We start from the raw sequence: 288358 nt of genomic DNA, 5'->3' as shown, positions 1-288358 counted from the left end.
GCCCGAGGTCCCGGTCGAGAGTGAGGTTGTGGGATTGGTCGCGGAGCCATCATCACCACTCATCGTCGAAGTCTTCAGGTAAGTCGAGCACAAAAAAGGCAAAGAAGCATCGTCGCTCTTCACGTTCTCCCCGTCCATCGGTCAATGCAATTCTGGTTGAGAAAGGTAGCCGTCCAGCTCTGCCCTCGGAGCCTGCTGGACTGACCCCGAGCTTTCCTCTTCCGGGAGCCGAGGCGACCCCTGCACAACTTTGTTGTTTTTACAAAACCCTCCACTCGATCTTTGGGCAGTCCGACTCCGCAGGTGCATCTTCAGGCCCTGCGGACTCGGCTGGGGACTTTAGGCCTTCGATTTCGGTGCTGCAGGGATCCAGGCCTGGATCTAGATCGGTGACTGTTGATCTCGTGACACCTCCGGCACTGAATCCAGTGGCGATACCTCTGCCGGTTGTGTCCCCAGCAGACGTCGACCCCAGCCTTCCCCTCGATGTGTACATGGAGCCGGACTGGCACCGACTGGTATTTTTGTACCACTGTTCTCCCCTGGTGTTCCCTAATGCCCTGAGTGGCTACCAGAAAAGGCTGAGGAGGACTGGGAGGGTTCTGTGGACCCTCTAGCAGACCAGTTAGAAGAACTGGACTTCAGAGAGGGGTTGGGTGAGGCCAGTGGTCTGGACACCTCCCCAGACCTTGGCATGCTATCTCTCCCTACCGTGGCTATGGAGGATGTTGCATCAAACGCAGTGGTGTTGCATAGGGCGACTGAGGCCTTAAACCTTGAGCTTCCTACGGTGGCAGTCAGGACTAACCTCTTGACCGAGGTGCTTCAACCGGCAGCGGCCTCCTCGGAGCCCCTGCTACCATTCAATGAGGCCCTCACAGACCTCCTTTTGGGCACTTGGTCCAAGCCCAACACAGGGGTTTCGCATGATTGCCCAACACCACCACCCGGCCCCGGGCGACCCCATTTTCCTCTCCCAACACCCCACCCTTGAGAGCTTGAGGGTCCAAGCCTTGACTTCCAAGGGCGCATTACTTACTGCACCACCTGATAGGTAATCCAAGAAGCTAAACCACCTTGGGAAGATGTTTTCTTCCTTCAGCTTAGGTCTGTGAACACCGCATGTCTCTTGGGCCATTACTCCCACTCGGTGTGGGACATGGTCACGCAGGTGCTGCCACAGTGCCCGGAGGAGGCGGCCAGGGCCGTGCTCTCCCGTGCAGTTGCCAAAGGGAAACACAGAGCGAAGTTCGCCATTGTGGGCTGGACTCCGCCGACTCACTAGGGAGGACTATTTCAACGTCGGCAGCCCTTGAGGTCCATTGGCTTTTCGGGTAATGTCCAAGCTACACTTTTGGACATGCCGTTTGATGGCTGTCACTTGTTTGGTGACGAGGCAGACAACGTGCTCGAACGCTTAAAGGACTCCAGGGTGACAGCCAGGTCCTTGGGCGTCGCTTCCACCTTCCGCCCAGTACAGTCTGCTTTTTTCCCCTTTCGTGGCTATGGAAGGGGTGCACTGCCACGTTCTGCCTAGAGCCACACGCCTGAGCAAGCTGTCCAACCGCTGCGTGGCCGGGTATGTGGGTCCCACTGTCACGTGTCTGGGGGTGCTGGCGGGCCAGTCCAACCGTGCCCCCTCCGCAGCAGCCTCCAAGCCCTCCTAGTCAGACCTTTCAGGGCTACCTTTCGCCAGGGGCGGCAGGATTCGCCATCACCTCCCCCATACCCCCCCCCCCCCCCCGGCTCACCGTCACGTAGGACAGATGGGTTCTGCAGATATTGCAAAGGGGTTATTCCCCTCCCCTTCGAGACTACCCCTCCATCCACGCCACCTCAATTCCATTGCATGTCGGAGGATCACTTGGCCCTTCTGCAACAGGAAGTTACAGCTCTCTTGGCCAAGGGAGCCACTGAGCGAGTTCCTGCCCCAGAAGTAGGTTGTGGTTGTTATTCCCACTACTTTCTGGTGCCCAAGAAGGACAAGGGCCTGCGTCCTATCTTGGATATCAGGAACGTTGACACTGGCTCAGGTCTTGTCTGCCCTGGAGACTGGATGGTAGCATTGGCCTTGCAGGACGCTTATTTTCACATCCCCTGTCCTGCCGGCCCATCGACGTTGCCTACGGTTCACAGTAGGCCATGAGCACTTTGAGTTTACCGTGCTCCTGTTTGGCTTTACTAACGCCCCTCGGGTGTTCACGAAAGTTATGGCGGTGGTCACAACTCATCTGCTCAGATCAGGAGTTCGAGTCTTCCCCTATCTCAAAGACTGGCTGTTGAAGGCGGGCTCGCCCCTGGCTGTCTTATCCCAGGCTGTCTTATCCCACCTCCAGACTATGGCCGACATCCTGTATTTGCTGTGGTTCACCATCAACGTGCCGAAGTCACACCTGATTCTCTCTCAGAAGCCCCTTTTCATCGGAGCCGTTATGGACACAGCGCAATTTCAGGCTTATCCTCCCGAGCAGCGAGTCCAGGATATTTGGGCAATGATACCGATCTTTCAGCCTCTATCCCCGGTTTCAGTCAGAATGACCCTGAGGCTACTGGGCCTCATGACCTCCTGTATCCTGCTGGTGGAATATGCCAGGTAGCATATGTGAGCTCTGCAGTGGGACCTGAACTTCCAGTGGGCACAGCATCGGGAATCTTTCCGGTTGCGTCCAGATCTCAGTGGGCACTGCACGCCAATTGCAGTGGTGGCTAACGAACCAGGATTGGGTCAACAGCCGGTCCCTCTCCCTTCCCCAGCCAGAGTTCACAGTGGTGACAGATTCATCACTTCTGGGGTGGTGCGGCCACATGGGCGAAGCGGAGATCAGAAGCCTCTGGTCTCCGGCGGAGTCTGGGCTCCACATCAACTTTCTGGAGCTGTGGATGATCCGTCTTGCACAGAAGGCATTCCTTCCTTCTGTCAAAGGGAGAGTAGTGCAGATGTTCACGGACAACATCCTGCCATGTGGTAGTGCAACAAACAGGGCGGGGTGGGGTCGTGGACCCTATGTCAGGAGGCACTTTATCTCTGGAAGTGGCTGGAACATCCGGGCATGTCGCTGGTGGTTCAACACCTGGCAGGTTCTCTAACCACCAGGGCAGACAAACTCAGCCGCCAGTGCATGATGGATCACAAATGGAGGTGGTACAAGGTCTCTTACAGTGGCAGGGAAAGCCTTTGTTAGATCTATTCGCCACCGAACGCGCAATGTTGGCAGTTCTGCGCGTTGTAATTTCCGAGGTGGCACTCGCTTGGCGATGCTTTTCGTCACAAGTGGAGTTGCAGTCTTCCATATGCCTTTCCGCCTATACTGCTTCTACCCAGAGTGCTGAAGATCAAGCACGACCAGGCCCAAGTCATTCTTGTGGCCTCTGACTGGGCACGAAGAGTCTGGTATCCCGAGCTCTTGCACATGGCTATCGAACCTCTGATCTGACTGCCCCTTTGTGAGGATCTTCTGTCGCAGCAGCAGGGGATGGTCCTCCACCCGAACCTGTCCAGCCTCCACCTCCTTGCGTGGAGATTGAACGGCGGCATTCGACCGCTTTTGACCTTCCTCCCGGAGTCTGTAACGTTATCTTGGCAGTCAGGTGTCCCTCCACCAAAACGGTACGCCTGTAGATGGAACAAATTCGTGGCATGGTGCGCAGCAAAGACTGTGGATCCCCTATCTGCCCCTCTTTCAGAGGTTCTCCTCTTCATTCTTTCTTTGGCCCAGCAGGGCTCCACTCTGAGCACTGTAAAAGGCTATATTTCAGCCTTCCTTCGGCTTTCTGACCCGCCTTCTCTTTTCAAGTCCCCTTTTGTAAATCGCTTCCTTAAGGGCATTACTCGTTTCCTCCATTTCCTTTCGTAATGCCCCAGTGGGACTTGAAGCCTGGTTCTGACCTATCTGATGGGCACTCCTTTTGAGCTGCTACATAACTGTCCTCTCCGACTTCTGACACAAAACTGCCTTTCTGGTTGCCATCACCTCTGCTCGCAGGGTGAGTGAGCTTTAGGCTCTTTGTTCCAAACCCCCTTTCCTGGCTGTTCATACGGACAAGGTTGTCCTTGGCACTAGGCCTTTTTTACTTCCCAAGGTGGCTACCTCTTTCCACATATGACAGACCATCACTTTGCCCACCATCTTTCCGCCCCCACATCCTTCTAAGGAGGAAGAGAGGCTCCACCGTCTGGATCCAAAATGTGCGTTTTCATTCTATCTGGATTGCACAAAACAATTCCTGGTGAATGACCAGCTCTTTGTTGGCCATGTGGGCGCCAAGAAAGGTCGAGCGTGCAAAAATAAACCATCTCACGATGGGTAGTTCTTTGCATCAATATCTGCTATTCCCTAACGCAAAAGGAACCTCCTGTGGGGTTGTGCGCCCATTCCACCAGGGCCACAGCAGCTGCTACTGCTTTGGGACCTGGGGTCCACCTTCATGACATCTGCCAGGTAGCTACGTGGGCTTCTTTGCGCATTTACTAAACACTACTGCCTGGACAGCCAAGTCCAGAGAGACTGCTTCTTAGGCCGTTCAGTTCTTCAGGACTTCCTGGTCTGAACTTGGTTCGCAGACCCACCTCCGGGGTTGGTATTGCTGGGGTATCTATTCTAAGGTGAGGAATCCATCACTAATTGTCTCTTTCAGATGAACAAGTTACTTACATTTGGTAACAATATACCTTTAAGAGACATAGATTAGTTATGGATTCCTCACCGCTCCACCCATCCTCCCTGTTCTGCGAACTGACTTCTAGGGTAAGGGACTTCCCTTCAGGGCCCTAGTTTTGTGACCCAGTGGTCAGTGTCTTGCATGGCTCTGCCCTTCTGGCGTGGGATGTCGTGTAAAGAACTGACGTCAGTGCACAGGGGCGAGGTTTAAGTAGATACTGCAATGTCATTCTGCTGACCACGATGCCAACAACTAACGTGGAGTCGACCAACGCCACCTACCGACGTGCAGGGGTACTGCTGAAGAAAAATTCTCCAGATCCAGTCTGACTCCTGGGTATAGTTCTAAGCCGAGGAATCCATAGCTAATCTATGTCTCTTACAGATATATTGTTACTGAAGGTAAGTAACTTGTTCGTCTGGCCGAGCCTCCAAAGGAGTGTGCGGTGTATGTAGACTGTTTGTTGCAGCGGCGCGCACAGCTGTAAATTAACTGCCTTAGAAGAAAATTCCAATCCTGCCACAAAGTTAATGGGAAAGGGCTAAAAACTAAGATTAACTGAATCTACCTAAAGTTAACTTTAAACCGCTTTTAAGAAGATGGTATTCGAAGGCTCTTCTCAATAGACCTAGGGTGTTTCAGCAATGATGACTCTTCCATGACACAAAGGGGTATATGGTGGTTTTAGTGTTCAAGTACACTAACTAAAGACTGGTGAAGCATTACACTGAAATCAAAACATTTTATGTCCCTCTGGATGTGAATTTCTAGCAGAAATTAATTGAGTGATCCATTTCAGGGCTGCGTAACAAAGTTAGGGCCTTTTGTTATATCTTCCTACAGAGCCATGCTGTAAGGAAATGCCTCTTTTTGCCTGGTAACCCCCAAGTTTTTCAACTGTTGCTTGTTTTTTTGATTGAGTGCACTGAGGCCTGCTAACCAGACTTCCGTACCAATTCCCTATCCCTGAAGTGTATGTCTAATTGGCTGTATCCAATTGGACACAGATAACTTAACTGGAAGTACCTGGTAAATGGTAACCATGAAATGAAAGTTAGAGGGTGTGCCCCATGGATTCCAACAGTGACTGTGCCATTCTGGAGGCCCCCCCCCCCCCCCCCCCAATAAAACAAGTCCCCCCCAATCTGCCTCTACAGACTAGCTCAGCAGTCGTGCACTGCTAGCATGACGTTTGTCATTGAAAGCAAAGGCAAATCCACCACTTCCTCTGTGCATGTCTGGCAGAGGGGTTCCACTGTGAAGTCCATCCCCCGGAGGGAAATTAACCACCTTGTATTTGGTGACTGCTGTAAGAACTGTATAAACAGAGCTGAGTGAGTGCAAGGGTAGTGTAAAATGGGTCTGAGTGGGAATTGCCTGAGATTTAGACTGCCAGCCAGAGCTGCTGTATATTCTTGTCTATAATTAAGCACTGTCTCTTGAATTGCAGTTGTTAGACCTATAGGAGAAAAACATTATGCCTAATTCTAGGGGCTCTATAGTTTATCAAAAAAGTATCAAGATTGCAGTCTTTGGACCCAGCACTAGAATAGTAACAGATAATATACATCATAAGCAAGCTGAATTGGCAAGGCAGTGTGTGGTTCACAGTATAGAAATATCTGAAAGAGACTATTAGTTATAGATTCCTTACCTTAGTATTTCTCCAAGGCGTCAGACTAGATCCGGAGAATTTTTCTTCAGCAATACCCCTGTGCGTCAGTAGGTGACGTTGATGTGCCTACTTAGATGATGCCCCTGTGTGCTGACGCCAGAGCTTTCTTTTTCCGTGCCAGCCTAGCGCAGATCCGGCGAGAGCTTGCCCCTTTTTTTTTTTACTTTTGTCGATGTCTTTTTTCAAGTCTCCAATTCCTGGTGCGCGAGGGATGTCCCATTGTCGAACTGGATTCAAGCCTTGTGACTCCTGTCACAAACTGATGTCTGACAGATCCACAGCTCGTGTGCTTTTGGTGATCCGTCTGTCGGGCCATAAATCCAAAGTCTTTGTGGTAGCAGTCCCGAAAGCTTTTGGAGGCCTGGGAGTCGGCTCTGGTTTGCTCCCGCTCGAGGGTAAGGTCTCAAGACCGGTCGCAAAGCCATCACACCTAGTCCAAGTCTTCGCAATCCTCTGGTAAGTCAAAGAACAAGAAGAAGGCAAAGAAGCACTGTCGCTCTTCGCCTGCTCCCCGTTGGTCGGCTGATGCGACGCGGGACCCGGAGCGTCATCGCTCTAAGGCTCCATTTCCGGTGCCTGACTCTGGGATGACTGCAAGCGTCCCCCGTTTACGGGAGCCAGAACGTTCCCTGCCCAGCTTCGTACGTTCTACGAAGCCCTCCATAGTGTGTTTGGGCAGATCAAATCTGCTGGCACGCCTTTGGGCGTGTTTGGGGACCTGGGCCTTCAATGCCGGTGGCTCTGGCATCGCAGGGTCCCCAAGAATACAGGTCTGGAACCCGATCAACGCCGGTCGACCTTACTCTACCTTCCCTGGCGATGACACCCCCGGCTGTACCCCTGGCCAACGCCCTCCCCATCCTAATACCCAAGATGTACCAGGAGCCTGTGTCGATGTCTACCAACGTCTAATCCGACGCCAGCGGGTACTTTTGTTTCCTTGTTCATCTCAGCTGTTCCCGATCGCCCTGAGGGTTGTTATGAGGAGTGGGAGGGGTCGCTGGACCCTTTAACAGACGAGCTGGAAGAATCGCACTGGAGAGAGGAATTGGGTGACGCCAGTGGTCTGGATACCTCTTCAGATCTTGACCTGATTTCTCGCCCTACCGTGGTTCCCCCTGAGAGCTTGATGGTCCAAGCCTCGTCTTCCAAGGGTGCGTTCCCTTCCGCACCCCTGGATAGGGAATCCAAGAAGCTAGATCATCTTGCGAAGCATAGGTTCACTTTCTCCATCTTGGTGCTGAGGTCTGTGAATACCACATGGCTCTTGGACTGTTATAATCATACTGTCTGGGATACGGTTGTGCAAGTGGTGCCTCAGTGCTCGGAGGAGGCCCGGGCCATTCTCTCCCAGGCAGTGGTGGATGGGAGAGATGCAGAAAAATTGACTGGATCCCGCCGACTCTTTGGGCAGAACAATTGCCACGTCGTTAGCCCTTCGGCGCTACGCCTGGCTGAGTATGTCTGGTTTTTAAGGGGGATGTTCAAGCAACCTTGCTGTACATGCCCTTTGATGGCGGTCACCTTTTTGCTGACAAGGCAGACTCTGTGCTCAAGCGTTTTGAGGATTCTCTGACTACGGTCAGATCCATCCTTGGACCTCGTGGCATCCTCCTGTTTCCCACAATCTGCTTTTCGTCCCTTTCATGGCTACGGAAGGGGCACCCCAACACATTCGACCCAGTGCAGCCACCAGCCCACACAAGCTGCCCAGCCACTGCGTGGCTGCTGACGTCGGACCCAGCGACATGGGTCTGGGAACCACTGGGCGGGCCAGTCCATCCTTTCCCTCCCCGCAGCAGCCTTCAACCCCTCCTAGTCTGACCTCTCAGGGCTGTTCAGCAGCCAGTGGGTGGCAGGATTCGCCATCACCTACCCCACTGGCAATCCATCATGTCAGACGGATGAGTTTTGCAGCTGGTCCAAAGGGGCTACTCCTCCCCATAGAGACTACCCATCCCTCCATGCCACCATCTTTCGATTGCATGTCGGAGGATCATTTGGCGCTTCTCCATCCAGGAAGTCTCAGCTCTTTTGGCCAAGGGAGCTTTCGAAAGGGTCCCTGTTCCAGAAATAGGTTGTGGTTGCTGTTCCCGCTACTTTCTGGTGCCCAAGAAGGACAAAGGCCTGTGTTCCAGTCTAGACCTCGGGGCCCTCAACCGCTTCCTCCGGAAGGAGAAATTCAAAATGCTAACCTTGGCTCAGGTCCTGTCTGCCCTCGACCCTGGAGACTGGATGGTGGCATTTGACTGGCAGGACGCCTATTGTCAGCACACAGGCATTACCTATGGTTCACGATAGGCCACAAGCATTTTCAGGGCACCGTGCTCCACTTCTGCCTTACCAGTGCCACTCGGGTGTTCACGAAAGTGATGGCGGTGGTCGCAGCTCATCTGCGCAGATCAGTGGTTCTAGTCTTCCCGTATCTCAATGACTGGCTGTTTAAGGCGGGCTCGCCCCAGGCTGTCGTCTCCCACCTCAAGACTACAGCAGACCTCCTGCATTCACTGGGGTTCATTATCAACATGCTGAAGTCACACCTGACTCACTCTCAGTCGCTCCCTTTCATCGGACCTTTTCTGGACACAGTGTAGTTTCTGGCCTATCCTCCCGAGCAGCGAGTCCGGGAAATTCAAGCTATGTATTTCGGTGAAAAGGACCCTGAGGCTGCTGGCCCTCATGGCCTCCTGTATCCTGCTGGTGGATCATGCCTGATGGCATATGCGGGCTCTGCAGTGGGACCTGAAGTTCCAGTGGACGCAGCATCAAGGGAATCTTTCTGAGTACGTCCAGATCTCGGAGGTGACTGCACAACAACCTCAGTGGTGGTTAACAAACCCGGATTGGGTCAGAGGCAGATCTTTTCCCAACCCCAACCAGACCTCATGGTGGTGACTGATGCATCACATCTGGGTTGGGGTGGCCACAGGGGAGGGATCTAGATTAGACGAGCCTGGTCTCCTGCGGAGTCCGGTCTCCATATCAACCTGTTGGAGCTCCAGGCAATTCGCTTGGCACTGAAGGCATGCTTTCCCTCCCTCAAGGGGAAGGCAGTGCAGGTGTTCACGGACAACACCACTGCCATGTGGTACTGCAACAAACAAGGCGGGGTGGAGTAGTGGACACTTTGTCAAAAGGCTCTGCTGCTTTGGACATGGCTGGAACATCGGGGCATTACCCTGGTGGTTCAATACCTGGCAGGTTCTCTGAACGACAGGGCGATCAAACTCAGCCGCTGGTGCCTGGTGGATCACGAATGGCGTCTTCACTCAGAGGTGGTACAAAGTCTCTTTCAGCAGTGGGGAGAGCCTTGGTTAGATCTGTTCGCCACAAAAGAGAACACGCAATGTCAGCAGTTCTGTGCGTTGGAGTTTACAAGGTGGCACTCGCTCAGCAACGCTTTGTGTTGCAAGAGGAGCTGTGGCCTCTGTACTCTTTTCTGCCTGTACCACTTCTGCCCCGAGTGCTAAAGAAAATCAAGCGCGACGGGGCCCAAGTCATTCTTGTGGCTCCGGACTGGGCACGAAGGCTTTGGTACCCCAAGCTCCTGAGCATGGCCATCGGTCCTCCGATCCGACTACTCCTTCGGGAGGATCTTCTGTCGCTGCAGCAGGTTACGGTCCTGCACCTGAACCTGTCCAGCCTCCACCTCCTTGCCTGGAGATTGAGCGGCGACAGTTGACAGCTTTTGACCTTCCTCCCGAAGTCTGTAATGTCAACTTGGCAGCCAGACATCCCTCCACTAAGACTGTATACGCCTGTCGATGGAACAAGTTTGTGGCATGGTGCACAGCAAAGGCTGTGGATACACTTTCTACCCCTCTTTCTGAGGTTCTTTTGTTCCTTCTTTCTTTGGCCTAGCAGGGCTCTGCTCTGGGCACTCTTAAAGGCTACCTGGCTGCCATTTCTGCTTTTCTTCATCTACTAGATCAGCCCTCTCTGTTCAAGTCCCTTATTGTAAGTCAGTTCGTTAAAGGCATCATTCATCTCTTCCCTCCTACTCTTTTCATAATGCCTCAGTGGGACTTGAACCTTGTCTTGACTTACCTATTGTGCGCTCCCTTCGAGCCTCTCCACAACTGTACTCGCAGGCTCCTCACTCTGAAGACTCACTTTCTTGTTGCCATCACCTCTGCTCGCAGAGTGAGTGAGCTTCAGGCTCTTTCTTCTAAGCCCCCCTTTCTTTTCAGTCCATCCGGACAGAGTGGTGCTTCAAACGAGACCCTAGTTCCTGCCTAAAGTTGTCACTCCCTTTCATATTGGGCAGATTATTACTCTGCCCACCTTTTTCCCGCCTCCGCACCCTTCCAAGGAGGATGAGCGACTCCACTGTCTGGACCTGAAACGTGCACTGTCTTTCTACCTTGACCGCACAAAGGATTTCTGGGTAGACGATCAACTCTTTGTTGGCTATGTGGGTGTCAAAAAAGGTTGGGCTGTGCAAAAGCATACCATTTCTCGATGGGTAGATTTGTTACTCTTTGGCTAAAAAGGACCCTCCAATACGGCAGCAAGCTTATTCCACTAGAGATACGGCTGCAACCACTGCTTTGCCGCATGGAGATCCACTCATCGATATTTGGCAGGCGACCACGCGGGCTTCTTTCCACAAGTTCACCAGAGATTACTGCCTGCATAGTCATGCCCGGAGGACTTTCTGGTGTGAACTTGGTTCGCAGACCCTCCTATGGGGATGGTATTGCTGGGGTATCTATCCTAAGATGAGGAATCTATAATTAAGTTTCTTTCAAATGAACAAGTTACTTACCTTCGGTAGCAATGTATCCGTAAGAGACCTATATTAGTTATAGATTCCTTCCCACCCCACCCATACTCCCCGCTCTGCGTATGGACTTCTAGGGAAAGGGACTCCCTTGCAGGGCTCTAGTTGTGGCGGACCAGTGGTCAGTGTCTTTCATGGCTCTGCGCTTCTAGTGTGGAAAGTCGTGTCAGAACTGACACCGCGCAGAGGCGGCTTCTAAGTAGGCATCGTGATGTCATCCCGGCGACCACGACGGCAGATGGCAGACGTGGAGTCGACTGACACCCCCTACCGATGCAAAGGGGTATTGCTAAAGAAAAATTCTCCAGATCCAGTCTGATGCCTGGGGAAAATTCTAAGGTAAGAACTCTATAATTAATATGTCTCTTACAGATGCATCGTTACCGAAGGTAAGTAACTTGTTCAATGGGATGTGCTGCACTGGGGTTCAGTGATGAGTCGTGTTCACAAGTGGTTCTTTAGTACACTACTGGGGTACATTGACCCTGCTTCACTGGGGATAATCACGTAAACAACTTTTGAGTGAGAAGTATTTGATTTTGTTAGCGTTATTGTCAGGATAAAGTAAACTGATGTGTGTTGGAAGCATTTTAATTACAGTATTCAAATATGTTGCATGCACATTAAGTACTTCCAACAATGTTTCAATACGGCATGTATATAAAATACCTCAGACACCATTTAACACCAACAGATTTAAATATTGCGGACTCAAAACTATTGTTGCAATCCCACAAATAAAGCAAAAAAATGGAAAATGCAAAAAACAATCAATGAAATCTTCTTGTGGAATGAAACTCTGATTTAAACAAAACTATAGACAGGCAACTAAAAATATTCCTACAACTGGCTGGTGCAATTTTTTTTAAATCTGCTGAAACAAATATCACAAAGTGGAGATTTAGGCCCACATGCATCAAAAAATGAATGTGCGATTCCTTAATAGCGATAAATATGGAATCGCTATTATAGAATCGCAAAAGCCAATGCAGCAAGAAAATCGGTAAAAAAAATCGCGAATCCTTAATCGCTAGTATCATTAGCGATTTCTTATTTACCGAATCTGTAATTGCGAATTTGCTATTACAGAATCAGTAATTGCGATTTTCCCAGATTGCTGCATTGCGATGACATCCCAACCAGGAAGTGATTCACTGATTCCACACACCTGTACACAGGGAGAGTCTGAGGAGGAGGAAGACTGGTGGAGCTCAGCCTGGGGAAACTGTGTTTGGAGCAGAAGCTGTGATAAAACAACACCATGGCCACAGAAAAAGAACAAAAAAAGGGAGAAGTCAGGTAGAGAAAAATAAAATGTAGTGACCAGGAACTTGAAATCCTCACTGAGGAAGTGGCATCGAAACATGACCAGCTGTTTTGAAAGCTATCCCTGCATGTTGCTGAGTCTGTCAAGACAAAGATTTGGCTTGGGATACAAGCTAAGGTCAATGCTGTGGGGGTAACACATCGTGATATCCCTCACCGGCAGAAAATATGGTATGACCTGCGCAGCCGAGCAAACGAGAGGATGGCAGATAGGCTAGCCACAGCCAAAAAAACAGGAGGGGGACCATCAACCTATCGTGCAAACACCCCCCATGAAGGACATGGTGGAATCCACTCTGCAGCCAGAGGCAGTTGTCGGGATTTCACAGATCGACACCTCAGGACATGCGGGTACCTCCCAAGGTGAGAGCACAGCTAAACATATTTTCATGTCAAATGTAACCCAAACTGCCCCAAATGCATACCCTGCGTAGTGTAGCACACCTGAGTCCAGTCCACCTTTTACTTGCAACACCCTAATGCATTGTGGGAGTTGTATGCAGACCTATGTTAGGGCAAGGCATGGAGGGACCAACACAGCTCCACTACAGCAGAGTACAGCAAGGAAGTAACAACAGTAGACTTTTTACATTACATTAGTAAATTTAATAGACCTTTGCAGGCGCTATGTTACAAACATGCAAAAAAAAGTAACTAAACTTGCACTGTTTTAATCACAGATGCAGGACAGTGACGTGGCTGACGACCACGAGTCAGAGGGACATATGGAACAGCCTGATGAGGGACAAGAAATGCAAGCATCCTCACCCATGCCTGCTCCCACTCGCCGCAGGAGAATAGTCCAACCACTGCCAGATTTGGAGAGTGATGAGGACAGCCTAACAGGAGCCCCCAAACAGCAGTCTGCCCATACAACACCAGCACCAGAGGTAACAATGCGGCGCCGTTCTGTGCAGTTCTGCAGGCAAAAGCCAATTGCAATCCTGACGTCTGCTGAGGACAATGGTGAAGCTACCTGCAGTGTGCTTGAGGCCAAGATGTTGAGGGTCCAGCGCCTGCAAGGAATGAATATGCATATTATGCAGGCCCAACTGGGATCAATGACTACACACATGGGTGGGATACATGACTCCATGAGAGAGCTGACAAATGCGGTAGTTGAAAGGGCACAGGGCAAACAGTGAAAAACTTGACCGTGTAGCAACAGCCATAGAAGATTTGTGCAGGGTCATCCAGGCTGAGCATGTCTCAAATGGCAGGAGGCATCACCGTTCTATGGGGCGCATGCACAGTTACACCAGGGCAATAAATAGGCTGAGTACTACTACAGCTCAGCCTTCCGGGTGTGCGGTCAGCATGCAGATGGAGATGAGCCACTGCTGCGGGGATGTGGCCAGGGGCCTCATCCAGGACTCCAGACAGCAGCAGCAAGTGGAAACATCATGCATGCTGGGGGGGGGGGGGACAGTGAGGAGGCCTCCAGCCGCCTACTGGAACCTGTGGCACATAGCAGGAGGTGCAGTACCAGGAGTCATGCCAGCACAGAAGGCACAATGAGGGATGTAACTGAGCCGACTGAAAGGGCCACAGGAGCGCGTGGCCGGAAGAAATAGACATTTGGACATGTACAAACCTGGTGCAGTAACCAGAAATGTGTAACTTGTTCACACTGAAGTTGCAGTGCCTAGGCAATGACTTTTAATTGTCTGTACCCAAACTGCACATGGTATGTGTGCATCAACACAACAAACCTTCAAGCAAATACTGTGTTGTTTTGTGATTACCCAAATTAGAAGAAACATTGCATGATTTCTGCCAGTCTCTGTCTCCTCTCTGCTGCATTTGGACAGCATGCTGCTTGGGATGGTTGTCTTGTTCTGGCTCGCTATCAGAGTCTTCCAGTGGCTGTGTTGTGCAACATAGCACATGTTGTAACAATTTTACAGCATGTCTCCGGCCTATACTGTAAAGCCCCACCGGTTTTGTGGAGGAATGCGAAACCTGGATTTGAGTACACCAAATGTCCTCTCAATCACATTGCGGGTCGCAATGTGTGCCCGATTGCATTGCTGCTCCCTTTGTGTAGATGTATTCAGATAGGGAGTGAGGATGAAAGTCCTCACAGCGTATGCGCTATCACCTACAGAATGTGAAAATTAAATATACGTTAGTCACTGCTATGTGTCAACATGGCGGACGGGTTTGCAGGACAGTATTAAATCAGTTTACCCAGGCAGTATCCTTCTCCCAATTCACCCGCAAGTAGACGTCGGTGTATGCCACTATGCCGAAAGATGTATGCGTCATGTGCACTGCCAGGGTAACTTACCACTATGTCTGTGATTATGTTTTCGAGTTGCAGACTACTTGAATGTTCAGTGAATGGTAAGATTTGTGGTTTCGGTAGATGTACTCATTCACTGAGGGGGGACATATGGGTACATGCGCCCTATCAATGCAACCAATCACATGTGGGAATTGTGCAACCTGACAAAAATCTAATTTGGTTTGCATCAATTACTGTGGTGTTGTGGGGAACCTAATGTGGTGGTGTATCCTCTGCAACATGGCATTTAGGAAACAGTTAAAAAAGCGCGATAGTGCACTCTAATAAACTCTCCTGCTGCAGCAATTACTCCCTGGAAGGTTCCTGAAGCTAGGAGATGTAGAGAACACAGGACCTGCACATGGGTGGGTATGGCATGTGTCCTGCGTGTCTGACGCTGCAGTATTGGGTCTAACTCAGCAATGAGATCTAATATTGTGGCAGCATTCAGCCTATATTTATCATATATCTCCTCCTCCGTCTGCCCTAGCAAAATGATGCGCACTCTGAATATTCTCTCCTGTATCCTCCTTCTTCTATGTGCTGCTGCTCTTAGCCTCATCCTCCTCGCCACGACATAGAGCGCTGCCATTGTGAAACATTCCGATGCATTCTGGGACTGTTTTAGTAGTTTGCTGTTTTTTGTTAAGTGAATTTTTTTACCACCTGATATGATTTCTTCTTATTTAAGAAATGCAAAGTGCGTTTCTTAACTTATTCTGTATTTGCAAATTTTTGTTGCTTACGATTTTGCCATTTCTTATTAGCGAATACCAAATACGGAATCGCTATTACAGATTCGGTATTTTGGTATTCGCTAATATTGCGAAAGCAAAGATTTTAGCTGATTTTGCTTCATGCATAGGAACAAGCTATTTTGCAATCGCATACGCCCTTTTTTTTGTGAATCGCAACGTTTGCGATCGCAAATTAGCTTGATGCATGTGGGCCTTAAGGTCTAACAAAATGGCTATACTTTGCATATATGATGCCTGCTAATAATTTGATGCATGTCATTACAAATAGTCTCTCAACAGGTTGCACTTAAAAAGCAAAATAATATGTGGAAATTGGGGCAGAAGAAATAAAAACACCATTCTGATGCAGTGAGTTAACTTGAAAAGGAAAATATGAAGGTAAGAGTTTCCCTAATTGGCAAACGTTCTCCTTGACCCCATTATTTACTTTAAATACATTGACAACAAAATTAATAGATGTTATTTATGAGCAAAACATAGATATTTCACCCACAGTTCATGCTGTTGACATTAAGGGTTTGTAAATGAAACATTTTAAAAGGCAAGCTAGCTTTTATTTTGTATTGAATCTGCATTTACCTTGCCTACGTTCAGGCCTTTCTCTTCCTGGTTTCCTACACACTGAAGCTCAGCCAGTCCTGAAATATGCAAACTGCAAGAGAAGAAAAAACAGCGCTCAAAGCTAAAGGCACCTCAGACTAAAACATTTTATTTGTCACAAATAAAAAGGAACCCAGAAAAAAGGTTTCTGATGAATTGGCTTGCACTGCATCCAGTGTTCATTTACAAAAATGTATTTCCTACATATGAAACTGAAACCAGAAAGGTTTTTGGATGAACTGTATAATCCTTTCTCCAAGTGCTGATTTATGGCCCAAGGGAGGACTCTGTGTCTTCCCCAAACTACCAGAGCTTTCTGCAGATGCCTGTGTAAACATAAAAGCACTTACTTAAATAAAATAAAATGCTTTACAGCTTGAATTCACTGGAAACAGACGCGCAATTGTATTACCTCTCTTCAGCCAGCACATACAATGAATAGGCTGTTTTTCAATGGTTAGACCAACAGAATACAGTCCTCTCTCATCGGCTGTTGCTAACCAATCAGTGTGAAGGTGTTTCACAACACTGAAAATTAAATGTGTTGGTATGACTGAGGGATGAGGAGTAGGGATGATGGATAGACGAGTAGGGATGATGGATGAGTATGAAGGATGGATTAGCGTGAATGATGAATGAGGAGTAGGGATGAGGTAAGAAGAGTAGGGATGATGGATGAGGAGTAGAGATGATGTATGAAGAGTATGGATGATGGATAGAAAGTAAGGATAATGTATGATGGATCAGAAGTAGGGATGATGGATGAGAAGTAGGGATGATAGATGAGAAGCAGGGATGAGACGTAGGGATGATGGATGAGAATTAGGGATGAGGAGTGAGGATGACCTAAAATGGATGCTGTACTGAAGACTGCCTATGCAGTAGGTTCTGTTTCTGAAATTCTTGAAGCATCACATCTGCCAAATGTACCTTCAAGTGGCAGAATTGATTGATTCATTGACCAGAGATTGTTGTCTGGTACAGAATTTGTCTAACACAATTTATACGTCCAGCCAGTATGATTTGGGGCGGCCCACGATTTCTGACCACTGTCGTTGGAGAGGGGCTTTCTGACATAGTCTGTGGCTCGCATCAAGAACCGACTTTATGTACTTGATCTATTGAAAGCAGTGTAACAGCCAAAAGATGTTGCTGTAGTCAAATGTGCTACACATAAGACTAGAAAAACATGGTCACTCTTGTAAAGAGATATGCTGATCTAATGGCAGATATTGTGCACTCTAGAACGAAATAGTGATTCTAGAAACTGAACAACATGATTCAACAATAAATAGCATGCAAAACACTGACTGTCAATTGTTTCTTTTTGAGTTCAGTTACAACTTATTTGAATAAATTGAGAGACCTCCAGGAGGAAGCCCCGGAAGATAAGGAAAATGGGAAATGTTGGGCTACAAAAGAAATCTTCAGGATTTGTATGACACTACTGAATATAAATCTAGTCTACCTGACACAATGTTGTATCCAGTGGAACATTATTTACACAACCAGTCACACTTAGGTAAGGATTCAATTATTAGGATTTTTATGAAATACTGGAAGAATTCACATTTTAGAAATGTTGCAGAGGATTTGTGCACACGTTGTCTAATATGCCAAAAGAATAATCAATTAAAAAGAAATGTATTAATGAATCACATTGGCAAATCAAAGCGTCCATGTACAAGACTACAAGCAGATTGTGTTGCAATGTCAGCTCACAAAGGCCTTAAATACATTCTTGTGATTGTCTGCCTGTTTTTAAATAGGTTGAGGCCTATCCCACCCAGAGATAAGATTGCCTTACAGTTTGTTGTTAAGGTGATTAATACTAAGGTTTGGCTTGCCAACCTCTATTGAGACAGATTGTGGTTCCCATTTTCCCTGCTCTCCAAATCAACCAAATTTTCCATTGTAGCTATTGTACTCAATTTTTCAAAGTGGTCCAGCGATAAATGGGCTCAAAAAGAACAAGTCAGCCAAGGTGTGTGCTTCTACTGGTTTGAAGTGGCCTGATGCCGTTCCTCTTTTTTTGATGAGCATTAGATGTAACCCTGACAAGAAGATTGGTCTCATGCCATGAAGTGCTGATGGATAGAACAATGAGATTTGCATAAACTCCTTCAGCTACATTTGTTACAATTACTGATAACATTATTCTGGACTACTCCAAAGGACTGGCTGATATGATGAAGTCTGTTTCTCATCAGGTGAATTTGGCAACAGAAGCAACAAAAAAGTTCATTGCCACAATCTAACCTACCGGAGACCATGAGACGCAAGTCGGACATCCCCTTCCATGCCATATCTTTGTCTACAGGAAGTTGCCACAGAAAGGAGTAGGATTTAGCCCCTTTAAACTCCTCTATGGTCACCCTATCAGGGGACCTCTTAGCCTTGTAAAAGAGGGCTGTGAGCAAGCTCCCATGAAACCCCCTCAGGATGTCATTTACATGCTGGTCCTCTGCAACCAGATGCACCCCTTCTGGAAGAGGGCTAAAATCAATTTTGATGCCAGTCAAGAAGTTATGAAACTCTGGTATGGCCAGAAAGCCACTCTGGTAGAGTTTCAGCCTGGCCAGAAGTTGTGGTTATGGAGCCTGTGGAACCTAGAGCTCCCCAGGATCACAGGGCAGGCCCATATCAAGTGAAGGAGTGGAAGGGGGAGTCCACCTACCTGCTGGATCTCAAGATCCCTGGCAACAGCTTAAGGGTGCTCCATGTGAACCACCTCAATCCCTACTTTGAATCCTGACATAAGCATGTTCCTGGAGACTGGAGGAGAGTGAGCTGCCCGACTGTCTACCCAGGAACATGATGGGTCAGTGGAAGGTGTCAACCACTCCCTGTCATGTGTTCTATACAGGGCCCATTATAGTTTCCCCATGTTAGCCTATCTGTGCACGGCACAGGCTGCATTAGCTTTGCACACGATAGTACATAAACACGTTTGCTTCTGTGCCACATTATATTTTCACACAGAACCTGCAGTTGTTTTCTTGTTCTGTTCCTTCCTGGGATTTAGTCAGAAAAGCAGACTAGGTCAAACAACAATGTACCTTGTTATTTTGTGTATGCTAAGGTACGGGATCCGCTGCTAAACCCAGAGATCTTTGCTGTATAAGCAGTTTGCTTCTGTAGAAAGGGAGGTGATTAGGCTATTTTGTCTTATAATATGTATGACAGGGCTCTTCATAATCTATGCTTTATTGACAATGCTGATGGTATTTTTGCTAGACAGTTGTTTTCTGATTATGGCACATATACTGCATTCTAGAGCATGATGGTTTCAATAAACATTTTCATGTTTTTTTCGTGTCTCTTTTATATCTTATTGAGGATGAACATGAGTGTGTGAGCGAAAGAGAGTGTCCTGTCACTGCAATCTCTGAGAGGTTCGGGAGTGTTGTTGTCTGCTGTGTCAATTCACTTCTCGCTCTGGGTGTTAGTAGGAGGGCAAGTGAGGCACTATAGCTAGTCGGGCTCATGCTCATGGTACTGAGGTGGTATGGTGACTTAGACCCTATCTACTTATGTTCTATGGTCCCAGCCATAGTTCTGTTCCTGTCAACCTCTACCCTACACTGACCCCAGAACATCAGAATGAGAGTCGACAGTTATCTTCTCTGTGATTCCTTACCCCTGGGCTCACACACCTGTACAACCATGACATTAATACTGGAGACAGTCCACCTGTTTAAAACAAAATGTACAGGTTATCAGATAACATGAGGGCCAGTTTCAAGGAGGAGCTCTAAGATGCTGGTGTTAGGGGTGATTGAGCTCTCCAATAGTCCCTGGTCCAGACCTGTAGTACTAGTCCCCAAGGCTGCCCCATCGGGCGCCACTCCAGAATCTAGGTTATGTGTGGAGTACCGGGGTCTCAATTCGTCACGAAAACGGATGCACACCCCACCCCCCGACTGATGACCTCATAGACAGGCTCCTCAGTACTTTTGATTTAATATGGGGGTGGGGCTCTGGGTTGCGCAATGGAAAAATAAAATTATGCACTTACCTTGCCGCCAGTTCCCGCGTCTCTGCTCCTTGCTCCTGCTCTCCTCGTGGGACAGAAAGCCAGGAAGAACAGCCAGGCTCCCCTGACCAATCACAAAGCTGCAATGCAGCGTTGTGATTGGTAAGCACCCAGGCTTCCCTGACCAATCACAATGCTGCAATGCACGACGTTCAACCAGGGAATGGGGGCCTGGGCTTGTTCTCCACGCAGGCTGTAATGTAGCCTGCATGGAGAACGGGAAAAGTGTGCATGACTGGTTTTGGTGGCCCGAGAGGGCGGACCAAACGGTCATTGCGCACTTATGAGTGGGTATACCACTGCCCTGCTCCATGAGCAGAGCAGCCCCGCCCACCCGCAAAGGAAACATAAAATGATAATAACTTTGTTATTATCATTTTATATTTCCTTTCCTTTACGCTGCTCAAAAGCAGTGGGGCGACACTCCTCCGCCATAGCTGAGGTAACGCCAATGCCAGAATTACTTTTGGTTTGGCTTCAACAGCCTCAGTGTTTCAGAAAATGATGCTTATTTTGTTTGGGAACACTGATGGTGTTGCCTTTCAGGATGACATTCTGGTTTTCTCTGATACCCAAAAGAAACATAATGCCAATGTGGGAAAAGTATTATCTATCCTTCAGAATACAGGGTTAACTCTACAGCTGACTAAATGTACATTTCTTCCCAGTAAGGTAGAATATCTTGGTCACAAGATTACATGAAAAGATCTTTCCAAGGAATAATTGGTTTGGAGCAATTCAAGATGTGAACAAAGGTATCAGCCAGGACCAATTAAAATATTTTTTGGTCTGTGTGAATTTTACTTGTTTTATGCCTGATTTTTCCATGATCAGTGCACTTTTCAGAAGTCTTTTGAAAAACATTGCAAATTTGAGTGGTCAGAAGACAAGCCAGAAGCCTTTTTCATACGCAAGTGAAAAATTGTTGAAGCTTCTCCCCTGAGCCCATATTCTAAATTTGGGAGGAATATCATTACTGTTGATGCCAGTGCTGATGATTTGGTGGCTGATTTTACACAGGTCAAACAGGGAAAGGAAGAGACCATTATCTGTGATTCTAGGTTGTTGACCACCACAGAAGTTAAATATTCCAACATTGAAAGGGGGGCACTTGACCATGCCTGGAGTGTTTAGCATTTGAAAACCTACCTGTATGGAAAGTCTTTTGTTATCAGATCTGATCATAGACTGTTGTCGAGTTTCCTAAACAGTAATGGTACTAGCAAGGCAGCTTTTCATCTCATTAGGATTATGACAAGATTGTATAGATCTAATTTTCAGGTCAACTAATTTCCAGGTTTTGTGAATGTGAGGGCTGATTGTTTATCTAGGTTACCTTTAAAGGGTGGTGTGGGGGCGTGGCCAAGATGGCGGGGTAGGAGGACGCGGCCTCAGCGAGCTCCCCCGACCCAGGCCCCGGAACACACTTGCCGCTACTGGTCTCCCCCGTCGTTGATGGCCAGCGACGGAGGGGGTGGTGCAGAGCATGCGGACCCTGCCGGGGGGAAAATCGGCGCATCAACAGGCATTGCCGGCGGCCGGGGACGCTGAGTCGCGACCTTCGGAGGACGCGACCCGACCGGAAGTGCCGTTGGGGCCGCCCGGAGCACCTACTAGAGTCCGCGGCGTGGAGCGGAGGTCGTCGGCGCGGCCGGAAGAGGAGCTGCGGGCTGTGGCGCAGAGCGCGAGGGACGGAGGTTGAGAGCCGTTGGTGCCCTGTTGCGGCGGAAGGCCGTTTCCCGGCCGGGTGCAGGATCGGAGCGGCTTCACGGACTTGGAGGGCCCTGCCTGGACCGGCCAGAAGCGCGAGGCCGACCCGCCGGAGCAGCCAAGTCTGAGGTGAGGAGTGCCGGGCGGTGCCTCTCAGGCCCAGTGGGGCCCCGGATGCCAGAGGCGGACCGTGGAGGCTGCGGGGAACTGTTTGCCCCCATGTGAGGACAGGACCTGGGCCCGCCCGGGGAGTTGCTGGCGTGGCTGTGCCCGGAGGACTGAGGCTGCGAGTGGGCTCTTGGTGGTTCGTTCAGCTGGCCTCGCGCTGCAGTGGAGTTGGCGGGCGCTGCCGCCCGAAGAACGTGAAGAGGTGGTGAGCGGGGGTGGCCTCCGCCACAGGAGCGAGCGGCCTGCCTGGCCAGCTAGGGCGGTCTCGGGCCGGGTGGCTCGGCGGTGCGTTGGGCTCTGCTGCCGCTGGTGTGGATTGTGCGCCTTCCCTCGGCGCCCAGGATGGCTGGCAGCAAGGGGAACAGAAAGGGGGACCGCACCCTACCGGAACTGTTGAGCAGGAGCACTGCACGGCCGGATCGTGGACAGCTCTCCCCGGGTGCGGCTGGCAGCTCTCAGGGGACGGGCGGAGGGGAGCCGCCAGTTACCAGGTCATTCCTGGAGTCGCTTTTCAGCTCCTTGCGGGAGGACTTCCAGACCCTCAAGCAGGAAGTGGCGGGAGAGGTGCGAGAGGTCCGGAGAGAGGTTGATGGCTTGGGTGAGAGGGTCTCGTCGGTGGAGGAAGCGGGCCATGCCCGGGATGGGGAACTCACACAGCTCCAGCAGGAAGTGATCAGGCTCCGGGACCAGCAGATTGACCTGCAGGTGCATGTGGAGGACCTCGAGAACCGTTCCCGGAGGAACAACGTCAGGGAGAGGACGTGGCCGCCTACCTGCAGGACTTGTTCCGGGAGGTCCTGGGAGAGCCGACAGACTTTTCCATCAGGATCGATAGGGCTCATAGAGTGGGCCCGCGGCTCGGGCCATCGGCGCCCCCCCCCCCCGACCTTCTGGCCTACCTACCAGACTACCCCCTGAAGGAGAGGATCCTGCGGGTGGCTCGCACTAGGCCCTCTCTGGAGTTCAGAGGCCACAGGGTGGCCCTCTTCCAGGATCTTTCTGTGGTCACCCTGCAGAAGCGCAAGTCCTTTAAAATTGTGACTGACTTCCTGAGGGAACATGGTGTTCAATACTCGTGGGGCCACCCTTTCCGCATAATCTTCCGCTGGAACGGAATACTGCATCAGCTGCGCTCCCTTCAGGAAACCTGCACTGTCCTGGGCATCACGGCAACTGACGACGATGCCCCCACTCCGCGTCGACGCCGGATTACCCGGGATGGCTGGCGGTCGGTCCCCGGTCGCAGATCTTCGTCCACTTCGGTGAGACCGGACTCGCCCACTATCCGGGCTGAAATGGACAATGCGGTGCGTGAGGTCGCTAGAGAAACGGCGGCGGAAGAGGTCGCTCTGACTGCCTAGGACTTCTCCGGGGGGAGACCGACATTGCTTCTTTTGCAGGTTTGGGGGCCTGGGGGGGTGGGGGGGTGAGCGGGGGTGGTGTTGTGGCTGGACGTCCACTTTCGAGACTTTTCCATAGACTTGCCGTTGGGCTGGCCTTGGACAATGGTTTCCCTGCCTTCCTTCTCCGGGGGACGGGGACGGGGTTTTGGGTTTGACAAGGGTGGGTTAGGGGTGTTGGTGTACTGGGGGGGGTCGTGGGAGTTGGGTGTGGGGGTAGGGGTTGTCCAGTGCGCTGTGCAGGGATTTGCTGCTTTGCTTGCGCTTCCCCACATTGTTTTGCTTTGTGCTTCAGGGGAGAGGTATGGGGAGGCGGAACGTCGGGGCGATGGGAGGGTGGGGAGAGACCTGGTCGCATTGGGGTTGGTGATTGGTACTAGGATGCGCGCCGCAGAGGGGAGAGGCGCTGCCTCCTGCTTTTGGGAGCCTAGCTTGAGATTTGAGTGGGGGGGGGTTCGGCCCTTCCACTGTGGTCACCATGCAGGACACTTGCGCCTTCCTACGTAGTTCTTACTATGTCTCCACATACTTTTAAGATTGTGACTTTGAATGTTAGGGGTCTGAACAACCCAGTTAAGCGGCGGGCGGTGCTTTCTTTGTTAGAAAACACCCGGGCGGACATCTGCCTTTTACAGGAAACCCATCTCTTGCCACAGGATACCCATAGGCTGCGCTCCTGTAAATTTCCGACGCAGTTCTTTTCTTCCGGTAATGCAAAGACGGCCGGGGTAGCGATATTAGTGGCTCGAGACTTCGGTGGGGAACACATCCACAAATTCGCAGAAATAAAAGGGAGGATGCTGGCGCACAGGTTTCGGGTGGGGGGCATCACATTCACAATAGGTTCCCTTTATAGTCCCAATGATAAACAGGAGCGGTTCTTGCAGTCCGCGGTGGAGGAGATTTCGGCCTCGCCGGACAGGCATGTTATCCTCGGGGGAGATCTTAATATGGTCATTGACTCGGTGATCGACAGATCGGTGCAGCGCTCCCCGCAAGTCGGGGAATTCTCCGCGGGTTGTAAGGCTCGGCTTGCGGAGGTGGACCTTCGGGACCTCTGGCGCCAGAAACACCCCGTCGCCAGGGATTACTCCTACTATTCCCACGCGCACAAGACCTATGCGCGGCTTGATCATTTACTGGTCACCTCACCGACGCTGGCCCTGGCGTCCACGGTGGACATGGGAGTTATGTCCTTGTCGGATCATGCCCCTGTTGAGGCCTCTTTTTGCTTGCCGTCGTCTGCCGCCCCGGCGAGGGTCTGGCGCCTCCGGGATACCCTACTGCATAGGAAAACGGTGACGGATCGTATTGAGCGGGTACTTAGGGAATATTTGGCACATAATGATAACACGGACACCACTAGAGCCACCCAATGGGCGGCGCTGAAGGCGGTACTCCGGGGGGAGTTCCTCTCCATTTCCGCGGCCGAAAATAGGGAGCGCACGATTAAGAGGGATGAGCTTACCGATAGAGTCCGGGAGCTGGAGTTGATTCACCGTAGAACTGGGGCTCCGAGGATTTGGCGGCAGCTTAAGGAAGCGAGGAAACTTCTTGCCGCCCTGGATGTAGACCGAGCGGAGTATGCGGCCCTCCGATTGCGCCATGCTTTCTATACTGGGGGGGACCGTTGTGGCAAGCTTCTGGCCAACAGACTCCGGGCCACCCGGCAGAACCAGTTGGTGAGGGAACTCTCTGATCCCGCGGGCGGGGTGGTTACGGATGATGCCTGCATCTCGGCCGCGTTCCGAGGGTTCTATGGAACCCTTTACGCGGGGGATCCACCGGATGTTCCGGCTATGACCTCCTATCTGGACTCAGTCACTCTGCCCTCTCTAGACCCGGGGCAGGCTGACCACCTGAACAGGGCCATTAGTATAGAGGAAGTAGTGACAGCCATTGCCAGACTTAAGCACGGCAAAGCACCAGGTCCGGATGGTTACTCCGCCCTCTTCTATAAGACATTCTGCGGGTCGTTGGCGCCCATCCTCGCCCGCCTCTTCAACTCTTTTGCGGAACCTGGAGCCATCTCGCCTGACCTCCTGAGGGCATCCGTCACGGTCATCCCCAAACCGGGGAAAGATCCGACACGCTGTGGCTCATATCAACCGATATCTCTCCCGAATGTCGACCTGAAACTCTATACTGGAATTCTGGCACGCCGCCTGGCGTTGCATCTGCCCGACCTGGTCGACCCGGATCAGAGGGGATTTCGTTCCGGGGCGGCAGACGGTGGATAACACGAAACGAGTGGTCCACATGCTGGAAAAGGCTTCCCGGGTTCCGGGTGAGAGGATGATGCTCGCGGTTGACGCAGAAAAGGCGTTTGATCGGGTGCACTGGCCCTTTCTGGAACAGGTGCTGGTGAAGGCGGGCATCGGAGAACGATTCCGTACTATGATTCTTAATTGCTATAGAGGGCCTTCGGCGGTGGTCAGGGTTAACGGACACACTTCGGCAGCTTTTCCCATCGAGAGAGGCACTAGGCAGGGCTGCCCGCTCTCGCCCTTGCTCTTTGCCCTCTACATGGAGCCGTTCGCTCAGCGGGTGCGGACGAGACCGGCGGTGGTGGGAATACGGATGGGAGGCTTTACCCATGCGGTTCGCCTCTATGCGGATGACGTCATCTTTACGCTGGATACACCCCGGACATCGCTGCCAGCCTGTATGGAAGAACTGGCAGCGTTCGGCGCGGTTTCGGGCTTCAAAGTAAATATGGAGAAGTCGGTGGCTTTAGACATTTCCCTGGCACCTGATACTAAGGCATATTTACAGAACAGGTTCCCGTTACTTTGGTCCTCGGAGGCGATACCGTATTTAGGGATTCTGATCGCTCCAACGTTGTCAGCTATGGTTTCGGCCAACTATCGGGCCCTGGGTGCCAAGATCAAAAGTGAGCTCAGCCGCTGGAATCGCGGTGTTCTAGCCTGGTTGGGCAGGATAGCTGCCGTCAAGATGACGATTTTGCCGCAAGTACTCTACTTGTTCAGGGCTCTGCCGCTGCCTAAAGGGTGGATACAGCAATTGCAGTCGGACGTGGCCCGGTTCGTCTGGCGGGGGAAAAAGCCTCGGTTACGTAGGTCCCTCTCCCTTTTGTCTACCGACGCTGGAGGCCTAGGAATTCCTGACTTTCGTAAATACTTCCAGGCGACGCAATTGCGATACCTGGTTGAATGGTGTAAGTGGGAGTCGGATAAGCATTGGCTCTTTCAGGACCAGGCGGTGGCGGGTCGACCCCTGCAGGAGATACTGTTTCTGCACCGGTCCCACCGACCTAGGAACCTCTACGCCTCCTTCATTACTAGAGGGCCACTGCGGGTCTGGGATGCGACCTACCTTAGATATGGCCTCACCACATTTCCCTCGCCACTCTCGCCGATAGTGGATAATCCGGCCTTTGCTCCTGGGATGGAGAAGGGAGCCTTCACGCATTGGCGGGATGTAGAGCATTATGTCACCTGTACGGCCCCGAGGGTGTTATCCCGTTCACACAATTTCGGCTGGACTTCTCGCTCCCCGAGACAGAGAGGTACCGCTATGTGCAGGTTCGGCATTGGGCCCTTCAGCCACAGGTGAGGGAGGTGGCGGATAGGAGGCTCTTACCGTGTGAGAGATGGCTGCTGTCCCGTACATCGGACTCAAAACTAATCTCGGATCTGTACAAGTTTTTGCAAATGCCTCCTACACATTTCTATAATCCGGGGAGGGTGAGATGGGAACGGGAGCTTGGGAGGACACTGAGCACCAAGGACTGGGAACACATTTCTTTTAGGGCGCGTCACTCAGCTTATCACATGGGCCTCACTGATACTTTTACTAAAGTGTCCACTTACTGGTATTATACGCCTGAGCGGATCCACGAGTTTGACAATAGCAAGACAGACGCATGCTGGCGAGGGTGCAGACTCCGGGGTACACTCACGCACATTCTCTGGGACTGTCCCCTGCTAATTGGCTACTGGAAAGAAGTGCTGGACGAAATTGATTCTCACTTCGGCATAGAGCTCCCGCGCTTCCCAGCCTACACTTTGCTAGGACTCCCAAACGACCTAATGTATCCCCTCGAGTCCAGAAGGGGCAGGCAGATCGCCATTGCACTTGGATCTGCAGTGCAGAATATCTTGATATACTGGCGTACAGACACGGTACCCACGATAACAGGGTGGCTCTACCGGCTGTGGCATGTGCTGGGGATGGAGAAACTGTCTTTGGTGGTGGCTGGAGATGTAACGCAATTTAATGAACTATGGCAACCATTCCACTCGTTGCTGGTCACAGAGTTTAGGGAGCTCACTTGTCTGAGGTACCTTCGACTCCTGAGGCTTACGAGCCCATCAGCGCCGGCTCCGTGAGGGGGACGGACTCCTCCTTCCCCGTTTCCAACAGCTTGGGGAGAGGGGCGGTCTGTTAGTAGTGCACTGGACGAGGGGTGGGGTGGGTAAAGGGGGGGGGGGGGGAGTTGGAGGACGTTGGGGTATTCGAGGGGTGGGGGTTGTTTGTGTTGATATGTTGCGTCATGCCAGACTCTTGCTTCCTTTCAATGGCTGATCTCATGTTGCTGTATAGGAGTTTGGATGTGACGTGCTTAAATGAATAAAATACTTTAAACATAAAGGGTGGTGTGGAATTTTCATACAATAATTTAGAAGAACGTGTTGTATCTTCTATACCTGATATTTTGTATTGTTTCAATCAAAGTCTTTCGGAAGAAAATTGGCTGCTGGCTTTGAAACAGGATGAAGTGTTGAAACAAGTTAAACTTTCTATCATTAAAGATTGGCCAAGTGAAAAGATGCTCTGCTCAGAACTTTGCTGTTTTTGGAAAGTAAGAAAAGAGTTATCGTTAGAAGGTGATTTCATTGTCAAGTCTAAGCAGACTGGCCACCATCAAACACCAGGAAAGAAATTGTGTCCATTGCCCATGTGGGTCATATTGTTCAGACTGGTTTGACTAGGAATGTTAGATCCAATTTTTGGTGGCCAATTCCTAATGGTCATGTTAGTATGTTTGTGAGCAATTGCTCCCAGTATGTAATTTCAGATAAATCTTACAAGACTTTTAGGGTGGATACTCATTCACATATATTTCCTGTGGAACCATGGTATGAATTGGTTATCGATGTATTGGGTCCATATGAGAATTTCTCAAGTGGTAAGATTTATGCCTTTGTTCTGATTGACTATTTTTCAAAGTGGTCAAGTGTACAATGGATTAAAGATATCAACTCAGAATCTATTATAAGATACTTGAAGAACTGTTTTTGTAGAGGTTTTCCCATGCACTATTTCCAGTCACAATGGTAGGCGATTTGTATCCAAACAAATGTCTGAAAGTTTTGCTAGTTGTGGCATTAACCACATTCACACAGCTTTATACTCTCCCAACATGAATGGCCTTGTTGAGAGGTTTAACCGAGTAATTGTAGAATTAGTTCAGTTAGCCATTAGTTATGGATTGAATATACACGATCATACAGAAAAATGTTTGTGGTCTTATCATTGTACTCCGCACAAGTCTACTGATTTTAAAAGTTGTGTTTATTGGTAAAACCTCTGTTCTTTCAAAGAAATGGCTCTTGGCGGGGAATGTCAAGGCATGCAAAAGTTATGAATGTTTTACAAGGTGGTGATTAAGGTAATTATACTAAACCAGACTTTGGAAGTCCAGATGAAATTGATTCCTCGCCTATTATAATAACATGATTCAAATTAATTTCAAATTCCAAGTTCATATGCTTCAGTATTACCTCATGCTATACTTGAGAGGCGTTCCCAGATCCCTAAAAGATATGATGACTGTAGGACTTGGCCCTTTTTGGCTAAAGCCCCTTAACTTTTTGCTTTCCCCCTAGACCTTTTAAAGACAGTGTTGCCAACTTAGATGCTTTGGAAACTTTGCCACTGCTAAACAGTGTCAAAGTGTAAGTGTTCCCTGTATAAAGTAATGGTAATTGGTTGTCCATGATTGGTATGTTTGCCTTACTAAGTGAAGTTCCTAATAAAGTGCACTGTATGTGCCAGGGCTGGTAATGCAACTGCTACTAGTGGGCCTGCAGCACTATTTGTGCCACCCACAAAAGTAGACTTAAAAAATGGAACTCAGGACTGCCATTGCAGGGCCTGCGCGCAGTTTGTTAAACTGCCATGTTGTTCTGTCAAGTGCATTCACTTGCCAGACCTTACCTTTGCCTTTCTGTGTCATCAGACACCCCTATGGTAGGTCTAGGGTACCCCCTGGACAGGGTGTAGTGCATGTGAAAGGCAGGAGATGTACTAACGTGTGTGTCATGTTCTGACAGTGAAATAATCTCCATTTAGTTTTTCACTGTTGAAAGGCCATCTTGCCCATAAGAGAGAATGGGAAGGCTGTGTCATATGTTTGCCAGCCTATATTCCTAAAAGCTTAAGATGGAAAGGTGAAGTTTAGTATGCCTGAACTCACAATGTAATAACACATCTTTTTATGTAGGTGTTTTTTGTACTGTGTATTCAGAAGCCACTCTTTTAGAAGTGACTGAGTTTAGTACTCTAACATTTCTGTGTGTCTCTGCCTGGCTGTGGATTGACTGTCTGGATTTGAAAGCAATAGGATCTGGGGAATGTCTTGACCCAGGGGAGGAGGTGAGACAGCAACAGGTTGGCCTGCATCTGGAGTGTAGGGGGAGGAGAAGCCCTTAGGTGCTATAAAACAATTGGCTCATCTCCTGCTGAGTGATTGAAAATCCAGATCCCACTAAGCAAAGGAAGAAAGGGGGCAGTGGCAGGGAGGCACCCAGAACTGGTTTGAACAGGGGTCAGTGCCCCCTGAAGCACAAAGACTTCAAAGCCATTGAGGGGTATAATTATGAGAGCTGAAGCCCCTGTACTTTGGAGAATGGCTTGATCAAGTGTGAACGAGACTGGAGCTACTTCGTGGTCAAGAGGACCTTTGCCAAGGAAGAAACAACTGAAGGATAGGACTGTGTGATTGCTGTGTGATCTGGGGCTGGCCTGCAGATTGCTTTTTCAACCAAGGAAAGGCTAAAGGGGCTTTGCTGTGTGCTGTGTCCCCCTGCTTGAAGGACTTTGCTGTGTCCTGAAGTAACTATCCCCAAGGACCTGAGGTGAGCTGGCTCCCGGTTTGGAAACACAGGAACATAAAAGTGAGAGTCTCAGCGGCGCTATAGCAGTGTGCCTGTTGCAGTCTGAGACCCTCGTAAGAACTGCCTGTGATCGTGGGCACCTGGTGTCCAAGTGAGTCTCAGTGACGCTGTGTGAGTGTGCTTTGTGCAGCACTGAAACCTTCAGAGGATCGACCTGTGATCGAGGGCACCTGGAATCCAAGCAAGGATCAGCGACGCTGTGCGCGTGTGCTTGTGCAACCTGAACCCCGTTGTGAGGATTGTCCAGTGATCGTGTGGACCGGAATCCAAGTGAGTCTCATCGACGCTGTTAGCGTGTGCGTTGTGCACTGTGAGACCTTCGTGAGGATTTGCCTTATCGTGTGCACCGGATTCCACATGAGTCTCATAGCCGCTGTGTGCGGGTGCGTTGTGCACCAGGAGACTTTTGTGAAGGTTAGCCGTGTTGTCATGTGCACTGGAGTAAAGTGAGTCTCAGCAACGCTGTGCGTGTGATCTTCGTGCAGCCTGAGACCTGTGTGTGGAGTGCCCAGTGATCGTGCACCCGGAGTGAAGGAAGACTCAGGGACGCTGTGTGCTTTGTGGCAGCCTGAGATCCTCGTAAAGTGGAGCGGCCCGGACCGGCAGTCCCGGAGGAGCTGTGTTGCCGGCCCGAGCCGCCGTTGCCATTTCACAAAGCTGCTTGGAGGCCCAGCCGCTGGACGAGGAGAGTGGGTTCGCACCCCCCTCCCCCCCCCAGGTAACGTGTGTCGACTTCTGGGGCGGGGCTCAGAGGGAGACGCTCTCTGCCTCTCTCTCTCGTGTTGGCACCACGACCCTCTGCTTCGGCTCGTATTGCGGCCCATATTGCCAAAGGGAGTGGCGGTACAGGGGCCGGAGTGCGAAGCTGCACTTTAGTGTTACATCGTACTGTGTTGGGGCAACTGTGAGAGGCTGACTGAAGGTCAGAAGAGGAGGCGGAGAGACCGCCTAAGGCCCGGTGATCGGGCCTGAGTGTACTACGTAGTATTCCATTTCTGAGAGTGGAGTACTTGACTGACATATTACACATTGCAAACTTTCTGTATAACAAACTACTTGACTGACATATGATGCATTGCCTTGTTCCTGCATAACGACCTACCTGATTAGCGTATTGCGCATTGCATTATTCCTGCATAATGAATTACCTGATTAGTGTATACGCATTGCCTCATTATTGCAGAACGACATATCTGGTGGTCGGATTACGCATTGCATTTTTTTACTTTGCACAGTGCCTGATTGTTGTTACGCATTGCATTCTTTCCATTGCAGAGTGTCTGATTGCTGTGTTACGCATTACAGTATTTTTACAATGCAAAAGTACCTGATTCTAGCATTAGGAACTATATGGCATGTGATTAGGAGTACAGGAGAATGTTTAGAAGTGCTCATTGACATCGCCAGAACTTACAAGGGCTGGCTGGCCTAACAACTGGCCAGGAGAAATATTACACAACCTCATAAGTTGGTTTTATATTGTGTGGTCTTATCGTATATCTTTTTACATAAAGTTTATACTCGTTTTATAAAACTTGTGTGGAGTCTATTTGTGGTGTCATCATTGGATTATTGTTAGCATGGTTGCACATTGCCTTGAAGATACGCCTGGCTGCTCGTGCCAAGCTACCGAGGGGGTGAGCGGGGCTATCTAAGAAGGTGACCTTCTTTTCCCTGACGTTGAAACGCGGGTCCCTAGTTGGCCTAAGGTACCTACCTCAGCCAACCAGGGATCCCGGGTCTAACAATGACTATGTTTACCAATCTTAATTTTTTCTTACTTTTTTCTAAATTTTATTTTTGTTTTGTTTAAGAGGGGAGGTTTTTGTTTCTTCACTGCATGCCTTTCAGCGCTGTCTGTATCTGCATTCCTTAGAAGGTTCTATGATTCTGTGGATTTGAATTCACGTTTATGGCTTGCTTTTTCGACACAGCGTATGGGCACTGCTAATAAAGGTCTTATTTTCTCTACTCCGCATTGGTCATTACCTCACTGACCTCTTCACCCCTCATGCAACACAGCACAGCAACTTTGGTTACTATCCAGCTTAGTCCAGAAGGAGCGTAAAACAGCTTGTTTTACCAGAACATAATCTTATAGGTATAGATTAAGTGAAAAAGAACCACAAAGTGTATTTATAAAAATATGTATTTATTATAAGACACTCACTAACACATACAAATATCTCCCTGCTGGAGATATACACAATGCACACAATACTTTGCAATAGAAGCCGGTAAGTAGCATGCAATACACAGTGAACTCCAGGGGGGGGAACTAAACCATATACTAAAATAGTGGTATGCGAACCACGACTCAAGTCAAGACTATACCCAGAAGACGTAGAAGTGCCAGGGACCCAAGGAACCACCCATGGTAAGCGACCAGGAGCCCCACGGAGGTTGTGTGCAGAGTAAGAACACGACCGCGGGATCAACGCAAGTCGATGGGTATGTCGCGGTTGCAATTTTAAAGAAGGACCCTTCCAAGTGGACCCTGAAGAAACCCTGTGGAAGACGGAAGGTTGGTCCACCCCGGGTTGACAGGGTATGCTCAGACGTGAGTCCCTTGCTCACTTTGCCACTGGATTCAAGCAAGCCTGGCTGAAGACGGCTGAAATGCCAGAAACCGGTCCTAGGAAGCTTGGTTCTGGTCCAGGGAAGGCATGGTTTGGCAGTTCGGGCTGGACTGTTCCCATGAGGCACAGGGTCAGACTGATTTGCATATGGCCATGTCTGAACTGGGGTGGCAGAGTGGGCTAAAGAACGGTGATGGATCAAACCCAGATCTGTTGACTGGGTGTGAGTGTTTGATTGGTTCTGATGCTCCGTCCATCACCACCCCCTTTTGTACCGCTTTGTTCGCCATAAGTTGGCAGGGTATGCTCAGACGTGAGTCCCTTGCTCAGTTTGCCACTGGATTCAAGCAAGCCTGGCTGAAAACGGCTGAAATGCCAGAAACCGGTCCTAGGAAGCTTGTTTCCGGTCCAGGGAAGGCATGGCTTGGCAGTTCGGGCTGGACTGTTCCCATGAGGCACAAGGTCAGACTGATTTGCATATGGCCATGTCTGAACTGGGGTGGCAGAGTGGGCTAAAGAACGGTGATGGATCAAACCCAGATCTGTTGACTGGGTGTGAGTGTTTGATTGGTTCTGATGCTCCGTCCATCACCACCCCCTTTTGTACCGCTCTGGTAGGCAGCAGCCATGTTGTGCTGTCCGGGTCTAGAAGACTGGTAACGGGAGCACTGAGGGACTCCTGTAGGAGCTTTGCAGTGCACGGAATCATACCCCCCACACCTTGTATGATATGTGGGTATGATTACAACATGTTTGATACCAAACATGATAGGTTTCTTACAATCAGTTTCGAGATGGTTATCGCATAATAACACTGTGCCCCTCTATATGTTATATGGCTGTCTCACTTACAACCTGGGAGAATGGACTCTGTTGGCTGTAGGTGTATCCTGCTCATGCAGGGGCACTCTCACACTTAGAACCGAGCACCCTGCCTTCAGGATTGAAAGGCCTGCTTTAGGGGTGACGTAGGTTTTAAGTGCAGTGACCCTAGATATAAGTAAACCTATATCTTTCATAAGTGGTGCTAGCACCGGCTTACACAGGCTGTAATAGAAGGCTTATAGTTACAGTTTAAGTGGTCCCTCATGGGTGGCATAATATATGATTTAGCCCAGGGGGACCCTGGTGAACCTATGCCCTGGGTACCTTAGTACCATTTACTAGGACTGATAAGTGTACACCAGTGTCCAATCTGGATGTACCTAAGTACTTACCATGCCAATTTAGGGGAGAAAGCACAGAGACTAGGGTCCTGATTAGCAGGATCCCGGTCAGACTAGTCAGAAACAGTATTACATCAAGCAAAAAGTGAGGGTAACCATAGAAGCAGATCCTACTTTCCTACAGTAGCTAAGTGTGAAGTTCCTGCACAGTGATTTTAAACTCAAAGCATAGGATGCCGTGGGCTTGGAGAGCCAGTATTTTTATCTACATTCCTAAAAAAGGGCCCATCAAATTACCATATGTTAGCACTTTTAGCTACTAAGGCAAAAGGCTTTGTGAACAAATTATAACTATTCATTAATTTGGCTAGAAATGACATTTCTGCATAGGTGTCCAGAAGGTACTTGCTTTTGTCAACTATGATGTTGTTTTTGATTTTATTATCCAGGTAACATCAAAGATGGTAGCCTCAGAACTTGGTTTACTTCTCTCACTGTTTGCTTGGAACATTTCGTTTTGGGATTAGGAATACTGTAATTTTACATATGTCGCCATACAATTTTACCTGTTATTCTTGCCTCTGAGGATAAGTAGACGTATTATAGTCCATGCTGCCACATTTAGACCAGGGTTGAGTCTTTTGTGTATATGGGCTGCGTAAATCTTGAATTCATATGTTTTCTAAAAACAATCTACTCCTTAAGTGCTGTTAAGGTTCAGATAGGCTCAAACAGTATGAGCATGTCTAAGTAAAATCTAAACCTTTTTCTACAAAGCGTGTCACAACCTTCTTTGCTTGGAAGGCTAATGTTCAGACAAATTCTGAAGACTGAAGAAATTCAAGAAAGATATACTAGTTAATGCTCATGAGGATGATCTCCTGCAAAATATACAATCCGATGCCACAGTGACAGCACCTTCTGGTGAAATCATAGGATTTTAAATTAGCACTAAACAGAAGTAATTGACCACAGACTTTTCCCCAATTAAAAATGATTGCACTTGGATAGGCTTGAAGTCTGCATTCATGGCATCATAGCGCCAAGTGAGAGTTTAATCTGTAGTGTGCCCTTTTGAAATGTTCTCTCTTTTTCATTATTGAATGTGATCCACAACAATATCTGCAGGATAATTTAGTAGGTTTAGGATGAATCAACCAAAGGTATGTATATCTGCAGGGACCTAAAAGAGAATTGTAAAAGACAGCTGGCTCCGCTTTTGCACTGAATGTATGGAATCGTTTAAAATATTTTCTAGAGTGGACACATTTAATCACATATCCCCATTCTTAAAAGGGCGCTGTCGTGCACTGTGTAGATTTACTTCCACAGGACTTGTATGGTTGCATACATTTATGCATAATTCAGGGCAAACTCAGATGAGTGAGGCAGTGAAATAGCATATTCTCAGCAGAACCATGCAAACAGCAGGTGCTCACCTTGCACAGAAACACTTGTATCCTGATTCTCTCGACATAGAATAGGAGGAACAGCTCGGGTAACTTCTGAGTCCACATTTTGGAACAAGCAAATATACATCTTTAAAAACGATCACAGATATGAAAGAATGCAATAGAAATCTAAAAACTTGCCATTTCAGAACGGTTAGTCTCGATTCTTTAAAGATTGCATGGTCCTGTCAGAAAGCTTCGTAGAGTCAAGGCAACTTCAACCTAGAATTGGTATTAGTTTACTGTTCAGCTACTTGGTTTCAGAGTTTAACCACCAATGTGTTTTATTTTTTTAAAGGGATAGACTTCAAACTATCAAAGAGAAACTTTAACTGTGTTCATCTGGTGGCACCAATTATTTGAATTTTAATTCAACCCATTATTTAAACTGAATAATGGGAAAAACAACAGGAGTGTATTTTTCTGGCTTTAGCTGCGATTACAAATTGCTCTTATTTCTGTATTTTGAGGTCTTAAGTCGTGTGCCTGTATTTTGGATTTTTTGTCAGACTAGTATAGTCATAAATGTCATCAGACATAAATATTGTGTCGTAAATATTGTTTGCAAATATATCATCCCATTGGGTGTAGATTTTCTATTATTAACTCGAGTGGGGCAAAGCTTCTGTAAACAATATTCAGGACACAATATTGTGTTTGTATTTAAATGTATAAAGCGCACTATGCCCAAGATGCAGTTACGGAAGGGAGACTAGAGAAGTCTTCAGTTGCCTACGGAAGGCCATGTGAGAGGCTAAACTGGCAATGTGGTTCGGCAGCATTTTCACAATTTTGCAGTCACTTCCGAAAAGGACCGACGACCCCATCTAGCCTTCTGGAACCTAGGAAAGTTCGTTTTCCACAAGAAGATGATCTCAGCTGTCTCTTAGGATAATACCAGTAAAATACTGACCTCGAGGGGGCGTGGCCAAGATGGCGGCGGAGTAGCTGCGTTTCTACTGAGCTCCACCCACCGAGGCCGGTTCATATGCCCTTAATAGCTTCAATGGGTCCCTAACCAGCTTGGATCTGCCCCCAAATACATCGGACACACATAGAATACTTGCGGGGCCTCAAGGGGCGACGGACCCAATCAGGAGCGGCGAGGCTGCCATCGGCGCACCGAGGATCGCAGCGTGGTGCGTGACGGGGCCTACTCCGGAGCGGACTCGTGGAGTGTGGAGATGGTACTGCTGTTGGGCGCCCTCCGTGAGCTGAGGGGACGCCCGACGTGGTGAAGGAGCTGGTCCCGGCCTGCACCTGACTGGCCTGCGGTCTGGGCACATTTGAGGTGACTGGGGAGGCCTCCCGGCGGCGTGGCACCCGGTCCCGGTGCGGACGCGCTCCTAGCTGCTGCCTGGGAGTCGAGGCGAGGAGTGCGAGGGGTCTGGCCACCCGGGGCCGAAATTAGTGCTGGTTGCGGTGCCGAAGCTGCTGTAGGGAACCCGCCACGTGGGGGGAGCACCCCCCAAGCTAGTCTGGCTGAATCCCTCCTGGCCCCAACTAAGAAGAGGCGGCCTGAGCATGCCGGGGCCCACACATGAGAGGCCGCACGCTACGAGGCCCTGGGGGGACCCCAACGGTTCCCAGGGAGAAGCGGACATGCCCTCCCCCCTCTGGTGGATCTAGATGGCAGTGAGCTGTGGGTCTTGCGGGGTCTGCAAGATTTGAGTGCTGAGAGGCGGAGGGGATGCGGATTCCGACCAGAGAATGTGCCGGTGTCTGCCTGGCCCGAGCCTCGGGAGTGGGCCTCACCTCCCTTTAGCCTCAGAGCCCGGACATCACAGTGCGGATGCTCCAGAACATGGGACAGCGCTGATTTGCCCCCAATCACTGATCAGAGCGCAGGGGAAGCAGGGGCACATCAGAGCTGAGGAGCCTGGGATATGAAGGTGCCCAGAGACGCCCAGGCCCGAGGTTGGGGAGTGGGCCTTGCCCCACAGGCACCAAGGCCCGGCCATCACTATGCGGCTACGCCCAGTCGGATATTAAAGTGGGTTGGGCCCCGGGGAAAAGGATCCAGTGACTGAGGCAAGAGCCATAGTACGTGCCGACCGGAAGACCTGACACTGCAAACCAGGGACTTCAGTCGGTCTGGTGAACTTGGGGCAGCGCAAGAAGACACAAGTTAGGCTTACTGCAGCATCACCCCCATTGACTGGGCCCTATTGTCGGGCGCGAGCTTGAAGGGCCCCCGTGCTTTCAGGACCTCTTGAACCGTAGCTGGCTGAATCATAGGGCGTTGGCCCGAGCCTGGCAGCGTCAGAGCTGCGTACAGCACTAAGTTGGAGACCGGTCGCGGACGGGGCGCCCCCAGCGCCTCACTTTGACAGTGACCCTTGAATAGACCGATGATCTAGCTCGACTTGAATCCAGACGCCGGGCTATCGACGAGTGCTTGACCAGGTCCTGCAGAGATGTCCATGCATTGCACAAAGAAGGATCCCACAATTAAGAACCTCCTACAGAAACCAGGCTCTAAGAAGGGGGACTCGTCGATGACCCAACAACAGGAGAAGGAGCAGTGATTGATGGGTGTGAAAAGGCTATATGGCGCTACAAACAAAATTGCACAAAATTAGTTATAGAAACTGATATGAAACTGAAACATCTACAGCGGTGCTATCAATAAAGGGAATACCACCCAAACTCCCTATAAGCTCAATCGAGGATTGATATAACATTAAATATTATTGATGCACACGCTTGGAAATAAGTATACAAAGTGAAACAGTTTTCCAATATGAACTTCTGCTCTTCTCTTTTATTCATACAGGATTCTTCCAATCCCAACGCGTTTCGTCGTTAATGGGTGTATCCCATACGACTTCTTCAGGGCTGGAAGCAATATGAATATTCAATTGTAATAAACTATAACAATAATGGGCAACAGACAAGTACATGCCCCCAAATTGTGTACCTAGTGCAAAGGAATCACAAGTGCATACAGGTGCCTCAGATATATCCACAGGTGTAAAGGTTATAGATACACCAAATACAAAGTAATCTCAGAAATATAATAAAACCAAGACACAATAAACACATTTTTTTTGGAAAACAAAATTTACAGTTTCGTTTTTTCTGACTCAGTGATTTATAGTTGGTAATTGATTTACTCACCAACCCTAGTGACTTACATGCTTCGTGCAGCTAATAGTCAATAATGTGTATAAAAATGTACCTCAATATCTGTAGTGTAGAGGACAGGAGAAGGAGGTAAACTCTCCAGGAGAGCGCTAAGAGGAACCTACCACTCGGGGATTCCTGGAGCAGTTATTCAGCTCCTTGAGATAGGACTTCGCGAGCCTGCGACAGGACATTGCCTCGGACATAAAACAGATTAGAGCGGAGGTGCAGGAAATCGGGGACCGGGTAGACTCTCTGGAAAGGAATAGCGACCAGAGAGAAAAGGAGATCATCGAGCAGACCCGTGAGTTGCTGGAGCTCAGAGACCGAAATGAGGAGCTTTACCTCCGCCTTGAAGACCTGGAGAATCGCACTTGGAGGTCCAATATACAAATCAAAGGCGTACATCTCCTGGCGGATGGGGGGAAATTGGAGGAATGGGTGACCCGTTTCTTCAACCATGTGGCTCCTGCGCTTGGCGACAAGGACATCATCCTAGACCGCACTCATCGCGCAGGCCGCGCGGTAAGGGATCCTGGACAACATCAGGACATTCTCACATGCCTTAACTCAATCCAACAAAAAGAGATCATCATGGCCGCCACTAGGGGCAAAGCAACACTCGAGTTTTAGGGGCTTCAGATTGGCATCTATCGGGACTTATCACCATTGACTCTCCAGCGACGTAGGGCTCTGAGGCCAGTTACGGCCTACCTGCATGTGGATAAGGAGTTACGCTCTGTGCGGTCACTGAAGGAGGCACAGGAGGTACTTGGGTTTAATCTGGAGGAAGGGGATTCCACTGGGTGGTCCACAGGAGAAAATGCTACTCGAGACCCGAAAAAACCCGGTCGAAGGAGGGGCACCAGGCATGAGAAACCCACCAAACCCACAGCTACGGAGAGCCAGAAGGAGCATGAGGCACTGATCTGCCAAATTCGAGAGGAATCCGAGGACAGCCTGAGCATCTGATTGTGTGTCCTGAGTCTGGCCTATATTGCTGTTTCATAGAAATGCTGTGTTAAACCCAGAGATGTAGAAACCCGGCCTTGGCTGAGGGAGCCCATGTCCGGCGACGTTATGGCCACCTCACGGACATATAGACCCTTGCACGACAGTGCGATTTATGCCAGGTTTTTTGGCACTCTCTCAATGTCTGCGTACATGCTTGTTTTCACTATCTCTTCTTTTCTTTTCTCTTCTTCTCTTTCCTTTGCTTGAGATGCTTCTTACCTCTACCGCAGTCACAGAGGGTGTGGGGTGATGGGGGAATGGTCTGGGGTCACACCTTTTCAAAGGGAAAGTCATGGTTCGCACACAGGGTTCAGCAGCAGATTCGGGAGCTGCTCCCATCTCATGTGGTGTCCTAAGCCTGCGTTCGGGGCACTACATCCCACGTGATACAATGGAGGGGCATGAGGAGATACTCAACTCGAGGCCCCACGATCTTGGAATGGTGAGGTCTGGGGGGAGATGGGCCGGTGCACATCTGCCTATGAATAACCCTGGGCGGACAACTATGCTACGCTCGCGAAGTTTGCGTAGTTTGCTACTTCGCGCTACGCAAATTGCACGTAGCACAGTGCAAAATCGCGTAGCGTAGTTGGCATTTTTTGCTCGCTCGTGGTCCTTTACGTCAAGTTGGCGACCGCGAGCGAGCAAAACGACATCCCGGCGAGACTTTTTCCTCGTTCGCGATCAGCAACATCAAGTTGCGGATCGCGAGCGTGGAAAATAAACCTCCCTGCGGGGAGGTCAGGTTTCTCATTGTGAGTGGTCGCGTATGCTCGCGCCCGCTCGCGATGAGAAACTACCAGTTCGTGTTGAGAAAGCTGCCGCTCGAGTAAAAATCTACTCGAGCGCCAGAAAACGAATGCTTGCACTGTGCAATATGCCGTTTGCAATGATTGCACAGTGCGGAAAAGCATCCGGCACTGTGCAATCATCGCGAACAGCGTACTATGCAGTTCGCGTATCTCCCGTAGTGCAAAGTGCACTTTGCGTAGCTACGCGAACTACGCCCAGGGTTACCTATGAATAGAGGGTCATGGGCGTCTTTGGAAGGTTGGGGACGGGCCCCTACTTTGACACAACCTCTGACAGGGATCCCTGCATGCTGTTCAGGTAGATAATATGTCTATGATTTAAGGTTAAGAAAATGAGCTTTAATGTTCAGGGACTCAATACCCCGGTTAAGCTGCATGCCTTACTTGCATTACTTAAAGAGAAGGGGTGCAACATTTGTTTATTGCAAGAGACCCATCTAATGCGCACAGACTGGAAGCGTCTCTGCTCCAAATGGTTTTGACAGACAATATTTTTCCTCTACTCATGGTAAGAAAGTGGGGGTGGCCATACTAGTAGCTTCTCACTTTCCTGGCACTGTTAAAGAGGTACTCGCAGAAATTCCAGGCAGGATGTTAGCGCTGCGAACATTGGTGGGCTCCCGCACGTACACTATAGCCTCCATCTACAGTCCTAACGAACAGCAGGAAGCTTTCTTTCGGGATACATTAAATGCGGTCGGGGACTCTCCAGATGAGGACTTGGTACTGGGAGGGGGACTTTAACATTGTGCCAGAATCGCAGCTGGACAGATCCGTGTCATGGGTGGGACATTCGGGATCTCTCTCGGAGTCTAGGCTCCAGAGACTTGGGTAGATGGGGCTGTCCGATGCCTGGCGACATGGCAACCCCACAGCCCGAGAATATACCTTTTTCTCTGCGTCGCACTAAACCTATGCAAGGATTGACTTGTTTTGGGTCTCCCAACGAGTATTAGGCTATATCCAGGAAGTGACAATGGGGATAGCGGCCCTGTTGGATCACTCCCCGATCGGTCTGATCCTGTGCCTTCCAGGGGGCCCACCGTGTGTGGTGGCTCAATAATAAATGACTCACATACGACTCTAACATACGGGCTGCGATCCGAGATTATATAGCAACTAACGATGATGGCTCGGTTCCGCTTCCCGAGGTCTGGGATGCCCTTAAGGCGGTAATTAGGGGTCGGTTCCTGTCTATTTCCGCAGGGCTCAACAAAGAAAGGAGACATAAGAGGGTGCTACTGGAGGCGCAGGTCAGGGAGTTAGAAGGGGTCCACTGCCCCACAGGAGCAACTCAGGCGCGAAGGCATACTGCGCGGAAACAATTAAAGGTGCTGGATTATGATCGGGTGGAGTACGCACACCTACATACTAAACAGCGATAGTATGAAGGAGGAAACTAGGCTGGGAAGCTCCTTGCACACCTCTTGCGTTCGCAGACGAAAGCACGTCACATTGCCGGCATAAAGAACCCAAGCGGAGAGCTTCTCCAGGGGGACGCTGACCTTTCGGCCGAGTTTGAGATCTTTTACACCTCATTATATAAGGCGGAACACTTGGATGAGACTGAAGCCATAGATTATGTCCAACAGGCGCCGGTGACTCCTGTGCCCTCGGCTGATGCTGAGGCAATGGACTCTGACATTCGTCCTGAGGAGGTCCTGGGTGCTCTACAGAAACTTCCGACAGGCAAGGCACCAGGGGGAGATGGTTTCCCAGTAGAGTTTTACAAGGCTTTTTCCCCGCAGCTTATCCCCATCTTGACCCGTCTTTTTAATGGCTTCAGTGACACGAGCTCGATAACCCCCCAAAATGACTATGGCAGAGGTCGTTGTGATATTGAAACCTGGTGAAGACCCTGCTGAGTGCACCTCATACCAACCGATTTCTTTATTGAATGTGGATCTAAAGGTATTCACTAGTATCTTGGAGACATGGCTGGCTCCGCATCTGCAAGGCCTGTTTGGCCCAGACCAATCATGCTTCATCCCCGAACGCAGCTGTAGTGACGGAACGAGGCACCTCTGCCAACTACTGGACAAAACCCAACGCACACAACAGCTCATGGTTCTTTTATCGGTCGACGCCGTAGAGGCGTTTGACCGAGTACACTGGCCATACCTGAGATAAGTCTTAGACAGATTTGGGGATGGGGTTGGCTTTCAAAGATGAATGCAATGCATATATCGGGCGCCGGAAGTACGTTTTAAAGAGAATGGGATAACCTGCAGGCCGGTGCGAATATGGAGAGAGACTCACCAAGGGTGCCCTCTGTTCCCCTCGCTTTTTGCGCTCTATTTGGAGCCATTCGCTGAGAGGGTGTGTCAACTCCAGACAATTACAGGGATCTGCATGAGGGACAGGGAGCACAAAATATCCCTCTATGCAGATGACGTGATGTTGTTTCTCACACAGCCAGCGTTGTCACTCTCCCTCTGCTGGAGGAGTTCTCAACATTTAGTGGAGTCTCGGGCTTTAAGATTAACCTTTAAAAAAATCACAAGCTCTTAGCCTTACCCTCCCACGCGTGATGCAGGATCAGCTGAAGCAGGAATTCCCCTTTGCATGGTCCCAAGGGGGCGTCTCCTTTTTGGGGTTGCAAATTTTCCCCACGACCGAAAGCAAGGCCAAAGCCAACTACTCCACATTAGTGGACGAAACCCGGCGCTAGCTCCTCAGTTGGAGGAAACATCATGTCCTGGCTGGGTAGGCTGGCATCCGTTAAAATCACCATCCTGCCCCGCATCCTTATGTAATGCTGCCGCTAAGCCCCCCACCCCATGTGCTGGTGCAATTACAATACTTAATAGGGAACTTTATCTGGAAGGGGAAAAGAGCCTGTATGGCGCAACATCAAACCTTTCTCACGCAGGTGGACGGGGGTCTCCGAGTACCACACCAAGTGAAGTACTTCCAAGCAACGCAACTGCGACACATGGTTGAATGGTACAAACGGGAATCTGAGAAACATTGGTGTTTCATTGATCGTGGCATTGCCGGGATGCACATTTGGAAGGTTCCCTGGTTACCCAAACAAGTCAAGTCAAAAATTGGCTTTATTCGGTTAAAAAAAATTTAAACCATCAAAGCATACACAGTAAAATTCCTATCACAATTAATCAGATTACTGTATCATATTTAACACAACTAAATATATTACAATGTAAAGTGCTATACAATTGATAAGTACAAAAAAGGGTAGCAGCATTTTCTTATGACATCTCACAGTGGCAGGATAAATTTCTTTCGCTGCAGTACATAAAACTCGCAGAAAAAGATCATATGCAGGACATTTTGGTCTGACTTGTTGTCACACGAGCAAGGCCCTAAAGACCCACTTTTGGCATACCCCCGAGGGAAAGATAGCAACCATGGGAGCATGCCGTGTTTGAACCTTTGCAGAACAAACAAATGGAATGGCTTATTTATGTATGTTAAGTACGGCTGAATCTCTCTCCCTGTGCTTAACATAACAAAGTTTCTGACCAATGGTTTTGCCAATTCCTCCTCTTTCCTTAGGACCATCAACCTATTTAAGTACTGAGATTTTACTGCCTTAATCGCGGTTTTGCTTAAGGCCCTAGGGTTTGTAAACAAATCAAGGCTACCCATTGACTCCATTTGAGTTTTAATATAATGGATCCATGGTATAGCCATTGCCTTGTCCAAGGACAGACAGTCCTGAATAATTCGTTGATTTAGATTCGGAGCTTGCTGTGACCAGATTCTAAGCCATCCTAATACCGGTGCCACAGCAATCTGGTCAGAAATATAACTAGCGCCCAAGTCTTCATGAATGTTAAAGGATGCTGCAGATTGAGGGAGCGATAGGACTTTTCTAAAAAAGAAATTTTCTGCCATTTGGATCTCACTAGATTTAGTATAGCCCCACACCTCACTCCCATACAACACCATGGGCAAACATTTGGCGTTATAAATTTTCATGATGGCCGGTACTGGCTTACAACCTAAACGTTTAGCAAAGCACAACAGGGCCCCTATGGCCTTCACTAATGTGTTTTTTTCCAATGAGCGTTGCATTACCCACGATCTTCTATCGTCAAAGACAATACCCAAGTATGGGAAGGCAGGTATTTTACGTAGCTCCTGCCCTTTACAGACAAATGATGCCCTTTTCGCCCGACTGCTGCCTAACGTCATGGCGTGTGATTTTTTTAAAATTAGTTTTCAAATCCAAAGAGTCCATAAAACTAATAAAACAATCTAGAAGTGATTGTAAACCTCTTGCCGTCCTGGCTACTAACACAGCATCATCTGCGTATAATAGCGCAGGACTCTTTTTATGGCCCACTCTCGGATGTCCTTACATGATGAAATTAAGGCTACACCCAACTTGTTTATATAAAGTGTGAACAGCAGAGGAGCAAGGATACATTCTTGCCTTACCCCTCGATTTACTGGCCAGGCGTCCGTCAAGCTCCCGTTCTCATTGTAACTCACAGCAGCACTAGTGTCTTTATGAATATCAGCTAGGAAGGATATCAGTATGGGATCTAGACCTATATCAGACAAAGCAGTCCAAAGTTTCTGACGGTTAACAAGGTCGAACGCAGTGGACAGATCCATAAAGGCTAGATGTAAATCCCCCTGCTTTGCGACCGTGTACTTCCCTATGAGGAGGTGTAAGTTTAGGCATTGCCCAACAGTACCTCTTCCTTTTCTGAACCCGAACTGCAAGTCTGAGATGACTGCATTCTCTTCCAACCAGTTTGTCAGCCGCTCCAGGACCACTTTCCCCCATGATTTTTGCTGCTGAGTCCAGGAGAGAGATCGGCCGATAACACGCCGGATCCTCTCTTGAACCCTTTTTAAATATAGGAACAATAACTGCTTTGCCCCAGGACACTGGGGAGCCCACTATGGTAACTGTGTTAAACACAGCAGTTAAAACCTTTGCCCACAAATGCGGATCTGCCCTATAAAGATCTGCCGGCACACCATCCGGGCCGGGTGCTTTCCCATGTGCCGTGGACTCAATGGCCTCCAACACTTCCTCTTCTGTGAAGTTAATCTTTCCTACCTGAGTGAGTTTACTTTGAATCACAAGAGATGATTTATTTATTCCAGCATAGAGGCCACCGTAATGCTCCACCCACTTATCTGGTGGAATGAGGCAGTCTTGATTAGTGTTTACTGTCTCATTAAACAAGGGACTGTTAATCACTTTCCAAAATTGAGTACTACTTTTCAGAATACTCACTTTGCTCAGTTCCTCCCAGGCCATATCTTTTAACTCAATTTTCCTACTTTTAATAGCCTTTTTATAAGACCTTCTTGCCTCCGCAACCTTCTGTGCGTCCTTGCCAGGTTCTTTAAGCACTTCTAAAAGGGCCATATGGGTGTCACTACAGGCTTGGTTAAACCAATTTTTTAATTTCTTGGGCCTTATTTTACTTTTCCTAGTCAAATTAACTGTTACCTGTACTGTGATGCGATTAAAAGCATCCAGAATTTCCCATGGATCTGGATTTCCTACTAGGCATTTTGCCAGGTCCTCAGCATTACTCATGTACAGGTTTTCCAGAAAGTCGCTAGGAGTAATGACCTCCCACCTTAGCCTGCGTCCTTGACATTTGGAGACTATATTAGAATTTAAAATAGTGGATGGTACAAGTTCAGTATTTAGTGCCCTGATATTGATAGTCAACGTGAGTGGATTATGATCACTAAAGCCTCTCTGATCCACACTAAAAGGACCTAGAGAGTCCCTCAGTAGACATGACACTAAAATGTAGTCAATCGTAGACTCATTGCCTTGGCCATTAAAAGTTGGGACAGGGCGCCGAGTTTCCCCTTGTGCTGGGACAAACAGGTAATATGTCGATAAAAAACTCTCCAGATAGACCCCACTCCTAGTGTGCTCGAAATGAATATTCCCGAGTGGGTCTTCCTCAAAATCCAAATTCTGTAAACATTGCATGAGACAAACCTGAATATTAAAATCCCCAAGCACTAACAAATAATAAAAGGAATTGTTGTGTTCATCATAATCATCCAGGAACCCTGATAATGCTAATAGATGTTCTAATTCATCATTCCTGGTGAAGGAATTATAAAAATGTACCACTAAAATACTAGGCAAGTTATCACCCTCCAATCTTACTGCTAAAATGTTTGGGGAACTTGTCACTACTAATACAGCGTTGTATAGTAGTTTCAGACTGAATAACAACAGAAGTCCACCCCTGGATCTCCCCATTGTGGAAGGAGTTGCAAATTTAATGAATGATTGATAACCATCCAGGTAATAACCTTCTTTAGCTTCCCAAGTTTCCTGTAAATCTATAACATGATGGGCAACAAGAAAAGCCTCCCAGTTGGTATCCCCTCTTTTGGATCTTAGTCCGGCAATATTCCAGGATAAGATTGCCATCTTGTTCTCAGATACTACGAGACTTAATTCTGTTGGCAATCTGTCACTCACTGGTGAGTCACCGTCCTCATGTTCCACTGTGGGACTCCCGAAACCACCTTTCTGCCCTGCGGACTCCCCCATTAGTGTAAAGCTTAAAACAGACCCGTTTCTCATATTGTCCCCTTCCCTGGGCAAAATATTTTGGACTCTATCACTGGTAGGTGTGGCACAATTTACCATTAAACCACGGTCAACACATTTTAATCCCAAATCCGTGGTCGGACACACCATACATCCATCCACTGAGGGGATTATTCCCAGTTCTACACTGTCACCATCCCCAAGTCAATCATTTGAATTTAGTGAGCTTAGTGCCTCATATCTATTAGTCAGGGCCACTGTACTAGTCGGGTAGACCAGTTGTAATCTATGTCCTGTCTCACTATTTAATCCAGTGTTGACTGGGGGGTAGAAAAACCTAAGTGGGAGTACATTTACAGAGTCAAAATGGATCCTTACTGATCCGGCCTGCTTAAGAATGTGGTCCACCAGTATAGGGCAGCTAAAACTTACCACCGCGCAATCCCCCTTGAGAAACTTATTAGTTTTACCCACCCAGGGTACCGTCCTCACCATTTTAAAGTTCTTAAACAGGTGATCCCCTAACACTGTTTTGGTGGTTAAGTAATGTAAGGCCCTGTTTTTAAGGGTACTCCAGTGTTCCTCTTTTCCCTCCTGCATTTTCGGAATGTTTGCCAAAATCACCGTATAGGGACATGCTTCTGGGGGGAGGTGCAATGCTCTTTCTCGCGGGTACCTCTGCGCTCGGGGGCTAATTTTCCCCTCTGATACTCTAGGACCCTTCTTTACCCCCTGAGTTACTCCCACTCCTACAGCTATGGGCGGCGTAATCGACGCTGCTACATGGGGTACCGGAGATACTTGGGTTGCTATAGTCAACATCGGGTCAGTCCGGTTAATTACTGCGGTAGCAACGGCTCTCGCGGAGTGCTCCTTGAGAGGCATTGAACCCTGCACTGACACTTTTTGACCAGCAATATGCTTTTCAATGGTAGTTAATCTGCCCTCTATTTGCTCTAATTTCACCATAACCGGTGAAATGAGTACCCCTAAACATTCTTTCATGGCCTTGATAAACTCCGACATTTTCCCCCCCAAAACATTTTCTAAATTTTCGTCCTCATGAGATAAACTCCCCATTGACCTCCCATTTATACCGGAATTTGAAACATTTTCAACATAAACATCAGGCCCAGTCACAGAATTTTTACTATTCCTGGGTTGTTTCGCCTGTTGCCTGCTGCCCCTGGGCACATTACTGGCCTTTCTTTTCCCAGTCAGAGATTTACCTCCAGCCAATCGAAGCTGTCTAGTACAAGTTACTACACAAGAAGATGGTACACTAGGCACGGGGGATGCCTCCGCCGTGATAGACAGACTCAGGTCTAACACCGCTCCATTTGAGGCTGGGCAAACTGGGAGGGCCAGGGACGGGGCAATTGTTTTAGGCACATCTATGTTAAAACTTGGAGGGAGGGTTTGAGAAGATGGGTCCAGAGATAACCTTCGTTCCACGAGCTCGATTTCTTTTGCCACAGCGGTCTCTGCTCGTTTTAAATAAGCGTCCAAGGACCCAGCCCCCCCCCCGCACCCTTTAGCAATGGATTTAGCCATGAAGTGAGATCACAATGTCACAATAAGACCTAATAATTAATGTACGGCTGGCAGCTGAAGACCACAATTGGTACTTATATCCAAACAGAACGCCCTCCTTACATATCGCTGTTAGTTTCCGGCTGTGGTTGCAAGGTACAGGGCCCAGCCTCCTCCGGCCTCCTTCGCCCGGTGCCGACGGCTGAGTTCCTCCTTGCTAGTCTCCTGGCGCCGGAAATGCGCGTGGCCGCTAGGTCGTCTGGGATCTGTAGTCCCGATGCCCCTGGACCCCCCCCTCCTCACTGCGGCCGCTGGTAGATGGATGAGGTGCGGCGGCGGGAGGGGAGACTGGAGACAACCGGACAGTCAGAGAAGGTGCCAGGGATGACCCGCAAAACGACCCCCTCGACGCAGCACCGAGAACGCTGCACAGATGAATGTGGGCTTCGAACTGGCGTGTGTCTCCACACGGGAGATTGGAATTACTGTACCCCCTTTCAGTCAATATGCTGCGGGAAGGCGAGCCAGCGGGGAGCGGGTAAGAGGGTAAGCGAGCAGGCAGATGAAAGGTCAAAACAGCACGTTCCTGGTCAGCTCTCTGGAAACCGCCCAGATTTCCCAGAGGCCAGAGCCACTCACATCAGCGAACGATATAGACTAGCAGGAGCTTATTTATCACCAGTACTGAAGGCGACTATGGGGCCCTGGGATAGATTGCAGGAAACCAATGGCCTTTCGACCCCCGTCTCTCCGCTAACCCCTATCATAGGCAACCCTGACTCCCCCCCCAGCGCTGGAAGGGAATGGGTACTTGAAATGGCAAGAAGCCGACTGTAAAAGGGTAGGCTTTGGACTCCCCCGGGACACTTTCTGGCAGTACTTGGCAATCCGACTCTGGGTAACTCGACCGCATATGCAACCGCACGCCAGCCGCCCTCTTACAAAATTCGAACTATGATACATCACACGCACTTTAGACAAGCGCCTACTTTCTGACATCTACTCCTTCCTCAATAAATCTAAGCACAGTGGTAAAACCCCAGCGTAGCGTAGATGAGAAGCAGAGTTGGAGCAGGAATTCTCCCCCAAAGAATGGCAAGACATCATCCATAGGGCCAGAGCTTCCTCTTGTAGTTCATCAGGGAAAGAGATGTTTTTAAAGATAGCCCACCACTGGTATTACACCCCGGTTAGACTTGCTAAATGGAAACCCGCTACCAGTAATCTACTGGCACCGGATGTAACCTGTTGCAGCAGCCAAGGCCGATTCAGTTCAATGACCATTACTGAAATCATTCAGTGAGGGGTCCAGAAGGTCCTGGGTGGTGATAAATGTGGCCAAAGTCTGGTTGATGTACTTTTCAAAGATTTTAGCCAGCGCAGGCACGAGCCAGATAGGGCACACATTTGTTAGGTTGTCTGGTTACCCATTTTGCTTTTTTTTTTTTTTTTTAGGGGAATGGCTATAGCCTCTTTCCAAAGTTGAGGGAATACTCACGTAATGATTATCTGGTTGCAGACCCTTTCCAAAAAAGTACATTTATGACGGACAATATTCTGACTGATATTCGGGTACCATACCATGTTTTGATGTTTTATATAAATACACTTTTGAGTAAACGAAATAAAGATCAGTAATGATCGCATTAATTAAAATAACTGGACAGTTGCGTTGTTTGCTCTAGATATTTATTGAACTATTAGAGGTTCATTGAGGTTCTTTGTTGTCCGTTTTTCCAATCCACTTCCATCTAGTGAGATTTGGACAGTTTATGAAATTCTTGTCAGCATGTGATAATGCTCACGCATCAGGAAGCGAACCTGGAGGAGATTGCATAGATAAAAGATATTCCGGAGTACTGAGTTCATGCAGGGAGTGTCTGTCAGCCATTGCCGCCACTGTATAAATGCTGGTAAGATGGCCCCACTCTTCCCTGGGTTAGAAAGGACACAGCAGCAAGCTGTGTGTTTCTTGTAACATTTTGTCCTTCAAACACAATGGAGTGTCTGTCTTCAGTTGCTGGTGTCACTTCTGAGGCGGCGTCTTTCTTAGTATTTCACAGACTCGGCCAGGTCCTTGGCACTTGTGCACCACCACACTCTTGTCAACTATACTTCATGTGTGTAAAAACCCAGCTTTGCCAGTGACATCTCCTTCCGGAGCCTCATGATTTCCCAGAACATTGGTTCCACTGCATGAAAGAAAGCAGACTGTTAACCAGACATACGCAACTGCTGACGACAAAGAGAAATTTCAAGTATTGCAGAATATTAACATAAGTCGCTTTGCCCATCATCACCTCACTTCTCTTTGTGCACATCACAACTTCACAAGTAGAAGTGATCAGAGACCTGGCAAAATGGTCATAAAAGCAGAGGGAAGCAAGAGCACATGCACAGCCCTGCTTATGATAGATGCTGGCCTTGTCCATCTACTCATACAGGGCCATATTATCAAGATCAGCGTGCCCTTGTGAATTCCCATAGAAGCCCATGTTCACACCAGAACATGGGCTTCTATTGGAATTCTCTGCGGCATGTTATCAAGCCCATTATCGCCGCTTTAGCGGCGGTTTCCTGACGCTAAAGCAGCGATAATTTTAACACCGTCCTTGATAATATGGCCCATAGTTTTTCCCTTTCTCAATTTCTGTCTCTGTCTACAGTGAGTACTTAAACCAGTAGACAGAGAAGCTAATGGACTACCATTGTAGAAGTTACTATGATATTCGTGTGCTTTCTCTTATGCCCTCAGCCTATATTTCCTTTAGGTGTGGAAATATGCCATTCTTTTTTTTTACCAAGACGGGGCAAACAGTCACATGTTTTAGTATGGGTTAGCCAAACTCAGCACTTCCCCTGCTCCGAAAGTTCAATGCAAAAAAAAGAGGAGAAAAGCAAAAAGAACAATTGATTGACTGAGTGCTAAACAATGTCAAACATTTACCTCCAGTGTATTTGTTACCCCAAGTGGGACGGGGATGCCTAGACCTGGGTTCTGTGCTAACTTTACCACTGGATTCAAACTATCATGGCTGATGAGGGATCATACCCCAAAACCAGTCCTAAGATGCTTGTTTCTGGTCCAGAAAGGACCTGGCTTGGCAGTACAGGCTCGACTCTTCCCATGGCGAGCAGGGTCAAGACTGATTTGCATATGGCGAGGTCCAAACTGGGATGGGGTGGTGATAAAAAAACAATGGATTTAGGCCCAGATCTCTGACACAGTGATTGTTTGACATTGTTCATCATTCCGTCCATCAATTGTTCTTTTTGTCCTACAGTTCAATGCACATAGTTTCCAAAAAGACATAAGGACATCTCTAACTGGCTGTTAATGGAAAAGTGCTTTTCAAAAGCCCTTCATGACGACTTAACCCTGACACCATAAGCAAGAAGGCACCTCTATGCAACTAACACTACAATATGCAACATACTACTCAATGAGGTATCCAGATATTCGAGGGCGAGCAATACTTGGACAATGGCCGGACTTTGCTGCTGTTGCTGTACTGGTTGGGCTTTGCTGTTTGGCCCCTGTTATTTAATGGTTTGCTATCTGTTTATGGAGAAACCCTAGGAGAGAATGGGCGATGTATTAATATTCTTTCTTCGGGGGGCCCCTCCTGTGGTAGGATCTCAAAAACAGCTTTATAGTTGTAGTTGTTGCCACAGTTGTGAGGACCTCCATGGTGATAGGAGACCAGGAGGCGTCCCATTCTCCACAGCTCAATGTATGCCCGTCCGGGTGCATAGCTAAGGTATAAATGTTACTGTACGTTATGCTGTTTCTATATTGAGATGTATGCCTTGTCAAAACCTCAATAAACAGATTTATAAATAAAAATGAGGTATCAAGATATTCGAAGGTGTTTTCAAGCTGTCACATAACAGTATTGCAAAATTTGTTAGCTAAAAGAATGGACGCCTTTAGTAAGCTCAGGGGAAAACAGAAATCCAAATCTAGTAGAGCACATTCTGATTCTCAAAAAGGATTTGGAAAATACATCAGTAGTAATAACTATGACATTCCAGTAGGACTGCAATTAAGACAGCTGATCAACCACATCACCGTACAATTTGGACTTAAGTGATCCTGGATATAAGGCCTTTGGTTTGCTCACCCGACAAGAAGACTTATTGCCTGCAAGGTTAATGTGTGACTAACTAACTTAATATCACTAAATAGTATGCTTTCACACAGCTTATTGAGCAATGAGGGTAATGTGCTATTTAAGGTAGGGAAAATTAACTTCATGGTGAAAACCTTTAGCCCCTTGCATTCACTCCTTCACTCCTTAGGATGCTACGGTTGAACTGCTGGAGAGGAGACCCGTGTGAGTGTCCCTCCACACACAAGAACCCGCCCTCACTTCTGCATTCCCAATATTTCACCAGGCACATATGTTTTTTCCAACAGGCAAGATGCACATACTCTTAGGGGATTGCGGATGCATGTTGTCAAGGGGATGGGGTGGAGCAAAGACTAAGTAAATACATTTTTACTCTGTTGTCCTGCTTGTCCTCCTTCCCAAACTGCTACAATTATGATTTACCACGCAGAAATGTCGGGAGGAGCAGAAGACACCACACATCTGCTAAGGCTTCAAGGAAGTAGACTATGTAAATCCTTCTGTCTACAAGCCCAATCAATTATGGAATATGAGGCAAGTAAATAAGAGTTACAAACTGTGCAAGGACTGGTGTACGTTAATCCCCTACAAGTGTCTGCTTTTGTAACGGGTCTTTGGAAGTCATCAATGCTACCTCAGCTGTAGTGAAATGAGCAGGAAACCTGAGAAGCCTTAGCTCCTCTAACTTCCTATACATTTTAAATACAGGAGGCTGTTCCCCTGGCAGTAGAGGCTTTGGCTAGATTGTTGTTTTGGTAAGTGTGCCTTATTAGCCTTAATTATTGAACAAACGTCAGCAACTAAAGGAGTTGACATTTATAAGAACAACTCAAGAGCTCATATGAAACAGGAAGGATTGTTTTCCAATTTAAATGAAATTCTGACAGCATGTTTGTAATCAAAATAGGAAATATACTAAGAACCACCTTGTCGAAAACCATTTGAGGCTCTTTAGAGGAAACATCAAACGTTTGCTTATCCTTCTGGTACAGGTGATTGGAAACAGAAATCCTTCAGTGGATTCCAAAATCTAGGTCACAGGAAACCGCAATTCAAATGTTTTGTGAAGAAAAGAGACTAGAAGATATTAATCTATTGAGGAACTGGATCGATAAAGAAGTAATGAAGATGAAACAAACCCTCAAAATGATTGTTCTGTGCTTCAGACTTCAGCAAAAATGTATTATGTGAACCTTTCAGAAATCTCCAAATGGAAGAAAAGTAATCCTTATATGAATCAAAACAGTTTTCCAAATCATCCTAATAAGGAATAACGGATAAAATATATAGACGTCACAGGATTCAATTTTTTCTGAATCTAACCTTTTATGTTGCCTCAAAATTGGCCCTTTTCTAGAACGAAATGTGATGCAAATGCCCCTTCTGGAATTACCGATTCTGCATGAACTAGCTTGTCATAAACCAAGCTGAAAAAATGAAAGGTTAAGGTGAAGAATTAGCAAGCCATCCTGAACTATTTGAGCTGAAACTTAGAAAGAATTGGAAATCTGTTCAACAATGTTTGTAAGTTGTATTTTTTAAAAGCACAAGTTAGAGAGAAAAGCGTTCCAAGAACCAAAACTAGCAACTCCATATGAGGTCAACCAGAACCATTTTTGAATTGCTTGAATGCATTTACCCAAGTCCTGAAGGAAACATCTCTTTACAATGTAGTCCCCGCTCACAGATTAGAGGCAGTTTTGGACAACAACAGTTTGCTAGAATCACAAAGAATTGTATGTTAGTAAAGCACTAGTTGCATTGTCAGTAACACACTGTTCTGACCTTCAGTTCAGTGGACCATATTGGAGTATGCTGCAGGTACTTGCCTCCACATTTTTCTTCTACTCTTTCTGAGGTTTAAAATACCCTCTATGACAGAATGTTTCTATTCTACGGTTTAATAATACTCACTAACTCTTTGTAAAACAGACTTTTTAAGTTTACTATAAAAAAAAGGTTTCCCACTATTCAGAAAACAGAAACATATAACAATTTATTCTCCTAGCCATTCCTCAACTTTCCTAATTTTTTTAGCATATCTCTTCTTTATCTCATTCCTAATACAATATAGTTCTTCGAACAGCACTGTTCTTTTCATTTTAATGATCCATACTAAGCATATGAAAATCTCCAAAGATTCCTACATCTACATTATGAGCAATCTTGGCACAAGAGAGGAAAAACAAGCACACTCCAACATATCTGTATTTAAATGGAAGGGCCTATCATTGCTACAGTCTGATCCCTTGCACAAGGTAAACAAAGAGGGATATATATTCTAATCTTTCATGGAACATGGGGCAACAAGCAAAGTTGCTGCACTGCCTGAAAGGGAGAGAGCAGAAAGTCTCCATATTTACAAAGATATGGAGCATTTTGCGCTCTCTTTGCACTGAAACACTTTGTGCTGCCTAATGCCAATATGGGCACATTTGCACAATAGGGCACAAAAACAATCCAAAGAGGCATTTTCCTCTTTCCACAAATCTGCTGGGACAATTAAAATGTAGACTTTGCTCCTGAGTATTTTCTTTTGCTCTTTTCAGCCTTAAGGAGTAGCCATGGGATTGGTCCCTTGGAGTGCAGAATTTGATTATTTTACATCATTTGGGTCATTAAATTTGCCGGCAAACCATTGAGGGTCTGTTACAGTGACTATAACCAACAATGATAAGTGTCAACAGGTCTCACAATCATTTTAACCTTAAATAATAGCCTGCTATAGTTGAGATAATAGATATCCCTTACAGTTGCTGAGACTTGCATTCCTAAATACACGATTACTCACGCTGTTGCCATTTCGTAAAACAATATGTACTGCTTGGTGGGCACGATCAGCGTGGTCTCGGGCTTTGAACTTATAATCTTATATTGAGGTATTGTTGATAAATTGCTAATAATGTCAAATACCAGTCTAATGTTTTTGGTATATGAAGATAAGTCTATGTCATCTGCACATTACATTGTCTTCCTGGCTACTAGAACATCACAATGATTGTGCTATGCTAATATACCATAATAGGAGTTCAATTAAAAAAAGCAAATGACAGGAGGGGTGGTGGGCAACTTTGTTGGGTACACCAGTTTAATGGGCTATTAATGACCACCTAGCAATTTTTTTTTAACAACAGATTTTTATTTGTCATTTGCACAATATACGCAGGGCTCTGTACCCCAGAGGCCACTGCAGCATCAAGTTACACAGTAATAGGACCGCAAAGGACATTTTAGTTTTTTAAGAAAACAAAACAAACACATTCTTTGAACTTGAATGTCATCTAGGATATCTACCCCCCTCCCCCCAACTCCCCCCCCCCCCCACAAGCTGCGCAATTCCCACTGATGGCCGCTCACCTGCCCATACTCAAGGACCGATGGGAGTAAAGAAAATGACGGCCTACCCGATCTAGTGGAGAACCATCCCACTCTGAACACACACACACCCCCGGCAGCCCCCCACCCCCCAGATATCAGACCCAACCACTCTAGCCCTGCCCTTATCCCACTAGGAGATCTTCCGTCACCATTGGAGGCTCCAGCCACAGGCCCGATAGTCCGCCCACCGCTTCCATATTTTATAATGCTTACGCGGACAGCCCAGGGCCACAAAGATGGGCTGTTCCAGCCCCATGCAGAAGTCTAGGCCATTTTTCCAAGCGGCCACCGAGGGAGCCCGCACATCCTTCCACATCCTGGCAATGTCACATTTCGCCAATGTAAGGCCCAGGTGCCGTTTATAGATATTGCCCCCGATGCCATCCATGACATGCAGCAGTGCGAGCTGTGGCGTACGCGGGAGCAACCACCCCAGGACCTCAGACAGACAAGAGAAAACTCCCCTCCAGAAGCGGTCCAGCGACGAACAATGCCAGACTGTATGCAGGAATGTGCCCCCCGCCCCACCACACCTGAGGCATTCCGGGGAGGCAACCAGGCTTGCCCGATACAGTCGCACCCGAGTATAGTATACCCCGTGAAGGTACTTGAATTGGATGAGGCGGAGGCGCAACGCAATGTCCGCTCCCTCCAATCCTCCTCCTCCAGCGTACCCACATCCTCCTCCCACACCCTCCGTAGCTTGTCCAGAGGAGGCACACTGTGGGTGACCAGGGACTGATATATCCGCGAAATCTTTTTGGTTGCGAGATCACCCATGAAGACTTTCGCCTCCAACGGGCTAAACTCTGGAATGGAGGCAAGACCCTCCAGGCTGGGGGAGAGCGCATGACTGAGCTGGAGGTACCGGTAGAACTGTGTCCGGGGCATGCCAAATTCTTCCTGCAGATCCCGGAATGATTTAAGGGACCCATTCCGCATCATGTCGCCCAGGGTGGAAATGCCGATGTCATCCCATCTGCTAAAACCCTGCAGCGCCGCCAGCTCCGGCAGCCGTCCATTGTGCCACAAAGGGGTTTCCCCCGTCAGTGTATTCCACCACCCCATTCTTTTTAGAGACTGCCGCCAGATCTGGAAGATCACCCTGGACACCGGCGGCAGCGCATTCCGCAGCGTCGCCGAGTAGAGGATTGTGTGAAGAGTGTGACGCCCCATTAGGTGCCTCTCCAGCGCATAAGCCGGGTCCCCTCGGTCTCCATTCCACCACTCGTTGAGGACCAACAGGTGCGAGGCCTGATAGTATGAAAGCATATCTGAGTTTGCCAGCCCTCCACAGTAGGTGGAGAGAAAGCACGTGCGCAACGCCACCCGCACCGTCCCCTGCCCCCATAGAAACCGGCCCAGCACCGAATTCACCAGTCGGAACCAGCGAGACGCGATCGGGTACGGGTGATTCTGTAATTGATAGAGCAAGCGGGGGAGCGCAACCATCTTAAAGATTCACGATCTACCATATATAGTCAGCGGCATACGGGACCAAGTCGTAATATCTGCACGGACGCGCTCCCACACCGGTGCCAAGTTTCGCTCCCACGATACCTCCGGCGCCTCCGATAGGAAAACTCCCAGGTATTTAAGTCCTCCGTCTGCTACCTGTAGCGCAGATGCCCACGCGCCCACCCCCACCCGAGTACCCAAGACCCACAGTGTGGACTTGCGGGGGTTCATATACAGCCCGGACATTTCCCCGAAAATTTGCATTATCTCCAGTATGCGTGGTCCCGACCTATCCAATGCTGTTAAATAGAATAGGACATCATCGGCATATAATGCTATCCTGTCCAATAGGCCAGGGGCCCACTCAAACCCCTGCAACTGTGCATCTATACGCACCAACGCCGCCAACGTCTCCATGGCTCGGGTGAATAAAAAGGGCAACAGGGGGCACCCCTGTCTAGTACCCCGACGAATGGGGAAGCCAGCCGAGACCGCCCCCCCACGCGGACTGAGGCTGTCAGCTCGGTATACAAGAGCATCACATACGACAAGAACCGAGGGCCGAGATTAATCCGGCGAAGGAGGGCAAACAAATAAACCCAGCTTAGAGAATCAAATGCCCTGTCCATGTACGCCAGTAAGAGCGCCGCCGGCTCCCCCATCTCCCGGACCGCCGCCAGTGCTGCATGTGCCCGCCTTATGTTGTGTTGCGTAGCCCTATGAGGCATGAATCCGACCTGGTCCGGGTGGACCAAAGTCGTGATATGAGGCAGGAGGCGATTAGCCAGGGCCTTGGCCAAAACCTTTGCCTCGACATTCAGGAGAGAAATGGGGTGATATGAAGCATGTTGTTCCGGAGGCCGACCAGGCTTGTGGAACACCACCACCTCTGCATGTCGCCAGTCCTGTGGGAGCTGACCGGCCTCCCTGGCCTCCTCCACCGTCGCCCGATAGTAAGATGCTAGTCGTAAATTGTATCGACGATGAAACTCGCTTGGGAACCCATTGGGTCCCGGTGCCTTCCCCGAATTGAGCTACCCTAGGGCCTTACTCAGTTCCTCCTCCGAGAGGGGGAGTTCCAACTGTTGGCGTGTCTCGTCAGGCACTGCTCTGGGCGGGAGGTCCTAAATGAACTTGACCACCGTTGCCTCCGATAGGCATTCCTTAGGGGCGTATAAATCCGCATAGTAGGCGGCGAAACTCTCTGCTATGGTCATAGGGTCAATGATCGGCACTCCCTTCTCATCCAGCACCCCCGGGAGGACCTGGGGAGAAAAAACACCCTGACAGAGCCGATGCAGCATCTTGCTCTTGTCGCCCTATTGATAAATTCTGCTGCGCGTCGCAAGGCATACTTGGCGAGCCTCATCCATAAGGAGAGAGGCATAGGACTGCCGTGCCAGCAGTAGCTGTCGCACCTCCAGCCCGCCACCCGCCCCCCGGCTCTGACGCTCAAGCCCTACCACCTCCGCCTCTGCCCTAACCAACTCATCTCGACGCTTTCTACGGGCCGCCACACTCCATGCAATGTCCACCCCACGTAGAGTGGGCTTCAACGCCTCCCATAGTATTACTGCACTGGGGGCCGACCCCGCGTTAGCGACAAAATAATCCGCGATCGCCTCCCTCATACACCTCTTGTAGTCAGCGTTTTGCAAGTTCCACACTGCTAGTCGCCAGCGAAATGGTTGCCACCCCCTACCTAACCGCAACGCCACGGATGAGTGGTCCGACAGCCCCCTAGTAAGGATCTCCGCGGACATTACTCTTGTTGCGATCGCACGGGGTACAAAGACATAATCCAACCGCGAGAAGGATTTGTGAACCGCGGAGAGGTATGTATATTCCCTCCGATCTCCATGTACATGTCGCCAGGTGTCGACCCAATCAAGGCTCCCCACCAAGGAGTGCAATTTCGTGGGATGAGTGCCCCCCAGACCCCCTCCCGCCCTGTCCCTGTCCCTCCCCATATCCATAACATCATTCCAATCTCCACCCACCACTGCAACCACATCCGGCATGGCCGCCCACAAAGAGAGCAACCGCTCCACCAGGGACCATTGTAAGGGAGGAGGAGCATTGACACAGCCGAGCACAATAGACTCCTCCCCAATCTTACCCCGAAGAAACAGGTACCGCCCCTGCGGGTCAAGCCACTGTTGTGCATGCACGTATGGGACCCTACGATGTATCAACACTGCTACCCCCCTAGAACCCTGTATGACCTCAGCGTGAAAGACCTGCTGGAAGCCATAACGCTGCAGGCACAGGGCCTTAGAGCCCATCAGATGAGTTTCCTGTAAGAGGAGAATGTCAGCTCCGACCCTTTTTGCCTGACGCAGGACTGCACCTTGCTTAATTTTGTCCAGAACCCCACGTACATTCCAGCTGACAATGCGGAGGGTGCTCGGGGACCACCCAGCCTCTACGTTCCCCACAGCCATGGGGCGATCAGCCTGGGTGGAGCACGGATATGAGGTCCCAACTGCGGGTGTGTACGACCAGATAGGCACAATGTAAAAGCGCAACTCGTCCCCCTAATCAAACCCCTTCCCCATAACAAACCCCCCTCCCCATACCTCAAAAACACTGAAGTACCTATCGCGGCGGGTTTGACTCTGGGCCCCCTACAGAGAGGCACGGACCGCACCCGCCAACGGATCCCCAACTGACAGCCCATATCGCCCAGGGCCACCCCCCACAACCCTGAACAGGTGGGGATACAGCCCTCCTAGAAGCTCCCTCTAGACCCATAATAGCAAACAGTCACATAGTCTAAAGAAGGAAGCGCCCCGGCATCACCCTCCTCACAGGCATCAAGGATCCAATGTCAGGGCCTGGGAGGCAGGGTCCTTCCGAGCCGGGGCTCCCCGAGAAACAGAGTGCCTCTGGGAGCGCGATCGTCCATGCCCTCTCTGGCGCCGTCTACGAGTATTCCTTGACGGCCCCTCACTTAAGGATGAGTCTGACTGCAGCCCAGGCGGCGTATGCACCCGCACTCGGACAGTTTCGTCGGTCCACTTAAAGACCTCTGCCGGTGAATCAAAGAAGTGGGTGCGGGATTGAAAGACCACTCACAAGCGAGCAGGGAATAGGAGAGCATACGGGAGATTAAGGTCTCTCAGTCTGGCCTTCGCTGCCATGAACGATTGGCGTTGTTGCTGCACGAGTCGTGTATAATCTGGGAACACCAGGATACGTTGGTTATTATAGAGCAAAGGTTCTTTGGCGCGGGCCTGCTTCAGCACAGTGTCTCGGTCCAGATAATTCAATAGTCTCGCAATCACCGGTCTTGGACGAGCCCCCACCGGGGGTTTCTGCAGAAGTGCTCTCTGAGCCCGCTCCACGACGAAGCACCGGGACAGCGCATCAGGCGGAAGCCAACTCTCCAACCACTACGTAAGGAATCGCTCCATGCTACCATTCTCACACCCCTCCGGAAAGCCAACAAAGCGCAGGTTATTCCTCCGGGCCCGTCCCTCCGCATCCTCGACCCGGAGCCCCAATCCCTTCTGGATGCTCTCCAAACCCGCCACTTTCTGCTTGAGGACCCTGACATCATCTTCCACCCCTGATATACGGGCTTCTGCCTCCGTAATACGAGACACTGCGTTCCGAAGATCTCGGCGCAGTAACATAACATCTGCACCCACTGCGCCAATTTTTGCATCCAGCATATCCCGGGATTGGGTGATCGCCGACATCAGGGCCGCATTGTCTGGCACGGCATCCTGCGAGGCCCCGGCGGACCCACCCGTCGCCCCCGGGCCCGTGAACTTGTCTATCGGCCCATGCTTCGTGGATCCGCCACCACCCTTGTCTCTCATCATGATAGCTTGCGGCGGACTCTCCGGACCTTCAGGCCAAAGTGGACTGGGCACCGGCACCAGTGCCTCCCCTGTGTCGGCACACCGTAGGCAGAATCGTTGCCCGGCCTGCGCCCAAGGAACAGAGGGAAGGAAGGGAGAGAGGTGGGAAAGCACCCCCGGCCCGGGGCCCGCAATCCACCGGCGAGAGCCTCAGCCCTCAGCCCGCAAGCCAACCTCACCCCAATCCGCCCATCAAGGTCGTCAAGCACCCAGGCCGTGGGGCCCCGCCAGTAACACCGTCCCCCTGATCCCCATCCGCTCGACGGCGGTCTCAAAAGGACGCGGCCCGATGCAGCCGCCGATCACAGGCCCCGCCGCCACAGTCGGAAGCAGTGAACGTACACCCACACAGGCCAACCAACTGGTGTTCACTCCCAGGGCTCACGTAGCAGCAAAAGTCCCTCAGGATACGCCGCCCTCTCCCTGTGGTCGGGCCGTCCCTTCTGGCCTTTCTTACGCCACGGGCTCGTCACGAGACGCCCCCGATGGAGCACACTCCCTGCCCGGCGAGTTTCTTCAGCAGCCCAGGGCACCCCCAAGGCCGAGGCACCACGGGGCCCGATTACAGTCCTCACCCTCGGGACCCCGAGGAGCAAAGAGCCTCCAGGCAGCTCCAGTGAGGCCTACCTAGCCCCACCACCGTGGCCCGATACAGCCGCCGATCCCCCAGCACCAGAATCAGTCCCAAGATGAGGGGGAGGGGAAGGGGCGCTCGCTCCTCCCGCTGCCACTGCCCCACTGCGTCCGCCAAATGTCTGGGAAGGGGGGCCCCCGCACCCGGGGCCGCAGAGACCGGCCTCGCTCCCGGGCACACAGTTCAATCGTGGCCAATATTCTCCGCTGGCCGGGGCGTCCCCCCCTCCCCTCAGCTCCTCACCGGTGCTCCCTATGTCGACTTGTGCTGTCCCTGAGGCCGACCTGCCCCGCGAAAATCACCGCCGCCACCGGGCCATCTGCTCCGCAATCCGCCACCTCAGGCTCACTGGGGCCGCCGCGCGACTCGCGTCGGCTCCCGGATGCACCAAAATCGAGGCCCCGGCTCTGCCTCCGATCCCCAGGCCGCACCTCACGCACGCGCCGGCGTCTGAGTTCTGCTATGCCGGTCGCCGCCTTCGCTCACCAATCACCCTCTGCCAGTGACCGGTGCCGCCACTCTCCCTCCAGGACTCGTCAGGGGTCCGAGGGAGCCAGGATAATCGTTGGATAAACGTTGGGCTGGACGGAGCTGGCTAGCACACATCCGCCATGTCGGCTCGCTAGGCCACGCCCCCGACCACCTAGCAATTTTGAATAAAGCCTGCTCTTGAGATTTGGTACAGGCATTGCACCAACTTGGTGAATTCAGGGGGCAATTTAACATTAAATGGGCAACTTTCGAACACCTAATGTTTCATGTTACTTAAACAAAATCTCCATAAACGTCTCTAGTACAACAAACAATTTGATTTAAATAAATATTGTGCAGTAATACCTCAATGGAAAGAATCATTGAAATGTGATGTTCTTGATTTCATTTACAAACTAATCTATTGTTACAAGTCATGACAGCAAATATAAAGTGATTGTTGATAAAAGCATATTTGATAACTCATCTCCAAACAATGTAATTTTAGACTGGGTTTAAGAGCCTACCCAGCTACACTGTGAAGCATAAATCTAACTTTCAGTTAAGAGATACTCCCTACTCCAATTAGGCATCATAATATATATATATTTTTTGGCTATTCTGGCTTTTCACTGATAAACAGAGCATGTTACCAATTCAAGGGGCTTCATAGCCACATTAAAACTCCTTCTTGCCACAAATGGGGCCATAAAGCATGGAAGTGCCAACACAAGGTCATCTAATGGGTGGCGATCATGCAAAATGTGATCATATTAACTGCACACCAATAGAGCTGCCTTGCTAAACTTAAGAGGTTAATATATCTACTGTCTGATCTTTTTTCTTTTTACTTACTGTAAGTTTTCTATTTTTCCCTTATAATAAAAACTGCACCTTCTACAGCTGCTGAAGCACAGTATTATCTTCCTTCCTGTACCCAAGAACATCTGACCTACTAGTTATTATTTCATAGATCCATCTCCTGCAGCATGATGATTTGAGCTTTTGTTTGTTCCATAAAACCCATCATCACACTGTTTCCCATGAACTGAAATATCACTAATATTCATAGTTAAAACTATACTTTACTTGTCTATTATTTAGTGTTCCCTGCCGTCTGCTTTTTTCCTCTCACTTCTCCTTGTTGTCATCACTTCCTCTCTCTTTTCTTTTCCCATTTAGCTGAGTGACCCCCTTTGAATTATCCCTGCTTCTCATTGCAAATGATACTTTCCACCCATTGGTCTGTATGAAAGGCTTGCAAAAAAGCAGGTTAAATACAAGTACATTCTTCCAACTTCCAAATAATCGATAATCCCCATTTCCACTGACACAGGAGAGGGAAAGGTAAGCAACTGTAATTTCTTAAGACCTTTTCATAAACAGTCAAGATATCTCTATTGAGCACTCTATGGGTAACGATCCTCGCTCCCCGAGCTCTAGTCTGCTGTAGTATAGGCTCCGAGGAACCACCAAAACAGCTGTCTTCACTTCTCCAAAATAACCACTAACCTTCACTCCACTACAACATAAGAAAGAATCCAACAGCTTGCCAGGATGGGTCTCTGAACTCTATCCAATGAACACTGAAACTATAGATATGTAAACCACAACATTATAAATTCCTAACATGTTTCTAATACACCCTGTTAAACTAAATAAAATAGACCAACCGTCAACCCAACTGGTTATCACTGTGCCTATTCAACTGCTGACTTTATTAATTTGACCTGGCACTTCCCTCAAATACACAAACTCTGAAAATCTTTTTTTGAAATAATCAGCAATATTATTAATAAATGAAAATGTCCCCTCTCGTAGCGCTACAGGGAAATGTGAACAGGATATCTCTCTGCATAGCAAGTAGTGCCCCTTCTTACTAAGCCTAGAATTGCTATGGCTTGGATACATGATCCTCCACTAATGATGCAAATGTGTCTGAGAGATACAGCTTATTGTGATGACCTTGCAAACACATTTTTAGCCACATCACTTACCAAAATAAGATAAAAGACATAAAGGCACACTGAGTTTGTGTGTGACCAATAGTCCTAAGGATTCTCTTAAGAGTTGAAGTCTCAATACTCAAGATGGCAATCAAGATACATAAATACTAGTCTTGCCCTATACTTAGCTACATTTCTACTAGTATTATGGATCCCTGTAACAGTTTTATGTAAGAGAAAGGTATCCCCTGTGTACTTTTGGGTTGTAGAGGAGGGGGAAAAAAGAAAATTGTGAGAAAGACCTCTAAACTAACCCTCTAAATTTAGCTACAGGCTGTGAGCTCTCATAAATCTAAACCTATCCCCTGAGGAGAAGAAATACACTTGTACAGAATGAGTAGTTCATACAAAAAGTACATTTTATTATTTATAAAAAACATTTTTTAGATATATAGTGTTAGACCTGTCAGCCCTTTGGGTGGCCCTCCTCATCATTATTTATTTTGTCCCACTTTTGCCTCAAACCCTGTTGGTATTTTTCCTTTTTGGGAACCACCAGATTTTTTTAGTGTTGCTGCAGATTCAGGGAGCCATTTTATCTACCCCTGGAACTTCTGTCTGAGGGCCTGGAGCACAAAATGGTGGCCACCTGTGACATCACCAGCACCCACTGGAACCTACTAGAACCTTCTGCAACATTCTGGAGCCCTGTGACAGTTGGAGGCGGTTTAGAATGTTGGGAAGCTAAGACAGAGAGTTGGCAGTTGAAGCTGGCAGTTGGCACCTGACTGGTGAAGAGAGAGCAGCAGAAACCTGAAGGAGGAAGGAGTGAGGCAGCAGGGGTGGAAACTTGTGCCTGGAGTGGGGTCCATAAACCCACCCTTGATACTAGTCCCTACTGACTGAGCCCAGCCTGGAGCCCTGTGTGGGAAGAAGCAAGAAAAACCATCTTAAGGACCTGGACAGCAGGAACAGGCCTTAGAAGCAAAGAACAGCAAAGTCCTGACCTGATTATTGGTTTTCCTGGAGTCCGACGTCGAGAAGCCTGAGACCTGGAGCCCGAGGTGGAGAAGCGGCGCTGACTGGAAAAGCAGACGTCGTACCCGGAGCCGCCAGAGGTCGAGAGAGGGCGCCGACGGAGGTCGTAGAGAGTACCAGAGGTCGAGGAGGAAGTCACCCGAGGTCGAGTGAGCGGCGTCGACGGGGGAGTGAAGTCCGCCCTCCGGAGTCGCCGGAGACCGAGGTGAAGCGCACCGGAGGTCGGGAGTGGAGGTCGCACTCCGGAGTCGCCGGAACCTGAGGAGAGGAGCACCGGAGGTCGGGAGTGGAGGTCGCACTCCGGAGTCGCCGGAACCTGAGGAGAGGAGCATCGGAGGTCGGGAGTGGGGATCGCACTCCGGAGCCGCCGGAAGTCGACATCGAGCCAAGGCCGGCCGACGTCATCGAACCTGAGGTCGCCATCGGACCGGAGCCGCCCGAAGTGGACATCGAGCCAAGACTGCCCGACGTCATCGAATCGGAGGTCGAGATGGAGCCGAGGCCGCCGACATCGATCCGGAACCGCCTACCGGCGTCGTCAAGAACTGACATTGTGCCGAGGCCGCCGACATCGAACCGGAACCGCCTCACGGCGTCGACACGACTCCAGCGGCGTCGGAGCTTCAGAAAAAGGGCAGTAAGTGGAATAGAGGGCGCCTAAGGCCCTGTGGAATCCTAAGAGACTACTCTAGGAGTTAGAGAGGTGCTGGAACCAGCTTGATTGTGCCAGGGGTGAGCTGAGACTAATTCAGAGGGGTTGTGTAGAGTGAGAGAGCCAGGTCTCTAGTATTCCCCCCCTTGATCTACCTCAGTTTAGGCCTCAGCCTTGTCCAAGCCAGGGAGTAGACACCCTCAAGCCATCCACCTAACCACAAGCTGTGCCTGGGCCAAATCAGCCCATAGTAATCTCAAATGTGATCTGATTCTATAAGTGTCACTGTCAGCTTTTAATTATTTATTGAGAGCACTGTATTTATTGTATTTAACTTATTTATTGCTTCACTGTATTTATTGTTCCAAAGTATTTATTGTCGCACAATATTTATTGGTTTGCAGTATTTATTGCCTCAGAATATTTAATTGCCTGTATGTATTGCACTTATATTTATGCCTTAATTATTTATGATCACCCCTATTTATTGAATCATTAAGCCAGTATATATTTGACCTGCACTATTTAAAAAGCCTTGTATATTGTGATTGTGTTATTATTTATTTAATCAGCAACTAAGAGAAAAAGAAGATAAACAGAGATATTTTCATAATTTTTACGGTGTAGAGTCGTTTTTGGAACGGATGCACGCATGGTTATTGTATGGGTATGACGTATGCTTAGCACGGTGCCTGATTCCTGACCACTCGAGCCAAGCTACCACTGTGTATGTCTGGAGAGACCCTGTTACCACCACCCTTTCCGGTGTGGGAGTGGAGTATTTCCAACATAATTGGTGTTCAGTGGTGGGATAGAGCTGTGCCTACGTATACTCAACAATAACCGTGGGTAGTCCATAGGCCTACACCGGGAGTTTTCTCAAAGCGGCCTTCCTAATTGTGAGTTTTGTTTTTCCAAATTTACTCTGGTGGTGGGAGGAGGTATTATATAAGGTACCCCCCTGCATAGTTACTGCAAATAACTGTCCTCTGACCTGAGTGGGCAAGATGGAGTTTGTACTGGAGAATTTAGAAACGTACACTGTGGCCCAACTCAGGGAGTTTTGTCAGCGGGAGGGGGTGTATTGTCCCCCAGGAGCAAAGAAGGGTGCACTCCAAACCAGCTTAAGGGCTTGGGGGGAGGCACGACGAGAAAGCAAGGCTGAGGAGGAGGACAGGGATAGAGAGCCCGACAGTGAGGGAGCTGATTTGTACCAACCTGAGGTGGGGAACCTGTTAGCGGGGCCCAGAACCATTTCCAGGAAGGGCAGCAGTGCCTCTAGCGGTGGCTTGTCTGAAGTGGAGTTAACAGACCGAAGGGAGAAAAGACAGCTCACATGGGACTTAGCAAGGCTGGAGAAAGAGCAGGAGGAACAGAGGATGGCTCGTGAGCTAAGGCTGAAAGAGATAGATCTTCAGATCCTAAGAATCGGGGCACAAACTGTTCCTAATGGTGGCAGCAAAGACCAAGAAAGAGAGTTCACCAGGGAACCCAAACCCTACCTGCCAAAGGACATAGTAGCTAGCTATGGAGTGGGCGACGATATTGCCAAGTGGCTAGCGGCCTATGAGGTCTCGTTAAGGGCCCATGGGGTTCCAGAGAAGTACTGGGGAGGGGGATTGTACAAGTACATGCCTCCAGTTGGTAGGGATGCATTATTGGCTCTCGAGGAGGATGAGCAGACCCACTACCCCACCATGAAACTGGCGCTCATAAGAAAGTTTGGACTAACACCCGAAAAGTACAGACAGAAGTTCAGGGGTAGTCACAAACTGGGCACACAGAATTGGGTGGACTTCCTGGACTATGCAAAGAAGGCACTAGAGGGTTGGATTCAGGGCAGTGAAGTGAGGAACTACGAGGGGTTGTTTGATCTAGTACTGAAGGAACACCTGCTCGAGAAATGTTTCCCTGAACTGCGTCAACACCTGGTGGATAGCAAGCTGACCAGTCCCCGGAAGCTTGCTGAGGAGGCGGACATTTGGGCTAGTACCCGGGTGTCCACAAGGGGGACTGGAGGGGATACTCAAAAGGCCGGACAGGGCGCCCCTCAGAAGAAAGAGGGAGGGGAAAAGAAAAAGGAGTTCTCCAAAGGCCCCCAAAATAACTTCCAAGGGAAGGGAACAGGATTCACCCCTAGGGCTAACCCACCCAGAAACCCTAATCCTGGCCAGAGTCAGCAGCCAAGGGTTGTCCATTGCTACGAATGCGGTGGCGTTGGACACTATAAAGGAGATCCGAAGTGCCTGAAACGACCACCCCCTCCCATTGGAGGAAAGACCCCGGAGTAGCTAGTGTAGTGCTCGGGGAGGAGATGCCCTTAACTAAGGGAAGGGAGTGGGCGGGTGTCACCTTAGTGTCCTTGGGAGAACGGGAGATGGTTCCTAAGATCCAGGTGCCCGCAAATACCGCAAAGTATGGGCAGTGGGTCACCATCAACGGCCAAAGAGGGGAGGCTCTGAGAGACACAGGAGCCAGTATGACTATGGTGCGTAGCCAACTGGTGTCTCCAGAGCAGGTAATTCCCGATGTACTCCACCCAGCCGCGATGGCTGACGGCAGAACAGGCCACTATCCGGTGGCCGAGGTTCCCTTTGAATGGGGGGGGGTTGCAGGTTCACTTCGAGTTGCCGTAAGCCCTGCCGTGCCAGTCGATTGTCTACTGGGGAATGACATGGAGCACAATGCTTGGAAGGAGGTGGAATACCGGACTCATACTGAGATGCTGGGTACACCTGACTGGGCCTGTGTGAGCACAAGGTCCGCGACTACCCGGAGAGGGAGTTCGTTTCGGCTGGAGCCTGGAACAAAGGCCCAGCCAGCTGCCAGTCAAGGGAAGAACCGAGGACAGGAGGAGCCTGCCTCGGCGTCCACACCCCGTAGGACGGATAGGCCACCGGAGGTGGTGGACCAGGAGTCTGCGGTGGGGGACGTTACCAAACTGGAGGACCTACCCATCCCGGCCGAGTGGCACGTGGAGGGAGGCCCGTCCAGGGAGGAATTCTGCCAGGGCCAGAGGGAGTGCCCTACCCTTGAGGGGCTAAGGCGTCAGGCCGAAGCCCAGGCAGCAGGGAACGTTGAAGGGAACTACAGTGTTTACTGGGAGGATGGCCTCCTCTACAGTGAACCCAAGGCACCCCTACATGGATCGTCACGAGCCTTGGTAGTCCCTCAACGTTATCGAGCCTTCCTTCTGGAGTTGGCTCACGAGATCCCCTTGGCAGGACACCTGGGGCAAGACAAGACCTTCGCCCGTCTGGTCCCACACTTTTATTGGCCTCAAATGAAAGTGTCGTCCGATACCTACTGCCGGACATGTGTGTCTTGCCAAGCCAGTGGGAAAACAGGGGTGAAGCTGAAAGCTCCCCTGGAACCACTTCCTGTCGTTAGCACCCCCTTTGAAAGGGTGGGCATCGACATTGTGGGTCCATTAGATCCGCCGACTACAGCTGGTCACAGGTTTATCCTGGTTCTGGTGGATCATGCCACACGGTACCCAGAGGCAATACCTCTGAGGACCATAACAGCACCTGTTGTGGCAAGGGCCCTGATGGGAATCTTTACCCGAGTTGGTTTTCCCAAGGAAGTTGTGTCCGACAGGGGGACCAACTTCATGTCAGCGTACATGCGGGCGATGTGGAAGGAGTGTGGAGTGACCTACCGGTTCACAACTCCTTACCACCCCCAGACCAATGGTCTGGTGGAGAGGTTTAACAAAACCTTGAAAGGCATGATCAGAAGTCTGCCTGAAAGCCTGCGGAGGAAATGGGACGTCCTCCTACCCTGTTTATTCTTTTCCTACAGGGAAGTGCCACAGAAGGGAGTGGGCTTCAGCCCCTTCGAGCTTCTGTATGGGCACCCTGTACGTGGACCTCTCAACCTGGTGAGAGACGGATGGGAAAGAACTCCCAGAAAGCTTCCCCAGGACGTGGTGAGCTACATGCTGGCCTTCCGGAGCCAAATGGCTAAGTTGTGGAAGCAAGCTTCTGACAACTTGGAAGCCAGCCAAGCAGTGATGAAGGCGTGGTATGACCACAATGCTCACCCGGTGGAGTTGGAGCCTGGCCAGAAGGTGTGGGTGATCGAACCAGGAGAGCTTAGTGCCCTCCAGGATCGCTGGTCAGGACCCTTTGAGGTGTTGGAGAAGAAGGGTAAGGCTACCTACTTGGTGGACCTGAAGACCCCTCGTCAGCCCCTACGGGTGCTGCACGCCAACCGCCTCAAACCCCACCACGAGAGGCCCGAAGTCATCTTGATGATGGTGACTGACGGAGCAGAGGACGCGGAAAGCGAGCCTCTCCCAGATTTGTTTGCGTCTCAAGAGAAGGATGGGTCGGTGGAGGGAGTGATTCTCTCCCCATCTCTAACTCCTGAACAGCAGGAGGACTGCCGCCAGGTCCTGGGACAGTACTCTTCGTTGTTCTCCCTTGTCCCGGGTAGGACTCACCTGTGTGTCCATGACGTGGACACAGGAGACAGCCCACCTGTGAAGTCCAAGATCTACCGGATGTCAGACAAGGTGAAGGCCAGCATTAACAGTGAAGTCACTAAGATGCTGGAGCTAGGAGTGATCGAACCTTCTAGCAGCCCCTGGTCCAGTCCGGTGGTATTAGTACCAAAAGCTGCACCACCGGGTGCCCAACCGGAACTGAGGTTCTGTGTGGACTACCAGGGACTGAATTCAGTAACCAAAACTGATGCTCATCCGATCCCTAGGGCGGATGAATTGATTGACCGGCTGGGAGCTGCCCAATATCTGAGTACCTTTGACCTTACTTCTGGGTACTGGCAGATCTCTTTGACTGATGGAGCAAGGGAAAGGTCAGCCTTCTCCACGCCCAATGGCCACTACCAGTTCTGTGTGATGCCCTTTGGGCTCAAGAACGCACCTGCCACGTTTCAGCGCCTGGTAAACCAGATCCTCACCGGAATGGAGAGTTTCTCTGCTGCTTATCTGGATGACATAGCCGTCTTCAGTAACAGGTGGGAGGATCACTTGCGTCACCTGCAAGCTGTTCTCCAGGCCCTGAGACAAGCTGGATTGACGATCAAGGCCAGCAAGTGCCAGATCGGGCAGGGGTCGGTAGTGTACCTTGGACACTTGGTGGGTAGGGGAGTGGTGCAACCCCTCCAGGCGAAGATCGAGGCCATCATGGCCTGGGAACCCCCCAAGACACAGACTGAGGTCCGAGCTTTTCTGGGCCTCACGGGATATTACCGCCGCTTCGTGAAGGGGTACGGTACCATCGTAGCCCCCCTCACGGAGCTCACGTCCAAGAAACAACCTCGACGGGTAGTCTGGACGGAGGCTTGTCAGCAGGCCTTTGTGAGACTGAAGAAAGCCATGTGCGAGGCCCCGGTCTTAAGGGCCCCAGACTTTTCCAAGGAGTTCATTGTCCAGACAGATGCATCAGAACATGGCATTGGGGCAGTGTTATCGCAACTCAATGAAGAGGGTCTGGATCAACCCGTGGTCTTCCTATCCCGGAGACTACTTCCCAGGGAACAGAAGTGGAGTGCAATAGAGCGTGAAGCCTTTGCAGTGGTATGGGATCTGAAGAAGTTGCGGCCATACCTGTTTGGCTCGCACTTCCTGGTTCAGACCGACCACAGACCCCTTTGTTGGCTGATGCAGATGAAGGGGGAGAATCCCAAGTTGTTGAGGTGGTCTATTTCCCTACAGGGAATGGACTTTCAGGTGGAACATCGGCCTGGAGTGGACCACGCCAATGCAGACGGTCTCTCAAGGTATTTCCGCCTTAGTGATGAGAACTCCCAAGGGGTTGGGTAGCTCTCCCCACTTTCAGCTGGGGGGGACGCGTGTTAGACCTGTCAGCCCTTTGGGTGGTCCCTCCTCATCATTATTTATTTTGTCCCACTTTTGCCTCAAACCCTGTTGGTATTTTTCCTTTTTGGGAACCGCCAGATTTTTTTAGTGTTGCTGCAGATTCAGGGAGCCATTTTATCTACCCCTTGAACTTCTGTCTGAGGGCCTGGAGCACAAAATGGTGGCCACCTGTGACATCACCAGCACCCACTGGAACCTACTAGAACCTTCTGCAACATTCTGGAGCCCTGTGACAGTTGGAGGCGGTTTAGAATGTTGGGAAGCTAAGACAGAGAGTTGGCAGTTGGAGCTGGCAGTTGGCACCTGACTGGTGAAGAGAGAGCAGCAGAAACCTGAAGGAGGAAGGAGTGAGGCAGCAGGGGTGGAAACTTGTGCCTGGAGTGGGGTCCATAAACCCACCCTTGATACTAGTCCCTACTGACTGAGCCCAGCCTGGAGCCCTGTGTGGGAAGAAGCAAGAAAAACCATCTTAAGGACCTGGACAGCAGGAACAGGCCTTAGAAGCAAAGAACAGCAAAGTCCTGACCTGATTATTGGTTTTCCTGGAGTCCGACGTCGAGAAGCCTGAGACCTGGAGCCCGAGGTGGAGAAGCGGCGCTGACTGGAAAAGCAGACGTCGTACCCGGAGCCGCCAGAGGTTGAGAGAGGGCGCCGACGGAGGTCGTAGAGAGTACCAGAGATCGAGGAGGAAGTCACCCGAGGTCGAGTGAGCGGCGTCGACGGGGGAGTGAAGTCCGCCCTCCGGAGTCGCCGGAGACCGAGGTGAAGCGCACCGGAGGTCGGGAGTGGAGGTCGCACTCCGGAGTCACCGGAACCTGAGGAGAGGAGCACCGGAGGTCGGGAGTGGAGGTCGCATTCCGGAGTCGCCGGAACCTGAGGAGAGGAGCATCGGAGGTCGGGAGTGGGGATCGCACTCCGGAGCCGCCGGAAGTCGACATCGAGCCAAGGCCGGCCGACGTCATCGAACCTGAGGTCGCCATCGGACCGGAGCCGCCCGAAGTCGACATCGAGCCAAGACTGCCCGACGTCATCGAATCGGAGGTCGAGATGGAGCCGAGGCCGCCGACATCGATCCGGAACCGCCTACCGGCGTCGTCAAGAACTGACATTGTGCCGAGGCCGCCGACATCGAACCGGAACCGCCTCACGGCGTCGACACGACTCCAGCGGCGTCGGAGCTTCAGAAAAAGGGCAGTAAGTGGAATAGAGGGCGCCTAAGGCCCTGTGGAATCCTAAGAGACTACTCTAGGAGTTAGAGAGGTGCTGGAACCAGCTTGATTGTGCCAGGGGTGAGCTGAGACTAATTCAGAGGGGTTGTGTAGAGTGAGAGAGCCAGGTCTCTAGTATTCCCCCCCTTGATCTACCTCAGTTTAGGCCTCAGCCTTGTTCAAGCCAGGGAGTAGACACCCTCAAGCCATCCACCTAACCACAAGCTGTGCCTGGGCCAAATCAGCCCATAGTAATCTCAAATGTGATCTGATTCTATAAGTGTCACTGTCAGCTTTTAATTATTTATTGAGAGCACTGTATTTATTGTATTTAACTTATTTATTGCTTCACTGTATTTATTGTTCCACAGTATTTATTGTCGCACAATATTTATTGGTTTGCAGTATTTATTGCCTCAGAATATTTAATTGCCTGTATGTATTGCACTTATATTTATGCCTTAATTATTTATGATCACCCCTATTTATTGAATCATTAAGCCAGTATATATTTGACCTGCACTATTTAAAAAGCCTTGTATATTGTGATTGTGTTATTATTTATTTAATCAGCAACTAAGAGAAAAAGAAGATAAACAGATATTTTCATAATTTTTATGGTGTAGAGTCGTTTTTGGAACGGATGCACGCATGGTTATTGTATGGGTATGACGTATGCTTAGCACGGTGCCTGATTCCTGACCACTCGAGCCAAGCTACCACTGTGTATGTCTGGAGAGACCCCGTTACCACCAACCCTTCCGGTGTGGGAGTGGAGTATTTCCAACATATAGATATATATTTCTCTATCTTTCTATAAAAAAAATTGACATTTATATTTATTTTGTCACACTAAACTCAACATACATGTATTTACAATTTTGACATTCACATTGTCTAAAAAACACCATTTGGTCAATTTTGTATAGCCCCACACAAAACACTCATCAACACTACATTCAAACCTCTCACCAATACTACATTCACACTACCATACATACACCATGACCAATATCACAGAGCAAAAGAGATTTTAGAACATATCAGGGATCCTATTTGCTTCTAGCAAGGACATAAGAAAGATTATAATCCTTTCTTTGATGATTGTACTTCCAGTTATTTTCTTGTTTAATGTCCCTGGTCGGATTCCCTTGTGTAGAGAAAAGGTCAGATTTCTTTTGCTCTGTGATATTGGTCATGGTGTATGCATGGTAGTGTGAATGTAGTATTGGTGAGAGGTTTGAATGTAGAGTTGATAAGTGGTTTTTGTGGGGCTATACAAAATTGTCCAAATGGTGTTTTTTAGACAATGTCTATGTCAAAATTGTAAATACATATATGTTGAGTTTAGTGTGACAAAAGAAATATAAATGTCAATTTTTTTTAAATAAGATAGAGAAATATATATCTAAAAAATGCTTTTTTAGAAATAATAAAATATACTTTTTGAATGAACTACTCATTCTGTAGAAGTGTATTTCTTCTCCTTAGGGGATATGTTTAGATTTATGAGAACCCACAGCCCGTAGCTAAATTAAGAGGGTTAGTTTAGAGGTCTTTCTCACAATTTCCCTGTAACAGTTTTACCATGATGCCAAATGTGGGGGCATATTAACAAGGGCTGGCGATAACATTATCGCCGCTTTAGCGTCCGTTTTCGGGTGAAAAGCAGCGATAATTTTATCGCAATATCATCAAGGACACACTAGCGCGTGTTTCCTTGACTTAGCGCCCGTTTCCAGCATGCCTAACTTCGCATCTCTAATGAAAAGCAAAGTGGCCGTTACTGGGCGCGGCCCTGACGGACTCCCTTGTAAAATATCGCGAAATGTACATCGCGATATTTACAAGGATGCCCACGCATTTTTGAAGACGTTAGTTTTTGGCGAAAACCGAGGTTTTCGCCAAAAACTAACGTCTGCAAAAAAGCAGACTTAACTATACCTAACAATGGGGGTGGATTATGCTGATCCGACCACAGGCTCGTATCAGCAAGGTTATCGCCGTTTTCCATGGAACATCGCTGAAAAACCAGCGATGTTCCATGAAAAACACCGCTACCGCAGGGAAATTATCGCCATTGCGTTATGCGTTGTTAATACAGCGATAGCATGGGGATATTTGCCAGCGATAGCCGGCGATAAAAAAAAATCTCGCTAAGAGCGGCCAGCGATAATTATCGCTGCCGCTTGATAATATGCCCCGTGGAATTGTAATTCTCTCTCTGTCTGCTATTGCTCACATGAGATGAAAATCGCCTTTAATATCACTTTACTGTACAAAAATAAATTATAGTGTCTCAACAATGAACTGTGTATCTGCTGCTGCCAACTTGTCAACAAGTTTATTGAAATACCAAAGTCTTATTATTCAGTCCAAAATTATATAAATGAAGAATTAGAAAAATGTTGAAAAACACATGTTTGGCGAAGGGAATTCATCTCTTTGTTCTATGATACAGCTGTTTCTGATAATCGGAGAGCACACTTTTGTCTCAGTTTTCAGACCTTCTGCTCTCATCATTAACGTTATCTTTTTCCACCTTTCTTGTCATTACAATAATTCAAGGAAAATGGTCGTAGTTTTTGTTGAATTAGATTGAGATGAGCTGTGCTTCCACCATTTGGGGATCTTTTTTTTCTTTAAAACAAAAAAAAGGATACACTGCACTAGTTCGCAGTATTCTAAGGGTCGAAGGGAGCCCGAGACACAGGGCTGTGACCATTGAGAGGGTGACTATTTTTAGTGAAACTAATCAATGTACACTTTTACCATTATTTTCCACAAATACATAATTAGCTGTGTTTCGCTGTGTTTCCCTGTATTTGACATACTTGTTTGTCCACCCAAAATCTTCGCTTACCTCTTACTGTATATTGACACTTTTTTTAAAGTCCACTAGCAGCATATGCCTCTACCCCTGAAACATTTCTCTCCTTCTCCCTTTGTCCCTAATCTTCATGGGGCTATCCATCCCTTTCCTTAGAGTATCTCTGGTTTGGCTTGATGGAAGTTTTCCTTTTTTGATGTTTTGCATGCTTGCTCTACCCCTTGGTCTCAAATTACGTTCTGCAATTATTCTTTGCAGTGCAGGGTGAGACCCAGGTTTCTCAATTGCAGGTTTGCCACTCTTCAAATGTTGAAGTTTGTGATTGTGTTCACCAGGCTGCCTGCTCACCTAACTGTTGTTTTCTTGTCACACGTTGGTAGTTGTACTATCAGAACCTGCTACCTCCTTTGCCCTTTAGCTCCGCCAGGAATACACCTGGCTCGCCATGAGGTTGCACCACGAACAGACACTGATATCTGCTTGCATCAATGTTCCTCTAGTCTCTATCCCAGGCTCCGCACTGGCTGATGTCACCTGTTAGCCCTCTTCACAAGGATTCCTGACTTTCCCTATTCTGTCCAACTTGTCTCTGTTTCCTGCTCTCCACCACCTCTTGCTTCATCCACTATACCAACTGTCAACCCGTAGAGCCTGATGGGTGCCGAGGCATTGGATTAGCAGGCTTTAAACTTTTGGCTTTTCACCAAATGTGTGCCCCTTCTCATCTCATTTTTGCTGGGCTATGCAGGCTGCTCCTTCCAGCATCCCATGGAGCATATCCATCAAGCTGCCACCGCTGCCTTCCTCCTGGAATTCCGTAATGAACACCATCTGGAGATTACTCCCAACCTCTGTACTTATTTCAATCAGAAATTATTTTTCCAGCAATGGAATATCTCCAGTGAGCTTGCTGGTGAAGCCTAGGTAAAGAAGTCATGAGGCAGCTGTTAAGCACTCATAAAAGTATACAAAAAGAGAAAACTTTGGGGCTTATTTGCAAGCCCCTTGCGCCTCCGGTGCGTGTTAAAAGTGACGCACCGGTGGCGCAAGGGGCTTGTAAATAATGCCCAAAGTTTGTGTGCATGCTCAGAAGTACCCAACTGAACGCACGTCAATATCAGTTAGAACCTTTCTTAGGAGAGAGGGAACCAAGGAAGGGAATGGATAAGCAGATACATGGGTGGTTGTGTCCTAGGTGCGTGCAAGCAAATGGTCAGCATTCCATTTTCTTTTTCACTACTGAAGCAGGTTGAACAATATTCGAGGCATGAAGAAGGAGGGCCTAAAACATAACAGTCAATTACTGGCACACAGAAAAAAATATAGAAAGTACAAAGTGTTGAAGCAAAAGAAATGCATAATTATTAGAGGTGCCCACCCAACACAGAGTAAAAAAAACTGCAGCGCTGGTAAGACAGAATGGTAGAAAGTGCCCTTTACAAAGATCATTGCATAGCGTGACAGTCACAGGTTTGACAACCCCACACCAACCACTCTGCTTACCTTATTTCAACCTCCACAACACACCTGGAGTAAACTACAAGCGCAGGCGCGACAGACACTTCTCTGCCTCAGCCTGGAAACCTCTGGAACAGGCTCACTGCCACTCAAAGAAGGCTGATTCTCCAAAACACTAGCACCCATTAGGGAACCCTGGTTACAATGACTATGATCAGGCAAGAGTAACCAAACCCTTCTACTTTCCTTCCTTGCAAATAATTTAGCCTAGCTTGTGCATCCACGTCTGTGCCCTTGAACTCTGTTCTCATTGTGTGATGATTTAATATCTATTGTGTGGCTACATAAGCAATATAAATAAAATATAACTACATAAATAAATAGATATAATGTATTACATTTCATCCCTTTGAGTGTGCCATGCTGGTCTGGATCAGGCCTGGTTAACAGCTTCCATTTACACTCCCCCATCAATGTCCAATCAAAGGCCCTTCTCCCTTCCCATTAGCTAAAAGGCCTATGGAGCTCACGGCCATTCAGCGAGAGACAGCATGATGGCTCAACAAACCCACTCGGCCAAGCTTGAACAGGTGTTGCACAATGTACCTCTGAGTCTGCTTGTCTTGCACAATGTACCTCTGAGTCTGCTTGTCCAGTGCTTATCAGACACAAATTGTTTCTTTCCAGACTACCCAGTTCTTTTGAACTGAGCCTTTTTATGCCGACCGACAATGGGATTGTATTTGTGACTGGCATTCTAGGCTGCTCTGTTAGTTGCTTCTGCTTAAGGATATCAGTCAGTCGGCGCTGTCCTGATGAGACCCATGGCTTAGTTCCTTTTGATTTGAAACGCAGACAACCCATAGGGTTATCCGATCAACAAATCTCCAAAAGGGGATATACCTCTGTTAATATTAAAACTCACTGAGGATACCTCCTGTCTTGAATGTATATATGTATGTAAATATGTTGTCTTGCACCTTGCGCCGTCGGTACTGATGTTTCTATTTTATGATGCTGTCAAAATAATATATCACATTGGCATTATATTGTAGACTCAGTACTCCATTTATCCATTTAAATATATACCACCACATCTTTAGAGGATCAGGTACAAGTGGTGAGGTAGATCTTTGAGGAAATTGTTCTCATGTTACTATTGTTTATTTCTTTTACTAAGTTGACCGGGTTCCGTACTGGGTGCATGTCCTTGTGTTGATTACATATGCACAATGTCCTTCAACATAGCTCCTTGAAGGTGGGAATCCATGATTGCCTTACCTGGCAATCACTGATAAGACAATTACTGCTCAGGAATAGGCATGAGTTAATTGTCCCAGCATCTCCTCCCCCACCTAAATCCCCTACCCAAATCCATCCATCACATGTTTCTTACCATCTTGTCTCACTAGACCCTGCTGGATGTATCTGATATATGTGAAGAAGTTGCACACTGCTGTGATCTGCAAAAGAGATGGGGATGGTTAATTACATAGCAACATAGGAAACTGGTTACTGTTTAGATTGAGGGTAGAGTAAATGAATAAAGAATAAATAAATCATAGAGACAGAGATAGGGAGGGCAAGAGACAGAGAGATTGAGAGTGAAAGAGAGTGAAGAGGAGGAGACAGGGGAAGAGAGAGAGGGTGAGACAAATAGACAGTGAAAGAGAAAAGAGGAGTCCGAGTGAAGTTAAGAGAGAGAAGGTGAGAGGATTAGATAGAAGGATGGAAGATAGAAAGAGATAGAAAGAGAGAAAGGGGCACAAAGAGAATAAAAAAAGAGGGAGAAGGAGTCTGACAAACTGGCAAGGTGTTTTTAAACACCAAGGGGCATATTATCAAGAACGGCGTTAAAATTATCGCCGCTTTAGCGGCAGGAAACTGCCGCTAAAGCGGCGATAATGGGCCTGATAATATGCCCTAGAGAATTCCAATAGAAGCCCATGTTCTGGTGTGAACCTGGGCTTCTATTGGAATTCTCAAGGGCATATTATCAGGCCCATTATCGCCGCTTTAGCGGCAGTTTCATGCCACCAAAGCGGCGATAATTTTAACGCCGTTCTTGATAATATGCCCCCAAATGTGTATAGGGCACGATTACAGATCGTCCAGTCCCTTGACAGAAATAGTTTGAATAGTATCCTTTACTCCACTATGAACGTGAGGGAGAGAAGCAAAATGCTGGATGAGACACTACAGAGTGGAGATAGAGTGGAGCGAAACCGAGAGAAGGAAGAAATAGTTGCTAGGGCTTCTGGAAGATGAAAGGGTTCCAAGAGATTCCTTTGAAAGTCGATAAAGGTGGCTGTGGTATGCTGGAACTATGACAAAGTTAAAGAAACTGCTATGAAAACACACCAACAGCATCTGTACACCCACAACACCCCCCTAGAGAATACAATGCCACCCGACTCACATGGACCAGGGAACAGTGAAAGGAGAAGACAGAAAAGGTCTGCAAGAAACATAAAGAAAACTGCTGTGGAACCTGCGGGCCTACAGTTTGGAGCAGTGGCACAGGCTCAAAACATGACTCACTGGGAAACAGTTGGAACACCGCGGTCTCCACCACAAGTGTTCTGACTCTGCAAGCTAAACCATGCTTGCCTTAACCATGCAGATGCCTTAACCACGCAGCGCGGTCTAGCTGCTGGGGTCGGAAGCAGGAAGAGATCCGCGGTGCTGTAAGTGGGGCTAGGCTGTTGTTTTCTAGGCTTGGGGGGGTCGAGGTAGTTTTCTGAGCTGGGGGAGTTGGGGTAGTTTTGTGGGCTGGGGGTAGTTTTGTGGGCTGGGGGTAGGTCGGGGTAGTTTTCTGGGCTAGGTGATGGGTCGGGGTAGTTTCCTGGGCTGGGGGAGGGTTGATAGTTTTGTGGGTTGGGGGTGGGTCAGGGTCGTTTTCTGGGCTGGGTCCGTGGGTAGTTTTGTGAGCTGAGAGGGTCGGGGTAGTTTCCTGGGCTAGGGGATTTGATTTAGTTTTGTGGGCTGGGAGGTGGGTGGGGGATAGTTTTCTGGACTGAGGGGGCTCCTTATTCTAATTTTTAACCCACTTACAAAGCAAGAGTGAGTGTGCAGTAAAAATGGCTCCTGGATTCTCCAATCCTTTTATTCGCGGAGTACCTGGGCCATGGCTAAAAACAGACTAAGGAGTCACGGCATGGGAAGGGAAAATTAAACCTGTGTCAGTCCTAGTGAGTTGTGCGGAAATTAATAAAAGGTTTGGAGAATCCAGGAGCCGCTTTTACTGCACACTCACTCTCCCACATCTGCTCACTACACAAATGCACCCTCACACATCTAGCTTCATATTCACCATCTAGCTTCACGATGGCAAACCGAGAAGCCCTCCGGCAAAGAGCCCCCCTGCGGGGTCCATTGGGCATTGCAGCGCCGGCCCAGCAAGGAGCTGCCCTATGATGAAGCGGACACCCCTCGGGGTGTGTGAGGGCCCTTGCTCCTTATAGGAGCTATCCCTGGACGAGTAACCTTATCCTTGCTCGGCCTGCACCTGACGGAAACCAGCCATCACTGACGTGGCCCGCCACCTTTTCTCTCCCCCTCCTCTTCGTCACCCCAAGGAACAGCATACCTTTCTCTTTATCAGTTGCCTGGGGGCCTGTATGCTGGACCTATTAAGCCCCCCGTCCTTCCCTGTAAGACTTCAGGTTTATGTATCGCCAGGGCATGGACTGACCCCGTACCACCCAGACTGACAGAATTTTGGACTTTGCACTGTCAAATTACGAAGGTAAAATGGCAGCTGATAAGGTCAGGGGACCCCGATCAGTCAAAAAGGTGGAAAGGATCTGGTCTCACTTACAATGGCTTTAGATGACTATGATGGCCTGTCACTATTATAATCGGAATTTCACTGATCTAACCCAGCTATCGAACAAATTTGACTCTTCCTATGAAGTTCCTTCCCTCCCTTCATTTTGGTTTATTCTATGTTTTGCTTCCAATACTGTTAATATGCACAATGATATTTCATAAATGTATGGCAAGAATGAAGATTTATTGTGTCACTTGCTCTGACTAGTAATACAAAATAATAATAAGATTTTCATTGAGGATAATAAAGGAAGTTCTTTTTTAGCACTTCAATAGGCGGAGCACGAGGAGGGAATGATGTTATCAATAAACCCAAGAGTACAAGATATCACTGAAAGAAATATGCAGAGGAGTGAAAGAGACCCCAAGCTGGACACCACATGCAGAAAGAAAGAGGGACCTGCCATGTTCCTGAGGGAAGAGGATTACAGTAGTCCTGCAGGATGGAGACGCAAGCATGGAGCACTTACCCTGGCCCTGCAGGATGGAGAGATGTAGTAATAATTCCCAGAATCCCCAAGCTTGATCCGATGCTTACATACTCTGGACATCCCGCTAAGTGCACACTTCCTGTGGGGAAGAGAAGAGAGCAGAGTCTGGTCATGCCATGATGGCTGCCTGTATAGAGCAATAGCTGCAGACAGTGCAGAGGAGGCAGGACAGGTAAATACACCAGCCAATCCACTCTGTCGTTCATTTGCATAGTGAACAACAGTAGAGAGGGAAAACATTTGGTGGAGGGGCGGGGGAGGGTAATGAAAGACGAGGGCATGCAACAAGCTGGACAAATAAATAAGGAAGCCGAGAAAGCGCAGCCATGAGCAGGAGAATGGTTCAGGCTTGGCAATGAATAATGGCTTTGGTAGGACATGAGAGAACCATTTTATTTTGCCAAGACAGTTCCTTCACACTCTCTTTTCTCACACTCTCTCTACCTTCTGTGCTTCTTTCTATGTCTCTTTTGCGCTCTCTCTTTCACTATCCACCCAACTCTTTTTCTACCTCTGGTTCTCTCTTTTTCTCTCTGTCTCACTCTTCCCCGTCTCACTTCATTCTCTCTCTCTTCGCTGCCCCCTCCCTCTCCACTTGCTCCCTCCTTCTTTTATGCTCTGTCTCTGGCTACCTTTCTCTTGGTCCTTCTCTCTTGCAATCCATCTCTCAGGCACTCAGGGAGTCTTTGATGATTGTACATCGTCTCCCTCAGATGGGCAGTGCCAGTTTAAGACAGACAACAACATTCTCAGGCAGGCAGTGCCTATCCCTCCCATTGTCAGATTTGTGAGGGGTGGTCTGGTTTTGCAAGTGATGGTGTTAGATGCCACTGCAACTCAGTCGATGTCAAGATATCAATCCAAACATAAAGTTAGTCAGAGGCTGGTTAGTGGAGCAACATTCGCTTCATGAACTGTACGATCACTTACGTAACAATGTGTGCCCGGAACCCACTACGGGAAACAGAAAAATAATCGAGTCAAACCAGGCTTCCATGGGCACAGCACACCGTGTGCGCACCAAGAAAGTGTAACACCATAAACACAGCGCTCCTCTGACTCAGAGAGAGAAAGTGATCCCTGGGTATACTGTCTCATCAGACTACATGCCGAGGGAAATCTGTGAAAGGCACACACGGTGACACATCTTAACCCCTGCAGCTCTTCTCCTCGCAGAAAAAGGACAATGTCTTGGCATAGCACGCTGAGATGTCCTTGAAATAGCATGCCATTGATTTGTTTAAAGTGGGGGCTATCTAGGCAGAGAGTCTTGAAACCCAATACCTGTAAACCATCTTGAGTTACTTGGAACACCCAAACAGCAACTACCACCATCGCAATATTTATTATTTTTACATCCACAGGGAGCGCACAACCTCGTGGGCACTGAGTACGTTTCAGCAATGCCAGCTCGTGTGATAACAGGGAGGAAGTCAGGGGCAAAGACTCTAACTTCTGTCGAGACAGCATTGAGTGGGGCGGATCGCCTGTCATTTGAAGCACAACTCTGCAGGCCTTTGTGTCCACGTGGTCAGGCTGTATGACTTCAGGAAAAGTGCAGCACAAATCAAGATAATGAAGGACCCAACACAAGGGGCGTTCTCAGGCTCCGTATCCTTGTGGCCTCCAGTATGTCGCCTAAACACCCCCTGCCCTTTAGGTGTTCTGTACAGTGAAAAAGGGCTAAACATCCCAGAATATAAAATTCCAAAAAAGCAACTATATGAACGAGTCCTTATTAGTCCTTGTGGTTCAATGAACCCCCAGCTACCGCATTTATTGTGCAGAATATTAAAATATGTATCCTTGTTAGTGAAAAGCTGTGCTTATTTTCTCCTTTTTAACTTCATTGGCATTTTTCATGTTGTGACATATACTGAGAATGAGTAAGAGGAAAGCACAAGCCTTTCCTTTAACATACAGGGGTTTATTTACAAGAACTGACGCATCGCAATCGATCTGTCAGATTGCTTTTTAATTTAGTAATATTTTTATTGATTGAGGTTCCGAAAACACAGTATGGTGCATAAGTTTGCATTAAGAACGAAGGGCATCGTAAAGCAATAGTACATGGAGTCAAATCAGCAGTGGTACAATTACAAGTTGAAACCAGCATAGCTACCATAAGACAGCATCCCATATTCGATACAAACACATGTTGTGCACTTGACAAAAAAAGTCCCACCTCTCGTTTCGTTTCCTACTATATAGTTTGTAAACCGGGATTCATCGGTCCCTCCACCCATCGCAGCCAAAGTCCCCAAATTTTAGAGAACTTCTTCGGGCACCCTCTCGCCCTATATGTCACCTTCTCTGCCCCCGTATAAAGATCCATGCCTGTTCTTCATTCGGTCACTGTGGGGATGGGGGGGAGGTTTGAGGCTCCACAGCATTTGGCAATGTCCCTCTTGGCAACTACCAGCCCAAGGTTACACAGCAGGAGTTTGTGCAGGGGGACGTCTACCTCTGAGGGGTTGCCTAACAGGGCGTATTTAGCATCCATTGGCAGCTGTGCCCCCACTATTTTGCCGAGTTCCTCTAATATTATGGTCCAGTATGAATGTACGTGGGGGCATTCCCATAACGTGTGGATATATGTCCCTCTCTCCATCTTACAACATTTGAATGATATCAATCGCAGCCTTAATTTAATGGCCAGTCAATGTTGTCTAGTTCACCCGTGGTAGTTTCTCTTGCGTCCTGAGAGCCTTCAGAATGTTGTTTTTTAGGGTTTTATATATCAACGAGATGGCTTTGTCTGGTATTTTTCCTAGAAGTAGTCTTCCCCCCAGAAGTGCATATTGAGGAATGTTGGATGGGTCTATTCTCTTCACCCTCCATGCATGCTGTAGTTGCAAATATTTGTACCTTTGGGTGTCACTCAGCTGGTACTCACGTTGGAGTGAGCTGAAGGAAATCAGGGATCCCTCCTCTAAAAGGTCACCCAAACTGGATATCCCGACCACATCCCAAGGTCCAAATCCCTGCAGCTTCCCCAATTCTGGGAGGCGTGTTCCCTTCTACAGCAGGGTGTCCCTCATGAGTCTCTTGTCCCACCTAATTTGTCGTTCTACTCCCTCCAAGCTGCTAGCGTCCTCTGGGTCGCGGGCAGTAATTGTCTAATTTCCCTGCCCCCATAAATGGTATTGGTGGTTACATAGAGGCCCAGGTATCGGAACCCCTCTCTGTCTATACGGAGGTGTCCAGGGAGGTCTCGTGTATTTAAGCCCCCCCTATTGGATAAAGGCTTGATTTGGCCCAGTTAATTCTATACCCTGCATGGGTCCCGTACTCCTCAAATATCTGAAGTATAATAGGAAGAGTCACACTAGGGTTGGTGACATATAGGAGGATGTTGTCGGCGTAGAGTGAAATCCGTTCATCCGTAAGTGTCCCCCAGTCATCCCTAAAGCCTCGTATATCTGAGTGTGCTCGGACCATGCATGCTAGCGGTTGCAATATTAGGGCAAATAACAATGGGGACAGAGGGCAGCCTTGTCTGGTGCCCTGTCCCACAGGGAAGTCTGGCGACATCACTGTGTTTACCCATTTGCCTGGGGGGTTGGTAGACAGTAAGTCTACCCATGCCAGGAAGATAGGTCTGTAGGAAGCTGGGTATGTATATACTATACCAAAGTAAGGTATGGTGTGCACAGAGTCCAGTGGATGCCCAAAGGCTTACAGAGGTAAAAGTAGATAATACCTAACTCTTTATTTGTGGTAGTGTGGGCGAGCAGTATGGCTTTATCAGAGGGTAGTGTTAAGCATTTATTGTACACACTCAAGCAAGAAATGATGTCACACACTCAAAGACTGAACTCAGACCAATTGTTTGTATCAAAAACATTTCTTTGTTGTATTTTAATTTTAGAACCAAGAATGACTTGGTGCAGGTAAGTGGAATTGTACTTTTCAAGACAGATTGATCAACAAGCAAGCTCAATGAAAAATGACTTGTTACAAGTTTGCAAAATATTCAAATACAGCTGAAATTACTTTTCGATTACTTTTGGTTACTTTTTAGATTACTTTTTCTACTCAGTGTGATCTACGACATTTCCTAGATAAAAAGTAGGTAAAACAGTTTTTATCAAAACACAGTTTCTTATGTTTCCATACAAACACCCTCAACACTTAGAAGTTTTTCAGAGGAAAACAGTCAATGCAATCCTATGGAGAAATATGAGGTTTTCGGTTTGCCATTTATCCAGGAAGGGTCCTGCGTCTGATCCCTCAGTTCCCTCTGGAAAGCCTATAAACCGTAGATTGTTTCTACAAGCATGATTTTCTGCATCGTCCACTTTCCAGGCGATCTCCTTCAGGGAGGTTGCAAGACTCGTAACTTCCTCAAGCAGGGTGTGAGCTAGGTCTTCTACCTCTGATATGCGATGCTCTGCCTTTGTCACCCTTCAGGAATACATTGCATAGGTCCTGGCGAAGTAGGTTTACCACCAAGCGAACTTCAGTTATTCTCCCTTTCAGAGCCTCTCTGGAGGACTGTATTGCCTGTAGAAGGGTCGAATTGTCTGGCAGGGGTGGATTCTCTCCCGCTGCTCCGAGTGGGAGGGGTCCATGACCTTTGCATATCTGTTCATTTTTCTCCTCTTTCAGTGGTCTCGTGACTTATCTCTGGCCATTGAGGGCAGCTATGTTGGAGCGCCATCTCGTGGAGGTTTTGCAACTTAACATCATGTGGCACAGTAGCATGATTCCAGGCACCAACCCACCTGTCTGGCCATGGTAGTGTTTGGGTTTATGTGGTGACCGGTCGTCCAGCCCGTTTGAGATTCGGCACTCGGAGGCCCACTGTGGATTGGTCATCCTTGTGGGACCATAGGGGGACTCGCGGGTCACAGCTTGGGCTCAGATGACGTTGGGTGCCCAGGGATATGTCTTCCTCTGCTGCAACCTAGCCCAGGACCCGATTGGTTCTCTTTGTGGGGCCCCAGGGGGACCCACGGGTCTCAGCTTCAGCTCTGATGACGTCGGGTGGCCAGGGGTATGTCTTTCTCTGCTGCGGCCTAGCCCAGGACCCGTCTCCCCCTATAGGTATCACTGTCACATGGCGCATTACAATGCATGTGTGGTTACCACGAAAGCCTTTACCACGCATACCTTTACTACGAGATACGTAGTAAAGGCATGTGTGGTAAAGGCTAAAATTAGAAAAAGGGGGCTTGGGGGATCTCCCCCAAAAATAAAAAAAAAGAGTGGGAAAAAAAGGGGGTTTGGGGCGGTCCCCCCCCCCCCAAAAAAAAACCTCACGTGATGTCACATCGAGAAGTGCAGGCAATTGGCGTTGTTTGAGAGGAAACGGAAAGAAACTTCCACTTCCTCTTTACGACATACGACGTCACCACGGAAGATGGAGAGGAGACAACGTGAAGAGGTAAGGGGAATTTTAGTTTAAAAAAATATAGATATATAAAAGGATTGAGGGTTAAGGGCAGGGGTAACTATAAGAAGGATTGGGGGCTGGAGGGTCACGTAAGGGTACAGTGGAGGGGTATAACCTTTACCAAGAGTATGCCCTTACCATGCATAAATTTACAACGAAAATCGTTGAAAAGGTATGCGTGGTAAAGGAATATTCGTGGTAAAGGTTATGCGTTGCAAAAGCATTCCGTTGTAACGCATGCGTGGTAAAGGCATGCGTTGCAACGGAATGCGATGTAACGACATACAACCGGCCATGTTGCTGGCCACTCCCCCCCAGATGTGTCAGATTTCTTACACCTGCTGAATATGCCCTAACGAAGCCATGGATGCAATGCATTTACAATACAGAGGCGCCGGGACGCCTCTTAACTGGGGCAGCTGTCGCGCTTTATAAAACCCTAACATAACATAACATGGCACAAGAATTCACGGATGCATCAGGAATACTGGCGCATCTTTTGGCGCTAAAGTGACGCATTGCTGGAGTTGGTCGCAAGACTGATGCAACTGCAGCAATGCATCAGAACACAGAGGCGAGTCCCATGTTAAAAGCCCTGCATCAATCCTTATGCCTGATTTGAGAAAGTGTAGGGATATTGACGCAGTGAAAAGTTAAAAATTTCATTGTGTCAGTTCTTCTTGACTTTTAACATGGGAAGGCCTACCCTGCATATTATTATTATTATTATTAATTGGCTCTTCTTGAGCGCATAGCTACCCTGAGGCATCCCAGCGCTAGCGGCAAAACAGGGGAGGCAAGGTGGCTCACAGGTTAGTGTTCTGGGATAGCCAGGTTTCAAGACGCTTTCGGAAGATGAGATGGTGAGTCTCTGAGCGCAGATACAAGGGAAGTGTGTTCCAAAGCTTATCTATACTCTAGGAGAAGGTGCTACCCCCACTTCGCATCCTTTGGATTTTAGGGGTGACGGCTAAACTCAGGCTCGCAGATCCCAGATCAGAGGAGTTTCCTAAGGCGATAAAAGGTGATAAGGCACATGTTATTTGACGGTCCTTTACCCATAAGGTTCTTATGGGCTATGCAGAGGGATTTAAATGTAATCATCTCCGGGATGGGCAGCTAATGTAGAGTCTTCAGACAAGGCTTGGCTGATTGAGTTCTAGGTGTGCCAAGCAGCAGCCGAGCGGTGCAGTTCTGGACAACTTGAAGTTTCCTTGTAGTGGATTTATGTGCTCCCAGCTACAAGGAGTTGCTGTAGTCCAGGCACGAAAAGACCAGGGCCTGGACCCTAGTTCTCCTAGCCCCCATAGGGAGGAGGGGGAGGACTTTTTGCAGCATTCTATGGATACCATCGCAGGCACCTGTCACTTCCACTGCTTGTTGGTCAAATTTGAGTGACTTATCAAGCCAGACGCCCAGGCTTTTGATCTTGGGCTTTGGGGTAAGAGTGGGTCCCAGACAGGATGGCCATGGCAATTTGAGATCCAAGTTGGGGTATATTACCTAGATACATTATTTCGGATTTGTCTCCATTAAGCCTGAGACATGAGTGTTGCATCCAGGTTGCCACCTTCTCCAGGCAGGATTCCAGATCAGATGGAGCATTGTGCGGGTGGTTTAACGATACCACCAGCTGAGTATCATCCGCATAAGTGACATATGAGCATCGATCCGAAGATACCATCCTCCCAACCAAAGCCTCCTAATGCGATACCTAAATCAATTCTAACCTGGAATTGCTTCCTGGCCAATGTACGTTCACTACCCAAACACGCCATTAATATTTGGGATTTGTTGGCCTCTAATCACCCCCACGTGGGATTTCTAACTGAGACGTGGATGAAGCCTCATTCCAATCCTGATATTGCTATCGCTCTCCCTGAGGGCTATAGCATTCTAAGGCAAGACAGGCCCATCAGAGCAGGCGGAGGCCTAGCTCTTATATTTCAGGACCCTATTAAAATAACTATTATAGAACAGCATTGCACTAATCTGATGGAGATTATGATCTTCAGAATTGACTTACACTCACAATTCTGCTGGAAAGGCGCCCTGGTCTATCGACCACCTGGACCTTTAACTAATTTCTCTTGTCGATTATTGGAAATAATCTCTCCGCATGCAATTTCTACGAAGAATTTTCTACTACTTGGGGACTTTAATGTCCAGGGAGAAAACACGAACAATAAGGAAACTCTCTCCTTATTAGCAGACCTATCTACTCTTAGTTTGAGCATTATAAATACAAATATCACTCACCAGGCCGGGCATATGCTCGACCTTATTTTAACCAATTCCTCGGACATCCGCTACAACGCGACGACTCCTCTTGAGTGGTCTGACCATTATTTGGTGGACTTCTCAATCTTAAGCAAACAGGAGTTAGGAGGACATGAAAACAGACTCCCCAGAGTCTATAGACAGTGGCGCAGAGTTACTCCTCAATCTTTTCAGGACCTTTTTAACCCGCCATGCTTCAATGAGTTGGATGATATTAATGACCATGTATCAGCTCTGAATGCCAACCTCGAAGCAGCTATTAACCAATTAGCTCCATCTAAATCTCAACTGAACCCTCTTAAACGCGTGCAAGCTCCATGGTATACACCTACTTTGAAAACAGAGAAATCCCGTTGCAGAAAGCTGGAGCGAACCTGGCGCCTCGCACACAATCAAAATGATAAAGTCGTATTCAAAAATGCTCTAACAGCCTATCACAAAAATTTGCGGCTTGCCCGTAAAATGCATATTGCGGCTGAGATTGACAATGCGGAAAATTCTTCTCGTACACTTTACCAAATATTAAATACGTTTACTAATCCCAAGGCTTGTAACACAGATGCTGCCCCTTCACAATACCTCTGTGACAATATAGCAAATTATTTGTCTCAGAAAATTGAAAATATATATCAAAAAATTACTTCGACTAGTAGGCCCTGCCCCAGTCAGCCCTCAAATTCCACCCCCGTCAAAGAGATATTGCACACCCTTGACACCTTCCCTGCATGCACGGTACTGGAAGTTGCTGCTCTTCTAAAAAGTACCAAATCCGGCTCACCACTAGACCCTATGCCTGCCAAAATCACAGCCACTTTGTCAGATTCGCTCGCCAGTCCTATTTGTGCCATCCTCAATAAGTCACTAAAGGATGGCGTTCTTGCGGCAGAGTGGAAGGCAGCCCAGGTCATTCCCATTAAGAAAAATGCGAAACTGTCACCGGAGGACTATACCAATTACAGACCCATTTCACTGCTCCCCCTTCACAGTAAACTTCTGGAAAAACACATCAACAAACATCTTTCCGCGTTTATTGAATCTTCCCAATGCTTAGACGAATCACAATCCGGTTTCCGTCCAAAACACAGTACGGAGACCACATTAGTGGAGGTCATAGACAACATCAGAATGGCAGCAGATAAGGGTCAGGCAGTGCTATTGGTCCTGCTTGACCTATCTGCTGCCTTCGACACCATATCTCATCAGGTCCTCATCACCAGACTTGAGGAGATGGGTGTAAGAGGTAAAGCGCTTGGTTGGCTGACTGATTTTCTGACCAACAGGACTCAAACTGTCAATCTAGGTCCTTTTAGCTCGTCCACCACCAGGATCAGCAAGGGGGTTCCTCAGGGCTCTTGTTTGAGCCCTACATTGTTCAATGTCTATGTAGCCCCCTTGGCAGGATACCTCAGACGGCTTGGGTTTGACCCCATATCCTATGCCGATGACACGCAACTTTTGATGTCTTTCGACAAAACTAGTCCGCTTACCCGGGACTTGTTTTCCGAGGGCATGAAAGGAGTTGCGCAGTGGATGAGGGAAAATTATTTACAGTTAAACTCTGACAAATCAGAAATCATGCTGTTTGGAGAGGCAAAACTGAGATGGTCCCCTAGTTGGTGGCCTGAGGAATTGGGCTCTGCCCCGTCCCCCAAAGATGTTGTAAAAGATCTGGGTGTACGCCTGGACAGTGATCTTACTTTAGAAGAACATGTTAACAGTACCGCCAACACCTGCTTTCATACCCTCCGCATGTTGCGTAAGGTCTGTCCCTTCCTTCCCTTATCTACCCGTAAATCTTTGGTTCAGTCATTGATTATCAGTAGATTGGACTACTGCAATGCCCTGTTAATTGCAGCAAAAGAAAAATCTCTATGCAAACTGCAAGTGGTCCAGAACACCGCTGCCCGATTAGTAAATAACGCACTTCCCAGGACCCCCTCTGCTCCTTTACTCCACGACCTCCATTGGCTCCCCATAAAAAAGAGGGTCAGATTCAAAATATGCTGCATGGTTTTTAAATCCTTGCACAACTTGGGTCCTGGCTACTTTGCTCGGAAACTGGTCAGGTACATTCCGACTAGATTACTGAGATCCAGCCAACTTGCATATCTGCAAATCCCTCGCATAAAACTAGCCCGGATGGGTGGTAAAGCGTTCTCATATCTGGCACCCCGTTACTGGAATCTCCTCCCATTACATCTTCGCCAATGTGCCAATTTGGGGGTCTTCCGGAAATTACTGAAAACGCATCTTTTCTAATCAGTTTCCCTCAGTGGCCAATCAGCAGTCTAAAGCGCAGAGATACCCCGTATGGGGTGATTCGGGCGCTATACAAAACCCATAAATAAAAATAAATAAATAAATATTGATCCCATATGGCAGGATGATATCAGCCAGCACCCTCATGTACACATTAAATAGCATAGGACTCAGGGATGATCCCTGAGGTACTCCATAGCTAAGAGATAAACACCTTGGATTCTCCAGCTAAAACCTGGAATGCTCTACCTTTGAGGTAAGATTGGATCCAGGAGTTGGCTCCCCCTGATACTCCAGCACTACTAAGCCTGTTAAGGAGAATGTCAAAGTTAACCATGTCAAAAGGGGCACTCAGGTCAAGGAGGATTATGGCTACTGCTCCTCCCTGGTCCATTACCTTTTTCGATTCTTCGACTACTGCAATAAGTGCGGGTTCAGTACCAAGATGGGGTCGGAAGCCAATCTGAGAGTGGTGCAGAAGGTCATGGGTTTCTAAGAAGTCAGAAAGAATAGAATTAACATGCTTTTCCAGGACCTTACAGACCATGGGCAGCAGAAATATGGGACGGTAGTTACTTAGGACGTCAGGATATAAGCTTGGCCTTTTCAATAATGCTTTCACCATGGCGTGTTTCCAGGAGAGTGGATCTTGGCCATTGGTGATGGAGAGATTTATTACGTCCAGTATAACAGGAAGCACCACCTCTTTAACCTTGCACAAAAGGTGAGGAGGAGCCGGGTCAAGAGGGGAACTTGATTTAAATTGAACAAAGAATTCTGATAGGGTGTCCAGGTCCAGGAGTGGGAATTCCTCCAGAGGGGCAGGTATAATGTGACGCAGGCCTATACAAACTGATGCATTGGGCCCGATGCATCAGTTTGTAAATATGGAGCAGTGTGGAGCACTGATTGCACCGCCGCTGTGTAAAACAAAAATTACGCTGAGGTGGTGCTTGCTCCTTGTAAATATGCCCCACAGTTTAAGAAACCCATCTTCCACCTAGGGGTGGCAGAGTGAATGTAGGTACCTGTGACATGGCAGCTCTATCTCATCTCATGACCTGGCTGAAAGATACCAAAATGCACACATGTCCTGATTGAAACATGCTGTACTGTCATCTCCTGTGTTTAAGAAAGATATAAATCAAACACTAGGAGATGATGGAAGGAGTGCTGAAACTTTTCAGACACTCACCCCCAGTCACTATTCGATCTGGGTTGATTCCATCAACGTTCTTTAGCTCACTTCGCCACCCCAGTTCAGCCCCAGCCATATGCAAATCAGTCTTGACCCTGCTCCTCATGGGAACAGTGCAGCCTGAACTGCCAAGCCAGGGCTTTCCTGGAGCGGAAACAAGCATCCTTGGAGCAGTTTTGGGGTAACACCCCTCATCAGCCAGGCTAGCGTGAATCCAGTGGCAAAGTGAGCAATGGACCCACATCTGGACATACCGTGCCAACTTAGGGCAAACACAAGGAGATGATGGACGGAACGTGGAAACAATTCAGACACTCACCCCCAGTCATTATTAAATCTGGGTTGAATCCATTATCGTTCTTTAGCTCACTTTGTCACCCCAGTTAAGACCCAGCCATATGCAAATTAGTCTTGACTCTGTTCTTCATGGTAACAGTCCAGCCCGAACTGCCAAGCTAGGTCCTCCCTGGACCGGAAACAAGCATCCTGGGACAGCTTTTGGGGTAACACCCCTCTTCAGCCAGGCTAACTTGAATCCAGTGGCAAAGTGACAAAGGAACCCATGTTTGGGCATACCCTGCCAAATTAGGGCAAACAAAGCAAACACAAGGAGATGATGAAGGAAGCACTGAAACATTTCAGACACTCACCCCCAGTCGCTATTAGATCTGGGTTCAATCCAATATCGTTCTTTAGCTCGCTTCGCCACCCCAGTTAAGATCCAGCCATATGCAAATCAGTCTTGACCCTGTTCCTCATGGGGAACAGTGAAGTCTGAACTGCCAAGCCAGGTCTTCCCTGGACCGGAAAAAAGCATCCTTGGAACAGTTTCGGGGTAACACCCCTCATCAGCCAGGCTAGCTTGAATCCAGTGGCAATGTGAGCAAGGGACCCACATCTGGGTATACCCTGCCAACTTGGGGCAAACACAAGGAGATGATGGACGGAGCGCGAAAACTTTTCAGACACTCACCCCAGTCATGATTAGATCTGGGTTGACTCCACCATCGTTCTTTAGCTCACTTCTTCACCCCAGTTCAGACCCAGCCATATGCAAATAAGTCTTGACTCTGTTCCTTATGGGAACAGTCCAGCCCGAACTGCCATCAAGGTCCTCCCTGGAACGTAAACAAGCATCCTGGGACCACTTTTGGGGTAACACCACTCATCAGCCAGGCTAACTGGAATCCAGTGGCAAAGTGATTAAGGGACCCACATTTGGGCATACCCTGCCAAATAAGGGCAAACAAAGCAAACACAAGGAGATGATGAAGGGAGAGCTGAAACTTTTCAGACACTCACCCCAGTCACTATTAGATCTGGGTTGAATCCATCATCGTTCTTTAGCTCACTTTACCACCCCAGTTAAGACCCAGCCATATGCAAATCAGTCTTGACTCTGTTCCTCATGGGGACAGTCGAGCCCGAACTGACAAGCCAAGTCCTCCTTGGACCAGAACCAACATTCCTGGGACTGGTTTCAGGGTAACACCCCTTATCAGCCAGGCTAGCTTGAATCCAATAGCAAAGTGAGCAAGGGACCCACGTCTGAGCATACCCTGCCAACTTAGGGCATACAAAGCAAACACAAAGAGATGATGGACGAAGTGATGAAACTTTTCAGACCCTCACCTCCAGTATCTTTCAGATCTGGGTATCCCAAGTCTCTGCTCAACCTTAAAGGTATCTCCAAGCAATCCCCGCATTCTTTACTAATGTGTAAACCAATTACTTATTTTAGGAGGGAAACTCACCGGGATTAAGTTTAAAACCAACAGGGGCTGAGCCCATTGACACATATGGTAGAAAGCCTATGGCCCCATAGCCCTAAAACATGCACTGATACCCACAGCAAGTCACGCCCATACCCTACAGCACAATTTCACTGATAACTGACGAACACTCCATGTATGCATGGTCATTATGAGCTGTGTGTTTCCGCTGATACAAAAACCTCCTGGAGTTAATACAATTGAAGCAGGGAGTGGGGTATAATTTTGCCCCAATTAGGAGTTTTGTTTTGAAAATATAAGTGACAGGGAATATAGACTTTACAACTAAATTGTACGCAATTGTACCCCATTGTTAACATGCATGTTATCTTCACGCCAAGCTTGGTGGTATTGCCTGTGTTAAAAACAGACCAAACACAATCTGCGCCTGACTCCTAACAAGAACTTGTGGTGAAAAGGGTTCAATAACCATTTGCAAATATTTTAGCCCCACTACCTATGCCAGATTGACCTTAACTATAGGCAAACCAAAACGATGACTGACGTAAAATGTAAACAGGAAGATTCGCCGGCTAGTAATTGAGAAAGCCACCACATTTATTTATTTCAGACCATTTATACAGCAACAAATTCACTCAGCAGGAGTCTCTTGATACTCCATGAATGGGGCGAGGTCTCAACAAACCATGATTTCAGAACAAGTGACTTATGAATTCCAGAGCTCGACTAAAGGATTGTTCATTATGTATAATATGGAGAAAAGAACCCTTTTAGATTTTCTTCATAAACAATGTCGAATCATACGGAACTTTTAGAGGTACACTGTCCCAGAGCTCAGAGGTGGCAATTCTGAAAGCTCTCCTGATGCAGCTTTTATTTTTACTAATGGAGATGGAGAACAGGTTCAGTGATCGAGAATATAAAGCACGGGTAGGGGCTATACATCATTTTTTTTTCAGGACAAAAGGCCCTTTGTTCTTATAGATCTTGCGGGCCATACAATCTGACTTAAATTAAATTCACTTATGGACTAGCAACAGTTTATGGTGCATTGACACAGTCACAAACTTTAAAAGATTGAAAACAAGCCTCACAGCACTGTTTTGAATTGTCAGAAGCGTATTAATTGTATTCTTGCTGAGCCCCGGGAGAATAGCATTATAAACGTTCAATCTAGCCTGCCACAATGATCCTCCGAAGGAACAAAATAAAGGGAAAGATTCTCTTTAAAAGGTGAAGATTAAACCAACAGGCATTTACTACCTAGGCAACGGGGGCCTTAAATTCAAGACTGGAGTCCACTGAGAAGCTAAGGGCCCGATTAAGAGATTGGCGGTGTGGCACCGGGTCCGCCACACCGCCAAACCCGGCTGCCTGCCAGATTAGGAGTTTCCTCCTGTCTGGCTTGCTTTTTTTGGACGTCCCCACAGTGGTGCCTCTAAAAAAGGGCACTGCAATGGGAATGTCGAAAACAGTTCCTGCAAGCTATGGACTGCAAAGTCCATGCCGTGCAGGAACTAGTGTGCATGCACACAGGGGGGCACATGCTGTGCCCCCCTGTGTGCATCCACAGGGAACAGAGGCACCAGGGGCCTCTCCACCAGGATTTACATGGCGGAGGAACCGCCATGTAAACCCTGGCAGAGAGGAAACTCCTAATATGGTTGGTGGGATTGAGACGGTCACGCCAAGCATATGAATCCCTCTACATTGCCGCAACACCGCCACGGAATGGTGGTTCCCTGGAGGCTGCGGCAGGGCTTTGGCGGACCTACCGCTCATCTTGTAATAAGGTGTTGGGGAGACCGCCACACCCTTGAGAGTCTGGTGGTCTGTGGACCGCCAGACTCTTAATAAGCCCCTTAGATAACTGACTTCCTGCACTTGAGTGGGACAGCAACATATTCAGGCAGTCCTGAGAGTGGCTTCCCAAAAACTGACTCTAGAGGATAACAATAGGATCTCAGACTTTGATGAGTTCACCTTTAAAATATTCACTCATTATAGTCTCAATCGTCCTTGAGAGCTCTGTACTTAAAGAGCGATGGTTCTCTTTAAGGTTGACCATGAAGTCCAAGTAGATAACACCAGCTTACTTGTAAATGGTTCCCTAAAAGCCACGTAGCGGAGCTGCCAAAGGCCTCCGATGCAGCTTAAAAAGAATTGAGGATAACAGTACATCCCAATTTATTTAGATAGGTTCCGAGCTGAAAGGGCCTAGTTGTATTACTGGACTGTGGTCTATCAAAAAGGATGAAGACCTTGAAAACTCCATTCCTCCCAATCAATGTGGGGTGAGGACTCAGTGATCAATAGTATCAAAGGCAGCAGACAGATCCCATAAAACTGCGGCCCTAAGTCACCTCTGTCCAACATCGTTCAGAGATCTTCCACCACTGAGAATACTACTGCTTCCAACCATAACCAATGGATTAAAACTAAGCGAACACCCCAAAAAGTTACAAATTGTGAAAACGAAGGTGGTTTACTTCATTAGGCATCAAGGTAAATAATAAGTAAGTGCATGCAACAAAAGCACAGATGGGGTTTTTGGTTCCTGGAGGCATATGGCTTCGAGCATGAAGATCAGGCAACAGTATCCAATACCTAAAGCTAAAGCTTGGGGGTTCATTTTACAAATTGGATGCCGGCAACTATAATGAAAAGAAGAGGTATACACTGGGGAGTGAAATCCATTACATTTGTAAGACGATACAATGATAACAGATGGCTCAAAAAGTCAAAAGAGCCATGGCTTAGACTCTGCGAAAGTGCAATTTCACAACGTTAGTACAGACATGCAGCCACCAGTACATCTATTTAATTCAATTTTTAGAATTGAGACTCCGCTGCAGGCGGGAAAATCATTGAGTGTTCAGCTGTACCAAGAGGAACAGAAGATGATTTCCCCTTCAGACCAATCTATTTAATTGTTCAATGCTATCTTTAATATTTACTGTTAAGTCCTGATATGCAGACTACAGCAGTGGATGAATAAACACCACGTCCTTTCATGCGATCGGGGCGGGTGGGGGTTTGAAAAGGATTGAGCACTTCAGGGTAGGGTTTGCAGGGACATAGCTTCAGGGAGGGGGGATGTTTGGGGTGTTACTACACCTCCCCCCAAAAAAATGTATTCTGCAGTAAATAGTTGAGTGCATGAGCTTTAAGTCGGGTATGGTGAGGTATCTGTTGAATTTCACCCTAGATTTGTACATCCCCAGACTGACAAAAACACACTCTCTCTTTCTCTCTATCTCGTCTCTGCTTTAAAACTTAGTTAGTCTGAAAACTATTTTGTTTTAAGTGCCTCTAACAATCCACACTCCTCTCTCTTTCCACTACCTCTAAAGCCCCCTTGTGTCCTGCTTCACATAATTTCAACAAGCTATGCCAGTGTGATTGTTGGGAAATATGAAGCTTACACCGCCCCAATCTTAATGCCAAGCTACTCCCCTGAGTGTTTGACTTGGTAATAAAAAAACAAATTTTGTTAACATATGCCTGACTTGGCTGCCAGGGTGAAAGATGTGGAAAACGCTCAGAATTATGCTTGTTACATCTACAGCACTCTGAGGCCATAAGTATACTGAAGACCTGAAATATACCATGGAGACAAATGTTCTCTGGTTTACATGGAAGCACCCCGGGCAGCCAAATGTAAACAAATGTGGGTGTATACCAACCCTGCTTTTTGCAGATGTAAAACATATCAGATAACATATTGCTCAGAAGCCTGTAACCAGCAATGCCATAGACAAATCTTTAACCCTTTGCCACTAAGAAAGCATGTATATTAGGTGAACATGCCTCATGCAGTATTTGCATACACTTCTCTGTTGATTGGAGGTAACCATACCGTAAGACCGCAGGTGTCAAATTCAACTGTCTGAGGTCTAGGTGTCTGAGCTGGCCCTAATTCCAAATTAGTAGATCTGGCTTCAGCAGATGTTTTTCGTGAGCAGGTACAGACATTTCCAACAGCATCGAGTACCAGGGCTATCAAGCACAAATTGCTGCCTCAACAGTGAGGGTCATGGATACTTGCCTCATTTTCTTCACAACATATGAGATCAAAGGTGGTGGAGGAAAAGTGAAGCAAATATCCCTCACCAGTTCAACTAAAACGCATACTCCTTGGACTGTGAGTGTAGGTACCTCAAGGCAAAGTTTGGGAATTTTGATTTTTTGTGTAGTGGCGAACAAATCAATTGTGGGAGTGCCCCATTTGCAAAGCCACCTTTGAAGCAATTGGAGATTTATCTCCCATTCAAAGACTTGTTGAAGCATCCTGCTTAGCTTGTGCACAAAGTGATTGTCCACCCCCACAGATGCTCTACTAGGAGCTAAATGTAATTCCGAACTGCCCATTGACAAATGTTTTGGACTAAAGCCCCCCCTCCCCCAATCCGCTTTGGATGTAGTGCATTCCCATCATGTTGTCTGTTTTTATAAGGACTTTTTTGCCTTGAATGAACCTTTCGAAAGGCTCTAAGAGTTAAACTGGTTGCCACGAGTTTCATATAATGGATGTAGCAATCCATTTTTGTGGGGTCCAGGTGCCCTGACTAGCCATGTGGTTGAGATGCACTCCACACCCCGGAGTGAGGAGTCTATGGTAATAGTCACTTGCAGTAGCGGGTAAAGAATAGACCTGCCCAGCAACAAGTTCACTGCAGGAGTGTGTGTTGAATCCTGGGCTGAACCATCACTAGATCTTCCCATTGACCCTCTGCTTGTAACAGCTGCCTCACTAGACACTCCTGAAGTGGACGTGCATGTAGCCTTGCTTCCAGCACTATCGCAAAGCATGAAGCCATCTTCCCCAACAGTTTAATTACATTTTTACATTAGGAGGATATGGCACCTGAAAAAGAGGCAGCAGCCTTTGGAATGCAATTACCCTCTATTGGTTCGGGTAGGGTTTCCCCGTGATGGCATTTAGTAGAGACCCCAGAAGGGGCTGGAAATGCTGTTGCTAGAGATACAACTTTTTGCCATTTACAGTGAAACCTTGCCTGTGTGACAATGACAGTGCCTTCCAAATGTCTGCTAGGCATTCCACTCAATAGCAGTACGTTCTCAGCCAATCGTCTAGGCAAGGAAAGACATGGAAGGTGTTTCTGCTCAGGTTTACAGCTTCGGCTGCTAGACTTTTCGTAAATAACCTTGGGGCTGTTGAGACCCCAAAGGGTAGTACTTTGAATTGGTAGTGTTGGCCACTTACCACAAAGCGCACATAGCAGTGATGTGTCGGATGCATGGGGCTGTGGAATTTCAAGTCCTTGAGATCGAGGGTTGCAATACGATCATCTGTGCAGAGTGGCAGAATGACGTCTTGCAGGGTAGTCATGTGAATATGCTGCAGACTTTGTTCTTTTTTGGGGATCATGAAGTACCAGTTGTAGCTCCTTAGCACCACTGGGCAGGTGGTACAAGCTCAATGCCACCTTTGGCGAAGATCACTTGCACTTATTCCTGTGAAAGTCATAGATGGTAACAACTCATTACATGCAGATGAGGTGGTATGACGTGGCATTCAGTGGCACTCCAGGCAGTGCCCCTGCTGTACCACTGAGAGCACCCATTTTTGGAGGCTATTTTCTCCCACGGTGGAAGGAAAAACCTCAACTTTCCCCCACAGGTGATGTGTCATCATGGGGTCAAGGGAAGTCACTGCATGGAAGTAGATGCTCGAGGACTTGGGTCCCTGTGTGTGTCTTGAAAGGATTGATGCTGGTGGTATCCCTCTCTCTGAGCAGGAGGGGAAGATCTCACCTGCTATTTGAGGAAGACAGACCTTGGGTGTTTAGGTCCACAGTGCTCCCATAGCTTTGACAGTTTTTGCGCCGCTTTTAATTTGTTCAAGCATTGAGTTGACCAATAGGCCGAGCAGAGATACTCCATGAAACAAAACACTGATGAGGTGTTGTACCTCTGGTCTAAAGCACAACACTTTTAGCCAGGCATTGCATATGAAAAGGATGTTGGAGTTGATTTAACTGGAGGCGGTGTCAGCAGAGTTGTGGGCACACCAAATGTACGTGTTTGAGATAACATCCCCTGCCACAATAACTTCTTGTCCCCTCTTGTGGAAAGTCTCATGAAGATGCTACACTAACTCCTCCATCTCCTCTTAGTGACGGTGATGATATCTGGAAAGCAATCCAACTGAACTGGCAATCCTCCATTGGGGGTTGCCTCCACAGTCACATACTTCCCAACTGCATTACATTTCTTGCTCTCCTTATATAGAGGAAGAGCATGTCCTGTTGCCTGAGCTGAGACGGTCTGTCTGGCTGTTTGCACCACCAAAAAAACTTGGCCCCTGATATAAAATAGAATGTCTGTCTGAGTTTGTATTTTTCTCGACTTGTGGGTTGACAACTTTAACCTTGACTAGGTCCTTGGAATTGTCTGTACTTCATTTCACCATGTCTTTTAGCATAGGAAGAAACTGGACAGATCTCTTGGTTTTAGAAAAAGTTTCGACCAAACATATGGAGCTTTACCTTATGGTGTTTTGTGGCCCACTGTATGACTGCATGGTAAGCAGTAGTTTCATTCAGGGAGAGGTCTTAACAGGATAGGGCTCTAGGCTAGGATCGTGAGGGGGATCAACATGGTAATATTGACAAGGGTCATCCCCATCTCCCGATGTAACAGGGTCATCATGAGGATCTTGAAGATCATAAGGACTGCCCTGGTCTGAGTCATAGTGGCCAGAGTGAGAAACGAACTGTTGTGACAGAGGAGGCGGAGCTGATGGTGGTGTGTGAGGCCTAGGGGTAGGAAGTACCGGACGTGGAGTAGTGACCCTTTCTCTAGCCTTCTTGAGAATCAGAAAGGACTGTAACTCATCCAAAATTCGCTGCTCGAAGGTAAGTTTTAACTTCTTAGGTATGTAAGGTGTATGTGGCTGATCGTGCAGGGGAAAATTGTCATGCTAAGATTTTCGGAATGAAGGGATAAATGAAAATCTTTCGATGTCTGATATTGGGCAACCCAGGGAGCTCAATGGTGAATGGGACTTCACTGGAGTCTGATTTCGGCATCAAGGCCTGTTTTGGAGCCAATCTCAGGGTAGATCTCAGAGTCGACTTCGAAGCTGATGTCAGCTCTGTGGATGTATTTTTGTCAAGGATTTTGGTAGAACCAGCACTGATGGATGCTGACACTCAGTGCCCTTTGCCAAATGCTTTCCTGGAGCCTCTGGGGTCTCTCAGGTGTTAGAGCTTTGAGCCGGGTTGGAAGGTCAGTGCCTCTTGTGGCATGCTTCAGGGTTTGATGCCCTGCTCGCTCAATAGTAGGACGCTTTTGAGGTCGATCCCTGGGGTTAATCCTCAAGTGAGCGTGGTGAAATGGAGGCATAATGTGAGTTTCTCTTCCTATGCTTCTGAGGCATTTGAGGACAAAGCCTCTTGCCTCTGTTCACCCTGCACTGGCTGAGCCTAGGCTTATCCTCTTTGGGGCTAATGATGTCATCGGTTCGAACGAAGCCCAGTATCTTGGGTGATTCTCAACACTACATCTTATGGCATATCCAGCAGCATTCCAATCAGTGCTGGATGGGTATTTTGCAATTGAAACACCTTACATACCAAGCCGGTTGACTACTCATGGTCCAGAGACAAGCAGAGGTTGATTACCTGATGATGGTCTAACCATTGACCTGATTCTCAATTTGATCTGAGTTTCTTCGAGAAAGCTGCATCAACCCTGCTCAAAGTCAAGTCCTAAATGATCACTAATCCTGTGTAGAGTTCTTCCATCATTGGGGCCGAATTATCAACAACTGGAGGTCCCGGAGAAGCTGCTGTTGGCCCAGGAGCTGGCAACGTGCGAATCCGATGGTCAAAAAATCAATCTAAGATGAAGGCTTTGTCCTGGAGCATTGTGGGCTAAGGGAGGAGTCATGAAGTATCTTGTGACTCCAAACGTATTAGAAGAAAAACAACTTGCAGACATCCGTGGAGAACAGTCAATGGCAGGAGTAAGCAGAGCTACGAACAGCTTTATTTATGCCTGCCTATAACATTTCCCAGACCCAAACACTAGATGGTGGCATAAAGCCCAGCATGTGAATCTAGAATAGCCTCATGCAGCAAAAATATCAATGCCAGAGCGCACAAACATGTTGATGTGTAAAGAAATATAGGAATCCCCTGGGTTCAGACTGTCCTTCCAGCTTTTGAAAACACTGGGACTGGAGGAGAGTGCGGCAAAAGTGTCCAATTGACAAGGGAGATAAGGGTCAGAGAAGGTAATAGGCAAGAGGACCAACAAAAAAAAAGCTTTGGCAAAACCAATAGGAATTGCCTATGCAAGAGCTTTTGGTTTGCCTTTATTTATTAGCCAAGTTGTACACCAGTGTGGCTGCTGTTCAGCACAGCTAAAAGTTGATGGGGAAAGGAGTGTAGTAAAGTGGCATGTAGTGGTGTACAGGGAATTGCATAGAGCGTTGTAGAGTGGGGTAAAGGGGTAGAGTGGCAAAGAGTGTTGTACAGTGGAGTGGCATAGAGTGCAGCAGAGTTTAATGGAGTAAAGAATCAAAGAGCGGAGTATTGTGGAGTGTTGTAGAGTGGACTAGAGTGAGGTGACTTAAAGTACAGTCATGCAGAGTACAGTGGCACAGAGTGCAGCAGAGTTTAATGGAGTAGAGAATCATAAAGTGGAGTATTGTGGAGTGTCGTAGAGTGAACTAGAGTGAGGTGACATAAAGAGTACAGTCATGTAGAGTGCAGTGGCATAGAGTGCCGAGGTCCAGAATAGATAAGAGTGGCGTAGAGTGGAGTGATGCAGAGTAGAGTGGCATAGAGTGTAAGGGCATAGAGGGCATTGGCGCAGAGTCCAGTAGAGTCGGGCAGAGCTGAGTGGTGCAGAGTAGAGTGGCGTTGACTTTAGTGGCGGAGGGTGCAGTTATGCATAAAAGAGTGTCGTAGAGTGCAGTGGCGTAGATTAGAGTGGTGCAGAGTACAGTAGTGCAGCGGTAAAGAGCAGAGGTGCATAGTAGAATGGGGTAGAGTGCATTGGCACAGAGTAGAGTGGTGCAAAGTTGAAAGGCGTAGAGTGAAGTGGTGCATAGTAGATTAGAGTGGCATAGAGTAGATTGGCATAGAGGGTAGTGGAGCAGAGTGCATTGGCGAAGAGTGCATTGGCGTAGAGTGCAGTAGAATGGTGAAGAGTAGAGTGCTATGGCATAGAGTGCAATGGAGCAGGGTAGAGTGGTGTAGAGTTCAGTGGCAAAGAGTGCAGTGTTGCAGAATTGAGTGTTGTACAGTATAGTGGTGTAGAGTAGAGTGGTGTAGAGAGTATAAGTGTAGAGTGCAGTTGCGGTGAGTGGTGCAGTGTAAAGTGGTAGAGAGTGCAGTGGTAGAGAGAAGAGTGTTGAAGAGTATAGCGGCATACAGTGCAATGGTGCAGAGTAGCCTTGGAATAGAGAGTGCAATGACATAGAGTGTATTGGTTTTGAGTAAAGTGGTGAAGAGTAGAGTGCTATGGCATAGCGTGCAATGGAGCAGGGTAGAGCAGTGTAGAGTTCAGTGGCAAAGAGTGCAGTGTTGCAGAATAGAGTGTTGTACAGTATAGTGGTGTAGAGTAGAGTGGTGTAGAGAGTATAAGTGTAGAGTGCAGTTGCGGTGAGTGGTGCAGTGTAAAGTGGTAGAGAGTGCAGTGGTAGAGAGAAGAGTGTTGAAGAGTATAGCGGCATACAGTGCAATGGTGCAGAGTAGCCTTGGCATAGAGAGTGCAATGACATAGAGTGTATTGGTTTTGAGTAAAGTGGTAAAGAATGCAATAGCGTCAAGTACAGCAGCGTACAGTGCAGCGGCGTACAGTGCACTGGGGTAGAGTGGAGTGGAGGGATAAATGGTATAGTGCAGTGGCGCAGAGTGGAATGGCGCAGAGTGGGATAGAGTGGCATGGAGAGCTGTGGCATGGAGTAGATTGTTTCAGAGTAGAGTGAAGTGTTGTAGAGTGCAGTGGTTCAGAGTAAATTAGAGTGGCTTAGAGTGGATTGGTGAAGAGTGAAGTGGCGAAGAGCGTAGTGGTGGGGTAGAGTGCATTGGCATTGAGTAGAGTGGAATAGAGTAGAGAGGTGCAGAGTAAAGTGGCATGGAGAGGAGTGGTGCAGAGCAGAGTGCAGTGTCGCAGTGTGGACTGGACTGGCGTAGTGTGGAGTGGTGCAGAGTAAAGTACAGTGGAGTGGAGTGCTGCTGAGTAGAGTGGAGTGGGGGTAAAGTGGAGTACATTGTGTGGTAGCACACTGACACTACAGACGAAACATCTTCAATTGAAATGACCAATACATTTGCACAGACCTACAGTTTTACTGATAAAAGTATACAGCGCACAAACGATAATGTGTGGAAATGTCATCACTTAATGTACTGGTTTGTTTTGATCATATTCAAATATTTGTTTCCACCACACTTTAGAACTACAAAAAATGTGCTTTATTTGTGCTTTCCATATTCTGAAATATCTACAAGGTTCGTTTACAGACATTTAAATGTTGTTTTGTGCTAGAAAAGAAAATATCATTGTACAGCACACCGTGAGTAGCCAGCTTGATTGTCACATAAATCCTCTCACTTTAAAGTCAGAGAAAAAAAACTAAGCTCCTTGGAAGACAGAGCCATACATCTGACCTCTGGCTTTAAATGCATAGCAAATGTGACAAGATAAGAACAAGATTTAAAGGCCTGTATACAGAAATTCAGAACTGGTGAAAGAATACAGTAAATAGGATTTGGGAAGGGAAGGGACTAACTCAAGATGGACAGCCTAAAACAAATAATGCCAGCAAATAGAAAGCAAGCAAATGTGAGTTACAAAGCCAATGGTAAGCAATGGGCAGAATGGATTCCCCGGGAAACTTTCCGAATGTCCCCAAGAAACTGTTATCAATCCAGACAGCTGTGGTGTCTGGTAGGCATGGACCTAAAGAGAGAGAGACACAAAGGAAAACAACAGAAAGAGAGAGAGAGAGAGAGTGATAAAGGAAGAAAGAGAACGAGAGAGAAAAGAGAAAGTGTCTGTGTTTGTGTGAGAGAGACAGAAAGAGAGAGAGAGAAGGAGAGAGGGCTAAAAAGACAGATCATGAACAATTAACCAGACCCACTTGGTAACCTGCAAGTGAAATACCACCTCAGAAAGCAAGAACAGAACATCCATCTTTGGGAGCAATGTACCCAGACAATATAGACAAGAAAATGGAATGTAAACTCTGTATGAACAGGGCCTCCTCTATCTTCACACAAAGAAGAAGCAGTTGTAGTAAACAAAAAGAAAGCAATCTATGAGAAGTTGCAGCACCTTAGATACAAAAGTGTAGGGCAGGAAGGTTGTGTTTGAGGAAAGCAAAAAGTTCCTTACTTGGGTCCTCCGCATTCTACTGCAGATGCCTTAACCAGCGGCAGACTCTGCGATGCCACTGGCTCCACAGTCAGAGTGTTCTTCTCAACTGCAGACTTCACCAGTTCTGAGAGCTTATGATAACAAGAAAAACAATAGGCAGTGACAAAGCCAATCATTTCGGGTTTTGCGTAGTGAAATAGTTCTACCAGTCGTCACTAACAAACGGGCACAGTACAGAATTTGCAAAAGGTGCACACATTTCCCCAAAAAACAGAGAACCTCACAGGCAGCATCATCAGCAGTGCAAGCTTTCCTCACACACAAGCAGCGCTGTCAGAAGTATTGGCCGGCAGAAAGTTTTTCCCTCGGCCCTGCTCCCTGATGCGGGCCCATTGCACATTATGGGCGCGCTTGTCCTCCATCCTCGCCGCTGATTGAGTGTGGGCAGTGGGCGCGCATTGTTCTTGAGACGGGTGCTCTGCGCCCAACACTCTAGGATCTCCCACCCACCTTCCAACACCACTGAGCAGTAGTAGAGCTGCAGTCTCCGGGCAAAAAGGATACTCTACATGAAGAAGCCCTTGGTCAAAATGGGGTGAAAGGCAAATCTGATCGTTCATGCTAACGGCAAAAGCGCACTGACTGAATGCTTATTGCCCAATGTGGAATCCAATTAATGGCTGCTGTCCACAGTAAAACACAGACCATCCACCTTATCAGAAAAGAATCCAGCCAAAGTGGTAGCGCAAAGTGGAAACCAAAGATCATTGGCAACAATCAAGTCGCCAACCAGTGTGAGAGAGGAACTGATCTAAAGTGCATAGTCCAATGGCAAATTGAGCCAGTGGCACAGGAGGAATCCAGCAAAACCCCAATGACCGAGGTGGAATTAAACTAAAGCCCAATGTCACGGGGAACACAGCAAAAGTCCAGTTCTAGAAAAGAATACAACCACAGTCCAAAGCCAGAGTGGAATCCATCCACAGGTCAATGTGTGGTAAGAGTGCTTCGGCCAGAGAGAAAATCCATTTAAAGCCCAATATCAAAGAGAATGCAGCCTATGCCACGGGGAATCAAGCTAATGCCAAGAAGGGAAACCAGGCAATACCCAGTTACAAAGGAGCAATGCAGCCAATGGTAGAATAGGAAGGCAGTGTCAGTTCAATGGGAGTGAGGGAATCCAGACAAAGCTCACTGCTGGAGGGGAGAAGCAGGAATCATCTACTGCCCAACTGGGGTAGGGATATTGCCAAATGTCAGATAACAGCATAATCTACTGATGGCATAGGGTGCCATTCAGGCATAGGAATACGAATACATCTAAGTCAAATGGCTTACCTCCAGTTTGGCAAAATCCAGACAGGGTTCAATATCTTCATGGTAAATCCTCTGCAGAAATGTGCAAGAGTGGTCTAACGTTGGGGAGTCCCTCCAGGCCTCGAACTCTGCAAACAGAAGGGTGTCTACCTGCAAAGATGCATCAGGAGGACAGAAGAGTGTGATGGAGAAAGGAACGTAAAAGGAATAAAAGAGAGAGAGAAATATGAAAATGAGATTGCACGTGGGAAGAGAGAGGTGTTAAAAAGGAAAAAAGAGGGATGAAATAAAAGCAAGGCAGAGGGTGTAAGAAATGAAAAGTGAGAAGCAGAACAGCAAGAGTTCAGGGGGGAGCAGGGAGACACCGGACACGGAGAAGTGATTCGTTTATAAATCGTTAAAGCAAATGTAACCACAAAATCAATAATTTCCAAACACTGAAGATCCTCCTGGGGCCTCTCATAAGTTCTTCCACAGGATGTGGGGCCGCTCCTAGACTACCTGGCTGTGAGTGACTCCACCCTCCCAGAGGAAATGGAATGAGAACCTGAGGAAAGTGCCAGGCAGTGATATGTCTCTTTCAAGTAAGTGTCAATAACAGGAACCAGTCATCTCATAGCATAGTAAGAGGGTCCTTCACAGCCCATGAAATGTTGGCAGGATTGATGCGCATGGGAAATGAAGTGCATGGTTAATGTATACGTGTGTGTATGTATACAAGAAATATATATGATGTGTGTGGGTGTGTGTGCGTGTGTGCACGCATGTGTTTGTGCGTGTGTGAGTGCGCGATACACAGTGGATCTGTTGAAAGTATTGGGTAGGCTCAGCCTTGTGTGCACATGCACTCATTTAAACTTGGAAAGTGCTTTTCTTCTCTGTGGTCAGGGAGGTTCCCCACTGTAGAGGTTAGCTCTTTTCATGAAGCATAGTTGGTGCACATGCAAAACGGAAGTGTATAAAAGTATTTCAAAGCTCGAAACTCAGCGGAACACTGACTCTCATAGATCACTGCGGAAAGAATAGACTTTTTCCACTTACGGAACGCTTCTGCCGAAACTCCTTTTAGCTTATAAATTATAAAGAAATGCAAATATACACAAAATAAAGCAAAGAACAGCATAAAGGCACGCAGAGGACACGTGATGTTTACAGACTCAGGCTCCACTTTACCAGGACAGGGTTTTTTTATCCCACCAAAGAGAGAACTTCATCAAAAACCACAGCAACCATATACTGCAAACTATTACAGAGCGTGGAAGATTAGAGCTCAAAGGACCTCCTCAAACAAAAAGAATAGAGAACACACCACCATCGCAAACAGCAGAACGCAATCAACATAAGCCAGCGTGCACAGGGCACTGAAACAAAACAAAGAACAGGGAAGAGTATTCAGCCACAACAAAAAGCTAAAATAGTCCACTCAAACCACCGAGAAGGTAAGATCTCTCCACCACATCAAAGAGCACAAAGCACTCTGCAGCTCAAAAGAAAAGGCAAGCACTTTATCACAACACAGTAGGGGCCACATGGATCAAACAATTTTGCATTCGCAAGAGGTGCAAATCAGTAATTTTGGCAACTTGCAAATGCAAAATAGCCTTTCAAGATGTATGAAAGGGTTTGTAGTCGCAATTTTAGGTACTCACAAAAACAGTGATTACCTAAAATTGCGACTACAAATAGGGAATCAAAATTTGCGATTCCCTTAGCACATGTACCAAGCATTTTCTAAATGCGAAATGTGCCTTTAGGAAAATCCCATTACCATTGACTTCAAGTTGATGGCAACCATGTCCAGATTTAGAAAATTTAATTTTTCAAAGTGCCTGTAGTACGGGCATGTGTGCGCTTTACATGTGAACATTTATTGTTTGGGGTTCTTCAGGGGGGCCTTAGGCCCTGAGGCACCCTTGGCTTTGCATTACCTAATTTGTGATTACCAATTAGGTAATTGCAAATTAGCGAATGCAAAACCATTCGCACCCATGGACATTTGGCCCATAGGAATGAATGGAGTACTATTGCCTAACAGCGATTACCTATTTAGCGAATCAATACCTGGTAATATTAAGGAATTTTTAAATCTTTGATGATTCCTTACATACATAGCATTTTGTGATTACCAAATAGTGATTCGGTAAAAATCGCTATTTGGTAATCACAAAATGATTTTTTGATACATGTGGCACTAGATCTTTTCCTGCCTTATTCGACGTCACCAGACGAAAATCTGTAAGAGTTAACATATTCATGTCCAATGAAAGTATGACAAATTAATTCTCCAACATTCAAAAATCAATGAATCCCCCAGACTGCGTGAGAAAAAATAATTAAGAATCATCTGTGGCGGCTGGCACAGATCAAGAGAGGGGGGCGCGGGCAGGAGGGGGCCGAAGCGGGGGGGAAGCGGGTGTAAAAAGAAAAAGAAAAAACATACATTCTCACCGCTTTCTCGCCGCGTCTCTTCTCCGTAGCGCCTCGCTCTGGTCGGAACAGGAAGCACACCCAGACTCCCCGTAGCCAATCACAACGCTGCAATGCAGCGCTGTGATAAGTCTGAGCGCCGTGGTTCGGTGCTCAGACGCTGACTGGGAGCCTGGGCATGTTCTCCACGCAGGCTGTAATGCAGCCTGCGTGGTGAACATGCAAAGTGCGCATGAATGTTTGGACGGCCTGAGGCGGGGGGCCAAAGATTCAACCACACTTACACATTGCGCTCACCACTCCCCCTGCTCCTGTAGTCAGAGCAGCCTCGCTATGCCCTGCAAAGATGCTACAGAAGGACAAAATAAAATGATAGTAACGCAAGTTATCATTTTATTTTTCCTTTTTTTTACTGCTAAAAAGCAGTGAGGTGACGCTCCTTCGGCTTGACACAAAGGGAAGATGTCTAAATATCTTCTTTGGCATTTTTAGGAAGGCCAATGAGGATGGCAGGATCCCAATACAGTGGAGAAACTTGTTAATCTGCTTACTACCAGACATGCAATGTAACCAGCATCATGTCTTTTTGTCACGATAAAATGCAAAATGTGTGCTGTAACATCACACCATCATTTCCAAAGTGCAAACAAGATGCATAGGAAAGGACAAGCAGAGGGCAGAGAATGCCAAGGCAACCACCAAGATTTGGTTCTTCATGCTGAGGACCTTTCATTGGGTGGGGAGTTCCAAAAGAGGGGTAACAGATATGTACCACAGAGACCACAAGGATGTCCTTGGGCACATCAGCAAGGACGTAATACTGACAGACCGGTTGCCTAGCACCAACCATTTTAAACATGAAGAAAATGTGAGGGCCTACAATGTGCAGGATATTTGTGTCAAAGTATATGAATCTGAAAATGGAGACAATGGCCACTTACATCAATGATGTATTGTTTCCCACTTATATTACACTATCCCTGTGTTTTGTTTATATAGTGGCAAAAAAAGAAAGGGAAATGAAGACAAGAGCAGAAGAATTACAGAGGTCAAAACAAAATAAGAAATGCACTGGCAAAGCCAATAGCCCTGGTGTTGGCTGCCAGTCTTTTGACTATGTCAGTGCTTGTTTTGTTTTGTCATGGTTTTTGCAAAACTGTATTGTTGAGGGCAGCTCCCAAACTCTTGTTCATCTAAAAATAAAATTGACTTAGTTCAAATAATTTTTTTTCGTTTCAAAAAGCACATATTCCCATAGTAGTCTCTGGCACTGAAGGGAACTACTTTATGTGTGAATAGGCTCCTAGTAAAAGGGCAGAATGCCATCACTCAAAGTATAGTTACCCAATGGCTTTTATGAGCAGACCAACTGCATGACACAACAACACACCAATGGATAAAGAGAGTTGGCTACAAGCCCATACAAATAAATATATTTATTTAATTTTAGAATAATCAAAAGATTTTGGCTAACACCAGATATGAACAGAAAAGCAAATAAGTAAAAACAGATGAATATGAAGGTGTTTTCCGTATATATTGACCACTTTGCTTTGAAAACCACACTCCGCCTGGCTTAGACAGTGTTACCAGGCCAAAAGAAGCAACCCCCGGTCATGATGGCCTGGGTATGCGCTACCCTCCCTTTCCCTGTAGCTCCTGTTCATACCGTATCAAATTAAGCATATTGTCACATTTATTGTTAGATCATGTTTTAGTGATGTAAAACTGATTGCACAACATGGCTGGATAAAGCTGTGATATGCACAACGTTTCTTCACTGAATTGGACCGCTCCCATTCTTACTTTTGCATCTGATAAAAAAACACACGCACCGAGAAACAAACTGTACATTTAATTCAATCTATAAAAATTAAATAAAATGCGAGCCTAAATTAAAAAATAGCCCAGGTTTACGATTGGTTCAGATTCAAGTGAAATTTTAATGTAGTGTGAGTAAAATATTTAAACTGCATATAAAAAAAAACAACTTGTCCTTGAAATACAGTCTGAGTAACACATGGCTCTGTAAAATGCCCGAAGGCTGCTGAGTGCAGGAAATAAAAGTGCATACAGCAAGAATCCCAAGATAAGCTTAATGACACGTAATTGTATTTAATGGCACAGATGAGCCCGCACATTTCAAAGGAACAACATTGGGTGGTTTAGAGTTTAATGCTCAGCGAATAAATCAGGCTACCTAAATGGAAATGGAAATCTAAATGAAATATAGTAGAATGAAAGAGCGAATCAGCAACTTGCCGCTGACAAACATTTTAGATGTATACGACTTATACAAAGACAAATACTCCAGGCGACGGACATAACACGTTCCAGCTTAATCTGGTCGATTTGTGGGGAAATGGTGTGTCATGTATTCTCTTATGCCATCCTATGTCAACAATATGTTGGTCATTAAGTAGGAGAGTGGAGTCCTCAAACTGAATTATTCACTCAATGAATGATTAGTTCCAGTATAAATTATTTCAAGGTGTATTTGCTACTACAAGAATCAATATATTGAAATCGTATTTTATTGTTATGCAAAACTCTTGAAAACGTAAAAAATATAAAGAGTTGAACACTTCAATACATTAGTAAGCTAAGAACACTGGACAACAACAAAGAAACCTCAACAGCTCCGATGAACAGTCAGAGAAGAACATTCCACCGCACACAAGTTTAAAGAAAACTCCACCATACCAAAGTGCAAAAAACACTTGTCCACTCCTGAGCCTCCAAGGAAAAAACGCTCTATCAGGGGTAGACAAAACCACACCACATCAGAGTGCAAATAACATTTCTGCACAGCAAACAGCAAGAACACTTCAACCAAACAGCAGCCAAACAGCGCTCCACCAATCAAAATCACTAAAGGAAACTCTGCAACATGAAGGAGCAGACACTCTACCACACTAACGACTAAGCAATGCTACACCATACCGAAGGGCAAACAAAACTTCTCTATAGCGAAGAACTAGGACTATTTCATCACACTGAGAAACATTCCAATACAGCAAAACCAGCAAAGTATACCTCGAAACAAAAAGAAGAGAACACTCTACTATACCAAAGGATAAGGAATACCATCTCCAATGCCGAAACATAAATAAGAGCATACAGCAAACAGAAATATACAGTCCACTGCATCAAACATAAATGCTTGCTTCACCACATGAAAGAGGAAACAACACTACAAACACAAATGCAGAGAACACTGCAGCACCACAGAACAATCTAAGAATACTCCAACACATCCAGGACGAAACTGGGATAATTCATCACATCAAAAAGCAAAAATGAACACTCCACCACTCCCACCAGCAAGTAGGAACATTGCACCATAGCAAAAGGCAAATATAAATATATTTTAATCATAGATGAAAATGTTGCAATTACAAGTTTTTGATCGTTCACATACACAAGAACTCCCACCACCCAAAATTTGACATGAATACCTGGCGTGAGGAAGAGGAAGAAGAAAGATCGGCAGCCAGGCTTGGCCACTCGGGCTCATAAGTGATGTGGATCGACTTCCCTGGGACGATACAGAAGAGCAGAGAGAGGAGAGGGGGTACTCCGATCTACTGAGGAAGCCGAGGGAGCAAGAAACAAGAAAGAAAGAGGGAAAGATAGTAAAGATGAGGGAAACAGACAGGAATTTGTGATAAGGTGGCGAGGGAGAGACATAAAGAAATAGAGGCATGGAGACAGTAGACGTGTGAAGAGAAATAACAGAGAAGAGGAGACACAGTTAGCCAAAGTTGCCAGACAAAGCAGAGAAATCAATCCACAGCTGTATTCAAAGTCCCTCACTCTACACAGTCCCGCCCGCCTGCCACCTTGTTTCTTGGAGGACTGTAGGCATCCTGGCTGTGGGAGTTCTACAGCTGTCTGGCTACACGTGAGCTCAGCATACACAAGCACTTCAGAACACAACACCGCACAAGTCAGTTGATGTCTGGTGGTGAGGAGGTAGGGAGCGTAAGAAAAGGAGGGTGGTAGACTGGAGAGATGAGGCATTTGAGGAGCGCATCCAGTGTTTATTTGCTGTGCCTTTGAATCATTGTGGTGCTACACATTAGTATATTTTGGTTCTGCTGTTCTCTGTCCTCCACCATGTCTCTACAGTGTGTAGCTTTTCTGATTCCCTGGAAGCCAATCTTTCCTTCCACCTCACTGTAGTATCTCTTTCTTTGTGCACCTGCACCAGGAAGACACAAGTCTGTCTGTCAATGTGACTTTCTGAGAGGTTAGAATCGGTCCCAGGCCTCGGCAAATGGATTTTGTTCTCTGGCTTTACTCTTCAAATTCATGTGATGGGCGAAAGAGCTTTCTATTTTTTTGGTGCCAAGCCCGCTCATGCTGGTTCTAAAGTCTACCTATGTCGAAGAGGAGGGTTTACTGGCTGACAAAGTGCTTAGGGCACAGTGCCATAACACAACTCTCATGGAGGAAGCAGGCAGATTCACCCATTTGGGTGAATTATTATTATTACCTCATCAGGAGGCAGGCTAGCTCTTGGTGACAATCTGCCCGTGTATTCCTCGCATGAAAATGGTGCAAGGAGGGAGATGTCAAGAGGGTGGGAAAAAGACTCGCAAAATCAAACATCTCCCCCAAGCTAAAGGGCGATGCCCGCCTGACAGACTCTGATAGAGCACGTTTGTGGCACAGAGCAGGAGCCATAAGAGGCTGTTATCTCAAGTGCAGCAGCCTTGGGCGGCATCTTTTACTGGCATTTCTTTACACCTGGTCTACTCACTACAAGCCGATCACTTCATATTCTATGCAGAGTGCCAAGGGCTGCACACTGACCGTAATGCATTATTCCTTTAATGCAACTCCACACAGCCACTTTGAAGTATTACATCACAAAAAAAACTATAACAAAACAGAATACTCCTGGCACATACTAGGCAAGCACACAGTACAACCTGCCTCTTTCAAATGCGGCTCCACACAGCGAAGTATCTCTTTGCTCTATGCTTCTCTTACCTGTTTAAACTGTATTTTAACTTCTTATTTGGGTTTGTTTGTTTCCATTCTGTGTCTTTTAGGGGATTTGCTGAAGTTTACCCTATGTGCCCTCAGACACAATCCTCTGGCCGTCGCCTCGATAGGAATCTCGCTACCTTTTTTTTTACTTTACCCCGGTGCCCCTCTCAGCTGGTTGGAGATACGCCATGGGACCGGTACTCCGAGGTGTTTCTCAGCTGAGTTGAGGCACACGGAGATCAATGGCTGCGCTGGGCTTTAGGCCTGCAAGCACGGCACACGCCTCTGTTTCTAGGCCGCATTTCTACTATGGGTCAGGAGCACCCAACGCATTCCTTTTAATTAGGCCGCATTTCTCCCAACGCGCACTATAACGAATGATGCGTCGGGTGAGTAACAGTGCAGAGTGCACAGGGATGCACACTGGTGTCTGGGCAATTCTGCATCCCCTCCCACACACAATGATCCTTCTGACAGATCCAGCACACTGTGGGTTATCTGGCGATAACTAGTGACCTTTCACACAGCCACAGCTCACGAACACTAGATGGACTGAGGTCATACCTTACCCCAATCACTGGTACTCATTGTATTAACCTTTGTAGGGGTAGAAAGTTTTTCAACCTGATTAGGGTCGAACTGGATCAATAGGCCCGGGCACCAAAATGAAAGTGACCCCTGTTAGCAAACCAGAGAGCTGAAAAAGTGTCACGCATTCACAAATCAGGCCAGTTTTGAACTTGTAAAGACACGCGGTATGAGTATTTAGCCAAATATGGGAGACCGCATGCATTTGTGTTTGCTGCAGTCAATGTTTGTGGTATAAAGAGGGAAATCAAAATCAACAGTAAAACCAGCCTAGCTAGACATAAAATAAGCCATTCACTGCTAAAAACTGGCCCACACAATGATCTGTCAAACCAGCCCATCAGGCACTGCCCGATTGTCCTATATGCCAGCCTGATGTCACCCTGATCCTGACTGCAATGTTAACCTTTGACGTTCAGGTAGCATGCCATTCTCAGTGGTAAGGTATTAAACTACTAAGCTACCTCAGTGGGGTTGCGTGAAGGTGTCCGTGTCAGGTCTCCACGGAGTCCTGAATCATTAAGGGGTGAGATAGCAGCACCCTAAATCCTGAGATCGTTATTCTCTGACCTCGCAGTCTTGGGGCTTGCTAGGGGCATCATTAGGGCAGGATCAGACCAGCTCTAACAGGGGAGACAGCCAAATCTGTCACTCTGCCAACTACAATTGTTCTCTGCTCTTCAGTCTCTGCCCGCTCTTGTTCTTACGGTTCTTCCAAACTGTGCTTTAGTTTCCTGTCTTTCTATTCCCTTTTTTCTGCCACCCCGTCAAGGCAGAATTTCCCACTGGGCACTACATGCGACTTTATGTAATGATGAAGAACTCAAATAAAAAAGGCATGCATTTATATTGAAGTTATTATGAAGAACTCTTTTAGAAGAAAAGGGCATTCTACAGTGAGCTGGGCATTATGAAGAAATAATTCTAGAACTCTAATACAAATACCTAGACTAATGTACACTAACCTCCAATCCAAGTAACAAGTTTATTGAAACTCCGTTTGGAATCAACGGTGGCGTTGGAAGGCAGTCTGCCCGGGCAGCACAAGTTTTATGGGCGGCGGACTTCCCCCCTCTCTTAACTGCGGCTGTCGCGGGGCAGCAAACAGAGGAATCGCCAGCACCCCTCAACCTCTTTTTTACATGCGGCCGCTATGGGGCGACAAACGCAGGGACCGCCACGGGCGGCAAATGGTCTAGCTACACCACTGGAAATGAGACTTTCTGTGTCTGAATAACATATTGTATCATACCAAACTCTAACCACAACACTAACCCTAACCATTACACTAACCACCTAACTAGCCATAACCTAGCTAGAACCTTTGTATTAAGAAGACACCTAACTAAAACCCTAAACAAATCATTAAATCTAAACATAACACAAACCCTTGCATCAATTTTAACCATATGTATATATGCAGCCCTAACCCTATACTTACACCCACACCGTAATCCTTAATCCTAGAACCACAACCTCAACTGTGCTGGAATAATTAGAAACGAAACATAAATCATTCTTGTATTGCATTTTTTGTATCTACTCAAAACAAGGAATGTTTATTTTCACAGGCCTTCATTATATATTGTTCCTAACTGGTTTCATTTATGCCAGCAGAGCAGAGGCACGTGCCACTAGGGCACCCTTGCCAAAGTTAATTTTCATAATCTGCGCAGTGTTTCAAAAATGTGTCAGAGCGCAGCCCAGCAGTGTGACTGTAATGCCTCTTCTGGAAGTCACCAAACATGATGAAAATGTGGCATCGCCCTGGTGCTGGGCAAAGCTGTGAACACGTTTTCCAATGCATGGGTGCGGGGGGCAGAAAGTCCTGCATCCCATTCCACATGCCTCTCCCAATCTGCTCTTGCTTCAAACTTGTATGCCATTCCCCTCTGGCTTCTCCCTCTTCCATGCCTTTGCCATTACACTCTACATTTTTCATGACATGTTCCATATCTGCTAGCTCAGTAGTTTCTTATTTTCCTCGCCCTGCTCTCGATGTAGTTCATTCCCTCCTACAGTCCGTGGCCTATTCACCCCCCTTACTCCAGGTACGCCTATGTACATTTCCCTAGTCCTAAGGACACGAGATGGGGTATTGCAAACGTTCGTCAGCACTGCTTCTCGTCTTCAGATTCCTTGGTGCCATTTTGGAGACTTTTACCAATAAAGTGCCTCAGCACTTGACACTCCTCTTTCCCTGGGAGAACCAACTATCCTGAATACTTGCACCGCTCTCCAACCCCCCAGATTGACATTAAATATGCTGTCCCACACCCCAATGCTCTCCTATGGGTCCCTTTCTAGACCCTTCATGTTTTCAGCATATACGGATGCAGTTTCCATGCCCACCTCTTTGCTCTCCTTGCTGATTGGCTCTAACGGGGGGCTGGGGCTGTTGTTGTTGCCGATGGCACTGCTGGTGCTCTTGTTGCGTATGTGCCCCTTTCTGAAGGAAGTCTTGGATGGGCTCTGGAGCTGGGGGTGCTGCTCCCGGTTTGGTGAAGAAGGGGTTGAAGTGATCACTAAGGTCTTCAAGGCGGTCACCTCAGCCTGCAGCATGTCAATCTGGCCAAAGAGAAAGGAAAGGGAGAGTTATTGTACTCACCACACTATTTCTGAGAAGGGGAGAAATTCAAATCTCACACCCAGTATGCACAAATCCTTTCCGAAACAGAAGTTCGACACGCCCTCTGGACTTTATCAGTCATGGTATGACCACACAAACTCTAAACTTAGTCTGAGCTCCATGAGGTACTGCATCACCTTCCTTACTAAGACCTCAGTTTAATTAAACTTCCTGACCTCACTTCCTCTTAACTCTACCCCACATTGTGTGACCTCTTAACTCTACAAACGATTCTACAGCTTCATGAAACGTTGCGTAAACTTCTTCGTCAGACATCTGCTCAGCAATACTGTGTAACCTCACTCTCTCTGAATCTACCACACACTGTGTGATCTCAACTATATGCTTAGTGACACACTACATGCCCTCGCTTCCTCTGAGCTCCACTCAGTAACACTGCGTGACCTTTCTTCCTGTCAACAATATCAAACATTGTCTGACCTCACTTCCTCTTAGCTCTTCACCAAGCAGCATTTCCACAATTATTTGAAGCTCACTTACACTTAGTATAACCTCATGTCATTTGAGCTCTTCTCGATTACACTGTCCGTCCTCCCTTCCTATGAACCCTTCAAGTGTTGAATGACCTCACTTCCTCTTTAATCTGAACCAAACTGTACTACTTCAGTTATTCAAAGCTCTACGACTCTTTGCATGGCCTCATTGTGTCTAAGCTCAATTTAATAACACTGTCAGCCTTCACTTCCTCTGAACTCAATAACACATTGGATGCCTTGCATTTGCTTTATTTGTACATATTTGTATGACATTGCTTCTTCTGAGATCTTTGGCACAATGTGAGGCCTCTTTTCGTCTGAACTCCACCCTGACGCTGTCAGAGTTCAAGCCTTTACAACTCCCTTTGTGCTGTGTATAACTTAACTTCCTCTTAAGTCTGTACAAAATGGCATGACCTCAGACCTTTGAAGCTCTATGATACTTGTGCATGACCTCACTTCCTGAGAGCTCAACTTAGCTATGCTGTTTGACCTCACTTCCTAGGAACTCTGCTCTGAGGCACTACTGTAAACTACATCCCGCCCCTAGAATGGAATGTTTTAGTTACTGTTGCGTCCTCCCCAGCCCGGGTGCAGGGAAAATGAACACGCCATACCCGAAGCTCAATAACAGACGTCTTTATTCTTCAACACAACATTCTTACTACAGTCTCCTTGCATCATAGCCGTAAATAACCACACCTTAACTCCTTCCAGCCAATTAAGTAATTCCTCTATTGAGTCTACGCAGAACCGTGGGGTTAGCTCACATAGTGTCAAGATACTACAGTTACAATGTGTGAACTCACGGTGCTCTGACCCTCCTTGTTGTTAATAGTGTTATATACTTTTGAATTAACTCAGTTTCTATAGATTAGTCTTGACACAGTGCAGCCTCTCTTCCTGACATGATGCATCACTGCAACCAGCGTAAGGCCTCACGTACTCTGTCTGCCACTCTGTGAAATTACATCACCTCCCTTTCTTTAAATTCCTTACAATGCCACTGTATGGTGCTCATTTTCTAGGAAGACATACTTAATGGTAGAGCATGCCCTTGATATTGCTAAACATCAACCAATGGCAGTGTGTGACCTCACTTTCTCTGACCTCTACTCTATTTCACTGCTTGTATTATTAGACTCTCCGCAGAGTTCACACTCACACTGCGTACCCTCGCGGCCTTCGAATTTCACTCTTTAACACCGTTTGATCGAATTCCCTCTGAATTTCGCGGTGCTGTTACATAACATCATTGTCTCTGAATTTTATTTTTGATACTGTGATCTCACTTGCCGTCGTTATTGTATCACGTCCATTTTTCTTCACCTAGGAAAAACTAATTGAAAGTGGAACACAAAAAACTTCACATAAACATAACATTGGGTACAGTTTGGAAATACACCAGAAAGTGTGTTATTAGACCATGCAGATTTAGAAGTCAGGCTCTGTGTGCACCTATGAGGCCTACCAGAAGAATTCTCCTGAAAATCCCTCTCTAGGACTTTTCCGAGAAAAAGCAGAATTCACCCGAATCCCAGCTGTCCGTGCAATCGGATAACTTCTTGCGCACTTAAAATAGAGCCCTTACCTTCCCCTGCGCCTCCTTCAGCTGTTTCTCGGAAGCTGCCTGCTTGGTGTTTGCCTCCCGCACCATCTTGTGGGCTTCCTGTAATAGGATGGGGGCAGAGTTAGAAGAAAGCGGCTTGGCCCAAGTTTGAACTTGGGTGGGTTGTGGGGGAATGGAGAGATAGCTAAAGGTCATTAGAAGGACGTGCTCATGGTTATAGTGGCATGGCCTAGCGAGGGAGGAGTTAGTAATAATGGGACTTACATTGGGGGAGGGGTGGAACTGGAGTATGTTGGCAGGGAGGTGGCACTAGAATCAGCTCACTATAAAAACAAGCATTGGCATAGCCAATAGGTCTCGCTTTTGGGACCTTATAAGTATTTAGTTATGCAGCACAATATTCTTGGTGCAACAACATCAACTGTTGCATGGCTAAACACTTATAAAGTCCCAAAGGCGAGACCTATTGGCTATGCTAATTCTTGTTATCTTTGGTAAAGGCTGGGAGACTTGGCTCTTTCCCAATTTTAATCCCAAATGTTCTATCCAAGGCTCTTCTGCATCCTCCCTATCTGCTCTGCACCGGGAAACCACTTGGGGTAGCTGTGCCCATTACAAATCTTTAGCAATAATAGGGAACTGGGTCTGTTCTTATTGAACACTAATATTTACAGTAGTCCTCCTGTGGTGTCAAGTGCCTACACTCGGCATTGTGCAGGTAAAGCCAGGAGCACCAATAAACCGGTGTTATCTTCACTGTCTATCAAATGGGAGGATTGTGAAGAAATGACAGACATCTCAGGAAAAGGTTACTGTGCTATGATGATGTCATGACCTGCTTTGCCCCGTCTCCTCCCTCCTGCCCCCCAGCAGGTTACCCCTCCTCCTTCTCACACACTCCCCCTGCCCCCTCCTACCCTTCCATCACCTGGGCAGTACCTCTGGCCCCTGTCTGCCGCTTTGAAAGGACTTTGCGCGGCTATTCGGAGCGCACCCAAGCCTGCCTGCCTCCGGGCGCGGCTGGTTTATGTGCGTGAAGCGAGACGGTCGGGTCGATACGGAGAGGCAGTGCCGAGAAGGGGCAGGAAAACCCCGCAGGGCAGAAGAGGGAAGTGGAGCTGGAGTGTATGGCCGCCGGTGATCGTGCCCGGTTCCCTCTGGCATCTGTTCCGAAAGGGTCCCTGCCCCTCACTCCAAAACCCCTTTCTCACTCCAGTGGATTGTGCAGGCATTTCAGACCTTCTTCACAGGCGTAATTAAAGTTGAGGGGTCCCCCCTTCAAGGTACATGAAGGGGCCCCCACTCAGTATTTAAGATGGAGCTCTCAGGCCTGAGTACGGTGCTGAGGGGGGCCCCTGCAGCTCGGGGCCCCGCCGCACTGCGGGGACTGCGGGGGCCTATGTTACGCCCCTGACCTTCTTCACCCACACACGGAAGTGCTCGATACACTTTCACAAACACGCCGAGATACGCTCACAAACTGACATACATTCGTTTTAATGTTATGATGAAACATTTGACTGTAGAGAAGAAACCATGTCTGTTGCAAATCAATGCACACACAATTACAACGATTCACCAATGGCATATTTCTAATAGAGTGTAGCTTAGTTTACTTACACATTTCAGAATTCTCCTATAGTCATTATTGCACAAATGAAAAAATAGCTTCAAAATGCTTATGTGACATTTAATGATTGATTTCCCGTTAAATGAACACGCGATTACAAATAACAGCCACATATGCACACAAACACTCATCCGAACACTGACACATTTTTAAGCACAAACGCACGCCCATGTGTGCGCGCACACACACACCCTACCTGCCTCTCGGACACTCACAAGCAGAAACATACCACACAAATACACAAACAGAAAGGGACAGACAGGTTCAGTATTCATGTATATACAAGGGTGCATACACGCATTCACGCATGCCCATAGTTTTATAAACACACAATAAACCAGTTTTACACGAATACGCAATCACATGGATACACGCATACATACTATATATAGTTAAACACACCACCACACCCACACTTCCGCTCCTCCATGTTTGCACATAAGTCACAGACACTGTCTAAAAACAAACATGCACTCACAGGTTCGCTCACCCCCTATCATTTTCATTCAGTCACAAGCAGTGGTAATGAAACTTGAGGGGTCCTGCCTACAAGATGCATGGGGGGGCCTCGCAGGTCAGCACCCAGTCAGGAGCACTCAGGCCAGGGGTCCGCCGCCACCCGTGTACAGTGCCGGTAGGGGTCCCCTTGAGTTCGCCCCCCCAACTGCAGGGTGGGGGGTGTTTCTACATTACCGGTCACATGCACCCCAACATTTACACAGGCGCGCACACACACAAACACAGGCACAGATCATATTAATGAAAACAGCGTAACGCATTCACATGTGCTCATACAGTCGGACATTCAAAGGCTCGCGCGCAGTCACCCACTCTCGCTCACACACAAAAATGCACTCACTCACTTCTCACACACGTACAAGCACACGCATATGCACTAACTCACAAATACACTTCACAGTCCCGCCCTGCCCAGGCCTAAGTCAGCCCTGCTCCCTGAGAGAGTGGAGCTAAGCCGTACATTGTGTAGAGAGCTCAAGACACCCCCCTTCCTCCCTCTCAATCCCTCCTCACTCTGCAGAGCCGAACAAAGATACAGCTGCCCCCCTTTCATGCGGCATTTGTTCCAATTACCTCCGAACTCTCCGAGCATACGGAAGGTCATTGTCACAGACCGGGGGCTCCCTCCTTTCATGCTGCCCCCCCTCCCTCCACCCCGAGAACCCTCTGTTTGTCTCTTCTGCTGTTTGTTTTTATTAAGATCAACATTCCGTGTCCTTTAATTAGGAAAACAGGTGGAATTTTGAGCATTTTCGTTTTGTTTAAAATGTTTGTGAACCGGCAACGTGCCCCGGACAACTAGGAATACGTGTTCATTTGGATGTGCGATCGCAAGAGTGAGCAGTTTAAACTCTTTGTCCTAATATTTGCTTATTCAAAAGTGCTTTTGTGAGTTTCCAGTAAATCCGTGGACATGAATATAGCGCGCTGGTATCTGATCTGCACAGATCACATACACTTCGGTAGATAAAAGAACAAGTGCGGTCCCGAAAGTGAAAGAGGACAGCGCTGCTGCCGGAGCATGGGGATCTCTTGTCTTTATGGGGCCACATGTGTTTCTAAATTAGAAACACATGGCCCCATAAAGATAAGAAAGTGCTTTGCGACAGCAGCAAAGCAGGTGAGCCAGTTCGGCTCGCAGGCGAAAGAGCGTCCACCAAAAACCCTCATTTCCAATGGCAGGCCACCGTTTAGCATAAACGGTGATGCCAGCCAATGGAAACGAGGGGCGGGGCTTAAAGCCCTTTTCTAAAACTCCTTGTTCACAATAAATCTCGCGGGGCGAGCAGCGTATGCGCTGCAACGCCATGCGAGACCTAAAAAATGGGGGCTACCTATCGTGATAAAGACTGACCTGTGGTGTGGGGGGCGGTGATGTGGCAAGGGTGCCATGGCCCATGTGCAAGTACTGACTATAGGTTCTTCATAACCTTGTTTGGTAGTAAAACATCTATAACTGGGGTGCAGTGGCGGACCCCTTGGGCCCCGGTGCCACTGTGTCTACTGCTCTATAGACAGCCATGCTTCTGGTAGCAGGAAAGCAGGAAGAGATGAGGGAAAATGTAAACACTCAATGACACATAGTTACTGACCAGAGCCGGTGAGAGCAAGGAAATGGGAAAAGGAAAGAGGCCGGAAGGCAGAGATCTCAAGAAGTCCCATGTCGGGGCAGATAGTGCCATTTTAGCTTGTTTCATTTTACATTTCACTATAAATTCAGGACTGGTACATTTGATGCGAGTTAGACCTAGAACTAGCTGAACATCTCATCCAATCGTAGACATAGGCAACTTAAGAGATCTGTCAAAGAAGGGCCAGAGTTGCAGTCATAACCATGGGAAAAAAATATAATCACTCCAGTGAGGGCCATAATTATTAAAAGTGAGAGTAACAGCATGTTTTTGGACCACGCACCTGTCACTGTGCATTCTCATCAAGGGCTGGTCAGGAGTATGTAATCTAAAAACTACAGATATCAATGATGGCAAAACAGTGCCATGTCATGGACCACTACTGACCCTTATGAAACTAGAAAACACTTCTATGGCCTAAAATAGACTTACAATCCCCAACAGGCATTGGCCATTTGTGAAAGTGCCTCGTCAGTCATATGCGAGTCATCATAATTGCACTCTCCCACTTATTCCTGCACTCCCACACATTCACCCACTTGTGGGCTCATTCTTGCATTTACCCACTTACCCATCCAGTACAAAATACACACACAATACATATCAACAGGTATATGCGAGATAAATTAAAAGAAAATGTAGAAAAAAAACATAGTGTTGCCTAAATATGGCAGGCATATGCTTGCAATAAAAATAAACCTAAACATAGCAGTGGGGGTCCTGCAGTCGTACTGTACATAGTGTATTTTTATTTTTGAAGTTGCAACACAGCTTTCATATCAGAAGCAATGTGGTGGCCACCTTGGAGCTGTAAAATAATGACATAATGCACAATGATATTCTAGGATGGCCACTTAGAAATATAGACTGGGTGACCAGTCTGGAATGGCACTATGCATAATGCGCCATTGTTGTACCGATCCAAGAGGGTCGATATAATGCTTCTAAACTTAGCAACCATCTTGGAATGGTAAAACAATGATACCCAATGAGCAGTATCAACTAAAGATGGCTGCCTGATTTAGATGTAGTGGTCATGTGGGATGCTGCGCACTACAGATGAAAAGAATCTGGTAGCACTGTCTGGGGAGCTGCAGATCACTCTAAAACACACACTAAAATGAGAAAGAAAGTGTAAGAAAATGAATTAATATTTGGAATGGGCGGTCACCCACCTCAAGGAATAATAACACTAACTTGTCAGAGTGATTAATAAAGTCATTAAATTATCATGATCTGAACCCCCTTGTAGCTATGGGACAGAGCAGGCAGGCTTAATTTAGAGTAGGGTGACCAGATTTTGAAAACAAAAAACACGGACATTTTGCAAAAATTGAAGGACTATAATTTTACACAAGCCACAGGGCAGAAAATGACAGCACTGATTACCACAGACACACAGACAAGGAGGTACTAAGGAAATACATGAAATTTCTAAGTCCAGTATCCTACCCGCTAATTGAATTGCTTTCTGATAAGAGCTGCCTGCTAGTCCCGCTTTGGACCACAAAAAAAGTGCTTCTCACTGTTTTCAGGCGGTCCTTTCTGAAAACCAGGACATGAGACACATTTGCTGAAATCTGCAGTGGCACGTGGTGAAAACCCGGGACTGTCCCGGCAAATCTGGGACGCCTGGTCACCATAACTTAGGACAATGTGTAAATAATTTATGCAGTACCAAAACAGTAATTAAGTCAAAACATCCAAAAAAAATACAAATAAAATTCCAAATCAAATTAGAAAAACAGAGTAATTTTTGATGAACAATATGACACCAAAATAACAAAAATCCCAAGAAGAGAAACCAGAGATATGAATTTTTAAAGTTTTAAGCCAAAATGCAACAAGAAGCACTAAGTGGCAATAATAGACGATGGTCATGTTAAACCAGGACCTAGGCGCACTTTGAGGCTCACAGCAATGGATCCCGAGGTCAGATACACCAGGTGGGATGCCATTGCCAGGATAGACCTTCTAACTTAGCCTTCAAAATGGTAGTCAAATTCTCTAGCAGGACAAATTAGCAGACTTTATCCGGGAAAGATTCACCGATGTCAGAGAGGTATTTAGCTAGGTCCGGCTAAAGCCATTTGTTTTGGCAAGAAAAGATCACAGCAGGAAAAGTAAAAATTTTGCATCCAGAGAAGTCTCCATTTTGGTCGGATAATTCTGAAGCCTCCACTAAGTCCCAATTTCTACATTGGGACTTAGGGACTAATTTACAGTTCAGTGGATGTCAGAAACGTGACAGATATCCTGTCCGCCACAATAGAAGTGCCATTGGAGAAAATGCAACTGTAATACGGCAGTCGGGATATCCATCATGTCTGTGACGGAGTAACCCATCCGTCTAACTCTAATTCAGGCCCTTGGTCTCTTTTTTGAATCTCGGATTCCTCCAGCAGGGCAGTGCAGCAGCCTGTATCCAAACAGGACTCCATGAGGCTGAATACCTTTTCACAGAGGTCAAGCTGAAATGGATTTGTTGCTGCAGAGAAGCTCCATGCAGGAGTAACATGTTTCTTCAGCCCCGGGAGGTCGTGCCTTCACCTACTTGACTCTGGTGGTTTGTTCTGGTCAGTAGGACATCTGGAACTACAAACATTTTCCAAGTCAGTCTATTTTTCCCTCAGCTCTTCATCTAAGGCTCCAAGATTTCAGTGCGTTAGCTCTTAGGCCTTCTAGGGTTTGACCCTGCCAAGGCTTTGCAGGGTCCAGGGCCAGTCCAGTCGGATTTAGGCAATTGGACATCCAGGAAAAATCTTTTTTTTTAGTTTGAGGTGTCCCTGTAGCCACACAGAAGGTAAACTCACTGACCTTTAGAGTCCACCTCTTTGTCATGAGAAGAAGAGGGTGCAGATCCATTCCTTTAGGGCTCCTTTCAGGTCACAGCAAGCATGGTCCAGACCGCTGATGGTTTTCCACAGGTCAAGAAAGTGTTCTGAGGAAAGTGCAGTGGAATACCATATTTATAGCTGGCACCAGCTCCTGGCTGCTACCTAACCAGTTTGGTCAAAGTTCCTGAGAGAAACCCTATCCACTTTTTGCAGAAATTCCTGCTAGCCCTACTGTAAACAATCCCACAGTGCAACATACCCCTAAAGTTAAAGAAGGAGAAACCCTTCCTCCCTTATGCTGAGCCTGTGTGCCCACCCAGCAGTGTGGCCAGAGAAATGGGCAGTCCCCACCACTGTGGTCACTGAAAACGATGTCTGTGGGTAGCTCCCCTTCCACTGGGTTTTGTGCAGCCTGGCTGGGGGTGGAGTAAAGGGGGACAAAGGGTTGCTTTATCCAGGTCTAACCTTACATTCACTTGTGAAAGGGATGGACCTTTTACAAGTTAAGGATGTTACTGGATCCCCCCTAACTGATCTTCTTGCAAAAGGAAGGAAATCCCTCTCCACAAACAAGTGATTCTTCTTGCTCTAGGAGCAGTTTTCACACCTCATTAAGACCAATCACTAGAAGACTAGCAGTCAATAGGCTAATGCTATTGCATTAGCCTACTGGAGGTTCACTCAAGTAAAAGGTAACTTTCTAAACGTTACTTGCCCTAAATATTTATTAGAAATTCGAGTTTACCATTAAATGTGATTTTTAATAAATATTAAAACTTGTCTTTGAAGGACTTTAGTAGCCATTTTCTATCAAAGGTCACATATTAAAGTTTAGAACCTGTACTTTGACATTTTCTAGGATTCAGCTACAGATCTGCTCCTGAAAATAGTTTTTCGGCCTAGTCACTGGAGGAACATGCCTATTTTAATTTTGAAGACGTTCCATTTTTAAATTTCAGGCACCTTACCTTATGGGCAACAACGTGTACTTAGGTGTGAATTATTAATACTTAAAAACAGGGTTTGCCACCAGTGTCAAAACTAGTTATTTTGACAGTTTTGAAAGCAGGTTTTAGCCTGCTGCAGTCCGTCTACACGTGGTAGGTCTGAAGCCATGTTTTCCAGGCACACTCTTGTCATGACACAATAGGTGCTGCAGTCCACAGGTGGCATTTTGGCGTCCAGGCTCTGGGTAAATTTTCTATAACATATTCGAAGGACTTATAGGCAAGTTAAATATGTTGATTAAGGGTAAGCCAATTTAACTACTTTTAAAGTGGTGGCACAGGCACATTTCTCCTGTTTAGCAGGAGTAAAGGGCAGAGTTCTAAATCCAGCAAAACAGATAGGGCAAAAAGTGGGGCAAAACTACACATAAGATGCTCGTGCCTTACAGAAAGGAATGAAAAGGGACCTCTAATAGAGGAAAGGGAGAACTAAATGACCAGCCCACAAGCCCTGGCACTACAAGACACTCATTTTCAGGTAGGTGTACACATGTGATCAGGGAAACATGTCACTCACAGGGCAATAGAGCCTATGGCTGCTGTGACCTGTGCCACTGCCCTATGTACTATACTGTTGTAGGCAGAAGGCGAGAATGTGAATCAAACTCAAACAGACCAATGGCTGACAAAAGACTGATCCCAAAACCATTTGTAATTGTATGTATGTATTTATTAGGCTTTTTAGTACAAGTGCCTGGGAGACAACTAACCCCACCAGGCCCTTTTAAGAGGGGCTGGCAGGGATTATCACTATGCAAATCTTCTATCTCCAGGGTTTGCAAAAGAGGACAAACAACACGAAAACCATACCTCCTTTGGCAATCTCTAAGACTCCATGTAAATAAATATCTCATGAGAGGCTTTTTCCTATGAATCAATTTCGCTTATAGCCTTTCACTGGCTATACCATAAACAACTGACATGTACTGTATTCAGCATAAACTTTCCCACAAGGCAATAATAAGGTGTACAGTCAAACAATTACATATATGTACACATTTATAGCTGAACAAACAGCTAAGAACTACTAAGAAAGCAAATGAAGGATTCTCATTGTGCAACTCTTCTACTCCAATGGTTTGTCTGAGGGGACAACCAAAACCAAATAGATTGCCTACTGGGATAATCCATGAGACCTTATCCTTATGTAACAAAATACATGTCCACAGATTTTAACATTGTGTAATAAAGATCCAGGCCTTACATTTTTATTGGCTTTAACATTCTAGGCACAATAATTCAGGCCTATATGCATTTTTAATAATGTTTTGTACCAAACAGATCAGGTCTATATCTGTGATCACTGCTTGTTGCTATAACCAACTCAATTCAGCTAACAAACCAAAAGGTGCAATACAAGCACTCTTTTTCAGGGGAAGCACACAAATTCTACCCAAGCAAATGCTGCAAACAAGGGAATTAACATGTGGGGGTAACCAAAGGCCCAACTCTGTAGCGCTTCTTAAAGCTCTTTTTCTGTTGAGCAAGAAGGTGTAGCGACAGCTACACTGTCAATCCAGAATAGGATATAGGGGGTCTGGAGATGAAGGAAACGAGATTCGCCGTGATGGGAAATATTTTTCCAACGGAGGAAAAAAAATTGTTCTAACAAGTGAATTTGCACTTGCTCTGCAGGGTTTCACACAAGCTAATCGGTGTGCGTAGATTTGCTTGTGCAAAAAAGGGATTTACAAAAGTATCCTATTAGTATAGTTTCAATGCCTACTTTTGTAAACTCTTTTAAATTTCTGAAAGACATGCATTTGCAACAATGCAGCCTCCTAGTACTACAGGTGAAATTTTGCGACTTGCTTTAAAAAGGGGCATCTAATTTATCTTATTTACATTTTGCCTTAAATTAATTTTGCACTGATTCTCACTTATGCTTCTAACATATTTTACAAAATTGTACTTTAAAGAAATGTTATTTAAAGTTGACCTTAAAAATTCAATGACAGTTTAAGAAATCTGGTTGTCACTTTTGGCCTATTTTCAAATTGCAAATATTATTTGGGTACATTTCATTTTAAAAATACACGCTTCGGGGGGCGTGGCCAAGATGGCGACCGAGTAGGACGTGCCTGCTCGTCGTTCCGACCCCTGGCCTGGGCCCAAGCCACATAGTAGCTCACAGCGGATTCCCAGACGACGTCTCGGACCGCGCTTCGGTCCGGTACATGTGTAGAGCCGTAACTTTGAAATCGACACGGCGCCAGCACTTCGTTTCGGCTATCAGCGCCCCGCCCGGCCCTGCGTGGTCTGCGGCCTACCCTGCGTTCGAACTGAGAGGTGCGTGGGAGCGGCTGCACACTCCGGGATGAAGCCCATCAGAGGTCCCTTGAGCGCTGGTGCCTGGCCAAGGGGGGGGGAAGGGAAGACACCGTGTCCTGCTGTCGATGGGAGCATTGAGCACACCTGTGAGCCAGCCCCGGCTGCGGAGGGGAAACTGGCGGCCCTCAGTTGATACCGTCAGAGGAGACGACTTTACTGACTCAGGCAGGTGAGCAACAACTGCGGGGCCCTGGGAGCTTCCTAGACGCTGTGCCTTATCCTCCCTGCGCCGCTGGGAGACGTGGGGGCAGCGTAGACCGGGCCCTTGAACAACCAAAGGCGGTCCCGTGGTGACAGTATTTGAGCCGCACGCCTGACTCCCTGGAAAGTGCCCTCCCTTCTTGGCCAGTGGGGTGCCCCTGCTAATCACCTTATGGAGAGGGGCGCCGCAAGTTGCACGAGAGTAGGGCCCTGTACTGAGAGGCAGGATGGAGTGGGGGCCCTCTTAGACCCGGAGGGTGGCGAGTGGATGATCTGGCCGGGGTGCGACATCGCCCGGTGCACCTAACGCCGCAGCCGTAACGGCAGGGCCTGGAGCTAGAGGAAGACACCACGGGGGCAGCCCTTACGACCTCTGGGGGCGGCTGGAAGAGGAGCACTACGGCATAGCTGTCGTATAGCCCAGTTGAGCAGGTAGGCCGGGGGACCCAGGCACTGGAACCTGTACGCCAAGGCATAGGCTTTCAGGCCCCTTGGAGCACGCCTGGTAGCGGCGAACGTGTGAGCGACTTGGAGGGGAGACTAACCGGTCCCTGGTGCTTGCATTCTCTTTCGGTATGCTACCGCTTCCCAACTACAGGCAAAGGGAGTTAGTTGGTGAAGGACAGGATCAGCTGGGTATCGTCGGCTTAGAAGACAATGTTGAGTCCGTGGCTTCTGACGATGGTTGCGAGGGGGCTATGTAGAAGTTAAAGAGGGTGGGGCTCAGGGAGGAACCCTGGGGCACCCCACATCTGATCTCTGTAGATTCTGAGATAAAGGGGGGTAGGCAGACTCGCTGAGTCTGGCCAGTGAGGAAGGAGTGGATCCAGTCCAGTGCCTTGTAGCGGATGCTGGTGTCGTGAAGTCTAAGTGATTAGGATGCGTGGGAGACGGTGTCAAAGGCAGCCGATAGGTCAAGTAGGATGATGGTTGCGGTCTCACCCCAGTCTAGGAGGGAGCGGATGATGTCGGTGGAGGCAATGAGTGTGGTCTCTGTGCTGTGGTTGCTTCGGAAGCCGGCTTTGGAGATTTCCAGGACATGGTTCACTTCAATGAATGTGGAGTTGGGCATTGATGGCATTCTCGATGACCTTGGAGGAGGGAGATGGGTTATAAGTTCTTATGATCCGTCGGGTCTGAGGATGGCTTCTTAAGCAGAGAGTTGTTTCCAGTCGTTGGGGAAGTTGGCGGTGTCGATGGAGCAGTTGATGGTGCGGCGAAGCTGGGGGGCAATGGCGGTGGCTGCTCTGTGGAAGCTGTGGTACAGGCAAGGATCCGATGGGGCTCATGAGTGGATGCTCTTCATGGTCTTGAGTGTATCCTCTGTTGTGAGCGGGGTCTAGCAGAGTACGGTCTGTTGGGGTATGGCGTAGTTGCAGGCATAGTGGCAGGGTATAGGGTGTCGAAGCTGCTGTAGATCTGTCTGCCCTTGTGGTGGAAGAAGGTGCCGAGTTTGTTGCAGAAGTCTTGAGAGGGAGGGATGTCTGTGGTCTCGCTGTTGAGCCTGGAGAACTCCTTGATGATGGCGAAGAGTTCTTTGCTGTTGTGTGTGCTGGCGCTGATTCTGTCTTAGAGGGCAATTTTCTTTGTGGTTTTGAGGAGGAGGTGGTGTGTGATGACCGTGGATTTGAAGGTAGCGTGGGTTTCTGGGGTTTTGTTGTTCCTCCATCTCTTCTTGAGTCGTCTGCAGGTGCATCAGGACTCATGGAGGGCGGGAGTGAACTAGCTGGCTTTCTTGGAGTGTTGCTTGCCTGGTCTTTCCTTGAGGGATGCCAGAGTGTCGCCGCAGTTGGAGATCCATCGGTGGAGGTTGCATGCTGTGGTGTTGGCATCCGTTGGTGTTGGCGGAGTGGTTGTGCTTCAGCTGACAGCAGACGAGACCTTGTGTCGCCCTGCTTGTTGATATAATGCATGGCAGTAGTATTGTCTGTTCTTATTAGAACCGACTAATCCTATATCCTCTGGAGGAAAGCCTGTAGGGTTAGGCAAATTGCTCTGAGTTCCAGCAGATTGATGTGCAACAGACGATGGTGGTGCAGCCATCGACCACTTATCTGGAGGTCCTGCAAGACCACTCCCCAGCCCTCCAGAGATGCATCTGTTGTAATAATGTGAGGAGCTGGGGTGACCATGAAGGAGAGACCTTGGGAAATGTTCTCCTTGCGAGTCCATCATGAAGGGGTTTCTTTCATTGGCACAGTGATCGTGATCATGTCCTCGAAAGACCCTTCTAATTAGCACCACTGTAACTCCAGTTGTTCCTGAAGAGGACGCATTCGTAACCTGCAGTGAGGAATTAGAGAAATGCAGGACGAAATGGATCCCAGAAGGGACTTGTTAGAGGCGAACTGAAAGTGACCTTCTTTTTTGAAGTAGATGGGCCCATCGACATCAGTTTGGCTTGTCTTTCCACTGACGGAAAAGCCTTGTCCTAGGATGTGTCCAATATGGCTCCCAGGAATTTGGCATTCTTGGAATGGCACAAATTTGATTTTTCTTTGTTGAGGGTAAGACCCAGACTTTTGAACAACTTTGTAAAAGCTGCCACTGACCTCTCGGCTGCAATATTGGTAGGAGCCTTTAGCAACCAGTCGTCCAGGTAAGGGAAAACCTGGTGCTGTTGTTTTCTTGAAAAAGCCACTACCAGAGCCAGTATTTTCATAAAGATCCTTGGTGCCGATCTGAGGCCGAAGGGGAGGACCCTGAATTGAAACTGGCTCTTGGCTACTGTGAAGCGAAGGAACTTCCTGTGAGAGGGATGGATGGGAACATGAAAATATGCTTCCTCTAGGTCCAAAGTGGCCATGAAATCTTCTGAATTTAAAAGTCGTAGTATGTTCTGCAAGGAGACCATTCGAAACGACTGTTTGATGAGATAGGTGTTGAGCTCCCTCAGATCTAGAATAGGGCGCCACTTTTCTACAGTCTTTTTAACTAGAAAGAACTGGGAGTAGAAACCCTCTCCTCTTTGTGAAATAGGGACCGGCTCTATCACTCCTTTCTGCAGCATATGTTGGATCTCTAAGCGCAGGAGACAAAGATGTTTTGTTACATTGGCGTGAGGGGACTTGGTTGGAGGAGGATGAACAAACTCCAACGTGTGGCCAAATTGGATTATATTGAGAACCCAACGATCCGATGTTATTCGTTGCCAATCCTGGAAGTAATGTGAGATCCTGCCCCCCACAGGTGTTAAATGAGGGGGAGGAACAGTAGACAAAGCCAGCAGGTCGTTATTGACGCCGAGAGGACTCCTTCCCCTGGCGTGTTGCTCTTCGTCTGTTTGACGATCTTGAATATGATGAGGACTAACCCTGCCTCTGGTTATACTGAGGGCATTAAGATTGTGAGGCAGGCGTATACGAGGAGTACCGCTATTGCTGGTAACCTCCTCTGTATGAGGGAAGACCTCTGCCCCTTGCACCACGAAAAGGGACCTTGCGGTATTGAAGCATCCCTAATGATCCCGCGGTGTCCGTATCTTTCCTAATGTCCTGGAGCGCATCGTCTATGTGCTTACCAAAGAGCGCCTCACCATCAAAAGGAAGGTCTAAAATCTTGTTCTGAACCTCTGGTCTAAACGAGGTTGCCCGAAGCCATCCTTGGCGACGAAGGACTGCCGCTCCAGCCAGGGAACGGGACACAGTTGTTGCAATGTCCATTGCGCAATCAATCACCTCAGAGGAAGACCTCTCTCCTTCCTGGAGAATCTTTTTTGCCTCTGCCCTGCTGTCTTCAGGCAGCTGGTCAAGGTAGGGACAGAGGTCACACCACATTTGGCGGTCGTAGCTCCCCAAGATGGCTAAAGTGTTAGCCGCTTTGACGACCAGGCTTGACATTGATGAAAACCTTTTGCCAGCATTGTCCAGGCGTCTACCCTCTTTATCTGGCGGCGTTGTTAGAGGAGCCGCTGCATTTTTTGACTTCCTCTGTGCTGCCTGAGATATAACTGAGTCCGGTTTCGGCTGACTCACCAGGCAAGCCGGGCTATCCTCCGGGGCTTTATATTTTTTCTCTAAACGAGGAAGCACCGGGACCACTGTAGCTGGGGTCTTCATAACTGTGAGCCCCTCTTCCCAAACATGACCAACGATAGGAATTGTTCTCACAGACTTCTTAAAGGGTTCCTTAAAGTCATATAAGAAGCATTCAGACTGGACCGACGTCATAGGCAGATCGAATCTTTTAGCTGCCCTCTCCAGCAAATTATGGAAACCACCTATGTCCCCAGGTGGAGAATCCACTGGCACCGGTGAAGGTGAAGCTGAGTAGGAATAATATAATCATCCCATTCCCTGTCTGGATCCTGGGGAACTGCATTTTCCTGGTCTTCATCCGAGGTATCATCCTGGATAAGTGGAGTCGTCGGTGGTGGATCCACTATCAATTGCAGTGGTGGTGGTGGCAGCCGAGGGGTGGAAGGCCCTGCAGATGGAACAGTGGGGGGAACTGAAACATGCCTTTGAGCCAGAGATGGTGTTGGAAATGTCTTTTTATAGTCGGAGACCATGAACTGTAAGTCCGAAATCAAGGAGGATGGCATACAGACCATCTCCTCCTGATAACCTCCATGATAGTCCTGAGGAGGATCACATTCTTGCTCTTCCCCATATCCATCTTCCAAATCTTAACGTGCAGCTCAGAAGGGCTATGTGTGTGCCCATATGGACTTTCATCCTCCAAATCCTCCTCCTCTAGGAGGTGAGTAGGCAGCAGAGGTGTCAGTTTTCTGGGGGAAATGACCTCAGGAGTAATGTGACATTTCCTGATGTTTACCTCAGACATTTCTCCCCTCGTCGACGATGTAGTTGTCGCAATCAAAGGTACCGTCACCCATACCATCGTCATTACTGTCGACAGCGTTGCCATCGTCGCTGTAGTAGCCGTCGTCACCACGGCCGTCGTAATTTTCATCATCGTCCAAGTCATCGACGACACCGTCAACAACATCTTCGCTGTCACTGTTGACCCCGCATCCGTCGTCACCACCATCGACGATGAATGCTGCACCGTGGACGCTGAAGGTAAGGAAACTCTCGTCGACAATCCGGTTGTCGGAGTACGAGAAGACTGAGGAGACTGTACCTTTTTGGTGCGCGTCGACGAAGACGATGATAGTTTCGTCGTCGACAGTAGAATTTTCTTAGCATGTTTTCCCTCAGAAGGAACGGAGGAGGGTTTTTTAAAGTCCTTTTTTCTGTCAGGAGGAGAAGATGGAGGAACAGAGATCGACTTCCTCACTGTAGTCTCCCCTGTAGAAAGTCCTTCCCTCTCCTTTACATCTCAGTGAGTAGATTTGCTTGGACTTTGCCTGTCAGACCTATGAGAGGTCTTTTTAGAGGTTTTCCCGGGACGGTTTTCAGAAGAAGAGGGGTCAGATCTCACCCTTTTCAGAGATCTCCTGGAAGACGAAGCTGATGAGGCCTCATCACTATCGTCACTGGATATTGGATCCCTGCTGGACTTTAGCTTTTGGAGCCAGGCCAGGAGATGTCCCTCGCGGTCTCTCAAGGTTTTGGTGGAAAAAGTACGGCAAACCTTGCAATCTTTGGCCTTGTGATCTGGATACAGGCAATAGATACAGTCCTTGTGAGGGTCATCCATGTAAAGCCTCTTTTTTGAGCAGGTGGCACAAGCTCTAAAAAGGCCTTTTTTCTCTTTCTCAGACATGTTGACACAAAGCTGAAGAAATGTTATAGAAAAGCAGTTGAAAAAACTAGGAGTAAAGGTAACAAGGAAAAACTGAGCAGAGCTTAGTGAAGACTCCATAGCACAACGTGCGGTAGAAAATCTGATGGTCTGAGGTTCTCTCAGGAGGGTTCTAGAGGATGAGACTAATGTGATTGGCTGTTGATTTTATTTGGTCTCTTTTACAAAAAGAGGTGGATATGTTACAAAACTAGAATGGGCCTAGGCCTAGTTTCTGATTTGTAATGAATGAATGAATGAGATTACATTTGTATAGCGCATAGCTACCCGGAGGCCTCCTAGCGCTTGCGGACACGGAAAGCACAGAAGAAAATAAATATCACTGAAATGCTGAGAGGAACAGGTGGGTTTTGAGCTGTTTACGGAAGATCGATATATTAGGTTCACTTCGGAGCGTATGCGGGAGGGTGTTCCAGAGGTTGGAGGCATTCAGAGAGAAGGAGCGTCCGCCCCACCTAGATCTTCGAACTTTCAAGGGCGTAGCAAGGAAAGCTTGATTTGTAATTTGAAAGTAATGATTTGTATTGGTATTTTTTACTTATACCGGGGACTCCCATCTTGACGATGGGGAATGATTCAAGCATGGAAATCTATGAAACTTCCAATACTGGAGTAATAGAAGATACTGGTGGAGAAAGAGAGGAGTGGCATTGTCATATTGTATGAATGCTGGTGCTGTGGCAGGCTACTAAATTGAGACAATGACCAAAGAGAGGAGGGTTGAAGTAATGTTCAGGTGGTGGATGTAGTGTTTGGGAGATAGTGAGATAAAGCCATAATGGGGTTGTTAGAAATGGGGTTTCTGGTCGGTTAGGGTATGCACCTAAGCCAGGCAGAACCCACCACTCTAGTCAGGGTAACGGAGTTACACACACAAGATAACCTCTGCTCACCCTTTGGAAGTTTGGCAGAGTAGTCAGGCTTATCCCAGAGGTAATGTATAAAGCGTTTGAGCAAGACACACACACACATACACACACCAGTTGCACACTACACCACAAAAAGAGACTCTACACAATGTTATATAAGAATATCCTTTGTATTGTACATAAAACACTTTAGACGTAATCACATAAATCACTGTGCCACTAGGCATTTGTCATGACGTCACATAGATCATAAAATCACTTTCGCCAACCAGGCAATTGTCATAACATCACAAGTTAGTGCAAGCAAGTAAATACTTAGAGGTTGCACACGTTATAAAAATAACAAAAATCACTGCGCATATAATGTACACTCTGAAATGATACTCGTTATCCTGTCATTGTAGTGCATACATGACATAAATCATCACATCAGGGAATGACATGCAGTAGGTTGGTCAGGAAGAAGAAACACAAGTGTTGCCACACATTACCAAATATAACAAGCAGGACATGAACCACAAGAAATCACCATAATCATGTAGTCCTCTCCTAGATATAGCGCACTTGCGCTTACCTTACATGTTGGAGGGTAATTCCAGTTCCTAATGTGGATGCAGGCACTCCGGTCCTCCTATGAGAGGAACTATGGTAATGTGGGAACTTAGTAGCGGGCCTCCGTCGAGGTCTCACCCTGTTCTCTTCAAGAAGATACCGTGACCCCAGGTATGTTATCCCCTCAGGCAGCGGTCCGCGATCGTGAGGAGCAGCTGCTGAAACCAATGCAGGGTTCTTGCCAACAACAGAAGAAAAAAAACACGCAGGGGCCTTCTCAGGGTTTCCCTCCATTTGTGTAGCCAAATAGTGACCCCAAAGCTATGCTGAGTAGGCGGGGAGGCCTTGCCTGGTCCTCCCCGAGTGCCGGACTGTATGCAGCCGCATAGCCCGCAACCGCACTGAGGGGCTGCTGCTGTGGCCGGAGCGGTCACCGCTGGTGAGAAGACCTGCTGGCCTTTGTGGTCCCGGGGGTGAGGAGGAGGGGGAGCTGGCTGTGGAGAGCGGGCGCTGTCATCCTCGTCGGCCTTTAGCAGATCCAAAAAGGGGAACTCTTCTGCTCTCTCTCCTCGTTTTGTTTTCTGGCAGGTGGGCCCCACTGACGGGGGTTTCTGCCGTATGGCTGGTGCTTTGGCTTGCGGCTCTTGCATTGCCATGGCAACCTTTAGGGGCCGTGCTCAGGCTTCCTTTCATGCTGCGGCTCCCTGGCCGACTCTGTACTCTTGAAGGTGGGGGCGCTCTAGGGGGTGTTCTCATCCTGCCTCATGTACGGAAGGAAACGCTGCTCTTCAGAGTTGGGGAAAGTGGGATGCGCTTTCACCCACGCGCTTCAGTGTCCTTCCAACGAGCCTAACAATAAAGCGCTCAACACGTGTTAGGTGCAGAGACATCCGCCAGAACTCTCCACTGAGATCTCCTCACTGCCGGTTGGGTCAATAGGAGAAAAAGGAAAATACACGCTGCTTGTCCTAGGAGAGCGCTCACCACATGCTTCTCCTTTGGAAGTGGCCTCGCTAGTAAAACAGGGAGAGCTGCACCACCCAGTCCCTGGAGAACAACTGGGGGCACAATGCAGGGAACCAGCAGCAAGCCAGCACATCAGGGCCCTTGGAAATAAAGTGGCAGTCCTTCTCATAGCCTCACAGGTCACAGGTCAGCACAAGCAAGGGAGTCCAATGACGGTTCGTCCTGGCAGTATCACAGTTCCTTTTGGCAAGGTGCAGTCTATAGAGCCAGCAGCATCTGGTTACAAGTCCTGTGCAGTGTCTAAAAATATGGGGTCAAAAAGTCTTTGTTCTGGGGGCACTTCAAACAACTTTCAGAAGTGCAAAAAACCCCTTTCCATCCCAAGCCCTGGCTCCAGATACACGACACATGGCGGGGACAGCATTGTAGCATTGTGAAAGTGAGACACAGCCCTATTCAGGTGCAGGTGTAACTCCTCTCACCACTCTAAATGCAGACCAGGCCTATTCAAGTGCAAGGGAAACTCTTCCCACCACGTTAAATGCAGCCACGGTCTATTCAGCCCAGCGCTGAGTCACCCAGAAAAGGCAGAACACACCTCAACCCCCATTGTGACTGTCTAGAGTGAATGCACACCCCTTTCTCCTGTCTGTCAGTCTAAACCAGACAGTGAATACACAACCAGGCAGGGCACAAAGAGTCATAAGCACACAGAAATGCCTACTTCTAAAAGTGGCATTTCAAAAGTAGTAATAGCAAATCCGCTTTTACCCAAAGCAGGATTTATTACTACTATTCCAAACATGCCAAACATAGCCTCTTTCATATTAGAAATTACCACTGAAACACATATCAGGGAATTGCCAATGCAAACCTATGAGAGGGCAGCCTCACAGCAGTGAGAAACCAAATAGGCTGTTTGTCACTACCAGGACATGCCACACAGCTAAGGCACATGGCATACCTTTTACCTACAAAACACCCTGCCCATAGGGCTACCTAGGGCCTACCTTAGGGGTGACCTGTATGTAGTAAAAGGGGGTTTCAGACATGGGCAACACTTTACATGCCACTTCACTGCGGCAGTAAACTGCACAGGCAGGCCCTGCAGCGGCAGAGGCCTGAGACCAGTTTGAAAGGCTGCTTCTGTGGGTGGGGCAAGCAGCACTGCAGGCCCACTATTAGCATTTAATTTACAGGCACTGGGTATATGAGATGCCACCGTACAAGGGACTTACAGGTAAATTAAATATGCTAGTAGGCCAATCTTACCAAGTTTACAAGAGAGGGCACATGCACCTTAGCACTGATCAGCAGTGGTAAAGTGCCCAGAGTCATAAAACCTACCAAAACAGGTCAGAAGAAATACAGGAGGAAGGCATAAAGTTTGGGGGTAACCCTTCAAAAGGGGCCAGTTCCAACAGGGGTCTATAGTCAAACTGTAAGGAAGAAGGTGATGTAATGTGATGTAATGTTGGCACGCTGGATTAAAAGAGGATTCTGTAGGGAAGAAATATAGTGTAGTTGAAATTATATGATGGGTATCCTCTGTGGGATTATACATAAGTGTAAATTTTGGGTATTGTACGGGGACAAAGGGTGGAGTATGTTTCTAATAAAGGGTTTAGGAGACAGTTGCTATGTGGATGAGTATTTTAGGGGTAGAAGTGTGTTATCCTCAGCACAGCAGCAATATTGTTGGGCGGGGTGGGGCCATTTTGCATCACTGATTATAAAAGCGTCAAATGTGTGGCAGTGATAAAGCAGTGTGGTATAGTATATAGTGAACCGGCAGCTGTAAGGATGGAGGTATTAGTTCATAGGGGTACTGTAGGAAGGCAAGTGGGGTCATTTTGTAGAATGTGTTTCATGAGGAAATTGTTCAAGTTGATCCACATACCTCGAATAGACTGGCCGTTAGTTCTTCCAGCTCCTGCTCCAGCTGTTCCCTCACTCTGCTCAACCTCTCACACTCTCTATCCTTCAGCTTCAATTCCTGGGAACAGGACAGCAGAGACAATCTGTAAAGTGAGTAGTCCAGTGAAGAATGGGCTACACAGTCAGTGGTTAACTCAACAAAATGGGAGACGGAGAAGAATATGGACCCCACACATATGCAGATATGCAAATATAACATGTGAAGATCCTGAGACAAAAACAATAAGATATGAGCATGCCAAATACTACACGATTTAGCGAGACGAGCAACAAAGACAGACATGATGAAACATGGAAAAAACAAGATAATAAACAGACAGGCTGCCAGAATTTAGAATTATGGCTAGCATATGTAGTTCCTTTTCCAGTCCTGGATTTTCCTGTAGTAAGCCTTGACCTTTCACTGACTATTTCTTCTACTTCCTATCAATGTTCTCATGCTTTGATGCAATCCTTCCAAGAACACAAATCAGTCGTGGGTCCACAGCGAATAAGTTGATGAAAAGTAAAAGTCACTCACCATAGTAATTTTTGTTTTCTCTGTATGTCAGCCCTCCCAGTCACACCAATTGCTAGGCTCTACTTGCATTGTGCTGTAGAGCACTGTGGGTGCTTAAACTATGCCTCCTCGTCACCAAGTTACTGTCACCTCAGACTGCTAGTGAGGGTGAATACTTCATAACAAGTATAGAACTCAGGTGAGGGAAGGTAGTTTGTATGACTGAAGGGGGAAGAGAAGAATGAAGGAGTTACTATTGGGAGTACCCTTTACTTGTACATCCAAGACTATTTAGCAATAGATTAGAAGGTTCTACGCATAAATTGCAAAAAGAGAGGCTGAAGCATGACATTCTTTGAGAGCTGCCACTAAAAATATCATTTTCAAATAGCTTGGCAATTTGGACATAAACTTTGGAATCAGAGCCAGTGCAAACTATTTCCACAAAGTGTGCAGAGCAGGCCATGCCATTGCTTTCAGTATTACGTCAATGAGGTCATCCCTATCTGTTAACAAAGGATGCCTTGTCTCAAACCACATGATCATGTAGTTCCTTCCTAACCATCTTTCTTCACCATGCTGGAGAGGGTTTGAAGAAAGTATATATTTCCCTCAGTTAGGTAGCTATCACCTCCAAGGGAATCAAGTATTGTTCTTAGTTAGTCATGTCTCCCTTTGAACCAAAGCACAAGGCTAAGTTGAGTTCCTTATTTGGAATATTGCTTTCTTAGTAGCCATTACATTTGCAAGAAGGGTAAGCGAGCTTCAAGTTCTTAGTACAGAGGAACCATATTCTGTTTTTCACAGGAAATGGTCTTGTAGCGTATTCATCCATCCTTTCTTCCTAAAGTCATTTCGGATTTTTCATATCAAACATTTTATTAATTGACCTTTTTCTCAAATCCCACAACTCTGGCAGAGTCACTTTTATTTTTAGGAGCGCTTTTCAACATTAATTAGACAGAACCAAAGGATATTTACAAAGCCAAATTATAGGAATGTCAAGAGAGATCTGGCTTCTTCTAAGCACACACTTGTTAGATGGATTGTCTCCTGTGTAGTTATTTGTTATGGAAAAGCTAATAGGCCTTTGCCTGGTAAATCTAAGTCTCATTCTACAAGGTAGAAGACAGCTACTGCTAAGATGCGGATGGTCCTCATTCCTAAAATTTGTAAAGCTGCGATTTGGAGGTCAGTCCATACTTTAGCAAAATATTATTGTGTTGACTCGGACTGTACGGCAGATGGTCTTGTGAGCCAGGCTTCTCTGCAGATCTTGTTTGTTTAGGTGTTGATTCTATTGCACTGAGTGCTTGGGGGGTGAGTTACCTTGTTAATTTATTCTGCCTTTTATGAACGTCAGAGAAAATCCCATGTTGAAGAAGGTAAAGTTACTCATTTGTTCTTCACCATTATTTAATTTATTTAATGTATTGAAGCCTCACCTGCCTCCCTTTGGTTTGGTGCCACCGTTTTGAACTCAAGCTTCTTGTTCCAATCTACTCTTGCCTTAAAAAACAAACTATCTAACCGACTCTAAGCTGGACACGATGGGCCGGAGCAGCCTTATACACATATTGTCCCAGATCAAACGCAAAGTTTTATTTCCAGGGAGGAGAAAGAGAATTTTGTGTAGGGTATAGGATACTGCCCCCTACTTAACACATTACACATGTGTGTATCCTCTAACCCTTCTTACTGATTTGTACAATCAGACCGAAGGAAGAACTCAAAAGGAACCTTTACTGCTTCTTTCATTTACCTTCACACAATCTATTAGTGTAGGGACTTTATTTGTATTATTTAAAACCCTGGTAGGAAACTAGTGCTGCGTGGAACATGGTAGAGCCCATCCTGGGTTATAGGAACTAGGATGAGACCAGATAATGAAGCATGACACCAACAGAGTAGACACAGGTCTGAAAAAGAACCAAGAAATGCTCCTCTTGGGTTCTTCCATCTTTCCCTTCCGAAGATACTAATCAGTAAGTGGGGTTATAGGTAATACACAGGTGTGATGGGATACTGCAATTCTTAAAGTGGCAGGCTCACAGTTTCACAGCCCTGCTTGATTATTTGCACATAATTTCCTGTTATTTCCTTTTTTCTCTGTGTTATGTTATGCAGTAGTGTTTCAGTCGAATGTGCTTTTCATGTTTCAGTTTGGTTGATTGGATGTTTTATAAATGAAACAATAAATGCTGCCTTATTGGGCACGTTTTCTATGGAAAACATTATTTTAATTATGCGTTACAGGATCTCACAGAGAGGCAGAGATATTGTACCTCTTTTGAATATTGGAGAGAATCCCATGGTGAAAAACCAAGATCTGATTTGGTTATCAGTGTCATTCTGTAATGAGTGTTGATGCACTGTTTGGTGACTACTTTAAGGACTTACAGAATTGGTGGAAAATGATACAGGAACTGCCCTCCAACTAAGGGAGTTTCACCTAGCAAGGACTGGTCTCTTCCAATCCATAATATACACATATCCATATCCAAAAAACCTTCAGGCAGCGGTGTTGGGTTGAATGAATGAATGAATGAATGAATAAAATATTTAATAAAGCGCACTGCGGCCAAGCGGCTTCCTGGCGCTGAGGACCTGATCAGAACTCACAAAGAACACCCCGGGAGACTAGGAAGGAAAATCCTGAGAGAAAAGAAAGGTTTTGAGGGCCTTACGGAAGTGAGTGTAAATGGAAATAGAGCGAATGGAGAGTGGAAGACTATTCCAGAGCTGAGGGGCCAGGACTGAAAACCGGGTGCCCCCCGTTCTGGATTTACGGAAGCGGGGGATGTGCAAAAGAGACAGGGAAGAAGAACGAAGAGTGCGGCTAGGGGCGTGAGAAGAGATAAGAGAAGTGATGAAAAGGGGAGCAGAGCGGGAATGAGCCCGAAATGTTAAACAAGCCAGTTTAAAAAAAGATCTAAAACGAACAGGAAGCCAGTGGAGGGACTTGAGTGCAGGTGTGATATGAGAGGATTTGGGGAGTTTCTTTTCTTTTTTTGTAAAACCGACACTGTAATGAGTGGCAAGGGTTTATTCCATTGGCTGAAAACCTCTGCCAAATCATGTGTCCAGAATGGTCCCTATGAAGAAGTGTCAGACTCATGCTAACCATAAATATATTGTATTGTTTTATTTTCGTTTTGTCTGAAATAGTTCTTACAAAAGATATTTCCCAGTTCCTGTCTGACCAAGAATAGTAATGACTGACACTCAATAAAATCAATGCTCGGTGACCAGGAGGATGCTGTATCCTTGCAATATCTAGGGAGGCAGATCCATTTATTGCTATAAACCATCTTAAGGATATATCTGCTGGACTGTTGATGTTGTCAAGTCCTTCTCCATGTTTTTGCTATATACTCTTCTGACCCATGAAGCAGTCCTGTGAAATGCTTCATTATACCCACAGCCATCTTATTAGTCTGAGCGAACATTACTTGAAACAGAGAATCAGAGAGATAGATGCACCGTTTGCACCCCTTGAGCCATGCCACACTCTGTCTCAGCTGCTACCTATGTAGTTAGGAACTCCCATGCTGTGCCCATGCAGACAAGAGGCCCAGAGCTCTATGTGTGCCAGGATCACTGTGGAAAAGAATCCTTGAGTGGCAAGAGGCCTTACCTTCTGAGCCTTCTGCAGCTCTTCCTTCAGGATCTCTGATCCCTTCTCCCGTATTTCCACCGAGGAACTGCGCAGGCGGGAGACGTCGTAGGTCTGAGCGGGTGGCGGCTCCTCCTTGGCAGCCCCATGGTGCCCCACCTCTTCTGAAGGACTCCATTCCCCCATTGGGTGCTGCTTGCTCAGCTGCAAGCCCACCGCCTTTACTGCAGGTTGGCTAAATGGAAAGAAGCAGCTTTGTGAACAAGGGTCTCCACAAACAACCCAACAGTATAAAGTAACAGACTCATGGACACCTCTCATTTACTGAAAAAAGTTTCTAACAATATGGAGCGGTATTTTTAGGTCTCGCCTAGCGTTGCAGCGCATGCGCTGCTCGCTCGGCGAGACATATAGCGAGAGAGGAGATTTCAGAAGGGGACTTGAAGCCCCGCCCATCATTTTCATTGGGTGGCATCAGCGTTTATGCTAAACGCTGGCTTCCCCTTGAAAAGGATGCTTTTTGGTCACTGCCCTTTCTCCCTTTTGGATGGCCCATCCGGACTGGGTCGTCTGCTTCACGGCTGTCGTGAAGCACTTTCTTATCTTTAGGGGGGCAATCTGTTTCTAATTAGTATGGCCTTAGCAAGGCCATGCTAATTAGAAACAGAGGCCCCTGGGGAGGAGCGGGTGTGTGGTGAGCTCTGAGCCACAAGTCTGTTCAGACTTGTGCTTTTATATTTTTTTGAGCCATAGATTTTGACATCCTTAAACATGCACTGAGAGGACAATTTGAGTTTTTTGTTTGCATATTTCTGTCTACTGCTCACGAATATCCACTTTAAATCATTCAGTGGCATGCAAATAATTTAACCTTATCAAGTTGATGCCTGTTAATATGAGATGCCGGTTCATTTTCTCTCATACATCGAGCGCCTAAAATTCCAAACTTAACTAGGTACGTTTTATGCCAATAGGTGGATTTGCTGTCCTGAAAAATGAATTGTATGCTTTCCAACTTGCAATTCGAGCATTTGAAGAAGAAAAATGTTTAGTGCACAGAGACTTATCTCGAATAATAAGCACAATCGTTTTTTTATATAGAGTTTAGTGGTTATTGTGGGGTTGAGGGGGTTTTGGGCAATCGAAAGACTGAGCAAGTAATTGGTTGAGAAATGTGCAGGTTAGTTGGGAAAACCTGGGATTACAACTGGTATCCAGGTTTTGCTGTGGACTCTTTGACCCTGGATCTTATATTTTATGTTATATGTTCTGTACCGTTTCACCCTCAATTTCACCCTCCCACCTTCAGAGCTGCACATTTACATTGAATAACCAGAGAAAGGCACCAGTAAATCGGTTAACCTGTTAACCTTCTCCTGACAATTTCACCTGTTTCAGTTTTCAGGGACTAGTTTCCGATTATTGACAATATATACTTGCAATGCAAATGCTTATCTGATTGAATATGCCACAGTTTCACAGATGGAGAGGGCTCAAAATATACTAAGACTATTGTTATCCTTTACAGTGCTAAAGACCCCTCACCCACAGTAGGTGGCATGCATCATCATAGGGGTTGCTTCTTACCAGCGGTAAGTTACTCAGTGGGCTCATTCTGAGTTCTTTTTGGTTTTGTTATAGGACGACTTGGTCCTAACAGTCTCTATGCTGCTAAAATTATATCCAGTTGTCCCTTCAGTGCCCTTTATTATTCATAGCCACTAGTACAAGTTAAAAAAGTTAAAATATAGTGAGTTACACAGGATTAGGAAACAACCTTCATCCTATGCTGTGCTTGACATGTTTAAGCACCAAGATTAGGAACCACAAAGTAATTGAGCATTCCTTAGGGCCCAGAGGGCTCTATACTAATTTGCCTTAGGCTGTGCCTGTAGGTGTGGTGGAAGTGACACCATCTAACCAGGATTTAACAAGCTGCATCTGTACATAGTAATTCTGTAGAGATTAACAAAAAAAATAATTGCTCACATAATGCATTCTTTTCACGTATACCAACTTTATCATAATACTTTACGTTTAGAGGCAATGCTCTTGTGAATACAAACACATGACCATTCTTAACTTTATCCATCAGTACAGCAGACCACCCACAATATATCACTGGAACTCACACATGGTATTGATTACAGTTAAGTACCCCTATTATCAACTCTTCGATCTATTAAATATACATGGATTCTGAGTGAGTGGGGTTAGTTTAGAGTTTGTCTATATAAGATTAGCTTAGTGTGAGGGGATAAAAAATAGCTCAGTTAGTAATCTCCAAAGTATTAATTTATTTTATGTCCAGGAGTAAACAGGATCCCAGTTTACCTCATTGTTGCTAAACCCCGCATCCCAGAACTCCTCTGAATACTGGGAGTGTGTGGTGGCATCTTTCTTAAAAAAAGGTGCCTGTGTGTACTGCTAACTCCAACACCACCATGTATACACGCACAGCGGTCACTTGCTTGCTCTGCATAAATTGCTACTCAAACTGTAGCAAGAGTTCTCAGGAGTGGTACTAAGTGGGTTCACTGATTACAAATTGGGACAAAGCGTGTTTCTTGACCCAGTTAGCAAATATCTCTATTACTGCCTTAAATTAGCTCAGTCTAATGATACTCCTTTAATTCTGGAATGAATGCGTGAGACTTATCGCAACAGCTTTAGGAGAGGATTATCCTAAATTTTAAATGATTGCTCTTGACACTACACTGGATACAGTGCTTCACCCTTAATATAATCACGAGGAGTGTAACTATCCCCATTGTCATGTTTTTCAGGAGTGCCACCTTATATGACTAGAAGTTAGGCTTAAGGGAAATTAGGTCAAAGCATTCCAATCAGTCTCATCATACAGTCCCTGCTTATCCGATGCCAGTGTTAAACAAATTCACAGACGAGTAAATGACTTCACTAGTCGCCAGAGTAAAGGATAATAAGACTACTTCATTCTATTTGCTTTTGCCTACATCCAAGTTATGTTTTTATATAGTTCAGATTATATATTCTTGATATTACACTGTTTACGGTTTTGGTGATTCGTGCATTTTCTATGATTAGTTACACCTGAAACTGAAGCAGTTGCATATGCCACATGCATTGTTTTCACAATTTCTCATTCTGGACCCCATTCTTTGTGTGGTGTGTCTGTATAGGGGGCGTTAACGTAAGTCAGAAGGAAAGAGGTATAGCTTTTAGATTCTGGGACATATAGTGAGAGAGGAGATTTCAGAAGGGGACTTGAAGCCCCGCCCATTATTTTCATTGGGTGGCGTTGAAAAGGATGCTCTTTGGTCACTGCCCTTTCTCGCTTTTGGACGGCCCATCCGGACTGGGTTGTCTGCTTCACGGCTGTCGTGAAGCACTTTCTTTTCTTTGGGGGGGGGGGCATCTGTTTCTAATTAGCATGGCCTTAGCGCGTCCATGCTAATTAGAAACAGATGGCCCCCCCTAAAGATAAGAAAGTCTGCAGGCACTACCCTGCACACTGAGGCCCCTTTGGAGGGGCGGGTGTGTGGTGAGCTCTGAGCCACAGGTCGGCTCCAGCCCAGTGATCAGTGCAGGGTTGGGAGCCAACTGCGGATGGAAGCCGGTGCAGGGCTCGGTGTCCCTCCCGCTGCTGCGTCTCATCTAATGCAGCACTCCCCTCAATGGGATCCCAGCTCACTTCTCTTGCCACCAGTGTTTCACTAACTTCTAGCCCAGGAGTAGCACGTCAGCCTGAAAATCCAAATCACATGAGCACCGCAATGGGCCTTCTGTCAACTGAAATGCCCCAAACAAACCTACCATCCATGCACAAAAACTCAGGATGTGCAACCATTTGTTTTTATTTGTGCGCTTGTCATACTTCTCAAAAACATAAACGTCATAAAAGCTTTGAGTTGTTGTAAAATTCCATGTGCGTTGAACAGCCGCAGACAATCCGAACTTTCATGAGTATTCTGTATATGAGTTTAATTTGTGCTGAACGAGGTGTGCACTCGAGCACACACTGGTCTTGAGTTACCGGCCTAAAGGGAAACATGGCAGGCGCTTGCATACAAAAATACTCGTGAGTTACCAGCACCAACCAATCCTTAGAGAGTAAAATGCACAAATACTTAGGGAAAGGAAACACAGGAAAAACTAACTGAGACTATGCTTGCATGGAGAAACTTTGCACCCCCCTACTGGTCTCTGCATGCATCGAATACCGCAATGCCCTCTCCATACTCAATACAAAGGCTCAAAGTCTCAAAATATGGAAGTCCGCATCATTTCGCAGTTAGAAAGCATCCCCTAATCGGGACTGACTGACCGTTGCACTGCAGAATGTCATTCATGATTCCACGCTTCGCCCACAAGAAGGACCCTCACTTTCAGTCACTGGGGCAACATTGGCAACCCTCTGCTCACACCGATGAACCTAGCGAACAGTCAGTATCAGGCAGGCACGGGAGACAGGCGCTTCTGTGAGAGTGGCGCCTGCGTCTGGAATTCCCTCCTCCGGGACATCTGCGCCCCTCTAATCTGATGATTTTCACAACAGGTAACCCACACGCCTCACCCTCCCGATACTGGTGCCCGTCATTGCTTCAGCATAGTATGTAACCTTCCAGTGATCAGTGCAATGCTGTGACGTGTCACACAATAAGTGTCATGCCCATGTCCTGCCTCTCTGCACGGCTCTCAGGATACACTCAGTGGAAGCAAGACCCCGAGCCATGGACACGTGAAGCTCTGGAAGAGCTGTGCTGTACCTGACTGCTTTCCTCTCTCGTGTACCTACGCTGCCTGTCCCAGGAGCACTCGCAGGAAATTAAATTATGCAACCCCTGCAATCATGGTTTTTTTTGGGGGCAGTTTTATGCGAATGCATTAGGGCACCTTGCGAGAGAACCAGGCCAGTTACACGTTTTTAGGAATGGGGCGATCACGTGATTTATCCAGACTCAATGGGCGTTGAGCCAAGTCTGAGATGTACGCCTGGTTGCCCAGCTCTAGCCGCAGGCCACCTCTGCTCCCCTTCATCACAGACCCTAACTCCTGCAGTGTTACATGTTTATGGGTATTCCTGCCACCTGCTGCCAATGTCTCATTCCCAGCACTGCCCCCAAGGCATGAGGCAGGCTTTCGCCTACGTTACCGGTCCTACCCCCCCACCCCTCCACTCCCACCCCTCGGCCCCAATGCTCTAATAGCAAACCAGACCCTGCGACCCCTCACCCAGCCTCCTAGAAACATCTGTCCGGTTAGACAGAGCCCTAAGCGCTGTCCCTGAAGTCTGTGCCCCTTCCGTGACGTCCGCCCTCTCCACCATCTTAATGAACGCCCCGCTTTCTATTTCTGGGCACTTTTGTTGCACAGGGAGTCTTCGTGTCGAAACGAGGCCCCCTCAGAAGTGCGGCACGTTACTGGGAGCCGGGATGGGTAAAATAAAGCAAAACCGTTACTGGGTGCCACGGTGGGTGAGGCAGGCAGCCACCCCCAATGTAACAGTTTATACAGTTTACACTGTATTTTCTTTTTTTTTGTGCAGGATTTATATAGCGCAAACTCTAACCCGAAGTTACTGGAGCCTTTACATGAGCACCAGTTTCAGTTATACAAGGACACATTCATTTTTAGGTCTCGCCCACTTACGAGATATGGTCAGTAACGGACACACTCTATGCAATGCAATAGGTGTTGCTTTTGGTATTGTAAATAACAATGGCTTTTAATTTTTTTAAAGGCATTGCCATTTACAATGCCAATAGCTCCAAAATACACAGTTGCGAGACCTATTGCATTGTAAATGCTTGTTATTAAACAGCACCCTGTGGTCTCGAAAGTATTCCTTTTCACTTTTTTATTTATTTATTTATCCGCCAACTAGAAGTTCCTTTATGGGGAGTTTATAATTTTTCATTAACATTTTGGCAAATTTCGGGTTCTATTGAAGTTACTGTCCCACTGTCTCCTCTCCCAGAATAAAAGGTCTGCAATGTTCTGTTTATCAGGTGTTTCTCCTTCATAGGACCACAGTCGGCGCTCTTTGTGACATCATTGAGATTTCTCTTCTCCGAGTCGGAGCCCGTATCTGTTTCCTTTCAGTTTCCGTCACTGTTTCCATCTCTGTAGCAGGATGCGCGCCAAGGTCATTTTGGATGCGAAGCGCTCATGATTCCCTGTTGCTGCGCTACATAGCTGCCAGGTTTTCCATTTGTTTAAGTGTGACAAGGCCATGTTTTAACTCTACACTCTGACTCTTCCCCTCCACAACCTCTTTTTACTCATCCAAAAGCCTCCTCCTACTGCTATGACCTCCGATAAATAAATAGTTTCAAGTTTCAAGTTTATTTTATTATGATAAGGAACTCTTTATGAGGTCCACATAAAACAACATATACATACAAAACAAAAAATACATAATATATTATTCCATCACAATTACTCAAGCTTAATACAGGTCCAAAAAACATTTAAAAAAGTTGTACAGTTTAAAAGCAAACATTTCATTAGGTGGATTAATCAAGGCCGCCTTAAATAAAGAAGCAGATAATATGTTGAGTTGTAAGCAAATTGGTCTTAACCATCTACGCCTGCAAGACATCAGTGCAGGACAAACAAATATGACATGATCTAAGTCCTGATCATACAATTGACAAAGATCACAGCATGCCGAATGACCATACCAGCTGGCATGTAGAGCTTTCAGGGGAAGCAAATTATGTCTTACTAAGTACACAAGGCGTCTGACGCCATGAGAGATGTTCCAAGACATATACAATTGAGCTTTTCGCAGGGTATAAGATTCGATAACAGGCGAACCACCTTTTTTCGCTAAACAGAAGTCTCTATCCTGACAAAACCCCAATTCCCAAGAGGCTGACTTCAAAACAGTTTTTAATTGATGAGAGGATAATAAAAATAAAGTCCCCTCATCCAATTTTAATTGCAGCACGGCAAATCTGAAGTTTTTTACAATCAGGGAGAAATCATTAAAAGATCCTAATAATTCATTTTTTATAAGATCTCTTAAGGTATTAGGTTCACCTTTAGATAAAGCTACAACCCAACGTATTATACTTGCCAGACCTTGAACCCAACTACTACGTAAGCCCAATTCCTGTCTCAAGGAAGCAGTCGAATTTGCTGTACCTACAGACATTAAACTGCGTAAAATTTTCCCTTCCGCAGAATTTAAAAAATTCCACTTTTTTACATCAATTAACTCAATTCCGTATAACAGGGAGGCCGGAACTTTCGCTCTGAAAACATCTAAAAGAATAGAAAAATGCCTTCTACCTGTGGCTTTATACAGGGAAACTAAACTCTTTCCCTGAGAAATAGCCTTCCGGGAGTTATTATCAATGTGTAATTTGTCACTTAAATTATAAGTGACAATTTTACCTAGGAAGGTGTAAGATTTCACATATTCCAATTTTTCCCCCCCACAACCCATGGATAATTAAGGCATTTAGGCTTCTTTCTACCGGAAAAGCAAATCACCTTGCTTTTTGCCGAATTTATTGATAAAAAATGACTTTCCGCAAATTCAGAGAGTGCTTGCAACCGATTGTTCAGGCCCCTTGGGGTGAGATCCAAAATCAGGATGTCATCTGCATACATAAGGCATGCAATTGGAACACCACCCAAGGAAGGGGCAATACCGGCGCAAGCCGAAAGTGTGACGGGTAAATCAACTGTATATAAAGAAAATAACAATGGAGCCAAAAGGCAACCTTGCTTCAACCCATTGGAAGTGGGAATTAATTTAGATACACCACGTTCACCTCCAAGTAGAACTCTGCACCAGGTGTCAGAGTAAAGGGCGCGAATTAACTTGATCAGGAATGGGGGCATACCTAAGTTAAATAACTTTCTCCACAGCAAAATTCTATCTACTTTATCAAAGGCGGTGGAGAAGTCAATAAAGGCGCCATATACCTGACCACCACGGATTTTCACATATTTTTCAGTAATAACTTGCAATGCAGTCAGGTTATCTAAAGTTCCATGATTTTGTCTGAAACCTGTTTGCTCCATGGGAAGAATTTTATGTTCAGATACCCATTGATTCATTAAAGTAAGCACACATTTTGCGAAAACCTTACCAATGGCATCAAGCAAGGCGATTTGACGGTAATTTTGCGGTAGATCTCTTGCCCCTTTTTTATATAAAGGGACAATAATACTTCCTTTCCAGGAGGGGGGGACTGTTCCACTAGAAAAACAAAATTTAAACACTGGAAAGAGTATTTTACTCCAAAGTTCACTCTGGTGTTTTAATACTGAAATAGGGATTTTATCAGGACCCATCGCACCAGAGGAACGCATATTCCTAATTGCATATTCAATTTCCCTTTCCGTAGGACAGTCAAGTATATTTGAGACATTTTCAGATTCAGCATTAAAAACTTGAGAATTATTGTTACTGTACAACTTCTCGATATAATGAACCCACACCTGTTCCTCAATGGCAATAGGCGTAGGACTGGCTCTGGTACCACAACCTTTGCCAATTAAGGACCAGAAAGTCTTGGGTTGGCCATTATAAGAAGCTTCCCTCAGTTGAATCCAGAGGGCATCTTCCTTAAAACGTTTTAAACGGGCCTTAAGTCTAACTCTCCTTCTCTTTAAGATAAACAACTTAGACTTAGCTTCTTGGGTAAAGGATAAAAATTGTCCCCTTACCACTTTGTTTATTTCTCTATTTATAGCCCGTAGAGGATGAGGGACTACGAAGGATTGTTTCACACCTGGTTTCTTTTTTGCGCTAGCAGATACAGAATCTAAAAAATTAATAAAACTCAACAGCTCTCTCCCTTCCCAGAGGGGTAAATTCTCAACAGCAAAATACAAAAGAGGCACCACATTTTCAACAGTACAAGTGTTCCAAAAACATTTCCCAGAACTGGAATCAAAATTCACAAAATCTGTATCCAGACTCCACGGATCCACTTTCTGAAGATTAACGGAGACAGAAAGCATCAATGCATTATGGTCACTAAGAATAGACTCAATGACCTTCATATCCTTTAGTAGGTGAAAACCGGCATAGTCTACCATGATAAAATCAATAATAGATTTTCCCTTATTAGATTTATGAGTATAAGCTGCCGGGGTGTCAGACCGAAGCCTCCCGTTTACTATTAAGCATTCAACTTTAAGTAAACCATCTAAAATAAGTTTACCTCTTTTGTTAGTTTTAATTTTAGAGGGAAACTGGGCAGGTGGTATATTCAAAGATTCTTCCAATTGAATATTTCTAAACAACTCCGACCCACAGTTAGATATATTACAATTTAAGTCCCCAAACATTAACACATGCGGGGTTGGGGAGACATCCAACACTTTAGTTAAAAACGTGAACAAAGTTTTTAAACCAGCGTTAAAACTACAATTGGGGGGAATATAAATATTAACCACAATCAACAATCTATTAGGGCAATCCTCAAAAACCTCTTTTAGGGTTATTGCTTGAAACAGTTTCCCTGGATCTAGATAGTGTGAATAGTTCCATTGCAATCTATTAGATAACAAGCATGCTAGCCCTCCCTTAGCATGGCCTCTTCTAGTGCTGGTTGCGCTGTATTCCAAAACAAAATAGTCTTTTTCCAAAGCTAATCTTCCTTCAACCCAGGTTTCTTGCAAACAAATTATGTCTGCCTTTTGAGAATGCAAGAAACCCAATTTCTCCTTATAATCCTTGAATCCTGCAGTGTTCCATGAGATAAATTTCAGCTCTCTGTTAAAAATTGGAAGATTGTTTAGAACAGGGAGCGGATTTACTCGCTAGAACTCCAGGTAACCAACTCCATTTAGAATGGTCATCCTTCCCTGTCTGCCTAAGGGGAGCGTTTTTGTATGAAACTAGCCTTTCATTCCTAGCCACACAAATTTTTAGGTCCTCTGATCTGAGATTAGACCAATCCGACAACAGCACACCCGTATTAGAGGGAAGTGATAGTGAAGAATTGGCAAGAATCCCTTGAGTACATTTTTCCCCAAAGTGCGGCATAACATCTATCCCTCTAACTTGAAATTCCTCTGCCCACTGTAGAACAAGATTTAACACAACTTTCGAATAGAATTTCACCCTTGTTGATCTTATTGGTTTCCCTACGAAGGAGTTAAGGAGAAATACAATATCTAAGTCGGACGTTTGAATTAATTTCAAACTTTCGATCTCTTTAAAACAGATCAGTAGGGCAGATCTATTTAAAATTAAATCTGGTTCAAATAAGGGAGAAAAATCAAGATATAAAGTATCCACACTTATTTTTTCTTTTGGGAGAATAACTGACATTGAGGATGGGACCTGAAAGGTTCTTGCTGACGGATTTAAGGAAGAAGAGGACGGGATGACCGATGAAGTGTTAACCTTAGAACTAACTTGGGAAGATCCTGCATTAACATTACAATAAGCTGAAAAAGGATTAGCGGAAGGATGGGAAACCTTAGGGAAGAAAGGATTGGTAAAGCTTATAGAACCTAGACCAGAGGCAGGGGCGACTTCTTTAGGCGAGACAACTCTAACTTCTACATGAGAGGTAGGAGACTGCTCCACCTGCGGGGAATCTTCTGCACTTAACTCAGCATTCTTATCAAAAAGAAGTTTCCTCTGTCTTTTTTTAGCGAATCTTCGAATGGGTCTCCTCTTCTTCATTCTAATCTTTTTGTGTTTCAGGGGACTCACTTTTCCCATCAATCCCGTATTTACTTTGGGGATCTCCTCTTCTTTAATTGGTGGCAAGGAGAATATCGGAAAAAGAGATGGAATTTCAGATTTGGGAACGAGAGGAGATGTTGCTATTACCTCTATCTTGTCACTCATTGGAGCTATACAATTAGCACCAGCCGAAACCACTTTGGCAGGATTGGGGACAGCTGGAAGAACTACATGTTTCTTTTCCTTTTGACCTTCTGTCAAAGGAGAAGATTGAGCTGAATCCAAAACTGCCGAAGCGGAAGGAGCGCTTATTTTTGGGGTCATCAACAGAGAGACCGATGGTATGGGAAGATCTAACACTAACTCATTTTTCCTTAGCAGAAGTACTTGCAAAATTTGCGTTACAGTGTCAAAAATACATTCCGAACCTCCCACAAATTTTTCGAGTAAACTCAAAATCGAAGAAAGAATTGATTCCAGAGAGGACAAAGAATTAGAAATTAGCCTCCCATTAATGTTTGGAGACCCCTCAGTTAAATTGTTCAACACTGGACCTGAACAAGATGTAAAGTTTAATTGAGAAAGGGAAAAATCTAGTTTATTAGAAGGTGTGCTTCTTAGAGGACCGGTATTCGAGATAGTTATTGCTTCCTCTAAAGGCACACCTTTAGGGTTCCCATGTAACGATCCCACCCGCGCCCTATGAGCTGTTAAATCAATGTCAGGCAGTGTAAAATCGTTCCCTACTACAGGGGATTTAACTGACGCGGCTGACAAAAGATCAGTATTCACAGATACTTTAAGAACATCCATTGTTGCAACTTGGGAGGGGACAATTTTATCCGATTTTGAGGACAGATTACCCGAATGTACATTCTGTTTCAGATGTACATTGTTTAACGCCGAAGGCGAGCCCCTTAGTACTTCAGGGCTAACTAAAATAGGCAAAGATTGACTAGCAACCAAGCTCAAACTAGAGGAAACATCGATGACCCCATTAACAGGCACCAAATCGTTAGACCCAGGGATTTCATTCGGGGACTGCAAATCAATGGGTTTATCTTTCCCTTTGTCCCAAAAATTGAAAAGCTGACATTGACCTTTCAATTGCATGGAAGTTGCAATTTTGTTCCGAAGGGGGTTAGATTTGGTTTTAGACCCAGATCTCCCTACAAGCACTCGGCCAGAGCGTAGTTTTTTAGCCGTCATGAGACTGAATTTGACGGGGAGTAAAAAGTCAATTAATAACAATTGTAGAATTAAAAAACTAAGAATCCTAAAATACAATAAAATCTATAAAAGCAGTGTCACACAAATTTAATACCGGAGAACCAAGAGAGGGGGCCCAGCCTTCTTCAGCCTCTGACGGCCTCAGACGGTCCCGCCCTTGTCCCGGGCTTCTCCCGGCGCGCTCCCGCGCGCTCCCGCGTTGCGGTGACACAAGGGAGGTTTATAGCCGCGCTGAGGCGGGGGAGGAGCCAGCAGGGAGAGCGGGTCAGCTGCTGGTGATGCCGAGGGTCAGGCGCTCCTGGGACTTGAAGTCCTCGCTTGACCACGCTCGCAGCCCTGCACACACCACCGCCACAGAGGCTCAGTCTGGAATAAGAGTTCGCAGGCACAGCGCGCTTCCAGCAGCGCTAATTAGAGAACCAGATGCGAAGCGGGACCCGCGAAGCGGGTTCCGCGAGGAGTAGATGAAAGGAAGAGCCGCTCCAGGGTGCTCGCAATCCAAAGCTCCCTCTTCAGTCTACACAGGTGACAGGTAAGGAAACCAACAGAGAAACTGACGCGCTGGTTTTAGCCGCGCTGAGGCGGGGGAGGAGCCAGCAGGGAGAGCGGGTCAGCTGCTGGTGATGCCGAGGGTCAGGCGCTCCTGGGACTTGAAGTCCTCGCTTGACCACGCTCGCAGCCCTGCACACACCACCGCCACAGAGGCTCAGTCTGGAATAAGAGTTCGCAGGCACAGCGCGCTTCCAGCAGCGCTAATTAGAGAACCAGATGCGAAGCGGGACCCGCGAAGCGGGTTCCGCGAGGAGTAGATGAAAGGAAGAGCCGCTCCAGCGTGCTCGCAATCCAAAGCTCCCTCTTCAGTCTACACAGGTGACAGGTAAGGAAACCAACAGAGAAACTGACGCGCTGGTTTTAGCCGCGCTGAGGCGGGGGAGGAGCCAGCAGGGAGAGCGGGTCAGCTGCTGGTGATGCCGAGGGTCAGGCGCTCCTGGGACTTGAAGTCCTCGCTTGACCACGCTCGCAGCCCTGCACACACCACCGCCACAGAGGCTCAGTCTGGAATAAGAGTTCGCAGGCACAGCGCGCTTCCAGCAGCGCTAATTAGAGAACCAGATGCGAAGCGGGACCCGCGAAGCGGGTTCCGCGAGGAGTAGATGAAAGGAAGAGCCGCTCCAGCGTGCTCGCAATCCAAAGCTCCCTCTTCAGTCTACACAGGTGACAGGTAAGGAAACCACTTAAATCCTTCACTCTTCTATCCCTCCACTATCCTTTTCAATCGAAATAACAGACTAACATGTCACTTCTCAAATTTCATATTCCACTATACTAAGTCACCCCTAATCCTTTATGGGTTCCAGAATAGCGTGCTACTCGCCAATAAAGCGCTTCAACACCCCATCAGGGTTACAAGCACTATATAAATGCAAAGCTTTTTCCCTTTTCGACCCCTCCCCAAGCCTTCTCAATCCAAATAACTGACTAACCTATCCACCATTCAAATTACTTTCATATTTCACTATACTAATTCAACACTAATCCTATAGGTTCCAGAGTACCGTGCTACTCGCCAAAAAAGCGCTTCAAAACCCATCATGGGTAGCAAGCGCTATATAAATATAAACCTCGTTCCCTGTTCTATCCCACTGCCTACCCTTCTCTATCCAAATAACTGAATAACATATCCACCACTCAAATTACTTCATATTTCACTGTACTAATTTTCAACACTAATCCTTTATGGGTTCTGGAGTAGCGTGCTACTCGCCAGAAAAGCGCTTCAACATCCATCAGGAGTAACAAGCGCTATATAAATACAAACCTTTTTTCCTCTTCTATTCTCCTGCTATCCTTCCAAATCCAAATAACTGAGTAACGTATACACCACTTAAATTACTTTCATATTTCGCAATACTAATTCAACACTAACCCTTTATGGGTCCCGGAGTAGCGTGCTACTTGCCGAAAAAGCGCTATGACGCCTCGTCAGGGGTAGTAAGCGCTATATAAATGCAATTACAATACAATACAATGTTTTCAGCCTGTGCGACATTTCAATTGTTTATGCGTGACACTATGAGTGACATTTTATCACAGGTGTACCAAGGCAGTTACGTTCACGTAAAGAGTTAAATTTCAGATATGAACTAGTCCTGTTCAATTTAATGGCATAGAATCATTCTTCAAATGCTGTGATGCGTTTGAAGTGTTCACGCTCAAGAGGGCTGGGGAGGCGGTCATGTCTATTCCGTAGATGCACATAAGTGTGACAGCCTGGCCTGGTTCACACCACAGGACAGCATGGGGTGAAGGGTGCACAGGGAGAGGACGCCAGAGGCGGCTTCACAAAAACATGTCCATGATCTGACCTTAATATGGTCTTATTCCGCAGTCCCAGTGTTTACCAAACAAACATAACCTTCTGTTCACTTTAACAGTGTAGCTACACCAGGGGCCAAGTCAACCATTTGGAAAGCAGCGTATTGAGTAAATGCAACTTTTCTTCTCTCGTTACCCTATCACACTGGTATACATACTGCATTCATACCAAATAGTTTGTGTATACAATTATGCTGAAAATATGTTATACTTTGTTGCGTATTACAGGGTAGACTGTGTTTTTTTCTGGGAGTTTTATATAGCAGGAACTAGACCCCAAGGTTTCAGAGCGCTTTACATGAGCATGGGCGTTACAGACGGACACATTCTTTTTTGTTGTTGTTTGGCACAGGATGATTGAGTGATTTGCCGAGAATCACAGGATGGTGCCGTCCTTGCCAAGACTCCAACCCGCTTCCCCAGCTTTGAGGTCGACAGCTCTAGCCATTAGGCCACATCCTCTCTTCCGGGTAAAATAATGCTTACTGCATCTATTTTTTTTTTCAGGACAAACTCATTCAGGTTTGTTTTGTTTTAAAGTAGAGCTTAATGATGATGCTTAACTGCAGCAAAAAACAAAATTAAATAAGCAGAAGACTAATAAATAGCTCTTAAGCCATTAGGACCATCCATTGGCTGCAGGAACGTCTCTGAGTCAGCTGCTGATGCAGGCGAGGAGTTATCCTTGATCTATTCCTTGAACCATCCAGGCCAACAGGGTACACAGCGTATACTCCTGCACCACTCTTTTTACACAGTCCCAGTACAGAGCCAGTTCCTTTGAGCACCACCTTTCTGGGCCTAGAGTACCTGATCATTGTATCTGGCAGGATAGCTGAGAGGGTTTCCATAGGTTAAGCTTCCATCTTTACTGTTGGTGCAGTGACACCGGGGTCCAGGGGCTTGAGGGGCTAACCAAATCCTAAGTATTGCTGTACTTTACAGTTCAAACAGCAGCTAGGCGGTCAAGTTCCTTCCTTGCACTAGGGCCCATGACACACTGGCTATGCCATTGAGAATCTCATGCATCGGTTGGAGAAACCTGTGGGCACCTTGCAGGTCACCAGTTCAAAGCCTACCAGAGCCAACTCAGGCTCTCATTGTCACAGGATGATAAAGTGAATGTCACAGAATAAGACTATGGTAACGCCTTGCAATGCCGCTTTAATGATGTAGCAAGAAGGCCCTAGCAAGTACCATATAAAATAAGCTCTGCCTGGTGACATGAAGGGAATCATTTTTGGGGTAATCCAAAAAGGCCCTAGGAACACATGCCACAAGTCACCACCTAATAGACTGCACTTCCTGCGGTAAAAATGATTCTCTGTGATCCCTGTCCAAGGTCTTCTGAGGCCTGCCAGTCCCATTAACCCAAGGGTCTCCAAACTTTTTGTGTTAAGAGCTACTTATGTTCAATGGAAATCATGCTGAGTTACTAATAATATTAGGGCCATATGTAGAAAGCAAAATTGCGATCGCAAACACCGAAATTCGCCGAATTTCGGCGTTTGCGATCGCAATTTTGCCAAGTGGAATGTAGGAAGGCAAATCTGCGTGCAAAATAAGGAATCGCTAAATTTGCGATTCCTTATTTTGCAATTGCATTTAATGAATCACAAATTTTGCGATTCCTTAAATGCAATGTAAGAAGCACCAAAAAAGTGCAATTTGGCCTTAAGGAATCGCAAATTACCACCAACTACAGGTTGGTGGTAATTTGCAATTTCTTTCAAAAATGCATATTTTTGCATTTTTCAAAGTGGCATGTGGTGCACACACATGTCCTTAGGGCATGTATGTGTGCCACATGTGCACCCATGCTCATTTCAGGGGTGCAACAGGGTGTCCTTTTGACACCCTGGCACACTTGAAATTGCATTCTCAATTTGCGATTCTCTAATTGAGAATCGCAAATTGAGAATGTCTTCCCATTCATTCCTATGGGCCTCTAGGCCCATAGGAATGAATGGGGAGGTATTCCTTAATTGCGAATTGCAATTTGCAATTCGCAATTAAGGAATATGTAGGATTCGCAAAATTATTTGCTAATCCTACCTACATTCCGTTTTGCAATTCTCTAATTGCGATTCCCTAAAAATTGCAATTAGAGAATCGCAAAACCTGTTCTACCTACATATGGCCCTCTGTGTTTTAATAGTGACCACATCAGACAAGATTATATTAGCGGCCGCTATAAGCAATATTAGTAGCAGTGATCACCTCAGTTCATCAGGCAGGTTTGCCAGCAGTAATGTAAACCAGCATTGGCAAAGCCAATAGGTCTTCCCTTTGCAAGAGCTTTTGGCATTGCCAGTATATTTTAGCCATGTTTTACAACAGCGTGACTGCTGTTTAGCATTACTAAGAGTTATTGGGGTAAAGAAGAGTGGCGTGGGGTGGAGTGTCGTAAAGTGGAGTGCCATGGAGTAGAATGGAGAGTTATGGAGAGGAATAGAGAGACATAAAGTGGAGTAGAGGAGAGTTGAGTGGCATGGAATGGAGTGAATTGGAGTGTCATGTAGTGGCGTAGATTGTTGTGGAGGAAGCAGAGTGTTGTAGAGTGGGAGGGCGTATAGTAGAGTGTCATAGAGTGGAGTGGAATGGAGTGAAGTGGAGTGTCGTGGAGTAGCGTTTGTGTTGTGGAGTGTCGTGGAGAGTAGAGTGTTGTAGAGTAGAAGGTCGCAGAGTAGAAGGTCGCAGAGTATAGTGTCAGACTGGAGTGCCATAGAGTAGAGAGTCATAGTGGAGTATGGTGTCGTAGAGTTGAGTGGCAGAGTGTCATGGAGTGGAGAACAGCAGAGTGGAGGATGATGCATACACAGTGACATAGCTTTGGGGGGGTGTATGAGGAGGAACACTGCCCCAAATAATTATCTAGTCGGGTCTTGGCCTGACAATAATAGTCGGTTAAGCCAAGAAAATAGTTGGCAAGTCAATTGTGCAACAAATATAATGCAAAAGAGTTGCTTCAAATTTAAAAAATGTGTATTTCTTTAACATACAGCAGTGAGTTCAGATTATATCACTGCATTGAGAAGCATTTATTAAAGTGACAGTTTTAAAACATGTACTTTGAAATATTCATGCCCCACCAGCCCTTACGAAAATGCCGCTTGTGAAACCAGAGGCAAGTCATTTGTCATGTGTAACCAGTATGTTGCCTAGATTCTCATTATAAATGGAGAAAAAATTGTAGTTGTTTGAATCAAAAACAAGGTTTTTGTACAACACACTTTCTAAGCTCACACATTTGAAAGTGCTCCCATATGTGATAATGAAGAAAAAGGAGGCTTGGCAAAATAAAATATTTGCCAAGGATCACACAATTTGTTTAAACAGGAAAGTCGGGATTGATCCTAGTGACCTAAGAAGATGTGTATAATTCGAAGGCACGGCAGAGGGCACAGATCAGATTGGGCCCTTACCCATCATTCACTGCACATCAGAGTGTCAACGGCAGGGCTTTAAGTGGGTCGACTCCTGCCAAGTTTCAAATGCAGCAGTAATTCAAAACTGTTTTTGTAATTGGTCCTTCTTGGGTCCTACATTCATGTGCATTACAGGCAAACCATTACAATGATGCATTCCCAGTATACATTTCATTTCAGCTTCCTCTTGTATCCCCTAAAAGTATTTATATTTCCCACAAGTAGTGTTTCTGTTGTTTTTTTCTTTAAACATAAGTCCCATTAACATGTACCAAGTCACCTGTAGACATCTGAGTGCATTCTGGTTGTGGGAAAGGGTTCATGACAGGTCAAAAGATAAAGCTGAAGTGAGAGCGACAGTATGTAGGTTGTGTGAATGTCCCACAGAGCCTGTCAGTGAGTAATAAAGGCGTTCAGACTTCATGCACATCCACATGCAATCCTTTGCCTCTCTCCATAGCGCACATAATGACGGTCGCATATGTGCCACTTGTAATTGTGATTTTATAGCAAAATGTGCGAAGGATGTGCACAACTCAAAATACCGACAGCCAAAATAAAATAAAATGGAGTGATTAAATCCGAGTGAATGGGTTGTGTGTGGGGGGGGGGGGGGTTAGTCAAATGAGGAGATGAAGATAATTATGTGCAGTAGACAACAGGGACAAGACGGTGTTAAGAGGAAAATGATGATGTGTGAGATATGCAGATGATTTCAGAAAGACGTAGGAAGAAAAAGGGAGCAAATATGTAACAGACAAGGAGATGGCAGAAGAAAGTGCCGTGAAGGGAAACAGAAGTAATAGAGACACTCTGAAGACTACCTCCTCCTCCACAGATCTTAGCAATGTTTAATTTAGTCTAACATTTTCAGAACTGAGACATTTGCAATTCTAATTATTTACAACAAAGTCGCCTTTGTTACTCATTTATTTGATCCTGCTAAAAAAACACTGGCAAAACCAACAAATCTGGCTAATTTTTAGGCGGTATCTCTATTGCTGTGTTATATGTCTGGATGTAATAACATATACCCAGAGAGAAGCACTCAAATACTATCCAGGTGGCATGCTTTGTAAAGCACAGGATGTTAGTTTCCCACACCCTCAATTATATAGGCCATACCTCTTGGAAAGGATTCCTAGCTACACTGCTTTGCCAATGTCCCTTTTAAAGACTCAGCACTTTTTTCATCCCACTTAAAGCACTGGCCAACTATGGATGATGACCACAGTGATCTTATCAACACACAGTGTTGTCCCTTAATGCCATCTCAAGCCTTATGAACGTGTGTTTGGACACTTGGGACACAGTGCATCAGCAAATGAAAATGGCTCTTAAATTATGTTTTCCCCACCGAGCATCGGTTTTCATCTATCTGACTCTGTGGGTGTATATGAGAAGTATCAGACTTAGGATCTCCATTCCAGTGAATTTATCTGGCACCGTGAGGTCCTAACAAAATCCAGCTTTTTTACAGGTTGTCATGTGCACGAGGGATCCAACTCCAAATGCAGCAGCATCAAGGTAATTTAGAAACATCCATTCATATTATATACATATATCTGGGCACTCACACACACTCATGACCCATCCATATGTACACATATACCACATACACAAAGTGACCTTCAATCCATCCATACTCACAAACCATCTAACATCCTTGCACCCAAATCCATCAATCCACAGACATTTTCCTTTCACATGCAATCTTTATCCACATTCTCCATTCTACTTTACACCCATCTGTCCACGCAAATTAAACATTCCTCAAAATATAAATTCAGCCTCCCATTCATTCACCTTTCCACCAATTGAGACCACCACCCACCACTTCTCCATCCATTCACTCATGTATCAATACAGCCATTCACCCCCCAAACACACAAACCATGTATTTGTAAGCGAACGTTCAACCCCTGGGTATATTGGTGCTGAAATAACAGTTTATTCACAGTCACCCATACCTAACCATTTTACTTGATCAACCTTCCATGCACTTAGCAATTCACACAACCATACTGAAATATACGGATCAAATAGGCAACGGTGTTTGCTGTAGGCTGTGTTGTACCTGTTATTTGAGAGAGGAGGCTTCACTAATACTTTCCATTCTGGTCTGTGACAACAGGAAGCTTGTACTGCTGCAGTAGTGTCAGAGAGAGAAGCTTACAATGCTGTTACTATAATGCACCTGTTCCCTTAAGTCAGGAAGCTTGCACTTCGGCTCATGCTGTACCTGTTTCTTGAGAAATGGAAACCTGTGCTGTTAATGGCCAGCTGTATCTTTTTGGGTGAGGGACATTCCTGTGAGGAGGAACGGGTCTAGCGTGGACAACATAGTCCAGACTATCTCACTGAGAACCTTCGCTGAATGGACTTACTTTTCCAAAAAGCTACAAACTAATACCCCTAACACTGTCCATTAACAATGTCCAGTGGCCCCAGCCTGCCCTATCATATTTAGTTGGGTACACCTCAGTGCTAGTTGGGAAATTTCAGACTCACACCCCCTAACATTATTGACTAAGCTACATCCCTATGCGTAGGGTGGAGTGCAGTAGCGTAGAGTAGAGTAGAACGGAGTAGATTGTCATACAGTGGACTAGTGTAGTAGAGTGAAATGGCATAGAGGGGAGTAGAGTGTTGTGGAGTGGAGTGGTGTATAGTGTTGTAGAGTGGAGTGGCATAGAGTGTGAGAGTGGAGTAGCATGGAGTGGCCAGGAGTGTAATGGAGTAGAGTAGTGTGTCATAGAATAGAGTGAAGTAAAGAGGCATAGAGGGAGTTGCTTAGAGTGACAAAGAGTGGAGTAGTGTCATAGAGTGGCACAGAATGAAGTAGAGTGTTGTGGAGTGGCATAGAGTGGAGTAGAGTGTCAGAGTGGAGTACAGTTTAACGGAGTAGAGCGTAGCAGAGTGGAATATCGTGGAGTGTCATAGAGTAGTGTGGCCTTGAGTGAAGTGGCGTAAACTACAGTGGTGCAGAGTAGATTGGCGTAGAGTGCAGTGGTGTAGAGTGTATTGGTTTTGAGTAAATTAGTCTAGAGTGCAGTGACATAAGAGTAGTGTGGTGTGGCATAGAGTAGAGTGGTGCAGAGTAGGGTTGCTTGGCACAGCATAGACTGCAGTGGTGTAGAGTTGATTAGTGTAGAGTGGAGTGGCGCGGGGTGGAGTGGTGCAGAGTGGAGTAGAGTGGTGTAGAGCGCAGCGGCGTAGAGTAGATTGTTTCAGAGTGGAGTGAAGTGGTGTAGAGTGGAGTGGTGCAGGGTGGAGTAGAGTGGTGCAAGTTAGAGTGCAAAGGTGTAGAGTACAGTGGTGTAGAAAGCACTGGCGTAGTGTAGAGTGTCTTGGAGTGCAGTGGTGAGGAGTAGATTCGAGTGGAGAGATGCAGAGTAGAGTGCCGTAGAGTGTAGTTGCATAGTGTTCATTGCCATAGGGTGCAGTAGTGTGGCGTAGAGTTGAGTGGTGCAGAGTAGAGTGCAGTGGCATAGAGTGCAGTGGTATAGAGTAGAGTGGTATAGAGTTCAGTAGTGTAGAGTTAAGTCTTGCAGAGAAGAGTCGCATAGAGTGCAGTGGGATAAAGTGCATTGGTGTAGAGTGTAAAACTGTAGAGTGTAGTGGCATAGAGTAGAGTGGTGTGGAGAGCAGTGGCGTAGAATACAGTGGTGCAGAGTAGAACAGAGTGCTGTCACGCAGATTGCACTGGTGTAGAGTGGAGTAGTGTGAAGTGACTTGGGCTGTTGCAGAGTATAGGGGCATACAGTACAGTGGAACAGAGTAGTTGGTGTAGAGTGCAGTGGGATAGATTACACTGATTTTGAGTAACGTGATGTAGAGTGCAGTGGTTTAGAGTAGAGTGGCATAGAGCGCAGTGGCATAGAGTAGAGTGGTGTAGAGTAGAATGGAGTAGAGTGGCACAGCGTAGACTGCAGTGGCATAGAATGCAGGGGTGTAGACTGGAGTAGTGCAGAGTGGAGTAGAGTGGCATAGAGTGCAGACGCGCAGAGTGCAGTGGTGTAAAGTAGATTGTTTCGGAGTAGGATGCAGTGTGGTAGAGTGTCAGAGTACAGTGGCTGTCATGGAGTGCAGTGGTGCAGAGTAGGTTAGAGTGGTGTAGAGTGCAGTGATGCAGAGTAGAGTGCAGTGGCGTATAGTACATTGGCGTAGAGAGGCACAGAGTTGAGTGGTGCAGAGTAGAGTACAGTGGCATAGAGTGCAGTCTTGCAGAGTAGAGTGTAGTGGCAAAGAGTGAAGTGAACTAGCAGGTCTTGGCATAGAGTGCAGTGATGAAGAGTAGACTGGTGCAGTGTGGAGTGGTGTAGAGTGCAGTGGCATAGAGTAGAGTGGTGCAGAGTTAACTAGAGTGGCGTACAGTGCAGTGGCATAGAGTAGATTGTGTCAGAGTAGAGTGAAGTGGCACAGAGTGGAGTAATGCAGGGTAGTGTCCACTGGCTCCTGATCCAGAAAAGATGCCACTTCAAGACGCTGACCCACGCATGACGACGAAGGACCAGCATAGCTCAACAAACAAATAACCTTACACCAACCAACCAGACACCTGCGAACAGCCTCCCTTTTTCTCCCAGACACCCCCCAGATCCGCTGATCCAACAGTGGAGGACGCTCCTTCTCTCATCTAGCCATCAAAGCCAGGAACGACCTTCCCCTGCACCTCAGGAACGCAGCATCGCTCCAGGAATTTAGAAAAGGACACAAGACATGGTTGTTCGAATGAACAGAACAACGCGAAGGAGCTTGCAACTCCAGCACCTTGAGAACCTCACAGGTGATTTGCCTCACTTTATAAATTCTGATTGATTACTAGATTGATTGGCGTAGAGTGCAGTGGCATAGAGTGCAGTGTTGCAGAGTAGAGTGGTGCAGAATAGAGTGGAGTGGCCTACATTGAAGTGGTGTGTGCAGTGGTGAAGAATGCAGTGGTGCATAGTAGAGTGGGGTAGCGTGCATATGCATAGAGTAGAGTGGTGCAGAGTAGAGTATAGAGTTGTAGAGTGGATTGGTGCAGAGTGCAGTAGTGTAGAGTGTAGTAGCATAGTATGTAGTAGTGTAGAGTGCATTGGCGTAGAGTGGTGTATAGTTGAGGGGTGCAGAGTAGCGTGCAGTGACGTAGAGTGCAGTGGCACAGAGTGCAGTGGTGCAGGGTAGGGTGGCGTAGAGTTCAGCTGCGGATAGTGTAGTCTTGCAGAGTTGAGTGGCGTAGAGTGCATTGGCGTAGAATAGAGTGGTGCAGAGTAGAGTGGTGTAGAAAGTAGTGGTGTAGAGTATAGTGGTGCAGAGTAGAACAGAGTGACATACAGTGCAGTGACATAGGGCGCAATGTGATGTAGCGAGCACTGGCTTAGAGTAAAGTGGCGTAGAGTGAAGGGTAGTGACATGGAATATAGTGGTGTGGAGTGGCATACAATGTTACAAAGTAGAGTATAGTGGCGTGCAGTGGTGAAGAGTGTTTCAGAGTAGAGTATAATGGCGTGCACTGGCGTAGAGTGCTGCAGATTAAACTATAGTAGTGTAGAGGGCAGGGGTGCAGAGTAAAGTGGCGTAAAGTGGAATGGTGCAGAGTATAGTGGCATAGAGTGGAGTGATGCACGGTAAAGTGGAATGGTGCAGGGTAGAGTGCAGTGGCATAGAGTATAGCGGCGCAGAGTACAATGGTGCAGAGTAGATTAGAGTGGTGTGGAGTGGATTGCAGTGTCATAGAGTGCAGTGGCGTAGAGTGGAGTGATGCAGAGTGGAGAGGGGTAGAGTGCAATAGCATAGAGCAGAGTGGTGCAGAGTACGGTAGAGAGGTGTAGACTGAAGTCGCATACAGTCGAGTGGTGCAGAGTACAGTGCAGTGATGCAGTGTGGAGTGGCATAGTGTGGAGTGGTGCAGAATAGAGTGCAATGGCGTGGAGTGCTCCACAGTAGAAAGGAGTAAAGTGGAGTATGCTTGGTGTGGTAGCGCAACCAGGCCCGCAACGTCCCGCATCCACGTCCCATGCCAAAGGGGAGTGGCACGAGTCAGTCTCCCGGTCCACCGGGTGTGGCGAAGCGCCACCCGCCAAGCCAGGAAGACCGCCTTAGTGATGTCTGGGCAGGAGGCGGGGACGGGGGCACCGTACAGGCGGTCCTGAACGCAGGAGAAACCCAGGTCCCCTAATTCCACCCTTTAGGCCGGATCGGACCACCCCCCCCCCAAACCAGTCGTGGATGACCAGAAGACGGGTGGCCAAGTAATAGAGGTAGAGATTGGTCATGCCCAGCCCCCCATCAAAGGTGGGCAGGCGACACGTCGACAGGGCCAGCCGTGGTCTCCCACCACCCCAAAGAAACCTGGTCGCCAACCCATCCAGCTCGCGAAACCAAGGCCGTGGGAAGGACACAGGAGTGTTTTGCAGTACATAAAGAAACCGGGGGAGAATCATCATTTTGTATAGTGCTACCCTCCCCAGCGGATTGAGCGGGAGCGATTGCCATCGCGCCAGATCGACCTTGGCCTTCTTGACCAGGGGGGTCACGTTAAGAGCCCAGCTCAGTTCCGGGAGAAGGGAGACCCAAATGCCCAGATATTTGAAGGAAAACCGACGGAGGGGAATCGTGTCCTGCCAATCAAAACACTCCCGGGAGGGGTGTAGGGGCACAAGAACCGACTTCCGCGGGTTTAAGTAGAGGCCGGACGCGCGGCCAAAGCGGCCTAGGAAATAGAGCGCACGGGGCCCGAACACGCCGGATCACTAAGGTACAGTAGAACGTCGTCCGCATAGAGGGCTATCCTGTCCGATGGTAGACCCGGCCACTCCCAGCCCCAAAGGAGAGGATCCGCTCGGATCAAGACAGCAAGGGGTTCCATTGCGAGAGCAAAGAGGAGGGGCGACAGCGGGCACCCCTGCCGTGTTCCCCGTCCGATCCGAAATGGTCTCGACAGTGCCCCGTTGACCAACACTCTGGCGCGGGGGCGTGCGTAAAGGACTCGCACCATGCCAACAAACTTGGGGCCGAAACCCATGTGGGTCAGGACCTCAAAGAGGTAGGCCCACCCGACCGAGTCAAAGGCCTTCTCAAAATCAGCGAGCAGGAGAGTGAGATATGGAGATAGGCGGTGGCGGTGAGCCAAGGTCACGTGAAGGCGACGAAGGCAGTGGCGAGTGCCCCGGTCCGGCATAAAGCCGCATTGGTCCGAATGCACCAAGTCCGCCAAGAAGGGCCGGAGCCTTTGGGCCAGGACCGCCGCGTAAAGTTTAATATCTGTATTAATAAGGGAGATCGGCCGGTAGGCCGACCTATCACGAGGAGGCGGCGTGGACTTGGGCAGTACCACAATTGTGGCAATGTCGGCTTCCGGCGGGAAGGAGCCTTGCTCGACCGCTTCCGCGTAGAGAGCACCCAACCGCGGCACCAGGTGTTCTTTATAGGTGGCGTAAAACTCCTGGGGAAAGCCGTCTGGTCCCGGGGTCTTCCCCGCCGACGTGCGCCCTATCGCATCGCCAATCCCCTCAGGAGAGATGGGGACCTCCAGACCCTCCCAACCACCCAACCGGAGACGGGGAAGCCGCTGGCCACTGGCGGCAAGCAATGAAGCCAGGGAGAGGTCCGCCGCTCGGGCCCGATAGAGCTGCGAGTAATACTGAGCGAAGGCGTCCGCTATGGCCACGGAACTGGAGTGGACCAGGCCGTCAGAGTCGGCCACCGCCGGGATGATGCACGATGCCCTGGGATAGGTAGCCAGCCGATGCAGGAGCGCACCATTCTTGTCGCCCCACCCATATACCCGTGCCACCGAGGATTGCCAGAGGAGCCGAGCCGCATCAAGCGAGCGTTGGCGAATCTCCTCACGCAGAAGGCGCAGCTGCCGGGTTCCAGCCGGATCATCGGACCCAGAAAGAGATTGTTCCAGTCGTAGCGCGCGGGCCTCACAGACAGTGAGCCGCTGGAGTTGCGTCTGGCGGTGCCGCACCACCTGTGCTTTGGCGGTCCCCCTGATGGTGGCTTTACAGGCCTCCCAAAGGGTGCCAGCCGAGGAGACCGACCCGTCGTTGTCTCCAAAATAGTGCGCCAGAGCGGACCCCACCTCCTTGCGGAGTGTCTTATCCTGGAGGAACCAGGCGTTGAAGCGCCACACCTGGCGGGCCCCCCGAGGCGGAAGACCCAGACCCAGGAGGACCGGGGAGTGATCTGATATCCCCCTAGGGAGGATGCGGACATCCTGGATGCCTACACAATCGGTGGGAGGAACAAAGATCGCATCGATACGGGCATGGGTGTGATGGGCGGCCGAAGTATGAGTGTATTGCCGGGCGCGTGGGTGCCAGGTACGCCACGCATCGCACAAGCCCTGCGCCTCCGCCCAACCCGCCAACTGCCTCGCCCGCGCAGCGCGGGGCGCCGAAACTGGACCGGAGGAGTCGAGATGCGGAGCCGAGACAGCATTGAAGTCCCCCCCCAGAACGATAGCGCCCGGTGGAAGAGTTGCCAAGAGACGCGACGTGAGATAAGGCTTGAGATAGCCCGGTAGGCGGCGCATAGAGCGACAGGAGGCTAAGCGGCCGACCCTCTAGCGTGCCGCAAACGGCAAGCACCATCCCCTGGGGGTCATGGATCACCCGGGTAAGCACAAACGGGAGGGAACGGCGCAGCAAAATGGCGACCCCCCGCGACCCGCGCGAGAACCCCGAGTGCCACACCCGGTCGTACCCGTAGCGCGCCAGGAAGGGACATCGCTCGCCGAGCAGGTGGGTCTCCTGAAGTAGGAGCACATCGGCTTCCACGCGTTGGGCGTATTTAAGGACGGCGGTGCGCTTAAGTCTATCCAGCAAACCGTTCACGTTCCAGGACAGGATGTGCGTCTGCGCCTTAGCGGCTAGGTCAGCCATGGTAGTGACGGGAATGGGACGCGCTGGGGGCGAAGCAGCCAGGGTGAACACAGGACTATGCATCTCCCACTAGGGGAAGCCGGCGGGCAGCGCAGGAAAGTGGGCAGCGGCAGGACGCGTGGGAGCGGCAGCGCGGAGAAGCGCGTCGACATGCGGGGCGCGATGCTGCATAGGAGGCTCAGTGGATACCAGACCCAAGTCAAACAAAACAGTCCCCCAAGGAAGAACAACCAACAATTACCCAACCCCAACCCCCCACCCCCCACCCTACCCTTCAAGAACGGAAGCATCTGTCGCCCTAACTGAACCAACAATTACAAAGCCCCAAGCTTAGGTGCTCGGGTGTAAAGAGCGTGGTGGACCCCTCCTGAAGTACGGATTCCAGTGTCGCGTCCTAGGTTGATGTGGGAAAGCTTGAGACTGCAGAGCCCCCCACCCCCCCACTCGACAGGGTCGCCGCCCCCCCTGTGACTGCAGGAAGCAAACGTGAAGTCATATAGCAGGACTACGGGAGAGGTCCGACAAGTCAATTTGCACGTTGAGGGGGGTTTGAGAACCATCCTGTCGGGGTGACGGGCAGCGCCGGGACCCCCCAACCACATGAGAGGAGGTTCCCGAGGAGGCCGAGGAGTCTCTCACCCCTCTCCCAGAGGCGCCCGCAGACCGGGTCCGGGCCCCCGCCGCACCACGGCGCTGCCGGGAGTGCGTGCACCTCCTGCGCTTGGGGCGCTGGGACCCAGCTCCTCCCCGGCCCCGGGGCACAGCAATGGGCGGTCCCCCTCCGGGTTGGCGCAAAGGTCTTTCCTCGGTGAGCCAGGTCCAGGCCGCCCTGGGGGTGTCAAAGAACAGTGTCTTCTCCTGGAAAACGACTCGCAAGCGGGCCGGGAACTGGAGCTGGTATTGGAGGCCCAGGGAGCGCAGCTTTTGTTTCACCTCCGTGTAGGAGCGGCGCTGCTCCTGGACCTCCCGGGTGTAGTCCGGGAAGATCATAACGGTGTGGTTGTCGAACTTCAAAGGGCCACTCACCCATGCCTCCCGCAGGATAGCGTCTCTGTCCCTAAAGTTGAGGATCCGAAGAATAAAGGGGTGCGGGGGGGCTCCCACGGGGGGCTTGGCAGCCAGCGACCGGTGCGCCCTCTCCACCATGAACCAGGACGACAGACCAGCCGCCGGCATCCAGGATTTAAACCACGTTTCGAGGAAGTCGTCCACTCGGCCAGACTCGACCCCCTCCGGAAAGCCCACCAGGCGAAGGTTGTTGCGACGGGCACGGTTCTCGGCATCTTCCGCCCGCCTGTGCAGTTCCTTGGAGTGGGTTGTGAGTTCCCGGACCTGATCCTGTAGGAGGCGAATATCATCCTCCGCCGTGGAGATCCTGGATTCCGTTTCCGTAATACGAGCCGTGGCGTTGCGGAGGTCTTGCCGCAGGAGCGCAACGTCGACCTTCACCTCCCCAACCATCCCCTCCAAGGATGTGCGAGAGGCATCAATGGCTTGAAGTATGACGGCCAAGTCCTTGCTCGGGGCCGGCGCCCCACCTCCACCCGCACCCGGCGGGTCCGAGTGGGCGAACTGGTCAATCCGCGTCTGGTGGGACGTCGCCGGAGGCCTGGAGCCCTTGTCCTTGCCCATGGTGGACCCGGGGGGCACGTGCCGGACACGGGGAGGGGCACAGCAGACCAGCCGGTGGCCCGCACCCGCCAAGCGGAGCAACCCCCAGCAGCAGGTCAAGGGCGGCGGGTTCCCACAAGAAGGCAAATGATGAGTGCGTGGCCTATCTCCACCGACAGAAGGCCTGGAGCGAGGTCAGCCGCCCCCACAAGAGTCCACCAGAACCGGTCAGCGCGGGGCCCCCTCAGGCAGCGTCGGTCCAGCACCAGGGGGCAACGGGCACCAGTAGCAAGGCGGGCAGGACAGCAGGCAAGCGGCCGCCGGCCGTGGAGTGCAGATTGGAGGCGAGCTAGAAGGTCTGAACGTTCAGGGCGCTGCAACCCACTGTCCACCCGCCGCCCTCTTCACCGTAGGGAGCGGCGCGTCCCGGGCCGGAGTCCCCTCAGTCCGGGAGGGAAGGAAGAAGACGGGACAGCGGCAGGGGTGGAGGCCGGGCCGGCCAACTCGAACCACGGTGGTAGCAGGGTGCCGGCTGCCAAGTAGTCGGGATTTGGGAAGAAAGTGTCGCGGACGTATGGGGCAGGGCCTCGCTGACACAAAGCCTCCGCACAGAGCCGCCGAGGACTCCACCAGCCGGATCCAGCCGCCCCTGTGGGCCGATCCGCCCGCCGATGCGGACCCCCTTACCAGCGGGGGGGCGCTCACCAGCCGCCGCCCCCCCCCGCTCACCTGAGGTCCGGCGCCCGCACAAGTCCCGCTGGGGCAAGCGCCCGGTCTCCGGTCCGTCATCAGGGGCCCAGCGGCCCGCGCCCCTCGTGGCGCGCCGGGGGCTCACGCAGCCAACACCACCGGCCGCGGGACCAGCCAGACGCGTCCCAGGCAGCGGCGGAACTCTCGGGCTGTGTATCTCAGCTCAGGCTGCTGCGATGCAGACGAAACTTGCAGCGGGGGTAGAGCGGCAGCCCCTCAACACTCGGCGGTCATCTAGGGTCACCTAGGACAGCCACAACGGACGAAGGGCGGATGCGAGGGGTCAGGCACCCGGGAGCCTCACCGCAGCGCGGCCTTCTTGGGTAGCGCCACCTAGCGCCCTCGGTATTTATTTTTTTAACATTTCCGCCTTTATCCATATTTATTTTTGGGCCATTTTATCTGTATTTATCCATATTTATTTTCTGTTTTATTTATAAATGATGTTGTAAAACTGTACATTTCCATATTTATTTAACTGATAGAGACACACTCATTCCTTGATGTCTGTTGTGATTTAGCTATTTAAGCTGCCAAATATTACGTAACAATACATCCACTAAATATTAGCATTATACCACAAATGTATGTTGACATATGCTATTATTTAATGACATTTCATCCTGTTTTTTAATTTCCCATGCTGTTCACCTGCTCAGCTGTCAGGCTACAATTCATAAAAGACAGCACGGAGAGTCACTTAAAAGAACAATTTTCTGTATTTATACCCTTTTAAAAATAAATGCAGACAGAAAACACATTGTTTTCTGTCTGTATTTATCTGTAAAAATCTGTAAAACGGAAAACAGGGAGCCTTGGTTATAAGCCTCCCCAATGCCACATACCACTCAACTATTAGCGTCAAATATATTTTGGAAATTAAGTCATTTTTCCAAATAATTGAAATTACATGCATATTTTTCTCAAATACACACTCTCAATGTTGGTACACATATAATTTCGGCCAAGCAATACCTTTAAATCAGTAGGGTTGGCTGCATAAAGGAGAACTGCGTACAGGTAACTGTAGAGCTCCCAATACCTCATGAACTACTTGTTGGAGAAGCCTGCTTTAACCCCTAAACTGTTGAGGCTCTTCCCACACCCACTGATGAGCTCTTTTTTGGGTATTTGGGGTACTTTGTGCTTATGGCTCCATAACGTTTTTTCCACATAAGTTATCCATGCCAAATTTGCATCTTTTTCTCCAACATCAAGGGGATTCTAAAGGAAACCAGGGTTTGTGGATTTCCCGAGAGGGGGCTGATAAAATAGTCGAAATATAGCTACATTTATGTTTAGGGGGGAAAATGGGAGGGGGGAAAATGGGAAACAGTGCTCCATACAAAAGTGTCTTGTTTCTTTCCTAAAAATGGAATCAACAAAAGGTTTGCTATGATCAAATTACCAGCTTTCAGGAACATGCAGAGCAGTATTAACAAACTATTTGTTTATCACAATCTTGCCATTTTACTAGGAAGTAGCCTATTTTTCCTAATTTATGTGCTTTCAACCTACTTCCAGTGTGAGGTGGAAGCATGTGTGAAAACCATGGGTTAAGCAGGAAAGCGATACATTTCTGAAAAGTATAGATAAGTGTAGATAATTATAGATAAGGGTATAAGTATAATAAGTGCAGATCTCCAAGGTTTTTTCAAAGAAGCAAACTTGAAAAAACAAAATTAAAATGAGTAGGAGAAAACAGAAATGTGTGACAATGTTTTCATCTGTAACTTTTTGTCACACGGGCCAATTTCCAAAAGCAATATACTGTTACGTCTGTGGGGATATTTAGGTTTTGTAAGCTCCACAAAAACCCAAGGTACCTAGAGCCAACAACTGAGCTGCATTTTACAATGGTTTTTCGTTGTCTACCGAGTATAGAGCAATTCTTTTGGTACCCTATGAAGAGGGAAAATGGGTATGAAGGAAACATATGTATTTCTGAAATGCACACCAGATACTGAGTTTAGGAGCAGTAGTTATTTGTACAACTCCGATTTTGTGATTACCCATACTAGCATGTGATTTAGAGGGTAATTTGCAAAATGACTTCTTTCTTGCACACTGGCTTCCATTTGGAAGGCATAAATGCAGAGAAATCTAATTGGTAATAAAAAATATTTTACTACTCTGTGTTCCCACATGTCTTTTACAACATAGGTAGCTGCAAATTTTGGGCCCTGGCTCAGCCTCTACTCAGGAGAACCTACCATACCCAGACATTTCTGATAACTGGACACCCTTGGGTATCCAGGGTGGCGTGACTTGTATGGTTCTGAAGTGTTTTTTATCCAGTAGCCCATGCAAACCTTAAACGGTTCCTAAAAATACACATTTTCCTCACATTTTTTTGAGGTGGCTGTCCAGCCTGGACCCCAATACTCTATATTAGATTTTGGAGCCTTTTGTGTTGCGGTGTTAGGGTTAACCCCACATGTGAGGTACCATTGTTATCAGGACAATTGGGGGAATGCTGGGCAGTGGTAGATTCCAGAACCACTCCTTCACAGAAATCTGAGGAAAAAGTGTGATTTTAGACAAAGTTTGAGGTTTACAGGGTATTATGGGGAAGAAAACCTTGTGGGATCCACGGGAGTCCCCTTAGTGCCTAGTCAAAATGTCTTGCTAGTTGGTTTCCCTGGGTGGCAAAGCGCTGGCCTGAATAGTGCAACCATTCACCATGGCAAGTAGGAGGAAATTTGTATTTACTGCTACTCTGCCAGTCCAGATGTCAAAACTACAAATGAATAAAAATGTATTCTTGCTTGCCATAGGAATTGGGATGTTCTGCACCCCAGGTGGGGAGAACAACTGTTCATATTTTAGGGTTGGAGGATGGGACCAATACTAAGGTGGTTCTACCTCAAGCCATATTTTTTCTACAGCAAAAATAAAATCCCTCGTTTCTAGTGGACTTTATGCCATCCCCTAGGGGGAAGAGTGAGGGTAAACTCTCCCAATCAACCCTCAGGGGTAGTAAAAAGATTGTTGGGTCTGTTCTGGGGTGAGGGCACAGCCTGATGCCTGGGCTTGCCCCTTCTTTAGCGGGAATCATATTTTCTCTGGACGTCTACTGGGCTTGGACAACCTCATCCGCACCCAGGTTGGGCAGAAAGACTAACTGGGCCCTGGCAGAGAGGAAGCACTAGCCCATGCCCAGGGGGGCCACTCTGCCCCAAAATCTTCATCAGTGGTGGTCTACTGGAGTAGATCCCTGCTTGGGGATCGCATGCCCAGCGCAATCCCCAACCAGAGATCCAGCAGGGAAAGGCAGACCCATGAGGATCTGTGCTCGGGGGGCCAGAGTTATACCCGTCAGCACCAATCAAAAGTAAAAGCAGAACGTGCTATAAGTGCATATGACATATAGAAGAGTGTTTTCTTAACCCTTGTTAACCAGGCCGCAATTTGGGCTTGGAAGCCATGTTTTACCAAATGGAAGTTTTTTTTCCCCAGAGTTTTATATAGCGCAAACTCGGCCTGAAGATCTCAGGTATTAGAGCCCTTTACATGAGCACCAGTTTAGTTACAGATGGACACATTCATTGTTGTTAGGTGCAGGGAGATTAAGTGATTTAACCAGAGTCACAGGATGTTGAGCGTCCCTGCCGAAACTCGAACCCCAGCTTCGAGGTCTACTGCTCTAGCCGAAAGGTCACATCCTCTACCCAAGACTTACCACTACACATTTCACTGTTCCTTATTTCTGCAGGACACAGTCAAGCAGCCATGTTTGTTTTATTTCCATCTGCATTGTTCCTGATGCTCTTGAGGAAACCTTGCAAGCAGGATCCTAATACTGTATCTTTTTTCAAGGCCCTTCCATTAGATCACTGTGCTCTGTTCATTCATAATATTTTACTGCTGTTCCTGTTTCTAGTTTTGACCGACTCAGAATGACATTAGCCTAGAGTGGGCAGAATCAATATTCATGCAGTGGGATAGTGCTTATATGCTACGGCAATATTATGATGGTTCATAAAAATGTGTTCTGATTCGCTGAAGCTTTGATACTTTTGCTCACACCATGATAATTTTGCAATAAATCTTTTACATTTATTCCACTGATCTAGAACTCAAATATTGTGTGTGCCCTCAGTTAAATGTATTTTAGATGTGTTGGGTGGTTCAGCTGGGTCTGTTGGCTTAGTGAACTCATGTCCACTGAAGGGGCCTGAATTAGACCTCATGGTCACAGGTTAAAATCCTAGTTGGTTCACTCAGCCTTTCATCCTTCTGAGGTCGATAAAAGGAGTACCATTGAGTTGGGTAACAATAAAAATGTGTTATTCACCCCCTAGATACTTTTCTGGGTTAATGTGCGCATTATAAATACACATAATGTTTAAGTTATTTATGTTCCTTAACTTAGGGACACATTGCTTCATGAAATTGAGGTTTAACACTGATCCATCAATCTGTGGGTGTATAGTTGAGATAATACCTTGGGGTGTTATAATTGCAGGTGGCCCTGCGCCCACAACTGCTGGTGTCTAGTGATGCCGGCATCCATCTGGAGCATTCAGCTGTGCCCGTGGGAGCTGCAGCCTGATTGTCTGACAGTCGAGCTACTCTCAAGCTCTCTGCAGCACAAAGCACCCGCCCCCTTGACCTCTGATCCCAATGCTCGGCCTGAAAGGGCACTCTAAAATCTCTGACACCTGGGTCGCCTCCATCTCATTACCGGAACCAACGCAAGACGACTGATGGGAGGGCCTAGGGAAGAAAGCTTAGAGCACTGTGGTTCAATCAAGGTGAAGGATTCACTCGGAGGTTGTGCCACAAAAAAACTGCTTAAACAGATCCATGATTGGCTACAAGTTCCAATGTGGCAAAGAGGCTTTATCAAGTTGCACGGGGCAATGAAAAATATACTGCACGTGCATCCAATTAATCAGCCTCAGCGGAGCTGCGCGGGTATTCTCAGACCCTGAGGTAATGCGGGGAATTTCCAATAATGTGTTAGTTAACCTGTGATGCATGACACTTAGCAGCGCTAAGTCTGCACATCATCAACCATACTCTCTCCAGTAAAAACTTTACATGAACTGTTGTGCTTTGGCGCTTAATTATGGCATCACCAGTCTATGATGCAGAGCTCCACACTCCTCCTCAGCAGACCATTTCAACTCATACAGCATCTAAGTGGAGGAGTGATGGTGCCTGAAACGGCCTCACCACCTGTTGTGGGTAAAGTAGAACAAGCATTTGCAAATGCAATAGGTCTCGCATTTACGTGAGACTGAGCTATTAACATAGCAAATAACAATGCCTTTTATTTTTGTTTTCGTTTTTAAAACATAAATAAAAGGCAATAATTTACAATGCCGATAGCTTAAACTGGTGTAAACGCGAAACCTATTGCATTGCAAATGCTTGTTGTTTTGAGAATTTGGTCACCCTAAGCATGAGGAAGAATTAGGACTATGAACCCTTGGTATTCATCACCCCCAACTTTCAGTAGCACTGGCCGTGGAAGTCTAAGCAAAACTTTGAGCCCCAGCACCTATTCTTTTACAAATTAAGCACTACTCATAACGTGTCCCTGACACATTGGTGGTGACATTCCTATCTAATGCACATGCTCAGCAGAGTGTGGATCAGCAGCAGCGCACAAAGCTGTCATCCCCAAGGCTTTTGATTCCGTACTGACAGATGATGTCATAAATAGATATTATAGTTCACCTGCAATGTTGTCATTAAGAAGTCCAGCCATCAGCTGTGCCGAGAAGTTCTTACACATTGGCTTGAGTTGTTTGGTGAATTTGCACAGTCTCATTTGTAGCCAGTGGTGTTGAGAACTACGCACTTTAGCAACTGCATTGGAGGTCCCACTAAATCCTTGATTAGTTATTTATAAGCGTCTTTTTTCCACAGGTTTGGAGACCAAAGCTTATATATGAGTTTGTGAAAAGAGGTGGCGGTTAAAGTGAAGAAGAAAATCATGAAAAACGGAAAGAACTGTGAAAGGAAGCAAAGAATGGAGGACTGAAGGGTGGAGAGATTGATGGATGGAAGGGAGAAATATTGACGGGTAAATGTATGATGACTAGATGGGTGAAAAGATGGGTGGCGAGGAGAATGAATGGGTAGGTGAATGGAAGGATGGATGGGTGAAAGTATGGATGGATGAAAAAGTGAAAGAATGGATGGTTGGTTGGATCTGTGAATAGCTGGATGATGGATACTCAATGTATGGGTCAAAGGTTGGAAGGGCGGAAATGTGAAAAGGCGAGTAAGTGAGCTGGTTGTATCCCAAATATGTATGGATGGGAGAGTAAAGGGAACACTTTGAGGGAGGGTCGAGCTCATCTGCATTGTTCGCTCGTTGCCAACAGAGGTCGATTCAAAGTGAGGGGTCGTTTCATTTTCTGGCTGTTCTTAAGTTTCTAACACTACAAAGTAAAACGTGGCAAGAGACTGCTAAATATAGGTGGGATGTAAGATTGGAGCATCCCTTCTTGTATGCAATCCTGTCTAAAGCACAATAACGCCGTCTTTCGGGATTTGTTCTCTCTGTACGCCGGTTATGAAGAGACGATCCGTACAGAAAATAAGAAAACATAACAGGAAAATGCAGGCTACAAAGCAGTGAGTGCAGCTCAGCACACGAGTGTCCTATAGGCGCAGGGAGAGGGTCACAGTGCAGCAATAACAAGGCTTCCGGCGGGACGCGTGGTCATCCCTCTGTTGCCTTGCCTGGGGTATGTTTACTTATGCAAACAGTCTGCTGCGTTCAGGACGATTCAGCCTCTAGAGTTGTCATTGAGAGCAGCTGTTCCTCCCCGGAAATTGTGCAATGTATTAGTTTCCATTGCGACTGCTGAACGCTTTGAAGCGCGTTGAAGGCAAACTTGGGATCAGAACTGCTACCAGCTGCCGAACAGCAGGAGGAGGACGATGGCCGGTGAGTGCGCCTTGAGTGACGGGCGAGTTGTTGCCACGGGCCGTGGAATGAGGCTGGTTTTGCCACCAGAATCCTGCAAAGAGTGGCGCTAGTGCGGATCGGAGAGGATTCGATCAGAGCACGAAAGCTGTTCCCAAATCAGCACACCTTCATATCCGCATCACAGCTCAGGCATATCTGTCCAGCGATCGCTTTTTCATTGCTATGACATTGCTATGGCTGTCCACAGTCCGACGGACACGCGAATGCTGTCTGCTATGGACAGATGGCGAGAGCAGGCATCTTTGTCCATGCAGACGCGTGCATGCGAGTGTTCCGCAGAATCAATTCCAAAAGGTACTCGCAATAGCGAGAGTAACGCATGCGCTGCTTTCGCTAGGCGAGACATAAAAACCATGGAAGGACCAAGGAGTTTAGTAGTGAAATGGCTGCACAGTCCATGTAGATCCAGCTTTGCCTGATCTTTCTCCCAGAAAGTAGAACAAGCAGGCGCCCTCCCCAAACTACCCTGACAGGAAAGCATGCATAGAGCCCTACGGTTCTTTTTGATAGATTAGTAAAGGCCAGCCGAAAACTATGCTGTTCTCTAAAAATGTATGCATGTTTATATTATTTCTATAGCATGAACCTAGCTGAAAGGCAGCAAAGCGTTACACAGGATTAAAGACAAGCATTAATTCAACAAGTGATAAGAGAGGTAGAGGATTTGTGGATGGTTAATGAATTGTGATTTAGTGTTCTTTAAAGTGGTGCATATCCAACTTTTTCCTAAAATGGAGCAGCATTGGAGCGGTCCTGATTGACACAGGGTGTTGTTCCAGATCCAGAGTTCACAGAAAAGGCTTGTTGTCTTGTTTTTACTTTTTTACACTTCTTAGTCAGCAGTCTCATGATGCCCTGGCTGCAGGTGTGTTGACACCCACCAGAGATGGAGAGAGTGTCTGCAAGATGAGCTGGGGTGCTGGTCGTGATGGTTTTATAAATGATGATTCTAGTTTTGAAGATAATGCAAGCAGAGGCAACGGTGTTCCATCAGGATGGGGTGATGTTACATTTCTTCAGGTCCTGGTTTAGACACACTGTGGTGTGTAGAATGCTCTTAAGGGGAGTCTGGGAGGTCATGGAACAGGAAGTTAACCTTATCCAGATGTGAGAGTAAGAGAGTTTGAACAGAATTAGAAGAAATGGTTTCACTTTCTTTAGAAGAAAGAGATGGTTCCCGGACATTTTTAGGTTGAGCCTTAGCGCAGCACGCATGCGTTGTCTAAGGATACGGCCTCTTGCAGCTGAACTCTACTTTTTACAAGCTCGTGCTTGTGTGGATTTTTCAGCATTATTTTAATTGGCGTTTGCGTGCGTCTTTAAACAAAGACAGCATGCAATTGGATAAAGGCGGACGCATGTCCCGCCTTTCCTAGCCAATGTAACCGTCCACGGCCTAAGGCTTGCGGTTACGCGCACGGGCACTATCTGTTTTAAATGATCATGCCCATTTGCGGGCGCGATATTTGAAAACAGATTGCCTGGTGCTTTCGCGCACCACTTGCGGGATTATTCTTGCCTGCCTCCCCTCCCGTATTGTGCCTTTCACCTACTCCTCCCCATTCACCAGTTGTGCCTTTTTGCACCACTTGCGGGCTTCTTAAGAAAGGCCAGCATGGAGTGAAGGCAAAAAACAGTCCCACAAACAAAGGCTCTCCATTCTGAGCTGACTGGCTCTTAATAATACGAACCACTTACATGCGCCTCAGCGTGAGAATTGTAGGTGCTACACACTTTACCAACCGAATCTGGATTACGTTTATTGCACTAAGGTGCAGTTGTAACAAAAAACATTCATGTGGAATCCCTCCCCATAACTCTCTTTACGCCTTGGCCATTTTTACCTTAATGAAGCCGTTCTGTATTCAGGAGTCACCCCCACATGCCTGCTCCCTTTCAACCGCAGACGGAACCGTAGAAAGAACAGTGCAAGAACCCAAGGCCGGCGCCATGTCTTAAAGCCCAGCGTGGGGCCGGCGCTGCCTGCGAGGGGTTTCTCACTAGTGCTTTTCCGTGCAAACTACCGAATTCTACCTGTTAAAACATGATGGATTGGGAAGAAAAACACAGCAGCAGGAACCTGAAAAACCAGCGCCCATCTCCATGACCACGACTTGAACTTTCCTCCCGGGCCGGCTATAATTGGGACTGTCTGTGGAGCAGCAGTTGCTTCAGTAGACACTGCTTTATTTATTTTTTGTCAAGTAACACAGTTGTTTTAGTTCCCTTTTTTTATGTTTGATCTTTAGTCACTGAGGTGCTCCGGTCCTGAACTGTCGGGTGGTATTATTGCGCCAATCCATCATAGGGACTTCCTTCATGCTTGAAAACGAATCTGTCATGAATTAACTGTGCATCTTCAGAATATAAATCTCATTTAAAGGAGACACTGCCTGCGGAGCTAGGAAGCTTTCAAATTTGAACTTCAATGTATACGCTTTAAGTCGGGCTGTATATCTGCATCCCACTTTGCACTGTACGTTAAAGGATTTGCCTACTTGGAAGTGACTTCATCCAGTAACGATTTAGCAATATATGTTCGGAAAGCCTTTTACCCAGGAGATCTGTCATAAATTCTGTCCTCCAGCACGTCATGATCTTTGTGTGTTTCGTAACATTTAAATTGCCTTTAAGGACCTCCCCCTAGCACTTACGTCACTTTGACACTACCTCTCATATAATTTTTGATTGCATGTCTGTGCGGCTATAAGGCTTATAAGGTCCCTAAGGCGAGACCTATTGGCTATGCCAATGCTTGTTATTATTTTGGCAATGTGTTCCTTAAGATTGAGGTTGGTGTCCAGGATGGATATATGTGACTTGGCATTTGATGAAAGTTGGGGGTTCAAAACCATCATGGTTCATGTCATTGAGCCACGTTTGCACAGTTGCTTGTTTGTTGTTCTTTGCAAAAAACATCAATTCTTAATGGTTGGATTGAGCTTCAAGGCGCTGGAAATGTAGGTCTTGAAGCTATGCAGGAAGTATTTGAGACATTTGTTGTCTAAAGCAAGAGAGACTTTCAAGTAGAGTTGTGTATCATCAGCACATTGGTGTATTTTGATGCTGTTTTCTGTGAGCAGGGCACCAAGTGGCTCGACGTAGAGACTGGAATTGACAGGAGACAGTACAGAACCCTGGAATGCTCCTTAGTTTATAAGGATCTTTTTGGACCTGGAGGTGCCCAAATGAACAAACCGGTGTCAGTAGGAAATGTAGGAAGAGAACCAGTGAAGAACATGGACTGTGAATCCCATTTAAGACTCTATGGTGCTTATGAGAGTGGGATGGTCAACTGTGTCAAAGGAAGCCGAGAGGTCCAGCAATATCGGAAGACACAGACCATCTTCATCGATGGTCAAGAGGGCATCATCTACAATGAGTAAGGTAGTGGTATCCATTGTGCAGTGTTTGCTGACACCAGAATAGTAGTCATGCAGGAGATGGTTAGCACTGATGTGATCGTGAAATTAAACATAAACTGCTTTTTCGATAATCTTGCTGATGAATGATCTTGATTGGCAGGCTGGTGGCTGGCAAAGTCATCAGGTTCCAGTGAAGGTTTCTTTAGGAGTTGGAGGATCTGGCCTTTCTTGAGAGCTTCTGGAAAGATGCCTTGACTGAGGGTGGCATTGAAAATGGTAAGCAGGGGTGAGAGAGCACCCCAGAGAGAGATTTGATGAAGTACAAGGGTAAGACATCATCTTCATAAGAAGTGGAATTCATGTGTCAGTGAGATCTGCAAGAAATAGGACTTTGAAGGCTGACCATTGTGGAATTGTTTGGGATGGGGTGGGCATAAGAGATGAAGCAGGCTTGGTGTTGGAGATAAGCTATATTCTTTCACTTCAGAAGTTGAAGGCACTCCACTTTTCTCTGGAGTGAAGAATTGGTGAGTCCAGCAGAGGAATGATGCAGTACTTGATTGTCTGGAAAAGCATTTTACTTCTGCTGGTGGCTTAGTTGATGGTGTTTGTAAAGTACTTTGCATTGGCTGATTTGATGAGCTGTCTGTGTGTTGTGTGGATGGACATCGGTAAAATGAGGTCATCAGGAGTACTGTTTTTCTTTGCTATTTGTGGATAGATTTTTTTGTATTGTTAGCAAAGTCTTCAGGGTATCAAGGTGCTGAAGGCGTTGGCTTGCACTTGCATGATTGAACTGGGGCGTGGATGTTAACAGACTTTTCCAAAAATGTAATGAAGTTGTTTAAAAGGCTATTGGCGTTGGACTTGGAGTTGATGGGGTGAAAGATTAGTTCAAGCATTAGGTTGCTGATGAAGGACTCTTTGCAGGATCTGAAGGTTTGTTCTTCTCTTTTGTGTTGACCAAGGTTTGTTGGGAGGATGCTAAGCAGGGTGATATGGATGATAACATTGTCAGTCCAGTTCAGGGTTATGGGAGGCTTACATTGGGTGGTTGGTGATGTTGCTAAGATAAGGTCTAGGAGGGGGCCTTTAGAGTGTATTGGTTGTATGAGTGTGGTCCAAACGATGGATGCTGTAGTTGGTGAGAAAAAGGACAACTATGGTGCGCAATAATATGGAGGTGACTCATATCTCTCTGACAAAGAGGATGTCAAAGTTGTGGTAGGTGATAACGTCTGCGATGTCTAGTGCATGGAGGACCGCTGAGCAAGCTTTAATGAGCATGAATTGAAATGCGTGTTGTGAAGTTTGATGGTTTGTAGTAGTGACTGGGATGTGCACATGGTTGGGTCTAAGTGTTGCTTGGGTCACCTATGCCTGGATATGATAGTGGAGATTGGCAGTATGGGGGTGTTGGTTGATGCACATTATATCCATTGGTGGCCAGCACGGAGAGCGCAATGTGAAAAATGTTTTAAAAAAATTAACACTTACCTTGACGCCAGGTCCTGTGTCTCTGATCTGTCAGACTCCAGGAACAGGAAGCATAGCCAGGCTCCCTTGACCAATCACAACGCTGCAATACAGCATTGTGATTGGTCTAAGCATTGTGGTGCAGCGCTCAGCCAGAGAATGAGAGCCTGGGCATGTTCTCCACGCAGGCTGTGATGCAGCCTGCGTGGAGAACAGGGAAAGTGCGCATGACTATTTGCTCAGTCTCAGAGGGCCGGCCTAATAATCATGTGCACTTAGGAATGGGCAAACCACTCCTCCCCTGCCCTGCTCTGAGAGTAAAGCAGCCCCGCCCACCGGCCTGCAAAGCAGCATGGAAACACAAAATCATAATAAGTCAAAGTTATTATCATTTTATATTTACTTTATTTGCAATGCTTAAAAGCAGTGGGGCGACCATAGTGGAGGAACCACCACTGATTATATCTTACCATCTAGGTTTAAGTGGAACAGGGGTTCTGGCCCAAGGTCCTTCCTGTCCCTAACAGACAACGCTCTTGTCTGTGTCAGTCCTTTGCTGAGGATGCTCAGGCGATGGGACGCCCTGTAGAGTTGATTGATGTATGGAGAAGACAGGAAGTGCTGTCACTTCCTGTGCATGTGGATGATGGGAAACCCTGTGGTGTTACGTCCTGGGTGGATAGGTGATGGGAAATGAAGTCCTCTTGCCTGGATTCTTCTTTTTAAGTATGGTTTTGGTGCAAAACCAGTGATGTCACATCCTGTGCATATGGATGGTAAGAAATGCACTGCAGTGATGTCATCTCAGGTGCAAATAGAGGATGGGAAATCCGTTTGTCACTTCTTATACAGATGGATGATCGGAAAAGAAGTCCCCTTGCTTAGCTTCTTCTTTACAATATGGTTTAGCTGCAAACCAGTGATGTAACTTGCTGTGCAGATGAGTGATGGGAAACGGAGTCCTCCTGCATGCTTCTTCGGTTTAAAGATGGTTTTGGTGGAAAACCAGTGACATAACATGCTGTGCAGCTGAGTAATGGAAAATGAAGTCCTCTTGCTAAATGCCCTAGTCAAGCCTGGCTAGCTTCTAAAAGCCCTTCATCCAGCCTTCTCTTCCAAACCATGAAGTCTGCAATAAATGACTTTCAGGTAATTACACCAACTCAGCTGCCCCTCATCCATGCACACCTACTTACGGGGCAGACGACTTTTATTACCTCAGATGCAACCTGTGCTGCACCTCTAAAGCTGGGGTCACTGAAAGACTACAGACCCCCACTGCAGCATAGCAATGGCTCTTATGCGCTGTCCCCTCCCACTAGCTGAACTGATATTTGTTTAAAATGTTGATACTGCCGTTGAAATCATCGAGAGGAGCCTGTGCTTGAGTTGGGGGAGGGGCTGAACAGGCATATTCCCGCACAGATACATCAGCCTGGAGCACTCAGCCTGCTGCCCTTAATGTAAATTCCCTTCTCGACTGTAACATTATCAGGCCACCCTACCCCCACCAACACAAGGGCTCACGGCACACCCTCTTCAGAGAAGCACTGGAGCTCTTATCGGAAGGTTTCAGAACCCTCCTCAAACACCACATCTAAGAACAGAACACACAACTTCATGTGACATCATCGCCTTCTTATCAACAATCCCTCACAAAGGGCCACTGCAAAGTGGAGCCCCTGAGGACCACACCCAGCAGCAGCGAAAACACCGCAAAACTCCCTATCCGCCACTTGAACCCAACCTTGGATCACATCACATCCAGAGAAGCCAAACCCCGTCACACGGCCCTGCTCTAGGTGGAAAGAGGCTATATCACCATTAAAAATCATCTAAGTACACACCATGGACAAACACAATGAACCCTCCTGGAGCTTTGTGGGACATTCTCACATAAACAATCTTCCAAAAGTGTGGGTGCAGCTGATAATTTAGCAGGCACTTTTGTGCAGCGCCTATGAGCACACCTCTAGTGTATTCTGATCAAGAATGACTGTTTCAGCGGGAGTAATGCTGACACAATAGTCTCCGGCCAGTTCCGAGTGTCCCTGTGTTCTCACACTCAGGACTCCTGGGTGCAGTAACACCGGGTCGTGTTTCACTTGGTGCACAAATGCACTCAGTAAAATCACGACGACCCAAGGCCGAGACCCAGGCTGCCCGCAGCTCAGCCTAACTTGAGTAGCAAGGGGGCATGCAGTGCTCTCCCAGCAGCCCAGGGGCATGCAATGCTCTCCCAGCAGCCCAGGGGCATGCAATGCTCTCCCAGCAGCCCAGGGGCATGCAGTGCTCTCCCAGCAGCCCAGGAGCATGCCATGCTCTCCCAGCAGCCCAGGAGCATGCAGTACTCTCCCAGCAGCCCAGGGGCATGCAATGCTCTCCCAGCAGCCCAGGGGCATGCAATGCTCTCTCAGCAGCCCAGGGGCATGCAGTGCTCTCCCAGCAGCCCAGGGGCATGCAATGCTCTCCCAGCAGCCCAGGGGCATGCAATGCTCTCCCAGCAGCCCAGGGGCATGCAGTGCTCTCCCAGCAGCCCAGGAGCATGCCATGATCCAAGCCACTCTCCCCAGGCACAGCAACCCACTGTGGCCCCACTGCTCCCATGCTCTCCCAGCAGCCCAGGAGCATGCCATGATCCAAGCCACTCTCCCCAGGCACAGCAACCCACTGTGGCCACACTGCCCCCATTACCGCCCGATCAGAGTACAGAACACCGGATTCATTTCTAAAAGGCAAACGTGAAGCAATATATAATTAAATGATAGTTAAAAGTTACTGCCATTATACAAGGTCATGACTTTGCTTTATATGACATCAAGTAGAAGTGCATACATGATCACACCGCACTCAGCATCTGCCCAGACATTCATATGTGAGTGGCTGAACAGACATCTGGGCTGCACTCACATGCAAATACCTAGGGTAGGGGTATATTATATGAAGCAAAGTCACAACATTTTTACAGATGGCAGACACACGTGTCGTTATTGTCTCAATTTGTCTGGCGCTGCACCCATCTATTCATATATAGATGTATATGCAGTAACTATAACTTGCGCCCTCGAGCATGCATAGCTAATTTTCACCATACTATAACGTCTCTTTAAACTTAGTTTTTTTCAGTGAATATATATGTGCGTGTGTGTGTGTATATACATACATATATATGAATTTCTTTTTACATATCTCTTCCTCGTCTCTGAATTCCAATTTTTTTTGTATGCATGCTATTACCACTCCAGCGCTATAGATGCTTGTGTAATAATAGTGTGCTATGCAAGTCCTAGCATCCTTCAGTGAAGCAAGCAGACTGAATTGAGTGAAAGCTGTAAGTACTCGGCGAATGACCAAACACATGGACATTAATTCACCAAAATGCCAGAGATAGCAAAAATAATACCATGCACCCTCTGTCCTGCAATGACATCAACAGGTAGTCCTTTTGTGCCACCCTGGACCATGTAACAGTTTTCTATTTGCTGCTCAGTGCCTAAAGAAAAGGCAATGAAAAATTTAGAAAGTACATGCCACGCCCCCTATAACCACTTACGTGAGGGGTAGCAAGGACAGAGGGGTAGCAGCTACCACTGACTGCTCTTAATTAAAATCAATGATGAGTAGGGAAAGGCCTAGCGCTAATACTAAAAGAGAGATGACCACCCCATCCATACTGGGGGTACAGTCCTATCACAGAAACCTAGTCACATTTCAGGTGGCTATAAAAGCCTCCATTTTTTAGATCAGACCCACGAAAGCTGAAGCTGATATAGCAGCAATACTAAGCCACTGTCACCTGCTTCTGGTTGCAGTTGAACACTTGGCTCTATAAGAATCGGCCATTGAACAGCCTGGGCCAGAGGGGGCCAGAAAATGCCAAAGAGCAGAGAAGTCTTCATGCAGGAATTGAGCAAGAGCTAAATTTCAGAACGGCTATGTGTATGTTCTGGCTTGTCACCTTCTGATGGGCTACCAAGACGTACAAGTAGAGTACCAACCCTCATCACCAATACCAAAGCCAAAGAAGTATAATCAGAAATGTGGACCCCATCATCCTCTCTCACTCATCAGCGGAGATGCTAAATCTCTAGCACCAAATAAACTAGGAAGCATTTTGCAGCATTCAATCACTTCTACAATGAAGATATGTCAGAATTCATGCTAGGGTAGCCAAATTCTCTTAATTGTACCGTTGTGTACCATACAGAATCACAATTCACAAAATCCCCATTTCAAAGTCTATTGCCACCTTGGATTCAAAGCAATTTATTTAGGCGAGCCATGCACAGACATCTACGGGCATGGATTTGGAGCCTAAAACACTACCACCGTCAAGTTACAGCACTGAACAGGGTCAGCCCATTCACAGACTTATTTCAGAGATGTCCCCCTCATTTGCAGTATCCTAAGGTGAAGAAGGGAGCTGCTAGCTAGCCACAGTGCTCAGTCCAAATGACTAAACCACTTCTTCAGACTGGGAAGGAGATAAGGTACCCTAGTTGCGTACAGTCAGGCTAATTCCAAGACCAAGAGAGCACAGAGGGGCAGATTTACAAGCCACTGGCGCCACTTTTGCGTCACTTTTCCCATGTTAAAAGTGACGCAAAAGTGGCGCAAAGGGCTTGTAAATCTGCCCCAGAGTGCTTAAGTTCATGGAATTCCAAGGTGACGAGCAAACCTCATTATGTGCATTTGTAAGAATCTTATCACAGAGGTGTAGTCCTCATACCACAGTAAATCCCGTTTTCCCCTCCCCAGTGACCCATTTGCCCCTCACTTGCTCAAAGGGATCAAAAAGTGATATTGAGTGTGGGGGAGGTAAAGCAAGTCACTGTCCCAAACACCATTTACAATGAGGTGACGGTGGTAATGAGAGCTGTGTTTATTACTGTACCCAATCTTCATACAGTTCAAAGAATTGTGAACATATAGAAATGTCTTAATTGTGGAGTGCGGAGAGCTTCTGGAACTCAATCCATATAAGGGGTTAAGAAGTTGTACAGCTGAGGCGTACACTATGCAATGCTCTAAGATGTCTTTCACTTTACAGCTCTGTCCTCTCATCAGGCACTGCCTGGCAGGGCTCTTACTCTTCTTGTACCGTTTTCCTACTTAATACGTCAAAACTGGCAGGCAATGGAGTGAGACCAGCATCCTCAACCAGGGTGATCTTGCTCTTCAAAAATCGAAATTCCTATCTACGTTCAATTGTAACCTTTTCATTCACGCAATTACAGAATTGGTGCTTTCCTAACTCTGTTACGCCTCGTGCTACGGCATCACCACACACTAGCATTGATAAAGTTCCTCTGGGAATGAAACACAGTTGGCTGGTTTGGTTTAGTTGATGTACATCTATATTAGTGAACGTTTGTTCGGGTGTTATGAATAAATCTACAACCCAGAGAAATATTACTACAACTGATATCAAGAAAATAAATTACATCTAGAACTTTCCTCAGTTTCTCAGACTGCATTTACTGTGCTGATCATTAGACTCTTACAGCTCTGGACCCTGTCTAAGGAGCTGTGCTACCATCCATTATTGCACTATAACACAGATCAAACACAACAGACGCAACAGTCAACGAGCAACCAAAAATACTGATAACAACACCAAAACATATCATCAAACTCAGAGCGGGCACAGCCTGTGGGCCAAACAGTCTTATCTAACATATACATACAATCTACAAATTGTATTGGGCTACAAACATATTATAGTATTCACAGACACCAAATAAAATACAGCAACAAAATGGTGTGAGAAAGCACATCCCCTAGCCGTCCTATCTGCACATCCACCACACATCTATACACTCCACAAGTTTAATTGTGTTGGAAACACAAAAATACTGAAATGTTAGCAAACAACACACATATCACACCCATACTGTCAGTCGAGGAAACGCCAGTGCCCTGTTCTCATAACAGTCACACCTCCTACCATACACCATTCACACACATGCACAGACACACACTTGACAAGTTATATTGTGTGTGATGTTCACAAACATCAAATTTACACGTCACAAAGTCAGTCCCAACTATCACAGCTAACACATGCAGAAGCACAAAACAAGTTACGTTGATTCAAAAAACTAAACATACTCAGATGCCAGTCTAAAGAAAACATAGACTTAGAAGTTAGGGTGTGTTCGAAAAACACAACAGAAACAGACTTAGTTTATAGTATATATGATGTTTGTGAACAACACATAAATTTAACAAGCATTAAAAATGCAATAGGTCTCGCTTTTCATCAAGTTAAAGCCATTTGCTTTGCTATACAATACCATTAGGAAAGCAAATGGCTTTAACATAATCAAAGGTGAGACCTATTGCATTTTCAATGCTAGTTTTTCATAGCCCTCTCTCCCAAGTAGCCGACGACCTGTTCCCAGTGACTGCTGGGTGTCTCTATGTAAACATGCCACGTCTCTTAGCCTCTGAGATTCTGTGTGCCTGGCCGTCATGTGGCGACGACGCTTCTTTTCCCTCGCTCGCCTGCCAATGTTCCCGCCTGTCAGTCGTGCTTCTGCCAGCACGGGCAAGGTTTGCGAGGAGGGGGTGAAGTCCTGGGAAGTGGTAGACTAGGGCAAGAGCAGGGAATAGGAGGGCGCCTGGCTAAACTGTGACGGGGGTACGTACGACAGTTGAGCGAGAGTAGGGGGAGAGTGAAAGTGGGAGGTTATACCAGGGGGTGACAAGAGTGTTGTGAATGGGAGGTCGGGAGACAGCAGGAAAAGAACGAGTCCAGTCACACTCTGAGGGGGGTTTGTTGGCAACAGTGTGATGAGAGTGCAGGGGACCAGCAAGGGAAAAAGCAAGAAAGAGGGCTGGGAGGACGTCCAGTCCCACAGTGTAACTTGTGGTGAAAAGAGAGAGGAGAGATAGAAGATCAGGATGAGATAGCATACTGTCAGATTGTGACAGGGCGAAGAGAGACAAACAGAGAGAAACAGAAAGGACAGGGAACGAGCAGAAAGTGAAGGTGTGCTGTCAAAGTGTGGTGGGAGTAAAGAGAGGGAGAGAGAAAGAATAGGGGAAGAGCAGAGAGCACATGGTGACAAAGTGTGGGAGGAGTTGAAAGTGAGGAAGAGGAGATGCCGCGCTGCTTATAAAAAGCATCAAATATTGAAAAACACAGTTTGCCGAGCCCAAAAAAAAAGTCCTCAGAGTGTCACGCAGCCAGTGAAGCATCTAGTCCTACGCGTGCACATCTTCTGTCCGTTCGCGTGCACATCTAGCTTGGAATCCGTATTGATTCCAAAAGGCCCTCGCATGGCGAGGGCAACGCATGCGCACTGCTAACGCCAGGTGAGACCTAAAAAGTGATACAAGATATTTGTGGATTTCTACATGACCATGAAAAACATAAAAAGATGCTTATTTCAAATGTAAGAGTCATACATTTAAAAAACAAACAGCAATCTCGCAAAAACACGAAGGTTAAAGGGGAGTAAACGTTCATAGGAGTATAAATGGTGGCTGTAGGAAGGTGGAATCTGACTGCATGGTTGCCCCCACTTTCTTCCTGGTGTTTTGATGGTTTTTGACTTAGTTTGGCTGGGAACCTGCTATTCATGTCCCCAGCCAATCTGCTTTCTCTTGTAACTTGATTGCATGTGCTTTAGGTACATTTCAGATTGGATCTGGAGTGCCCTTATAAGTCCCTAGTATATGGTATACTATGTACCCAGGACATAGGTACCCCAGAGGCCTACCAGGGGCTGAAGCATGTATTACGCCACCCCTGGAAAGCCACCCAAAATGACACCACAGGTCTGCTACTGCAGCCTGGGTAAGGTGGTGCATGCACCCCTTACTGTGATATAGGTTACCTATATCACTATATATATATGCACACATGTAAATCTATAAGTCACTCCTATGGCAGTCCTTATCAATCCTGAAGGCAGAAGGCTTGGTTCTTATGTGAGAGGGTGCCCCTGCATGAGCAGAGCCCCTCTGCAGCGTTCGGAGTCCATTCTCTGATGCTGTTTGTAGTGCAGCCTGACCATATACTCTTAAGTGCATTATAACCAAACAGTAAATGCTAACTTTGGACTAGCTGCACAGAAACATGTCGTGTTTGGTGTCAAACACCTTGGAATCATACCCCCACACCAGTAACTGGTGTGGGAGTATGATCCCACCCTTCTAGAGGGAGAGACATGACAGCACTGGTATACCCGGTAGAACCTTAATAGAGCCCTGGCATCACAAAATGGATGCTGCAGACACAGACACGGGTCTGGCCTCCTGCTGCTGACCAAAACTCCGGCAGGGGAGGCCTGGACAATAGGTTTCCTGTCACAGGGAGGTGTAACCACCTCCCAGACACGCTTATGTGTATTGGGGCTTGGTGGGAGCACTCTCTGAGTGCTTTGAAGTCCTGCACAAACCGGTTCCAGCCCCTTCTCTGGTGCGACACTGGACAAAGGAAATGGGTGTAGCCACCCCTCTTTCCAAACCCTCCCATAGGTGGGTCCCCAGAGCTAGTCCAACCCCTTCCTTAGGTATAAGTAAGAAACCTCTGTAACCAGAACTTTATATATCCCTGGACCAAACTCTGAAGCTGAATCCTGGAACTTTGACACTCTACTAAAGACTAGAGAACTGAAGAACTCCCGTGCTTGGCAGGCACCAATGAAGCAATTTGCTGGTCTGCATTTCTGAAGCTCTCGCCGGACTCCGAAGTATTTGCAACCCAGGAAGAGGATTTCCAGACATCTCACAGGCCGACCCGAGTCCCCAGCAAAGCTGAGACCCGCAGCCCTCGTGAGTAGCGTGGAACCGGAACTCCTGGTCACTCGGCACTTTTGCAAGTGCATTGACTTCTCAACGTCTCCTGAAGTCGTGCTTGGGCTGACTTGTAGCCCCCACCTCGAGCACAGAATCCACCAAAGACTGTCGGCCTAGTCCCCCGAGTGACCCGTGGGCCGCCATTTTGTGTTTCGTCTCAAGGTCCCTTCGCGATCCCTGGTCCGTCGACTGGTGGGTCCCTGAGGGGGTAACTTTGAATTTCCTTGGGCTTCTCTGGTTGCTCCAGACATGCCCCAACTCCCTACCAAGTGGTGAGTCCCACAGACCTTGCTGGTCTGCACCGAAGCATCTTTCTCGTTTCTGCTTGGGTTGCTGTTGCCAAGGTTTGTTGTGTCCAATCCGGGCACCGACGCTGCAGGACTCGATATCCTTCGTCGGACAGCTCGAATCCAGCTCCTGGTCATCCTCGACACCTCCTGGTCCTCGTGGCTGAAGAGTCAAGCTGCACCTTCTTCACCTGAAATCACCCGACATCAGTGGACATCTGCCTATCGCCTTCCTGGTCCCTGGCTTGTGACCCAGACTCTGTCCCCTCTGCTTTCAGGTTCTTCTCATCTTCGATCCAGGCTAGGATCTCTTAGGACACTTCGCATCTTCCCGGCAGTAGCACTTCTTCACCAGCTCCCATTGGACTCGACGACGCGACCCGACACCAAAAGACACCTATGCACCCGGCTTCCCTGGGTGAGGTAACACGAGTACTCTGGAGCTCCCATGGGTGTTAGCCCTAGAACTTCCTAAGTCCAAAAGGGTTTGGTCCTGACTCAATTCTAAATGTCCCTAATCTTTAAAAATCTAACCGCGACTTTCCCCATAGAAGCTAAAGGGAGCTCGCGGCTGTGTTCACACACTGCACACGGCCCCCGTGGGTCCCCTGTGTCACTATCTTGGGTGGTTCCTTGGGGTCCCAGCGATTCTACAGGCTCTAGGCCTTGTGTCTAGTTAAGTTGTGGTTCTTATACCACTATTTTAGTATATGGTTTGGCTCGCCCCTAGGGCCTGACGTGTATTTGTGCTTATTACTGTGATATTTGAAGTGTAACTTATGTGTTTTGACCTCTAGCCTCATAAAGAGTCTAGGAGGGTGTGTTTAGAAATAAATACATATATTTTATATATATACCTGGTGTGGTTATCTTTCATTTAGGCCCTCTAGAGATTATAGACAGGTAAAATAAGCTGATTTACATTCCTTCAAGACTTAGCCTGAAGGCTGCTCTCCATAGCTACTAGCAGGATAGCTTTCAATAAAGGTTGTCTTTAACCTATAACCAATAAGGGGTTGTTTGCACTGGTACAGGGTGCCCACTATAACTAGTGGACAGCATATACCAGGCCTACTTCTCACAGTGGCTCCAGCACAAAACTCAAAGAAGACATAGGGGCCGGTCCTGGGACCGCCTTCTAGTGGTGGTCGTCCAACCGCCACCACTCTGGCGGTCTGACCGCCATATTATGGGTATGGCGTTGACACCGCCACAAGACCGCTGCTTCCGCTGGGATTCAAGATCCCGCTGTGATGGCAGTCTCAAAAGGGGGTGGATATGCTGCCTGTGCCAATGCTGGCACCGCTTAGCATATTATGACCAGCAATTCCACTGCCCTTTTCATGGCTGGGAGCCTGCCATGAAAAGGGTGGCGGACATGCAGGTAAGAGGGCCCTAACAGGCCCGCCGGGCAAATCTGGGAATAGGAGGTGCGTGGGGCACATGTTGTGCCCCCGTGGAATTGCACCTTCGTTGCTGCACAGTGTGGCATGAACGACATGGTGCATGCCACACCATGCAGGAAAATGCTGCAGACTCTCAAGGCGGCAGTATGCTGTTCAGGCTAGCCGTTGAGCCTAACTATCCAGCAGCCATGAGACTGCTGCCGCACCGCCCGCCTGCCCTGGATTAAATTCATAATCCGGCGGGTGTGTTCACCACAGGCTTGGTGGTCTTCCAGGGACTGCAGTGGGAGTCCTAGCCAAAGACCGCCAAACTCGTAATAAGCCCCATAATATTGAAAAGTTAAAGCACCATCTTTACCCTGTATGCCACCAACATCATGCTCACTTAACCTTAACTCCCATACCCACCACGCGCACTTTACAACATCAAACATGGCACATAATGTACAGCATCTAAATCTTCACCCATATTGATTGCACACACATGCATATTCTAACACAAAAATGTGTAGAAACGTAGTAGGATAAATGACAATCATACTTCGGCACATAACGTGCACGTTTTAATGTACAATCACACTTCTTGAACATACCTCTAAAATTACCAAACACGGCCTCAAAATCAGGTGTTATCCCTAAAGAACAGCACCCTGACACAACCAATCATTCAATCACCAGGCCCATTCGGTGTCACTCCAGCTACTTATTCACACAATCACACAACTCCTAAACTCATCAACATACTCTCTCGGCTTCTCATTTACATCCTATTTTAACCTCATACAAGTGATGGTGGGCGGGCATTAAGATTAAGTGAGTGCACTGGGGTCGGAGACAAGTTAAGGTAATATACCTTAAATTGTGAATTTCATGTCTTTTTAGGTTTTGTGTTGTAACCACCACTGACCCCCTTTCCAACATAACTCCCCTCTGACTGTCATTTTTATGGACCTACTTATAACATTCAAATAAGATGTTTATGCTAAACAAATATGAAAAGTAAAATGCTCCAAATCTACACAGGCACAGCTATTTCTTGCAGAATGTTTTTCTTATAACGATTTAAAAACAAGGAGAAGCGGATTTTCCATCAAAATGCCAGTGGAACTGTAGTTGCTGAAGTCCATATCCAGCAGTTTCTATCAGAATGCTGCACAGATGAATAGAGAAAGCAGTCTTCCTGCTGCTGGTGAAATGCTACCATTCTCGTCGTGCCTGAGAAACAGAGGGTGACGTGGAAACAATGGATGTAGGGAGCGCAGAGGGCGGCCGCTGAATGTTATTGTGGTGAGTTTGCCACAGAGGTTAGCGCGCAAGCGCGTTGCCAGCATTTTTGTGTAGATGTGTAATGCAAACTAAAATGCTGGCAGCTGATAGAAAATGAAGGTGGCGGGGGCTCAGACACGACCACCCGCTGCCATCTCACTGAGTTTGTGAGAAAAAGCGGGACCCGGAAGAGGCCGCGTGTGACTGACCGCCGTGCCCAGGCACTGCACGGAATGTGCATGTCATTAGCTGCCTGCAGTACATTATTACAGACGAGTCCTGATGTCAGAACACGCTTGTGGAACGGAAAAATGTGAACGTACTTCATGTGAAGACCACACTTTCCCAGGTGTTATACTCTCATCATAAATGAAAAGATACTTATCTAACCTAACTCCACCTCCCCTGGCCATCTCCGTGCACTCCTCTCCCTTCACCTTCCCTTTCCAGGCCCAGAACCAACTATCCCTCTTCGTCCGGCGAAGTGCTTAAGTTGAGCCGGAGCTTTCTGGTGCTGAGCACCAGCACTTAATTGGTTTCCGGCGTTCGGCACTGGCACCTAGTTGTCAACACCACACTTTGGGCAGTCTGCCACAAGGTGGCGCTGCTCATGTAATTTAGAGAGGAGCAGTATAACAGCTGTTTAGGGAAACAATATACATTACAAAATGTCTAATACCTGCCTCCCCAGCCATTCCTTTAGGTTTGGGGACCTGAAATTATCTTTACTGTCGCATTTACATGCGAGAGAGATGGTACGTAGTTGTTTTGGCAGTGATGACAGGGGCGATGGGTGGTGCAAGCTGCAGTGGCCTCCTGCTCAGAGCCCTGGCACTTCATATTTTACAAATTAAGCACTGGGCACGCCTCTGCTTCTTCAGGACCTTGTCTAAATGTGTGTACATGCTTCTGTTGTATCCAATTTATGATAAGGTAGACAGTGGATGAATGTGGGAGTAAGTCTGTAAAGGATGTAGTAAGAATTATTACAGAAATATACCAGTTTAGTGATATGCATTGCATTAATAAGCATTGTTTTACATGTATATAATGTATTGGTGTTGATTTTTAACAAAAAATGATAAAGAAAACAATATCTAACATTGTTGAATAAATACAAATATTTTTGATAATGATCAGCATCTGGTTGATGATATAATGATATTGAAATGTTCAAGGTCCACTTAGTGTTGAATTTCCTAAAAAGATTTTCACACATCTGTTAACTGCACATAACAGAGCAAAGTTAGTGCCTTTGGTAAGGCGCTGTGCCGCCTCTAAGTGGCACATTCATGCTATACGAACTCCGAAATAACAATGAATAAAATATCACACCGCTTCGTATTCTCACTCATCAGCGAGAAGCCCCCTCTAGCTGGCTGTGCCCCCTGGTTGCTCGTTTCAGCGCTAGTGGGAAGGCTACACTGACCCCACCCCTTGAGTAAACCATCAACTATTCCTCCTATGGGCTTCTGTAAATTCCTTCAATAAATTAGTCCAAACCGTAAACCAACAAAAACATGCATGAATAAACATAACTAGGCACACACTGAGCAATGGCTGGCGTCCACTGACTGCTGAGACTTCTGACGAACTTAGGGGCACACAACTCCAATAACACGTAAAAACTCGCAACACTTCAACACAGCCCAAATGCATACCCATCATGTTTGCCACAGTTAAACGCGTTACAGACTGTCTGCTTTAACCTCTTAACACAGGTGCAGAAAGGAACCTATTTGAGACATTCAAGAAATCACACACAGCACCATTAATGCAGCCTGTCAGTCAGTGAAGCGGGGTACCCTTGTGGTAGTGCAGGCCTCCTATGCACATGCACCAGTTAGCCCCGCTTCCACTAATGGCGCCACTGGCCCACGCGCCGGTCTGATGAAGGTATAGACGTTCATCGCACTCACCTTTAACTCTGGTTTGAATTGGCGAAAGCCTGATGGGGAATGTTGTATGAGGAGTAAACGAATTTGTAATGACACAAAATACAACTATCCACCACATGCGCAACCCCACTCCCTTCAACATACACAACGCCCTCTCGCTCTCCAGCCATCTGAAGCAAACCACTTTCCACCTAGTCACCTCTGCCCAAGGTGACAATCTGTGGGACTTCCTAAGCAATGGTGCTAGCTGGGGTTCAAGGCGAAGCATTCTTCCAGAGGTGCCAACTCCAGTAGATACTTTGACACATCTGCATACACCTACACCAGATAGTAGCTGGCACACCCTTGCTACGATGAGGCTCGACTGTGCCAAAACGGTGTGCTCTGACCTCCTCGAATACCAGAACTACAGCCCCCGAGAATCCAGAAGTGAAGCACCAGGATCAACACAGATGCAAAGAAGGAACCGAATAACCTTGGTGCTAGGGAACCTCTTCTGCTGTGTGCAGCATCATGCAGGGGAAGGCTGGCCTTTCCTTGGGCCTGGCCCATAGTTTGTTAAAGAGCAGTTTTTCAGTTCATTTCTTGATGGACTGAGGTTTGTCGGCTTGACTGTTAGGGGCACTGTGTTCAGAGGTCTCTCATGTGTTGGCACCGGCTCGGATCACCTGACATCAACAACGTTCCACGTTAAAGTGAAATTTGGCCGATGGAAACTGTCCGCTAAACAGTTACATGCAGATTTTGCTTCGGAAAGTGCCAAAGCCACATATAATTCCCATTTTAAAGGGGGGGAACTCATACTAGGTGCAAACACATCGGATACAATCCAAACCCAGGTGCATCGGATTGTACCCGGTGTGATAAAAATATCACCCCCTCCCATATCCCCAAATCCTCAGGCCAGTACTTTTCTGTGAGAAAAGGGGCGACCCAACACTGAAGCGGGCTGAATGCTGGAAGTTTACATGCCTTTTTGAATGAAACACGATGGCCTGTTTCTCTAAATCCGAACCTGCTGCTGCGAAATGGCTCTCCACCCCTACCCCTGGCAACAGTCCCAGCTTCTCCCCACCCCCACCCTTCCGCCTTCCTGACTCCATCCTCTCTACTCTGTGCAGGGCGTTGACAGAGCTGCAGATGAAAGAATGAGGACATGATGGGGGCATGTGGCTTTAGGTCGCCTCCTGTCCTGATTCTCGAGTTATAGTCAATCATTTAAAAAAATGCATTTTGTCCACCCTACCCTTAAATGTTTAGTTTATTATTCCATTTAGTGCAATATATGTTTGTACTTGCCCCCTGTTGTAGTCAGAACTCAGAAAGTAAGCTAGATCTTATGGCTTTGACAATTATTGTTTTTGTCTGTCTGTGGCATCTCCCTGACATTTTTGACCTATATTGTGTGAGGCAGAGACAAGAAAGCACAGTTAAAACACAGGCTGCACACAGAAATAATCAGAAGGCTACACGTGGCACAGCATAAAACTCCTAAATCAATCAATAAAACATTTCAACGTAGCTCGCGGAAACAGATTTAGTGTTACAACTAAAATGTGAACTATCTGGTCATGTACATATACCTAAACCTGAGGTGATTACCAGAAGATACTAGATACATTTCTGTTATTAGGGGCACTGTTTGCAGTTCCGGGTTTTTAGTTAACACCCAATGAATTCTGGGAGTTGCAGTCCTAGTTCCCCTCAATTCAACAAATTTGACTAAATTTCCAAATTATAGTGGTTTGAAGAAAAAAAAGATTGAATTTCAGAGAGAGCTCCTTCATGACAAGGGAGCCATCATGTAAATGCAATGATATCCCTCCTTATTGTACTGTATCAGTATCGCTACTACCCCTGACAAGGCAATACAGCTCTTTGTGGATGGGTAGCATGCTACTCCTTGGGATTACATAGTGATTTAGACATCCTAATCATTTTTCTCCTTCCCACATCCAACCCTACACCTCCCCTAGAATACAGCTTGGAGGGTTGGGATGACCATGGTTTGGAATGCACTGTTTCGATGTGGAACAGGGGCAGTAATAATTTGCATTAATATATACTAAGCCTGAGGCGCAAATAGAGGGGGGCTCGCAGCCAGAGCAGAGGCATGGGTCTCGCTTGGCTCAAGATTCCATGCACGAGCCAAGCCATGAAAAAGTTTGGCATGTATACCATGCGACAAACATAATGTAAACATATTATAAATCTCCTCAAAATTCAAAACAGTATATTTCTTTAACAAGTGGAAGTGTCTCGCCTTAGTCCAGCAGATTATATCCCTGCATAGGCAGACAATTATTAAAAGTGATACTTTTTAGAAACATTCATGGCTCACCATCCAACGAAAATGCTACTGGAGTACTAAGATGCAAGTCAGTAGTCATGTAAACCCTAAACGCGGCCTAGATTCTTATTATGGATGGAACAACTTTATAGTCTATTTAAACAAATATAACAGGTGCTTGTAAAGCGCACATCCTGAACTCAAGTATTTAAAAGTGCACTCATATGTGGCAATAAAGAAAAAGAAGGGTCTGGGAAATAAAATATTTTCATAGGATCACACAGTTTGGACAAGCAAGGAAGCCAGTATGAACTCTGGGTTATCTAGTTGCACATTTGAATATTCTGACACCAGCTGGGTATCTCTGTCTCTCATTTACATCAGTCTTTTATTCGCGGTTCATGACGAGAAACTGACACATCGATAGCAGACCCACCTCAGGGCCTCCAGACCCAAATACCAACTACCAAGCCAAGAATGCATTATTTGGGAGATGACACACTTACACCCCAAACAACCCCCTGAAGCAACGCCCCTGAATACGATCTCTTGTGCAGATCATTCCAAAGCAACATTCAGTTATCCATGTTCACAACAGGAAAGGCCAAACTACAGGTCTCGCACTGGAAGGGATGTTCAATAAAAAGCTGGAAATAGCTGAAGCTGTCACGTGACATGTGGGTCTTTCGGCAGCTACCAAAGCGCTGACGCTTCAGGGATGTGTTGGGGACCATGTGGATGTGCCAGGGTTTTGTGGGGATTTGTGGAGTGCCGCAAAATTTACCGGGAGTGTGTGGGGGTTCATTAGGGGCTTTCGCGGAATGTGCAGGGGCTGTGAGAATATGGTGGGTCTCAGCACCGTAGCCAGTGTGTCATGGGCACTCGTGTGATGAGGGAAATAGGTCTCTTGGCTGCTGTTTGAATTACAAAAGGAAGCAATAATCAGGATCCGGAACGTCGCTCAGGCCTTTGGGTCCCGGTGCCACTGCACCTACTGCACCAATGAAAGCTACGACCCTTCGCGGGCCTGGGATGATGATATACTGGGAGTGGTGGAATGTGAGGAGGGATAGGATGGACTCTGGGCTGTAGGGGTTATCTAGGATGGAGATGGGAGGTACATCGATGTGATGGGGCTTAGGGATGTGATGGAGCTGTGGGATGTGCTGGGACTATGGTGATGCCTTGGGGCGCTGGTGATGTGCTGGGACTGTGGCCCACGTTAGCGGCTATGGCGATGTGGGCATATGCAGGGGACGTGGAACTGTGTGGTTGTGTTACAGCTGTATGTCTTGATGTCTGCGATGTTGTGGCATACATGCCCTCGTACCTTTGGACAAGTGTTGTGCCTACAGAAAGGTGTTTGCGGATGTGGGCTGGCGGGGTATGTGCATGGAGTGTAGCGATGTGGTTGGTACTGATGGGAAATGCAGAAGGCCTATGGATGTGGTTGCGCCTCAGGGGAAGCGTTACTCTCCGAGGAGCGATGATAGGTCGGCTGGGATCAGGCACGGGGACATTAGTGGGCGCTGTACGATGTGTCGTGGTCTTTTGAATGTATTTGGGTCTGTGGAGTGGAGCTGTGGCAAGGGAAAGCGTGGCTGTCGGTATGTGGCGACTGTGACATTGAAATATGGTTGCAGTTGTGAGGTGGCTATAAGAATGAGATGTGGCTGTAGGGCTGAGTTGTGGCCATGGACATGTGATGTAGCTGCGGGGCTTTGACACGGTTGTAGGGACTGTTGGCATCAGGTACTGGTGCCTGGTGATGCGTTAAGGTCTGTGGGGATGTGCTGGGTGTAGGCATGTGTCGGTGCTCGTGACATTAGGTAGGAGGCTGTGTTTATATGTCACGGCTGTTGTTCTGTGGCGTGCACTCGGCTCTGCGAGTTGTATGGAGAGCTCTGTTGCAATATGTTGTCTCTGGCGACGGGTATGCGTCTATGTAAGTGTGCTATTGGGTGGTCTGTGGCGGTGCGTTGAATTGCGTGATGCGGCTGTGACGGGGATCTGTATACTGCGGTTCTGTTGTAGTGTGAGGGGGTTCTGGAGACGTCTTTGAGCTTTGAGATTTTGCCGAACTTGAGGAAGATGTGTGGGCTGTATGTAGGCAGTAAGGACGTTATGACATACCTACTCCACATGTTGCCCCCCTCCTCCTCTCAGAGTTTGCCGGCCTGGGCATGCGGCTGCTCCCGCAGAATCGAGGTGCAGCAGGAAGGAAAGGGGCCCTGCTCCGGCGGGGTGGAAATGGGCAGCGGTGAAGTCCTTGGCACAGACAGACAAGCAGCGGGCACAATCCCGACTCGAGAGACAGCTGGCACCAGTCCTTCCTGGAAAAGAATGGGGCAGGTCCGGCGCTAAGGGTGCACTGAAGGGCGAGGACAACCCCTGCCCCGAGGCAACAGCCGCAGGGCCCCGGAGCGTAGTGACAGCAGGCGGGGTGGGTCAGAAGTCAGGAGCCTCACATTGGAGAGTCAGCAGGCAGGGGGCAGTGCTGGTGGGGTGTCCGGGGCCGGTGAGTCCATAGGCAGGGGGGTGCTTGCGTCACAGACGTTCTGTCCCGCGAGCGCTGCCTGTGATGCTGCTGCGCGTGAGGCGGCTGCCTCCGGTGCCCGGACAGATGCGAGAACTGAAGCTGCCGCTGTCAGAGTCCTGTCTGCAGCAGGGAGGACCGGAAATACTTCCAGCTGTGTACCCCTCCCTCCTCACTATTCATACGCCGCCCCTCCCTTCCCCTCTGCTCTCTCGTGTTACTGTTTCCCCTCCACTCCCCCACTGAAGGGGAAGCAGAGGTCACATGACCTCCCGGGAGGGTCCAGCTGCTTTAATAATGTCCAACAGCCCCTTCCTGTGCAGTCACATGATTCACCAACACCCTAGGACTGCACTGCACAGTTCCACATGTTGAGTACACAAGCATACATACACACTGCATCTCGCCGCAGCAGACCCTCAATCTCATACCCGCACTGCAGACAAACACACCATCTCCCTGCCGAAACACAATCACACCCTAATGCACACATATTACACGCAGGTGGGCGAGCCAACAAATTAACAGGGAGAGCCGAGCCAGATGCGAGCCTGTGGCACCAAGAGCCGAGCCCTGGAGATATTTGGCATCTAACTCATGAAACAAACATCATGCTCGAATATGTGCAGTTTTTTTTTCTCCAAAATTCAAAAATGTGTTTGTTTTCCGCATGGAAGCGTTTCTCCTTAGGACATTAGATTTTATCACTGCATTGACAGTATTTATTAAAAGTGAATGTTTTTTAATAGAAACTTAAAAACAATCCTGCCCAAGCCCGGGCGACAATGCTATCAGTGAATTAAGAGTCGAGTCAGTTGTCATGTGTAACCAATATGTGGCATAGATATTATTCTTATTATACAGAGTAACATTATCATTTATTAAATAAAACACGATAGGTTTTATTTACAGTGCACGCCCTGACCATTTGAAGGTGCTTTGATATGTCATAATGAACAACAAAAAGGAGGTTCCATAACAAAGTGTTTGTCTAGGATCACACAATTTGGTGAAGCTGGGATTCATTCCAGAGTTTCCAGTTTCATGGTGTGCAGTTCAGCCACTAGATGGGTATCTCTTTTTAAAATCAAAGCTTAACACTTCAGCCTTAATTATTGGAGAATAAGATTAGAACGTGGTTGACAGACAGAATGCACATTTTGTTGTAGGCAGTTTCACATAGGGCGAACTTTGCCTACTGACATATGCAAGCTTCACAACAAACAGACTACACTACACCTTTTTAGGACACAGGGAGATTCACAGGATGCAGAACCGACGCCAGGATTCGAACTTGGTTCTGCATGTTACAGGCATTTCGTTAGTAGGCCACGTGGCCTCCTGTCACACCTCAGCTCGTTCTGGGGTTGAGGTTCCAAAAGGATTTCGAGCTGAGCCAAGAATTTGGCACTAGCCCTCCTCGAGCTTTCAGTGGCTGAACACCTCTGCCATACATCATTGCATAACACTGCGCACGAATACCATCAATCACACTCTACTGCCCACAGCCCCCACACCGCACATTCACAAGCAAAAATGAAGGGCACTGCACACTCATCTTCGCAATTAACTGCACATATAGTCAAGGCGAATAGGACACGTTACAATGCAAACTTTTACAGCGCATGTCTTTACAACGCAGTGTTTACATTGCAACATCCATTACACAGCTGTGTTGGATAGTGTAGGGGTAAACATGACTATTCCTACTCCAGTGAGTGCAACAGTAGGGTAATTGTTGGATAGTGTAGGTGGAAAAATTACTATTCTCCACTCCAGTGAGTGCAACAGTAGGGTAAGTGTTGGATAGTGTAGGGGTAAAAATTACTATTTCCCATTACTTACCTTATAATGCTTTGTAATGGCATGCGTTGTAGTGGCATGCGTTGTAATGGGTGCGTTGTAATGGTATGCGATAAAGGATGTTGTGTTGTAATGACTGCGTTCTAAAGGTAGTGCTTTGTAATGACTGCGTTGTAGTGGTTGTTTCCCAGTCAAGGCACACAATCACACACCCTGTACACACACTCCATTACATTTTGCGACATGTTTCATATGCTGTTTTACATGGACACATTGACCTCAAACGACACACATTCCAACCAAGCATCACACTCCTGGTACCATGCATACCCTCCAGAGGCAGAGTGTTTCACTCTGCCTTGCATGCACTTCCTTGCTTCACCTATTCTTCACCTTTCACACATCTTTCTTTCTCTCTCTCTCTCTCTGCCTCCACCCTCCACTCATAAAATTGTAATTGCCACATATGTAATCATTGCTTTGTGCGCTCTGAAAAGTGGCCAAACCTTGCACAAGCATGTAATCACTAACAGGCACTGCAAGAAACTCATGCTACTTTCAGTCCCACCTCCAGAGTTCTGAAATGGGTCCCGTCATTACCACCCCCATAACCTGAACTCACACAGAGACCTGGAGGCGTCTCAGTTTATAGTATGCACTATACAAGAGTCATATGTTGCAAGAAAAACTACAGAAACACAACATCTAGTAAAAGCAAATACTCTTTGAGAATGCAAGATAAATTAAAAGATGTGAAATTTGGGAGAACGCCAAAATCGCGGACGTCTCTCCTTGAGCTCCCGGCTTTCCGGATCGTGCATCCATCATATTACTGTTGCTGGCAGAGAACCCTAGAATGGGGATCATTCCCCAGAGGACCATGCGGGGCAAGACTGTGCCCGAGCGGTTCCCCTGTTGCATGCACTGATTGTTGGACGGGCCGGCGGGCGCACCCAAGATAGCAACCGAATGGTTAAGGGTGTGAGCAGCAGCCCCAGAAAGAACTGTTAGGAGGCAGACGCACAGGTGAGAGATCCCCCTGCCTTTTGGAGCGGACCATGGGTGCCTGTTGACAGCACTGACAACTTGCCACAGGTGAGGCTGAGCCGCCGAGTTGGCAGGGCGGTCTTCACAGGCTAGGGTGGGGGATTGGTAAGGTGATCTGGCCCAATAGTGGAGGTGAGCGGGGGAGGACCATCCGCGGATGGATTTCAGTAGAGGAATGAGTCCAGGGCCGGATTGGCCATACCAAGCATCGGGCGATTCCCTGGGAGGCTGGAAAGATGGGGACCGGTTTTTACTGTGGTGGGGACTGGTTTTGTTACTGGGGGCAGGTTTAGCAGTGGTGCTGCTATATCTGCCCCCAGTAACAAAAGCAGAAGTGCTTTCGGCCCCCACTCCCCCACCGGGGGCTGGGCTGAAAAACTGCCAGCGCTGCTTTGAATTTCCAGTCTGGCCCTGAGTGCGCCCGAGGATTATGGTACCCCAGGCCAGGGAAGAGCAATCCACTGGGGAAGCCATGCATACTGAATCACTTATAGCCCCATTGCAATAGCCCCCAGCAAAAGTCAGCCCTAGAGGAGTACCCATAGCCCGACTGCTCATGCTGCCCTTGGGGCTAGCTGGTCAGTGCTGCCCGCCACCCACTGAAGCATAGTGACCCGGGATGGCCCGGGAGAGTGACGGGCCTTTATGTGACACGCTGGGGACCATGCCCGGGACAAGGACCCTAGGACTGTAACCTGTCCACTTCTTTGGTCCTTAGGGAACCCGGTCCCATCCAAGTCCTGGTGTATGAGGCCACATGCCTACCACAAGGAAGCTCAGCTACGTAATACTACAAGGAAACTGTCTTGGGCACTGGAGGAACCCCGGCGGTAGCACATGATCAGAGTTACCCCTCATGCAGACGCTCACCAAGGGAAGGGGAGGCCCACCACCTTCACAGGCACAAACTAAAATTGATAAGATTACAGTTTCTCCACCTCAAACTGGTAAAACTGGTGATAATGGGAAAGCATATATCCCACATTTGGAGATGTGGCAGACAACTTACAAGAGATACAGTCATCCTGATCTGTCCCGGAGACCAAAATTGGGAAAGTGGAAATAGACATGGCACTTCTGAGACAAGACCTGCGGAACACTGTGGGCAGAGTGCTCGGAGCAGAAGGGCGCATATCAGATATTGAGGACTCATTGACGACGTTGAAAGCGTAGGTGGCCCATTGGACCTCTGCCTCCCGTATCCTAGAGGATCGTGGGGACGATGCAGAAAATCACACATATAGAAATGATATGCACTTCATAAATTCCCCAAAGGAATGGAGGGGTCTGAATCTGTGGAGTTTCTATTACAGTGGATTCGCACATGGATCCCGACAGACAAGCTCTTCACTTGTTTTATCCTTGAATGAGCACATCGCTCCCTGGTGGAAAAACCTTAACCTGGCACCCACCACGCCCGATGATAGTTAAAGTACTAAACTACAGAGACAGAGATGCAATATTGAGGGTGATGAAAGAAAAGGGGGACGTTCGGTTTCAATCCTCCAAGATCCTTGTCTTTTCAAACAATACGAGCAGAGTCCAGCAGCAATGGAAATCGTTTGAACCAGTCAAACAGAAGCTTTGTGCACTGAAGCTACAATACATGCTCCTATTCCTGGTACAGCTTCATATCCTTTATGAGACTAAATCACACTTCTTTGACACACCGTAAGTAGAGTGGGAGTGGGTGATGGAGCAGAGGCCACTGCACAGCAATCGGCTGGCTACGGGGGGGGGGGGACTGGGGCATGGACAAGGTGAGGTACCTGGAGTGAGCCTGTGGAGATGGAACAGACAGAGAGGCCAACACAGGAAACGTGATAGTCAGAGGCGACTCTTGGGCTCAGAAGAGCGATATGGGGTGAAACATAGGTCAGCTCGCTTTGACCGCAATGGTGACACAGGTACCGGGTGCTAGCTGTGACCTGCAGCATCTAATGCCAGTCACCCTAGCAGGGACCTGAGACCTGATGTCAGAACTGGGTCTCTGCACTGCCCCGGGTGGGGGCCCACTCTGTTTGATAATGACTTTCCATGATCCAGAACTGCCAGCAGCAACAGATCCTGGTGCTGGTTCTGCCTGTACCGGGGGTTCGGAGGTTACAGTGATTGCCACAGTTGTAACACTTGTTAGGTGTTATTCATGTTTAGGGCAACATAGGCTTCAGGGGTGGAAGTATGGGGAGGGCTTTTGAGGGGATATGGATGGGGTAGTTCTGGCCCAGTTGGCCGGAGATTGCCTGGCAGCGCAGGCATAGACAGTAGTTCAATCCAGACCTGGCCTGGTAGCAACCAGGACCTTAAGAAAAGTTGTGGTGGGTTGGCCCAGATGGGAGAATAGGAGGAGCCCAGGTAGACAAGCCTGGTCTATCGACATGTTGAGGACACCTACCCAATGGCACCCTAAGATAATGACATGGAATGTGAATGGCCTCCTTGACTGCATTAAGTTTAGGCTGTCTTTGGTCTGGAGAAACAGCACAAACCTGATGTGTTAATGCTGCAGGAGACCCACCTGCAAGGAACCAGTTGTCCGCTTTTGGCCAGCTATGGCTACAACAGGGTGCCTCATGCGGGGTGTGTCAGGGGCTCCTGAGTTGTGGCTATCTTACTTCGGCTATGCTTGGTGCGTATGTAGCCCGCATGAGATGGCATATACAAACACCTCTACCCCTCATAAAACTAGGTCGCACATAGGGTTTGTACTATTGACTACTTCAAACCTGTCTGCCACAACAGAAGCATACATATTGCCCTGGGGGATCTCAGACCACTCGCCTGTTGTGCTGCTTGTGGGTGGCCTTGACCCCTCCCATAGGCCAGTATGGAGGACGGGGGCATGTTCAGGGCTTAGGACCGACAGTCCGAGCTCCAGATTGCAGTCTTAGAAGCTCATATAGCTACACTGGATCGAAGGAGTGCTGAGGATGAAAGGGAAGGGCACCAATTAGCACTTGACAGGATGGTTGTGCAACAGCCATCTCTTAAAGAAGCTCAACAATGTTGGATGGCCACACAGAGGAGGATCTATGAGTTGGGGGACAAGTCCAGCAAGCATCTTTATTCGTTGGCTACTCAGGGTGTAGCGGAGCGAGTGATTCCTGTGGTGATGGACTGGGAGGGTGGGAAAACACAGGAGAGATCGCTATGGCTTTGGCAGACTATTCTGCTTCCCTCTACATGAGACAAAAGTGGCCTCCTAGGGAGATGACATCCCCCCTAACTAGAGACCTGGCACTCTCAGTGCTGTCAAGCAATGTGAGGGAGGAATTCGATCAGCAAGAGGCACTTAACATTGAGCCGGAGCCCGTGCAGGTAAGAGCGTTGGGGCCGGGTTGGGAGGAATTTGACAGATAACCACAAGGTAAAATTAAATAAATATTTAATTTTCCCTCCTCGTCGTCTGTGAAAACACCCACCTGGCCCCACTGCCAACCACTCTTACCTGCATGGGCCACGGATGTTAACATTGAGCTCTCAGACATAAATACAGGCAAGACTTCGGGCCCAGAAAGGTCCCCAATTGAATACTATCTGAAATTTAGGAAAACACTCCTATAACAGTTATTAAATATGTTCAATGAGGCCCTTGATGGGGGCTGCTAGTCAGATGGACTGGGTGTATCTACAATAGTAGTATTCCTAAGGCAGGGATGCGCCCTGAACGATGTGCCACGTATTGCTTTATTTTGCTTATCAACAACAAAGTTGGCAAGCGCGAGATCTCGGCGAGCGCGCACTTAGTGCCCGGCCCCCCCGGACCCGCGCCACATCCCCATAGTCCGGTCCAGTAGCCTGATTGGCTACTGGCCGGACGAAGTACTTCCGGGTTACCCATGTCACGTGTCTGGCCGGAGAAGGTAGCTTTAGGGGTGGAGTCAGGGGGGTCTATTTAGGCCCTGGGTCCACTTCCACTCTTCCTCTTTTCCCGCTCTGGACCCCTCGACCAGTGGATCTAATCTATCTTATCGTCTCGGTCGGCGTTCGTGGGACTTGTGCGCGTAGGAGAGGGATTTCGTATTGTGTGCAGGGCATCGCGGATCCGGAGGTGAGGTGTCGGGGGCATTGGGGAGCGTGGGTCAGCTGCTGGTAGCCGGTGGGCGGACATAAGGTGAAAGTTAGAGAAAACTGTTTCCCCCGCTGGACGCTGGTAGCTGCCCGTAGTCTCCCTGATATCGTTAGCACGCCTAGGTGGTGCTCGTGCGGGGACACTTCTCTCGGGGGATCCGGGGCCAGTAGGTGGAGCGGGGGCCGAGCGCTTTAATTTGTGTAGTGGTGTGCAGAGCGGGCAAATTTGGGCACCAACTGCTTAATTAGGGTACACGGTTGGGGCTCCTCAGGTGCGTCGCTAAATTCGCACTGTTGTTTAAGTATTGCGGTTGTTAGAGCGGGAGAATTTTGGGTGCGGGTTCCGCTCCTGGTCTCGTGCCATTGTTTAGATATTGAGATTGTCCCTCACTGTGGCCTAATGGTTAAGGGCTGAGTAAGCAATCGTAACTTACTTGACTAAGGTTGGATTTGGTTTGAGAGCATGTGCCAGCTCCGCTTCTGGGTTAACGAGGGATTTGGCTTGCGCGTGTGAGTTGCTCAGCTGGGTGGGGAGCACGGATTCAAGGCGCACGCAGGCGGTTATTCCCGGCGAGGAGCCTCCGTTGTTATCGATCGCACGTGGGGCTCTTGCATTGCGTATGGACTGCGGTGACTGATTTAGCAGCGGGGTGTTTGGGGCGCGTCTCTTACTCTCAAGGTTACATGTTCAATCCCGGTGTTTCTGTTTCTACAATTAAAGGAGTAAGCAATCGTAACTTACTTGACTAATGTTGGATTTGTTTGAGAGCGTGTGCCGGCTCCGCTTCTGGGTTAACGGGGGATTTAGCTTGCGTGTGTGGGGTTGCTCAGTTGGGTGGGGAGCACAGATTCAACGCGCGAGCTGAACAGGCCTGGGAATAGACTTTCCGAAGTATACGCGCACGTGCAAATTTCAGAATAAGAGTGGACACACAGATTTGGGGCTTTATTCACTGCAACCGCCACTATAGTTTAGCGAGTAGACGCGCACAGGGGGTTTTAACCTTAGTTAAAGAGCGGTCTTATCCTCGGCTAGGAGCAGCTCTGCGTTATTGAGTAAACGTGCTTGTGTTTAGTACTGTTTTTTCACTGATTTATTGGAACGTGCACTGCTATTAGGACGCAAGATGCCGCCTAGGCGCAATCAAAAAAGAAAAGAGGGAGAGTCTGAAATAACACAGCTGTCGAAGCTAGTGTTAGCAAAATTGGGCAGGGATGAGGATGATAGCGAGGAGGAACAAGGGGGTGAGGCTCCGGTATCGGATAGTGAGGAGGTCCCCGAGCCAGCAGATAGGGCCCGCCCCCGGAGAACCATAGTCCCGCCCAAAGCGGCATTCCCTCCTTTAGTAAAGAAGCCCAGGGTGAGATAGAAAGGAAGGGGGGGCAGGGAACCGGAGGGGCAACCTCCTGCACCTGCTTCTCCTGTAATGCCTCCGCAGCCGGTACTCCTGCTTCCTATTGAGCCAGTTCCCAGCCTGCCGGAACCAGTGCTCCCTCTGCCCACAGGGCCCCCAGCGCCAATGCCTAATGCTCCTAGACTCGCGCTCCCGATACCCTGTGTACCGGCAATACCGGTTCCCAACATGGCTCCTCTGCCTCTGCCTGAGGTACCCCCGCAAGCAGTCAGTGCGCCACTAGTAGAAGGGCGGGATGAGGTGGGCACAATCTTGGCGGAGATTAGGGGGTTTTGAAGGCATTGATGCCAGCACCTGCTCCCCCAATCATGATAGTACCGAAGGTAGTGCCAGTGGTAGCCCCAATCCTGCAGGGGGGACAACGAGTGGGGTAGTGCCCCCTGCCCCAGGACAACCTGGAGCAGCAGTGGAGGGGGGGCAAGCGGCCACAGCTGCTATATTGGCTACTGTGGCAACTCTTTTGGCACAATTAGGCGCACTGGCATTGGGGCACCCAGGTAGCAGCGTGAAGGTAGCGCCTTGGGCGTCACCAACGGGCACGGGAAGTGTGCTCGGCGAATTGAATAAACAAGTGGCCCTCTTGGGCAAAGCGCAAGAAAAGGATGCAAGCACGCCCCTTCCGGCGGTGGGTCAAGCGGTCCCCGCTCAACCATTGACAACTGGGGTTGCTCCAGGTAAGGCAGTGAAGTGTTCAAGCAAAGAAGTAGATAACGGGGTAAAGGCAATTGGTGGTCATGATGCAGTGTTATCTAAGCGGGGTAAATTGGCAGCACATGTTACACAGGACACGAGAGAAAAGATTTGGAAGGGGGAATTTGTTGATATATTCGCCTTAATTAGACCAAAGAGGAGGGAAGTGGAGCCTAGAGAGAAGGACGGGAAAGAAGGTTCCTTTAGGGATAGGAAACCAAGGGTAGAGGAATCAATCGCTAATTGGTTGTTTGGTTTCAATGTTTTTTCCATAGTGATGTTGGAAAAGAAGCCGGAACTAGCAATCCCCCTGATATGTTATGCGAATAAGATTTTAAAGGCACAGACAATGTATGGGGGAGTAGCTTGGTTGGATTATTATAGGACTTTAAATGGGCCAAGGTAGATGACCCTGACATGGGCTGGGACCAAACAGAGGTTAGAGAGCGTCAATAATAAAGCTCCCATGAAACAGCCCTTTCGGACTTCCCAAGGGGGCGCAGGAGAGAAAAAAGGAACGTGTTGGGCTTTTAACCGAAAAACGTGTACCTGGCCCACAGGGGCATGTAAGTTCAAACACGCATGTGCATACTGCGGCCACCCTTCCCTTCCAGAGTTTAAGTGTATTAAGAAGTCCAAAGAAAAAGGGAGAGAGTCTAAGCCACCTCCTCAGCAGTAAACTACCCACGCCAGTTGATATAGGGAGGCTGATTTTCTGGCTGAATCAGTACCCTGACAGGAAGGCAGCTAGGACAGTGTATGAAGGCTTCTCCACAGGCTTCCGCATTCCAGCGCAAGGGTTGCCCCCAGTCGGTTATTGCAATAACCTATTGTCAGCGCGCATGCACCCGACGGTAGTGTCACAGAAGGTCGATAAGCAAAGAATACTGGGGCGGGTTGTTGGCCCATTCACTGCTCCTCCATTGCCAGGATTTGTGTGTTCATCTCTGGGCGTGGTTCCTAAAAAGGAGCCAGGCCAATTCAGGATGATTCATAACTTATCAGCGCCATGGGGGGCATCGGTGAACGATGCTAAAGATCCGTCCCTGTGCTCTGTGACATATTCTTCCTTTGACGCGGCACTTCAGAGGCTGCGCGACTTAGGGCCCAATGCCTTCATGGCAAAGACGGATATTGAGTTAGCTTTCCGGCTCTTTCCGGTTCACCCCGAGGATTATCATTTGCTAGGTTTTCAGCTGAGTTCCCACTTTTATTATGACAGGTGTATGCCAATGGGTTGTACAGTGTCGTGCAAATACTTTGAGATGTTCAGCTCTATGCTGCAGTGGTTGTTTGTCTTCAGAACAGGCACAAGGACATAGTACAATACCTAGATGACTTTATGATCATGGGCCCCGAGCATCAGGCAGGTGTGGCCAGGCCTTGATTGAGCTAGCAGCTATGTTTGATGAGCTGGGGGTGCCATTGGCCCCCGGTAAGACGGTGGGTCCTGCTACTAGTATGTCTTTCTTGGGCATTGAGATAGACACAGTAGTGGGGGAATGCAGGTTGCCATTGGACAAGGTACAGGCTTTCTCACAAGCAATAGACTGCTCTGGCGGGACCCAAAGTCACGCTGCATCAGCTTCAGGTTCTAGTGGGCCAGTTGAATTTTGCCTTAAGGATCATCCCGATGAGACGCCCCTTCTCAAGGTTAATTGCACGGGCAATGGCGGGGTTGACTCAAAAGCATCATCATGTGCGACTACAGGCTGATGTGAGGGAGGACCTGAGAGTATGGCGTAGTTTCCTGAGTGACTTCAATGGTAAGGTAATCTGGCAATATCCAGCACGGACTTGGGCTTGCTCACGGATTCAGCAGGTAGCATTGGTTTTGGAGCAGTGTTGGGGTCCCAGTGGTGGAGGGGCGATTGGCCTGCATCTTGGCATGAGAGCGGCTTGACCAGGAATATAGCCTTTTTGGAACTGTTTCCTATAATAGTAGCAGTAGACATTTGGTCTGGATTCTTCAAGAACAAATCAGTAATTTTTTGGTCTGACAACATGGAGGTGGAAGAAGCTATCAATAGGCAGGGAGCTACTTGTAAACATGTTTTGAGGTTGTTAAAACATTTAGTTTTGGCTTGCTTAAAGCTCAATCTGCTTTTCAAATCGGCACATATTCCAGGTGTTCAGAATCAGGCTGCTGAGGCTTTGTCTCGCTCCAAGTTGCAGGATTTCCAAAGGTATCACCCTCAGGCAGAGGAGCAGATGACTGTGTTCCGACATCTCTGTGGAGGATTGGAGCCCCGGCCTAGCAGGGCTGGTGGGAGCGTTATTAAGCGATCGCACTAGAAGAACTTACCAACAACAGTTCAAAGCATACAGGATATTTGCTAAGCATACAGGCCGGGCGACCCTTTTTTCCACAGGGGCTCTCTGCAAATTTTTACTAGATCTAAAAGATCAGGGAAGGTCCGCATCTTACGCCAGGGCGCATGTGACTGCGATAGGCTTCTTTGCTAAATTAGCGGGACAACGCGACCCCGGCGCAGCCTTTGTAGTAAGGAAAGCGCTGTCTGGCTGGGCTAGGCTAGAAGGGGTCAAAAAAGATAGTAGAAGGCCATTGAATGCGAAAACACTGGGTGACATTCTGGGGGTACTAAAGTCGGTATGCTCTTCTTATTATGAGAGCATCTTATTTGGGGCTGCATTTACCTTGGCCTTTTATGATGCGTTTCGACTTGGGGAATTGGTGGGGACCTTCAAACTAGACCTACACGGTTAGTCCACGGGGGCCTGGTGGTGGCTCTGAGGAAATCCAAGACAGATCAGTTGGGGAAGGGGGCCACGATTCGCTTGTCCTCTGCGCCTGGTGAGGAGATTTGCCCGGTAGCCAGGATGGAAACATACTTGACGATTCGTCCATACATGAACAGGGCGAATGCCTGTCGCAGTACCAATTCAGGGCGGTGTTTGGGTGGGCGCTGGTGTGTCTGGGTCTGGATTCAAAGGGGTATTCATTACACTCGTTCAGGATTGGGGCGGCAATGCTGGCAGCGGGCGCCGGCTTACCAGCTGAGGCGGTTGAATTGGTCCAAATCCCTATTGGTGCCCCTCACGGTTGCTACAGATACCACACACTGGCGGACCTGCATCCTTGTCAGTCGATTGCGTTTTAAGTACTTAGGTATACATATAGCTCTGCTACTGGAATTGGTGTGGTCCCTCAACCTGGCCCCCTTAGCGATTAGAATGCAGGCAGATCTCAGGAAAAGGCCCAGACTTCCCCTTAATATCCTTGGCAGAGCGGGATGATTTAAAATGATGGTTCTGCCATGCCTTCTACACGTGTTCCAGAATTACCCCAATGCAATTCCTGGGAAGTGGTTCCAGGGGACCCAGGGCACGGTGTGCACTTATTTACCCTGACTTTCAATTAGAATGGTCTATTCTAGAGGTTGATTCTATTGTAAACACACTATATGGGGCATCCCCTCCCTGGTTCACTCCCAGAGCTGATGTGAGTGATACTTTAGGTGTGGAGTGGGGCCCTGCGCTGGACGGGGTGGGAGAGAAAATTCACACTGCATGCTCCCCTGTGGAGAGGGTGATGGTTGGGCCCGGCAGTGCAGCCGGAGGGCTTCACTAAATGGGACCTCATTGGCATTTATCAAGCGGGGGCTGGACACGGGAGGGGAGGGCACGAGAGGTCATTGGTTAGGGTGGGAACCCTGTTTGCAAAGAGGGCTATTGCTCGAATGAGGGCTTTGGTCATGCCCCTGAAGATGGTAGACTGGTGCAGGGGAATCGACAGGTTTGCCAAAATGAAGAAGCCGATATACGCGGCAAGGGGCAGCTCACATAAACATAAGAAAATCTGGAGGAAATGGTGGAAGTTTTGTGGCCTATATTGAACTAAAACATACAATTGTGTATTAGCTGAGGTTCTAAGTATGACATGACTCTGTTCGCTGTACATGCTAACGTTTACTTTTTAATAAAGTTAAAATCAATAAAATCTGGTGTATTAAAAAAATATGTGAAATGAGAACAGGGACTGCATCGCTGCCACAGAGTACTTTTTTTTTTTTTTTTTTTTTTTTTTGGAAAACCTTTATTTAACAGTATGTGCAGACAAATACGGGCCTACAACCCTCAGGCCGGCCTCGACAAAAAAAAGGGCACATCAGCAAGCAATTATACGATTCAGCAGCATATCAGTACAAGCACGAATAGACCAGATTACGTTATACACAATTGTGCCGCCGAGCGCCAGGATGATGAGGTTTAAGTTTTATAAAGTTTTGAAATAAGTCCATAGCAACAGGTCTGGAAGGATTCGAATCAGAGCAATGCAGTTAGGACTATAGTGGACAACGATCATCAGAAGAGTCAGCAAGCATTATCCGTAAGGTAATCAATCGCACTCAATGAAATCAGGATAAAAAAGAAGCATATCACATGACGATCCCCGAGCACTACCCACAAGTTCCCAATCCTCCCCTCGACCCAAGAAATAAGAAAGGAAAGAACAAACGAGAAAGGTAAAGAGTAGAAAGGGAGAAGAGAAAGAGAGAAAAGAAAGAAAGAAAAAGGAGGCCCATAGAAAAAAAAAAACAACAAGGAAATATACCCCCCACCCTACACGCATGCAGAGGCTACGGCCTACCCCCCCTAGCAGTGTGTCTGTCGCCCCAAAGAGTACCCGAAATGTAGGAGAAGAGAAAGAGAAGAAAAAGAAAAAGAATGTCACGGTTGATCGGAGGAGGGCCAAGGATCTATTCAATACAAGCAAAATCGTTACCCGCGGTCACCCAACCCCAGGCCCCGACCTAACACCCTGCTACATGTACCTCCAACAGTCACAAGTCCCAGTCCCAGCCATATACGTATCAATGTGCAACAAGAAAAACCCCCTTCCTCAGCCTTGGCCCCTTCGAATCTGCAGTCCAACTGAATCCAATTGCAGTACAGCCAACCTGGACGGGATGGGCCACCATGGAGTCCGTTGCAGCAATCGAGGGGTAAGAGACAAGTCAAACTGGAGCGAAGCTCGATAGTAAAGGACCACAGAATGCGCCACTGCTATGCGGTGGCTAGTACAACAGGGAGCAGGACGATGCATAAATCCCAGAGTAGCGGCCGGCCGATGCACAGGAAGCAAGTCCAGGAGGACGCTCAGAAACGTGGCACCAAAGGACAAAGGAGATGGGCAAAACGGCGGCTGAGGCACAAGCTCCGGCCATACCAAGGGAGCAGGATTGTCAGACTCCTCCAGGGCAGAGCCGAGGAGTACCGCAGCGGGCACTGGGACACGTCCCCCCGTCACTGCCACATACCTCAACTCGGGTGATCCACCGACAGTCGACTGAAGATGTGGCTTAACATGCCGCACTGGAGAATCATCATGGCCAGCTGAAGAAGTCCGATCAAACCGGTCCTCCAAACCAGTGGCAGAGTCGCGGAAGGCCAACCACAGGTCCTCCAGTGCTGCCAGGATGTCGCGAAGCCCCAGCGGTGGATCAAGGATGGAGGGTGCTGTTGCGTCCGCCATCTTAGGCAAGCAACCATCGAGCGCCCCGGGAAGCAAGCCCCCTTCACCAGCCATCGGTATCTGGAAGGTGATAAGCTCTCTGCGGGGCCCCGGTGGTGCAGGAAACGTGGAGGCAGCCGGTCGTGGAAAGGCTTCAAGGACAGGGGAATCTGTGGTGCAGGGAAACCCACCGGCGAGACCAGGGCTTCCGATGCGGAAGATGGCGTCCGCTGCTGTAGGCTGCAACAAAGAAGCGATCCCGGCCCTCTCCCAGCTGGGCCGGGATACAGTATACGGGAGCTGGATACAATGTTGCGAGCGGGGCGCGCTGGGCAGCCGAGCATGGAAAAGGCTGCTGTGAGAATCCCAGCGCCGCGCTCCAGGTCCGGTGCACCGGCTCCTCCCTCTCCACAGCGGCCGCTGCTATCGTTGTCGCCGCCGGCCGTCCCCACTAAACAATGGCCCGGCTGCGACCGCTTGGAAGGCCGGAATGGAAACCGGGGCCCAACTCCGCCGGGGCAGCTCCGTTTTCGACCGGAGTCAAAGTATCGTGGTCAGGAACGTGGCGCAGGTAAGCGTAGGGCTCGGAGGCGCAGGATTCTTGCCAGGATATCGACGAAGGGCGAAAGGGTCGGTGGAGCCGAAGAGCTAGGCGGCCATCTCGGCTGCAGGCTAGGCTCCTCCCCCCGCCACAGAGTACTTTAAGGGTTTTTACATTCTAAGAAATCTTTTTGTTTTTAAAGTTACGGAGATGAATATAGGGTCTGGTTGGGGCCTGTTTAAAAGTCTATTAATAACTTCTGTGTCTGAGCACTGGCAGCACTCATCCCACTTAAAGCCCTGTTCTGCCATCCTCATATAAAGGCAGCTCCGGACATACAACTATACCACATGCACTTTACACACTCCATACACCCATAATTGAACAGCACGTATGCACCATGCCTTAAGGCACGCACGCCAGCGCACTGCACAAACTTCAATTCACACACCACTGAGCATGCACAAATATGCTTACACATATACACCACACACACATACATGCACATCTACACGAACTTACTGAGACTTTGTTCTACGATGGGCACTTCGGAACTCTTTGGAAAATCATTACATGAATCACAAATTTGCTGTTATGCCACACTAATTGAAGACTATGAACTCTAAAAGTGACAAAACTAACAATATATGGTCCCCAGTAACCACACTAAAAGCCTGTCTGTGGCCTTGGTACACACTGCTGCCCTCCTGAAGCAGCAGAAGGCAATAAAGAAGAGGGGTTGTGCTAGGATGAAAGTCCATCGAGTCTAGCCATCTGTGTCATCCTCTCTCCATTTTATGCTATCGACTCTACCCTATGCAATTTCTGATCGGTGCAGGAAATCACAAATTGATGGGAAGAATGCTGGAATGAATCTCAGCCTATAGCACTCGCTCAGGTCGCATACCAGTCCATAATTTTTCACTGGCTATCAGTGCAGGAAAAGAGGGCCATCGGATCTGGCAGCTAATATTGGGCCGGTTGCAGGCTGGCCCCAGTTAAATGTGCTGAATTTGTACTGGTGTAACTAGCCAAAACGGGGACACATTCAGTTTTGGCGGCACTTTGTGCATTTTATTTTCCAAGCAGCAACATGGAGGAGGGAGGGCAGTCTCTTATTTTGAGTTCCAGCTGGGCCCGACAATGATGCATCCGTTAAGGGGACATCCTCACTCATATTGTTCATATCCGATCCGGGCTGGGGGCGAGCTGGATCTTAACGCCTTAATGTAAGTGCCACCGAGGAAGACACTTAGCTATTAGTTCAACACGTGCTTAAGAGATAAACTATTTGATTTTGAGGCAGGTTTTTGACTTTTCCCACCCAGGTATGTAAGTGATATTCATGCACTTCAAGCATGTCAGATGTATTTTTCTGTGCAATTAATTACATTAAAAACCATTTATGTACCACTTACTAATATATGTTTCTTCATTCATTTCTAATGCTACTCATCCCAATATAAAATGTCAGAGCACTTTTCATCATAGGTATTATAGTAATGCTGTGATTTATATGTGTGCAAGTCAATATGCAGGCCAGGACAATGAGGGTTACAATGTATAGGAGTCACGCGCCATCCATACTGATGGGTATTTCATGGTAAGAGTTCCAGTTCTGGGGTAACAAAAAGCCAGGATTGAAAATGAGTGTGGGGTCTACAGAATGCAGTGGCTTGGGTTGTCTTTACTAACAAATCTTTATCACTACTCAAAGGAACCATTTTTAAGCAATCTTAGAATAATGAAAGACCTGGCATTATTGCAGTAGGTTCTTGATACCGCTTCATAACTCCCTGTGCCATATTACAAGGATTGTAACCTATGACCTGCAGATATCACAAGGAACACTGCAACTAAAGCAGTAACTTACTTAGCTAGCTATATGAAATACATATCAGTAACCTGCATGTTACACATTGTGCTTGGTAGCATGTCAATGAATCCTCTTCGTTATTTCATGAGTCATACTTGTGACTGCACCAGAGTTATCTTACTGCTACTACTCTTTGAACATTGCTGGGAACACAAAGATTTCTGCGGCAGGTGCCTTAGCCCCAGAAGACATTTTTAAGTATAGTCTGTTTACAGCCACGTCTACTATCATATTTGTATTTATTGCCAATTTAGGTCCCGATTCCGATCTCGTAAGGAAGGCCTCCAAACGGTATTTGTAAAGAGCAAATCCGATTCAGAGCCTATCTTTCCGTCTGAATCGTCCCCCCATTCCGAACGACCAAGTACGATGCGAGTAGCCGTGGAGCCGTTTTCCGACCAAGCGAGTACGATGCATGAATTGGACAGCTGTATCAACTCGGGACCAAACGGCTGTCGGATTTGGACTTTGGGGGGGCCATAGCAGGCCCCCCGGAGCCCTCCGATTAGGTCACGGGGGGTGTACATGGGTCCCCACGATCCAATCATGCACAGTGTGGCAGGCAACATGGGGTGTCCTCCACAGGGTGTACACTTTTCCCGGCCCACCCCTCTTTTGCTATGGGAGCCTGTGTGCGCGTCGGTACACAAGCTCCCATAGAGTGCTATGGGAATCCGAACAAGCCAAGTCCGTAACAATGCAGTTGCATCGTACTCGCTCGGTCAGACTGCACGCATACAAGTCGGTTGGAAAGCATTCCCGACCCAAGTCGTTTGCAATGCTTTCCCAACGAGATTGGAATCAAGCCCTTAGTCGGGGCAAAGTTAAAAAAAAAAAAAATTATAAGTTGTCAGCCATACTCGGTTCATCATTACTACATCCCTCGTGACTCGACCCATTTTCTGTTCTTCACCTTGAATCATTTATGGGATCCTGGAGTACATATTTTCATTTCCAACACCGCCCACCATGCTACTCTACACATAGACCAGCCATATGCTGTCAGTCCTGCTCCTGTTCCAATAGGGACAGTCCAGCCGGAGCTGCCATCAGAAAACCAGAAACCTCTAATTACGCCTCATCAGTGAGAATCCTATTGCACAATGAGCACAGGTCCCACATCTGGCCACACACATCACTCTTAGGATGTCTACTGCAGTAAACAACAAAGTGATGGAAGGAATGGTTGAATTAATCTCAGCCATTGGCAATAAATGAGCCCCCGTTTCAGCCATCACATTTTGTGACCACTGCAGGATGTCCCAGGTATAATTTCCTTGCACAGATTTAGACTCCTTTTGACTGGAGATACACACAAAGTGTACCCCTACCCACAGTGGAGGATGAAAATTGTTTGACAACATTTGTATCTCATGAGGATGCTGATGGTTCCTGGCCACTGATTTGTGGGAGAGGGGCGCAGTTATGCACATGTACATGTCAGAAAGAAGCCAACTGATACTCTTGGATTGGTAGACACCTTTCCCAGAGTGTTTTATTTGAGATTATTTAAAATCCATTGGATGCATAAAATGCCCATGAATGTGTCCCCATGGGCATTTCCTGTACTGGAAAGCGTGCCATTCTGTTTTCCCAGTCCTTCTTTGATTCCTGGGCTGCAAGCTACATCCAGCTCAGACACCTCCCCAAGCCAAATAAGGAGCCTTAACCAGTTCATTTTCCTGGGAAGCCTGTCCCCTGAACATCACTGATTAAGATTTCTGATGAACAGGCCCAAATACACATTCCATCTATATTGTCTCGCTTTGGCCTGATTACGAATCAAGTGGAGTGGTATCTTCAGGGGAGATAAGGCTTCATTTGAATTTAAGTGGGCCAATATACCCAGATCACTGGGTCCGTTTTTGCAGATATATTGGAAATTCTGTGCTCATCAGTTGTTGAATCTTGGTTGCAGACTGGGCTGTTTGCGGGTAAGTCTTTCTGCTGCAGAGGTTAAAGACCCCTCTTTCAGTGTTAGGATTGCAAGAAGCTTATTTGACTTATCAAAGTGTGGGTTTATCATGTCTATTTTTGACCAGAGAACACTTTTAAACAACTTCTTTGAAAGAGAATTAAATGTGATTCCACAACCTTTTACTGTCTTTGAAACAATTAACACGAAAATGCAGCTGGGAGTCAACATACAACAACTTTCATTCATTCTAATTAGATAAGAACCATTCCTAGGAATGTGTGAGAAGAAGGAATGAATGAAACATGTGCTTTTAGAAATCTACAAGCAAGGCTGGGCTTCACATGGTTACACGTCTGGTATAGAGTTACAGACTCACACTGACCAAGTGGGTTGGTACCTGCAAAGGAGCGTATGAATGCAGGATTGTCTTTTGTCCAACAATAGGATTCAAAAGAAAATTTTAAGGCATGGGAGAGGAAGGTACTATGTATGTTTTTGCATACCAATTTTAGGATGCACAATTTTGACAAACACAGAAATGAAAGGCAGCGATTGGCAAGGAGATTACATCATGTAGGAACCACATAAGATGAGGGTCGTCTGCTACAGAAAATGGAGTACTCTCTAAAATGTATATTGATAAAAGTTTCCCGTATTTCTTTTTCACAAATGTCATCTGTTTTGAAGTCACATTCTAAGAACAAAGCATGGAAGATTTGTTCATAAGCTGTCAGGTCACTTCATTCATTTTCAAAGGTTGTAATGAACAATTTAATTGTGTTATTGCTCACATCTGAGCCTGCCTTTGTTGTAGAAGATTCAAATCTTCTTTTAAAAGAATGAAGGATTAATAAATAATGTTAGAAATTGTGTATCGACATTTGCATTATTTATTTATCTGTTTCCCTAATTCATTCTGCAGATTCTCTTTCAGACTATGCTTGCTCCTCTATAATTATAATAGCCTATATCAGGGTATGTATAAATTGTTTATTTTTACAGGGTAAGGCTCTAGGTGGAAATCACTCAAACATGTGTTTTCACTAAGATTGGATAGATGTTCTTTCACAGCACTTTCACTGTAATGAGTTTGCCAAAACTGCATGTGGTTACTGTCAAAGGGGAATGTTGCGAGAGTTTAGTCTGTGTGCCAATGTAACAGCAGTTTTGGGAAGAAACCTATTCATTCACGCATCAATATCTCTCAGCCATCGGGCTGTTCTATCTGTGTTAAATACAGTTCAATTATATGTGTTATTCTGCACCATTTACTCAATATACTATCAGTGATCTTTTCTTTCCATTTCCAGCTTGAAAAATGAGTTAAAGTTAAGTATCAATGAGGTAACCAGGTATTCCTCAGAACGTGGGTATCATACCATATCATAGCCAGTATGGTTCGGTCTGAGGCATTTTAGATCATCCTTATGAATTCAAAGGTTTGGTGTCATAATCACTTACATGGTATGGCTCAATTATGTAAAAATAAACCAAAGCAAAACATATAAACATATGGGTCTGAACCCATTGGTTGATGTGTAGTCAATATACATTTTAATCAGACTACAATGGTTGACAACCATGTTGCTCAATTGGTGACACGTGAAGAAAGTGTTTGTTCAGTGCATCAAGATAAAAAGGTGAATCCATAATCTATGTTCAATCATTTACAAAACTTGAATAGCCAATACCTTAAAATCATTAGTGGCAACTGAGAAGAAATAGACAGAGCACACATATGAGAGAGTTTATTTTGAACTATAAGGCCAGGCTACGTCAAATAAATAAATCTGTTATTAGAGATCAAGATTGTTTTCAGTTTCTGTGGTTCTTGGAAATAATAAAAGACCAAGGGGGTCAGATCTGTTACCCCTATTAAAATAAGGGAACCTTTTCTGGGAACGTTTTGTGTATGGACGAGACCTGGCAATGCTCCCACTGTGTTAAATTTTATTTTACTCTGTGGCTTTTTGATCCATGAATTCAATGGTGTCCATTATAAAGACAGGGCAACAGCTGCTGATGATTTTCAGAATTTAAATTGGGATCTTCCTGTCTAAGGAGGCATAGGTACTTAAGGCAATCATTAGCCGTTTGACAGCATTTAGAGCCCATGAAACCACAAAGGACCAGGAACTAGAATGCAATCTAGGTATGTGTTAAGTCCCAAGATCTGATTTTTCCCAAACAACACCAATCAGCACTGGATAATCAATGACGTGTACAGCATGATAATCCCGTCGTGCTCTGTGAGAAGAAGAATGATGTTGCAATTCTTGAACCAGAGGAAACTGCACTAAAGTTCCTATGAAATGGAGCTAAATTATGACCAACATTGTAATCCATATTAGGATGGACAAAAGACTCAAGTGGTAATCGAGACCTATGACCACGGCGGAAAAAAATATCTTTCATGGAACCAACAGTAAGCAAGAAGCCATCAATAGAGTGAATTGGCTATAGGAGGGATGATTATTCCCCTTCTTTCAAAAGCTGTATCAGAGTCATTTCCGTATAACACAATTTCTTGCAGCAGTATCATTTTAACTGGTGTAGGTTCAGTTGGTGACTTATAATACCCATTGTTGCAGATGCTGAAATTGTAGATATTGCAGCATCAGGTTCACCCATTGAAACTGTCATTTGGCATAATGCTGGAGACACAACAGGGTCATCAGTCCTCGGAGTGGGGCTGAAGATTTTGGCGTGGCTGTACTCTTCTTGGCGTAGTTCCACCAGAGATAGGAGAACATGTGTCGATCAACTCCAGAGGACCTCTGCTGAACTGAATTGGTCACACAGTGTTTTTTTAATATGATCGATCAAACACCTTTCTTCTCATTTCTTTGCACAAGGAAGTGGCAGCAAGATTACTGTCTGATTCCCTTATACCCCAAGAACTGGAACAGGTGCTCTATAGGACAGTCCCAAAAACTTGCTTATCTGGGATTCTTTCCTGAACTAGATATTTCACTTTGGGGAGCCACCCATCAGCTGCATTAAAAAATCTATCTTTGGAGGTAAAGTCAGAATTGGTGAATTACCCAAATATTGTGGAAACAATATTGTGGTACAGTAATACTGTGCCCAAAATATTGTATCTCACAAATATTGTGGGACAGAATAAAAAAAGGTGAGACTATTGTTTTGCAGGTATATAACATCTTTTATAAATATAGGTGAATATAATATTGTTAACTTTAATATAGTTCTATTAAATATATGTTCTTAAATTAATTGTACTATATTATGTTTAGGTATAATATCATACTAATTGTTTTTTTATTATAGTTTGCAATTTTTAAGGTATAATTTAATTTTGTTACATTTAATTAGCAAATTTTAAATTAGAAGCAGGTTGTTGGGTTAGTAGGGGATTTTGATGGGAAGTTGATATAAATTATTGTTTTTTATTTCGAATTACTTTTTTTGTTAATCAAATAATGAATTGATATTTATGTATTTTGTAATTGTAATTGTTATTTTAACTATTTTAGTTTAGTGTGTAATTTGGAATGTATAGTTTAAATTTTGCACATTTAATTAGAACTTTTCAATTTAGTAGCAGGTTGTTGGGGTCTGTAGGGAACAAGGGTGGTAAGTGATTTAAAATATAAATTATAGTTTTTCAATATCAATTCATATTTCATGTTGATTACATAATTAATTGATAATTAAGGGGGTGATTAGGATGGCGGGTGGACTTTATCCCGCTAGCGGTGCTGGGAAAGGCCGCCAGACATGCGGCGGTCCCTCACCGCTAATTAGGATGATTCTGCATTTTTGACATTGCTGCGGGTGCTGCTTACAGCAGCACCCGCAGCAATGCCAAATTGCCATGTTGTGCATTCCCACCTTGTGCATGGGAATGGAGGGGGGTACCATGGGGACCCCTCAAGTGCACCCCTCACCTCCCCACCCCCGCCGGGGCCCTCAACGGGCCACAATTTCAAATCCCCGCCAGCCTTTCCATGGCGGCAAAGCCGCTTTTCAAACCCAGCATCCTAATATGGATTGAGGCCCAAGTCCGCCCGGCCGGCAATCGGAACGATTGCCGACCGGCGGAAAAGTGGCAGACGTACTTTGCGTCCACCGCAAAACCCCCCGCCATAATATTTGGCAGGGGTAACTCGGGTTGCGATGGTGGGCGGATCGTCACCGCTGAGCCGGCGATGGTGATCCGCCCGCTATCCTAATCAACCCCTAAGTGTGTACATTTTATAATTGATTCTTAGTTTAATTTTTGTTAATCTAGTTTGTAATTCTGAATGTTTAATTTACTATTAAAAAAAAATCATAATTTTTACTTTAGTATCATTTGTTGGCTTTTTAGGTGATTAGGGTGGGAAGTCATTGAAAATTTAAATAATTGTTTTTTATTTTTAGGAACTTGTTATATTAATTAAAATATTAACAGGTAATTATGTAAATTCTTTAGTTAATGTGTATGTTCTTTTTTTAAATTGTTAGTTTGTTGATCAGTGTATTTAATTTTTTTACAAAAAGAGAGTTTTATATTTATTTGTTTTAATTTTATTTGTTTTATTTAATGATTAATATAATAGTAATAATAAAGTCTAAAAATGTTCCCCACTTGTGCTAACTTTAGAGTGGGAATAGTACGTCTATTAAATCTAACCCCTCTAAAGTTCAAAACTTTCTCTGCGTTAGGTTACAGTCGGAATAGTATATCTACCTCCATAAAGTCCAATTCTTGCCCTGCTGATTATGTTGGATTGGGGCTATTAACACTCCGTACTGCTGTTTAGATTAGAGTGAAAATTGTAAATCTAAGCCCTCCTTGTTCCAATACTTTCCCTGCTTTTGAAGAAAGAATATTAGAACACTTTCCCTACTGCTGCATAGTTTGGAGTAGGAAAAGCACATGTAACTTCTCCAAAGTCCAACATTTTTTCTAGTTTTGTTGTTATAGATTGGTATTATTTTTCTTTTATTTAATATTTAAATTATTTATAAAAAATTTAATTTTTCTAACTTTAAATTGCATTTTTTTTATTTTAAAGAAATTTTATTGTTTTCACCATAACTGCAACAGAAGGACACGAAATCAGATCGTATACACAGTTCAATAGACAAAACATCATACATAGTCACCATTTCTACAAGTAGGCCTAGAGCGTACATCTTGAGGCCTTCAGTATCGTCCACCCTCCCCTCCTCCCCCTCAGTTTCCCTAGCCATCTGAGTCAGATGACTCCTCATCAGAAAGAGGTGGTGGATCACATATGTTACCCCTATATTTGTTCCATGCTCCCCACACTCTGACCCACTTTCGAGGACAACCCCGCCTGATAAATACGGAACGCTCAGCAAACATAGCCCCATCCATCTCTTTCTTCCACATCGATAGCAGCGGTGTCTCCACCGCTCCCCATTTTTGGGCTATGATCCGTTTAGCCATCATGTTCCCTAGCGTCACCCAGCCCTGCGCCTGGCGATTAAGATCCGTGGGCTCCCACACATTCAACAGACAGCGTCTGGGTTCCGGCAGCAGTGACACCCCGCACACCTGCGACATCGTACGCAGCACTCGCCTCCAGAAGAGTTGGAGAACCGGACAGTCCCAGAGCAGGTGATAGAAGGTTCCCTCCTCCCCGCAACCCCGTAGGCAGAAGGGATGTGGCGCTCTGCCCAGTCTGTGCAACAGGCTTCTGGTGAAATATGAGCGATGTAGAATACGAAGTTGCACAAGACGCAGCCGTGAGGGTATACCCGCCTCGCCTCGCGCCTCGTCGGCTCATTTCTCCCGCAAGACCCCCATAGGGTCCGGCAAATTGTTGATCAGTTTGCGGTATGTGAAAGATGTGGCCCTCTTAGGCATGTATTCGGTCAGCAACCTGTCTTCCAGCGGAGATGCCTCTGGAACCTGCACACCTGGGGTTAACTGTGCCGTCAGGGCATGTTTCATCTGTAGGTATCGGAACCATTCTGAAGGAGCCAGCTCATACTGTTGTTGTAAGCGAGCGAATTGAACAACCTCCCCTTTGTGCCACACGTCGCCTATCACCGAGATCCCGATAGCGTCCCAAGCGGCAAAGCCCTTGCTGTCCCTGAGCCGTCCCAGTCGCTTCGTGTCCCAGAGAGGCGTAAGCTGCGTCAGGACTCCGCGCCACCCCAGCCTGGCCTGTGCCGCATGCCAGATAGACACAGTCTGACGCAGAGGGCCAATCAGCTGTGGGGTCAGCTTAAATTGCATTTTTAATGTAAATAGTATTTTTAATGTTAATATTTCAGTGCATTTTTTATTGATTCTTTTATATATTTTAAAGATATATATATTCATATTAACATACATTAATTTTAAGATTATCTATTTTGAATTATAATAAATAGGCCCGATTCACAGAACTCACTTAAAACAAAATCCTAAACTTACTACCATTTTGGTATTCACAGAAGGCACTTACTCATTTTGGTATTCACAGAAGGCACTTATTCATTTCGGTATCCACAGAAGTTAGGAGTCCTAACTTTAGGACTCCTAAATGCCTTCTGTGAATACCAAAGGACTTAAAGTTAGGATTTTTCTAGGTTTAAGAGCATCAAACGGGTACAACCAAATGAGTAGGAACCACCAGTATTCCCCGACTACTAAAGAACCTGAGAAGGGAAGAAGCTGAAGCCAACACAACCAACAGGCTCTGTCAAGATGAAGAACTCGTCCTTTAGGCCTTCTGAGCCCTGTTAATCTGTGAAAGTCTGCATTGCACAAACTGATCCTGGGTACCCCATGCATCAACGGTTTAACACCTCAACCACGAGGGACTTAGGGATTGTATGGAGGCCATTGATTTATTATAAATACTAATTGGCCCCACACATACTGCTGACCATACCCATGACCTATTCTTTACTACATAAAATATACATTGGCCGATTCGTTCTCTACCCTTCCACAGACTTATCAATCACTATCTATTACAGTTTTACTGTCCCCAAATATAGAGCATGGAAGAGAGTCAACATGAGTAATCTATTGGAAAAATGTTATTTGTCCACTATAAACAATATAAGTAATATTAACTTTGGAGTCTGGAGACCCTAGATATACTAGCGCCACTGCAAACAACCTGATAGAACAGACGTACAGTAACAGCTAAATGGTACACTGCTGAATCAAAAGAGTGTACATGTGAGTGCAAATGTCTGGACTGGTAAGGCACTGCTCCTAACTACACAGAGATAAAGTAGTCTTCAGACTCAGCTTTAATGGCTATCATAAAATGCTTCACCTTGCTCGCCGTGAGTAGTATGCTCAGTGCATAGAGTTAAAACTCCTCTAATTAAATCTTTAGTTACCCCTCAGCTTGTGAGCTCTATTCTTATCTGTCTATATATTTGAAACATAAAATCAACAAAACAAAATGTACTTGAACTTTGCCACACAGCCTACTCTTGACTCTCTTCCATTGGAGATGGACAAGCCACACCCTATACAGTAGGTATATTTCTGGCCTCATCCTGATCCAGGGCCTTAGCCACAGGGGGCATTTGAGGGTCGGGTCAGCCAATATTAATCTCTGCATCAGCCCCCAAATGGCCTAAACAACTGGTACAGTATTCATCTCAAACTTAGTGTAGAGGCACAGAGGTGGGCGGTGCTGCAGTACCACCAAAAACGCCAAGATGGAGCGATAAAAATACATTTAAGTCGTGCTTTAAACTTGTCACTTTTTCTGTGCATTCAAAGACAAAGGTGAAATGTAAGTATGTGTTTTCTGACACATTGCTGCTTATTCTTTTAGCATAGTGCTGTTGTGAATGTAAACGATGTGCCAATCTCAGTGGAGTACAGAGAGCAGGAAAGGAAAGTCTGTAAGTGAACCATACGAATATTTTAAAATAAATCAGCAGCTATGAAAGAATAAATGAAGTACATTTTGTTTTGCAATTCTGATGTGTGATGGATGGAAAAAAATATTTTAATAGGATCAATACAAATCTTGGTAATGAACATATGATAAACATTGTATTGTATTGTGGCTTTTGTATAGCGCTTGCTAGCCCTATGTGGGGCACTTAAGCATCTACCTTCATGGGAAGCAAGCTACGCCATATAGGCTGCGTGGTTGGAAGGGTGTTGCCTTTCTTTTGTAATCCTATGTAGGAAGAGTTCTCATGTAGTGTGTGAACACCACCAACGTGTGGTTATGGTGTTAGGGGTCACAGAGCATACCCGCATGGTGGAGATGTGTGAGGCACAGATGCCAAGTATATGGTTTTCCAGAAAGCTGACACATTTTAACAGCTCTGCAGATCCCTTTATGCTATTTCTTATGAGTGTAGGCTACCAGCCAGTTACTACACTGGATTGTCCAATCGGAAATTGTATGTATAGTTGTGGGCCTGAGCTGACATGACTGAAGGTAGAGGAAAGTGGAGACATCTGCTGGGATGGGCATTGTTACTATCATCCCATATCTGAGTGTCATTGTGAGATGTAAAGAAGTGGCCATAGTGAAAGATATTTGGCACCTCCAGTGGTGGACTAGATTAAAGTCCTCAGATTGACCATGAGTGTATGGTAGATCTCTTCAGTTATTCCATGCCTGTTCATTTGATATTGGCTGGTTTATTGGCTGCACAGTACTGGGGATGGACAACCCATATAGCAGATATGTCTTATGTGAATGTAAGATGTGTAAATTATAGTTGGCTGCCGAAAGCTGAGTGTGACGGTATTAGTATTAGTGTGGGCCAGAAAAGTTATATACGAAATTACATAACTGTGTAATAACCCAGCGAACCATAGGTCAGCACTGCACTCCTTAACTCACCTGCCTATCGAAAGTAGTTTGCTGTTTGGGTTGTTTCCAATCTGTAATTGTAAGCTGAAGATTGAGTTTGAGAGTGCGACTGTCTTTCCCGATTCTATTGGCAGGATTTGGGACGGTGTAGTTGTCTTGGAAACAGACATGTTTGCAACTGTCTTCTGATATATACATGCTCCTGGGTGCTTCATTATGCTGGTCGGCAGTGAATTCCAGGCCTTAAGGGCTTGTACTAAGAAAGCAGTGCCTCCTGCGGATTTCTAAAGGAAGGTGGTATGACGATAAGTGGTGCAAGCCCGAAGAGAGGTGTCCTGTTTTGTTTATATTGTTTGAACTTAACATGTAGGTATAGCAGTCCATTCCTTGGAAGCTCTGTGGCCAATGTAAAGAGCCTGGAACATTGCTTTTTCAGATATAGGTAGCCAGTGGAGTGATAGCAACACTAGATTAATGTGTTGTCTTGAGTGAATGCAGAGAAGTCTTGCAGCAGCATTTTGGAAGAGTTGTATTTTGCGTACGATTAATGAGGATGTGCCAAAATATAGACTGTTATTACAGTCAAGTTTGGAGTTTACGAGCATGAGGATGGCTCACACTTTCTTTTGGTATCCAAGCTACGGGAAAATGCGACATAGTGTTTTCATTGTTTAGAAGGCACTCTATGTGATGTTGTTAAGATGTGGTATCAAGTATAGGTCTGAATCCGTGGTTATTCCTGAGTTCCTGACTTCTCTTTATATTGTTGGAGGTGCCTCATTTTCCTTAGACCATATGGCAGAAGACTGGCATATTTGCCATTGTCTGCAGGCCATAATCTCAGCATTTGCAGTATTGAGCTTTAGATGGGTATTTATCATTAGTGTATTTATGACTCGAAGGCAGTCATCAAGTTTTAGATTTTAGAGGTCTTCCAGGCCATCCATTTAAAAAATGTTTTCGGTGTCATCTTCATTGTTGCAACAGATGAGGTTGAATGGTTTAATCAGGGTTGGTAAGGTGTTTAGGTAGATGTTGAATAAAAGAGGGGATATGATTGACCCATGAGGGCCGCCACAGTGTTGCATGTGAGGAGCTGATCTGAAATGTAGTACAAACACTAATAGTTTGTAGTCACAACTGAGAGACCTAGAACTCAATGGGCATTACCTGAACTCCCTTCTCACCTTGCACATGTGGTATGCCAAATAAGAAATTGCTGTACTAAGATTCCACAACTGGGCAGGACATTGAGTCATGGTATTCTTAAGCCATCAACTTTAATCACCTTTCCTATTCCTGATACATAAGTGTTTGTCATTATCTAAACCTATTAGCAATTCAGGAGCTATTTTCAAGCAATTAATATCTAGATTCCAAAATGGCATAGTTGCATTGATTAACTGATTGGTCTGGGGAGGAGTCACTGACACTTGACTGGCATTGCTCCAGCTTACAGCCTTTTTAGAGGCGCTGGTCTGTTGTGTATGGCCAGCTCCTCCGCCAGGGCAGAGGAGCGTCGCCCCACTGCTTTTCAGCACTGCAAAAAAGGAAAAATAAAATGATAATAGCGCAATGTTATTATCATTTAATTTTTCCGTGCTTAGGCAGTTTTGCGGGGCATGGCTGGGCAGAACAGAGCGGAGGAGTGGTGGTTGCACCTTAAGTGCGCATGACTGTTTGTCTAGCCGTCTTGGGCCGGCAAAACAGAGATGCATACTTGGCATGTTCTCCACCAGTTGTATTGTACAGCCTTGGTGGAGAACATATCCAGCCTCCCAGTCTCAGTCTGAGCACCGAAACACGGTTCTCAGACCAATTATAATACTGCATTGTAGCGTTGTGATTGGCTTAGGGGAGCCGGGATGCTTCCTGTTCACACAAGGCAGGGGGTGGTGAGAACAGAGGAGAGGCGGTGGCCGGCCAGCAGGTAGGTGATCTTTTTTTTACGCCCCCCCCCCACCTCCCTGTCCCACTACTGCTGCCTGGGAGCAGCCATTACTGCTGTTGCAGAATATAGCCTGGTGAGAAATTATATTTGCTCTAGAGATCTTTATTTTATTGCAGAAGCCAGATAGTTTGTTATGTTACTTTGCCTGCTGCAAAGGGCTGTAAATACCTCAACTAGCAGTAGTGTAAACCTGAAAGGATCCATTATAGTCTGTCATGCCACAAAGGGATGTTATAAGATGCTAACTTTCAAAAATGGTTTAATATCTAGATAACCCTGCCAGGGTTCATCTCCATGAACCAAATATTGTGGAAACCAAAAGCTGGGCATCTAAGGCTGAAAGCATTTTAGAATTGACCTCTATCGACATCCCCGCACTACATCGATTGACATTTTCTGATTTTTATATATTGAAATCCAAGATCTGTGTAGTGTGAACCTGCCTTTTTTTATATGTATGGACTCCTTTGAAATTCTGCTCTATCTTTAACTAATTTATGGCCATAGCAAATGAACTGCTGTTATGAGGTCATATGTAATTAATGTACAAAATTAATAATACTTAGTAAACTGGTGGGGGTTACTGTTTTTATTTGCAGAAGTGTTAGAATGTTGGGTGGTAGGAATAGTATGGGTTCTCACTGATTCTGGAATTTTCCTTCACATAAATATGAGGAACATCTGCGATTTAGCCAAAGTTTAGTGTTGGCAGGTCATTCTGTGTAAGAACAAGTATTGGGATCCACACAAGTCACACCACCCCAGACTACCCTAGTTGCCTTGTTTTCAGAAATGTCTGGACCTGCAGGTTTCCCAGGTGCCGTCCAAGCCCTGGCCTCCATACAACAGCTACGCACATCACAAGAATGGGTCAATTTGCAGGGCCAAATCTTGCCATGCACAGTCAAGAAGAGTTTCAGTTGCTATACATAGTCTATGAAGAAGAAGACCATAAAGAGAAAAAAAATATTGAGAAATACAGAGTAGAGAGAAGTTCTAGAAAAGGAGAGGAGAAAAAGAAAGGAAAGTAAATAGAAAAAACAAGAGAGAGGGAGCATAACCGACAGGAAAGGAAAGATAGACTGATGTAGCAGCAAACAGAAAGAGGTAGTGTGGAAAAGGGTGAGAGACGCAATTGTGACAGAGATTAGGAGATGAGAGAAAGTAAAGTAGATCCTCAAGGAGCAAAATGAGAGCTAGACACCGGGATAAAAGAAGGAATTTGGAAATTTTATTTAGCATTTATAACTTGTCATGCTTTGGCCAATACAGCTGGCCCAAAGTGATTTCAATGCACAATGTTGCACTTAGTGTCAAATAAGGATGCTAGAGTAAGATCCCCAAATCACCTTGCATTCTTGAAGTTTTACTAAAGTTCAGCCATTCTTACTTGATTCATATTGCTTTTTACAAATTGCTTAACAAAATCAACCCCTGTTATTTGTTACTAAATGCTCTTGGTGACAAGTGCTGACCCCTTACCTTTAGTGCATAGCAGTCATGTCTACATCTGCTGGTATAGTAACTGGAAAGTAAAACCTACCTGCTGAGAAGTCCAAGGTATATTATGTAGGTGACTTGGCTTCCTGGTTTACAATTAAATGAGGTCGCCTCTTAACGGTTTCATAATATCAAGCTTGACTTTTATCTGCACATGTACTAATGCAGAACAATACCCTTGCAAGTAAATGTTTTCCATTTCCAGGTCACATGACAGTCTTCCATGCTTTTTACATTCACCACTCCGAAAAGTACATCCTCGTTGAAGCAACATTAGCCACATAGAGAGTGCCACCTGAGGATTTTATGCAAGGAGCCTACTGGATGCGAAAGAGAGACAAAAATTCACATTTCTAGAAGTGAAGAACTCGGTGGGATACAAATGGGAGGCACCATGCAAGCAGCATCAAAGAGAGAGACTACCACAGAGCAGGAGTTTAGATGCAAACAGTAAAACCACCAAATCAGAGCCTCAGTGGCTGTGCTGCTGCATGCCCATCCATGGCTCTTTTTACTGGAAGTGGAACAAGTGTACCCATCTAGGCCACAGGCCTAAAATGGAGCTTTACCAGACTCATACAATGACCTATCCTTTACCATGCAGGCTTACCTATCTTGATGGTTAATGTCTGATGGAGGTCTTCCTTTGTACAGCCCCTTTCGCACAGCTTGCCTTTAACTATGAAGAGTGTATGCCTTTGCTGGAGCCTGCTTCAAGTCCATACAATTTAGACTGGTGCTTTTAATCAAATGGAATTGAACTATATATCTTCTGTCACAATCGTATTATGAAATTCATTGTGTGACCTGCCCACCTTCCCCTGTAAAATTACATTTAAATTCTATTTACTTTTTACCATTGTTGCAATCATAAAATATATAAAACACCCTGTTCATCATTAATTTCCCAAAATGTCCTTGATGGATATGCTCCAAGCACTCTGTAAAGTTATTTTAAATTAGTGGCAATTTGAATGAAAACTTAACTTACGAAGTTGGGCATAATAAGTATACTCCACACTTTACTAAGCAGGTTAAGCTTTCTAACTTTACTTAACATAAAGTTTATCCCTTCAGGCATTCCTGGTGTGAGGATTACCTGATGCAGAATGTCCCAGGTAGGACATTGTCCAGCCAAAAAAAAATGAGTGCTGAGGCTGCAAATCTACCACTTGAGGTAAGAGGTTTGGGAGAACAATGAGCTGAGGCAAGCTTATTGGTTTTTTTTTTAAAACAAGAAGTTTATAATCTTTGCATTTCACAAAAGTTGAACAGTTTAGAAAATACACAAAGTTGGGAGTTAGCCAACTTCACAACTGTCTAATCTAAAGGATTTAAAGTTAGGTTGTGGAAAACTGACTGAGTGTGCTTTAAATATCTACATATTCATTCACATACAGTCACACAGTGTGCATTCCGAATATTACAACCAGAATTTCACTGGCACAGAATATCAAGGAGAGAATATCAAACCCAAAATATTGATAGGTAAGTAAGTATGTATTTTCTATATCTTACTCCACATTTTGTTAATAAATATATATATATTCATTGAAAAAACCATAGGTTTCAGGGATGTTATAGTTAGTTGGTTATTTCTCTCGTACAAAACCATAGAAATTCGAACGTTATAGTTAGTAGGGCTAACTATAACTCACGCTTCCGTAATGCACTGCTGATTACGTCACATATTACATCACTCGTGACATGGTCAGTGACATCACTGATGACATCACTGATGACATCTCAAATGACATCACTGATGACATCATCCACGTGATAATCTAATGCACCTCCTCACACCCTAATATAACGTTTGATACACCCACTCTAAAATACAGACTACCATTTTCGTAACCATAGGCAAATCAATAGCAGTTACTATATACCCACTGACTAATTCTTAGCTATACACACAAATTCATTCATTCACCCATAGTTACTCATACATGCAGTCACTCATCAATACAGCACTATTATATGTACTCATACACCTATACAAACACTCATACACTGTCACTCATCCATAGAGTTATTGACACACCTAGCTAGTCATGTAAAGAATCAATACCACTGCCATTTACTTACCTATGCAGTTATACATTCACTATCTAACCTATTCATACAGATACTAACATATACTTACTCTCTTATACAATCACTGACACAAGCACACACTCATTTATACAGCCACTCTCACAATTACTCACTCTCACATATAGTCATTTATACACTCAAACACTCACATATACTGCCTTTCACATATGTAGTTACTCACGCATATACCAGTGAGACATACATTCACTCACCAACATACTGATACACACACTCACTCACCTATACAGCTATTTTCACATGCACTATTGAACTTATACACCCAGTAAATTATCCACTCACACATGTAGGCTGAAAGTCACCCACCGCCCACCCACCCACACACACAAACACTGAGGCACCCATACAGATACTCATGCAACCAATAAGTAACCCATATAGACAGTCATGTACCTAATCATCAACCCATGCAGCAGCTTACACAACAACTGAGAGACTGATACAGACATTCACACAGTTTAGTCACTAACCCATGCATTCAGTAAGACACATTTAATCACTAACTTATACATTCAGTCACACACCTATTAAATCCTCCACCTACACACTTATTTATACACCAACTCATTCTTCAATACACCTTGGCATTAACATATATAAAATATATTTAAACTTTACAGAAACACACATTCACTGGATGATGTCATTGACCATATCATGAGTGATGTCATATGTGACATAACATAACAGGTGTATTTGTAAAGCACACGATTACCCATGGGTGTCCTGGCGCTGAATACCAGATGTTTATTGTTACCCAACTCTATGGTACTCATTTTATCGACCTCAGATGGATGAAAGGCTGAGTGGACCCGCCGGGATTTGAACCTGTGACCATGAGGTCGAACACAGGTCCCAGAGGCTGCTTTAGTCTACTGAGCCACCAGACCCGGCTATGTGACGTCATCAGCAGTGCATTGCAGGGGCGCGGGTTATAGTCAGCTCTACTAACTATAACGTTGGAATTTCTCTGGTTTTGTACGAGTGAAATATCCAACTAACTATAACGTCCTTGAAACCTATGGTTTATCAGTGAATTTCTAAGGTTTTTTAAATGCTAATTTCTAACTATAACGTCCCTGAAACCTATGGTTTTTTCAGTGAATTTCAAAGGTTTATTAAATGCTAATTTCTAATTATAATGTTCATTAAACCTATAGTTTTTTCAGTGATTTTAAATTATCATTCCATTCTCAACCTGGTGAAAACAGCCGATATCGCCAGTTTTCCAGCAATAGCTTCCGCAAAAAAAATCGCCACAAATGAGAACAACAACTAACGCTAATAATATGCAGAGTAGTCGTTCCTGTGCAAAAATAACACGAAAACATATTTTCAACGAGCAGCCAAATCTACGGTGTGATCCAAAAACCGGCGATAAGCTGCGTTAGCAGTAGGAATGTAACATCTGCCTTTTACTGGTGTAAAGTAGTATGACTACCTACAGTGTGAAAGGGAGCCCAGCCCAGAATCACATCTGAAGACCAACACATGTCATAGAGCTACTGATCATGCACCTCCGACACCCAAGAAGGCCACAAAACCCACTGCCACCACCCTCAGGACCTCCCCCCGGACCAACCCCCCTACTACCACCGAGGCAGCACACAACAGGACAGCGGACCTTCCAAAAATGGCATGGTCCCTCAGCCACACAATAGCTGAATGTTGCGAGATGTGGCAACCAAACATGTGTGAAGGACGCAAGTCACCCACCAATAATAATGCACACAATACGAAGTGTAGCGGTGATGTGCTGGACAGACCTCACTATGCAGAGCACAAACCTCTCCATGTGTACATACACTGCTGGTGCTTGTAGTGTTGTGGACAGTGGACGCAACCATGTTACCTCAGGCAGTGGGGAAGATCTCGGTCATGTACCTGTGTCGTCGTCCGCTGTAAGCGGAAGCGCAGTGGGCTGGTCCAACGTATGCCACTCCAGCGTAGAAGTGTGAATAAATAGGCCGAGGCTCTGGGCATGGCTCACTTGTGTGAAGGCCAACGCGTCTGCCAGAGCGGCGGCCCTCACACTGCCACGTGGCTGCCGCCATGACCGCGGGCCTCCTCGACACAGGCCCCCTGCGAACACAGCGGCACAGCACTGCAGAGTTATGTCTGTACAGACTACTGTTTTCGATCTACACTGCAGACAGCAGGGCTCACAATTCAGATGGAGTCGCGATTGCAGATGACGCAGTCCAGTAGGCAAGACACATTGCTCCCAGTGCATCCCGCCCGGACCATGCATCATCGCAGGTTGCGTACACGCTGAGCGCCAGAGGTACCACTAACTCAGTGCACCACAAGTCAACGCCATGTGGCCTTATAACGGCAGAATTCATTAGACAAAAGACATTGCTACCAGTGCAGCCCGCCCAGACCACACATCATCGCACGGTGCGCACACGCTGGTTGCTTCAGGTGCCACTAACTCACTGCACCATAAGTCATCACCATGTACCCTTATTAAGGCAGAATTCATTAGACAAAAGACATTGCAACCAGACCGCCCGGACCACGCATCATTGCAGGCTCCACACACGCTGAATGCTTCTGATGCCACAAACTGTGCAGCTCAACTCAACGCCACGTGGCTGTGGGCCCTTGCTGACCGCTGCCTCTGGCCTACACTGCGGTCAGCAGGGCTCACAATTAAAACTGAGTCTTGATTCATTAATTACAAAGTCCAGTAGGCAACTAACTACAATGTCCCTAAAACCTACATAATATCCTTTTAGTATCCTTGCTTCAAGAACTTTTTTGATATCAATTATAGCTTTAGTACAATGACCAAATTCATCTTGCAAGTCCAAAGGAACACTGAATGGCAGTCTACACTGCGGACAGCAGAGCTCACAGTTCGAATTCAGTTTTGATTTATTTATTGCTGAGTGAACTGTACTCTATGTCGTTGGATTTTCTCAAGAGGAAGTCAAAATGCATTCCTCGATGTCTGTGCTGACTACTGCCTTCGATCTACACTGCGGACAGCAGGGCTCACAATTCAGATGGAGTCGCGATTGCAGATGACGCAGTCCAGTAGGCAAGAGACATTGCTCCCAGTGCAGCCCGCCCAGACCACGCATCATCGCTGGCTGCACACACGCTAAGCGCCACACCTGCCACTAACTCTATACAGCTCAAGTCAACGCCACGTGGTTGTGGGCCCTTCCTGACTACTGCCTCGGGTCTAAACTGCGGTCAGCAGGGCTCACAAGTCAAGATCAGCACCGATGCAAATTGTGTAAGAGACTATAATCGGTTTAGAAAACCAAATGCTCCCAATCTGTGCAGCTCAAATGAACGCCACGTGGCTGTGGCCCTTTGCTGACCGCTGCCTCCGGCCTACACTGTGCTCAGCAGGGCTCACAATTCAAATTCAGTCTTCATTCATTAATTTCACAGTCCAGTAGGCAACTAACTATATCGTCCCTGAAACCTACATATTTCGACAGTGTATTCCATAAATGTTTCATCTTTTGTTCCATAAGCCTACACTGCGGTCAGCAGAGCTCACAATTTGAATTCAGTCTTGATTTATTAATTACAGACAGAATTGTTCTCTATGTCCTCGGATTTTGTCAAGAGGAAGTGGCAAAAAGCATTCCTCAATGCCTGTGGTGACTACTGCCTTCGATCTACACTGCGGATAGCAGGGCTCACAATTTCCAGTAGGCAACAGACATTGCTACCAGTGCGGCCCTCCCGGACCACGCATCATCGCTGCCTGTGCATACGGTGAATGCTTCTGATGCCCCTATCTCAGTGCACCACAACTCATGGACCCTTTATAATACAATCTTTTGTGTATAATTTCAGATCTGCTGCCCCTACCTCAGTGTACCACTAGTCATGGACCCTTTATGATAGAATCTTTTGTGTATTATTTCACATCTGGTGCCCCTACCTTAGTGCAGCACAAGTCTTGGACCCTTTATGATTGAATCTCTCTGTGTGATCCGATGATTACTATTGTACTTGTTGCAAGCACTAACCATTCCCTTAGGGCTGGCTTACACTCACCCCACAAGCACCCAGCACAGACGTCATTGGACATGTGACCCCGGTAATAAAAAGGAACCGGGCGCACATGCCCGTACCCAGTTCCACTATCTATCTTACTGTGCCCGTGTGCTCATTATGTATGCATGATGCTGCCCCTGGGCCCTACCACATTCCATTGTGCTGTGGACAGCGTATGCAACCATGTTACCTCTGGCAGTGTGGAAATCTTTGGTTATTTAACTTTGTCTCGGTCATTGTATAAGTATGTAGGTAGAGACTTGATCTTTAGAGTGCTGCAAGGAGAGTGTATACTGAATTTGTAAGTGCTTGGGGATTTGTGGTAAATATTTCATTACCGGTACTATTTTTTATGCGGTAAAGTCTAGTAAGAATAACTCAGTAAATATAAGAGGCAGAATCCGTGGTATTAGAGGTTCTAAAAGGCTTTATTCCTTGACAAAGGAAATACAATTCGAATTGCAGGCTTCTATTCCATCACCACGAAAGTTCAGGAAGGAAGGGCATACATTATTGACAGATAATCAGTTTTATAGGAAAATGCATTACAGTGAAACAGATGCAAGAGGCGTAACAGCTGATAATACAGATAAAATGTGCATACGTAACTAAAGAGGCGGACATATGGGCGTAACTAAGATAACGTCATTATACATGATGTCACAAGTGGGTGGATCCATAAAAGAATCCTGCAATGTCAGCAGAAATATTTGGCAGAGATGCGTGCGCAGCCGTATGACGTGTGATTGACGTGCAACTAGAGGGTGAAGGGGACTTGACATTTAGCTCTACATGTGGAGACAGAAGTCTGGGGGTCATGTCAACCTAATCCCAAATCATATCTAATATCCTATGTTTAAAGAACTGTGTTATCCAAAAGGAAAGGTCTCTAGGATAGAATCTATTCTATACTGACTGTTAGTGCGTGTACAAGCGTCTAAGTGTCTACATGAGATGCGAGGGGGTAGGAATATTCCATGGTAACAGGGGCTATGAATTACTTGCATGAGGACAGCGAGGCCTGGCCCTTTGCACGGTAGCTGGAGGAATGTTTACCTAAACTACTAGACAGGAATGCATCGGATGAGGAGCGGAGCAGATAATCTTGAAGGTGAAATACAGTTTTTGGCAGGCAACAGGCTGGATCAGGCACCGTTAGCTGCGCAGGGAGTAGGACAAAGTTCATGGATACAGATGCAGGCTCAGACTGGAGCTTTCAGAGGCAGAAGGCAGGAAAAGGCTTGATGACAGAATTCTGGGCCTACTCGCCTGAATCTGTAAAATGTGGAAAGTGAACCACATAAAGTCGGTGGCCTTTCATACTTAGGAATGGAATATCTGACCCATTCATGGCGGATCTGAAAGAGGACATGTTGACGGTGGACGCACATATATTTGCGTCTTCAAAACTGGAACTGGAGGGAACATACATGTACTTATAGCATGCACATGGAGCCGTTGGGGTCTACGATAGGGGACATAGCTGATCACAAAATTCATATTTCCTCATTCCCTCCTTGTCCCCTACGGACCCTCAGGAGATATCGATCTTCATCAATCCATCGATCTGTTCATATAGCATCATTTGTTCTTCTTTCTTCTTCCGGGATCTTGAACGAAAACTTGGATGTGGGATACACGATGTGGCACACAGACCACAAATCGCTGGCCCACATTGTAGACATAAGCAGCAACTGAATAGTATGAGAAAGCCAATACCTAGGAAGGACAGGATTCTCCATCCCCAGGCTGACAACACGCTCCAAAACCAACCGGACCAAGTCCAGGTGCCTGGACTCTGGTGTATCTGGCTTACAATCTTATGAAGGCGAGTTATGGCTTTATATACTGACGGTGAATTTTCTGGTATGAAAACACAGCAACTTGATCCGATGACCCTACAAGCTCCGCCCCTATCGGCCAGGATGACGTCAAGGACAAGACGATTTTGAAGCACAACAATCCGCATAGCAGACTGCTCTTCTGTTAAATTGCCTAAGGCGGAAGTAATCTCGTTCACTACTGCTTCAAGGGTTCTGGTTAATCTACGTATCAGCTTACTATTAGTAACTGTACCTATATAGGGAAAGAAACCTTTATTGAAATCTGTGTATTGCTCCCATGCTGTTTCAGTGTAATCGACAATTGGGAGATCTCTCTGCTGTCTATTGTGTACTAAATGGGTATTTCTATGATAATCAGGAGGAGCTAGGAAAACAGGTGGCAAAAGGAATGCTATGTAACAGGTACCATCCCAATCTAGAGGTAGACGTATATATGCGGTATGGCCACATATGAAGTAGGAATGACGGGAAGCTCTAAATGTAGACTTGCCTTGATCACTGAATTTTATTACAGTGGTGCATTTACTATGGCCCATGTGTATGGAGCCATTCTTTCTTACACATAATTCCCCTTTTACTGGGAATACTGAAATGGCGGGCAAGATTGGTGTAGCTTCAGATTCAACGTTCAGGATCATGAGGTTAAGTGTAAAATTACCTAATCCATATACTTCATTTTCTAGATCAGTTCCTGTTCTTTTGGGAAGTCCCTCCTTGTTAGGGTAGCAGACTTTAAGCAATACTAGGTTCAGGTTTCCCCATACCCAGTTGTCTTGATAAACTGCGGAATTTGAATCTAGGGAATTAATCAAACTAAACCATGCTCCACAGGAGCCATTGTGAGTGAACGGATATGGAAAGAGGGGCAAAACTCCCTTATAGTTCTGATAGGGAGGGAGTCGGCCACATATCCAACAATTCGTGGCATTGCTGGTCTGATGAGAATGATGTAACATACTAATGAACGTGTTGTTGCGCAGCGCAAATCTATAAGACAACTCATGCGGCGGTAATTCGCTAAAAGAATGTTCTGCAGTTACATTGTAAGCACGCTTAAGAATAGGGTAATACATGTGCAATAGTATGCTGGAAATGATGATCAGAAGACTTAGAAAAAACAAAATTAATAATGTTACTGTGCAATGACTACGAAGTGATTTACAATACGCATGCTTTTTAAGCTGCATCTGTTGATTTCTTTCTCTATTCCGGTCTAGAGGATACATGTCAGAGACAAATTCAACCGATTCACCTTGGAGAGGACTTAAACAATCAAATTGTCTGACTTGCTAGACCTTAACTTCAGTTTATAAAGTTCAGTGTTTGTTTTTTCAACCAAGGGGAGCTTTGAGTCTGTCTGTGAGGGAATGCAGGGCTGAGCGTTCACACTAGATGGTAGTCCATAAAATTTCTTGATATGACTCGAGTGCAACCACCCTTTACGTCCCTCGATCTTTACGGCTGTCCTTGTAGTTAGTAGAACCAACTTTGGTGATTTCCATCTAGGCTCCAGTTGGGTCTTCCGGTCAAAATTCCGGACCAGAACCAGGTCGCCAGGAACCACGTCATGGGGCTTCACCTCAGTATTATCGGGAAAAGCTGCAGCTACCTGTGAACGACAAGATTGTAGTGCAGACATCAAGGAAGCCAGGTAATCTGTCAGCATATTACAGTCAACATCAGTGATTTTGCGAGGTATAGGCGTCCCCCACATATTTGGTGGTCTACCGAAGATCACCTCGTACGGGGATAGCCCTGTTCGAGAATGTGCTACCATTCTCATGTAAAAGAGTGCAACTGGTAAGGCTACTATCCAATCGACACCTTTTTCCCTACATATTTTGGACAATCTAATTTTCAGAGTTTGATTATGGCGTTCCACGAGACCTGCTGCCTCGGGATGTCGGACACAGTGGAATTTCCATTGGTAGCCTAACAAAAGGGAAACGTGTTTCATTAGTTCGGATGAGAACGGCTGGCCGTTATCTGAGTAGACAACACGTGGTAAACCGTACCGTGGGAAGAATTCTCGAACTAACTGTTTGGCAGTAGTCGGGGCAGTGTAATCTGAAACCGGGTAGGCTTCTGTCCAACGAGAAAGAGCACAGACAACTACGAGAACATATTTGAATCCTCGACATCGTTCCATCTGGATATAATCCATCTGGAGGACTTCAAAAGCATGATCGGGAGATTGAAATCCACCCTGCTCTACGGGGATGCTTTTACCTGGATTAAACTGACAACATATCATACAGGTACGTACTTTCTGTTTAGCTGCGGCTCGTAAATGTTTGTTAAACCAGATGTGTTGAATTCTGTCTAGCATAGCTTTTTCTCCTAGGTGCGCTGGACTATGTATAGTGTTAATGATGACTTGAACCATGGAGTCGGGAAGAAACCATATAGATTTTTCCTTCGTCATCCATCCTTGATCTGTTTGGATCCCTCCTAATTCAGTCCATTTCTTTATTTCTTCTGGTGTAGCATGTGTCTGTATGTCAATTACATCAAGGGCGGGATCCTTAACTGTCATGCAATGTGTTGGTGTCGGAACTATTGTCTTTGTTATGTCAGTTGTGTGAGTCTGATTCTGAGCAGTCTGTTTAGCTGTTCTGTCAGCTAGGTCATTACCCTGAGAAATGATATCGGTAACTTTTGTATGGGCTTTGCATTTCATAATCGATATTGTAGTAGGTAGATGAATCGCGTCTAATAGGGCTTGAATGAGGGGTCCGTGTTGGATGTGGGCACCGTGAGAAGTTAAATAACCTCTCTCTCGCCACAGTACGCCGAAGTCATGGACGACTCCGAATGCATAACGTGAATCTGTGTATATGTTGACTTTCTTATTTTTGGCTTGAACACAGGCTTGTGTCAGAGCGATGAGCTCTGCTGCTTGAGCTGACAGAGTGTTAATACAATTTGTTTCAATGACTTCAGTGTCTGTTGTGACTGCGTAAGCGGCCACTAACTCTCCTGTACTTGTTCTCATACATGACCCATCTACATACAATGTCAAGTCTGGATCTGACAAAGGGATATCTGTCAAGTCTTGTCTGGGTTTCGTCGTGATAGTAATGACTTCGACACAATCATGTGCCAATGGATCTGTTCCGCCTACTGGCAACAGTGTGGCAGGATTTAACGTATTACAACGTCTGATTTCTATGTGTGGCTGAAACAATGTTAATTCGTAACCCGTGAGTCTCGCTATAGTCAAGTGTTGTGTTTGTGTGCGGTTCAAGAGAACCTCTACTGCGTGTGGTACTTGTACTGTCAATTGATGTCCTAACACTATGGCATCGCTTTGTCTGATTGCTAAAGCTGTTGCTGCCACCGATTTCAGACACGCAGGAAGAGCCTGAGCTACTGGATCTAATGTACTAGAGAAATAAGCACATGGTTTGTGTGATCCTGCTTGTTCCTGAGTGAGTACTGACAAGGCAGTACCGTCGCATTCTGTAACAAAGAGTGTAAACTGTTTACTGTAACTTGGTGTTGCTAAAACAGGTGCTTGGCATAAAGCTTTCTTTAAGCTTTCAAAGGCATGTGTATGTTCTGGAGTCCAAGGGAGGACAGTCGATATGGCTGCCTCCTGTGTTGTCAACTGGATGAGTGGTTTTGCTAGAAATGCATATTGAGGGATCCACTGCCTACAGTATGAAGTGAGGCCTATAAAAGCCCGCACCTCCTTTTGTGTCTTGGGTGGTGACATGTTAGCAATTAACTGGATGCGGTCGGGTGTAAGCTGCCTTCCCTCCTTGGACAGCGAGTGCCCAAGGTAAACAACTCGCTGGACACAGAATTGCAGCTTAGAAGGGGACACCTTGTGTCCCTTGTCGGCCAGAAATTTCAAAACCGTCAGTGACGCTGTTTCACATTCAGGTTCGCTTCGGGCGGTGATCAGCAGATCATCGACATATTGAAGCAAGGCAGTGTTAACTGGCATGTGGATACTGTCAAGTTCTCGTTTCAGGGCTTGGCTATAGATGCTGGGGCTTTCTGTAAATCCTTGAGGTGCGCGTGTGAATTTAAAACTTCGTCCATTTAAACTGAATCCGAACAGATATTGACTTTCCGGATCTATTGGGACGCTAAAGAAAGCATTCTTGAGATCAATTACAGTGAAAAACGTTGCTTCTGAGTCAATAGCGGTGAGTAATGAAGAGATATCTGGGACCACAGGGTATTGTGGTACAATGCATTTATTTAATTCGCGCAGATCAATAACTAATCGATATACTGGTGGTGCTTTTGGATCCGTTCTTTTAAGAATCGGAATTATCGGGGAATTACATACATTGGAGTCCGTTTCGACAACCACTCCTTGTGCAATGAGCTCGTCAATGATTTGCAGCAAAGCCACTACAGCATCTGGTGGTAACTTGTATTGTCGTATTCGTGGTAGTACTACTCCTGTTTTTAGTGTGACACGATATGGTGTAATATTCATGCAACCAACATCAGTGGGGCCTTGTGCCCATAAATGTGTAGGTAAATTCTGCAGTCGGTGATCCATGTCTCTGGACACGTAGTGACCTTTAAAGTCACGTAAAAATAGTCGTACTCCTTCCGGAGAACAACATATTATGGCTCCTAGAGCTTTCAATGTTTTTATACCTAACAAGTTTTCTGGACATGATTTAGTAAGCAATAAATCTGTAGTACGTGTCAATGGACCAACCGTAAGTGGAAGAGGTTGTGTTACGTCATTGATTATAGGTTTTCCTGAGAATCCAAGGGAAATATTTTGTGAGCCTGAGAGGGGTGCCCCTGGAACTTCACTGTGTCTTATAGTTGTTCTGCTTGCCCCTGTATCAAGTAAAAACTTTCTGTCTTCCCCTAATAGTTCACTATGTACATAAGGTCCCTCTTGGTCTACAGGAACCTCTATAAGGGGTAAGCCAACTTCTCTCTCTAGGCTATTTCATGTGTATCGCTGATAATCGGGATAATCTGCTTGTGCATACTGATACATCTGTTGTGTCGTTGCTTGTGTTGCAGCAATAGGCTGCGCTTGTGGTGGTGCTACGGTCTGTTGTGGAGCTGCCTGTTGCGGAGCTAGTGGTTGCGGAGCTAACCTAGGTTGTGCATGCTGAGGGATTTGTTGTTGATTCTGATCCTGTCTAGGTGGACGTGGTCTTTCCTGCGTTCTACCTGTGGCAATATTATGTTTCAGGACTGGACAATCGTGTATATAATGACCTTGTTGTTTACAATAGTTGCATGTCCCTTTCGTTGGACCTGCGGAATCACCCTTTTGATGACCATCAGCTGGAACTGACTGTGCAACAAGCATTTTCATTTTTGTATCTTTCATACGTCTTTGTTCATGTTCTTGTTCTTCTCTAATTCTATTGTGGTGATATTGTAACATCTGTAACATCTGTAATGGGGTATTACCTTGCCAGGTACTTTCGAATTTCAATACTCTATTCTTGACTTGCAGCAGAGAATTTTCAACTAATTTTGTCACAAACAGATGTGGATATGACTCACTACTGGCTTTTATGCCACTATTTATACCAAAACATTTTTCAAATTGGGAATAGAAATCACTAGTGTCTTCATCTGGCTTTTGTTTACAGGCTGATATTGCACCCCAGTCTTCCTTTTTCGTAGTTAATAAACGTGGCAGTACCTGCACTAGTAGCCCTGGTAGTGCTGTAGTCTTTTCCCGAAGCCCTGCTCCTGCAGCTCGGGCCCTTTCTTCGTTTTCTAATGCTGTCCAATCTATCTTTTGGTCTCCCACCTCCCATTCCTTTTCTTTGAGTTTCTCATAAACACCGGCGGGTAATAGGACTTTTAATATTTTCATAATGTCGGGGTAGGTATACTCTCCCATGAGTAACATGTCTTTTATTTCACGGTGGAAACCTGCTGGATCCTTGTCATGGCTGGGTACTACTTTCTTCATTTCTAATAATTCCATTTTAGTTATAGGCGTGTACACAAACACGCGTGTAAAGTTATTACCGTCACCTCTGATTGGGTGTACTTCGCGTAACGGGTTCTGTCTATCTATGTGATACATTTTTCTTCCCATGATGGGAACTGGAACGTGTTCTGGGCATACGAAAGTTAAATATTGGTTTCGAAATTCTAGAATTTCTTTAATCAAATCAGTACCTGACCCTCTCCATTTATTCGTGAGTAGTTCTGTCAATATGTCAGGTAAGGGTCCTGGATCGGAGTGTTGGCTTTTATATAATATAAGGAGGTGTTGAATCATGTATATACTAGCTAAACGCTGTTCGTATGGGTCAAGATTCAGAAACGTGTGTGCAAGTACATCATCATTGTATTTGCTGGGACTGTCAGCCCATTGTACTGCTGACCTGGCTAATTCTTGTTCGTCCATGGAATCGAGCATGTGGTACCCCCTTCGATCTCGGAGTAATTTATCAGCGGCTTGGAATAGGTGTTCAGGGGATCTTGTATTTAGCATAGGGGTTTGAAAATGTCTATTATATTCTGGACGTATCGGACGTATCGGATCATTAAAACCTCTGGTATTATTATGGGGTCTTCCTCTACCTACATAAGCTATCGTATCTAATTGTTCTGATTCTTGCTCCTCCTCTTCCTCTGATTCAACTCTGTCTGCTTCTCGTCTTTCTTTATGTATTCGTTCTACTTCCTTGCGGATCTTTCGATACATGGCGATTATACACGCCTGTCTATCATGTTTCTCTTCTGATATGTTCTGACCCCATTTGGCAAGTCTTTGCATGGTATCGTGATCTGCCCCAGGCCTGTCTTGATTCCTAATTACGCAATTTATGAAAAAACGGAGTAGTTGTCTTTGTACATCCACTTTCTGGTATTCCATAGCTTCGTTAATACTTTCTGGACCTCGCCCTGTTTGGACAAAGCGATATATATTGTCTAGGTGTTCAACCATTCCTGGTATCGTCATTAAATATAATGTAGCTCGTCGTATACGTAGTGATGATATGAGCAATTTGTCCTGTCTACCTGGTACTGGGTCGTATCTACAATCTACAAGCTGTTCTTTAAACATGTCGGATGTCGCTAGTTGGGGTGTACGTTGGAGTGCTAAATCTCTAAGGGTCTGTTTATTTCGCGGCGGTGTGGCAAACATGTCTGTCGTACCTCCTGTAGCACCATCTGAGGTGCTGGGCAAGAAAGGATTCGTTGGACGTAGGATAGAGATTGTAGATGGGGGGAAAAACTGTAGAAACGGACGGACCTGTTGGGACTTGCGTAGGAGTTTGTTGTTGCGGGGGTACAGACGAATGCTCTTGGTGTTGAACACCATCGGCAAGCGGTGTGTGTGGTATGGCATTAGCATACTCGGGAGCTACGTCATCTAAATAGGAGGAAAGAAAAACGTCCTTTGCTGTTTTGGGATGTGTTTTGGGATGTGCTTTTATCGGGAGCAGTGGAGGAGTTAAGTCTTTTGGTATTTCCGGGGTAGCCTTAGGTAACCCTTCGGCCAGAAGAGGATACATACCATTCATAAGAGTGTTCCTTTGTCAATCTACTTGTTCTGATTTTACTCGGGTACCTTCCTCAAGTAATAGATTTTCTCGAGTTTTATTTGAATTCTCTCTACCTTTCTCTTCCTGTCTGAGCGCTTTTTCTGTACGTCTATATGATTCTTTACGCCATAATTCAATGGCATCTTTCTGTGACTGTCTGGCTTTCTTTTTCCATAATTCTTCTTCTACTCTCATGATGCAATCTGCATCCCAGGTCCCCGCTGCGGGCCATCTCTGACTTTCTGGCAAATCCTTGGTGTAGTCCACCCATAAATCAAGAAATAAGACGGCATCTAGGCCATGCTTATGATACATAAAGTACCCTGGAGTGTCCCTAGGTGGGATGGGAACAGCTTCTTCGAGTACACCTTTTCTAGTTTTGATCTGTCTTAGTTTCGAAAAGAGCGGCATTTTTAGATCTGGTTACTTAACCTTAAACACACGTAATACAATAAAACACAATAAGGAACAATCATTCACACCACAATATATAGAACGTATTAAAATATTTAACACTTAACAGTTTTACGAACGATGATAACTAATAGAAAACTAGTTAATGACATAATACTGACACTAGATAATACTGATTTATATGCAAGACATACTAGATATACTGCTAAACAGTACAGATACACTGCTGAAACAGTGCAGACCGGATTTGTGTACCCAAACCCGTCTTGACCGGCACAGACTATGTGCACGTTAAATGCCTCCCCGGTAATGGTACTCACCGGGTAGCTCGGAACGGAAGGCCTCGGAACGGAACTGAAACTGGACCGGACTGGACTCGACTCGACTGGACTCGGAACTTCGGAACCTGGCGGGCCTCTGTATACCTCGGATCTTGCTCTCTCAGCTAGGCTCTGGTCGGGATACTTCGCACTTCTCACCGCCTCGTCTGGGTGTTGATCGCAGCCTCAGTCGCCTCCGCTTGGCCGGAGGGAGATACAGGAAATCCTGCAGGTACGCGTTTTTGTCCGTTCAGCTGTGGCAGGAGACCGGGCCTGCAACGCACCTCCGGCGCGTGAGATGAGAAAGTGTCCCTGTTCGGGCGCCAATTAAGAGGCAGAATCCGTGGTATTAGAGGTTCTAAAAGGCTTTATTCCTTGACAAAGGAAATACAATTCGAATTGCAGGCTTCTATTCCATCACCACGAAAGTTCAGGAAGGAAGGGCATACATTATTGACAGATAATCAGTTTTATAGGAAAATGCATTACAGTGAAACAGATGCAAGAGGCGTAACAGCTGATAATACAGATAAAATGTGCATACGTAACTAAAGAGGCGGACATATGGGCGTAACTAAGATAACGTCATTATACATGATGTCACAAGTGGGTGGATCCATAAAAGAATCCTGCAATGTCAGCAGAAATATTTGGCAGAGATGCGTGCGCAGCCGTATGACGTGTGATTGACGTGCAACTAGAGGGTGAAGGGGACTTGACATTTAGCTCTACATGTGGAGACAGAAGTCTGGGGGTCATGTCAACCTAATCCCAAATCATATCTAATATCCTATGTTTAAAGAACTGTGTTATCCAAAAGGAAAGGTCTCTAGGATAGAATCTATTCTATACTGACTGTTAGTGCGTGTACAAGCGTCTAAGTGTCTACATGAGATGCGAGGGGGTAGGAATATTCCATGGTAACAGGGGCTATGAATTACTTGCATGAGGACAGCGAGGCCTGGCCCTTTGCACGGTAGCTGGAGGAATGTTTACCTAAACTACTAGACAGGAATGCATCGGATGAGGAGCGGAGCAGATAATCTTGAAGGTGAAATACAGTTTTTGGCAGGCAACAGGCTGGATCAGGCACCGTTAGCCGCGCAGGGAGTAGGACAAAGTTCATGGATACAGATGCAGGCTCAGACTGGAGCTTTCAGAGGCAGAAGGCAGGAAAAGGCTTGATGACAGAATTCTGGGCCTACTCGCCTGAATCTGTAAAATGTGGAAAGTGAACCACATAAAGTCGGTGGCCTTTCATACTTAGGAATGGAATATCTGACCCATTCATGGCGGATCTGAAAGAGGACATGTTGACGGTGGACGCACATATATTTGCGTCTTCAAAACTGGAACTGGAGGGAACATACATGTACTTATAGCATGCACATGGAGCCGTTGGGGTCTACGATAGGGGACATAGCTGATCACAAAATTCATATTTCCTCATTCCCTCCTTGTCCCCTACGGACCCTCAGGAGATATCGATCTTCATCAATCCATCGATCTGTTCATATAGCATCATTTGTTCTTCTTTCTTCTTCCGGGATCTTGAACGAAAACTTGGATGTGGGATACACGATGTGGCACACAGACCACAAATCGCTGGCCCACATTGTAGACATAAGCAGCAACTGAATAGTATGAGAAAGCCAATACCTAGGAAGGACAGGATTCTCCATCCCCAGGCTGACAACACGCTCCAAAACCAACCGGACCAAGTCCAGGTGCCTGGACTCTGGTGTATCTGGCTTACAATCTTATGAAGGCGAGTTATGGCTTTATATACTGACGGTGAATTTTCTGGTATGAAAACACAGCAACTTGATCCGATGACCCTACAAGCTCCGCCCCTATCGGCCAGGATGACGTCAAGGACAAGACGATTTTGAAGCACAACAATCCGCATAGCAGACTGCTCTTCTGTTAAATTGCCTAAGGCGGAAGTAATCTCGTTCACTACTGCTTCAAGGGTTCTGGTTAATCTACGTATCAGCTTACTATTAGTAACTGTACCTATATAGGGAAAGAAACCTTTATTGAAATCTGTGTATTGCTCCCATGCTGTTTCAGTGTAATCGACAATTGGGAGATCTCTCTGCTGTCTATTGTGTACTAAATGGGTATTTCTATGATAATCAGGAGGAGCTAGGAAAACAGGTGGCAAAAGGAATGCTATGTAACAGGTACCATCCCAATCTAGAGGTAGACGTATATATGCGGTATGGCCACATATGAAGTAGGAATGACGGGAAGCTCTAAATGTAGACTTGCCTTGATCACTGAATTTTATTACAGTGGTGCATTTACTATGGCCCATGTGTATGGAGCCATTCTTTCTTACACATAATTCCCCTTTTACTGGGAATACTGAAATGGCGGGCAAGATTGGTGTAGCTTCAGATTCAACGTTCAGGATCATGAGGTTAAGTGTAAAATTACCTAATCCATATACTTCATTTTCTAGATCAGTTCCTGTTCTTTTGGGAAGTCCCTCCTTGTTAGGGTAGCAGACTTTAAGCAATACTAGGTTCAGGTTTCCCCATACCCAGTTGTCTTGATAAACTGCGGAATTTGAATCTAGGGAATTAATCAAACTAAACCATGCTCCACAGGAGCCATTGTGAGTGAACGGATATGGAAAGAGGGGCAAAACTCCCTTATAGTTCTGATAGGGAGGGAGTCGGCCACATATCCAACAATTCGTGGCATTGCTGGTCTGATGAGAATGATGTAACATACTAATGAACGTGTTGTTGCGCAGCGCAAATCTATAAGACAACTCATGCGGAGGTAATTCGCTAAAAGAATGTTCTGCAGTTACATTGTAAGCACGCTTAAGAATAGGGTAATACATGTGCAATAGTATGCTGGAAATGATGATCAGAAGACTTAGAAAAAACAAAATTAATAATGTTACTGTGCAATGACTACGAAGTGATTTACAATACGCATGCTTTTTAAGCTGCATCTGTTGATTTCTTTCTCTATTCCGGTCTAGAGGATACATGTCAGAGACAAATTCAACCGATTCACCTTGGAGAGGACTTAAACAATCAAATTGTCTGACTTGCTAGACCTTAACTTCAGTTTATAAAGTTCAGTGTTTGTTTTTTCAACCAAGGGGAGCTTTGAGTCTGTCTGTGAGGGAATGCAGGGCTGAGCGTTCACACTAGATGGTAGTCCATAAAATTTCGCTGCGAGGGATTCCCTCTTCGTTTGGACTTTTGGCTTGCCTTTGTGAACTCGAAGACGCTGGGAGGTCTTCCTTCTTCGTGGAACGTTTGTTGTGGTGAGCTGACGCTGTGAGGTGTTTCTTCTATTGGGACATTCTTCGTGGTAAGCGCGAGGTCGCGCTGATTGCTCCTAATCATTCCTCCCTGTGCAACGCCGTAGCGCGAGGGAAGCGCTACGGACAATTACGTGTTGAAACTTATCAACCCGCTGGCTATTTCTTTCCTTTGAACGCTGTTGCGCGAGGTAGCGCTCCTCGGAAACACTCTTAACAAGTTCCAGCAATACGCACGTACGCGTTTCAAAACGAACGCGGTGCTATTGATTTTTTTATTTTTTTTGCTGTTCTTTCACGAACGCTAGGAGGAGGTCATTGCTATCTTTGGAATCTGCATGCATGGTGATATATGCAGGGCTTTCATGGGACAGAAACGTTCTTCGCCTTATTGGACAAGCTATGTAAATATGAGTCTCTAATTACGAAGAGCACTAGGAAGTGCTACACCCTTTATTTAGTTGCTGGGATTCACCATGGAGAAAACGAACTGTGGTGTTTTTTAAACTCAGCTCCTTTCATTTATTTGGCGTTGAGAAAAAGAGACGCTTTAAAACATGATCCGAGATTCTTATCTGTGGGCAAGCACCTGTTTTCGAATCCGCTTGTTGCCCCCCAGATCATTCTAGCAAACCTCCTGGTGGCTCATTCCGGTCTCTTCTCTCCCCAGGGATACCTCCCTCTTCTTGTTTATTCCAAAAGGCAAGGGGGTTGCTTGTTCGTTGACCTGTGGGCGTATCACTGACTTCTGCCGCATTGTGTGCCCTGTGCCTTGAGCGCCCTGTCCTGCTGAACCCTTTGTCCCCCGCCGCCGCAAGCACCAACAGCGGTCGCCGAGTGGGGTCAAACTACGTTGTCCAGCAGCCTGTGCAGCCAGAGACCCGCCCACAACCTTTCCCGCGCCAGGAGGCGCTTCAAAAACCGGCGCTTCCTTCGCGTCGCGGGACGCGCGCGGGCGTCGCCGGGCTGAGCCCGGGCAGAGGGCGGGCCGTCTGTGGCCGTCCGGGGCCGGAAGAGGCCGGGCTGGGCCTCCCCCTTGACAACGCTGGAAGTAGGTTGCAGCCGTGTTCGACTTGCTGATCACTGACATTTTGATTAACCTGTGATTGTTGTAGTCCACTGATTTGTGTTGCCCTGTGAGACATGGCTGGAAAGGGCAAGCGTTTCACAGCCCCCTCCACAGTAGCCGGGACTATGGACCAATTCATTACACGTGCCGTCTCGGTACTGGAACATGAGATAGCCATGACTGAAAAACGCCTCTCGTTAGATTCTGTGTCGGGCCGGCGCTCATCATTGTGCCCGCTTGCTCTTGTTAAATCACCAATCATTTCCAGAGAGCGCCAGAGCCAGAGGGAGGAGGTATCACTACTATCTACGTCTGACTCATCCCAGCAGATGTCATCCCCAACCGGGATGTTGATAAATCCCCCAATAAATATGGATATAGTGCCAGAGGAGGAAGTTGCATCTCGAATCTCCCCTAGTGCCCCCCGCCCCCAGACTAGAGCAGGGGCTAGATCTAATACATCCACTGGTGCAGTTACTCAGAAAAGGAAAAGGGGAGGGGGTAAGGATGGTGGTAGGCAGGCGAAAATAACCAAGGCAACAAAAAACTTGGTACCCCCTGTCACCGCAAGTACTAGCGCACACCACCCCATGGTTGAAACTAGCTCACTCGCTCCCCCCTCACTCGAATCTACTAATATAACCTCACAGCTAGAACGCATAGTACGATCTCTTATTTCTCCATTAGTGGAAAGGATTGAAAAGGTTGTAACTAAAGTTGATAAACTAGAGCAATGCATTTTGGACAACTTCTGTTCACTGAAGAATGTTGTTAAGCTGTGTACTAGGGATATATCGAAAACTAACTGCACCTATGGAGCAAGCCCAACCCTTGCCATCCCACCTTTATGTGGCCAACCCTCTGATTCTGCCCCCTCTACCTTAGGCACTGGTCTATCGATGAATACTTCCATGCCATCCTTAAATACCCAACAACCATCTCGGAGGGAGGGAGTGCAACAAAATAGACAGTCCCCGAGGCAATCGGGTGGGCTACGCAAGGCACCCTCAGGCCCTATTATTGCGAACCTAGAAAGATCTAACGCGATTGTTAATACCCCTCCCCCATGTAATGTAACTAGGCCATCTCCGACCCAAATACATCTACCTCAAGAATCTTTCCCATATGTCGTGGTATTAACGGGTGTTCCTGAACTTCCTATTAACAAAATGGAATCCTTTGAACAACTAAAAAATAAAGTAAGTCATTGGCTTAACATCCACAGACCAATACCGAATGACTTGAATGGTCGGATTCTTTTTGTTAGAAGGGTCCATTGGATAGGCCCCCAACCAAAAAACACGCAGGGTGATTGCATCATTGTCAATTTTAAAGACCCACGCCTCCCTAGGTTCATTACTGAGCATACATCTTTTGAGTCTAGATCCAGCATAGAGGCCCACAATTTAGCCTACTTCTACACTGGAGGCTTTTGCCAGTGACAATCCTATAGCTTGACACCACCTTTTCATCCCGTGACATGGAGGGCAACTGTTACTACACCAATAGACCCGGTGGCCATCACTTTGGTTCGGACCGGATCCCAAACAACACCTAGAGCCCCAACACCACCTCCAGCCGGCTCGTGTGAGAGGGAAAGCTCATATAGTCAATCTACTGTGCGCCACACTATACGGCCCGGTAACTATACTGGCACCCTTTTGTCATGGAACCTGGCTGGCATTAACACTAAACTTGACTCCCCCGAATGGGTTAGCTTTGTAAATAATTACGATCTCTGCTTATTGCAGGAAACATGGTCCCTCGAGGCTCGGTTTTTGCCGGGTTACCTGAGCTTTCATGTCCCAGCGACGAAAGGCCCGAAAGGCCGTCCTTCTGGCGGCCTTATTATTTGGGCTCGCCAGGATCTATTTCCACATGCTGTGGCAATTGACACCGGGTCCCCAGATATCCAATTAGTGAGATTAACTTTTAATCACAAGTGCTCCCTTGATATTTATAACATCTACCTTCGGGGTACCAAAGGGAAAAAGTCAAGGGAGCTGGATATTTTAACCTCACTTATTGAATCCAACTCGTGCCAGAGGGATCTGATCGTAGCTGGGGATTTTAATGTCACCTTTGAGCCCCTTTTAGATTCCGATCTGGAAGGGGGCACTGACCCCGACGAGGACGGTCAATGGGGAATTCCAGGTCTTTCGTTACCCCCCATCAAAAGGTGGTCTACGGCAGCAGTCCAGATAAATGCATTTTGCCTTGGAAAAGGCTTACGGGCATTGAACGGCAGAACAAAGGGTGACTTGATGGGAGCATATACCTTTGATAATGGCCGTTCGGCCAGTAGGATTGACTACGTCCTTTGTTGTTTGAGGCTGTGGCGTCACCCCATAGACATGGTGGTGGAGAAAAGACTAGAGAGCGACCACAACCCTATCAGCGTCTCCCATTGTTGGTGGGGTTCACCCTGCCCATTGACCAAGGATTGTATAAGTACATATGCTGGCGCAGCCAAACCCCGAACACGAGTTTGGCTCTAATTGGCTGCCCTCCATGTGCCAAAAACTGAAACTTCAACTTTGCATGGCCCTGTATTGCTACAGCTGCAACACTCCACTGAATGTGCAATAAACATTGATATCCACACTGATGTGTCATGTCCACCATCTTTCATGTGTGGAACTATGGATGAATGTAGGGTCAGTGATTCCCCGTACCTTCCATGTTGGCCATGTTGTGGGACTTGGCTCACACATTGGCGCTTGCGACCCGGGTGACGTCAGCAATACAACAGGGACACACGCATCAGTTGATTCCTTATACAGCCCAGGACGGAGCCACTCCCAGAGCTCGGAGTCATTGTTCATAGCCTCGCTGGTCACAGAGTTAGTGGCACCGCAAGGGCTGAGCGGGTGTGCAGCCTGCGATGAAAAGCCGGGTGCACTGGTATGTCCTCTGCCATGGCAAAATCAAGACCCAGCACCAAATGTGATACCTGGTGGCCTGCGGAGCGGGGCTGCATGATATGCAGGGTGCCCTGTCTGTGGGCCCCGGGCTTGGGGCTTGCAGCGGAAGAGGTAGGCCCTCTTTTCTACACCAGGTTGCGAAAGGTGAGCAGAGAGTCTTGTTTGTGCAGCGGCGGGCAGTCACCTCCGGGCATTGGGAGTGGATGTGGTGCTGCAGCCTGGGTGCGCAGTGGCAGGCAGTCACCTCCGGGCAGTGGGAGTGTATATGGTGCAGCAGCCTGGGTGCGCAGCAGCGGGCAGACACCTCTGGGCAGTGGAAGTGGATGGGGTGTAGCAGCCTGGATGCACAAAAGCGAGAAAGCAATTTAGGCGTGCGCAGTCGTATGTACTCTGCCATTACTAATTCTTTAAAATGTTTTCAGATGAGTGAGCTTGAGGGCTCCACTATGTCCCGGCATGTGGTTGCAGACACACTGGTGGCGGAAAGGTGCGCTGTGAGGGTTTTGTCCACAGTGTGGGCACTCACTGTCCCTCTCCATCTCTTCCTTTCTCTCCCTCACACTCTTTCTCTCTCTTCCTCTCTCTCACACTGTTTCTCTCTTTCTCTCTCTCTTGCTCTCTCTCTCACTCTTTCTCTCTCTCTTTCTCTCTCTCTTCCTCTGTTTCTCTCTTCATCTTTCTCACACTGTTTCTCTCTTTCTTCCTCTATGCTGTCACATTTGTTTGTGGGGTTGAGGGGGTGATGGCAGACAAGGAGCTGATGGCGGGGGATGTCGGAGCAGTGTTGGGTGTCGAGATGCATGATCATTGGCTCCATTGCATCTGTTGTCATTCACGTGTGGCTCTGGGCTGGGCTCCCTTTCATGTTGCAGGTTGTAGTCCGACTGTACACCAGCTCAGAGCAGGTGTAAACTTCCTTCTACTAACCCACCTTATCGCCCGTTTTGTACTCTCTTCGACGATCTTGCTGGTGGTTGAGAAACTTGCGAGGGGATGTGTTCACTGCTTTTTGCACGGGAACGCCTACTCTACATCTCATTAGCAATATTTGCCAGGGTCAACTGTGACAATGCTTTTTGAGGCTGCTATCACTCGTAAACTGGTGATATGGGCTGTTTGCTCCAGCTTCTGAATGGTGCATTAAATTTATCACCATTTTGGTTGCGATAAAGTGCCGTTAACTCGACGATGTGTCCTTCAGAATATACCCCTCGGTGTTTGAAAGACTTAAGAAGTATTCGAGTGCCGCACTGAGAGTCGCACACCCATCGCTTTCACACGGGGGGCTGCGCAGAGAGCCGCGCTAGAGTTGCGACTCCATTTTTTATTTTATTTTTTTAAACGTCCACTTTCACTAATTTACATACGCCTCGGGGACCCTATCCCCCGAAGCATGCCGACATGTTCATTATTTAAAAAAAAAAAAAAAAACGAGAGGATGGCCACGTCGGCCCCCCTCCCGTGGCCAATTTCGGCCCCGAGGATCCCATCCCCGGGGCCAAGCCTCACCGTTAGGGACCGTGGGGGGAGCCCCAACAGTCCCGCCGGCTCCCTGCGTCCTGCAGGAGCCGGCATTGCTTTTCCACACGGATAGCTGCTGACATGCATCTCCCCGTGTGGAAAAGCAATCAGCTTTGGATTTTGGAAGCAAAAGCAGGTTTCCCTGCTCTCGCTTCCAAAATCCAAAGCAAGTTTGCTATGACAGGGCGGGAGCCGCGCGGCTCCCGCCCTGTCATAGCAAACAGCAGTATCCCGGGGGTGGGTACCCCGGGACACTGCAGGAGCCGGCCCTGGGGAATGGGAGTCCCTAGGGCCATCACGGGCTCCAGGAGGAGGGCCGCATGCCCCCCCCCCTCCCAACATGAGTGAAGCCCCAGGGAGGTGGTGGTCCCCGGGGCTTCGGGGGTCCCAGAGGGCCCCCGCTATTATTTTTTAAGAAATTCTCCCGGGACCTAGCCCACCCGGGGGCCTCAATAAAATAAAACGCGCTTCATTGTTTTTAAACAATTTCATCGGAATTCGCGACCCCAGCGCATGTTGTGCCAAAACTTTAAAAAACATATATGCGTTTTTGGCCCTGGAGGTCCTTCTGGGACCCCCTGAGCAGGCCTAAGGGGTCAGGGTGTTTCTACCCTGCCCTCTTCTCTTGTTTTATATCTTTATTTCTCTGTTTTCTGGTGACTTGCTTCTACCGAGTCACAAGATGGCTGCCAACACTTCCTGGTTCGGAGTGTTGACAGCCAATCAGAATGAAGCTCGTGGTTGTGGCAGCCAATTACAAAGAAGCTCCTGGTTGGGAGGGGTCGCGACTCCACCGCTGCCCTAGATATTGAAACTTTTATTTTTGTTAATTTCTCAGCAACTACTGAACAGATTTACACCATTTAAAAAAAAGGTCGCTTTCTGATCCAAGCACTACCTTTTTGCAAAATTTGGGGTAATTCCGTTCAGCAGTTTCGGCTGTAGCCTTGCTCAAAGTTTCCTATTAGAAATTTATTTTTTGACTCTTATTTTTGAATTCCTCAAAAACAACTGAACGGATATACACAATTTAAAAAAAGGTCGCTTTCTGAACAAAGCTCTACCTTTTTGCCAAATTTGGGGTAATTCCGTTCAGCAGTTCGGGCTGTAGCCCGTCTCAAAATTTCCTATGGAAATGAACATGGAGAAAACGTGTTTTGGGACCCCCCTTTCTTCTCAGTCCCCGCTTGACGAATCACCACCAAACTTTCAGGATTGGAGCTGACCTGGATCGACTTTGTTTTTCGAGAATTTTGTGAAGATTCGTCAAACGACACCAAAGTTATTAGCAAATCAAAAAATGCTTTTCCTATGGAAACTAGGTTCTAACTATAACTATCTACTGGCGACCGCCAGTAGGTAATATATATATATCTTCAAGGTATGAAGATGTAGAGTGAGAAGCAGTAAATCTATAATTTCTAATGTGCATATATGTTTTGGATATTATGATGTCGGTCGGAAAGCATTCCAACTGACTCCTTGTCGGAATCGGTTCTGACCAACTCGAGTTCGGCGAGTCAACCGACCGATTACGATGTTTCCGAACACTGTTCGGTTGGACTCCCATTGACTTCAATGGGAGCCTGTGTTCCAACCGACAACACAGGCTCCCATTGAAAAAAGGGGTGGTTACGAAAAACCTTGCACCGTGCATGGTTGTAAAGAGGGGTCCCATGGGTACTCCCACTGGCCCCAACCGGAGGCCCCCGGGTGAGGGGGGCCTGCTATGGGCCCCCAAAGTCAGTTTCCGACAGACGTTCAGTGTCGGACAGACCGATTCAGAAAGGCTATCTGAATCCGACATCGTAATACATCGGTCGGAAACGCGGTCCGTAGAGCTGTACGATTCGGCTTCCACCGAATCCGAGTCTCCGAATGCCGGTCTGAACTAAGTCAGAAAACCCAAACAGTAACCTTCTATCATAATCCGTTGGTCGGAAATGTTTCTGAGTCGGTCGGAAACATAGGTTCGGACATGGGTTTAGAAAATCCGAATGCCGTTCGGAGCCTTTCCGACAGACGTCGTAATGAGGCCCATAATGCACAGATTTAATGTATGTCATAGAGAAGATGCAAAAACAACAGTTGATGGACAGAATGCAGAACAATGTCATACATTCACCCCAGTACAGAGAACTGGGCCTAAATCCATCGTTTTTTTGCTCACCATGCCATTCCAGTTTGAACCCAGCCATATGCAAATCAGTCTTGACCCTGTGCCTCATGGGAAAAGTCCAGCCCGAACTGCCAAGCCAGGTCCTCCCTGGACTGGAAAAAAGCATCCTAGGACCGGTTTCGGGGTTTCACCCCTCTTCAGCCAGGATAGCTTGCTTCCAGTGGCATGAGAGCACGGGACCTACGTCTAGGCATACCCGTCCCACTCGGGGTGACAGATGCAAAAACAACAGTTGATGGACAGAATGCAGAACAATGTCATACATTCACCCCAGTACAGAGATCTGGGCCTAAATCCATCGTTTTTTTGCTCACCATGCCATTCCAGTTTGAACCCAGCCATACGCAAATCAGTCTTGACCCTGTGCCTCATGGGAATAGTCCAGCCCGAACTGCCAAGCCAGGTCCTCCCTGGACTGGAAACAAGCATCCTAGGACCGGTTTTGGGGTTCACCCCTCTTCAGCCAGGATAGCTTGCTTCCAGTGGCATGAAGAACACGGGACCTACGTCTAGGCATACCCGTCCCACTCGGGGTGACAGATGCAAAAACAACAGTTGATGGACAGAATGCAGAACAATGTCATACATTCACCCCAGTACAGAGATCTGGGCCTAAATCCATCGTTTTTTTGCTCACCATGCCATTCCAGTTTGAACTCAGCCATGTGCAAATCAGTCTTGACCCTGTGCCTCATGGGAACAGTCCAGCCCGCGCTGCCAAGCCAGGTCCTCCCTGGACTGGAAACAAGCATCCTAAGACCGCTTTCGGGGTTTCACCCCTCTTCAGCCAGGATAGCTTGCTTCCAGTGGCATGGAGAGCTCGAAACCGGTCCTAGGATGCTTGATTCCGGTCCAGGGACGACATGGCTTGGCAGTTCGGGCTGGACTGTTCCCATGAGGCACAGGGTCAAGACTGATTTGCATATGGCCATGTCTGAACAGGGGTGGCGTGGTGAGCAAAATAACGATGGATTAAACCCAGATCTGTGACTGGGGTGAATGTTTTGCCAATGTGCAACATTCCGTCCATCATCTTGTGTGTTTTGCTGTTCGCCCGATGTGGGAAGGAAAGGCCCAGACGTGGGTCCCGTGCTCACTACGCCACTGGAGTCCAGCTATCCTGGCTGAAGAGGGGTGAAACCCTGAAACCGGTCCTAGGATGCTTGATTCCAGTCCAGGGAAGACATGGCTTGGCAGTTCGGGATTGACTGATCCCATGAGGCACAGGGTCAAGACTGATTTGCATATGGCCATCTCTGAACTGGGGTGGCGTGGTGAGAAAATTAACGATGGATTAAACCCAGATCTGTGACTGGGGGTGAATGTTTTGCCAATGTGCAACATTCCGTCCATCATCTTGTGTGTTTTGCTGTTCGCCCTATGTGGGAAGGGTATGCCCAGACGTGGGTCCCGTGCTCACTATGCCACTGGACTCAAGCTATCCTGGCTGAAGAGGGGTAAAACCCCGAAACCGGTCCTAGGATGCTTGATTCCGGTCCAGGGAAGACATGGCTTGGCAGTGCGGGCTGGACTGTTCCCATGAGGCACAGGGTCAAGACTGATTTGCATATGGCCATGTCTGAACTGGGGTGGAGTGGTGAGCAAAATAACGATGGATTACACCCAGATCTGTGACTGGGGGTGAATGTTTTGCCAATGCGCAACATTCCGTACATCATCTTGTGTGTTTTGCTGTTTGCCCTATGTGGGAAGGGTATGCCCAGACGTGGGTCCCGTGCTCACTACGCCTCTGGAGTTAAACTATCCTGGCTGAAGAGGGGTGAAACCCCGAAACCGGTCCTAGGATGCTTGATTCCGGTCCAGGGAAGACATGGCTAGGCAGTTCGGGCTGGACTGTTCCCATGAGGCACAGGGTCAAGACTGATTTGCATATGGCCATGTCTAAACTGGGGTGGCGTGGTGAGCCAAATAATGATGGATTAAACCCAGATCTGTGACTGGGGGTGAATGTTTTGCCAATGTGCAACATTCCGTCCATCATCTTGTCTGTTTTGCTGTTCGCCCTATGTGGGAAGGGTATGCCCAGACGTGGGTCCCATGCTCACTACGCCACTGGAGTCAAGCTATCCTGGCTGAAGAGGGGTGAAACCCCGAAACCGGTCCTAGGATGCTTGATTCCAGTCCAGGGACGACATGGCTTGGCAGTTCGGGCTGGACTGTTCCCATGAGGCACAGGGTCAAGACTGATTTGCATATGGCCATGTCTGAACTGGGGTGGTGAGCAAAATAACGATGGATTAAACCCAGATCTGTGACTGGGGGTGAATGTTTTGCCAATGTGCAACATTCCGTCCATCATCTTGTGTGTTTTGCTGTTCGCCCTATGTGGAAAGGAAAGGCCCAGATGTGGGTCCCGTGCTCACTACGCCACTGGAGTCCAGCTATCCAGGCTGAAGAGGGGTGAAACCCTGAAACCGGTCCTAGGATGCCTGATTCCGGTCCAGGGAAGACATGGCTTGGCAGTTCGGGCTGGACTGTTCCCATGAGGCACAGGGTCAAGACTGATTTGCATATGGCCATCTCTGAACTGGGGTGGCGTGGTGAGCAAATTAACGATGGATTAAACCCAGATCTGTGACTGGGGGTGAATGTTTTGCCAATGTGCAACATTCCGTCCATCATCTTGTGTGTTTTGCTGTTCGCCCTATGTGGGAAGGGTATGCCCAGACGTGGGTCCCGTGCTCACTATGCCACTGGAGTCAAGCTATCCTGGCTGAAGAGGGGTGAAACCCCGGACCCGGTCCTAGGATGCTTGATTCCGGTCCATGGAAGACATGGCTTGGCAGTTCGGGATGGACTGTTCCCATGAGGCACAGGGTCAAGACTGATTTGCATATGGCCATGTCTGAACAGGGGTGGCGTGGTGAGCAAAATAACGATGGATTAAACCCAGATCTGTGACTGGGGTGAATGTTTTGCCAATGTGCAACATTCCGTCCATCATCTTGTGTGTTTTGCTGTTCGCCCTATGTGGGAACGAAAGGCCCAGACGTGGGTCCCGTGCTCACTACGCCACTGGAGTCCAGCTATCCTGGATGAAGAGGGGTGAAACCCTGAAACCGGTCCTAGGAGGCTTGATTCCAGTCCAGGGAAGACATGGCTTGGCAGTTCGGGCTGGACTGTTCCCATGAGGCACAGGGTCAAGACTGATTTGCATATGGCCATCTCTGAACTGGGGTGGCGTGGTGAGAAAATTAACGATGGATTAAAACCAGATCTGTGACTGGGGGTGAATGTTTTGCCAATGTGCAACATTCCGTCCATCATCTTGTGTGTTTTGCTGTTCGCCCTATGTGGGAATGGTATGCCCAGACGTGGGTCCCGTGCTCACTATGCCACTGGATTCAAGCTATCCTGGCTGAAGAGGGGTGAAACCCCAAAACCGGTCTTAGGATGCTTGATTCCGGTCCAGGGAAGACATGGCTTGGCAGTTCGGGCTGGACTGTTCCTTAACATCTTGACCATTAGCGTTAGGATAGCCTTGCACTCACCGCTATTCTGCTGCTGGCTGCTGCTGTAATTCACTTTAAAAACGTCCCGTTTTTGTCTTTTATTTCTATTTTAGTTACTCGTTTTTCCCCTGTTTTTAAATTTGAGCCACTCGCACACCTGCATTGCTGCCACCTTACTTTCACCTAAATTTGGTCAAAGCACCGCGTTTTAGCGGGTCCCTGCCCACTGCCTCGTGTTGGTGGCCATCTTGGGAGGGGGGACATTGCAGGAGGCGCAGGTAGCGCTCTAGTGTCCCTAGTGTCCCGCGCTCGGCGAGCATAAAGCCAGGCAAATCTCAGGTGAGCACCCTTAACATCTTGACCATTAGCGTTAGGATAGCCTCGCACTCACCGCTATTCTGCTGCTGGCTGCTGCTGTAATTCATTTTAAAAACGTCCCGTTTTTGTCTTTTATTTCTATTTTAGTTACTCGTTTTTCCCCTGTTTTTAAATTTGAGCCACTCGCACACCTGCATTGCTGCCACCTTACTTTCACCTAAATTTGGTCAAAGCACCGCGTTTTAGCGGGTCCCTGCCCACTGCCTCGTGTTGGTGGCCATCTTGGGAGGGGGGACATTCAGGAGGCGCAGGTAGCGCTCTAGTGTCCCTAGTGTCCCGCGCTCGGCGAGCATAAAGCCAGGCAAATCTCAGGTGAGCACCCTTAACATCTTGACCATTAGCGTTAGGATAGCCTCGCACTCACCGCTATTCTGCTGCTGGCTGCTGCTGTAATTCATTTTAAAAACGTCCCGTTTTTGTCTTTTATTTCTATTTTAGTTACTCGTTTTTCCCCTGTTTTTAAATTTGAGCCACTCGCACACCTGCATTGCTGCCACCTTACTTTCACCTAAATTTGGTCAAAGCACCGCGTTTTAGCGGGTCCCTGCCCACTGCCTCGTGTTGGTGGCCATCTTGGGAGGGGGGACATTGCAGGAGGTGCAGGTAGCGCTCTAGTGTCCCTAGTGTTCCGCGCTCGGCGAGCATAAAGCCAGCCATGCTGACGCGCAGCGTCATCACGCAGCGTCATCGCCGGACTATCGCCGGAGTTTCGCCAGAGTCAAGCCCGTCTGTGCCCGTCCGGGCCCAGACGGGCCTAGGGCCTGCCATCATGCCCGACTCTGTGGCGCCACCTACTACTAGGCTTCGATATGGGAGGGACGCCCTATTGACTTTGCGTCCGCCCCACCCTATTAGTTGTAGTTTTGCACAGATGGGAATTACTCCGTTTTTACCGTGTAGAGCCTGCCCCTCCGGCCACAATTCAGTGGCTGTGAAATCTGTTCTTTCCATGGCTTTATTAAATTGCCGGTCCTTGCCGAGCCATGCCATTGAAATCAACTCACTTATCCTAGACCACGAGTTGGATGTGTTGTATCTTACTGAGACCTGGCTCTCCCCCAGCTCTGGTCCTGACATGGTCAGAGCACTCCCCCCGGGCTTTCACATGGCCCATCTTGATAGACCTAAGGGGAGGGGAGGAGGAATTGCAGTTCTCTACAGAGACACGCTTGCTTGTAAGATTCAGAATGGAGGGGTGACTGATTGTGAGAGCTTACAGTTCTCCCTTCGGTTGTCACCTACAGTGTCTTTGGTAGGTTTGTTGATTTACCGCCCTCCTGGACCCTTGGGTAGCTTCCCTAATTCTCTTCTTGAAACTACTGCGCTCCTTGCCTCTTCAACTGCCAACTTTGTTGTCCTCGGGGATTTTAATATCCATCTCGAGGACCCCACCAATGCGGCGGCAGTCGATTTGCTTGATGATCTTAAATCTTTCGGAATTAATCTGGCTAACTCGGGCATGACCCATGAGAAGGGCCACCTGCTTGATCCCATACTTTCCAACTTGGACCATCTTATTTCATCTTCGGCTCTTGCCCTGCCTTGGACAGACCATTTCTTGGTGTCCGCGACATGGCAATTCGATAGCCCAACTGCGGTGGTCTCACGGGTTCACACCCTGGAGAGAGCCTGGTCGAGGCTCCCAGTTGACACCTGGGTGGCACACCTGGAGGCCACGCAGCCCCCTTTGGGAGCTAACCCAATAGTTGCCGATGCGAATCTTCATACTTGGCTCGTGGATTCTTTGGACACTCTCCTACCCAAAAAGAAACAACTTACGAGGGGGAAGAGAATGGGCTCTGCACCTTGGTACTCGCCAGAACTGAGAACCCTGAGGAAGGGATGCAAGAGGCTAGAGCGGTCCTGGAGGAGAGACTGGAGTGAGGCGAGTCGTAAAGAATATCGTGCGGCCCTGAGCAGGTATAAATTCGCCATTCGGGTGGCAAAATCAGGATTCTTTGAAGAGCGTATAGGCTCGGCGGCCAACTCTTCTAAAGAGTCATTCAGGGTTATTAAGGAGCTACTGAATGCCCCCGATCATCAGGTTTTCTACGAGGACCCTCGCAAAAAATGTATAGAACTGGCCTTGTTTTTTAAAAGCAAAATTGATAATATACTGGCCTCCCTTCCCCGGCCAGGTGAGGTCTCTTCCTTGGAGGATAATTCCACCTCCCAACTTAAGTTGCAATCGGTGGAGCTGGCCTCCCTTGGTCCGGTCACTAAGGAGGAAGTTTTGGCGGTTCTGGGGTCTATGAAGAGCGGCTCCCCGAAAGACCCAGTACCTATTAAATATCTTAAACAGGTATCATCTACAATTGGTGGCCCTGTGACGGACCTGATAAACCTGTCTCTCGTCCAGGGCGTAGTTCCTCCCAGTTGGAAAGGGGCGGTGGTTAAGGCCCTTTTGAAGAAACCTAACCTTGATCCCGCCGATCTCGCTAACTTTCGGCCTATCTCCTTGCTGCCGGGTATCAGTAAGGTGGCTGAGAAGCTGGTGAACAGCCGCCTTTCGGACTTTTTGGAAACCAATTCCCTTCTGGGCGACTCCCAAACGGGTTTTCGCCCCGGTCAGGGGACTGACACCGCCCTGCTGGCGGTCGTGGAGAATGCGAGGAGCATGCTGGATTCGGGAGGTTCAGTGGCAGTGATCCTCCTGGATCTCAGCGCTGCTTTTGACACCGTGGACCATCAGGTGCTTCTCCAACGGCTGTCGGGGGTGGGGATCACGGGTCTGGCCCTCAAATGGTTTGCTTCCTTCTTGGAAGGTCGCTCATTTGAGGTATGGGAAGGCCAGGAAAAATCATCTTCATCCCCTCTCCAGTGTGGTGTGCCACAGGGCTCTTCATTGAGCCCTACCTTATTTAACGTTTACATGGCCCCCCTGGAGAGTGTGGTACTGCCGCTGGGTATCAAAATCATCAGTTATGCTGATGATACTCAGCTGGTGGTAGGCCTTTCCCAGTCGGCGCACCATCCCGACCGGCTGCACACGTGTCTTGAAAAGATCTACACGTGGATGTGCAGCTCAGCCCTAAAGTTAAATGGCTCCAAGACGGAATTGATGCTGCTGGGGAACTCTTCTCCATCTCTGTCCCCCAGCAGCTGGCCAGACTGTCTGGGACCGGTACCCCCCCCCAAGCTGGAGATCAAGAGCCTGGGGGTATGGCTGGAGCAGGACCTATCTTTTAAAACCCATGCCAAAAAGACTGCTGGCGTGTGCTTTGGCCTGCTCCGCTCAGCCCAGAAGATTCTGCCTCTGCTCCCAGTTGCCACTCGTAGGCTTCTCATCCAGGGACTTATCATCTCGCGGCTGGATTTCAGCAATGCGCTTTTCCTGGGTGCTCCCGAATCTACCCTGAATAAACTACAGCAAGTGCAGAACGCGGCTGCTAGGCTTCTGACGGGTCTCCCTAGGCGTCAATCTGCTCGCCCGGCGTTGAGGGCACTGCACTGGCTCCCGGTGAGGGACAGGGTGAAATTCAAGTCACTTTGCATCGCCCACAAAGTTCTGCATGGGGTAGGTCCACCTATTTTGGAGGAGATGGTCCAGCCTTATAAGGCCTCTCGTTCTCTCTGCTCTGACCATCAACATCTCCTTCAGGTTGGTAGGGTGAAAAAGGCAAGAACCGGTGGCAGAAGGTTTTCAATAAATGTGGCCTCTTTGTGGAATTCATTGCCCCTACAACTGCGCTCGGAAGCTAGTCTTCTTCGGTTCCGTAAACTTTTAAAAACTTTTCTGTTTCTCGTGTAGTCCCTGCATCTTGTAGTAGTGTTATGTGCCGGCAAGCGCTGGGATGCCTATTGGTAACCAGGCGCTATATAAAACTCAGAATAATAATAATAATACTGTTCCCATGAGGCACAGGGTCAAGACTGATTTGCATATGGCCATGTCTGAACTGGGGTGGTGTGGTGAGCAAAATAACGATGGATTAAACCCAGATCTGTGACTGGGGGTGAATGTTTTGCCAATGTGCAACATTCCGTCCATCATCTTGTGTGTTTTGCTGTTCGCCCTATGTGGGAAGGGTATGCCCAGACGTGGGTCCCGTGCTCACTATGCCACTGGAGTCAAGCTATTCTGGCTGAAGAGGGGTGAAACCCTGAAACCGGTCCTAGGATGCTTGATTCTGGTCCAGGGAAGACATGGCTAAGCAGTTCGGGCTGGACTGTTCCCATGAGGGACAGGGTCAAGACTGATTTGCATATGGCCATGTCTAAACTGGGGTGGCGTGGTGAGCAAAATAATGATGGATTAAACCCAGATCTGTGACTGGGGGTGAATGTTTTGCCAATGTGCAACATTCCGTCCATCATCTTGTGTGTTTTGCTGTTCGCCCCATGTGGGAAGAGTATGCCCAGACGTGGGTCCCGTGCTCACTACGCCACTGGAGTCAAGCTATCCTGGCTGAAGATGGGTGAAACCCCGAAACCGGTCCTAGGATGCTTGATTCTGGTCCAGGGACGACATGGCTTGGCAGTTCGGGCTGGACTGTTCCCATGAGGCACAGGGTCAAGACTGATTTGCTAAACAAGGGGGAGGAGCCAAGATGGCGACCGGAGCAGACGCTTGAGCGCCCGGCTCCGCCGGCCCTTGGCCTCGGACTATCATCCTGATTCCTATCCTCGCCGATTTTCGAGGTGCAATGTGCGCGACGGCGCGCTGACCGCGCCGCCGCTTTCCCGGAGTCTGAGCCCGCCCGGATGCCGGAGCTCTTGGTGCCCTTGTTCTCCGCGCTGGACCCCTGCTCCACTGTGGCCTTGGCCGGCCCCCTGGAAGCGCCGCAGTCACTGGACCCCCGGCGCAAATCTGAGCCCCGCGGCCCCGATCCCGCCTCACACCACGGACTGTCGCCAGACGAGCCGGGGGAGAGACGCCCGGACACCTCCCTCACCTTTCAACTGACGGGCTGGAGCTATAGGGTGAGCCCCGGTGTGGCGGGTCTCCTGCCCCGCTCTGTGGCCCGCGCTGCGGAAGGCTGCAGACCCCCTTCTTCTATTGCCTAGTCGGCTGCAAAGAGAGTCCGAGGGAGGGGAAGCGACTGTTGGCTTTCACCTGTTGCGGCGCAGACCTGCGGGGAATTGCCTTCTGGTTACGACCCCCCCCCCCTGGCCACTGTACCGTTCAGCGGTAAAACATGGCGTTGATTGCCTGCTCGCTGCTGGGGGGTGATGCCCTGGTCTCGCCTGTTGCCCGCTTCGCCCTCCCTCTACCAGACTCCAGCTCCACAGTGCCGTCCCGGATTGCTGCCGATGTGGGGGCGCAGCTTCCGCTGACATGCGGCTCCGTTCTGGCCGCCCTGCGGGACTTTCGTCTGCAATTGTGTGTTGGCTTGCAAACGCTGAGTGAGCGGATCGACTCCATACTGTCGGCTGCGGATCGTGAGCGCCCCGTTTGTTCTCAACAAGACGTGGGTCTGCCAGTGCTTCTGTCCTCTTGCGGGGACGCAACGACTGGGTATAATAGTGCTACACTGGTGTCTGCATCTGGCTTTCCCGGCACCCAGGATCAATCGATCTCCTGCTCAATTGTGGACACTTTGTCTCCCCGTTCATTGCCGCCTGCTTTGTTGTTGCCTGCCTCACCGCGCCCGCAAGAGTATCCAGCTGAGCGACACCTGACGTCCTCGAGGAACCGTTCACGGTGGCCTACGGCTTCTTTTATGTGGAACTCCTGTACGTTACAGGCCAGGTCTGGATTTTATATGGTGCACAAGGGGACCTTAATAGATGATCGGCGGCCATTTTGTGACTCTACTTCTCCATCTTCTCCCAAGCGGCCATATTGTCTTTGTCTGCACGGGCTGCGGGGCCTTCATGTGGGGGCTAGTCTAATCTTACGCCCGCGATCGGGCCAGGGCTAGATTGATTTCTATCACCATGGGTTCACGGATGGGCTGGCCTGGGACTGGAACTGTCTGCATATGTTGTGCGCACTCGTCGCGATTTGTCGGCCTTCATTATATCGTTGTGACACTTTATCTTCACACGACCGCCTTCGGGCGTAGTGGGTCCTCAGTCTGTGGAGACGTAGTTGGCCGGTGGTTTCGGGCGCTCCGAGGTTACGTGGGCTCCTCCCCGCTTTCTTCTCTGTTTTCTTATTTTCTTTCCTTTATTCCTACTTTCTCTCTTGTCTATATTTCGGGTTCATTGGGCGACAGGCACTATGCTGGGGGGGGGGGCAGGCCGTAGCCTCCGCATTGGTGTAGGGTGGGGGGGTAATTTACTGTTTCTTTTAGTTCTATGGGCCTTTTTCTTCTATGTCTCTGCGCTGTCCTTGTTTCCGATTCGGGGTCCGGGTGTGGGGTGGATTGAATGGGGGCGGCTTTGGAGGGGTGCGTATTTACTCATGTGACTATCCTGTTATATAAATGCATCGCCTCACTGTATGAGATTTTCTATGGCCGTTTTTAATGATGCTGCTGCTCTCCTGTGTGATGAAGCCATCTTGCGGACTCGAATCTCCTTGGTTCTATCCTCTACTGACTTTTTTCTCGATAAAATTATTTTGAAAACCTTAAAATTAACCTCCACTTCTCCTTCCCCTGGTGTCAAGGATCTCTCCAGTGTATAACTCCTGACTCGTTGCTAATCTTGACCATAGATGCACAGGGGATGCAATGTTTGTCTCAGTGCTTGATTGTTTTGTGGCCGGCCTGAAGGTTGTAGGCCCGTATTTGTTCTTTTAATATGCACAAATAAAGGTTTTTCAAAAAAAAAAAAAAAAAAGACTGATTTGCATATGGCCATGTCTGAACTGGGGTGGCGTGGTGAGCAAAATAACGATGGATTAAACCCAGATCTGTGACTGGGGGTGAATGTTTTGCCAATGTGCAACATTCCGTCCATCATCTTGTGTGTTTTGCTGTTCGCCCTATGTGGGAAGGAAAGGCCCAGACGTGGGTCCCGTGCTCACTACGCCACTGGAGTCCAGCTATCCTGGCTGAAGAGGGGTGAAACCCTGAAACCGGTCCTAGGATGCCTGATTCCGGTCCAGGGAAGACATGGCTTGGCAGTTCGGGCTGGACTGTTCCCATGAGGCACAGGGCCAAGACTGATTTGCATATGGCCATCTCTGAACTGGGGTGGCGTGGTGAGCAAATTAACAATGGATTAAACCCAGATCTGTGACTGGGGGTGAATGTTTTGCCAATGTGCAACATTCCGTCCATCATCTTGTGTGTTTTGCTGTTCGCCCTATGTGGGAAGGGTATGCCCAGACGTGGGTCCCGTGCTCACTACGCCTCTGGAGTTAAACTATCCTGGCTGAAGAGGGGTGAAACCCCGAAACCGGTAATAGGATGCTTGATTCCGGTCCAGGGAAGACATGGCTTGGCAGTTCGGGCTGGACTTTTCCCATGAGGCACAGGGTCAAGATTGATTTGCATATGGCCATGTCTGAACTGGGGTGGCGTGGTGAGCATAATAACGATGGATTAAACCCAGATCTGTGACTGGGGGTGAATGTTTTGCCAATGTGCAACATTCCGTCCATCATCTTGTGTGTTTTGCTGTTCGCCCTATGTGGGAAGGGTATGCCCAGACGTGGGTCCCGTGCTCACTATGCCACTGGAGTCAAGCTATTCTGGCTGAAGAGGGGTGAAACCCTGAAACCGGTCCTAGGATGCTTGATTCCGGTCCAGGGAAGACATGGCTAGGCAGTTCAGGCTGGACTGTTCCCATGAGGGACAGGGTCAAGACTGATTTGCATATGGCCATGTCTAAACTGGGGTGGCGTGGTGAGCAAAATAATGATGGATTAAACCCAGATCTGTGACTGGGGGTGAATGTTTTGCCAATGTGCAACATTCCGTCCATCATCTTGTGTGTTTTGCTGTTCGCCCCATGTGGGAAGGGTATGCCCAGACGTGGGTCCCGTGCTCACTACGCCACTGGAGTCAAGCTATCCAGGCTGAAGAGGGGTGAAACCCCGAAACCGGTCCTAGGATGCTTGATTCCGGTCCAGGGACGACATGGCTTGGCAGTTCGGGCTGGACTGTTCCCATGAGGCACAGGGTCAAGACTGATTTGCATATGGCCATGTCTGAACTGGGGTGGCGTGGTGAGCAATATAACGATGGATTAAACCCAGATCTGTGACTGGGGGTGAATGTTTTGCCAATGTGCAACATTCCGTCCATCATCTTGTGTGTTTTGCTGTTCGCCCTATGTGGGAAGGAAAGGCCCAGACGTGGGTCCCGTGCTCACTACGCCACTGGAGTCCAGCTATCCTGGCTGAAGAGGGGTGAAACCCTGAAACCGGTCCTAGGATGCCTGATTCCGGTCCAGGGAAGACATGGCTTGGCAGTTCGGGCTGGACTGTTCCCATGAGGCACAGGGTCAAGACTGATTTGCATATGGCCATCTCTGAACTGGGGTGGCGTGGTGAGCAAATTAACGATAGATTAAACCCAGATCTGTGACTGGGGGTGAATGTTTTGCCAATGTGCAACATTCCGTCCATCATCCTGTGTGTTTTGCTGTTCGCCCTATGTGGGAAGGGTATGCCCAGACGTGGGTCCCGTGCTCACTATGCCACTGGAGTCAAGCTATCCTGGCTGAAGAGGGGTGAAACCCCGGACCCGGTCCTAGGATGCTTGATTCCGGTCCATGGAAGACATGGCTTGGCAGTTCGGGCTAGACTGTTCCCATGAGGCACAGGGTCAAGACTGATTTGCATATGGCCATGTCTGAACTGGGGTGGCGTGGTAAGCAAAATAATAATGGATTACACCCAGATCTGTGACTGGGGGTGAATGTTTTGCCAATGTGCAACATTCCGTCCATCATCTTGTGTGTTTTGTGTTCGCCCTATGTGGGAAGGTTATGCCCAGACTTGGGTCCTGTGCTCACTACGCCACTTGAGTCAAGCTATCCTGGCTGAAGAGGGGTGAAACCCCGAAACCAGTCCTAGGATGCTTGATTCCGGTCCAGGGAAGACATGGCTTGGCAGTTCGGGCTGGACTGATCCCATGAGGCACAGGGTCAAGACTGATTTGCATATGGCCATGTCTGAACTGGGGTGGCGTGGTGAGCAAAATAACGATGGATTAAACCCAGATCTGTGACTGGGGGTGAATATTTTGCCAATGTGCAACATTCCGTCCATCATCTTGTGTGTTTTGCTGTTCGCGCTATGTGGGAAGGGTGTGCCCAGACGTGGGTCCCGTGCTCACTATGCCACTGGAGTCAAGCTATCCTGGCTGAAGAGGGGTGAAACCCCGAAACCGGTCCTAGGATGCTTGATTCCGGTCCAGGGAAGACATGGTTTGGCAGTTCGGGTTGGACAGTTCCCATGAGGCACAGGGTCGAGACTTATTTGCATATGGCCATGTCTGAACTGGGGTGGCGTGGTGAGCAAAATAACGATGGATTAAACCCAGATCTGTGACCGGGGGTGAATGTTTTGCCAATGTGCAATATTCCGTCCATCATCTTGTGTGTTTTGCTGTTTGCCCTATGTGGGAAGGGTATGCCCAGACGTGGGTGCTGTGCTCACTACGCCACTGGAGTCAAGCTATCCTGGCTGAAGAGGGGTGAAACCCCGAAACCGGTCCTAGAATGCTTGATTCCGGTCCAGGGAAGACATGGCTTGGCAGTTCGGGCTGGACTGTTCCCATGAGGCACAGGGTCAAGACTGATTTGCATATGGCCATGTCTGAACTGGGGTGGCGTGATGAGCAAAATAACGATGGATTAAACCCAGATCTGTGACTGGGGTGAATGTTTTGCCAATGTGCAACATTCCGTTCATCATCTTGTGTGCTTTGTGTTCGCCCTATGTGGGAAGGTTATGTCCAGACATGGGTCCCGTGCTCACTACGCCACTGGAGTCAAGCTATCCTGACTGAAGAGGGGTGAAACCCCGAAATTGGTCCTAGGATGCTTGATTCAGGTCCAGGGAAGACATGACTTGGCAGTTCAGGCTAGACTGTTCCCATGAGGCACAGGGTCAAGACTGATTTGCATATGGCCATGTCTGAACTGGGGTGGCGTGGGGAGCAAAATAACGATGGATTAAACCCAGATCTGTGACTGGGGGTGAATGTTTTGCCAATGTGCAACATTCCGTCCATCATCTTGTGTGTTTTGCAGTCATAGAGAAGAGCCATGCCCCCCTAAAAGTATACTTCTGGCTACAGGCCTGTCCTGATCTGAGCCCATATTTGTAACTCTCATGGGTCCATCTTGCCAATAATTTTCATTTCTACCTGGAACTACTGATCACTCTCAGCGGCGGCTCCTCCGCAATAACGTTGCCCCACTGCCTGGCTCAGAACTAGCTAATGAAAAATAAAACAATGTTCTAACATCATTTTATTTTTCATTTGCCGGCTCTGAGCCAGCATTGTGGGGGGGGCGGGCCAAGGCATAGGAGGAGGGGAGGAGGAGTGCTATGTGCACCCCTTAAGCCTTAAGCGTGCATATGTGTTTGGCCGGCCAAAGCACACATGAGCACTTAGGTTTCTCCAGCCTGACTGCATGGATCAGTCGGGCTGGAGAAACCCCACAGACTCCATGGTCTGAGCAGAGCATCTTTCCAGCCAGCTCAGGCTGATCCCCCGCTGCTTTTTAGCATGGGGATTGGATGGGAGTCTGTCCCAGGGGCTGTTTGGACCAGCAAGAGGATAGGAGGCGCGACACAAGAGGCGGCGGGAGGATTCAGGTAAGCTATGTTTTTTAAAAACATATTATAACTAACACCACACATACCCGTGCACCCTGTCCCGCGTTACCTCCACCCACCCCACCACCCTTTGAATGTGTCGGCTGCTAATGATCACTCCGTTAGCAGAAATGTCAACTTCACCAATGTGTCTTTTTTGCTTCATGTAAGATTCATAACAGACAACTAAATCACTTGACTGAAGACCTGCCTCACCACTTTCCGGGCATGACTGCCCAAGGCATACCTCAAGCTATATTCTAGCAAGAATGAATTCATCCTAATCAGCGAAAATGGCAAGCACAACAAGTCTGAAGAATGGCTTGATGAAATGACCCTGGAACACCTAACCCTAAAATTTGACTGCAATGCCAGGTCCCTGGGATTTCATATAAACAGCAGCTTCAGCTTCAAACATACACTGCCCACAAAACTAGGAACGTATGATTCTAATTCTCACTGCTCCAAAAGATGAATCCTTTCCACCTGGAAATTTACTTGAAAATGACCATAAATGCATTATTGCAGACTGCAATTTGCAGTCCCACTTTGACAGAGGTAATGTCCCACTCACCATCTTTCCAGAGACCAACCTAGCCATACTGAAATGTACATAGCCCTTGATGAGGCCACATGCTTCATTAAAGGTCTTTTGAAGCTTGACTGGATAACATCCAAACATGAAGATTTCTGCTGTCCCCCTCTACCCATTTGTATCCTTTTTAAGGTCAATGTCAGCTTCTACAAGCCAGTAATGAAAGCACTCCCAGTGCCAATCCAGCCATGATGGTTTTTTCCACGTAGGTTGGTGGCGTGGAGGATGGTTTTGAAGGCTCATGGCCACTTTTGGTGGCAGTTACTCTCTCTTCCGCCCCCTGTAGGTTACTGCATTCAACGGGCCAGACAAGCATTACTTATTGTGCCCACTCACTCGTTATACAGTTAAGAGCAGTCTCTGAAAATGCAGTGTGTGGCATAAGCACCATGTAGCACAGACATCGTAGTCCGATCTGGCTCCTGTACCAGTCCCTGTGGCAGGTGCTATCGGGCAGTGGCAGGGCTGGTGTGCAAGGTGTGCGTAACCCTCTCTGATCCTCCTGCAGAGCACTGAGTCACTCCTAACCATTCAAATGTGGCCTCCTTCTCTGGCCAAGACTGGTATTTATTTTTAATAATAAGCTGCCTGCTGGTCTCAGCTGTCCCTCTCTAGTGTGATTTACAGCCTGGTCACTCCCTGCCCAAGCTAGCAATCTTTTTGAGCACGGGTAAAGCCCAGCTGACAATGGGCCAGCTTTCTATTTAAAACAACTGCAACTGTGTTCATTAAAGCTCTCTGCAGTGAAGTATGCATACTATTTTTTTTTTTTTTATAAAATCGGCGTATGTGGAGGCAACAAGACAAATATATATATATATATATATATATCTTTTTAACTGTCTTCGTGAAGGCAGGCAGTGGCAAGAGCATGCCTAGTGCCTACAAGCACTCCACTTGGAAGTGTGCAGCGTGGAAGGTGGGGGAAGCTGCAAAGGCCCAGCAGTCCTTGTGTGAGTCACCCCCTTCTTCTGGCCCTAGTGAAAATAAACAAGCATTGGAAATGCAATAGGTCTCGGCTTTGTTTAAGTCAAAGCTATTTGCTTTGCTAATGGTATTGTATTTTAGCTATGTCTTATTGAGTGTTTGTATGTGATATGTTGGGCCTTTATGATGGTTGAATTGTAATTGTTATGTGTGTAGTAGTTTAACGCATACCGTTAGAAGGAGAAGAGCAGTATTTAAGATTTGGGACGGAGAGTGAGTAGAAGAATAGATGAGGGTTAATGAAGTATAGTGAGGAGGAGAGTAGTATGAGGCAGAAGAAAGGGGAGTGGGGAGAGCAGTAGGAGGGAGAAATAAGAAAGCGTTGAGGAGATTAGAGTGATGTTGAAGGAAGGAAAGTGTGGAGAGCAGTATGAGGCATAAGGAAGGAGAGAGGAGTAGAAGAGTAGTAGGAGGGATATGAAAGGAGTGTGAGAAGTAGAAGAGTGGTGTGAGGTAGCAGGAAGGTAAGATTATTTGCATAGTCTTAGGCCTAAGGAAGTAGATTGGTGTAGAAGAGCAGTGTGAGGGAGATTGTAGGAGAAGGAGGAGGAGAAGAGTAGTGTGATGCAGAAGGACTGAGAGTGATGAGCGGAGGAACTCGTCTGTCCCCAGCCAAACTTTTGACCTCAGAGCTATTGAGTGATCCTATCACATGTCACGTGAAACATTTACGCTGTGCTGCTTTTTCAGGGCGAAGCCTGGATGTGTGGAGGGAGGAGGCGGCATGTTTGGGTGAAGGATCGGAAGGTCTGTCCCTTTGGTATTTAATAGCGATGAGTGTTTGTTAGCCAGCTCTACAGCATTTAATAAGCACTTGTCGCATTTTACAGCGCAAGAATTTCCCCATGTGTTCTCTTTGTTTTTCACTTGTTCAAAGTTCTTAATACCTTTTGAAGGTTAACTATTGGAGTGAACGCAAAGCAGTTCTGCCATCAAGTGTGTCAGTGGAGGTGAGAGCAGTTGTGTCCACAGTGCTTTCAAGTGACTTGGAACTCCATTATCTGAGGGGCATAGCAACTGGTTTCCCTTGCCAGCTTTTAACTTCAGGCCTTAGGAGCTTTGCATTCCCCATTTACGCAGTGCTGCTTTTTCAGGGCGAAGCGCCTTGCACTCCGGTGAGCCTTCGGCCTGGCCTTGGTTGGTCCTTTTACTGAGACACGGTGGGGGAGGAGATAAGCTGTTGTGCCCCCACACAGTCGCAGTAGAGGCAGGGAAGCTTTGTGTACAGTGCCCTGGTGCCCTTGTTTCCTATCCAGGACAGTTGCTCCTTACATGGGCATAGAGCTCTGCACGATTGGCTAATGGCTGCAGAGGAGGCTGAGTTAGAGTGACCCCATGCCGCCGCCTGAATGTGTGGAGGGAGGAGGGGGAAGGGATGTTGATGCAGACGGCAGGGAGGAGGGGTTGGGCCGTGAGGGCAGCTTTACCCGAACTCAGGAAGAAGACAAAGAATAGCGTCAGTGTTAAAATAAGGAAGTGAAGCAGCAGCACTGTAGAATACAAATATTTAGGGATTTTCGGGAGAGCCCCGGAAAGCATCGGCACCCGAGCATCAGGATATAACAGGAACAGAAACAGTAAAAGAAATGTGGAAAAAGGTGAAAGTGTTGTTATGAAGTTTTAGTAATGCCCTGCACGCGCAAGTAGCGTGTTTGTCAAACGTGCGTGCTTTCCCGCTTCCACCCACGTCTTTAGGCAGTTTAAGGAGTATGTCTTACATGACTGATGGGGACAAACCGTACACGACACCTGCACCGGGGATACAAGCTCTTTCTCCATGGTGTCCAGGGCGACATGCAGTACAGGCAAAAATGCCAACACGGGCAACGGGTGATTGCAGAAAACACCCGTTGCTATCAGCGGTAGCACAGCCCTTTCACAAATAATAAACCAATGCAATACACCAGGATGACACTGAGGTGCAGGGAACATTGGTACAAATGAAAACCTACCCAGTTCCTGCTCTCACAGCACAAACAGACAGCACACCTTAGTCACACAGAGACACAATCACCATAGACGGACCCTTCAGCCAAGCGCGCGGGCCCGGCCGGCAGTCATTGGCCGGAGCCAGGCACAAACCTCCACTGTGGCCCTGGCTGGCGCGCTCCTGGCCCCCCCTTGCAGTTACGGTACGCCCCGTCTGAGAACCCTTGCACGTCGCCGAAGAAACAAAAGATGCCCCGCTCGCTGCCGACCAGGTAATACACCAGGATGACACTGAGGTGCAGGGCACAGAAGAGCACCAGCAGGCAACATGCCTTCTGCAGAGAGGTGCCCGGCAGCAGCAGAGAAGGCGGGAGGTCCATTATGCCAGCGGCAGCCGCGGGGACTCCGTGTCGAGGTGGCCACAGCGACAGGTAGGGGAGTAAGCAGAGCTTATAAGCACGGCGCGGCTAAGTTTGCCCTCCGCCTCAGGAAGCACATAAAGAATGAAGAGGGCAACTCTGGGAAGTTTTCTTTGGGATGGGGCGGGAGGAGCGGGTAGGATTTCCAATCAGGAGCCAGTAAGCAAGCTAGGAGCACACCCTCCTACGTCACAGGAAACAAAGATGGCGTCGGCCTCTCCAGATGGACTGTCCTAAAATTGGACAGGGCCGTAACAAAAAAGCCCGATTTCCAATCACGCGCCAGCGTTTAACATAAACGATGACGTAAGCCAATGAAAAAGAGGGGTGGAGCTTCAAGTCCCCTTCTGAAATTGTATTGATTCCAAAAAGCCCTGGCAGAGTGAGCAGCGCTTGCGCGCTGCAACACCAGGCGAGACTTAAAAGAGATGGATGGACTGCTTCAATTGACCTCAGCCGTTTTTAATTACTTTGGGCCGCAACCTGACCTATTGATTTTATTTTCCACCATGCCACCCTGGAGAGAAACACTTAAATAACAATGGATTGATCGCGATCCAGAGTAATTATTAGTGGCGAGCTTAATTCAAGCAATTCCCTCTTCGCTTTCTTGTTTTCCTCTGTGCAACATCCTAAATGTGACCCTAAATGTAACGGGTGTGCCCAGGCATGGTCCTGTGCTCACTGTGCCACTGGCCTCTGTCTGCACCATACTCTTTGAGTTGAATAATGGACTGGACTGCCAGTGGCATAGCATGGGGGTGTCCACGGGGGCGGTTGCCCCGGATGCAAATTTCTTAGGGGCGCCACATTTTAATAGAAAATATTGCACCCCACCCATAGCAAAATGGCGGCTTTTGTAGTTTGTATGATGCTGGCCACACTTGGTACAATGTTGCCCCCTGAAGTATGCTGGTAATTCTTGGCATATGGTGGGTTTTCAATGTACAGTAGTGCCAACTTCTTACACAATGGCATTAATATAATACTTGGTATATTGTGGTTATCCATGCCACAATAATGATCACCGGGAATAATTGTGACCCCACTACAATGATGACAATTCTTGCCATGTTATGGACATTTAAGGCTTGATGATGCCCGCACTGAGAAAATGCCAGCCTTGGCACTATGGGGGTATTTACTGACATATTTTGGGGTTCCATGGTAAGATGGTGTCCACCTTATCATAGCAATAGCAGAAATGGAAATGCTTCATATATTCTATTGTACAGAAAGGACTACGTTTTCATTTCCTACATCTGATAATCTGATGTTTGGGGACAAAATGGTTCCATTTTAAAAATCTACTTAAGTGTGTATTAAAATAATCAGCACCAAACTAACTATGAATGAACTCAGTTCTTTGCTAGGAGAGTATGGTAAAGCAAATGACACGACGGACCGAGAGGTACATGGGGCTTCAAGGGGATAGTGGAAGAGAAAGAGCCGGAAGATTGGACTAAGCACAATGAGTTAGACAATGTCTGTGCAACTTATAGAGTAACATTGTATGTAGCCTCGTAAAGGAAACGTTCTCTTCCTTTGTAACTGTAAATACCTCATGCTACAGCAAATGAAATCAGTGCTTAAGCACCTGAGTGTATGCACCAACATTTAAAACCTGGTCAAAGGCCTCACACAGATTGTTTGAAAAGTTTTCGTTGGGTCATAAATCAATTGAAAATGTTTTGAGGCCTTGTTTTTGCATCACTGGGTTTCATGGAGTATTGTAAGATTATTATTTGATATGCTTTAAAAGATATGACATTTTAGTCTATATGTTATGTTACTCGAAAAAGGACCATTTTCCCCCATCTTTTTCAAAAGTATTGCACAGCCTCCCACCCCCAGACCTATTTGGAGTGGTCAAACTTGCTTGATAAGCTCTGTCTGGGCTAATGTGGAAAATAGAGAAAATTGCCAGAATTGCTTTTGGTTCAGGGTCCAACCTGGTCATGCCAACCTACCTGGCTGATATGGGCACAGCAAAAAATTACCCTCTGGATAAGTGTCCAATGCCCACATGTCCTACTGTCATACATGGTCAGATCTGCTTTGCACATCCATGTATTGCTATCTCATGCCTGGGATGTATATCACATGTGAAGGCTTTCAGTTAGGGCAATAGGTGGCCCCACACAACTCACAGCAATAGGATATAGAGGCCAAGAGATGCAGGAATGAGAAAACAAGATGCCACACAGTCTTCTACTTCACATGTCAGTGGACATTTTCCCAGCTTCGTTCCTACTTCATTTCAGAAAAGTGCTCAAGATCAAGCCCTTCAAATAGCACATCATTTCGGCTCACCCAGGCTTACTCTGCCGAGCGCATCTAACACACCCACACAACCTCTGTCAGATGTGTACCCGCTGCTATATTTAGTTTCATTACTGCAAGCATACACCTGACATGTTTAGGCGGCAGCATGTTTCCTTGCCTAAACTTGTATTTTTTTAAATTTATCTTGCATATGTTGTTGAGTGTGTGCATTTTATTGCAGTTGTGTCAGAACGGTGATTGCAAGAATGAGTCAGAGGATGGCTGAATGAATTAATCAGTGAAAAGAGGAGTGACAGAGTGCATGCATGTATGATGACTTATTGAGTGCTTAAACCCATCAATGACACAAAAGGCTCTTCCATTCATAAGCCACACCTATTGGAATTGCCAATGCTTGTCTGCACATAGTGGCGAGTCACTTGATTATACAGTATCAGTAAAATATGTCCAAAATTGTGTATCACCAGCAAGGTTTTTCTCAAAATGTTCAGGCCTTCTCTAACTCTAGGTATGACTTGTACTCTTTTGAAAGCTGGACAGATCACAGCACAACCCACCCATGCCTCAAACTTTCAAAACTAGACTCAAGTAACTCAACTTCCCTTTCTTGGAAAATAAATAAAGACCAGGGGCCTTAATTGAAGTTTGGGAAAGGTATAATCCGTCACAAACTTTGCAGATGTCCCGTTCGCCATATTACAAGTGCATTATTATAGCCTACGGTACTTGCCATGCAGTGGACGGGATGTCTGTCATGTTTTGACGGAGTATCCCACCTGCCAAACTCTAAATGAAGCCAATGGTATCTAATCAACATCTACATCAACCTCCTGGTTTGCCTTCAATCTGGATTCAGACTGCAAACAGAATAGAATCTGTGAACCCTCTTGCTTCTCAAAGATGTAAGCACAATCCCGACAATGGTCATCGCCATTTCGACCAGGTCAGGACATGACTGAATGCGAGACCCTACTGCACTCTCTATTGCAGATCTACTGTGGGATCCCACTGGGGCAAGAATAATCTGTCTGGCTCTCTCTCTTCTTTGCCACATGGACCCATGAGGTCAGCTGTAATAGAGAAATGATGCTGCACTAAACGTGCAGATAACAACATAACTATACATGCGAGTATCATCTGTGGTTGCCCATGTCAAACTGATAACCTTCTTTAAATGCCTGGTTAATTGGATGGTGAGATTCTCCCTTGAAAATAAACCAGCCCAAAACTGAGGTTTTCCACCTCTACTCTATTAACTGCCCCCCCCCCCCGCCCCCTTCATCACAGTGACTGACAATGCTACATCAAGGCCATTGCAGGCAGCTGCCTTACAATGCCACCCCAACTGACTGCAAGAGGATGTCAGATTGCAACAAATGGCTTTTAAAAAGCCTTTGCTGCTGTGTGAAAACGAGCATCTGCATGGCAATGTCCAATTCCTGCCTCGGCCCCCAAAATCGTAACACTGGAGCTTGTCATGATTCACTCTGCTGTAATCCACAGGAATTCCTGGTTCTTTTCTCTCTATGGAGGGTAGAAATGGTGTGCTTGGTGGCATCCCTGAAACCACTCACGCACCACTAGAGGGTATACCTACGTCTCACACTTAGGGCAAAGATGTCGGATCAAATCGCTCCTCTCCTTGCTTCCTGTCACTTTTGGAATCAAGGACCACATTCCAAATCGACAGCATCATCTTCGAGCTTCTCATTCTCTGTCAACGCTCCAACCCGCAGAATGAACTATACATCACCAGCAGTCACTGCACGGCAAGAAGCCACATAGTGAACACTAGACAACCCATAAACAAAGATAGCTCGAACTCTTAACCAATCCCCCTCCTGTTTTGTTCCTTGCATTGAAACTCTAAGAATGTCCCACTTACTCCATTGTCTTCACAGAGATCGGAAGACTTATTGTTTGAGCCCAGGGCTACCTTTGTGAGGACCCACTAGCTATTTTACTGTTGATTCTTCTTTTCCCGCTGAGCTCTGTGGCTAGGATTGCACTTTAGAAGCATCTTTATAAATATCAACCAATAATGGATTGAAGGCTGTGACCAGATCCCTTTTCTCTGCCCCAGCCCTGTGTTTTTTCCCATTACAATGCACGGCAAGTGTGGGCTGTGTGATTATGTAGTGTTGGTCTGCTAATTTATCTTTGCAAACAGTGATACATGGGTGACCCCTGGATGGCGGTCAGTGGTCACTTACCCGTGAGCACTCTGCCCGGTGTCCTCCTGGCGGGGACTCTCCGGCCCTGGTGTCCGTGGCCAGAGGCGGCTCTCCAGTTGGTGGAAGAAGGCTGAAGCAGTATAGACAGCGGTGTTGGACTCTTTGGCCTTGAGCACGTCGTAACCTCGGCTGGTCGAGGGCATGGGCGACAGGTCCACACTGTGCAGGCCCTCGAAGACGTCCATTCCTTTCAATGGGGACTCCAGTCTGCAGCCAAAAGACAGTTACATATCATGGAGCGGTCTACGGCCTGTGCCCAGGGAGGCAGATCAGTTCTTCTTTCATCAGCCGCCCTCTAATTTCTCCTCCACTGCCCCACGTGTGTGGCCTCTTCCCTCTCCCGCTTTCAAAGCCCTTGTCCCCGGGATCTATTCTGATGGGTACACAGGCACATTATTGTAATCAATGTTTATTTCACTGCATGGATCGAACCCCTCAAGCTCAGGTTTTTCAAGCTGGTGACCGTCCAGTGGTCAATATATGGCAATCAAGGGCAATGAGACCTGTTTTTCTCAATCATGCCCTACCTCACCATGTTAGCCACATATTTCATGTTCTTCAATCTTATCTCTATTCTCTGTCTTCTCTCCAACTGTCTGCCTCTCTCCTTCATTTGCTAGTTTGTCTCTCTGGCCCCTCGTCTTTTTTCTTTGTCATTTAGCCTGCTCTCCTTCTCAAATGCGTGTCTGTTTCATTACACTTTGCCCCTTCGCTTCTTCTTTTACTCTCACTCCATTGTCCCTCCTCACCTCTATATGTTCCCGCCCCTGCTCTTCTGCATCAAACCTTCCCCTGCCTCGCCCTTACCACATTCGGCCTTCCTCATGCCCTCCTCTTCTCCTTCACCTCTATTCTCCCTTCTTCGTCTCTTCGCACTCCTTTCCTTGCTGCGCGCTTGTTGTTGTCTCCTTGTTCTCTTCTTTGCTCATCAGGTGCGCCTTTGGTCTCTCTCCCCGGCCTGCTCCTGCGGCGCCCTCTGTACCCTGGCTCACCTTCCTCTTCACCCTTCTCCCTCCGAGGCCCGTCTGCTCGCTCTCCTCTGCCCACGTTCTTCTGCCTTCCCGTCCCAGACCTACCCTTTCCTCGGCTGCTCTTTCCTGGGCCTGCAGGCCTTGACCTGCCTGAGCGGCCCCACTCCCCTGCTCTCTCCCAGCCTGCCCGTTCCTCCAGTTTCCCTCTGCCCCGTCTGCTCTCTTCAGGCGGCAGCCTGCTCTCTCATCGACCTATTTAGCCCCGTCTGCTCTCGCTGCGACTTCTCTGCCCTCGACCTGCCATGTCCCAGGCACCACCTGCCCTCTGCCGTGCCTGCTCCCGGCCACCTGCCCTCTCCCTGGCCCGCTCTCTTCTCGGCCCCTCTCCGGGCTCCCACAGCGCACAGATTCTGCTTCAGGCCACGGGGAGGGGGTGTGGGCGGGCAGTGGGGGTTGGAGGTAACCTTTGCAATGTCGACGCTGCAACCTTAAGGGGTTGAATAAAGTTTGTTCTCTTCACGAGAGGATAAACTTTATCTCCTTAAGCTCTATAATTATTAACTTCCGCAGCCGTACGTCCTCTGTGCTCAGCAGCACAGGATTCTGAGTGAGCGCGAGGCGGCGGAAGGAATCAGCACGAGGACGTAGCTCTAGTGCGTACACAGCTGCTTTTATGTGATGGTTCTTAGCACAAAAAACACACCTATCGCCTCGCTTTACACATATACCACAACTGACACATTAATTAAAATACACTCTCCCCCTCGTATCCTCGTTTAGATCTACTGGTCATTGTGTCCCAGACTTACGGGTTTTACACATTCATCTCTAACTCTCTTTCACCTGCTGGTGAGTCCTCCAGGACCTACTGGCTTTCCTTCTCCCTGCCTGGACTTACCGCCCCTCCTCCATCATGGACCGACCACTCCTTCTTCACTATCCTGTGTACTTATCACTCTTCACTTCATCCTGTATGAACCGCTCCTCCTTTACCACCCTGGACCAGGCCTGCCTACCACATCCCCTTCTCTATCCAGGACCTACCACTCTTCACTTCATCCTGGCCCTTCTGCTTCTCCTTCACCACCCCGTAGCGGTGCCGCAGGGCAGTGGCATCGAGGCCCAGACAAGCGGGGCGCCCAACCCTCCCTGCCCCGACTTTAGCTCGATAAAAGGCCGCTTATTAGCTAGCGCCTACCTGTGGCTCAGCTTTACCCATCCCTGGTGGAGAGGGACCAAGGGGAGTCGAGTACGGCAAGGCCGCCCGGCACAGGCAGAGGCTTCTTGAACATGTACAGGCACAGGGTGGATTCTGCTATTCCTAAGCTGAGCTGCTTTATAACTGCTGGGGGACCACTCGCCAGTCATTCAACTATAGAGCAACCTCAGCTCCAGCTGGCAGAAGCGCAAAGGTACAGATGCGGAGCTGTAAGCTGGTACTGCGCAGGTGCTAAAGGTGCTGAACGCAGGATGGCCACCTCATCCACCCTTCCAGAGCCTCCTGATCCAAATGTTTATAGAATCCCTGGCGCCTCCGCACTCTGTCTGTGCCCGTGTGCCACCAAACTATCCCATGCTACAAACGGTCCATCCTTGACCAGTCCCATTCATCCACATATAGGTGAGACTTGGCAGAGGCGGCATCACTGGCAATTCTACACAATCCATTGCCGTTTGTCATCTAGCTGTACTTATTCCAGGCACTTCGAGTTCAGAAATAAGCAAAGGAGGGTGACAAAGGTCATGGAAGTGTTGAGACTATGCCAGACTCTCATCATAACGTGATTGTCACAGCTATGCTTTCTGTAATGTAAAATAATTTTATTCCAGCATTGTGTGTGTTGTTAAATCCAATCAATCAGGTAATTGTGAAGCGCGCTACTCACCCGTGGGGGTCTCAAGGCACTGGGGGGTTGGGAGGTTGCAGCTCAGAGTCAGCCAAAAAGCCAGGTCTTGAGGCTCTTCCTGAAGGTGTGCAGAGTATGGGTGTGTCTGATCTTGACCGGGAGCTTGTTCCAAGCATTAGCTGAGATGTAGGAGAAGGCTCTTCCACCCGCTCTGGTTCTGTGGGTGCGCAGGGTTTCTGCTAGGGCGAGGTCGGCGGAGCGGAGGATTCTTTGGGTACGTGGAAGGAGACTCTTTCATTGAGGTATTTGGGTCCGGTGTTGTGGCAAGATTTGTAGGCGTGGGTGAGTAGCTTGACGGTCACTCTCTTCTCGACGGGCAGCCATTGGAGGTCTCGCAGGTGTTGGGTGATGTGCTCATGTCGTGGGATGCCGAGGACGAGTCTGGCCACGGTGTTCTGGTTGGTCTGGAGTTTGCGTAGCAGGGATTTGTTGATTCCAAAGTAGAGGGCGTTTCTGTAGTCCAGTCCGCTTGTTATGAGTGCGTGGGTGACGGTCTATCTGGCTTCA

General features: G+C 47.4%; 1 protein-coding gene across 12 annotated transcripts; it reads right to left on the bottom strand.

Annotated features, from left to right (window-relative positions):
* Window positions 1–50414: 50414 nt before the first annotated feature.
* Window positions 50415–286392, bottom strand: RAB3IL1 (RAB3A interacting protein like 1). Of its 12 annotated transcripts, XM_085644988.1 has the most exons (13): window positions 286197–286392; window positions 284953–285180; window positions 144566–144779; window positions 140392–140487; window positions 120261–120338; window positions 117896–118111; window positions 113416–113541; window positions 107552–107680; window positions 106232–106344; window positions 82918–82941; window positions 81967–82066; window positions 79062–79128; window positions 50415–50934 (listed from the first exon to the last, which is right to left on the bottom strand). In XM_085644988.1, exons 2-13 carry the CDS (start codon window positions 285156–285158, stop codon window positions 50852–50854), a joined length of 1452 nt encoding a protein of 483 aa, XP_085501114.1. In that variant the 5' UTR covers window positions 285159–285180; window positions 286197–286392; the 3' UTR covers window positions 50415–50851. The 12 variants fall into 12 exon arrangements, with proteins under 12 accessions (XP_085501114.1, XP_085501113.1, XP_085501104.1 ...); XM_085644987.1 differs by lacking the exon at window positions 113416–113541 and having other exon boundaries at window positions 286197–286376; XM_085644978.1 differs by lacking the exon at window positions 113416–113541 and having other exon boundaries at window positions 286279–286353.
* Window positions 286393–288358: the final 1966 nt, after the last annotated feature.

This window comes from Triturus cristatus, chromosome 3_1 (genome assembly GCF_964204655.1).
Source record: "Triturus cristatus chromosome 3_1, aTriCri1.1, whole genome shotgun sequence".
Lineage (NCBI taxonomy): Eukaryota > Metazoa > Chordata > Amphibia > Caudata > Salamandridae > Triturus > Triturus cristatus.
This window is presented reverse-complemented; position numbering and strand designations above follow the sequence as displayed.

Excerpts from the sequence above, each read along its gene's own strand:
- RAB3IL1 (XM_085644988.1), bottom strand. The coding sequence starts at position 285,158 with ATGGACGTCTTCGAGGGCCTGCACAGTGTGGACCTGTCGCCCATGCCC. Across the intron at positions 140,488-144,565 it reads AGCTGCAGAAGGCTCAGAAG|GAATTGAAGCTGAAGGATAG; the intron begins GTAAGGCCTCTT and ends TCCTGTTCCCAG. Across the intron at positions 79,129-81,966 it reads CTCCATCCTGCAGGGCCAGG|ATCACAGCAGTGTGCAACTT; the intron begins GTAAGTGCTCCA and ends TCTCTTTTGCAG.